General features: G+C 36.1%; 3 protein-coding genes across 4 annotated transcripts; 1 reads left to right on the plus strand and 2 right to left on the minus strand.

Moving 5' to 3' along the window:
- Window positions 1-28229: 28229 nt before the first annotated feature.
- efr3a (EFR3 homolog A (S. cerevisiae)) lies at window positions 28230-161497 on the plus strand. 2 transcript variants are annotated; one of them, XM_088919095.1, is made up of 24 exons: window positions 28230-28447; window positions 28799-28948; window positions 67289-67365; window positions 73579-73706; window positions 76418-76568; window positions 85982-86103; window positions 92398-92547; window positions 102019-102153; window positions 115692-115770; window positions 121839-121974; window positions 125605-125763; window positions 126804-126918; window positions 129953-130004; window positions 132166-132338; window positions 133321-133396; window positions 141397-141558; window positions 147371-147502; window positions 148812-148879; window positions 149359-149486; window positions 155831-155916; window positions 156584-156632; window positions 157013-157116; window positions 158401-158450; window positions 160751-161497. In XM_088919095.1, exons 2-24 carry the CDS (start codon window positions 28939-28941, stop codon window positions 160854-160856), a joined length of 2448 nt encoding a protein of 815 aa, XP_088775221.1. In that variant the 5' UTR covers window positions 28230-28447; window positions 28799-28938; the 3' UTR covers window positions 160857-161497. The 2 variants fall into 2 exon arrangements, with proteins under 2 accessions (XP_088775221.1, XP_088775220.1); XM_088919094.1 differs by having other exon boundaries at window positions 28441-28507.
- Window positions 161498-167916: 6419 nt separating this feature from the next.
- oc90 (otoconin 90) lies at window positions 167917-177081 on the minus strand. Its single transcript, XM_088918066.1, has 12 exons — window positions 177036-177081; window positions 176620-176685; window positions 175072-175246; window positions 174436-174548; window positions 173210-173338; window positions 172860-172907; window positions 172350-172460; window positions 171741-171893; window positions 171233-171328; window positions 170174-170348; window positions 169030-169136; window positions 167917-168335 (listed from the first exon to the last, which is right to left on the minus strand). Exons 1-12 carry the CDS (start codon window positions 177079-177081, stop codon window positions 167917-167919), a joined length of 1638 nt encoding a protein of 545 aa, XP_088774192.1.
- A 29891-nt stretch (window positions 177082-206972) lies between these two features.
- kcnq3 (potassium voltage-gated channel, KQT-like subfamily, member 3) lies at window positions 206973-225087 on the minus strand. Its single transcript, XM_088918167.1, has 13 exons — window positions 224943-225087; window positions 222296-222468; window positions 221324-221491; window positions 220507-220617; window positions 219513-219608; window positions 219036-219130; window positions 218113-218139; window positions 212792-212994; window positions 211978-212083; window positions 211093-211224; window positions 209560-209655; window positions 208598-208682; window positions 206973-208298 (listed from the first exon to the last, which is right to left on the minus strand). The coding sequence occupies exons 1-13, from the start codon at window positions 225085-225087 to the stop codon at window positions 207579-207581; spliced, it is 2157 nt and encodes a 718-aa protein (XP_088774293.1). The 3' UTR covers window positions 206973-207578.
- Between the last annotated feature and the right edge of the window lie 63271 nt (window positions 225088-288358).

Below are 288358 nucleotides of genomic sequence, written 5' to 3' on the forward strand. Positions count from 1 at the left end.
GTTCTCAAAGACGGTTTTCCAAACTCATACATCAGAAAGACCACCGAAACTAAAATTATTCTGCAGCTAGGATCACACCTTCTCCCTTCCCTTAACGACAGACTACTGTTCTTTTAAATTTTCTCCATTCATTGGAAGTTTCATTTCACACCTCTCTGCACCCATTCTGACTTCACACCTCTTGATTGGCCTCTCTTTCTATCCCCTGCTCCCGCCTCTCACTCCTCCTCCCTCCCAACCTTTGTTCTCCCGCTACTTTACCTTTGCCTACTGCCCTGTCTCTCTCACACCTGAAGAAGGCTCCACGGCCGAAACGTTGTGTTCTCTTTCTTCTTTTTTTCAGCATGGAATAAACCTATTACTTGTTCCTATGTAAAACTATAGATTCTTAAGGGGGCCTACTTTCTTTTTCACAGCACTATAGTACATGATGAAGTTCAAATTGCATCTACAATATCTAAAGGGAAGGCTAAAAGTCAACATGGAGAAACAATACCTTTTTAAAGTGACTACAAATATACAGTACAAGAGTGTCGGGATTAAACTGAAAAGTCAATGATCACAAAATAAAAGATGAAATAGAGTTTATAAGTCAAGTTTCATGATGCTTTCACTCTGCAGCAGATCAATATAGAAATTGCGATATATAGTTATTGCCAGCAACCTTTAAAGGGGAAGTAAAATGATTCATAGAACTAAAATAAATTAATTGAGAAGCAGATTCATTTTGTTACAAAGATGCAAGCTTTAGGAGAATGGAGAAAACATATACATCTCTTCACATCAGCATCAATATGTTTAAAAATGTTATTGAAGGTGATCATGAAAAAAGTTTGTAATCTTTATATTTTTCAATAATAGGGCAATAATGGCCTATGTACATGCCACTAAATAGGAATATGGACTGAGTAATGATTACTGAGCAGGAAACAACATATAATTTTGATCTGCAGCTGTTTTACATGTGCCCTCTAATTGGGAATATGTAAGATGTGGTGTACATATTCAGACGGATTTATTGTAGGCACATTGCTCTTCTTAAGGGACAAGTAGGAGGGTCTTATGGTAAAATTAATGAACTAAAAGAAAGATGGTCTTGATCTATCCATCCAGTGTTAGGCACTTACTGGTAATGGTTATAACAGTCTGGAGCATAGTGTGCAAGGAAAGGTTATTGTCAGGAGCAGTTCTTTCCGGGCCCTATGCGGACGACATGATCCGGAATGTGAGGATACAATTGGGAAAATAGTCATGCAGGAGAAGGGTCAGGAGACAGGGGGTGTGTCCGAGGAGTGCAAGTGTCCAGGGGGAGTGAATCCAGGGCGAACAATCCAAGGGTAAATCCAGAGGGGGAATCCAAGACGGGAGGTTTAGTCCAAGACCAGGGGATCCATCCGAAGTTAAAACCAGAACCGGGTCGGGACCGGCGGGGCAGGGAATCAGGAACAGGGAACTAAAACCATAACGGAGCCAGACGCGGCAGGACCCCGGGCTCTCACGATGCGGAAATCAATGAGAAGCCTCGGGCAAACGCCTGCGTCTGGCTTTAAAGGTGGAACTAAAGAGGGGCTGGAATAAGGAACAGGTGTGGGGAATGGGACAGAACGAGGAAGGGGTGGAGCGCCCTTAAGAGGAGGAGTAACGATCGTGACAGTTATACTCTGGATTAAATACCAGTACATCATAGTGTATATATGTACAGTATAAGTACAATTTAGACATGGAAATTAAACTATCCTCTGGGTCTCTGGAAACCAGTAAATCTGGCAAAAGCCCAGGGAGAATATGAAAACTCCATACAGAGGATTCAGAAGAATCCAGAATGAAACCGAAAAAAGAGCTGTGAGGTAACAATGGTAACCACTATGTTGCATGACCACATTGTCTGTATCATACTGTACATACAGTATATACATACATGTATGTAGTTATTCATTTGCATATTGACAAAGAGTCATATAGATGCTTTCCTAGTTAGAGATGTGTGTCACATGAGGAGTGGCAATTGTGCTGATTATACAGTAAATCTCATGACCCACTTTGGTGTGGCACTAGCATCTCAAAGGAGGTTTTCAGCTTCATAAATGAGCCTGAGTGGCCTAGGTCTGTCAGAAGCTGCCTTGACAGGATCCACATAAATCACTCAGTCAGCAAAAAGCAAGGTTAACTGGCTGGAAACAGAACCTTGTCAAGTATGCAAATCACCGATTAAATGGAGCAAACACAATCGTGCAGAATGTTAGCTGTTTGGGTAAGTTGACACTGCCTGTCTATGATATTTATCTTCTAAAAGCATAGAATGAACTAGAACCTTCATGTCATTTAGATTTAGCATGAGGGGGATGAAACTTCTGTTTAATGTTAAATCATTGGTACGAGAAACAACATTGAACCTCAGAATACCTTTGTCTCAAATCACTAACAATCTGAAACAAATCATTTTCAATTAATTTAATTTCATATCACAAATATATAGCCATTGTGGAAGGACAAAAACACATATGACTATTCAGACAAGCATAAAGTAATCCATACATTGTAAAATTTTCATTTCTCCTCAGCATCTAGGCATGATTGAGCTGACAGTTATGTTATGAAGCCATGATGTTAGAGAACCTTTGGGAAACCTTTAAGAAACATCTGGCTGAAGCGCTTGGGTCAATTGGCTACCAGTAGCCCAACAAGCATGATGCTCTGAATATCCTGCACACAAATGTAACATTTTCAGTTGTAGTGTTTCATAGCCGTTCAGGGACGCCAAATATGTAATCATAGTGGCTCTCTGAAGGCACCAGTTCTGTAGGGTTTGGGCATTTACTGAGACAATTATTAATTGTAGCAGTAAATCACAAAATTGATTCTTTTGATGGCTTTAGAATCCAACCATGCGACATAACTCAAACAACGCACAAACACAGGTACTAATACACGAGGATACATTTATTAATACATAGAATATGCATGTAAACCTAACAGATCTTATCGAGAGGGTTATCAGAATACAAAAGGTATATATTCAATCAGTTACGAAGTGTTACACATCAAGAGGACATACGTTCAGTATATCATTCATTAAGACCGTTTCGTAAATGAACTTGGTTATAACTTCTACATTAGATACTCAAAACAAGTACATAACTCTTAGGAATTAAATTGATATCAACTGGTTGGGATAACAATTGAATTCTCGAGCTGTAATGCATTGAAGTTGAATACTCATCCAATTTCTGGGGATTCAGATCTCCTGCAGGCACAAACAATCAGCTGCAGGCTTGTTGCTGTCCAATCCGCGCTCTCTGGCTCCGTGCCAGGCTGTGCTGTGCGGCTTGCGACGGTGCGCTGCTGATGCTCACTGACCGGCTAGTTAGTGTTGGCTTTAACTAGCAAAGTTTGTGCACAGGAGAAAAGATGACTGTGGATCCCAGCAAGTCAGGAAGAGGACCGGTTCGTTCCTGATGAAGAGCTAGTTCTGAATAGTGATTCAGCTGTCCACAGTTCTGACCTGTCCACGAGGCCTGCTGCTGGTTACTCTCTGGCAACCTCCACTCTAGACTCTTAGAACAAAGGAAAGTTCTGGCACTCGGACACACTGGCCGTTCCGTGGTTGTCCGGGCTGAGTCTCGGGATGGTCAGGAGGCGCGCTGTGAGAATGTCCTGCCCTTGGGAGCCTTCTGCTCCTGGGCCGTCCTGCCCTGGAATTCTCCTTTGAATTCCCTTTAGAACAGTCCACAGAATCCTCTCCAGAATCTTACTGAATCTCCCGAATCTGAATCTCCAGGCCTGTGTTGCCTGTTTTTACCTGGAGGAACTTCAGCTTGTTGATTTGCTGAAAGTTCCATGGGCATCAGAGTCCCACGTGGGTTACTCAGCCCTACCAGTCCCTGATTGGTTGATCAAGGTGAGATATGAGTCACTTAGTCCTGACACTTAGTAATGCAGTCCAGATGTCCATCCGGCACTCCCTAGACTGATAGGTGCCAGTGGATGACCATTGATCATGATAGCCAGACTTAGCTAAGTGCATCCCCCTTTGGGAGCTGTCCTAGGAAACCTTAAATCACCCTGCACTAATGGTCTCTCTGTGGCTGCACCACAGAGATGAACAGAGAAATGGGGCCTCATTTGGGAAGCTCAGAAACACTTAATTCTGCCTTATTATTAAGCCTCGCCGCTACACAGTCGTATAATATATATTGTATTATTCATTTTGGAGATCTGATGAAACATATAATGCATTGTGGTGATCAAGGTGATCACAAGAGTTTTCGGTGTTGTATCTTTAATAAACAGCACCCCTTATACTGTATGACAATTTCTAGATTCAACAATCCAGGGTGCATGCATACTCATGTGCAATTATGAATGTTGGCAAACCTAAAGGAGTCCATTAGACCCATCTATCTCATTTGGGTTTAAATAGCCATGTGATACAAGGAACTTCTTTTTTATTAGAAAAAAATATATAATGGCTTGAGCAACATAGTTAGGTACAATAGTGTGCTCCACATTTCCACAAACTTAAATGTAAAGAGGTGCCTCCCATTACCAGTTTTAAATGCCCCTCCCCTAATTTTAATTTGTGTCTACTGCTTCGTCTTTCACTGTAGATTCTGAAGCCCTCAGGGTTAATTCTGCAAATGCATGTGAGAATCACGTCTCAGATTTCTTTTTGAATCTCAGGTCTGTTTCTTCAAACCTGATGTATTTCACATATTTCTGTTTGTGTTATAAACTGATCATTGCTTTTTTTGTCTCCTCTCACTATTCAGAGCATACCACGTCTTTCCATACTTCTTTGGGCCATCTGTGGTTTCTATGTCTGTTTGGTATTCACGGAGCAGGTTGCAAATCCATATGCTAATACAGACAACACACATTGGTGAAAGACTTTCTTTTAAGCCCAAATGGCAATTTCACTTTTATTTAATTGCCCAGAAGCACTCTAACCTATTTTTGCTCGTCTTTTCACACCAGACATCTGGGCTATTATGTATGATCAATAAATAAAAAATGCATGAACATGCTTAGCTTTAAACATACTGTATAATTAAGCTTGAAGTCAACATTTTCATTGTGTGCTTAGTGCTAAACACACACAATGCGTGTTCATAACTTTATAAGTAGCACGTTGCTATACTACACAGGTCATAAGTCAATTTCCATCATTTTGTAAGCTGTCAAATGCATGGTCTGGTAGCTACCTACAGTAAGCTATTCACATGTACAATACTCCATTCCACTAGCAATTTTAAACCAAAGTCCAAGTCTTTAACTTTTTGTGAATAGTGTAAAAGACAATAATGTTCCTTGTCAAAAATGAACATAAAAGTATATTTCATGGATATTAGGAATACCAGTTCAAATGCAGAATATTATAAACTAAGGGCAGTAGACTAATAACTATGAACATCTAATATTTACTGATATACAATACAGACCCCTCCATATTTATTTATACTTATTTACTGTATACTACTGATGAAATAGAAACAGAAAAAACATCATATAACAGAAAGATTAAGACTGGATAATATGTCATGCTAAAAAATCTTAACAGGATTTCACAGAAACATTTTATATTTGTTATAAATAATTTAAATCCATGAGAGTCTTATTTATTCACACTCCTGTAGTTAGAATTTTGTTAATCTTCCTCTGGCATGAATTACACTGGCAAGACACCTTCTGTTGTGTGCTACTGTATGAATTTCTGACACTTCCATTGGGTGGATGTTTGACCATTTTTCCAGGCAGATTTGCTTTGCTCTAGGTCCTTCAGAGACTATATGTTCAGGTATATTTATGAACTTTGTGAACAGTTTGATAATAATACTGCACTGTATATGTCATACTCATACTGATACACAATGTATCACTTTCTGGGATTGAGTTGGCACACAAATGAACTACTTTTGATTATATACTTTGATTAAACATGAGAAAATACTGTGCATGGTCTAGATTTTAATTATCTAAAACAAATTTCAAACACATTTCCATTTTGTCAACACATATTCTATGATTTAATTAAAAACTATAGTTGTAAACCATCTTTATATTAAAACTTGCTGTCTTCTCTATTAAATGTTTTTTTATTGATCATTCTCCTGTCTTTTATAACCATAACTACCATATGGTAAGCAAGTGATGATCAATGCCAGGATACTCATAACAGTACCACTCTTTGTACTTGGAATGAGTGATTTTGGCAAGAAGCACAGAGAAACAAACAAAAGCACAGAGAAACTAGGGACAGTACAGAGAAGTAGTGCCTTCTAGATGTAGAGGGCATGACAGGGACCCCCCCCCTTCAAGGGCGGCTCCTGACACCCAAAAAACAAATGAGCTGCACAGCACTGGGGGGAGGAAAAACCTCATTTACCTGAAAGGAAACCTCCAGGAGTCCACAGCTGAGAGCTACCCCCTCCTCCAGATTAAAAACGTTTATTAAGTAGAGGAAGGGGGGGCCGGCAGAGTTCAGGAGGAGCATGACAAAAAAACAGACAAAACACATAAAAAAGCACGCACAACAAAAAATAAATCTGGGCGACCAGGACAACAAACCAGATGAAAAAGACTCACAACAGATAGGAACCAAGAGTCCAGGGAAACAGGGGTCAAGAGACCAGGGAACACGGAAACCAGGAAGTCAGGAAAACAGGAATTCTGGAAACCAAACACCAGGAGTAAAAAAAAAGTAACAACAAAAAAAAAACCCGGGAACAAAAACTAGAAAAACACCGCTCGCTGGGGCAAAAATAAGCTCAACATTCTGTCACGGATGCTGGGAGTGACATCCCGTGGAAAGCTAGGTAAAACAGTTGAAACAAAAGATATAATACACTTTAAAATACTTCACATTTGAACTACAGTAAATGATTGTATTTTAAGAAAACTCAAAATAAATGTTTTAGAAAGAATTGAAACATTTTTGTTTTGCAATTTCCTGGCATCATGAAATGTGAGCATAAAATGTGTTTTCTGTAGCTTTATACAATACCAGGGTAGGACAAAGGTACATGATGTCTTCACTGTATTTTAATTATTTTAAAGTATATTATTCGTAGTCTTCCAATTTAAGTTAACTCAAATTAATTAAAACTGATAGCTTAAAGAAATTAAATTTGATTTGCAGTATATTGAAATAGCTTAATGTCACTTTTAAATTCTATCCAAACAACTCCCTGTTAATTTTAAGTTGTATTTAATTAAAGATTATTTGCACTTAGCATGCTGTTTAATTTCACAGTAACTGGATTCATTTGAGGGTATCTCCCTTCCGAGGTTTCCTTAAGTAATTTTGGAAGATCTCAGATTAATTCAAAATATTGGCACCGTACATCAACAGCATTGTGGCAGCATTGCAGTGACACAGGGACATGTTTAATTAAAACTGGCGGGATTTCACGTGCATTTTATTAGGAGAATAAACAGTACTGTATGTTAATTACATGCGTGAATACAGGACTTTATTGAAAGTCAATGTAATGAAAATGTTCACACTTGTTGCAGTTTATTGTCTTTATATTTTAAAATGTTGCTGATATAATGTTGTTATTATTTATAGAATGATGGCTAGTACTAGGCACACTGTACACCATAGTTATGAGTCAATTAAGGGAATAGTTTTAGTTTTTTGCCAATTGTCTTTGACTATCAGTGCCATTCAAACTGTAGTTGTTAGACAGTAATCTGACCAGCAGCAATTTGTAAAGAGAGCTGGAGACCACTTGAAAGAGAATACAGAATTTTCCCCCTTTAAACTCAGATACCATTTAAAACAAGAAGGAACCTTGTTATAGAATTAAATTCCCTGCCCTTTTCTTGATTTCCAGTTAGGAGCTGTTTTCCAATAATAACTGGAAAGGCAATCAAAACCATGCACTCAAGAAAGGCTATCGTTTGCTCTTTTCTCACAAAGACCATGATCAATGATTGTGTGCACGTGCAGCAGTGTGTATAACTGCTGGATGAAACAAACCTCACTACATACTGTACAGTATGTTGCAACAGCTATTAATCCACAGTAATTTATGTATGATAAACTAAAAATCTCAAGAATTTGCAAAGACATTTTACAAGGAGTACTATCTTTGTATTAACAAGCTTTGTGTAACAGACATTTCATAGTCAATGCACCAGTGTAAAATCAATCACCAGTGTAAGTCAATGCACCAGTGTAAAATCACATTAAGGATTAGAAATGTGAGAAGCCTATCCATGGCAGGACTCTAGCTTGCACTTTCCTTTGCTTTTAGCATCTAGAAAATAATATACGTAAAATATTATATTAATAAAAGTAATAACCACACACTTAAAAAATATTTGTTTCACCCTACTGAATGATAACACAAGGTGGAAAAGAGCAACGGGCTGTTAGATATAGATCTTTCTCTGTTTCTTAATTTTATTTTTTAATTCAGTCTCTCAAGTCAATAAAGCAGTAAACTATGTATTTATACAATGGTTAGCTCAAAGTTTTCCTTATTTTTCACATTTTAAATAATGACATTATATTGGTATTTGATATGTGCCTGTATAAAATGGGACCATCTTCAACTAAACCCGTTTCCTTTCCATTACAACTACACTAAAACTCTGACAATGGATGCATTGCTATCAAGGCATTAAAATAACAGAAAAAAAGGTTGACATGCCTGTGCCATTTTGAATACATCAATAATACTGGGTTTACCAGACACCTTACTGATATAAGACTGACTATTTTGAAATGTCAAGTGTTTATAAAATTAATGTCAGCTACTTTGGGGATGAAAAATCACAGACCTACTTAGCCTTTGTTCAAAGCAACACTGCACACATTTTCTGAAAGTAAATTATTGATTTTAGTCCAAAAAGGGCCATTGCAGAAAAACATGAAGATCCTCAGGAGTCAGGTAAATGTGTTGAGGCTGAGGTCTCACATTAAGCTGTCTTTAATTCTCAGCATGGAATAGCTTCATGTATTGACATGCTGTCAAAATCCTCTAATACGCTGAATTAGAGACAATCAAATAGGGGAGACAGGCTCAGTTCTGCATTTTATTTATTTTACATTTCCAGCCATGCACCAACATTCTTGTTGTTCTCTTTCCGCGTTTCTGCCCCATTTTATTTCACAGGAACTCTACCGCAGGTTTCAGCTACATCTCAATACATCCATATCCACCCCCTCCTCAGCTTTCCACCAACACTCAGAACAAGGTCAATTAGAAATCTGCTCTACCCTTGAGGTGCTCATTGCATGATGAGGTGCAGAGGTGCACTTAAAGTTAGGTGTGCCAATTTGGTCGGGGCATGACAGGAAACACCAAACTGAGTGTAGTATTCCCATTGGCTATGTAAGCAAAACCATTACACTTAAAAAATCCTGTAGTGAGCAGATGCCTGTCTGAACTGGACAGGGATCACTGAGCTTTAACAGTCATCCTTCTGGGGGTGACTCCTGTGGGAATATCCAGTAAACACTGCAGTTTGCATGGATCTTAAGATAAAAAATGTAAAAATAAAGACGTTTTCTATTTGGGTGTGACGATGAGAAACATCCTTCTGCTCATCACATTTGAGACACAATAGTGTAACTAGACATTGCATGTGTACGAAAAAAAGAGTAACATAAGAAAAAAAGCATTGAGTATTTTTAAAATATGGTTGCAAGTCTTCAGTCCAAAATATAAGCCTAATGATGTAATAATAAGAAAAGTTTGTATAATGCTTTAGAAACCATAATAAACACATACTAAGCATCCAAAGTAAATAACCACAACAAATTCAAAGTTATATAGAAAATGAAAAAAATTGTTGGAGGTGCACTGACATTTTATTGAACAGACGTGACTTAAGTGAATTTGTTTTGTTCATTACCATGTGTCGTCAACAGGCTCAACAGTGAAAGTTCCAGGCTAGTGGTATAAGGCAAAGAACTGGAAGCTAATACTGTACAAGCTCTATAACTGTGACACATGTTTTGCACCTATTGCAGATACTATTTTGGGTAATTCTGTCACATTCCTGGACGAGGATATGTCTGTTCACTGGTCTCTGAGCCCTTGATCCTATCAACAAGAAATGTAATTTCCTAGGGACTTAACTAACAAAGGGTGATGCAGCAAGTGACTGGTGAGTGCAACTGTGTCACTGCTCTCTGGTCAGGTTTACTATTCTGGTCAAGTTCATCTGTTTGGAATTTGCATGTTCTTCCCTTGAATTCCTTCTGTGTCCTTAAAATGTGCTGTTATGACTTATTGGCTATTCCAAATTGTCACTTTCTCTGTGGTGGAGTGATTGACTGGCATCCTGTCAAGAGGGAAAGCAGTGATGTACAGTATTATTACTTCCAGCATGTGTACCATGTTCCTGGGATTGGCTACATTTTACTGTTTATCACTGGAATAATCAAACACTTTATTTTTGATAATGGGTGGATTAACTACTATACATGAGCAGTATGATTTTAAGAACATAAACCGATAATTAACAATAAAAATGAAAATTAATTTATTTGCAAGATAACTAAAATATGTAAGACGTATTAGAACAAAATGAATCACACTTGAACAAAAATAGATTTTATGGATGTATAGAGAAAACAGAAAATCTGGCAGAAAACATTTTCCAATATGCCACTGTTACTCAGCCCCAATCTCAGTTAGGACTGGGATCTGAAAACAGTCTTTTTCCCCAGAGTGATTGACTCATACTTTGTAGAGTAATGCTTCTACTCAAGCTGTGAAATCTTAGCCGATATTTTTGTGCTTAATTTAAAGCTTTTGTGAAGAACACTGTCCCACAAGAGACATCTGTCTTCCACCTACATCAGGCTTTGAAATGCAAACGATCTTTTTATAAAACTTGCATTTGTCTTACCACGTGATCTTGAAGGAATTTCAAAGCATCTAGTTGTTGTTTCTTGGTGGATGGTTATGCAGCTACAAAGCAACGTTAGATGTATTTCTGGAACTTGTAGTTTTGGAATACTTTCACAGTGACTTTTGAAGTTACGTAAGTTTTCTGCAAAGGGTCATTTGTTATTTTTAGCTTATTAGCTAAAAATTAGCTTATTTATCCATTTTGTTAAATTAATAGCCATTAATAGAAAGAACAAAAAGTGACCAAAATGTTTGTGTGCATATCACAGCCTCAAACATATAGTCCAAAGTTTGTCTGTATGTTTTTTTCCTGATAAGAGTTTTATATCTGAAACAATAGACTCAGCAGCAAATCCCAGAAATTATGTTACTTCCCTCATAAAAAGTGCCATAAATCCTAAACTCTCTAAACACAGCTCTTCCCTCAGACTTATTCAGAAAAGGTTGTCATCATCAAAACTAAGTCTAAGCTCGATCCTGATTCATTATACAGTCTCTACACAATTTGCCTTCTCCTGCAACCATGCTGAACAGATGGTTGAGTATTTAGTATGACATCTTAGATTGTTTAATTCTTCACATGCTCCCTCTCAATACAACCATTCTATTACATTTGCATTAGACTTTTATTCTACTGTGGTTTCCAAAAAATGTATGTCAGGAAACCAATTGGATCCTTATGCGTAACCGTGAATCCCACAGAATGCAGAGTAGCACAGGCACAATCCAAAAACGAAATCCAAAAGGCGTGGTCAAAAGGCAGGATCAAAAATTTGGTTTAGTACCAGGAGATCGATCGATCGATCAACCAACCAACCAACTAACCAACCAATCAATCAACCAACCAACCAACCAATCAATCAACCAATCAACCAGTCAATCAAAAGGCTTAATAACGCACACAAGAGCATTTCTACAGGAGGCTTCTCAATAGTGAGCCAGGATTGGTGTGTGAGGAAACTTTAAATACTGAAGGGAAAGGGATGTGGTTGGATAATTGGTCCGGGAGTGAGAATTTGAGGAATCTGGTGCATGTGGAAATGTGATGGGGTCAATTAGGAATGAAATTGTGAAACAGTGGATTTGGTAATGCAACGGCGTTTGCGAAGGAGAGTGTGGGGCGTGACAATGTACAGATTTAAAAAATTCTGTCAAAATTCCTCTCTGGGCTAACTTTCACCAAGTTACCCATTATTTCAATTGATGAACCAGTGACTCACTTTTCTACCTGGCCTCCTGTGTAATGAGGCTACAGGTACAGTACATAATAACTACTGCATACAGGTGGATGCTGCACTTCCCTGGTGGAGTATATTCCATTCCTTTATTTTGTATGGGAATATAGGAAGTATATTAATTTTTTAGCAATGCCCTGGACTTTCTTGTTTGGCTCTTTGCTTTGCTGATGTGCCATGTGATCACTGGAAAATCTCCAAAGGTAAGATGCATTCTCTTCTTGCAATAATGTGTCTTTTCCAGTCAAAAGTGTTCACACACCAGCGACTTTAAGTGAGTGATGTGTGCTTGGAACTTGTTAATATATTCCATTAGGTTTCTATTAGTTATCCTTTATGATTCCAGCACTTCTCTTGCAATGTCTCCCACATACTAGTTCTCTGTGGTGTCTCCCACGTACTGTAGTAAATCACAGGGGAGACCTTGGTGGAAGAATGCAACAGCTCTCACACAGCACAAATTAGCAGCGGCAAGAGACAATTCCAATCCCAGCCCTCTTTTTGAGCTACTCTTTTCACTATTTACTCTAAAGTCCCCTTGAAGTCCATCAGTTTGTGCAGCTTGTGGATAATACACAGATGTTCTTAGAAACTGAATTTCGAGCATCCAGGCAACCTCTTGAATTAGGCAGAATGTGCCCTGATCAGTCACAATCTCACCAGAAATGTTTCATTTGCTGTATTCAAAGAGGAATGTCTTTGGAGTAAGATAACATTTCCTGGAATAAGGTACAAGAATATACCCTTTCCCTGTTGGAGTCCTAGGTAGTATTCCCACCCAGTCCAATGGTACCTTGGTGAAGGGTTCCTCTACAATGGGTAGAGGCTGTAAGGCAACCCCAAAGGCTTCAGGGAAGTGCTTTAACAAAACAGCCACATGAGGCCATTTTGTTGAGTGTACTTTCTATTTTCCAAGTGAAGCAAATATCTGGCTGAGACCACTGTTTTAATTAGATGCTGCAGTTCTGACAGCAACCAAAATGACTGTCAAAATATATTCATGTAATTCATTACAGTAATTGCATTTTAATCACGTTACAGATGTAGCCTAAAGCTGCAAATACCATAGGACACATAAATCCCCCCATTTTGCCTGTTGGAGTTCAGAGAATAGATAATGAAATCTCAAATGCAGAACAGCTGCAATCCATGATAAGGAAAAAGAATGAAAACAGCACTGTGGTTTAAGGTCAAGTGTGGGGAGTGAAGCCTTCTGCCTGCATAAAATTAACTTGGTGAAAATTGTGCTTTTCTCACAATTGCTGAAAAATGTGCATTAATATAAAATTCAAGAAATGATAAAAGTGTCATTTTTTGTAAACTTGCGAGGTTTATGTTGATGGTTTGTGAAGGACAATCACACCTATAAAGAGGACAAAACTTCAGGGGCTAGCATTGACCACAAAATAATGTTGTAGTCATCTTCAATACAAAACTTGTGTAGTTTCCACAGGCAAAGATGTATTACATGCTTTGGATATGGATATATTCTATCTCTCTGGTCAGTACTCAAAACATATACAGTATAGATGGCCCTATTTTGTATTTCAAAACAATACTTTAGGGAGACACAGTATTACCTGGCTTAGGAGAACAACAACCTGTCTGTAAGAACATTTCAAATTTATTTAAGAAATGAAGGATGGAGGGTGTCTTGTAAATATAAAGGAAGACCTAGCAGAGTTTCTGAAAATGAAAAACGTTTACCTTTTGAGGCTGTCAAAGCGTGGAATGGACTGCAAGGCAATGCTTATTTCTCCAGGGTGCCCATAGAGAGGTAAAGATTTAGGGCTGATAGGTATAATTATAAAGGTGTTACAGATGATGGTTTTTGTGAACCAGGTGTTGCGTCTTGCTACTTTAATCACTGGGCAATGATTGCCTAGCACAGAGTTAGCATCATCAAGCATCAGCCCGATAGGGTAATCTATCTCTCGTGAAATTAAGCACCAATTGCAAAACACAAATATGTCCAAAAGATGATATTTATACTGTACAGTGGTAGACGTAAGGGAATGATTAAGCTTTGATTTCCTCCCAAATTTCCATTTTAAAACTCCATGGATTACAAAAACCAAAATGGAGTCCAATGAACCATGCAGGAAAAAAAAATGCATACTGTATATTGAATATTCAGAAGGTAATTTCTTTCCCCAACCCTATAAAATGCATGACTTTCTGTTTACAGCACTGTATATACCACATATCTAAACAGAGAATTTGTTATTGTGTCTGTGTTAAAATCTTGTATTCTTACTTATGGTATTCTCTTATGAGACGACACAATAATCTGCCAGAAAGTGGGTGGACCCTGCATTGGTCTTATCAATCACCTTCTGGTTCATGGAAGACAATCATCCTTAGCCATGAGAACACCCAATGGGTGAACAAACAAATAAATAAAATGGCCCTTGACAGGATGTGTATATACCCACACATTCTGCATATCCCTAATTACCGCAGACTTTATAATGAAATCCCTAACATTGATTATCTAACCAAACAATAGATTTAACATCAAATACATTTGACCAAAACAGTTATAATTAAAATGTGTACACTTTAGGCTAAGAGGGCTTCCTGTAAAATTGACAACAAAAGCCTGTGTTTGCCACAGTAACATAGTACATACTTATGTATTTAATGGATCGGCTTATTCATTAATTAGAAAACCACATGCTATTTTGACAGCATCCTAAAGTAAATATTACAGTACATTCATCAGAGAATTCGTTGCAGAACATTGTTTTTCCCTGCTAATTGGTAATAGTTCTCAAATGACACCCCAATGCAGCGCCTTACAGATGTGTAAAAATGTCAATGATGGTTGAAATTTCCTTTCTTGTTGCTTAGCCTGATTGTGTTGGCTGTCAGACAAAGGTAATGAGAGGAAGCTGCAGAGACACTGAACCTAATCAGACAGGGCTTGGGCTGATCCAGACTCACATCTATAGAACTTGTGTACTTGTTAAACAAGAAGCATATCCTATTGAGCGATCTTAGGAAGTTTATTTATAGAAGAAAAATAGCACCGACTGCCTGGGGACACAATAACCAGCATATATTTTCCTAAGAAGCAGTAATAAATGATGGAACCTTCAGCAAAACTCAAACTACAAAGACAGATTGTATTGTTTTGTATTCAGCTCAAGTTTTAATTTACAGCAAAGCCCCAAAGCACCGGCATGCATAATGGGTTTCAGTGTTTGTTTCTGAAGCACAAGGGATTTTACTCTATAGTTTAAGGAAACAGTATTTTTTTTCAATGTTTTAGTTGAAAAAGGTAATAATAGATACACATTGATGTACATACATACAGTGAGAATGCAGCTGTATCTGAAAGAGAATTATAGATTACAGATTTATACCCATTATATGGCAATTTGTGTTGAACTGTCAATATAAAGACTTTTTTGTATTTTGCATTTATAAACAGTACATATACTTTTGAATTTAAAAATGAAAAAAACTGCAGTATGTGTTTGTAGCTTTCTGTGTAGTAAGCGTTATTTGTCAAAACAGTTTGTGAAAGTAAGTAAAAGAGTAAAATAAGATTATTTGCACATACTGTAGGCTTGGATTAATTTGAACATTTAGCATACCCCACCACCACAATTTTTGAAATCCCTGGGTGATTAACCTTACAAAAGAAGCACAAATGTAAACAACATTAGTTATTTTAACTTTTATTTTATTTTATTATTATTTTGTTATTTTAACTTGACAAGTTAGATTTATTTTTGAAAACAAAAGACCTCTTTAGGTTGTACTGTAAGAAATGGCAAGCAACTACTACTACTACTACTACTACTACTAAAAGGGACCTGATATAAACTTCACCTCACAGAGTAATCAGTCGTATGACATAAAGCAACAAAAAGTTCACTAACGTTGAATTGATCGACTGTTTCACCAGCCAAGCAAAGCTGGTCTTGGCTTTAAGCAGCAATTGAATAAAGCGGATCATTTAACTGTGGAATGCCCTTAAGGGAAATCCCTTCTTAGAACTTATCTCTCAAATGTTTGAGATAGTGTCCAATCACATATGTAGTTTGTTTTTGTAAAGACTCTGCTTTGGAGAATTGGTTCTGTCCTGGGGGGTAGCCAAAAGTAACCACTGCAAGGATAAAGAACTGGAAATTGTAAGCTCTTGAGTTCATATAAACTGAGCCCAAGGCTAACAATATTAATTCAAAAAATCCTAAAAGTAAAGAAATCAATAAATTTGTCTACACAGTGGGCTCAATTCTTCAGCCTTTCAAACTGGTGACATTCGTTGTTTAATCTATTTTCAAAAGGCCATCCTTGGCAGGTTGAGCCTCTGTAGATTAGCACTAATGGAGAATCCACAGGTGTAATTGACATCTGCCTGATGGGAGCCTAATTGCCAGAAAATCTGCAGAAAGTGGGTTCTTGTTTCCTTCATCCATTGGGGAGATTTCTGTTTCAGAAACAATATGCAATAGAATTTGAAGAAGAAGATTCTTCAGTAAAAGTAAAGTAAAAGTAAAACAGTAACAGTAAAAAAAAGTTTACTGTGTTATACAAAATCACAATACAAAGCTTAGTAGAAAACACAGTATGGGACACTATGACAAAGCAAAGTGAATGCATTTTGTAAATATAGTAAAACCATGGGAAATTCAAATTTAGTGATGAGGGTTATTTCTAGAGCATCTACAGTACCAGCACCTTTGGTTTGGTTACTTTGCTCATAATTGTTAGTTGCTGGCTGGCTTCTGGTAAAAAAAGTCAGATATTTTGTTTTGTGAAGACAAAGAACACAATATATTTCATCTGCCTCTTGACTACTCTAGTGCTGAACCATTTAAAAACACCATAAAATATTGTGAAAGCCTACAGTGTTTTAAAGGAAGAACACACAGCCAAACCGATCAAGCTCAAAGTGCCTGCTGTTCACTTGAACTGTGTTCTCTGCCAGGAAGCATTCATGATGGATGGCGGCACTGTTTGCCAGTCAGAGGAGTATGTGGTTAGTACAACAACCTATGGCAGTGGTTCCAAATTCTGGTCCCAGTGCCCCACACACCTGCTGGTTTTCATTCCATCCCACCTGTATTAGATAATTGGAGCCTTATTTGATCTAAGAAGTTGTGTCAATTAAATATTTGCATTTTGCTTCTAATCACAACTCTTGGATTTGGAGTTTTGGATAACATGTTGGAACCCCAACATGTTTAAGAGCTGCGAACAAACAGTTCATGTTAACTGTATTATTAAGCCAAGGATTTGATTGTGTAACTGAGGGCTCAGATGGAACAAAAACCAACAGGTGTGTGAGTCACCAGGACCAGGATTGGGAAGCACTGGCTTGCAGTAACAGGCTGAGCTGCAGGTAGTTTATTTCTAGCCATGCACCAGTGTATCCCTATTCTCCAAGGGTGATGTTCTAATTAGGACTGACAATAGCACCTGCGGAACCCACTTATACTCCATTGTGGTGTCCTTCGTGGTTTGTGTCCAAGACTCTACATGATGCATCTGTCTGGTGTGCAGAATACAACAGCGGACCTCTTGTGTGTAGGACATGCAGTATGGCAAAGCATCCTTGTCATGTGGCAGTCATTATTTTGGTGGATGAGGATGGCCCTGGGGAGCTACTGCATGCCTTTTCTCTGCTCATGCTCACTTCTTTCCCTTGCTGGTGCTCATAAGGAAGATAGAAATAAAAGGATCACGAGCATGGCAAGACAATACTGGCTGTGGCAGCTGGAGTTTTTACTGATGGTCCACCTCCTGTCCAGCAGGCACACGTGGAAACTAAATTATTAGTTATAACTAAGTTATTGTGTCCTGTTTATGTACCAGTCACTTATTCACTTTTAAAAATAAATCACTTTTGCACCTCAGCAAGTCCCTCAGCAGAAACCCACCTGCATCCAAATCCATCCTAAATGTTACACCCCTTTACCCTTAGACACTTGGGGTCTTAACAGTGAGGACTAAGCTTCTGTATACAGTAGTATGCAATTACTTTTATAAAAATAAGGTACAAGAAACCGACTAGAAAGATCAAGGTAGGCTGATAGTTTAAGTGTAATCATTGTATCTGTAATGTTTGTCACCGTTCCCTATCTTTTTTGTTAATGTGTTCTTTGCATATGCAAGCTGATGAGCACAAAGATCTTATGTGCCTTTTTTTTTAAGAAGTTGCATTTAATTATTATTTACCCATCGGGTGGGAGTTTTTGTTAGTGAAAGTTTAAAACTACAGTTATTTTAATTGTATTGAAAACAGACATTTTTATTCATGGGGTTATGGAACTATCATTTCAGTATTAGTTAATGCCTGATACTAAATTCCTGTGGCAAATAGAAATTTCTTGTTTCAGTGTGGACCCACAGGAAAGACAGTACACATCACGCCATTAAAAAAAATAATAATTAGAAAATGGAACAAGTCCTAGGTTTATTCCATGCTGAAAAGAGAAGAAGGAAAACACAATGTTTCGGCTGTGAAGCCTTCTTCGGGTGTGCTCACCAAAGTAAGGGATATTCTTAACAGTTCTTAACAGTTCAAATCTATGAATGAATGCCTCTGGGGTTCTGTGTTGATTTTCACAATCAAATATTGTTTTGAAATGAGTGCATAGACAGCACACAGTGTATCTTTGCATATAGACAGCATAGTGATAGTGCCTTTGACTATTTTCAATGCAGCAATCATGCACCATTTCTCAAAGAACAATGGATGACTAATTGTCACACAGCAGACTGGAAGTAGGGAAGAAAACACTGGCAGCATTTAATAATGTCTTCTGTCTATGTTTTATCTTGATGCAAACTTCAACAAAATTTGAAGGCAAGTCCAAAACATCACTCACAATTTTTAATTTCATTAGTAAAATATCTGTACCATGAATTGAAGTCTACATTTAACATAATCATCCAACATATTTGCCCCAACATGAATTTTATCTAAATGTTTTTAAATTTAATTTATTCATTTTAATTGATGTTACAATACTTGCTTCGTGACTCTTATTTTAGTGTAGTCTGCAAACTTATCTAGTTTAGTAAGAGTATCGGGGTCCAGATCATTGATAAAAATTAGGCAGAGCAATAATCACTGTGGTAATCACCTCATTAAATCTTCATAGCCAGAGCATTCATCCATTTTCTGTACTCTTTATTTTCTAGCATTAACCAGTTGTTAGATCAGGCATACACATTTTCCTGAATACCTAAAACTGTAAATAGAGAAATAATCTTTTATGACTTCATCAAAAGTCTTCTAAAAATATAACTATAACATATTGAATGATCTGTTCCCAGTATTTTTGTTGCCTGTTAAAATAATGCTATTTAATCTAGACCTACTTTTTCTGACTGTCCTTTAGGATTTATTTCCATATTGGTGACCCTTTAGTTTAGTTCTGATCATTATGTCCATGTCTATGCATGTTGCAGAAGTCAGACTTATTTGTCTAGAATTAGTTGGTTCAGGTTTCTTACACTTTTAACAAATGGGCACTCCTTTAATTAACACAATTTGTACTGTGCAATTGTATAAATTGAAAAGAATGTACTTAAGGTTCAAATTATAAGTTAGTGCAACAGGATTCTGAACAAAGTATGTAATGTGCTTTCTGTTACATGCTTAACCTTGATGTGCCATACTGTATATTTTATCGCTAAGACTAATAATCCTTTTTCCTGCATTCATGCTTTGAAAAAGACATTTTGTCTGGCTGCTATCATGTTCTTACAGTTTTATTTTTGGATGCATCACTGCTCAGGGCTTGATAAATCAAGTTTTTTTAGTTGTGCCACAGACGTACAGTAGGTTTTTTCAACTAAAGACAGTTTTGTCCAGCATCTTTAAAATAAATTGCATCTAGTTATATCTATTGACAAATGTAGGTTTAGCAATCAGTGATCACATATCCCTATGTACTGAGATGAGATGGCTGTAAATATATTCGTTACTGAATTAAAAAGTTTTTTTTTTTACTGGATGAAAAAGCCCTTTTTAAATGTGTGAATTCTCAGACAAGGAGTTGCTAGTGTTGCTGATTTAGCATACTTGCAGGTTGTAGAAACTTTGGTGACGATACAGGGTAGGTGTGAAATAAATGACAAATAATTGTTAATTAACAATGGAAAGAGCAAAAAAAACTTTGCACTTGTACAGTATCTTTTAAACACTGAACTATTGTACTGACAGCAATAAAACATATAATTGAAAGGAATGTGAGACTCCACTAGACTGAACAGAATAATTTACAGTTGGTAGTGGTACAGCATTATGTATTTTTTATATGAAGCAGATAAAAAAAATCAGCTGTGTCTATAACATCACTAGCTGTATGTAACACTGCTCAGGGGCCTCAGGGTGAGTTAGAGAAAATACAGATCACCTCCTTCTAAAATCTAGGCACTGTAAGACTGTGCCAAGACAGAGCAACTGGTCTTGTGATGTGGCATTGTAGTCTGATCCCTAGGAAGTTGTGCTGCATACACTCAGAGCCCATGAGCAACCAGGAACAAATCGTGACAGGGAGAACTGTACTCGGTACACACGTACTGTATATAGGATACAGTATATAATAAATTGACATAATTCTGTAAATACTTACTAAAAAGGAATAATCTAATATTTTAAGTAGACTTAAAGTACAAAAAAATCTTTCCTTTCCTTCATTTGGAGTGGCATATTACCAAAACACCTTCTTCGAATATTATTAAAAAAAGCAATAATGATGTGTTGAGTTTCTGTATGAGCTGATGAAGAAATGGGGGGCAGAGCTCATTCTCCTGACATTTTTAATATATGTATTACAGGGTGCTCATAAAGTTAGATATATGTTGGTATATATAATATTCTAGCTCTGCGCATTTCATGCTATCTCTTTTAAAAACAAATGAAAAATGTGTTATTACTAGTTTCCCCATATACTTGTTTTACACTAAGTTGTGTTTGTTGTATCACAATTATAAATGTGCATTATTGAACTGTTAATTTGGCCAATAAATACTATAGGAAAACATTTAGAAAAGAGGGATTGAAAGCAATATTTTCCCATGCAAGCATTTTAAATATAGACTTACTGCAGGTATATATACAGTATATTTTTATTTTAAAACTCTTATGTGCAAAGTACATCGGAACTTTGGAATGAAAAAAAGCTATAAAATGGAATAAATCTACAGTTTTCCAGTTGTACTGTATACTGGTATATAAATATAAATATAAAACTCAAGTCATGTCATTTGCCAAACTGCTTTATACCATACGGTGTCGCGGGAAGCCGGAGCCTACCCAGCAAGCACCGAGTTCAAGGCAGGGTACACCCTGGAGAGGGCGCCACTCCATAGCAGGGCAAGAGCAAGCCAATCATACATGGGGACAATTTGCCACGGTAAAGGCCGGGGGGGGGAATTTGGCCTGGACACCGGGATAACTCCCTACTCTTATCGTGAAATGCCCGGGGATCTTTAATGACCACTGAGAGTGGTCCTCGGACTTCGGTTTCATGTCTCTTCTGAAAGACGGATAAATATAAATATAAATGGTCTGGATTTTGGATGTATTGGATGTTGGTATATTAAAACTACTGTACATTCATACTATCATCAGGTACTTTAAAATATCCTAGTGCAAAGCTGACACTTAAAATAACTTAAAAGCATGAGCAAGGCTGCAAACGAGAGGAAATGGTTTACTTCATCTAGCTTGTTTGTATATTTTCTTTAATATACTGTACTTAAGATAAGTTAGTGAATGATTAATGATTCAGCATTCTTGTCCCTTTTGTTGATGGGAGTTGCTGTAGAAATTTCACAGTAAAATGGTATTACCTGATTTGCGTGCATGTTGGAAGGGTATTGTTAGTATTCAAATGTATTGAATTGCAACTGCTGTTTCCTTAAGTACAACTGGTAGAAAACCACAATTTCCTGGAGATTTATCTTATATGTCATTGTCCTCTATTATTTTCTATGATTTTATAAGGTGCTTTCTTTCTCTTTATTATTTATTATCCAACTACAAATACAAACTGTTTTGTAATCTTTGATTTACTTACTCTTAGGATTAATCTCTTCTGTGCTTCAAGCAGAATATCTATAAAATGGTGTTTCCATTTTGTAAATATGAGTATGCATTCAAATTGCTATTTCTTTTAAAATATTTTTCTCCACAGGAAGGGTTATTCCAAACTCAGTCTATGCAGTATATAATTTGCTGTGAAGACGTACAGTAAGTTGAAGATCACATCCTTTTTTTCAATTAGAAACATCATAAAAGTATAATGGTAGTAAAATACTGTATAACTAGAGATTTTACCGCTAACATATTGTAACTATCTGATTTCTTCAATGATGATTTCAGACAGAGCAAAAAACAGATGAGTCAATTATTCTGTTTACTTTAGCTCCCCTTTAACTTGCCTATCTTTTCTCTTCCAACTGACATTAGAGTGAATTGCTCTATTTAAATGTAATTGCAGGTTTACAGCATGATTCATTACCATAGATGAGTAAGACTGTAATGCCTGCTTTAGTAATGCAACTAAGAACATGAAAAAGAAAATACATTACTGCGTGCAGTGTATTTTTTTTAAATGTAGATTGGATGCTAAACACTTCTTATAAATACATTTATTAGACCATTAGGTTTATAGAAGCCAGTCAAGGATGTACAGTACTGTATATTGCCAAGACAATGTACTGTATGGTACATCCTGCCCGGTACAGGAGATTAACTGACCTTTTCAATTCTCTCAAATTTGGGAACATGGATGCAGTTCAGTTCAATTCAATTGGATGTGCAGAAGCAAGATGTCCTAGAAGCGAGTGAGCCATGAAAGAAGGTTTAAAAGACACACGTGTACCACCAGGTCAGCAAAACGACACTGCTTAATACCAGTGCCTCACAGTTATTCCTGATTCAACTGTGCTAGGTGCAAAGGGTGCAAAGTTTACAAGTTTATTTAAATATTAAACCCCTTAAGTATTGGGCGGTCAATGTGTTTCTCTTGACAAAAAAATACAAAAGGAAAAGCTCTGTTAGCCAAATAATGAGTTTAGCATTTAACTACAAACTTCACCTTCAATCCATCTCTGCTTAGACAGGTGCCAAATTTCAATATTGTAACAGATTCAATTGGTTGAGTTAACTGGGTTGTAGTGATTAGCAAATGGTATAGTCACCTGTTTGTTGATTCGATTGAATGTGCACAAGGGAATTATTATTAGGGTAGACACCATGAGCTGTTATGTCTCACATTTCTGTTGGAAAAATGTGAAGGATTTAAAAAAAGTATGGTATTATCTCTGAGTGTTGCTAGTGTTCAGTTAGAGACAGATGTTTTTCTTCTCTGTCGAGGGTCATTTGTTTTATTTGTGACTTAATGTAAATTTGATTTAATAAAGCCAGGAAACTTCCTGGACCACTGTTATTTTGTGTGTCAGAGTGGTGTAATGTGCCCAGATCCCCACAACCAGAAGAAAAGCTCATGCAGATCTTCTGCAATATTAAATCTAAACAAAAATTATTGGCTTTTATTTGCATATTCTTTTCCTTATCATAATACTTTGCAGGTGATTATTCTTCTTCTTTCTGTCCAAACATATAGGTTGTAATGCACAGGTAAGTAAAATAATTGAAAATATAATTATCCTTACTAGAAGTTAATCCTTTTAATAAAAGTAAGGAATACAGAATTGGATTGTTCTCTGTTATGAGATATCTTACTGAGATCCTGATAAAATCAAATTCCAAATATATAGATCTATTTAGGAAACTGTCAATCACTACATTTTAGCAAACAACGCAAAAAAAAAAAACAGGGATCTTAAGAGAGTAGAAAAGCAGTTAACAGTAACTGAGTTACCTTCAAGGAAGGAGATAACAGCACCAAAAAATACATTTCTCAAAAAATGGCATTCTATTGGATAAATTGTAAGAAAAGCTGATGCTATGCATCATGGAACATCTACACAGATGAAAGTGTCAGAAGCAGAAAAAGTAATTTGACCTTTGCCCCCATTGAAATGGCACAGTGAAAAATACTTCGTATACCATAATAAAGTGATGGGGGATGACTGAATGGGAAAACATTGATATATTATCAATCAATCAAGGTTTATTTATCAAATACACAGCAATACAGCGTGCAGCAGTAATTACTGGCAATGAAATGTCTTTTCTACAAGCTCACCGGAGGGGGGGGGGGATAAAAATCACAAAATTAAAGTTACAAAATAAGGTTACATACAGTAGTAATAGTGCAATAGAAATTGAATAAGATAAACTCAGACAAAACTCAATATAAATAGAGTTGCTATGTGTCCAGGGTGTATGCAATATATTATGTCCAAGTAGTGCAGTATGCTGAATACAATGAAAACTGTGTGTCCGTGTAGCCATTACGGTGATTTGCTGAAGGAACTGCAGCTTGGCTATTTAGCAGTCTTATTGCCTGGTGGTAGAAGCTGTTCCATAATCTTTTGGACTTTGTTTGAATGCTTCGATACCGTTTACTGGACAGTAGGAGAGAAAACAGTTTATGACTGGGGTGCTTGAGAATGGACCTGGCCTTCCTAAGACATCCTGGATGTTTGGTAGCTCCCAGCCGGTAATGAGCTGCGCTGACTTTACCACTCTCTGCAGTACTTTGCGATCCCGTGCGGAGCTGTCCCCATACCAGGCAGTGATGCAACTAGTCAGGATGCTCTCAAAAGTGCACTTGTAGAACCTGGCCTACAAGGCCCTGGCCTGTGACATGTGACGGCATGCCCAACTTCTTTAGCCTGCAGAGAAAGAATAGGCACTGCCGTGCTGTTTTGACCACTGTGTTGGTGTGGTGGGTCCAGGTTAAGTCCTCCGTGATGTTAACTCCCAGGAACTTAAAACTGTTGACCCTCTCCACTGCAGTCCCATTGATATAAATGGGTATGTGATCTCCTCCCTGATGTTTCCTATAATCCATGATCATCTCCTTAGTCTTACTAATGTTCAGAGAGAGGTTGTTCTCCTGGCACCATGCTGCCAGGGTTTCAACCTCCTCCCTGTACGCAGACTCTTCACCATCTGTGATCAGGCTGATAACTGTTGTATCGTCCGCAAACTTGATGGAGTTTGAGTTATGTCTGGCGACACAGTCATGGATTAATAAGGAGTAGGGGAGAAGGCTAAGCACACAGCCTTGGGGGGCTCCAGTGTTTAGGGTCAGGGTAGAGGATATGTTGGTGTCCACACTCACCACCTGCGGACGGTCCGTCAAGAAGTCCAGGATCCAATTACAGAGGGAGGTGTTCAGTCCCAGGTCCTGGAGCTTGATGACAAGCTATGAGGGCACTATGGTATTGAATGCTGAGCTGTAATCAACAAACGGCATTCTCACATATGTTCCTTTCTTATTCAAGTGTGAGAGGGCAGTATGGAGGGCAGTGTGAATAGCATCCTCTGTTGACCTGTTCTGGCGATACGCAAATTGCAGTGGGTCTAGGGTGTCAGGCAGTGAGGTGATTTATGCTTTGACCAACCGCTCAAATCACTTCATGATAACTGATGTGAGTGCAGCGAGGCGGTAGTCATTCAAGCAACTGACTCTGGGCTTCTTAGGAACAGGAACAATGGTGGTTTTCTTAAAGCAGGAAGGAACTATAGACTGAGCTAGAGAAAGATTGAATATGGCCGAGAAGACATCTGCCAGCTGGTCTGCACATGCCTTCAGAACACGGCCAGGGATAGCATCAGGGCCAGGAGCCTTGTGTGGATTGGTCTTTTTAAAAACTTTACACACATCTGCTCTGGGTATGATCAGTGGGTGTTTGCCCTGGATTTTACTTAAGTCATGTGAAAGAATGTGTAGAAAATGGACAGTGCAAATTGATACACATCTAGGATAAGCTTTGCATATATAGTGTGAGAATAAATGTGCATCATCTTCATTTCAATACATTTATACATTTCAGTTCTTGAGACTGAAAGAGATCAATGAAGCAGAGATTATATCTCATTGAACTTATTGTGGTAGAATATCATGATCAGTGAAAACATATTTAAAACTTGAAAGGATCACATAGTTTGGTAACATAAGGTGAAAATATTCAGCATGTTAACCCTTTTCACAATTATAATCCTGTGCAGACCCATGTAATGTATAGTACAGTACAGTACATCACACTAGGAAAAGAAACAGAAGTTCACATTAAAATAAGACTTCTTCAAAATGTTGTACTGTAGGTGTGACAGAATTATCTAGACAAACTCTAATCAACTGCATTGATCATTATAAAATTATTTAATTACAAAAATAGGATAATGTGTACATTACTGTAGCACTTTCATACTGTTTACAGCTTTCAGAAACATCTAGCAGTTGCTGTTGCTTCAGAGAACAGCTGCTTTGGTCTTATTGTTCTGCTAAATACAGACTGGAAAAATGTTGTCTTAGAAAGACATAACATGGAATTAAGGAGAAGTCATCTATAAATAAATGTTTTAGACAGATAAGTAGAGGATACAGACTATACCAACTGAGAAATGCAAAAGTTTTACTTATGCAAAGCTTTACCAAAACATACCCATAAAAATAAACTCATCCCCTTTACTTTGCTTTTTCAAAAAGTTAAATGTAATAAAGAAATAAGTGGCTTCAAGTTTTCAATTCTTATTTTTGTCATGGAAAACAGTTCATTTTTCAGATTATCGTCATGTTGTGGGAAAAATGACACAACATGAAGTGGAAATTGGTCTAAAATTTAATTTAAGAACCAACCAGTCTGAAATTGTACAGTGGAAATAAGAGTAATAATACTGAGAACGTGCTATTTTGAGTCTGTGGAATTCTTAAAATTTACCACAGTGTTTTCCAAGATTTTACTGCTAAACCATTAATGCAAAATGTAATAAGTACATATTTATTATGGAAAACATAACTTAATAGTATTCCAAATTCAATGTAGAACATGGTGAGTGGATTTTTTAAGGTTCATCCACAAGGCCACAATTTAAGCAGGAGCCTACTGGGTCTTGAGATACTTTAATGTTTGTTTCTTACAGTTTGATGTCCATGCTAGTCTATTATTTAATGATATTTTTATTAATAAATTCACAACACCATATTATGTATACAAAGCACCTATGCAGAGATAAGTAAATTTTGCATACTCTATTTGGTAACACTTTATTCACACTTTACTTTAGGTTTTAGTTAAATACTAGCACTTAACAAATGATGGGCAATCGTTGTATAAAATCTGACTAGGTACTTTCTATCTGTTGTCTAATATATACCTTACACTTTAAAAAAAAGATAAGTATTGTACTGTACATGTATTAGACATTTACTAACACCCATCAAAGTGTTTCAGTAATGAGAGACTAATTCATGGCTTACAGGTTACTCCTGAAACAAAGCATTACTTTCTGTTTTTTAATGCTGCATTCTGTTGGCATTTGTATTATTATTATCTACTCTTACCTGTGAAAGGTGTAAATTATAAAGCTAGGAGAAAGTCTTTAAGAAAGTAAATGAGGACACTGTGCACACTAAACTGCCAGTGGTGCCAACCATAAAGGCATGATCAATTTGGAATTTAGCTAAAGTTAATACTGTCATGGCATCTGCCACATGGCCTGGAATAAATTGACCCAAATATCAGACTAAACGTTTTAATTTAATAATGTCCTGCGGTGTTTTCATTATCACACAATGCTGACACCAGGCTAGGTTTCCTGCTAGTTCCCGTCCCCGGGCTTTCAGGTATGTCTGCTGTAATTTAGCTAGCACGCTTTACAGAATAACGGATTCCTTTAAGAACCAACCAGTCTGAAATTGTCTATTGAATTAGAATGTGTTGTAAATTTGTTCTTGCAATGCTTGCACATGCTTCACACAAAACGTACGTACAGTTATTACTGTGAATGTAATATGTATATATCGACAGGAGAATTTATGCATGGCTTTATTACGAGAAATATGTTGGATTATTTGTGCTAGTGACGATTTGATCAGTCCTAGCGTACACAAGCCCTTGTAAATGTGCTAAACACTGCGTCTGGCACAAGGAGTAATTAATTCCACAGGTCTGCGCTAGTGGGAGGCACCCGACTCGAGAACCAGCACTTCCTTATTTATAGTGCAAGATTGACATCAGCGGAAGAGAACACCCTTTAAATACCGACATTTACCTTTCTAATCCTGTTAACTGTTTGCCCGCAATAAGCAATCGTTGCAATGCAGTTGGAAAATAGAATTATGTAGCTGGAATAGCCATTTGGTGAGGGTGGGTTCATCGCAAAGACTGGAAGGTCCTTTTTTGAGAAACAAACTGTGCTTCTACTTCCTGGTTATTCTGTTCAGCAACAAGGTAAAGCATACAAGTTACAGGAAGCTGTTGCAGAAAGGGGTTAAACTACACACTTCGCAGGTATTTAGTACGCCAGGCTTTTAGTTACCTTGTATTGACGACTATTATAGAACATTTTGCTTAAAAAATATTAGCGTGATGCGTCCACAAGCGCTTCAATCTGTTGCTAACCACTAAGTACAATATGGGGGAGATTTACTACACCAGGTAATGTAAAGTATCCACATTAGCGTCAGGCGAATGCACACGTACAGTATATTTTGTTTTTATAAAATATCTTACACACATGTGACACTGTCATTTTTTCCATCTTTAATATGAACGTTTTGCATGTTTTTGTTTTGGTAACAGTGTCCTTCGAGGAACCATATAGTGCAAAACTATGAAGTAAAGAAGTCTGTGAACCTCAACAGTTGTGTAGCCTGAAGCAAAAATAGTTACAGTAAAAACAATTCATTTAAGAAGATACCCCATAATAAACTGGCCGGAGAATGCCCGCTGGTAAGCTACCTTTGTGAATTGATTTATGTTGGTTATTGGGAAACATAATCGTGGGTTACGATATCTTGAACATTGTTGTTCATTGGCAGGTAAAATACAGTGATCTCCCGCTGTGATACTTTGATATTTGTGTAAATGACTTTGCTTAAAAAGGGTTATTCTTTATCTGAGAGATTTTGTTCTTTATTAAGTTAAATTTAAGCATTGAAATTTAACTAATAAAGGCAAAAGGGATAGTTTAGTCCTTGATTGTGATTGTCATGTCTCTATAGATTGAAGTGACTTTATTATCTTTATGGCTGAGAACTTACTGTACATCTGCAAGGCCTTGCAGTACAGTAAATCACTTAAAGGAGTGTATTGTGTGAGGTTTATCACTTTATCTCCTCTGTGGTTTTGATGGGTTATGCAGATCAAAGTGGTCAAATGGTCAAAATAAGTAAATTGTAGATCAATTATTCTCATTTTAAGATTTTGTTATACCAGTAATACCATAATTCATGAAGCTAGCAGTGTATGTGCATAGCTAAATTTACATAGTGCTGAGTGATACAGTTGAAACTGGGTTATTTTTGCTGAAAATGACGCATCCTTGTGTAGAGTTATTCATTCCCAGTGAGGATAAGAAAGTAATATGATTAAGTGGTGACTTAGATTTCTAAAGGTGGTGATGTACTGACACCCATAGAGCTTGCTCCTGGACCATAGCTTTCAGTAACAGAGTTGCTCAATAATGTGTGCATCTTAAAAATGTACAACACAAAACAATAAAGGCCTTTCATTTTAGTGCTTCTTAATATACTCCAGTAAGGCAAAGGGATCAATTCTCGTTCTTATAAGGTTATTTTCACAACTTGCACTTGGAAAGTAGGTTATGTACCTGTCTTAATGTTGGAAAGAGGCCATATTGTAACCTCATTCTGGTCTCATTTGTTGTTTCCAAAGTAGCAATGAAAAGTTATTTTTCCCTTAATTGTGTGATGGTCTTAAATATTAAAGCACATGACTTCATATGCTTGTGCTTAAGGAAAATATATTTTTGTGTTTGATTCTGTTAGTATATGACTCATAGCTTAGCAAAGAACAGGCTATGAGGGGACAGTACAAGAATAAACCAAAGCTAGTAATCCATTTTAAAACAAACTTAACAGGGCATGATTTCTGTATCCTGCTTTGTTTCTCTGGTTCTCGAGTTATTGGTTGTGATTTTTGAAGGTCCTAAAGTTTTAGGACTGATCAGTCATTTTTTATTTTATTTAATAATGTGGTTTACCCTATCCCCGTACTAAACCTCTCTTTATGATGGCTTTACTTTTATTTGAGTACAGTATATGTTATTACATTTTTGGGGAAAAAAATGAGAATGTCTGTTGAACGCAAAACAAACGTACATTCAGTCCACCAGAAATAGCATTTGCTACTTTGTAAAAGTTGTAGAATATACAGTATATGACCATTTTGTAAGCTGTAGAATAGTAATGTCTGACACTCCGGTACCACTAAATAGCATCCTCTCTCGCAGTTGCCTTTATGCGGTTATTGTGATTTATGACCACTTTTGGTTTTAGTTCATAGCCTTACAAAGCAGTATGGAATCACTACACAAGGCACCTAAAATTGGTAGTGTAGAAAAGACATCTTGTGAAGTTAGTGAAAAAAGTAAAGATTCTGGATAACTTGTTTGCACGCATGAGAATCCTCAGCTTTCACCATTGAAAGACAAAGAGTTTAATAATTTTAATTTAATATGTGTAAAAGACATAAATATTTTGTACAATAAAGCATACATTTTTTCCACTTCACAAACAAATTAGTATAGGCAGAGTGATTAATTTGTTTGAAGTACATTAAGTATTAATGGGTGATGATGCAGCCACACTTATTTTATTACATGAGGTGTTGAGTTTTTCCTATGCAGATGCTTCAGGCTAGAGGAGCATAACCCCCATGTTAGACATAAATCAGCTGTATTTTATTTTTTTCTAAATCTTCTTATAAACACAGTACATTTGTGTTTTTTCGTTGTTTTATTGTACCAAAAATGTAATTGTCTGTGGCATCTTTGTTAAAGTGGTTGTGGGATTTCGGAGGTAGTTCACTTGTAGAATACAAGCTTAGTGTTGGTGGGCAATTAACAGATCTGTATATAAAAAATAACACAGGGATTTCTTTTTCCTCCATATCAGCATGTTGACTGGTGAGGATTTCAAGGTACTGCAGGAGATATGCTTCAGGAAGAGACTGTTTCCATCTTCTGCTAGCCTGAGAGTAGCTGTGACAGAAACTACAGTGAACATATCGTTTTCTTGTTTCATAATTTCAGGTTTTGTTTAAGGACTTTTACTCAGCATAAAGCAGAGCAAAAAATATAGTCTTCTATATCTCAAATGAACCTTAAAGAGATCGTATTATTGGGCAGTATGAACATCGTTTTCACATATTTATGGAGCTGTTTTCCTTTGAAGCTTGCCAGCCCTGTTATTTTCTTTTCTTTTTGGAGTTAAAAACTTTCATATAAGCCTTCTTTATAAAGTACTTTTGCAAATAATGTTTTGTTGTAGCTGCTGGGCTCTTTTTATGCAGTGTACAGATGATTATTTTGTAATGATCAGATGGTGATGTCTGTAGGCACCGAACTCCAGTCTAATCTACTGTGAACAGATAATGCCTATTATAAGACTTATCTGACCAGCAAGATGTTTCCTCTCATTCCCAGGGTCTTTATTTGATTAGTGACAGAGTGTAAGGTTTCTGTGGATTTAAGTTACATTTTTAGCTTCTGATCTTTTTTTTAAAGTGTCTAAAATGCAGCGCTTTTTAGCCCATTTCCTGTTAGCCTGTTTTTGAAGCGGTGTATTATTGTTGATAGACTTTTGGGAGAAAATGGTTCTTTGTCATTTAGTTCGTGTTTGTTTGATTTATTGTTGTTTATTATTCCCTAATATTTGACCTTTAAGTCTGATATACGGTAGGTTTTACTGCCACTGCAACTTCATGTATTTGATTTATCACTAAACCTAATTATCACAGATTCCCATGACTTGTGCTCAATCGACTTATTTTCTCTCAGGTTGCTTAGGGCCTCTTTTGGAGTCACTTTTCTTACTGAAGTGACATAGCCAAAAAAGGAGGGTGACACACTTACAAAGAGAGGATTTACTCTGTGTCCATTAGAAGATGACTTTTTTTAAAATGTGGCATTTGATTTCCCCCTTTGGTTTGTAGAAAGAAATAGCATTACTGTGCTTTAAGTACTGCGTTTAATAAAGCTTAAAGTACTGTGTATTTTTAGTATATATTTACATTTTCTAATGTGTGTCTTTTTAAAATGAAAATACTAAATATAATTCTTTATCTGCAGTCCTGTTTTCAAAGCACTCTATATGTGTTTTACCTTGTATTGGTTTCATGCTGTGCTGTACAATTAGCAGAGCTAATTGAGGCAGTACTAATTGAAGCGAATTTGTCTACCGAGAAAATACAGGTATTGAATTTATTCCCATCAGAACCAGCTCAAATCGTCCAAAAATCTGAGGTAACAATTCTATTTATTGCTGAGAAATCAAATCTGTTGCAAGTTTTTTTTTTTCTGTACAGTACGTGCAGTTTCTTCCTTGATATTTTATGTCTGAAATTGTTGTGTGCACTGTTGTATGAATAATAGTCATATGTAAAAGTTATTCTCCGTTCTCTGTTTGTACTGGCAGTATGGGTTACACTTTAATGCATGTGACCAGGCTATTTGTAGTCTGTATACTGTATGTTCTGAAGTATGCCACTTCACAGTATGCCTGCAGTGCACAACAGTTGTATGAGGACTTGTGAGCCTAGGGTATTATTTCATCTAACAGATCATTTAAGTTGGCATGTGTATTTCAGACAGGAGTTTTGACACTGTACTACAGTTCAGACCCTAGTCACTCATTAAAGATAAATGTGCTAACTGGTTCAATTAAGTAATTATGCAGCAACACTGTTCTATTTATTAGGTCTAGCATGAGATGTAATTTTCTAAAATTGGTACTTCTGGCAATTCTTCACAATACTTCAGAACAGCCTAATGGAGTCCCAATACTCTGGTAGCCATTAATGATTCATACTCCTTTAACCTCGTTATTTATTCCAGCATATATGCTGTATGTGTAATAACATTGTGTATATTTAAGTATACTGCCTTTAATTGAGAGCCCTCACACACTAACTGTACAAAGCTGGATCTTGCTCACCTCAAATTTAGGTTGACTTTTTTCTTCAACCTCTCCCTTCACAATTACACTTGAGATCTGAAGTGGCCTAGAGTATTCAAACTTGTAACTATAAAGTCATCCAGAATTTCGAAAGAGTGCTTTTCAGGAATGTCAATGTGACATAATCACATACAGTACATATTATATAGTAAAATCACATAATACAAGCAGATGAGAAGAGGATGGGTATTTTAATTTCTTGCAAAATTGTTGGTATTTTCCTTCATTAGAGTTCTGCTGCTTTCATTTACATGCTTTGACAGCCCAGGGTAACTGGTTTTCCATGGCAATTTGACCAGGGGTTCCTAAACAAGTCTATATGACCATTAAAGGATTTTGTAAATGTTATTGCATGCTTTTTCAGAACTATTGAGTATAAGTTGACTTGGGGACACCTTTCTCTCTTAAAAGGTATTAAGGAGTGTTCACACACTGGAAAATGTGTATGACCTAATACCTCATTTATAACTAGTGTATGTGTCCTGGTTCGACACCTGACAGTGCATTTCCACATTTTTTTAACACTAAAGCACCAGAAATATTTTGTACCATTACATTTTGCTGGCCTGAAGCTGAGCAGAAAATGTCATTAAAAATCCAGCACAGTTCATTAACAACACTCTCTAAAGAAGCCCATTGTCTGTTATACTTTATAACTGAAAGGAAATAGGAGCACAAAGAAGAAGAAAGACGATTTCACTTACTGGCACATTGTGCAACTTGCAATCATGGTGAAATCATGTTGTTCATAACTGTTTAGGAAGGTAGGATCATTAAAAATCAACTTAAAGACCCTCTTTAATTTAAAGCCCTTGTTTTAATTAGGGCATAAACAGATTTGTGGTTGGGGAATTGATATACTACAAGAAACTCTCGAATCTTTCAGTGCACAATTTAGTCATTTAGAAAGGCAATGTACAGTTTTAGTATAGTCATTTCTACTGTCTAAACATTTTTTCTTGTAACATTTGGATACTTGTTCATTCATTGCACATTTCTTTGAGATTTGCAGTTGATGACCTATGTAATATTGAAGCTTTTCATATACTGTAGCATACTAGTTAAATCTCTTAACATTTATTTACTTACTTGACTATATTTCTAAATCACTTATTTACTTATTCTTACTTAATTACTAATCAGTTTTTTTTACAATCCCTAATGTAACACCAAAAACAGTTGTGTACATTTATTCTTAGGTAAAGGTAATTCTGTAGCCTAGGTTCAGTAAGTGCTCTTAGGACTGAGAATTTTCTGATTTACTTACAGATTTAAGATTTTCAGGTTGATTAAACATTATTCAGGTTGGTTGAGCTGATTGAGAATCAATGCTTTAATCAATAGATTTGTTAAATTATCATGCATATAGCACAATGACCTTTGTGTCCTGACTTAGCTATAAGAATTGTTTTTCAATAGTCCCAGTACCAGTATGGTATGACATCTTCAAGAGGTAAATGATACCTTTTAGTAAAAATATAATAAACTAAAAATATAACCGTTTTGACTAAGAAAGCCAAAGTCATTGTTAATTTCGTTAACTGTTAGGGTATTACGCAGGCTACTCTGAAAAAAGGTTTTAGGGCTGTGATGAAACAGATATACAGTAATAGCATGTGAAAATGTATTCAGAAAGGTCAGCTCTTTCTTTGAAAGTGAGTTATGTTTTCATCTGAAATTGTAATTTTGTAAGAAACTTTCACTTTAAATATTCTCTTAAAGATTAAAAGGCGATGTCACAGAAATGTTTAAAAGTTGAAAACATGGTTATACAGTATATTAAGTTTATAGAGAACAGAATCCTGAAAGACAGTAATGACCCAGAAAGCAGCATTGAAGAATTTGAGGAGGCCTTCATTTCAAAATTGGATAGATGAAGTCTGAACATGATTAATGATTGTGATGATATTTTATGATGATGTTTTCTTTTCAAAACCTTTAGTGTTTTTTGCTTATTAGTATTAGATTAAGGCACCTAATGAAAGGGCATAAAATGTAATTTTGGACAATATAACATATAAAACATTCAAAAATACCTAGATTATTTCTTAGAGTGTGGCAGATTCTGCAGTGTTTGAGCAAACTCTGCTGTAACTACAGCTTTAGGCCTTTACTAAACCCAGTTTGTGACAAGGAGGTTAATACCGACTGGTATTAACCTTTTGTGCTTTTAGAAGATTTAGGATTTGAGAAAAAAAAAATAATCTTGCAGTGGTTTCTGAATTTAATAGCAGGGGTGGAATTTTAAATAGGATTAAGTAGCTACGCTTTAAGAAATCTGGAATTCAGGTTTCATTTTGGGAAATTGGCACAACAGAAAATTTATTATGTAGCTACATGGTGGGGTCTCAGCATAAGCCCTGACATTTTTGTAGCTTCATGTCAATACATTACAGAATGTAATATGGAGCAAATGATACTATACTCATTGTAGTGAAATAAAGCAGAAATCTGCCTGTGTTAATGGATTAATAATTCATTATGCAATCAATATTTGTATAAAGAGGCCATCCTTGACTTGCATAAGAGTAGAGTTTTGGAAACGTCCATAAATTAAATTTTCTCTAGGTCAGATTTCATGTTTAAGCCATAAATGAGTTTATTACCTTCAAAATAAAAAAAAGGCTTCACATCCTGTCCAAATCTATGTGCTACTTAGCTTAAATTTCTAACATCATGACAATACTGTATTCTAAAATAAAATGAAAAACGAAATCATTGAATAGACTTAAAATAAACATGGAAACTCAGGGAGTGGAATTAAGAAAACACTAGATGGCCATAAGCAGTTCTCACTTACAGTATGTACTGTATTTATCTGTAAAACATACAAAAATCAAAATCTTACAGTTTACTGTATATACTGTATGTACATACAGGTATGAATTATATAACACATACATTTGTTATGTAACCTGTAGACTACCTCTATATCATTCTTGAATGAGGTGTCCATCTACAGTATTTGTTGTATTGTTAAACTCTAGATAAGTGAACAGAAACCATTTCTTTAAATCACCTTGAGTATTTTAAATATTCTGCCATGTTAGGTATAAGCATCTCCAGACTGCTCATTTGTCCTCTGATCTTTGTAAAAAGAATTATGCGTGTAATTTTGTGCATTAATCCCTTTTACTGTATAATTATGCTGCTGGATAGTGTTAATGCTACAGATGCAGCCATTCAAAGTGCGCGGCACAGACACGTACCGCGGGCAATTGGCTACGTCATCGCGCGTCATACCGCGGTACATGATTGGTTGACCGACAGGGGCACTCGTGGTGCGTTGGTCAGTCGTAGAAAGATTTAAATGTCTTTACTGTGCCCGTTTATTGAATATTTATATGGAATTTTACCACTGAAGGGAAATCTTAGTAGCTGAGCATAAAAAGAATATAAAAATGAGCATAAAAATGCTGAGCATAAAAATGAATATAATTATATCATTATTAATTTCTTTAGATACGCGATTCCATATTATATTCCCTATTAATCAAATTCTAAAATTATGCTTGTTTACTCCGGTATCGAGCGTATTAGCAGAAAAGCTTAAAACTACCACTTTTTATACACGTTATTTCACATGTTAGTTTAAGATTTCGATGCTTAAAATGTTTAGGGAGAAATGGAATACTGGTGTGTATTTTTTCTTTAAAGTACCGAGACCAGCCATACTGTATACAGTTTACATACTGTAATGCTGTACAGTATGTTTATGTTCCAAAATTAATATCGTTTATGGCCTTCACACGCATTATGCTCCTATTCTTTTTATGCTCAGCTACTAAGATTTCCCTTCAGTGGTAAAATTCCATATAAATATTCAATACTTAAACGGGCACAGTAAAGACATTAAATATACATACTGTATACAGTACAGTTTGCATACAGTAATATGTTTATGTTCCTAAATCAATATCTTTTATGAGCATGTGAAAGGCATGGTGAATCGGAGATTCTCAAAAATTACTGTATTTTGCATGATTGGAAACAAATGCGTGATTGGATCAACAAAATGCTGTGGTGTTGCTTTTACAAAGATGGTCAATGAAAAAAAGAATGTGGACCAGGGCAATACTTTGAGTTTACAGCTTGTCCAAGGTCATTCATTATTAATACTATTAGTAATATCTTCGTTAAAGACTTTGATGGCGACAGCTCAAACATGAGAGGTTGAGCTTTATTAGCTCCACCTTGCGGAAATTCCGAATGCTATTATTTTACTTGCGGTAAATGGGGTATCATGCGGTTCTATGCGAGAATATACGGTATTAATACGGTAACTTACGGTACACCACGTCAAGCGCACCGCAAAATAATGCGGTATCGCCCGCTTGTTTTGAATGGCTGCATCTGTATGTGATGTACTGTAGCTCATACTGTATTGCTTGGGACAATGTGCTTTGCTTCTTGCCTCATAAGTTAAAGAAATGCTTAAATACTAATAGAACATACTAAATGGAAAACAGAAGCGCCTGTTCTGAATGCAATTATGTTTATTTAAAATGTAAACTTTTCAGCTGGGGATAAATCCCCAGGGGTACTTTTAAGGTATGAAGGTAGTATGCCAGACAGCATATTAATATATATATATTTAAATTGGATATTGCCTTGTCATGTCATTTGCCAAACCGCTTTATACAGTACCATACGGAACTGGATATTGTATTTAATGAAATTATAACAATGAAAATGATTTGATCCATAGTTTATCCCTGTTATGTAGTTAAAACCTACGAAATTTAAGACTTCTTGTTCTAAATAATGACCTGTGTTCTAGAACATTACTTATCTGAGGACAGCACCTGTGTTCTAGAACATTGCTTGACATTGAATGGGCTTGTTAAAGTTTTTTTTTTCCGTTTATTGCAGGAGAGCAATTTCACATTCTTACTGTATGTTATACTTGTAGCACTTTCAGAAAGGAGTATGTAGTTACATATTAAACTACTGAAATTGTCCAACATCAAGAAAAGAAAGATTTGGATCAGAAGAATTACCCTTGCTTACTTGCCATCCATGCAATCCACCTACAGTTTTATTGGGAAGGTCCTCATTCCTAGTCAGGTTGCAGAAGCAGAAAATTTAGAGACATTGTTTACCCGAGCTAGCATCTCTTTGGAAGGCAGGAGAAACTTGGAGATCTTGGTAAATTTGTGGAACTCCGTATAGAAAGTCCTGATCCAGAATTGAAACATGAAGCTTGTTAGGCATTAGGCATCTGTGTACAGATCAGTGGGCAGCTGTGCTAAGTGCCATACCTCCCTGCCCCCTGTTTAAGTTTAATACTAAATGGAAATGGAATTGTTATTCCAGGAATCTCTTATTGCATCTTTACATTTGTTTAACACTTGTTTTTGGTTTTGATTTCTTAAGAAGCTTAATGTTTCTTCAGGGATCATTTTAAAAGAGTTTTTTTTGGCGTTTTACATTCTTAAGCATGTCTGCTAATTCAGTAGAGAATGAATAAAGCAAGTAAAAATAATTTGTGCCGACTGATACATCACTTGAAGGTGAGGTTAGTTGTACCGTAGAATTCTTCAAAACATATATGGAGAACTGCACTTAAAATAGACAACAGGAGCCACACCTTTATGCAAAGGGTTGTGGGAATATGGAACACGCTACCCAACAGTGTTGTTGCAGCTGATCCCTTGACTTTTTTTTATGAAGTGGGTTGAAGAGAACCTCAGATCAGTTGCCTCCTAAAAAAATGAACTAGGTGGACCAAATGCCTCCCATCCCTCTTTAGTATATCTCTTTACATTTGGATACAGTGATTGTGCTTATTATTCAAATTGTACGTCTTTATACAGTAGTTTACCACCTCTATCCCTGTGAAAAACAAAAGAAGGGCTTAGATGTTTCTGTATGTTGACTTTAGCCTTGTTAGAATGATTCTTTTCATTTGCATGTGTCACTGATTTTGAGGCTGAACACGGCTAGAAGATGTGGGCTGCAGTTTATTAGGTCTTGGTGGATTTACTTTATATTTTTTTATAGTTTTAACATCCCTTCACTGTGCTTTACTAAACCAGACCATGAAAATGCCATGATAGAGCACAAATTTAGTATTTCAAAGTGTTTCTTGGTATAAACCCATAGAAAACCATGGCAAAAGTAAGGTGCAGTAAGTTTCATAATAGTTTTTTATTCCAAATTAATCCACATGGTTTTGAGCAGAATGATAAACATTCTGATTTATATTTTTGTTTTCTAGCTGTGTCTGCTGTGGTTGCGGTGCACCTAAATTCTTTTGTACGTTTTCTAATTTTCACCATAGAGATAGCCTTTGCTTGTTCCCAAATTTGAATGGAGAAATGAAGAAAACTTTGTTTCTCTTTTCAAATTTGTTTAGAAGTATTTCTGAGGGAGAGGTGGTGATCTCTAAGAGACAGGGATGGCAAACCAGACAAATTAAAACTGTTAGAGAAATTACTTTGGTTGTACTTTAATCTCTTCCCATTAAAGCTTTCTGTACTTTCAGATGCAAATTTCATTGAGAGCTTGAATTGAAATGTAACTAAGGAAATAATATAATTGGAACAAATCGTTTTTGATCTTTCCTTCAGTAATTAGAGGGTAGAAGATGACAGTGTGTGGGCTACATAAAACATAGAAAAGTTAAATATGAATGCACCATGGCAGATGTTGGGATTCTACGAAATGAGGATTTTGGGGCTAAATATAGCTTCATAAAAATTGTGACTTATCTCTTCCTGTTGAATTTCTTGATAGCTTTTCATCACTTTTGTGTGTTTAAATTACTTTTTTGCAATTTCAGAAAGCAATCAATATATGCCATTTAGAAAGTTAGATTACATCAAAATCTACCTTGAAGTCTTTTCCTGGAGTTCAGTAGTGTATAATTTTTAATACAGCCATTTCTGTGAATGATAAGTATGCCTGTTGCTAGATAATGTAGTACCTGCATTTAGATGTCTTTTATTCTGCTTTTAGTAGTAGTAGTCCTGACTGGATTTATAAGTAATGGTAGTAAATTACATGTTTTACTCACATGGTCTTTTCAGGATTACACCCCCCAGTTAGCTGTAAAAGTGATGCTGATGAGTCAAGTTGAGATGGCAGGTTTTCAGTAAAGAGCATCTATTTTATTTTCTCTGTAATTTGATTTTTCACAGAAAAGTTAGCTGTAGCTGCTGCAGGAAACTGTGGTACCCTGCCCTTTCCCAGTATCTCATTACCTTTACTTGCCAGTAATGAATGCCAGCTTGTTTTGGTGCTAGTTTATGGTTACTGATTATGCAATGTGGATTTAAGTGAAAAGCAACTCCTTAAACTAACTTTGAAGACCCATATTTGTTTCAAATCGACAGTGAGGTTGGCAATACTAGTCAAGTAGATCATACTTCTTCTCGCATGCAAAAAACGTTATCCAGCTCACATGATTTTCAAAGCAGTTTCTCAGCTCTTTATAAAACAAAATGCTAGTGATTCCGTGTTTTGTGTACTAAAGCCAAATGAGGTCTTTGAAATAAAAAACTTTGTGAAGCCTGAGGTTGGTCTGTGTTCTTCTTTTTTAGACCTAAAGCCTAATGGTGGGCCTATCATGGTTTGTGGCTACCTCGGAAACCAGACAGGTTGCTATCATTGACTGAACCATGAATTAGTTGCTGTATCAACAAATTCTGCAGAAGAATGACACATCGTCCATTTGACGGTTGTAACCGAGTCGAAAGTGGTTCATACAACAAGACATTGATCCTAAACTAATAAGCAGCTCTACAACAAAAAAAAGAAAATTTGCATTTTTGATCATCCAGAACCATGGGATGGAGAAGGAAAAGAATTACGCCTGTTGTCTAGACCTAAAACCCAGTTGAAATGTTTTGGCAGAACCTAAAGCAAACTATTCATGCAAGGGAAACCACCGAACCAAAGTAGTTCTGAAGAATGAGCCAGAATTGATAAAAGCTGAGAGATTGATATACGGCAGCTGTTTAGTGGATGTCATTGCTTCTGAAAGAGTTTCTGAGATAACTGAATCTCTTGAGGTTCACATACTTATTCACACAAGAATATTTACTGTTTTTGCTGTCGATCATTTTGTTAATTAAACAATCCAAATATAGCTTATGTCTTTGTGTTATAGGTTAATCAGGTTGTCTTAATCCTTTATTAAGATTTTTCTTGCCAGTTTAATTACATCCTAGGTTAAATCATTAAAAACATACTTTATCTTGTGTATTGCAGAGGGGGCTCACAAACTTTTTCTCAGTACTATAAATAACACGTAGAAGGTGAGAGAGGGAGTCGGTCAACCACACAGTACCTGCAGTGTTCAGCATTCTTTCCCCCCAAAAAAATCGCTGCAAGGTCAAAAATGAAAGCTTCTGGAAACCTAGATGAGGCAATGTATCTGCTGGGGGGACTGCATAAAGAAAAACTTGTCATAGCCTGCGAGATGGTGTCAGAGCAAATGACTGTAGGTATGGCGTCTTTTATATTTATCCATGTCTGTTTACAATGTAGGTGATCGAATAATCAACATGACTGCCAGGCCTCTAGGAATTCTTGGTATTTTAGTCACAAATGGATGTGCATCAGCAGCTGTTCCGAGCTGCCCTCCTCTTCTGTAAGCTGCTGCAGTGCCTTGGAATGCCACATATAAGGCAGCTCGTTTAAAGATGCAGGATTAGTTTCTGTTTTCTTCTTTTCCGGAAAATATCAATGCTTCTCAAGCCAGGTGTATTGATTCTTTGTGTTGTGCTTTGCTTTGAAGAGCGCTGCCTCTCAGATTAGTCTTTGGAATGAGATCCGGTGTGCTTGAGATGCAAAGAACAGGGAATCAAAGAAGGGGTGAGGGGGGCGGGAGGGAGGAGGGGGGTATGGCTCGCTACTGCTTTCTGGGTGTTGAACTTTGTATTTGCTAAATTCTTTGCACTGACACAGGAGCAATTAAGAGGCCTCGAGGCATTTTGATTTCTTTAATTCTGTTCTTTCTGTATCTGTTTCTTCTTTTGTACAAATACAGATGCACTTCTGATTTGTCATAATGGACCCTGTTTCATGCTGCGTGTCGTTATTTGCAAGATCACATGAAATGAAATTAACATTTGGTTAATGTTTTTAAAACCCTTCTTAAAGGATGCAATGAATACATCCATGGAAGACAGTGCTTCTTACAAGATACTTCACTTGCAATGTGAAACAGAAATAGTGTAAAACAAAAACTATTTTTACAGGAATGATGCACTTTGACCTGTCGTCAAACCACTATTTTTTATTTACAAATAAGTACCCCGGGTTTGTGATTCAGTAATTAAAAATAGCTTAATGGAAAATTGAAACAGTCATCTTGGGCTGTTACATGTAAAAAAGAAAACAGGTGCAGCCGGAACAGATGTATTTTGACTATGAAATGATTTATTTTGATTTGTAATTTTAAGCATGAATTATCTTCTGTAACTCAAGATGTTCTTGTCCTGCCATTTAATGTGAGCAGTAACAGCCTGTGACTTATGCCATTAAGGTTTTCTCAGCTTGACTTGATCTGTTCTTGAATATCTGACAGAATCCCTTCATTTAAAATTTAGAGTGCATTGAGCAAAGAAATCCTGTTCAACAAAAAATGGCTAACAGACATGATTCTATGTTAGGATTAAATCTGTAAAAAAGTGCAGTTCTTCAAATTATAGTATATCCGTATCCATAATCCGTATCTTTAATCAGTACCATAGGGTATCTGTTTCCTTTTTAAAAATGTGATCTATTAAAATGTTGACATCAAAATCCCTGGGTATTCTGGTTAATTCTATTGTTTATATGTCATAAGCAAGGACTGAAGATTGTTAAATACATGGAATAAAATAGCTTAGCTGACCTGAAAATGTATGAAAGCTTTTACGTGATATTTTAGTAAATACATTTATACTGGTACATCTTATAAAAAAGAACAGAAGTTAAATGTCCTTTTAGATACTTTAGAACTTTTTCAAAAGTAAAAGCATGTTTATAAAAGGTTTGACTCAAAAAAGTATACTAATCTTACTTTTTTGACTTCTCTTATTGTATAACAGATATTGAAACTGTTGTATTATATTTAAAATGGAATGGTGCTTTTGCATGATTTAGTTAAGCTTCAAAAATAACTTCAGATGTGTAAATAAATCTGCATTGGATGTACTAAGTTGATGTAAGCGCTACCATTGTTCAGTACCTACACCCAAGCAGATCTATTATTGTTCTGCATCACATTTCGTACTCATATGACCTATTGTAACTAATTCCAAAGTTCTGCAGTGTTTCAGACCCCAGTTATCTCTTTAGCAAGCCAGGAATTTGTTTGCTTTGTGCCTGAAATGGTATAAATCTCTCTGGCATTCTGCTTTCCTTCCTTTTATATATCTGCCTGTTTGGAGCTGCTGATTATTTCACTCCACTGTTGTAAGACATTTGTGAGCTGAGACATTTAAAGGCTGAGGTCGTACAAGATTGTCTCATTCATCACATCAAGATTTACCACCTTGGATCACGATACACTGTTTAGATCTGGCCAACTCTGCTTAGTTTTGCCTGTCCCCTGCTGTGTCTGCTGTTTCCTGGCCTTCGAATTGTCTTCGGTGTCCCGAGATTACTTGCCCAGATTAAGTAGAATGTGCTTTATTTTATTGGCTCTGTAATTAACAGCTATCTTATCAAATCGTATATACTGTATAATAGCTGCCTCTCAAATGCCACTCCTAATTTATTTGAAGTGTCATGGTTAAAGAGTGGTTTCTAAAAAAAATGTCATTGTACAAGCAATTTCACGTAACTGAAGTGGTGTTTGTTCAAAGTTCATCCATTCATCCATCAGAAGCAAGGCAGTGAATACTTATTGTGGATTAGGCACAGTAAATGTGTTTTTATTCTTTCCTGAATGAATCTGTATCCACAGGCTTGAGGCTTCATTGTGCCCAGATAAAGGACTTGCAGTTTGTGTTAATCAGCTATTACTATAAATGCACGTTTTTTTCTATTTTTAAAAGCTAGGGCATTTTGATAGTGCAAATTCAGGTTTAATAAGACTCTGTTTAGACAGAATTTTTGATTCACTGCTGCTCCTAGAAAGGGAGTAATAAGCAGGCCATTGTCTGGGACCCACAGATGAATTACAGTGTTGGGCAACAAGCCTGAGCAATAGCAGGGGAACTAGTCCTCCAACAGTGAAGCTGCGGCACATCCCACGTTACTGTATGTGAAACAATCTGTTATAGTTATGTCAAAATGCAGAAAATGGCATACAAGTTTCCACTGTCACCGGTATGGAATACCAGTATGGGGTGGTGATACCACCCCACTCCTACTGCAGATATTGGAAAACATGAAAATGTGTTTGCCCACCATCAATTTGTACATTAGCCACATACACCAGCAAATCCAGTGCCTGTCCCGTTAGAAATATTCCTGTTTGTTTTCCTTCAAATTATTGTAATTGATTGTGATTGTTTCTGTGAGGCCTTTGCAGTGCTAACCAAAGTACTGTACTTGCATTTTCAGAAATATGTTCAGCATCAGTTCTCTTTTATCATCTAATTAGGTAAATGTACTAGACAGGATTCTTCTGGGGTCTCTTATTGCTACGCTCCAACTTTGTGAGGAAGTGATCTCTGAATTAAACTGACTCCTCTTTTTCCAGGGCTCACTTCCTGAGCATTTGCTAATGAAACAGGAAATGTTGCAGATGATTCGTTTCGGCAGTCTTGGCAATAACCCTGCCCTGAGTCACCACAGTCTTTCCTTCTGAGCTGAAGCGCTCAGCCCTGCCCCCTGTTCCCCTGTTGTGAGGTGTTGAAGTTGGGAGGTCTTGGACTGCCCTCAGACCTGGTGGGCGGTGGTGACATCTGTCAAGGAATTGCTGTTGCTGGAATATAAATAATTTTTTGCTGAAAATGTAGAGCTGCGTCTTTACAAACCAACTGACTTCAGAGAGTACAGAGGTTCGACTGTTAAAGCTGACAATAAAGACTTTACATGGAAATAATTTTTGATTCCATGGGTTGTGGCTTGTTTCTGATGTGCTGCTGATTAAAAAGTGTTGAGAATGTTTTAACGGGATATGACATGAAGTTGAAGAATAGCAAGTCTGAAAGGCATCAGCCCCTGACTTCACCCTGGGGAGCTTGTGAATCATGCTTTTGTAGCTGGCAAATGTAATTCATGTAAGTAGGTCAATTTCCATCTGTAAATATAACAAACAAGATTCAATTAATACACTGAAAGACAAATAAATTCATCTCTCCTTTTTTTATTTGTTTAGATTTCCTGCTGGACAACTACAGACAATTTTTTAACATGTTACAAACTACTGTGCCTACCACTCGTGAATCATTGCTCGTCCCAATTTCAAAGTAGTCCAAAAGAGTTAATGGCAGACTGACAGTAAAGCCAGTTCTGGTGTTAAGTGTTTTTTTAATAGTGAGAATATACTATCAGGTAATTGTGAGTTGGTTATAACATGTTCAAGTGTACTGAAACTCGCAACACACAACTAGGAATAAGCAATTGTGCGACAGGATGTGAATACTGATTTCTGAAGATGTGTGAAAGTATGTGTTGTAGAACTAAGTATTTATGCCCAGCATCTTAATACAAATTTAAGGCCTTCACCTTGCAAAAGTGAATGAGCGATAGGTACATTTTCAGTGTAATTTAACAATGTTTATTACACTTTATAAATGTGTGAATAACATTGTTGGAAAGGCAGGGGACCAATTTTTACACCTGCAGGTCTGTGAGAATGTTTACATCTTTTAGTATTTTCTTTTTTAAGTCCTTCATATTTGTCCAACCTCAGAGAAGGCCAGTTTAAATTTAAAGCACATGCTTAGTGATCTACAGTTTGCAATTATTGTTGTTACTGTAGAATAGAAAACTGCTTGTGCTCAATGACTCATTTGATGAAAAACTCATTGATTGCAAAAATATGCAATTATCGTGGTTTTAGAGCATTATTCATGATAAGATTTTCAAACACTTTGTCAGCACCAGCATCTTAATTCTACATAGTTGTTTTGGGTAGAAATTAACATTTTGATGTAATTAAAGCAGAAATAATAAAGCCAATTAAAAATTAATTATTTAGTACAGAGCCAAATTGAGTACAAGTAGCAGTCAAATATTTTTTTCTTTCATGCGTTAATTACTCAAAATTGCAAACCTGAAATTGTCACAATTACTGTTTTATTCTTCATTAAATATTTCAACTATAATTGTCCAGCATTAGAAAATGTTTATTAATGGAACTGGATCAATGGATCTATAAAAGGCAGCTAACCTTTTTAAAAACATGCGAGTAAACAATTACAATTTGCAAACTTTAAAGTTAACTAATAAAGACTATTATAGAAACATGGCACCAAGATAAAGCGGTCATATTGTTCCTAAGAATAAACAAAGTGCTAAAAGTTAGCATAAGTCAAAGTTATAAATTATTACCTGAGACTAAGTGAAACAGCTGGGAAGGAAGAATTGTGCATTCGGTCTGTAAAGGCACTATAATTATGACCCCAAACCACAGCCTGACACATTGCTTCATAACTGATTAGTACATGAATATCTGGACAAAAGGGAAATATCTTTTCATAGAAAATTGAGAAAACGAAGATCAAACTCTGGCCTAAAATGCAATGATTAATTCATTCCAAAGTGCTTCACATGATATGCAGCAGCTGTTAGTGTATGAGCAAGCCACCCAACACATCAGTTGGAGAACTGAAAAACTGCTTCACCATTTAAAGTAAGAAAGACCCTTAGGAAGACCAGGTTACGTAAGCCCAGAGTGAAATTCGGTCAGAAAACCACAGTTTAACACTCGTACTCTTAAGGACACTGTCGTGGATCATAGATTATCTACTTGTGGCCACTGCCATGAATTTGTCATGGATTTGCAGACTTACTTTGTAGTGGTGAGTAATGACTATGTATGAGTTGATGTACTGTTTGTATGTTTTTTTGTCACTGTGTAAAACATAGCTGCTTTGGTATAAAACTAATTTCTTAGAAATCAGACAAAATATTATCATATCCTTAATGACCAAGTATTCAGGACCTTGTTTAAACATCTGAAGGACAGCTCTTCCTGTAACAGTTTCAGCTTTCATCATTGGAAATTCTGGTCCAGATGAAAGAGTATCACCTACTGCTCCACCACCATTTAAAATGGAAACCTAGTTTTTTAGAATTGTTTCTCTTTTTTAGAGAGTTTCTCTATCCCAGTAGTGACCATGCTCAGCTTCCTGATGAGATCATGCGAGAAAATGGCAATGCTATTTATCTGTAAATATAGTAGCATATAAGATTTTGCACACATTCTAAAACAAAATTTTGCTTTCTGGAAATGTTATTGTTGATTTTATGGACTCTTGCCTTGATCTTTGTCTGAGCTGTCACTTGGTTATAAAATTACAGTAAATAGGATTTCAGATGAGCTTTGCTAAGCGGCAGCCATATTGATCCTGCCACTGGAATTACTTCATAAGAAGATAAAATAATCAAATCTGATCACTTAGAACTAATTTCTTTGTACTTATTGCTTTGCTTTGTTCTGCTGCACAAATTCCTTAGTCACTAGCATATCTGCACCAGCTCTTCCTGTCAGCATTGGAAACAAAAGGCTTCAGTGACCCTCTAGTTGTAGCAGATGCAGTCCTCTAGATGAGCTTTCTATTAATGTTCCCTTTAGCATTTATGTCAGAAGTGATTAGTAAAAAGTATTTCTCTAAAAGACATTGTCTGCTTTTCAAGCCTCAAAAAGCATGCTACTCAGTAATACTCATTCCTGGATCAAACCAATCACTTGGATCTTTTCAAAAGAATGATTTGAAATGATTCCTTTCAGAAATATTTTATTTTTCTTTGGTCAGTGTTGGACAGTTCTGCTGTGGTTTATACACAATTCCTGTTGGTTCACAGTATATTTTCAGTCGGTTTTGCAGAAGATGTATAGTGTAATCTAATGTAACAAAGGACCATGTTAAATTGTTTTAAACTTCAAAATGCTATAATATAAAAAGAATATTGAGCATGGTATTTTGGACTCATATTGTGTAACTGTAATTGCCTGCGTTTATATTGTACATTTCATAATAACGGATCACAAAGCGCTTGACATTTAATGTAGGTAGAGACCCACTTCTTCTAGCATTGAAGTGCAGCATCCATTTAGGATGCCACACAAACATCTTGCTTGCACACCGTGCTGAAATGCGGTGCGCCTGTTACATAGTTGCATACTGTAGTAGTTCGCTTTGCAGGATGTGTTTCTGATAGATTGAGGAAGTTGCTTCCTAGCTACATGCTATCACTGCACCCTTACCAAATTAAAATCTTGTTCTCTGTAATTTACCAACAAAGAGGTGAAAATATCAGTCCCTCATTATCCCATACCCCTTAATGTCTGAACATCTGAAGCTGCCTGCAGCAGAGACAGAATGTGCAGCAGCTGCATCGATTATACTGGGTCCAGGGGTTCCCGATCCAGCTGCAAGGCTACACTCCTGAATGTCAATAGAATATCCCTTTTACCCTAAGTAGCAGATACTTTTAATCTGGGAAGCTGAAGTATGAAACACTGTTCTCCAGGCTGCTTATTGTCATGCTCTTCTAAAAATAACATGAATCTCAAATCTAGTGGCTCAGCAGATTTTGACCCACTGTTTGTCCCTTGGAGTAAACTGAGATGCGATGGATCTGCCTTCTGAATGTAGGCCCTCAGCTGGGTTTTCCAGCATTTTCATCTTATTTTGTTGCGCTGTTTCGGAGTCTGGCAATGTAAGTTAAAGGGCATGGTATAAATCTGCTGGGAAGCTTAATTGGACCCTGAGGTTCAGTAATCTACTCCATGGACTGTGCTTTCATGAAAGGTTTTGTCATCAGTCAGGAATATTCTTCATGGATTATTAATGACTCGCCGGGCTGCTCACTGAAGTATTTTTTTTCATTTCTGCATTTTAATCACACTTAACGTAAAGCAGTGATAATATTTTCTCATTAGCTGTCAGTGTGTGCTGTGTCATAAACAGAACTATGGTTGAAGAGACGCCAGATTTAATTCTTTATCTTGCTGAAGGTAGGCATGTGTTATATTTGTACTATCGCATCAGATTGGAGGTTGCGCTGAACATTCAAAGCTTCAGGGTGCATGTCATGATTTGCTGTAAAGTGTGTGGTGGAAAGTCAGCTGTTTGAAAGAGGAGAAAGCACTGTAGGACTGAAGTCATTTTCGTGATGTTATTTTCAGTGTTTCAAACAGAGCAAAACCATGATACCAAACAAAAAATTTTAAGTGACTGACAAGTTGGGATGTCTGGTAGAAGCTGATTAACACTATAGCAATCAAGCGAATGTTTATTTTTGTTTGTGTACTTGGTTTTTGAGGAGGAGAGAGGCTAGTTTTTTTTTTCAGCCAATCAGCATGACTCTGCAGAAGATACATTTAACATAGGTATAAAAATAGAAAAGTCTCAGCTGTATTTTAGTTACAAAAACTAATTAAGGTAGATGAGTTATCTTACTCAACATCTTGTTTTTGTTGGCTGATCTTCTGAAGGTGGGGTAGGCTTGTGTAACTTACAACTTCTAGCATTTTAAATTGGTTGGTAGCTTGGCTTTCTTTACAGATTTTATTGTGCTCCTGAGAGCTGATACTTGGGTGGATCTGAAAGCTAAGCAGCTTATCTACCAATGAAATGAGAGAATTGCAGTGCCGTTGTCATTTTCCCTGCACAGCGCTTCAGACCATTCTACCCTTTGAGAAGGAATCAAATTCAGAATACCAATTCATCAGTCCCTAGACCCCCAATCTAACAAAGCCTACAGTATTAACCATAGTTCCTACAGAACTGTGATAAATGCATTGCATGTGTTCTCATTTAGAAGGATTTTCATTTTCTTGCCAAAAAGATCCGTATAACTATTTGCTTTTAAATAGTACATTATGGCCTTCTATACGCAGTTTGATTTTAACATTATCTGGAGAAGAGACCTGCACCTTCCTTGGCTGATATCCAGCAATGCCTTACTTGTTCAGGCATCATTGACCTGACATTTACATTATGCTGAATCACTCTGTAGCTCATTTGCTGTTTTTTTAATAAAAAAGCTTCTAAGCAATTAATCTTCTTTTTATTGTACATCTTTCTAGCATCCTTATTTTATAGAATGTCTGTGTGGAACATTCAGTGATGATACTGTACTTCCTTAAATGCCAAGGCATTCTGCAGCCTTTTGTATACAATTTGCCTTCTCTCTGTATCTTTATCCTTTTAGCATTTCTGCCTTGTGTCACATTCTGTGTAATTTTGAATATTTGCTTGTTGCTCACAGAATCTTCTTGGTTTATATGAAATTGCACCTGATTGTCACTCTTGATATGACAGAATTGTGGATACCAGCTTTTGGTGTGTGATTATATTCAATTCAAAATGCTTTATTCATCCCCAGGGGAGCAATTTGACCAGGAATTGAACCTGAAACATTCTAGGTGATAGGTGAGCACTTTACCACTGTACCAAAGTGTTGCTCAAATACTGGACATACTGGTAGGTTAGGTGGCTTCTTGGAAATTTGGCCCTGATGTGTCTGTGCCCTGTGATATACTGCTGTCATGTACAGTACCCTGCTTTGCTCCTGTTGCTTACTGGGATAGTATCCCCTGTGAACCTGTGTTGGATACAGCAGATAGAAAATGGATGGATGGATGGATTATATCTCAATTCTTCATCTCTGCATCCAGAGAAAGACTGTGTAATTGTGAATGCTTTTGTGCTTTTCTGACGTGTTGTCTATTTTTATAAATTGTCTGATGGTACACTTTTATTTTTAATACTGTACATTGCACTCATTTGTCTGCTTCATAAGAGTACATGTAAGATTTGCCACAGTAAAATTGAATCAATCACGATCAGTTCAAAACATAACACATTTATGTCAGGAAGGTGGCATCCTCTCGCGTTATCAATTATACATTAACTTTTTTTTTATTTGTGATAAATATTTATATATACCCAACAAATGCTTCCACATTCAGTATACCCAGTAAATGCTTCCTTTTTCCATTAAATGTTCTCTTACTGCATCACCAGTGTCTAGGGAATTATTCATAATGGCAACCAGTGTTATCACAACATGAAAATGAATAAATATTTCTACACTTGTAAAAGTCCCTCACCACCTTTAAGGAGATGACTTGATAATTCTTTTATCAACAGTACATGGAATAAATAAAATACAATTTCTCAGTATTTTATTCATTCATCCGTTTTCTAACCATTTAATCCAATACAGGATCGCAGGGCAGCTGAGACTTTCCTGGCAATGGCAATGGGCGAAAGGCAGGCTAAACCTCGGATGGGATGCCAGTCGCTTGCAGGGCACATAGACACAAATTTGTAAATACTCACACTAGTGCCATTTTTTCCCAGAAGCCATTTAACCTACTAGTATGTCTCTGGACTGTGGTAGGAAACCGGAGCCCCAGGGAGGAAATCCACACAAACATAGTGAGAACGTACAGTACAAGCTCCATGCAAATAGCACCAAGGGAATTGGACCCAGGGCCCTTACACTGTGAGGCAGCAATGCTAACCACTGCTCCTCCGTGCTGCAAATTTAGCATTTCGTGTACATTGCATTTTTAATAGTAAAACATACAACAAACCATTTTTACAGAATGTTGTTCCAGAATATCTAAATAATATCTGATTCATAAACACATTTATAACTGAGCAAAAACTGTCGCACTGTGTTCACTTAAGAATATAATAAATGGCCTTTTCTGGATTTTCCAGTGGATTTTGTAGTATACATAATGTAACATAAAATAGAGCCACATTTTCATGGTAAAAGAGAAATGTCTATTATTTGTCCATTATAAATACCTTGTTGGATGTCTCCATGCTGTGTTTTTGTGAAAATGCAATATGACAACTGTTTTGGACTACTATTTACTGAATTCATTGTCTCCTGATACGTATGGGTAGTGGAAGTCATTAATAGCTCTATTAGGTTTTTATTGCCTGAATCGAACTACAAATTATACCCATCTCCCTTCTGGATATTAAAACTGTCTTGGGGCTGCAAAACTTAGAATAAATGACTTCTGCTGTGACAAATTTGCAAGTGCAATAGTGCTGTAATTTTAATTACAGTGTGTTGTAGGCTCAGGCAGGGATACTCCATTCATAATGCAACTTGTGCAAACCTTTTTAACCTTCATTTCCTTTGCACATAATAATCTGAAGAAGCATTTTTAAAACATGACAATCTTAATAAAGTCTACCCCAAACTTTGTTCCTGCAAAAGATGAGCTGTACGGTATGTTGTACTTTGTGTTCCTTATACAGAGTTCATGGGAACTACTTTACATCAATATCATTTTAAAGTAGGATAGCGCTAGTTTCTCTTCAATCCAGCGAATTCTGTAAAATACAATTTATATTAACAGTGTTTCCTTTACATATATGATATGGTTATGAGGTCTGTTTCAAATCTGACAGCAGTCAGATATATTGGAAAGATAGATGTGTTTTTTTTTTGTAACCTGGTGAAATTCATCAGCTGCAAAGGCAGAAAAATACATATTGCTTACATTTTTCATCTTGCAGCATCCCTGTTGTAGTGGATATTTGGCTGCTGCCACTGTTACTTTCCATAATGGATGATGCTGAATGGCAATTGAAAACACTGGGTGACAGATCTGTGTGGCACAGTTAATACCAGGTTCCCACCTGGAAGGTGATGCTTGGAAGTCCCTCTTGGTTAATAAAGTATACAAGTAGCATTGGAGACGTTTGCATTTTGAAATATTTAATTTGGACATTTTGCTACGTAGAAGTTTGGTTTCTGCTTGGCATTTTCTTTGGCATTCTGGAAGAAACAAAGGTTCACTATGTCCTTTGCAGAAGTCAATTCATTTTAAAACTGGTGTAGTCTGGTAGTGGAAACTTCTTTTTGTCACCTTCTAAATGGAGACCACGTACAGTATTTCTGTATGGATTGTCCGAATGCAGCCTGTTCACAGGTCAATATTTCTGGTCTTCTTGAATGTCTTCTTTCATTTTAGCAGGTACCCAAAGCTCACAGAGTGAACATTGTGTTAGTAGTAGTTAAAAAACTTTGTGTTTTGATGTTCTATTATGTCTTTTTCAGACAAATTGTTCAGAAATTGATTTCCTGATGTGGAAACTATTTTACAATGAGATGTGTTTGATCTATCTTGCTATAGTTAACATATACAAGGCATTAACCCTTAGGTGGCATTGGGGAAAATTAACTAAAATTAGGTAGACGTATTAAATCCTAATAAATTTAGGTACCAGCAGGGAAGACTTGTCTGTACCATCTGGACTGAGATTTATAAATTGTATTATTTTTAGTCCAGGCCATTAAAGTTCACAGATTCAAGAGACATTTGCTGAAGAGGATGCCTGAGTCTGAGCCTGAGGAGTGCTGAATAAACCATTATCCTAATAATCGGGGTCCTTTTTCCTGTGTAGGTGCTGTTGAAACACTAATAAAGCTGTAGCTGGCATTTATAACAAATTTTGTTTAGTTCAAATACTTACAAATCAAGGGTTTCTGTACATTTGCTTTCTTTCCTGTGGGTTATTCAATGCAGATTAAATAAAAGGGTGCCAGGAAAATTTGTAAAAAATCTGTAGAATAGTAACTCTGTAAATAGTAGTATTAAGATGACTGAATTACTGCATACTTCTTTAGGCATCAGGTCTTTCTTGGCTTCAATTTGACTAACAATGGCCCATTCCACCTACTACAGTAAGAAAAAATGTTTTTCAGTATCTATAAAAACTGTATGCATTGATTGCAGATATCGAAACCAAAAACATTAATCATTATTCTTAATAAAAGAGTAATTGTTATTTTTGTAGTTATGATCAGCCCAGTTTTTTTACCAGCAGAATATAGAATTTTGTTTTCATTAGTTGCCTTTAGTAAGAGCAGTTCATCATCCACTACAGAGCAAGAAACTACATTTGCGGTCGTCCCCACTTTTACTCTTTATATAACACATCACTGTGAGGTTGTAATTCTGCTTCCATTTATTTTGTTTGGATAGATATATTTTGTCTGAGGAATTTCTTGTGCTTATTACCAAAATACTAACTAACACCACTCATGATGACTACTCTATGGTCTGATCTATGAAGCATCTGCTTTAGTCTGTTGCGCATTTCTTCAAATGGTATTTTGTTCATTCATCGCAGTTTTTCTTTCCTTGTGTGGCATCTCTGACTGTTCTTTTCCATCTTGTCTGCATCTAATCACATCTCCTCCTTATGCCCTGTTAGTTTTTCTGTCATTGATGCGTTGTGGAGCTGCCAAGGAAATGATACACTTTTCTGACCAGTTTCTTCAGATGCCCTGCATTGCTTTGACAAGTTATGCCTGAGTGGTTTGATTCTATATTTAAAAGCTTAAAAATTTAGATAATGCAAGTCTGTTTAATGTTTAATTAGCACATTTTGCATCTGTTTGTTTTTCTCAGTGAATCTCTGAAAGATGCTGTGTGGTAAGGCTGTACATTATAGAAGTTACTCTTAAGTAAATGTGTTGCATAGAAGTCACTATTTTAAGTAACTCGGTGTACTGTGTGTAAGGCATTGGGAAAGGCCCTGTACTGTATGTTCTAATAACCAGATCTTTGTCATTATCTGAGAAAGTTAACATCAGGTAATTCTTTTTAGCAAGAGCAATATATCATTCATACTACAAGAGCAGTATATTTTCATATGTGGCTTTAAAAAGTAACAATATCCTTTTATACACATAAATCTAAAAAATATGAATACTGTACATTGCTTTTCATGTTTATTTCTGCAAATTCCTGAAGACAGCAGAAATAAAAACAGCATTACATGAAAAACAAATCTTTCTTTCAACTTTTAAAGATTTAATTTTTACTATATACTCGTTAATACTGTAAGTGTTCTCCAGTAATTTTATGCTCTTATAATGTATCACTTTTCTAGTCTATAAATATTTAAACGCATTCTTTTTAACGAAGTGTTTAATATCTATACCAGAACAAATACTGTAGATTCTTTAAAAAATAATGTGAACGTTGTTTTTTGGAAAATGTGAAACTAATTACTAATATATGTGGGATACTTTACTTACACAGTATTAGGTCACATCATGTTTTCATATTGTGCATAGAGAAATTCATTTTGTAGCAATTTGTTGCTGGTATACTAAATTGAAAAAATACAGTATATTGTAACGCAACGGGGACTCAGGTGGGCGCCCTTGCCGCATTAGGTCGGCCCCCCACCGTCGGGGGCTCGAACCCGGGACTCCCGCGTCACTCAGCAGGAACCCAGCCCGGTGAGCTAAAGAGAGATCCCTCTACAGCCCAGTAGCTGTAGTCCTGCTATCACAGGGAAGGGCGGTGACGTCACCTGCTCTGGTAAGCCGGCTCTTACACAGTACCTGTCGGCCGTAAGCGTTACAATACTAAGATTAAAGAACCAGTAGCACTTGATGTGCTTTATAGTCTCTTATAAACAAATTCGAAACTGTAGGGAAGTGAACAAAAAACCTAAGAAGCTGGCAATCAATGATTCTTATTTTCTGTGGTAACTTAACATATTCATTTAACCAGACTGTCTGACCTGCTGTGAAATTGTCTGGTTTGAGTATCTTAAGATCAACCTTTGGCCTTAGGGTACTGATTAAATATCTTTTTGTAAGCTTCTCTGAATTGATAATCCTTTCCCCTTTAAAATCATTTATAAGATTTTAATGAGCATCCCATCTAGCAAGTGCTGTCACAAAATGTGAGGCGCTTATTACCATCACAGGAGGATTTTATTTTACCTCATTTTGCTATCTTAAGTAATTACCTGGTTTTTCAGCTTTTGCATGAATCACTGAATTAACAGCTTGATTTTTACTTTTTGTTCAAAGGGTTACAATGACATTTGCTGATTAATAAGCAACTAGACCGACATTCCTTTTTTGAGTAAGCAAATTGGATTGGCAAATTCTACAACCTTCCCAGTAAATTCTACTTTCAGGCTTTGTTTTGAGCATATTCTATATTTATGGATGTTTATGTGAAACTGTCAGTTTAACCATTTATTGTCAGTCAGTGTTAGCATACAGTAGGGTTGTAGAACTGGGCTTAAAGGATGTCTGCTTAGATTCATCAGCACAGAAATGAAAAGCTATTGTTGTCTTGCACAGGTAACAAAAGGCAAATCAGAGCTCCAGCTTACAACACATTTTTCACAGGCATAACATTTCACAGTGCTAATGTTCCAGCTTGTCCAGAGGTATGATGTTTGACTCTGGTGCCTTGTTAAAGACAGTCATTGAGCTGACCTTGGTGGTATCCCATCGGCACTGCGGAGATCATTTAGTCTTTGTGAGTTGCTTGAGACAACAGTTATTTACGAGCACTGAATGCCCTGACAGGGAGCCATATGTCTTGCTGGGAAAGCTGAAATTAAACGTCTTTAATTATTGTCACCAGTGTGTTGTGCTGCATCCAGCAGCCTGTGGCTGCTGATGTTAAGATCCCTCCTCAGTCCCTATGCATCAGTGCTTAGCACTCCACAGAGGCATGGGAACATTTTTAGGGCCTATTCTGTATATTTAGTTCTATTTCAGATATGACTTTAGTTTAGTGTAAATTTGTGTTAACAGGACTTGACTTCTCCTATATCTAAAAAAAAAGATGTCTCCTGTATCTATCACTAAGAATAGGTGTTTTCTTTGTTCTATGAAAATTCGACTTACCTGATATATGAGCTTCAAACCTATGGTAGACTTAGCTTTTTTTTGTAGGTCACAAGTTAGTTAATGTTTGCTTGCATATAGTTCACAGAACTGTAATGTTTTCTTGTACATTTCTTTTTGTATGCGGTGGGTTTCTTCATATCAATCGTATTGGCTAAGGCATGTTAGCTCCGTCTCTCTGAAAACAGATGCTAGATTTATTGTAGAAATAAATAAATATTGTGCTCTGGGACCGAAGAGTACATACTTTAAAAGAACCCCTTGAAAATAAGTATAGTAAGTGATGCTCTAATTTAATTTTATCAGCCACATATGATATGATATTCTTCCAGAGAGTGAGATGCCTCCAATGGCTCGTTCAGCAAATTTCAGGATACAACGAGAAAGAAAAGAAAAGGAAAAAATAGGCAGCAACAGAACCACAACACTTGATTCTGGTTCAGGAGAATTTCAAAGTTGTCTTTTCGCTTTAAACCTTCATTAGTTAATCTCAATAAGCACAGTTTTCAAGTCATGTGATATTGAAGAGGTTGATGTTTAGGAGAAAAAACTGAAAGTCTCATGGAAAACTGCCTAAAAGTAATATAAAGGTATTACAAAACAATTTTCTTTGTAGACAATATTTAGACTAATGAGCAAAATTGTAGGTCTGAAATATGTTTGATTGATGCATTTGGTCCTTGAAATTGTTATAGTAATAATAAAAGTCAAGCATGATGAGAAAAGGAAATAACCTAGAGTTAATTAACAGCTAAATTCTTGTATATAGCAGTCCAGAAAAGAGAAAAACTTAGACTTGTTTTGCCTCTGAAGGAATCTAAACATGTTGTGCCTTTGCCTCAAGGGTTTTACATTACACTACTGTGTGCCAGTGACTTTGTGCAAATGAAGACTGAGGAAAAGCATGCACACATGACTTTGGGCTTTGTTTGAATACTGTATATTGTGCTATATGTAGACTGTGTGTGTGTCGTTGTGTGTCTGTAGTTAACTGGGAAGTATCCTTTGATACCATTAATTTGGAATGCAAATTTTTAGGTTGCTTATTATTACTTCTTCCCAAATAATCATAACAAGAGTATTGTTTATAATTCCCACAAAATAACATAATAAATAACAAATATATTGACATGTACTGTCCATACTGTATGTGCCATTCTTCACACAGATACCATTGCAAGTCCCTTAAGAGGTACTGTAACAGGCTTGATTGAAATGAGTAAGCACACCCATGACCTTGAATTCAGCCCTGCTTGGGGTTTCACATTATTTCAAGAAGGACACAAGAGAAAGCAGAAATTTTATACTTTGGATTCTGTTCATGAATCAGTATATTTTCTTCAGCATGACAGGACAACCCATCTTCTTGCATAATGTACACCTTATCTTCAGACAGCTTTGCTGAGGAATCGGTACTTAATGAGGAGATAAATATAGCATGCCATGTGTGCCTTCTCTGATGAACACCAAGTCCTTGCCGTCACATTGTTTAAAAGATGTTTTCAGTAAAAACAAGCTTCATCCATCTCAGTGTAAGTGAAAGATTGAAAGGGTGCGTTTGTTCAACAGTAGCCAAATCTAGAGAAACTCATCACTACACATTACTGCTGATGAGGTTTCTTTGTATGTGCTCACTACCTGTGAACTAAAAAATACATTTAGAGTAAATCATTCATTAACCCACTTTAATAACAGCCTAATAGTTTTTATTTCAACTTGAAAGCTGAAAGCACCAATACAGTGTGACCTGCATTTAGAGTGAACTGGGTGGTTTTAAAAAATAGTGCTTTTCTGCAACACCTATTGATCAATTGAATGAATACCTGAAGTAGTCTGCTTAACCCCTTTGAAAGAGCCGCTAAGTGCCTGTGACACTGAGCAATCCTCCAATAAATGTACTCTTAATTCCCAAGATGTTCAGTTTTTGTCACGTTAAGGTAAGAGGATAGCCAGGGGAGTACTGGTTCACATTAAAGCTGGAGATACATACGCTTTTATTCCTTGGCAACAGAAATTAACAATTACATTCTGGTTTGTAGCAGTACAGCAGCCACCTTTCTAAATGTCACTTTGTATTCATCCAGAGATGCATCAATTTTATAGAACATTAGACTGGACAAGAGGATTGCAAGTGATTAACATTTATGTGACTAGAAATTGACAAAAAGTAAAAAGAAAAAAGTAAAATAAGCCTTTGATAAATAAATTGATGAAAGTATTTTCTGTGTCAAACTATAAAAAGGCTAGTATAAACAAGAGAATATAAGCCAGTATAAGGGTTTAACAAATATTTTTGGAAAATCACTGGAAATAGAAGACAAAAGAACCTTCTTGATATTGTGCTATATCTGTATCCATGGCACAGCCTTTCTTTGGCTTATAATCAAGTATTTCCATAAATGTCTTTTAACTTATTTCATTTCCTAGAATAATTACCAAAGTTTTATTATGGGGAAACTAGCTGCATCTAAAAATGACTTAAAGTAATTGCCAGACTTTCAGTGTGTGCGTGAGGCATGTTTGGTATCAGCAGTTCTGTTGAAATGTTATTGTCAGTTGACAATGAGGGTTTGCTTGTGCAGCTGTCCAGTATTGTAAGAATCGTATCATCTCTTGTCACATCAGCATATGCACAGCCATGTGCAAGCTTATAAAGTGCAAATGTTCCTGATGAGAACATTCCTGTTAAAAGAAATCTTTAAGATGGGCTTGTCTTTTCACACCCCCTCGCTTCCAGGTCCTGGTATCAGATCCCCGTGATCCCAGCATCTGCTAGTGTTCATTCCACTTGGACTCCTGGTTGTTCAATTGAAACCTGACCGAACAACTAGATGGATTGGATCTGTTAGGGGTTCCTGCCCCCATAGAGTTGCTGTTTTCAAGCGATGTCTGAAAAATTAAAAATCTCTGCCTGTTTATAACAGTATACAAATTCAAAGCTTGTGTTCACTGAAGTAATGTATGAGTATCCTCCTTCTGTACTGCTCCTGTTTGTTGTCTGATAAAAATCATGTTGATTTACTCTTCTTACCAAGAGTTGCAGTGTGGATGCATGTCTGGTGAGGATGGCATTGAGTGCTGATTTAAAGGAGGGGGCTCTTTCTCATAGTACAGCATGCTTCACTTCCAGCTGTGAAGTGACTTCACAGGTTTAAGTGACATTTCCGTACTATACCTAGCTGTTGTGAGGAGCTGCTATGTGAAAAATTGCACTTCATAATGTCTGCCTGTACATTGTGTTCATGCAATATGTTAATGATCTGTTGCTGATTAACACTAATCTAGAACTACATAATGTTCATTTAGAGAAGACTATCCAGGAAGTGAAATACCAATCTAATTGGCGTTCAAGGTTTTTTTTTTTTTTACCCCGGTTTTGTTTTTTTTTTCTAAAAGTATTTTTAAAAAATACTTATCATATGAATAATGGGAATAATGAGAATGCTTCCACAGCTGATTAGAGACTAGTTTCTTGTATTCTTCGGTCAAATTAAGTGTTACCTTTTCCACTCCAAGCTACATCTCACTGGATCCTTTTGTTTTTCCAACTTAGGGCTATCGCTGCAACCTTTCAGTTGATTCAAACAGGACATCCTATAGGGCAACATGATACATTTATGTCTGACATGGGTAACACCAGCGACCTTCTAGCTTGTTAATTAGATGTGCTGAAAAATTTCATTAGCTTAGACTGGAGTAATAGTAGTCTAGATAGAATATCTAGATTCTAAGTCATAGTACTAGCCACCTACACAAGAGAAGACAGTCTACATTTTATACACAGCCAGCATGAGGCGATATATTCAGGTGCCTGCAGTGGAGCCAGAAAACACCTTTAACTATAACTGTGCTTTAGAAAGGAGATCTGTCTGGGATTTCGGTAGGTCTATTGCTGATTTCCATTGACACATGTTGTGCTTGTCAATTGAAAAAATGCTGTTTTTTAATTAGACAGGGCAAGTGTAGCTTTTTTATAGAATATTTGTATTTGCTGTGTGTTTCCAATGCATTTGTAAGTTCTCCTAGATTTTACTTAATTATTTTATAAAAGAAATGTATATGGTTTTTTTTCCCCATTTCAAATTAAATGTTGCAGTAGAATGGGAAAATAAATTAACTTTTGTTCTGATTATTTGATTTTTACTGATTAATAATGAAAGTCAACAATTGCCATTTTGTGCACACTAAAATATAGAGTACAAGTGAACTGCAAAAACTAAGCTATAATATTTTATTACATATTTTAATAAAGGTATGAAAAGGTTAAAAACATTACAAATTGTTTAAATTGTAAGGTTTGAAACTGTTTTCTCTAAATTCAAAGATGGAGACAACCTCAACACATATTGGGAAGTCAAAAATAACATGGTTTCTTAAAGATTAAATTGTTAGCATAACCTCTGAGGACATATACTTCAGATCTTGAATGACACGGCTGCTACCTATTTTATTTCTGCTAGAAATTATTTATTTTGAATCATTTTCTTCTGCAAGCTGTTCAAAATTCTTCAAGCAGTCAGGTTCAATCCCACACTGACACTACGAGGAGCTTCTTAGGCGGATGAGATCCTCGTGTTGTTCATCTTATTACTCTTTTTATTTTGTGGCATGAGTAATAACTCACAGAGTCCACAAGCTGGTATTGCTGCCGTCAAACCAGTGCATGTTCTCATAGGAGGCTTCAGAACCTAGCAGGTGTGGTTGTTTTCTAGTTGTTTGGCTCCCTGTCCCCCACTGTGTCTGTTTGAGCGAAAAGGCTGTTCCCAAGAGTGGATTGACTTGGTTATGGAGCAGAGGGAAATGTCACAAATAACTTAAAATGTCCCTTAAGGGCTGTTTAATTAATTCAGGCTTGCACTGTAAAATAGTAGTGCCACTTTTTTCCTCAAGTAAATCCTGTAGTTCACGCTATTACGTTTATATAATTTTAAGGTACTTAGTTTACTCTAATTAGCAATATGCCTTTCAGTGCTGTAAGCTGTCCTACAGAAGATTACATGACTTCAAAAGTATAGCTAGTTTTGTCCTCAAGTATTTAGGTTCAGAGCAAAAGGAAGTTACAGTTGCACAAGGAAGTATTGGCACAGCATTTAAATTTATGAATTATACTTCACATTATAACTCACATGAGTGGGAAGATCTACGTGTACAGTACATGTTGAAAATTCAGTATTCTTCTTTTAAAATTACATACATCTATAAACGGTTTTACATTTGTGAGAGCAGCTCTCTTAAAGTTTGAGCCCATAATAGCTGCTGAGAATTTGTAGAGACCAAAGCTTGTACAAATCTGTTGCATTTGCACAAAACTTTTCTAAATGATGACCTTTCTATATTTGTTTGTATTGGAATGTCAGTGCTTACACTAACATATGCATACTGTTGTAAATCAATTAATCATAACACATATCCATTGTGCACCTCTCAATCCTATAAAAACGAACCATGTATTAGGCCATCTGCAAAATGCGATGACTGATGATAGTTGAAAAGAACCAAGAACATCAGAGGGGGAAGACTAAATCATTGCACCAGTTGCACATTGTTTTCGTATGTATCCAGCAACTGTTTTTCTTCCATTACAGGATAGAATAATTGATTATCTTGATCTTTCTTGTCTTGGTACCTGTTGTGTCATTACACTACCTTCCACATAGATAGTTTCAACTGGCCAGAGCTATAGCAAATGCAGCCATTAGAATTTGAAATGGGTTAATGGGTGATGGAACAGTCTGAAGACCTCTGACAGAGTATCAGAAATGCCACCTACTGTACGAGAGAGGAGACCTCCCAGCTATTTGTGCTATGGGAGCATTGGACAGAAAATGGTATGATATTTTCAGTGATGAATGATCAGAACTTAATGCTAACTGTATGCATAGAACTGTGTTGAATAAGATGGGTTTGGTGGAGGAGTAGTGGTGGTGTGTGGTGGTATTAATCCTTAGTTTAATTAGTCCTTTTTTCAACATTTGCGGTTGTACAGAGTAATCTCACCGCCCAGTTCTATCTGACCCACATATTGTAACTTGTCCTCCACATATTGTATTGTGTCCTTAATGGTCACAGACTTAGTAGTCACTGTCCAACTGAATAGTGCTTGTCCTTCAATCCACTGGGCATGACCCTAATTGTCACACCTGTGGGATAAGTCGGATTAACTTGATCAACAGCAATTTCCTTTATGTCATCATAGAGCTGTTGCAGGTTCTGCAGGATTGTTGCCTGATTGCTTTTTCTCAGGACACAATGAGCACAATATTTAGTTCATGATTATAATAATTCTATTTGTCTACAAACTCAGCCAACACCAAGAGTTCTGCAACTTGGAGAGAAATAAATCATTTTGTGCTCCGTTTCAGTCTATTGGTCTTGGTAGAGATATCAAATGAGCAGAAATACAGTGAGTTTCTTTATAATGGCCATGTTCTGCAAAAGAATCACATTCTGCATGTGGTTGTGTTGTACCTTAGAAACCTTTTTGCTTTTGTTACTTAAGACCATTTGTTTTGACAATGAAAGATAAAGTAAAATGGAAGTATTTAGGAGAATTAGATAACCTCACATTATATAGTCCTTGCAACGACAGGGACATATATTGCTAATGCAAACCTTCCTCTTGACTCTAATAAACGATTCATGCTGCTATGTATCATTCTTTAACACCATTGGCTGCATTTTTTGTTACCCTTGTCACGTCTAGAAACTTCTAACCTCCAGTTTTTGTGACTAATGAGAAATGTCTTGCTATTTTGGTGCAGAAATGGGAGCTCTTTGAGCTGGAGCAAGTGGCATTGATAGCCTGCTAATGGAAAAAAAAAGACAAGTCTCAGTTTCCCCTTCTGTGCTCACTGTTAGTGAATAATTAATTGGCCACTCATTGAGAGACTGGGGTGTTGTAGCACTGAAGTTAGGAATGTAATATAGGGAAGGAAAAGCAAAAAAGAAACAGGTTTGATGCCATGGTGATAGCGATAGCAATGCAACCCAACACCAAAAATTGTCAAGGAAACAATTTTATTAGGTTTTATATTTGTATGAAAGGCGAAACAGTAAATCACACTCTTAATCACTAGTAACTGCTCTCAAACCATTTGGGAAATTAGTTTGTGGGATCAGGGGGTTTCTAATCTGTATTAAGTTAGATTTCATTGTTTACTCTCTTTAGAGAATCATTGATGGAGCCCTTTAAATGTCTTATGAAGTAATTAAAATAGAAGAATAACAGAGATCTTTTTGCAGGCTAGAGATTCAATTAAACGCGCTTGTTTGAGGGGAAACAATGGCAGCTGGAACTGGCATTTTTGGCATGTAATTATTCATGGAAGCTTTCATTTCTTTATACAGTGGCTGTTTTCAACTGTACTGTTGTATGCACCTACACTATAACGGAGCGGGGAGTGTTGGAGCTGTGCTTTTCTCAGTTGAAAAAGTTGTTAGCTAAATAACTGCTGGCATGGCAAATGGACCTTTTTTTTAACATTTCCAAACCAAATATAACTGTCACGGATGTTGGAAGGGACGAACCGTGGAATGGCAGGAGAGCGGAAAAAGACCCTATGCGTAGCGGCGGAATGGGGAATTAGCCCGGGCTCAGCAGTTCAGGAGTCGTATAGAAACCTATGCCCTCAGGCCACGGACGGAGCGGCGACCTGGTGCTAGGCAGGTCTCAGGACATCCGAACGTCAATGCTGAGAGAAGGTGAATGAGTGACCCGGAAATATGTAGCCCCAGTTAGAGAGACACTGGAAGGACAGCAAAGCACAGGAAACTAGGGACAGGACAGAGTAGGAGTGCCCTCTGGCTGCAGAGGGCGTGACAATAACAAACATATGCATAACATTCCCAGTATAGCTATTAAGCAAGTTCACCTGACTAGTAGGGAGAGATGATTGCATTTCATGAGTCTTTGATCTTGCAACCACCTTGATATATCTCTGGACATATTTTTACTTTCTTTGTAAAGACCCATTTTAATATAATTTCTGTGAAAAACAGATGGTTTCTTCCTGTATCACTTCACTACAGTGAGAAGTGTTTTACACAATCATGCATTTTGGAGGTGTTGGTATTAGGGAGTGAGTGAAGTTTTATAACACAGAAGTTGCAATGTCCACAATGCAAACTGTGACTGGAATGAGAGAAAATGGTACGTTTTATAGTGTATTTTGTATTCTTTGTGCCCCACCCAAAAAAAAGAGAAAAATCAGAAAAAAATAGATTACACAAAATATGTAATCACGTAATGCCATATAACATTCAAAAATAATTGAAGGGATTTTTTTGGGGCATATCGGCACATATGTCAGTAGTGTATGTTGCCTAGTTCATATGCTTCCATTTGCAGTCACAATAAGGCTATTTTTCATAGAGAAAATGAAAGTCTTAATGTATCAAATTATTTGTTTTCATCAACACTTAAAATTCCAATTAAAATGAGTACTTCATGTCTGCAACCACCCTAACAGCTAAACAGCTATATTTAAATAGCCCAAGTTAATATTATTGTTTGTCTTAAATTGTATTTTTTTTTGTTTTCCTAACCCGGTGCCAAATGACAGGAACTGGAAAATTTAAAGCTATCTTTTGCTCAATAGCAATGATCCAACCGATCATTTTGCTTTGCTTCTAGAGGAAAACAGCATATTTCTCAGCATTTAAAGTCTATTGCTGAATCTCCCTTTATCACATGACACTGAGAAGGGGTTGTGGCACAGAGATTAAATTTAGTGTCTTTTACAGTGAAACTGTTAACCATTCAGCTTATTATAACCAGAGTCCTACACCTGTAACATATAGCATGTCTATAACATGATTGTTATATTTTAGTGATTGAAGTAGGCTACAAATTTTAAGTAGTTGCAGACTACTTTTTTAACTAAGCACTATGAAATGATGCTGAAATAATACTGAATGCTATATTTAACACAATGCAAAGTTTAGGAGCATAATACTAAAACTACACCCCATGGAATTTAAGGGAACACTGGCATATTACATACAGTACGGTATATTTTAAGTACAAAGCTCTGTGCTTCTACTGCAATATAGAGTTAGTTAATTACAAGAGATCTAATGAATGTGTTCACACCAGAGCAGTAAGGTCTCAGTGCTTCTGCGAACTCTTAAAATGAACAGTAATATAGCCATGATTTAAGAGTCCCATGGGAAAAGACGTCTGTATTACAATTACTTGCAAAAACCATTACTGACTATGACAATTGAAGGGTGACCTGTGAAAAAGCTGCATTAACCACTCTTAAGTGTTCAAAAAGTGTTCTTAAGTGTTCAGAAACCTTTGCGACTTGAATTCTGATTTCTGACTGGGAAGCCACTGAGAGAGGTTCCATATTGGATTGCAATATTAAATTTAGTTTTGGGTGGGAAAACGTTGTAATAATACAATAAACCACAGTCCCATTTTGTCTTATGTTCAGATTTCTGATGTAAAACCTTTCAAAGTCTTACCTCAAGAGGAAACCATTTCTTATTTACAGCTGTGCTCTAAGTCTCAAAGTAATCTCACAGTTGCAACCCAGCACATTCTTTGGCCCCTACAAATTAAATGTCAGTAACTGTCCTATAAGTAGAAACAGCACCTTTTAATGCATCTGCAGATCGATTATGGAATTCATCTTCTATTTTATAGCATTCTTCTTTTCTTGAGTTTTTACTTGAAAAATATTTAATGTATTCTATCCAGAGATAGTCCTATTACTTATCATTTTAGTTGACATAACTTAATTATTGTGAGATAGTTATTCCAGTACAGTCCTTTCTAAAAGTATTGTATTCACACTCTTCTATTGACATCCTATTTTATTGAATTGCAAATGATATACAAACAATTTTTAGTGACTGTTTTTAATCTAAACCCAAGTGCTCAGACTTCATACTTTCATGTGTAAAAGAAGTTAAATGTTAGCTTAAAATGCATATAAAAAATCAAAACTAAAATATGTTGGTTGTTGTGAATTAATTGAATAACCTAAAGTATATGTGTAATAGTGGTTTCCAAGATTTCAGAATAAATACACATCTGTAGTGTTCCTCATTTTAGCCGTGAATATCAAGCGCACCTTCAACCATGAAGACCAACAAATTCTCATAACATATCTTGGATAAAGATTTAGAATGACACTGCCTATACCTTCAAGCCCAGTAAAGTCTATCATTTGGAACTGGAAGGTGTATCATAGGACCAAGAAACAATAAGGCCAACAGTTACTTTGAGACAATCTAGAGTTCAGTTTTGGAGATGGGCAAAAAATGCCTCCCATCTACAAAGTGGGTATGAAGTTAATAAAAGTGCAATGTCCCTCTGTTACAGGAGTGTGTGGCTGCTGTGGTCCCCTGCGACCTCGATACAAACGGTTGGTGGACAACATCTTTCCTGAAGACCCCAAAGTAAGTGCCTGTGTTGGAAATTGGAAGTAGCAGCAGATCACAGCTTCAGAATTTGTCTTAAGGCACCATTAGGACATGTGCAGAAAATCAGGTGGTGTTCATTTATATATGATTTGAACTTTGGAATTTGTTACTATGCAGGTCAAGGAAACATGTTTTTTTTTATTTATATCCTTTATTCTAGCTTGGATCTTTCTACTGACTCGACTCTTGCAGTCGTCTAATTAGCGACACTCTGAGGGCATTTTTAGAAAATAGTTTGCTGTTCTGCCTTTTCCAAGGACTCATTTCATAAACCATTCAGGTTGTCACATGACCTTCTCTGGGTGGAATCTATGAGCAGTCTACCTTGACAACCAGTTCGAGAGGGGTGCCATGCAGAGGTCATGTGAATTTATGTATACTTCCCTTAATATCGAAAGACAGGATTTTATTTTAAGAAGTAGAGAAAGGAATGAACAAGGAAGCTCAACAGACAATTGGCATGGTGAAAAAGCAAAACGACACTACAAATAAATTGGAACATAAATTTAGGAACATTTTAAATTAGAATTTTGTATAGAACAAATTAAGAAAATATGATCAGTTACAAAGGCCGTTTGTACCATCTAGCCTGTTTGATAGCTAGGAGATATTTGGTCCAAGGATGTCATCCAGACTTTTTTTGAAAGCCAGAGTATCAGCTTCAACAACATGGTTAATCTGATTATACACTGTTGAGTTATAATCAACATCTGCGAACACAGTACCTTTGGAATACTGTATTTAGATCAAAATGTTTACATTTATCATCCACTACAAGAAACAAAGCTTGTACTTGGTGGAGGGTGAACATGCTTGTAGACCAGGACGCATATAGTACTGTAGGTAAAGAACTGAACACCCATCGGTAACGAGAAATTATTCTGTGTAAAGTTACTGAAAGATCCAAAAATTCCACCTACTCACAAGTTAAAAGAAGCCATTTCATGGAGCTTAACATCTTCTTGACTTTTTATTGTCTTTACTGATTTCAGAAGTGTAGAGATATAAACTATAAAAGAGTAGGGGTAAGAGAGTAAATAATCTCAGAGGACATTGCTGAGCTGCTTAGGTACAGAAAACAGCATTTTTTTATCATCTTTGATTGTTTTAATAGAAGCTTTTGTCTTTGTGCAAATAATCTAATATGGCTTCCAGCATCTTTAAATACAGTTTCTATAGAACATCTACACACTGTGCAGTTTGCAAAATAACCACCATCTAGATTGTATGGTCCCCAGTGTGGTACAGACAGCTTTAACATCAAAGGGCTTTCAGAGAGTCCATAGGGGCTTTCGCTAAAACCCACAATAGAATCTTTCAGGAAAAGGAGCTGTGGATCAGATAGTCGTGGTAGATTCCCAAGTGAGCTATCACAGGAAAGTGTCTGCATTTCTAGTCTGTCAGAAAAGGGCTGCTTTTGGCTTGTTTGTTCTTGCCTCATTGTTGCCCTTCTCGTGGACTAGAGGAACTCCCTATATACTGGCTGTCAAAAGTATTCACCCCCCTTAGACTTCTTCACATTTTACTGTTGTACAATATAGAATCACAATGAAATTATATTGGATTGTTTACATTTGATCAACACAAAACACTCTATAATGTCAAAGTGAAAACAAAATTCTATAGGTCCTCCTAAATTAATTATAAATAAAAATCAGAAAATAAGCAGTTTCCCAAGTATTGACCCCCTTTACTATGACTCAACTAAAGTCACATAATTTGTTGTTAATTTGTTGTTAGAAGTCACATAATTTGTTGAATGGATGATGAGTACAGAGCAGTAATTGATTGATGAGTATGGCTCCCAACAGAAACTAGTGTACATCATGAAGACAAAGGAACTTTCAAAATAATGCAGGGTAGAGTCATAGAACGGCACCAATTAGGGGAAGAGTATAAGAAACTTTCTAAGGCATTACATATCCCCTAGAGCACAGTAAAGTTCATTATAAAGAAATGTAGATAATATGACACAGCTAAAAACTGTGAAGACTCAAAAACTGAGTTTCCAGGCGAGAAGAGCATTAGTCATGGAGGCCCCTAGAGCCCTGTGACAACTCTAAAGGAATGACTGTACATGGAAGAAACTGTGCATATGACAATTTTGCCATGGTGCAATTTTGGAAGCGTAAAGTGAACACCCTCTGTACCATGAAGCCTGGTGGTGACAGTATCATGCTATAGTATAGGGAAGCTGCGCTGCTTCAGGGCCTGAAATATTCGTGAAGATAGAAGGAAAAATGGATGCAGCAAAGTAGAGAAAAATCCGGGAGGAAAACCTGCTGCAGTCTGCAAGAGACATGGAACTTGGGAGAGGATTCGTCTTCCAACAGGGCAACGCTCAACCAGCCTGTATTCTGGAATGGCCCAGTCGCAGCCTCGATCCAATCAAGAATCTGTGGCAGGAGTTGAAAATTGCTGTCCATCAACATTCCCCATCCAACCTGAGACAGTTGGAGAATTTTCGCAAACAAAATGGGCAAAAAATTGCAGTGTCCAAATGTGCAATAGCTGGTAGAAACTTTTCAAGAAGGCTTATGGCTGTTATTTTTGCAAAACGTGCCTCTACCAAATATTGTCTCACAGCAGGTGGATACTTACTGTATGCAATCAGTTATTTTAAGTTTAATGTTTATAATTACTTTAGGAGGTTCTGTAGAGGATTTTTTTCAGCAAAACCTCCCAGTTAAATACATTACGATTCCATATTGTAACAATAAAATGTAAAAAAAAGTTGAAGATGGTTGTATATTTCTGGTATTAACTGTAGCCGTCTTAGGAAACTGCCACTAACAGGTGCCCCTTCGATGGTAGCATAGCAGGCACCTGCACATGAGCCCAGCCCTGATATGGGAGGTTAATCGACCCAGGGAACCACCTCAGTGTTTCACTCCATTGCCTTCCCTGTAGGCACCCTTCTACTGCACAGTTAATTCCCCAGCAAAATTCCACAGTGGCGTAAAACTTCTCATCTGCTCAATTCCATTTGACCGTATTCCTCTTTACCAGCAGGCCAACACAGAAAAGCCAGAGGCTGCTACTTAATAAGAAAAGTTTATATCTTACTTGCGCTCCCAGTGGAGTAGTCGTAAACCTTTTATAGATGGATACTTTATTGATCCCGTGAGGGAAATTGCAGTGCAACAGCAGCTTTACACAGTCAACACAAAACAGTGTAACGAATGATACAATAATAATAATACAGTACATACAATACTATACAATCAGTACAGTGACAAGTGCACTAAGAAGAGTTACTCACAATCCAGAACATACAAAGAACAAACCAGAACAGTACACAAAAAGTTGTATTGCACAACATAAATATAAATAAATGTATTGCACAAGTCCCTGGCATATATTGCACAAAAACGGTTGTAAACAGGAAAGTCAGATGTAGCAGACAGTTTACTGTTCAGTCCAAAAACAGGTCAATGTTAGTGTTGCCCCTGCCCAGACGCAAAGTGGATGCGTTGTACAGTCTTATGGCAGAAGGCAAGAATGACCTCCTGTAGCGCTCCCTGTCGCACCGTGGATGGATCAGCCTATTACAAGTTTCCCCTAGAGATCTCACCCTTAGGATCATATACTCTCACTGTACCAAGCAACTGTGAGGGTCGGGTTAGACAACCTCTGTCTCCTCAGTGAGTTCCCTTATAGAGAACTGGCATCCACAGGTGCAACCAATTACAGTACCTAATTTTATCATGTGAGAATGTGAGGAATGTTCCTGGGTCAAAACAGTGCCCTCAGGCGGTTCAACCCCATGTCTACAGTCCCATCCCGGGTGCCCTGTTTCACTGCTGTCAATTCAGATTTGAAGTTTTTGAAACTGTTTCTGACAAAAAAAAACTTAGGACTGAATATGCCACAGTCTTGGCCTGAAGTCACCAGAAAGTATCTGCTGCACATCACCAATATGTGGCACTTATGTGCTGAACCTGGGGATGCTATTACTTGGACAGCAGTGTTAACAGCTTCTTCCCTGGTCGTATATGAAAAGGTGAGCAAAGCTGGGCCTGTTCAATTCTTGGATGGACACCTCCAAACTGTAAGTCTAAATATGTGACACTATTCCCTCTGCCCCACAAATTCTGAAACGACTGCCCCAGTATGATGAACTAGGACAATTTGTTACAGTACTGTAGGTCTCTGTCCTTTGGATGAGATTTTAAACTGAGGTCCTTCACTACTTATCATTTAAAGATTCCATGGTACTGTTTACAAGAGTATTTATATTAACCCGGTGTCCTACTGTATACACTCTGGGCTTGTATGATCTTGTCTCCCTAAGGATTCCCCTTAATTCCCCCTAATTCAGTAGGAAGATAAATAAGAAATTGTTTTGCTGTTGTGCTACCTCATCTGTAATGGAGCAATTAGCATTGGAGTTTAAAAGTTAGTAATCATCACCCAGGTGGGTACTGCATTTCAGAGGGCAACAAATTGGGTCTTTTTCTATGTGTAAATTGGTTTGGGAACCTTTGCAATGAAAAGCGCAATGTAAATAAAACACAACATATTGCTTTAGGCTTGTGCTTTCTTTTAAGTAATTAAATACTGTATATTTAGTTCATCTTTTCATTAGCAGTGTTTAATCCATCCTGAAAACATGGTTAAGATTCATTGTCATCACCAGTGCTCTTGGTGGCAGTACCAGTAACCATGATTGGTCTGTCTCTTGACAGATGCTGCTTCAGTTTTCATCATTTAATATGTTATTCCCATTAATATTTCTGTCCTTCCCAATCCCAGACATACACAGCTTTGTATTTTTTTCCACTCGGAGAACCACACTGAAGAGACTATACTGTCTCATTGTAGCAGAACAATTCTGGATTTTAAGTGGCTTCCATGTGATTTGTGTGATTATGTTTAATGGAGTGATTATCATGTTTATTTATTTAGATCAGAATTTTAACTAAATGTCTAAAGATTTTATAAACACAAATACAACATGGAAATTAATTAACAGTCCAGTTTCTAGGGATGCAGATATTTCAGTTTCATGTTGTTTCATGTTTCATTAGTAGGATAATGCTCATTTAAACAGTGCATAAGACCATAATAAAGGTTAAATACAATAAGTGGCCATTCAACATATTTCCTGAACATTTGCTGTAGAGTGTCTTAATTTTAAATTGGTCAAGATCCTGCTGAATTGTAATATTTCTGAAATGTCAGGTTTTTATATTTCTCAATTGCTGGGATTTTTACAACTAGGATTATTTAAAAGAAAAGTTATGCAATATTCATGCAGAAACAGACCAGAAGGACACTTATTATGAAAGAATATAAATGGAGCATATCATTTTAGAATTAAATTAATGCTTCTGTTATAGAATATCAGAAAAAGAGAACTGAACAAAAATGAATATGACACAGAAGAAAAATACCCTCAGGAAAAATTAGCATACCCTTTAAAAAAAGTTTAATTTCTGCATGAAAAGGAAAATTCAGGGTGCATAATTTTGACTTTTTCAAAAGAAATGGATTCAGTTCCATTTAGGATATGTAAGTGGCAATTAGCTTGCCTTGGCAGTTTGTAAAAATAAAAAAAATACCTCTTGAAATATTAAGTCTCTTGAAATATTTTTCTGAAGTTTTGTTAGAAGAGCATTGGTCTGTGCATGTTTCTTTGGAAACATTCCTTGACGGTGTGTTCCTGGAAAAAAAATTAAGGAAGCCCCTTCCTGATGTTCACTGCTGTGCTGTGATAATAAGAGAGTATGATTCCATTCTCTGCTGTAGACTTCTCTCAGGCCACCAGCTCAGCCAGCAGTTTCCAGGTGCTGTTTTCTGTTCGTCTACCTGTGGGGGAGCTCTGTCCAGGTGTCAGTGTATGGCCATGGCACAACTCTTTGAACTGTTCTTGCTTGTTCCATTTCACAGTAGTCAAACCCAATAGCATTTTACTTATCCCACTTTCTGACTATGGCGGTCCTTCCAAATGAAGGTAAAATGGGAAATAAAACGAAAAATACACACATTTGTGCTTTTAGTTGTCAGAAAAATTTAGCTTAAGCCTTGCAGCTATTTCCAAATCAAAACTTTACTGAAGTTAGCGTACTCGATAAGAACATATTTTCAGACTAATTAAAAATGAAGAAGTGTTTTGATCTATTTTGAATCTGGGGGCCTTACTGTAAAATGAATTAAATCCCTGAAGTGTTTCTTGCTGTTTTCCAGGATGGCTTGGTGAAGTCGGACATGGAGAAGCTGACATTCTATGCAGTGTCTGCTCCTGAGAAGCTAGACAGAATTGGAGCCTATCTGGCAGAGAGGCTCAGCAGAGATGTGGTCAGGCATCGCTACGGGTAAGGACCTCTGTTGAACCCAGACACTTTGACATTCGCTATGAGCACTGCAGAAAGAACAGGCTCCCCAGAGGAGCTGTTTTGGAAGGAAGAAAAAGGACAGCTAAATTAAAGTTATGTCTTTGCAGTGTGCTTTGGAATGTGCTTTTCAGCATGAGGTTACGTTTTTGAAATATTTGTGTTGGCCGTGTGCGGTAGCATGTGGATGAATATTGCGACTCATTTGATTTGAGCATTAGGAAAGCAGTAAATTAGGGAGTTACAAAGGAATGCTGTCCAAACAAGCAGATTTACAGTGTAGGAAAAGGTACTTGTTTACAATCTACTCGCAGAATGATGCATTCAAACACAATTTCTGCCAAATTTAGCATGGATCTCGTTAGCTTAAAAATAATAATGTGATTAAAGAGTCATCTTATGGCAAAATGCCACCAATTACTAAGGAAGCAATAAAATTAATCTATTTAATGAAGGTTTTCTGGGCACATCTGCTGTTTTAACTGTTTTATGCATAGCATTTTTATAACCATGACATTTTATGCTCATTTTGAGAAAGTTCTGTTTGTTCTATGACTGTAACAACTTAATAGCTTAATGTAGTAAGTGAATGAAAATGATCTGTCCCAGACAAAAAAAAAAGGAATTGCAATTTATAGAATTCATAATATAGTAATACTTTAATAATCTCTTACTAAATTTCTAAAAAAAACTAAATTTTATGCAGTTACTGAAACTGCCCTTAGCTATGTGGGCATTTCTTTTTTCTCTCAGTGCTCAAGAGTTTATTATTTCCTCATTACTCAATAAGCCAAACAAATATAGCATTGTAACATACTGCTCAGTAGATGGGAAAGAACACTATATCCATGTTTGCTTTTCACTTATTGTTGCTAAGAAACAAAGGTCTGCTGTACAGTATATCTCATTGGATAAGGTTGTATAGAGACTGCCTGGAAGCATAGTTTGTAGCTTCTTCATCAATCAAAAAAATATTCCTGCCAGAATGTGATTAAAAAACATGAAGGGTGACCTGAAAGGTATTTGTTTCATAAAAATATACATGGAACCAAAACTAATGTATTTAATCTAGTGTGAAGGTACAGTAAAAAAATAGAAATATTTGAAAGAGAAAAAAAAGCATATTTCTTAAAGCTTCAAGAAGAACTCATTTCCATGAAGCAGTTTGTTGTTATCCAACCATATTCTAACCAATATCCAATAAAGGGATCTATCTTGGAAGCAAAGAGCGCAAGACGAGATACACCCTAGCAGTACGTCTTTGGACTGTGGGAGGAAAATCGGAGCACGCCTGTTGAACCCAGGAATTGAACCCAGGGCCCCAGTGCTGTGAAGCAGCAATGCTAACCACTGTGCCACCATGCTGCCCTAGTTTGTTACTGTATACCTTGTGAGAGGTAGACGGGAATAATTGACAAAAAGTATCATTACAAGATGACTGAGAGTTTTTAGAAATTAGAAATATTTTAGATATTGCATGTCTTTAGAAATATTTGTGATTGATTATTCATGACTGACTGTGATACATTTGAGTGACAGGAGCACTAAACCATTTCATTAGTGAGAAAGGTGATATGACTTTTTGAAATTCCAATTTTTGAAAATTCAAATTTAGTGAAAAACATAGAAAGGATCCAATGGGCCTTGCTGTTTAAGACGACACTTTGTAGCAGCGTCTTTTACAGTTATACTGTGAATGTCTTACTCGCCAGACCTGGGACACATTGAATTATCAGTGATCAGGCATGTACTTTCCCAATATCTACAAGAGGAATGGAGCAAAATTCCTAAGATAGCAGCTCCACCCTGGCATCGAGGATACATCACAGATGTACAGCATGTAATTTTACCAGTGGTGTTCAGAAACGCTACCGGCACAGTAGACCCACTGTTAATCAAACTCTATTCCTGAAACATGTCAAGTCTATTCAATAAAATATTGTTGCACCTGATACAAAAAGACTGTAGATCTTTTGCAGTTATATAGTAAATGCTTTCTTTTGATGCTCAATATTTAAAAAAAAATCAAGTAAGGGATTCCTTTTGTGTCAGTTTGTTGAAGTAATTTGTTTTGGTTTGAACTGCCTTGATGAAAATAATTTAATTTAAATTCTAACACAAGGGCTACAAACTTTTATAAGTATAGTATAGGCCACCTGTGTTTTCTGTTATATTTTTTTTCCGACAAAAGTATTTAATCGCTTTATAAAGGAATGCTGTTTTAAAATAAATATAACCTCTTACTATTTAATGAGTTTTGATTTCTTATACTGTCCTCCTATGTGAAAAGAGATTGTTCTTTGAAACCCAGTATCCACAGGTACGCCCACGCCAGGCTAGGACTATGGACAAGTACAGAAACGTACATAATCTCTAGTGTTTCTCATTCAGCCTCACCAGTCTTTGCAGAGCTTGTCAAATTTTAAGAAATGGCTTAGAACTCCTAGCTTCAGATGGTAAGTGGTGTATCTGGGAATTGAGTCAACAATGCTAATGGACTGTGGATTCAGCTTTGTCTGCATAAGCACTGGAGAGCCCTTTCTCAATGAAAAATTGGCAGTCAAGCATTTTCAATTTGGTGTTGTAGTCTGAGGGAAAGAAAAAAAAAACAAGGCTTATCCCCCCAGCTTCAAAATCTTTTTAATATTGAATTGTAAGCCTTAAGAAATACCTTATCTCTGGTTTGCAAACAGATATGTTTTTATTGCAATGGAAGCCCTGGATCAACTCCTGATGGCCTGCCATTCCCAGAGTATTAAACCGTTTGTGGAGAGCTTCCTTCATATGGTTGCAAAACTGCTCGAGTCAAGGGAACCTGATCTGCAAGTCCTTGGAACCAACTCTGTAAGTAAACCCATTCTTTTGCCTTTAATTAAAGATCCGTCTGGAGCCCAGGAGACACATCTTGCAACTTTGAAATCCTTGCATTTATAGAGGAGCTCTGGGAAAGTTACTGGGGTTAAGCGCCACTCTAATTCCTGTGGAGGAGAGATTTGAAAACCTTGAGCCGTTACAAGTGTATGTTGAAAGTCCCAGCACAGTCCTTTCTGTCTGGTCTTTTATTTTATACCCACAATACCATTTATTGTCACTCTCCAATTCTTTATGATGCTCTTTCTCTGCATCTGTTTCCACTATTTAAACATGATTGTACCGTATACTGTATATTGTGTAGCACTCAATTTTAAAACACTTCAATGTCTCCAACTCTTGTCTGGATATATGATATCAAAATAGATAAATGGATAAAAATGGATCACTGTTAGTGCAAACTTTGACTTGACACAAATATAATCCCATTTTCTGGATAAATCTCAATAATACATACTGTACTGCAGTTCTGTTTAAGAGTTTGATGGTTAAAGAATAGTGTTGATATTGTAACATTAATAGTGATCTATAGTAATCTACAGTAATTAAAGAGAAGAATGGCAAGAACAGCCAACAGTGTTTCTAAAGCAGAAAAAACACTGAAAGTTCTCTGGAACCTTCAGGGAAAAGTTGATTTTCTAAATATTATTTTACATTGACATTCCACCGAGGAATGTTTCTGCACAACATCTACTTTTAATATATTTCTTAAAGATGATATTTTCAGACAATGTTTAGCCAGCCTTCAAAGTATTCACCCTCTTTTAATGATGCCCTGTTTTGTTGAAGTACAAATTATGTGTATATGTTTTTAATCTGAATTCTTTTATTTTAAAAAAAACTGAATGCTCAAAATTATTTTCCTGAAAGAAAACTGTTTTTTAGATTTTTGTTTGCCATTTTATTTTTAACAAATAACAATCCTTCTTTCCATTTTTTAGGATGAAATTTTTTCTTTTTTTGTTTCAGGAATACAACTCTCAACTTTCCCTGTGGTGAAAAATAACTTTTTATAAACCATTTTAATGTCCATTTCCTTCTGTTTTTTGCACCTTTTTTTAATTTGCTTTAGGGATTACTACTGTATATACCTTGGTTTTGTTACACAAATCTATCCCTGCATCCTGAATATAGAAAAGAAAAACAAATGAAAATGCACAGTAAAGAAGTGTTGTGCATTGCTGTGCATCTGTTTGATGAAGCACTTGTGATGTAATAGTTTCCTAGTTACAGTATTTCCTGGTGTTTCGCATTAATCTCTTCAAAGAAAACTATGATAATAATCCACTGAAAGCAACACTGAACATACAGTACTGTATGTATGAAACCAAAAAGAAAGGAAATTAAAATGTTTTCCTGGATAATTTTTCTAATAAAGAAATGTTTATAGCTGCCCATTCCTGTCGTTTCCTTGTCAAAACATTTGCTGTTATGCACGTGTTGTGGTCTTTTTCTGATGACCTTATCATTTGTCAATGTTGCCTGTCATTACAAAAGTGTTCTGAATGGAGGAGGATAACTAGTGTTGCACAAAGCTGAAACAAACTTCAGCACATAAATTGCAAATTGTAAATTTCTCTGGTAAAGAGAGAGTTACAGTCTACTAATAACAGTGAAGTATGTCATGGGCAACAATTGTGTATGGCGTTCTTATAGTATTATTATGTTACAAGGGTCTCCATTAACGTTCTTTCTGTGCAAGGAATTATGGGTAATTGGACGTTCCATTTTTTCAGGGGTGCTCATTTTTATGAATGCTGTACGAAAGAGATATTTCCTCTCAGTTGTGAAATGTGACCCCCATCTATGGATTTTGCTAAGTCTTAACTGAAAAACTTAACACAACCCCTCTTCTTAACAAAGTCTGAAGTCATGGATAAGAAAGACTAATTTTAAGAATCCTCCTGATTGTGGTATGCAGGGCTTCCTTCAACATAGTGTCCAACCACTCATAGTGAATCCATTTGCCTTTTTTGAAGAATGGTTCATCAGAACACAGTGACCTTGAAGTGGGAAATAGGGAATACTGTAGTCTTTGAACTAGTTTAATGGTGTAAAGTTGATATGTTGTAGTACATGTACTGTATATGCAGTACACACATATGTGCTAAATGTTTAAATATGTACTGTCCCTATGGCTGCTGCATAGAGCTTTAGTTGCAATAAGTAACCTAATTTGTAATGCAGAAAACAGACATTTGTAGTGACATTCACTAGTTCCCTGTTTGCAAACCCCGATATCTCTTTAAATGTGAAAACAATCACAGGAAATTTAAGCTCAGATTTTCTTTTCTCCCCAAAGCTGCCTTTCCGGTTGAAAGGAAAGCCACGACTGGTGTTTGGACGTGGAAGTATATTCATTATTTATGGCTGGTATTTAGATGTGGATGGAGCGCATGTGCCCTGAAGTGCAAGTGATATTAATTATATGGCCCACCAGATTTGTTTGCAGACATACTGCAATAAAATTAGCCTGCAGTATATGTGTTGAAAGTGTTCAAAGATTGTGAAGTTTTGTTTCCTCTGATCCTGCAGTAAACCTTCTGTCAAGAAAATGTATTGCTTGTGAAAACTGTTTTTCATTTCCTTTCTACTAGATTATCATGTCGAAGAAAGGCTTGACTATCATACTTCTTCGCAATCTTAAATGAAAACCAGTTAACTGTATGTAAGCTAACAGGCTTTATTAAAGTAATGCAACTTAATTTGGTAAAGCAAATGCAAAGTGAGAGGAAGAGAAATGAGTTCTACAATGGACATTTCAGGTAATAAATATTCCTCCAGATCTGTATCTGAAGATTGCTTATCTGAGTCCTTTCTTCGCTTCAAGAAAGAGATTTCTCTATAGCACCAACATTTAAGTGTATCATTATTTTAAACCTCAGACTAATAACCTTCTCTACACCACCACTACACACCTTAACTTTCTTGGTGGTGATTTCCTCATGACTCTCATTCCATTTTTATTTAGTATTCTCTTTTACTCTTGAAAATATTATTTTTCACAAAATCTCAAAACAGACCTGCAGACAATTTTATGTCAAGTTTAATTTCAAATTGCTGATGATATTGGTTTTTGTAAAGAAGGGGACACGTCCACAAAAAAATGACATTATCTGTTTAATTGCTTTCAATTTTTGTCCCACTGCCTTCATGTTTCAATTTATACCTCCATGTAAATCTGAAAATATAACTGAAGATTTGAAAAATGTGAAAAACTTCAGTAGCACAATTCTCTTAGCATAAAACATCCTTAAGACTGGGTATAAATACAATCAGACGATTTCAATGTCAAAACATTCTGTGTTTTGTATAGTGGAAACACTTCTGGTTAGCCTACAGATTCATTGGGGCATTCATTTTCTAATTAATTCTGATGCACATCCCAATACCTTACTTAAAAGATTTGCAATGTGGAAAATGTTCCTAGAGAGTAGTTGTGGGACTGGTTTGATATTATACACTCAATGTGATAGACTCCTACTTTATGGTTGTCACCTATTTGGAATTAGCAGTAATTCCTTTTGATAATCTGGCCTTTCACAAAAATTAATGTTGATGGCTAGGGCACCACGCATTCTCTCACAACGGATTTGTTTATTTAAGAGGAACAGACAACAGACGTACCAGAGACTGTTATTTATAGTAAATGTCTGGAGCTCCTGTCAGTCATATCAATCCCTTTTGATTTATGCTGTTGATGACATGTATGAGAGATTGTAATGTTTGCTTGTTCCCTCAGAATTTTCTGTCTTGTTCCCTTTTGGTTTCAAAAACATGAATTACAATTTTCAGATTTTAGTTTGTATCATCTTGGTCTTTTTCTTTATATCCTTAAATGATTTTACCTGATTCACTGCAACCTACTAAATTAAACCTTATATGGATTTTAATTTTATATAAGTAAATGTTAATGTTTACCAGAAAGGACCTCTTGCTTCCCAAATTGCCTTTTAATGCCAGCAAGAGAGGAAGTCCATATAACCTTGATTAAGTGGTCTTGCTAATCCTGTCATTATTTTTCCTTTAAGAAATGTTCAGGCTCAGAGAGTCTCCCTGAGAGAAAGTAAATTTTGCCTTTTGTTATTGTGCATTAGACATAGAACATTATTGCAGAGATAAGAAAAAAGGATGACCTTTCATTATAAAGAATTAACACTTTTTTTTCTTAAACAGGTTAGGCTAATAATTCAAGGACAGATGTGAGAATGTTCATCCGTTGTTAAGCAGTTTTTATGCCATTAAACTGCCTTCAGAGTTTTAGATGGGAACATGAAATAGTTAATAGTAGTGAATGGCAGGTGTTAATGAATTCCATGAACACATGAGCAGTGGGTTGCAATCTTCAATCTAGCCAATGCTAGAATGCCCAAAAGTAATGAACCTTTTAAATGGTTTTACATACCCTGCCTAAGAGAATACTATAAATAAAAAGGTTAGAACACTCAGAATAGCTTGATCTTCAATTGTATTCTTTCATGTTTAATGTTAAGAGGATGTTAAGCGTAATGGAAATGGAGGTTAAATAATAGAGAAACAGCATTGAGTCCTGATACCATCTTGAGTGCAAGCAAATTGACAATTAATAAAACTCCCCTACTATTCATGAAATATGTCACATTTTTTTTATTTATTGTGATAACTTAGTGGAAGAGAAATAAATAGGCACCACGTTTTAAAGTTTTAAAGTTTATTGAAGCTAAACTAATATTTATAGATTAGGTACTACATAGTGCGATTCCAAAACATTGCATCCAGTCTTCCGTACTCAGCTGCTAATGTTAACAATCTCTAATTAGTATTTCACATCTTTATGTGGGAAACAAAGACCATTTACATAAAATAAACAATCTTCAACAGGAATGTCCACAAATACACTGTATTGTTCTACCTTAAACTTTCCTTCTCCTGCATGAGTCTAAACATTTTCTAGATGAGAATGCACTGTTGGCAAAAGGACCAAGGAAAACCGTGCACAAAGGATTTCAAATTGCCCGACAAGAAATGCTCTATTGCACTGCATTTTTCATTTCAAATTGATTTATTCTGCCTTTGGTTTTGAAGTGGCCCAGTATGAGATTAAGGGCTTTAATCACGGAAGTCCATTGCTCATGTATATTAGGCCTAGGTGGAAAAAAATAGCATCCTCCAGTTTTTTTTTACATTTCTCAAAATATCAACATTGACAGTTTTGCCTATTTTCCTTTAAATATAAATTCCGTTTTATTGTATTTTTGAGTCAAGCCGTTATCAGCTGGGTTTTAGGAGACTTTATAGTTTGAAACTTATGCACCTAACTCCGTTTGTTTTATCATATCTACAGTATATTATAGAAGTAATATGGATCTGTTCCAGAGACTTCCATTGCATTTTCAAATTGCAGTATGTTATTGGAGATTTGTTTTCGTTGGATTTTATTAGAGGTGTATGTAAAGAATACAAGTAAATGTAAATGAGTAACAAATATGACTTGGCTCTGTGCCGTGCTATTTGTTAAGCTAGGCACTTTTAATCTATTACTTGTTCTGTTCTGTGATGTATTTTGTTCTTCTTAGAAAAGGTAATCTGGGGTGAACTACTGTAGATATTTTGTCATTGATTTTGGTTTTTTCCAACCTTAATCTTCACCACACTGACCTAGGAGGACCAAACTAAAACCTTTAGCCCAGGTCATCAGGCTTTTTGGAAGAGAAAATCCACTCCGTCTGTATGATCCTCTCAGAGGCATTCAGAACGATTTGTTAAGACAGTGACTCCTTTAGCGGCAGAACAATGGATATCACGAGCTGGCGATAGCTTGCGCATTACAAGGCTGGCTGTGAAAATGGCATGTTGAAGTTCTTCATGTTGATTTTTGTGAGCAAGTGAGATTTGAAGAACACGCTACCAAACTATGCTGAACAAGTTATGCTGTTGAAGCTGCTACCCTGGCTTCTTTCAAGAAAAGGCTGAATGAGATCCTCCAATGAATTAGTGTTTAGTTACCAAACAAGCTAGTTTGACTTCCTCCAATTTGTAACCATTCTTGTGTTCTATTTTCTTGTAGTGGGGAGTGTTTGGAGATCCCCTTCAGTTTCTTGGGTGGTTCTGAATTCAGCATGTGAGAGCTGCTTGCTTAAAGCCCTGTTGCTACACTTTAAGAACTGTGTTTTGAAGGTCTGAAGGGCCTGTTGAATTTTGTTGAGCTCTCAGGGGTCAACACTGTATTCATGTCCTGATGCGACTTCCTGTTTCATGTTAGTCAGACAGAACAGAAATAAATGAAGATTAGAAGTCATTTTATTTCGAGAACAGGAAGAGCTGTGCTTGAATCCCTGTTATCTGTGGATAGAAACCTGTGTTATTTGTTTGTTGCTTCTTATCTCACAAAGGATTGGAGGAGTGGAGCCCTTTTTGATTATTCCACTGAGCATGCCAATAACCTAGGTGTCATTTGGTTATTAATTACAATGGCTGTATGTAAATCAGGCAAAATTACACAGTTTGCTGCTACATTTGTTACTACTGCGGCTGTACACTCTGTGCTGAATTACAGGGTTTGAAATGGCAGAGTGGTGGGGGTGCAGCAGTATATTGATCCAGGCTTCTGAGTGCTCTGTAAATAAGAGTAATTAAAAGGAGAGCTCTGATCGTGTAAGAGAAACAGCGGTACAGATACAGTTGCCCTTGAAAAAAAGCTCCTTTATCTCTTTAATTACCTGGAAAATTGCAAGCTAAATAATACTCTTGATATGCCCTGTATGTGAATCCAGGTTTCTAATTCCACCCCTAATCTGTTTTAATTTGTCTTCACTTTTGTTTTCTTTTTCCCAGATGTGTCCTTTTCTACCATGTTAGAATGCCTAAATTTATTGTGTATTGCAAGGCCCCATTCACCGCTTCACTAAAGCATTTTCTCTACACTAGTTGCTGTACTGTAGTTCTCAGAGTGTTCTCTTCCTCTTCCGTGAAGGACAGGGGAAAGGTAATTAATACCTTTGGGACCACAGGTCCACTGTTGATAACTTAGTGCTCCTATAAATGTTTCAGATTATCTTTCTATGTCCTGTTTAATCTAACCTATTTAGAACCAGATTACTACCCATTAAAATTCAGGTACATAGCTGATGCTGATCTTAATGCATTGGAACAGTCTTGATGTCTTTTTGGTATGTACCTTTTGCTTTCCTTTAACCTTTTCAGCTAGGTTCAACAAAATAGTTAATTCTACCAGAATGCGAGTGTACATACATTGGGATCCTAGGAACATTAAAACTAACAATGCTTACTTTCTGGAGGTTTAGCAGTCAGTCACAATAGACAGATTTCACAGTATATTTCCAGAGGTGTAGAAGATAATCCATTCTCAGTTTGTTGTAGATGTTTTCCTTATATGGGTGTAGAAGTGTAGGGTGTGGGGACTAAATAATGTAAAGCAGTAAATCTCATGTAACTAGACTTATATTTTGTAAGTAAACTAAGATCTCAAACAATCCAGTAAAAAATGCAACTTGCTAGTGCAGTTTAAGGCTTCAGTTAGATACTTAAGATGGGCTGGAATGAAAACAAACAGGTGTGTGGACCTCCAGGATTGGGATGGGAAACTCTTGTCACAGATCAGTGGTTTCTAACACTGGTCCTGGAGAAAACGTGTCCCTACTTGTCTTCATTCCAGCTGAACTCTACAGTATATCTCCTATAGAGTTCTCCTAATTGATAAATTAATTGATCTGTGTGCTTGTTTAGAATTGTGTTCATCTTCTTTCTGCAGTCAATCCGAAGTGTCAAAAGTACCCTGCATCAAGTGTACGTTTCCCAACAAATTCAACACAAAGAAATGCTCGCACGCATGCTCTACTTAACCTCTGGCCATTATTTCTGAATGATGAGCTCTTTCTAAACAAATCAATATGAGCAGAGACAGATGGGAATGCACACTGTATCAGAAACTCCCAAACTGAGTAATTTTTACTTTTGCAGAGGTCCACTTGGTTTCAGGTGGCACTCCTGAATGAGAACATATCTGAAACTCAGTAACTGGTACAGGATTAAAACCAATTACAAATCCCATTTGACCTTTAAAGAAAATGTACACATTTTCTTTAAAGCAAAGGTACAAATATGCTGGAGAAAAAGTGAGAAGTGTTGGGAATCTGTGCTGTAGACCATCATTCATGTCTAGCACAATGAAAGACCATTGAAAGAGCCAGAGATTAAAGAAACATAAGTTGCATTCTTATGCTTCAGTTATTAAGCAAATAGCTCATTTGATTCCTTTATCTCAAGGATTTGCTTTGGATACATTTGTATCATTGCTGTTGAAGCAGGATTCATTATCCTGAACATTCCTGTCTGAAGTTGGAGGACTGTATTAGATTTACTTTTTAAAAAAATAAATACTTGCTCTAGCAGTTTTACTGACCTTTCATTTGTTTGCAGTGAAGTTTGATTTTTTTCTGTTTAAAAAAAAAGATTTGAAGTAAAAAAAGGCATTATATCTGGCGGATGCAAACAACCTTTTCTTGATTTTTAGGTTTAAGGTAAAATGATGAATGATAATGGTCAGATAACGGAGCTAGCTTCAGGACATCCTTATGCAGATGTTTTGAGTAAGAGACCTTTTAATATATCTTATAGCTTCTGCACTGATGTGCCTCTGCTGCAGAGTTCTTTTAATTATATTTGGTTTACTTTCAAAGTTTCCATCAAAGAATGAAAAGGAGAAGCAGTTTGCTTTGTGGTGCATTTAAAATGGGGAAAATAACAAGCTCCTGTTCTCTTTCCACGTCTGTTTTCTTCAGCCCCTTTCGGTGTCTTTTTCTTATTTGTCCTAGATGGACAGGAGCCAAGCGTGTCTGTACCCTGTCACAAGGAGTGTTTCACCACTGTCAGACCTGGGTTTGCTTTAACAAGCCTATTCTTGTTAAACTGTTTTAATCCTATTTGTCAATGTGCGCACAAGAACTTTGTTTGGAATTGTTGAATGAAAAGTATTGACCGTCTAATTAGTGCATTAACTTTGATTAAGATGGGAAAATAATCTTTTATATCTTTGTAATATTCATCAACATGTTATGAATGGTACCATGATTTTCTTATGAAATGCTTTCAGACTTTGTATAAAAGATAAATGATGTTTGTGGGTTGACGTGTCCACCAGGTTTCTGTAGTTCCTGTTGCATGGCTACCACAGGACACAGAAGTCAAGCTCACTGAACCATCAGAACCAAAACTTATGCTTTGAGCAGGTTTCTTCACTGGATGCGTGACTCCGGAGTCCCTTCTTTACCAAAGTGTTGTGGTCCATTCCTGCTGTACCTGTTCATGCCATGGCCACTTTGTATATTAAGCACATACGGTGTTGTCAGACCCTCACTGATGGTCTATTGTATTTTGAATCTTTCCAGTTTGTCAAATTTGCTAATATTGAGGAGGACACCCCTTCCTATCATCGCCGGTATGACTTCTTCGTTTCCCAGTTCAGTGCAATGTGCCACTCCACTCACGAGGATCCCGAGACCAGAACCAAGTGAGTATTCACAAGGAGGAACATAGATCCTGGCATCCTGCTTTGTGACTGTTCAGCTGATAAGGGTTAACTCTTGCTAGTGCTCTTGGCTGGGTCTGACATGTACGTATATATTACACAGCCCTCCCATTATAATTTGTAGAAATAACCTACGTTAAGAATGTTTAGCTTAATAGTGTTTGGCAAAAGGAAGTAACTAGGTCCACTTGACAGTGGGTCATTTTATAGAACCTAGAGTTTAGCACATGCCTATTATTTTGTCCTAGTTTCCTGAAGCATACAGGTCATTATTTTAACAAGCTTTTTTATTGTTACGATAATAGGTACTTTATGAACATTTTGACACTACTGCATAAACAACACCTTTCTTTTATACTGTATAGCACGCAGACACAGAATTCCCAGAAGTAAAGTTGTTCTACATTTGTTAGGAGTCTGTAATTCTTCTGATGTGGCTTAGAGAATGAGAACATTTTTTCCCCTTTAGGTATTACAGTACATCTAAACTGAGCAGAATTAGTCTGGCAAAGTCTGACATGCCCAGTATATTTTTATTTTATTCATAACTGAATGCAGCTTTAAATGAGACTGCTTTTGTTTAAACAGTATTGAACATATTGCTGAAATATCACACCAAATTATATAAATTAAATATACATTTTGTGAACAGCTCCATGGAATATTTAATGACAGTACTGTAAGTAGTAGATCAGTCCTTGGTTTAAAATATCATTTAATAGACAGCAACCCCCCTATACACAACTCAGTTTCATCACACTGGGGCATTTTTTCCGAATTTCTGGTCTGGGCATGGTGCCACCTACTAGTCCACCAGCAGCCTGATTTTCCATAGAGATCTCTTATCGGAGTCCTTTCCTGTCTCTGTCTCACTCTCCTAACATCTGGCAAAATCAGGCTCATGGATGGTATTGCTAATAACCCGAGGGCATTCTTTATTCCTGTAATGTCTTATAACTGTAAACCAGTTTTGGAAGATGCTGTGAATTTAAAACCTAAAAGAAAGCCTTTTCCTTTTCGTATTAAAGGCGTGCTATAGTCAGCTGTGCAATCTGTGTCACTGATAGTAGATTTTGCATAAAATAATTGTTTTCATTTAGTGATTTGGACATTTTATAGTAATTGAATTAATTTGTTACCCAAAAATAATGGGGTATGGATTCTACTTTGAGTTGAGTTGCTATTCAGATTCTGGGTAGTTCGGATGGAGGGGTTTTCTAGATTTTGTTCTGTCACTCATCTCAATTGCTGCATCATTGTTTTGTCAAGGTGCCTTAAGAAGTACACTGCTATAGCTATGCAGGATGGCAAGCTAACTGTGAAACACATTGTCTAAGTATAACTGGAAAGCTAAGCATTGCCAGTAAAACAAAGGCATTAGTCTGTCAGAGAAAATGTATTTTATAGGGCTGCAGGACAGGCAGTCTACATAATCAGTATGCAAGTGGGAGCAAGGTAATTGATGTCCAGTTTCTGTTCTCCATTAATCTCCCCAGTATATTAATGAAGAGTGTTAGAATTTATGGACCTAAAAGTTCACGTAATGCATTGGGCTGCTGGAAGAGCAGCACTGAGCCCGATAAGTTGTGCAAGCAGAGCACATCTGTTGGTAAAAATGAGGGATCTTTTGTGAGCTTTTTATTTTTGTAGTTAAACAAGAACCTCCATTGCAAACAGCTGTTCGTCAGATCCATATCACTGACCCCATCCATGAAACCTTTAACCATATACCTGTACATACACTAGCCATTCACATGGAAATATTCCTGAAGTACTTCTAAAGTTCCTAATGGGGCCTGCTCATAAAATCAAATATGTATCAACTAAAAATTGAAAACATTTTTACAATGATATATGTTTATCTGAGTGTATTTCCTCTTTACTCCTCATTTTTTCTTACTGTAGTACATATGCAATTATGCTGTCATTCATTTGTTTACTTTATTGCATTGATCCCTTTGTATTGATAGCTATCTGTCCCATTTTTTTTCTCAGCAGTATATATCAATGCAGCAATTGATATACAGCATGGAGCTAGCACTCTTGACAAGCTTTAAAGCTTCTGTGAGGCATTACTCTTATTCTGTCAATGAATTCTCATTGTGTTAGCTGATGTTGCTGTGATGCATTTCCTCCCTCTAGTGGAGGGTGTGTTGCAATTTACATACTGGTGTTAATTGGATACTGGTGTATCCTCGGAAACAAGCCAAAGGAGTAATGTGTCCTCTTTAAAATTCGTAACCACAATGGAGAAAGCAATTATCAGTTTAATTGTGGCTTACAGATCTGTTCAAATTTTTTTTTTATAAAAACAATTAAAGTAGATATGCCTGTCTTTCAGCTAGAAATGCTACTTTATCACCACTGCCTGTGTTACAGTATTCATTAGTCTCATTTATTGACTGGAACCTATTTTAAGGAACTGCTGCAATGTAATGGAATGTGGAAGAAGTCCAATATGCCCTAATCCAATACCTGGTATATATTTGAATTGACTTCCTATTATATTCTTGACAAAGGAATCTAATCTTGCTAGTGCGAAAACTACTGTAGTAGTCTCATACTTTACTGTGCATTGATTTCCTACTTTTATAACACACCTTAATGGCAATTGAAAAACCATGTAGAAATAAAGGTCTTATTTCTCACCTTATGGGCATCCTATGGGTGTCTGTTTACGCTACTTTATCTTCGATAGTTTTATGGCTTGATGATCATTTGGCTTTATATAATTTTGAGCACAAGTCTTTTGAAGTATGTGTTGCTTCTCTAATAAAATATCTAAACCAAGGAAATGTGTGCCCTAGGTGTAAAGCAAAGGATATCTATTGCTTCTTCTAATCATTTACAAGTTTCAACTTTTAAGAATATCTGCAGAGTAAGTAACATTACTGTCTCCCCTTGCCCATAAAAAACATTTTGTGTGTAGTCAGATGCAAAAGGTCATCTGGCTATGTGATATTATATCGATCATTAGTAAGGAATTCATACTACTGTACGTGAAATAGTTCATACTGTATCTAGGGCGTTTATTCTAAAATTAATAATTAAGATTTCATTAAAAACATATTGCACTCTGCATACTTGATGTGTTCCAAAAGTATTTTTATACTTATTTTATTTAAAGGTAATACCACAATTGCAATGCTGTATTAACATAGAGTGATTCTTTGAATTAGTGAAGGGGAATTGCTTTGCCATATGGTTCAAATATCCTCCGTGTTTCCTCAGAGAGTTCAGACAAATCTTGCATTATCATTAGAAGAGTCGTTGTTTTCTTTCTCTGTCTAGTCTTTAATGAGCTGTTAATTTTCACTTTTTTCCAGCATTAGCACTGCTTTTACATAATGTTTTACTGCTTAGCTATAGTGTATGTCACCTGGCTGTCACTGTGATACACCGTAAAAGTTTAGCAATACTAAATATTGGTTTAAATGTGATGATTTATCTACCTGTGTGCGTTTACAAAATCCTTTTTGGTGAATCGATCTCTTTGGATTGTTGTGCTGTGCTTTGACAATGATGTCATCTGTCACAGGTGTGGGCTACCTCTATGGCCAGAGACTTCCTGAGGGTTTAGAAGTTGTATATTTAGCCACAGATACATGTATAGTATATTATAATATAGGAATAATTCATGAGAATTTTGTCATTAATCAATTTAACTCTCACCATTACCCCACCAGCATAAGCAGGTTCAAAAATGGAAAGAGAATAGGTTCTGTCAGAAGAGATTAAAAATACATCATTCTGAAATTTGCAGTATGGAAAATGTTATGCTGTGGTTATTCAATTGGAATCTGTATTTGGGTCTGTTACAATTTAACAGTGAAAATGTCCTTGCAAATGTAATTTGAACCAAATAAAACAAAAATTTTCTATTCTACCTTATGGATATTTGGGGTTTTAGTTTCTATCCTTGATGCTTAAAACTTGGTCAGTTATTTCTGTGCCTAACTTCCCTTTATTTGGTGGAGTGATATTGGACATTAATGAGCTTCAGCTGTTATCCTTCTGGGGTTTTCTCATAGTTAAATGACAGGGGGTCTGATGGCAGTTATGCCAGTGATCTCAAACTTGATAATGTTGGAGAATTGATAAAAACATTCACTCTGGAAGTCACTCAAAAAGTCTGATATGCTTGTTAGCATCCACTATTGACACTTCCGAGTATTTAAGCATTGGAAAATGAGTAACCACTTTACTCTTCATTTGATTTGGAAACCACACTAATCTGATTTTGGAGGCTTTGACATTTGAATACAGTTTCTGGATCCCACAAACCCCACTCATCCAGTTAGTAATGTTTATTTCAAGAAAATCATTTCCTTTCCCATGCCATTGTATAAAAATACAAACTTCTCTGAGCTGCCACTCAAACTGCAGCACTTCTCCTAAATTTTATACATTTGTATAAAAATATTTCCTGGTTCTCGGCAAAAGTGTCTTCCCTAACTCTCTAGTTCACTTATTTCACTGTTATGTGAATAGCAGGATCGGTGTCTAAAACCTTTACGCACAGGAGCCCTTGATATAGTATATAATATCGAGTAAAAAAATCATCTTCTTTTACTTTGTCTTCATTCTTTTTACAAGTTTGCAAAATGTCAGCTGGATCACCAAAACTGTGGTCACATTTGCAAGTTTTTTTCCAGGGGAGCTTCTGAAATTTGAATCAAACAGACATCTTCTCATACAAATCTGATTATTTTGTTCCTTTTACCACTTCCATTGATAACAATTTCTTGCTAATTTCAATTTTTAGGCTCATTTGTCCCACAAAAATCAAGCACTGTGCTGTTATCTTGATGTCAGTGCTGTCATTGAGAGCTAAGGAAGACATTTTAAGGGATTGTACTTTATTGTTCACCTCAGAGTACCTCAGAGCAACCGCAGCTCACCTCAAAATGTAGCAATCTTGTGTCAAACCATAACTTGCTTCTTGAACCGCCAACTGTCACAAAAACATTTTTGCTGAGCTTTAATGCTGCAAGATTTTTTCTCGTCCTTATTTGTTCTTTTCTCACCTGTTAAGTTGACACCATCATTACGATTTTTCATTGTAAAATGATGATCCAGATTATACTTTAGACCACCTCATTCTTTAAAAACCCAACTCTCGCCATCGACTTTTTCTTGCTAGAAAGTGCACAAGTTCAAATAAGAAAACAGTTGGAGTTTTATCAACTATACAATACACCATTGTCACTATCAATAAGATTGTTTTATAGGCCACATATAATTTCTTGTATTAGGAATTTGTCTTCTTTTCGCATACCCCAACTTGCTCTCCATGAGACACAGACAGGGAGAGAAGCTTGGGGTCAGAGTGCAGGGTCAGCCATTTATACGGCATCCCTGGATCAGTTGAGGATAAGGGCCTTGCTCAGGGTCCCAATAGAGTAGGATTCCCCTTCCAGATACCAACTGGCAACCTTCCAGCCACAGGCGCAGATCCTTAGCCACAGACCCACCGCACCGCACCTATGTAACACAATTCACTATGAATAAAAATCACCCAAGAATTCAGTGGACTAAAAGTTGTATTGAATGATTAGACTAAATTTGTCTTAACCTGCTTGGCTGAAGGCTAACCCACTGGCCATAGGACGAGACGGTTAGGACCCTCGTGCAGAGTGAGGAGTGACCAAGGAGTTGCTGCAAAGGTGTAGATGGGGTGGAGGTGGGATAGAAAAAGATGTATGCGAGAGATCACGTACAGTACTTGATTGGTTTCATCCTTCCCAAACTTTTCAATTCAATTCAATTTATTTTTGCATAGCGCCTTTCACAACAAGGTTGCCCCGACTTTATAGCTATAGATCATAACTACAAATTATAACTTATAACTACATAATTATAACTTTTGTTATAATCTCCTTTATACATTTCATCCAAATGGTACATCGTGTCTACAATGCTACAACATGCTTGTAGTTAATGGAAAAACTGTAAGTACAAGCATCTGTTGCATTTTTTAAAATCTTTTGCCGCATTCAGTAATGGAATATGTGAAGTACTGTTACAACTTAATAAACAGTTGGCAAAAAACAGATGTGGCCATAGGGCCATGTTTTGAATACCATGGTTTATCAGCAGATGATCAAGAAACTCATTTTTGATTTTTCCTTTTTATGTAGTACATAGTCTCGGTAATAATTTAAAAAAAGTTACTACCCTAACCTGTTAAACACGTATTTTTATCTTGGCATAGTGCTTCTTGAGCTGTGGGTGTCAGAAGTCAAGTCTCTTACTGGTGTGTGCTGTTTTTTGCAGGATACGTGTTGCTGGAATCAAAGGTTTGCAGGGGGTAGTCCGCAAGACAGTGAATGATGAACTGCAGGCAATAATTTGGGAGCCACAGCACATGGACAAGCTTATCCCATCCATGCTATTCAACATGCAGGAGGCTGAGGACTCTGACAGGTGAGAGGCAACACAGGTGGCTGGAGGGAAGACATTTCCCAAGTGACAATATGCAGTATCTGTTAATATTTTACTAGCTTTTTTATGTGTCAGTATTCCACCTGCAGCATAGAATGATAAAAAATCCTATTGATAAAGTCACAACTACTTCTTTACTTTTTATCTTTAAAATAATGAAGACTTCCATAGAACCATTGATCTGAAATGTTTTTCCAAACATATTTGTTTTAAACCTCTTAACTGTTGGAGAGATTAACAGTTTGTAATATTTTCACAAGCTGAAAGCTGGTGGACTTCTATAATACATTTGCATACATTAAACAGAACATCACAAGGGTTTCACTCCTGACTAGGTAAAGCTGCATAGTTTTAGAGTGAAAGCGATATGAGATTCTGTTGAAATGTTGCCTTTTTTTGGTGATTTCATTTATTTGATTTATCTGAGAGAAATATTTCTTCTCCGTTTAGTAATAAGGGCAAACTTGTGTCAGTTCTGCTTTTCATGTTATAGTTATAGGAGTTCATGGGTTATGACTTGGGTATACCTGTATTGTTTCATTCTTCCAAAATAATGCCGTTTAGCACTTCTCAAGTACAGTTGTGATTGCTAACACTGAAAAGTATTCTCACTGATAACTGAAATTGAAATAATTCAATGTCAGCACTTAAGTTGATATTCCATTTTGCACATATTGTCTAACCATGACTCTTCATTCAATTTAACAAAACACTCTTAGGCAAGTGCAACGCATCAAGCTCTCCAAAAATACCAGAAATATATGTTTTTCGTAGCCTGTGCTTTGCAATCCATCATCTTTGTTAGCAACCTGCTGACTTTTTCTTCTATGACTCACTGGGGGAAAAAGAAAACAAAAACCTTTGTGCAAAGTCTTATAGTATTAATCCCAGTGGTTGTGTCACAATTAAAGGCCATGTGGAGTAAACTGTCCAACAAAAGAAAGCAATTTCTGCCATGTGTTTCTGAAGGCAAAAATTGATTTCCTTTTTTTAATATATTTGTTTCTCGGCAGACCTTTGTATGAATCATCGAGTTTATTCCGTAGCTTTGCTGACAAGTGCCGCAGTATAGACCTGACAAGAGGCTTGCTCACTGCAGCATACAGTAGCAGCATTCTGCCTTCATGACATTCCACCCACTGCCCCATGCTGCTCTACACAGCTGCCCATCTGGAAACCAGCCTGCTACTCCCCTGTCTATTCGTTCTCTTACATCTCAGTGTTAATCTCTCATTGTTCAATCAATTGTCTGCTTCGATAGCATTCCACCTCTCCTCTCCAGTTTCCCTGCTAAAGTGACTGTGGTGTCATTGAAAAAAGATAGCCCGGGTGCCTTTTTGTTTTTGTGTAAACAGAACTGAATGTGCTTCCTGCTAATTATGCACTGACGTACTAATTGATGGAAGCTGATTTGAATAATAAGGAGTGATGAGAAAAACATCGGATCTGTGCTTCAGAGAAATAATTGGGTGGCGCAAGTTTTTCTGTGTGGTAGTTATAGAAGTCATCTTTAACCCCCCCGCTAGAGCACTGTTTTTCAAATTGCAGATCTCTGTTGCATCCCAACTGCAGTGTTAAAATAATTAGGCCTTTTGGTTCATTGTACATCAGTAACCTCCAGAGCACCGAGTTTAGCAGTTAAGACCTCATTTTTTGAGTAAAAATATTTTCATTACATATTTCTTTTTTTCTTCCAGTACATAAGTGTATTTTCTTTTCAGTGAGATCTGAGAATTGTTTATAATTGCTGATTTAGAAGGGCGCAGAAAAGTATGGTTGTTTAAAACAAAGTCGTTTAAGTAAAAATAAAAATAAAAAATCATTTAGAACATGATTTAGATGTACAATTTTCAAAATCACAAGTGGGACCAAGTCATTGATTTTTTGTGTGTGTGTTACACACCATGATATTTTACTTTCCTTATTTGTATAAAAGTTAAAACTGTTAAACCTGTTGTGGTTTTTACAAGAATGACTTCATGACAATTTAGTATTATCCCTGTCCATTCACACAGTGAGCAGTTCATTAAGTAAAGCTTGTATTCTGTCCTACCAGCTTCATATCAATTTAGTCTAGTCTACAGGAGGGTTGAAATTGAATAGAAGGCCAACATATCATTTCATTTCTTTTTTTGGGTGCGTAGTGATTGTACAGCTGGTGTGATTTGGGTTTAGATTCTGTCAGTAATATCCCTGTCTTTTAAGTTTTGGCCTCAGGAGATAACACTGTATAAAGAGCTGCTGTAAAGCTGGCTGCATTGGTTCAGAATTTGACAGGGAAATAAAAGCCTTGACTGTCCTTTTTGAAAACACAGAAAGAAAGAGACAGTTTCTGATAGCACAGCAGCAAAGCTTTATTTTTCTTCTGTATGCATCTATAATGATCAAATAGTAGAAGTATTATCTAACTGACAACAGTTTGATACGCAGTAAGCATTCACAATAAATAAGGTTGACAAGTTTTGGAATTATTTTTTTCTTACCAAAAATTTATGACTTTAGATGTCTCTTGCATTGACAAAACATATCCATTTAAGGACCTCATTCGCAAAGCAATTAGGAGTGTGTAAGACAAAGATAAGGGGCTGGTCCCTGGCATTCACAAACCACGAAAAAAGTGTCTGAAAGACCTGCATGATGCATGCGGGAAAATGTGCATGTGAATTTATGTTTGGAGTTGTAAATTTTCTTGTGCCCTTTTAATGATGATAATTTATATAATCATGGTTTTCACATATGAAAAAGGTGTGTTTAAGCTGTGTGCATGCTTGCAGAAGTGAAAATCAGGTTCCTCTTATAAAAAAGCTGCTATGCAGCACAAGTGGAGGAACAACCATTTGCTTATAGGATAAAACACTATTTTCAAAGGACAGAGACAGGAGAAAGGTCCGGAGCCGAAAGGCCAAAGCATGGTGGTGCTCATAATATTTTGAAATGCATATTATTTCAATAAATATTTTAGAATATGTCTGTAGTCTCCAGAAACAACAACTTGCACAGCCTCTCCTTTGCTTTCCAACACATTCTTTGTCCCATCTTTCATGCTGTCTGTGCACATAATCATTACACTTCTACACTTGAAGATAATGGGTGTCTCTTTTGATAAGGAATGTCTTCTCATTTGACCTGTATTAATGTGCCTGTGCATATTACTTGATAGTGTCTCTACTCGTAATATGCTAATGATTTCCATCACACACATTTACATAATAGACACTTACCTTTATGAATACAGCATATTTTTTATTACATGTGGTACAATACTGCTTACATGTGTCTATTATTTGTAGACTTTTGCTGAGTAATTGCATATGAGGCCCTGAGAGAGACCACACAGCAAAGGAGCAGCAGGTTCACTAGCTGATTCATTGTTCTAACACAGGTGTCCTCAGCTCCTGTCCTTGACAGCCAGAGGCTGGTCTAGATTTTATTTTGTATGAGCTTTTAATTACATACCAGAATTATTTGCTTAATTGCACACATTTACCCTTTTCCTCGGGGTTGGTATGCAGGTGTTTTTTTGAAGAACCACGGAGAACCTATGGCCCTTGAGGACCAGAGTTTTAGGCTCCTTAAATGCCTTCACTGCAATTTACATTGCATCCTTTAAAATTGCGTTCTCATAATTATTATTTCTGATTGTTTCCCTCTTACTGTTTTTGGTGGTTTACGTGGTATGTTTAACAGTGTCTCCCAACTGTAAACCTTTATTAGGAAAGTTTCAGCACAACCCCCCCTCCCCTCAAAAATATTATCCGCATTTACTCTTTCTTCAGGTTTATACCTGCCTTTCATCTGACTTGATTAAAAAGGATACAGTTTGTCACAAACCTTTGAAATCGGTTGGTAGTTCATAGTCATCATAACAACCTGACAGTTATGCAGTGAAAGAGATGCAGCTTCAAATGGAAATGGGCTCTGAATAAACAAGCAGGCAGATCATCATTATTTGCCTAGGCTGTACCTCAGGTACATCAATGATATTTTCAAGATGTCTACAAACTTAGGAGAAGTTGTCAAACAGTTCATTTAGTTTTCAGCAAGTTTCACCCAGTTTTGGCATATGAATATTTGAGGAAATATAGCAAGAATATATCCTGCTTTCAGTTCCAGTATTATCACTGCCTGCCATTACAAACCCACCAGCTCACAATAATAATAAAAATGACATCAATAACTAAAGTCATTTTCTCATATTTATGTTTTCTGACACTCAGAGGCTTGTAATATCACTATTCCTTATCCTCAATTTTTAAGGCTCACTTAATTTAAAACAATGAATTTTTCAAAGAAAAATAATGGATTGTGAACTGTGTTTTCACATAGCATAATTTTTACAGCTAGATTCAGAGCATTGTGTATGGGCAGGGAGAATGTTTTAAATAACCAAAGAAAGACACAGAAGAGAATTCATCTAGTCTGAAGAGGCCACTTATGACAGAAAAGTTAAGATAGTTATGCGGCAGAACTGTACGATTCTAGTAAGGCCCATCTTCAATACCTAATTTTAGAACACCACCATTACTTTAAAATAGAAAGGACAAGGACCTTGAAGTACAATTGTTCCACATTGATATTAAACTTCTTGGGCTGCTTTCTAATGGCCAGTTCCCGAATCTTTAGGTGCACAAGTAAAAGTGTAGTGTGCATACAGTGTATATACATATTCAACTAATTGTACATTGGAGAAACTGAAAGAAAATTAGCTGACCACTTTGTGGAACACATGCAATTCTTCAATAGCAGTATTCATAAATACTTAAGATGATCTTAATCTGTGTATAGCAGGTATAGTGAGTTACAGAAGAGTATAGTGGATTATAGGACACATGTTTCCCATAGGAATAATATAGTAGTGCAGTGGTTAGCATTGCTGTATCACAGAGCCGGGGCTCCGAGTTCAGTTCCTAGGGTGCTGTCTGCGTGAAGTTTGTATGCTCTTCGTGTGTTCACATAGGTTTTCAGGTGCTCAGGTTTCCTCCCACAGTCTAAAGACATACTGGTAGGTTAATTGGCTTCTGCTAAAAATTGGCCCTGGTGTGAGTATGTGAATGTGTGTCTGTGTGTGCCCCATATTGGACTGATGTCCTGTCCAGGGTCTATCCTGCCTTGCGTCCTCTCCCCATGTGATTGTACTGTATTAGGACATTAGAAAATGGGAGGATGCATGCCTCCCACAAACAGCTCATGATCTGGATGCAGAACACTTTGTAACCACCTGGAACTAACATTCTACTCTAACATCATAACACTATCCTGCACAGCCATTTGCATGGGTTTGCTGCAGTTTGGGTATATTTCCTGCTAAACAGCTGAAGAAAGTCTCAAATGCCATCAACTGTTTTAATCATATAAATCTTCGCAACACACTATTTTATTTTGGTTAATTTTGAAAGCTGCTGTTCAGTGTTTAAACAAGTATAACTGTTCAAATAATTTAAATGTATATACCAGTTATGTGAGAGATACAATATATGTATATCCTGTATATGTCTTCACTTTACCTTAGAAAGCCCAGCAGTAGTTAATAGTGATGGTGTGAGTGGGATTAAAGCCATAGGAAAGACCCAAGGCTACTGTCCCAATGCATTAATATGCAAATTACACATTTTCTGTTGCAGTTACATACAGTCTGTAGTGATTTCTTTAAAACGGCAAAATCACAGTATTCTACATTTTTTATTCAAATTCATACTCATGTATTTTGCTAGTTGGTCTTGTGATGATAATGATCAGCCTTTATAATTTCATTTTCCAAGCTATGTGCACACTGTAGCAAAGGAATCTTGTGAACTCTCAAGGTATTCTTCAGTACCAGAATTGTGACAACAGTACTGCGCCCTGTTTTTCTAAAAAAAATAAAATAAGTCCATCTATTTAACAACAAAAAATGCAACATTTTATTTTAATAGTTCACCTTACGTTGAAGCATAAAGAATGAGGGGAAAAAAGTGATAGTATAGCTATGGTCAAGGGCATTTGATTCTGTTAATTGCTTCTCAGAAAACGATACGTGACTGGAAACCCGAATGTGGATATAAATGTCTGCTAGGGGATAGTTTTATGTCACTAATTGGGCTTGTTACATGTCGCTCTTTGCAAGCAGCGCTATGTGGTGGATCAAACAAGTGGATTTTAGAATGACCTTGAGTAAATTTTTAATTGCTTAAATATGTTAAATCTTATTCCCTTGTTTTTTTATTTCACCTCCAGAGTGTTTTTACTAGATCATATTTTAAGGAATATCTTATTTTCTCACTCACTGTGTGCGTGCACTGTATAACAATTGAGAGGATTAGTTGTGTTTTTTTTCATTCTGTTACTTTGCAAAGTAAAGCATCATTAAAATCTGTGTGGGATTGCGCCTCCAAATATGTCGCTGATTGATAGTTTTAGATTAATTTGCTGTGTGGTGATATTTGTAATGCCTGGTTAGGAGACACAGACATGAGGTGAGTGTAACAGATTATTTGTGACATTGGGATATTGATCTCACAGCCCATGTCTTTCACGCACCTTAGTGGCCATATCATGCAGTGTCCTTTCATACATCATGGTCTGTTTAACATCTTCAGATTCTGTGGTCATGACTGTGCATTTTGATAGAGCCACTTGCTTTAAAAGTAACCATGCAAGACTATGCAATTGCAGTAGACCATGTGGAAAGGCTAAAGAGCAAGGAAAGGGTTATAGAAAGTACTGTTTATGTTTATGACCTCAGATAAAGCTTTTCATAATCAATAATTGTTTAATCATGACCATCATTCTGGAATGATGGATGTTATATTTTTGTATTTAGAATCATTTGTATTTAATTTTTTTTTTTTCATGAATGTTTGTTTTGCTCTCCCTGTTTTTTCTGGCCTACGTTTTTATTATTTCTCTAACTCCTTTGAGTTTTAATTAAATATTTTATTAAAGGAACAACAGTAAAAAGGTCCCGCATAATGTTTTATGTAAACCATCTACAGCTTTCTGCTTGAGGAGTAGTAAAACTTTTCCACTAACTCATAAAGCAGTAATTCAGTTAGTTGTATCAAATATATAGTTCACAGTTTCCCATTGGCTGAAGAAGCCTTTTTTAACCTTGCAGCACAAACACTGTCCAGAATTGCATCAGTAATGTTCTGCCTCAAATGGATTCAGGGCTTTGTGTCTGGTTTGAAATTCTCAATTTGTTGCAACCTATAGGTTTATTTATCATCTATCATTTTGTTGGATTTTAAGTCTAGTCTACTTAAACCCAGTAGATCTGCAACACAGTATATAGTTATTCATTAATACTGTATGTGTGCAGTACACAATGCACTTCAGGTTGTTTTCTGAAGCTTCTTTTACACAAAATAGTGTGGAAAGCTAGTACAGTACCATGTAATATCTGTTGAGGTCCCAGAGCTTGACTGAAGTATTTAACTCAAAATAGATGATAATGAAAGGTACAGTAGGTAGGTATGTAGTGTGGGCAGAAGAAAATTGAATTATCTTCTCTGGAGGAATTGCTGCCTACAGACCATCTGCTCCTGCTTCATGAGGAAGTTATTTGTCATCTAATTGTATCAGACTCAGGCTGTGCAGTAGTTTATTTTGAGCAATCTTTACATGGTTGTAGAACACTTCTTTCAGTTACTTTCTTTTGAAGAATTGGACCTCGGACTGTACCACACAGGGTTAATTTTTGTTCACGATGTTCATCAATTAGATGCACTGTATTTCCTCTAGACAGGATCTTTAAACCCATTTTCCAAATCTTCCTTTTACCATTTCGTAAATAGGGTTATTGTAAATAATGATACTAATTCATATAAAATGTCAGATTAGATGTACTGTATACGAGCTACCTTTAAAGTGTGTTGTTTTTTATTTAAAAATGTTGCATCATCTGTCCCATTCTTTTCCTCTACCAAAAACTGGTTGTCTCAGATAGTTAACATATAAGAAATGAGACTTCTCTTTTCAGGAAGTGAAAAGGTTCAGCTATTTTAGCCTGCTATAGTGTGTAGGACTTTCTGGTTACTTTTTGATGGTTAGGTTCCAGGTCAGAAAAAATGTTTTTCACGATGTGTTTACCCACCTTCTGCATATTATTCTACAGGAAATCTTACTGGTGCATTTTTACAATTTTACCATAACATTCTTAACATTTTTTCTGCCCTTTTATTGCTTCCCCATATTGTCTAAACCATGTAACTGATGTGTCAACATTAACATCTACGTACATCATTGTCTCATTTACAGGAATTTGTAAAAGTGTAGTAAGGTCAGCAACTTTTACTTTGTACAGTAATTCTGGTGAAAAGTCAGGAAGATCTTCTGCTGAACTGCGCCCGTGACACTGTGGCCCCACAAAATGTGACACAGTGGAGGATTCCCCAACTAGCTCAATGACAGCCCTGTTTTGCTGTCACTTGGCAAATTCTGCACTGTGTTTAGGGTGTAAAGCATAAAGCAGGGGCTTGTAAGACTGCTGCAGTTAAATATTTTGCTGGTTGAACTATTCTAGGCCCTTCACATTGCTGCATTTGTCTTCAGAGCTTTATTTTGTACAATTTACTTGTCTGATGGCTGTGCAGCTACTGATGGTTTCTAAGGATCTTGGCAGTTGTACCATTCGTACAAGTTTAGTTAAGTGGTGAAAGTGGGCGAACAGTATCTCCAAAAATCTGTTGCTTATGTGAACATCGCATCCTTTTTTTTAAATTTACCATTTGCTTTTTTCTGTATTAGTTCCAACTGTTCGGGATTGCCATTTCCTAATAACCTCAGCTGAGTGCCGCATCATCCTTACTAGCAGATGCATATATCCTTCAAAATGTGCCAAGCCATTTTTTTTCCACATTGCAAGCTCCCAGCACCAATGAGAAACTACATCAAAGGGAAGGCAGATGCATCTCTTGCAATTAACACCTCTAGCTTGCAGGTGTTTGGTAAGCCACAGAGATTGCTGCTGCACTGCAAGCCAAGAAAACATTGCCTGGCTTCAAGCCATCCTGCCCTGGCAGCACTCCTCCTGTATCATGTCACCACTTGGTTCATCTCAGTCACAGCTGGTCAGTGACACAGCCCTGATACAAACAATGTCTGTGAGGTGGTATTAACTGGATGTTCCAAGTTACTAAGGATACCATTGAAAGAAAAATGTGAGGCCATTTAGATTTAGTTTTCCAAATCTAAATTGAAAAAATTGACTTTAACCCTTCTGTTTTAGAAATTTGGCAGATGTGTTTATTTTTGTTTGGTGTGGTTTTTCATCATCTGTTAGCGCGATTTGGCTTGCTTATGCTTCTCATATTGTAAAGATGGAGGTGGCGTGTGCACAAATGCATGTCTCATAAGCGTCGCACACCAATGTACAGGGAGCTTAAATCAAAAGGCTGCAACTCTGATGTCTTTTCTTTCATCTTCTGTATCAACCCTGGCATAACGTACTCTGCTCTTTGTGCTCTGCTTCATTAGAGCCGGTCTTCCCACCACTCCCTCGGGCAGAGAGAGAGATGAAAACCCCGCCACCTTGGCAGAGAGCTGTTTCAGAGAGCTGCTGGGACGCGCTGCCTACGGCAACATGAACAACGCTGTGAGACCTGTGTTGGTGTAAGTATACAGCCCATGGTGTAGAACACAGGGAAACACATAACACAATCATAAATCCCAATAATAATCCACATACCCCTTGTTTTTCCTGCAGCCGATACAAATTTCAAAATATTTTGGGGGAGGCACAGCAGCTTATGATGAAAGACCAGCCCCTTCTCTTTCATGCGTGTTAATACTGTGCATAGGTGTAGCAATACTGAGTGAAGAGCAGCAGTGAAAGTCTATCCCGAGGAAGTGTATTGTGTGCTGCTTTTCCTTGGCTCAGCACAGTTATTCCTCAGCTCTCTAAGCTAGAGCTGTGTTTCCGTTTGACATTTTGAACTTGGTTTGATGGACTTTGCCGAAACCTGCTTGGCTCAGTCTCCAAGGTCGATTGGTTATTATTCCCGATACCACTTAAGTAACATACTGTATGCAAATAATGCAGATTTAAAGTAATAGTGTTCATTAAAAAATAAGGAGCTAAGTTACTACATAAATCTACAGTTAGAGCCATATTTGCAATATGAATTTCAAGGCAGTTCTGATGAACTTGCAGATGCAAAGTTAGTCACACTTGTCAAGTCTTGATATGAAATTGGAGCAAGACTAAATTTGAATTTTTGTCCCTGTATAGGTTAATACAGTATGTAGCATGATTTGGGGTAATAAACAGGGTAGAACAGTTGCTAAGAATTAGTGGTTGTTTTGGATTTTACATTTCACACTCTACTGTACATTCCAGCTAAGAAAATTCAGCTATTTAGATAAACCCCACCCTGTCTATGCCGGTAGCTACACTTCATGTTCTGGAGAAGAATAATGTGATCTTAAGCTTCACAAGTGTCATCAGTCTTAAAGAGTGCAGATTTCAGGTTCTTTTGAAAGTCGTTGACTGCTGTTCATTCTGAAATCCTCACTACAGATACAGTAATAATAGAAATTTAACCAATGACAAACTGAAGGAATATATTTACATGAACTGGCCTGGGTGAAGAAGTCTCCCATTAAGGCAACCTCTGACATTTACTTTTCAGTACTACACAGCATTTTTGGTTTGTTCTCTGGCTTTCCAGGTTATCATATGCAGCATATGCCAAATAAATTACAAGTAATAATAATGTCTTTGAAGACTTTTGCATTCAGCAGGATAATACACTTATCCATTTAGTCAATCTTGATGGCTGCTGTCTGAAAATTGGCCACAACCTAATATATTAATAAAACACTTTTTTTCTCCTGCCTAAAATTATAATTCATGAAAGGGTTGCCATTTAGCAGCTGTTGCTTATACAGTAGTTAGCATTTTGTGTCTGAAAAATCCTTAAATACAACAGTGACTTTCAGTTAATATACCAAGACTAAAATAGCCTCTGTGTATACTTCACCATGCGTTTCCAGTTCACCCATGCTGCAGTCGCATTCCTCTGTAAATCCTTAGGCCAGTAATTTATCATCCTTTAAAAACTGAGATGAGAATTGTTCTACAAGTAACTCTATTAAGGAGTAGTGTAGAGGGAATGAATAATTACACACGCCTTGTTGCTTTTATTCTCCAGAATATCAAACTTTTCTAGATAGAGCCAAAAGTCTTTGCAGGTGTTTTTCCACTTACTGCCTTCGTGAAAATATCCTTTAAATGTTCACTGTAGATCTAAAGCTGATTATTGTTCAGAATCTTTATTTTTGTCTAAACATAGCCAAAAACTGGGAAAGTCTCTCCCCCTCCCATCTGACTCCTGGCAAAAGACTCCAGAAGTGAAATTGTGCAGAATTGATGGAAGTATAATGAGGACATTTCGCCATCCACAGAAACTCTCCAAACCTCCACTGTCCTTTCCCCCACCACAGTGAATCAGAGACACTGAAAACTTTGCATAAATACTTACAAAAGCCAATATCCAAAAATTCCAGGGTATGGATTACACAGGTTCCCAACAAAGCAGCAACAATCAAACACAAGATTGGTTCCTGCTATTGTGAAAGACCAAGACCAGAGCCCACTTTCTGCAAAATCAACTCTTTAAAGCATGATGCAGTGCAAAGGAACAAGTAATAGGTTTATTCCATGCTGAAAAAAATAAGAGAGAAAACACGTTTCGGCCGTGGAGCCTTCTTCAGCCTGTCACACCTGAAGAAGGCTCCACGGCCGAAACGTTGTGTTTTCTCTCTTCTTTTTTTCAGCATGGCATAAACCTATTACTTGTTCCTTTGCAGCCTACGCATGCTGACACAGCTACCCACCTGAAATGAAACAGTGTATCTTCTTCTTTGTAATATTGGACAAGGGGAAAAAAACATGTCCCCTGCAATTAGATTTGTGATGCATTTCTTAAGAGTTTAGTCTGTTAGCATAACTCAAGCAATTTTGACTGTGCCTCAAGATTTGAAACTTAAACATTCCTGTTTGTCTCCCAGTGACTGGTTTTAAATGCTGCTGCAAAAACAAATATTTTACTAGGAGTCTTGAGAGGAAACCATTTCAAAATGTAAAAGTGTTTACAAATTATTATTATTATTATTATTATTATTAAAAAGCTAAAATACTTCTTCAGAATGTAAGAGTGATCTTGGCTGCTTTGTAGAATATTGGATAACCTTGTGCTATTAGAATGTTTCTCTGTGTGTGGGCAGCTTGTCATGAAGCTTATTTCAAGATTAAGTTTATTAAGTTTTGTTGGTTTAGAAGTCAGCTGTTCAGTGCCACTACTGCTCCGATTTAGCTGGCTATGAGTGCTTATCTGGAGACATGGGTTTGGGTGGAAAGTACACTGCCATCAAAAGGTTCTTACAAGGTTAACAACAGAAACATGGCACTCTGATCTCCTCCTGCTGTTATCATTCTAGAGTTGCCGTCTTAAACAGATCAGATGTGCGGAAAGAGAGATCATATGAGACAATGTATCTTATACATCAGTTAGCAGTACAAGTAGAGAGTATATCAAAGGGCCGGCTTGTCTAACCAGCATGGTGTCTGATATGACAGTGTACTTGTTTATGCAGATATACTGCATTATGGATACTTGCAGTGTTACAGTGTAGAATAGGTGCTTCACTGGTCTGTCTTGTCAACCAACATTTTATTGATTGGGAAAATAAACCTGGGCATTGGCAGACACACAATTCTGTCTTCATCTTCTTCTTGTTTAATAGGAACAGAATTCTGCCAGGTATTCATTCAGATAATGAATCCAATTATAATCTGCTCTGATTCTTGAAAACTAGTACGATTAATTTTTAAATCATTGCCAGTAAAGGTGATTTGTACTTTGATCAGTATTTGTACCATCATGTATTTTCTGAATTGAAATTAGATATATCCACAACCCTCAAAACATTTGCTTTGGTCTTAAAATTGGTCAGCATCAAACTGTAATTTCCAGAATTGACTCATCATACAGTATAAGCATCTCTGGGAGCATCAACTAAGAAAAATAATCATCATAAATTGTATCATAATTTAGTAGCTTGTTTTAAATTGTAGCATTGTAACTTCCAAAGGGGTTTGTAATACCAGATATTTCTCCTAAAATAAAGTGCATATTTGCCTTTGTGTATACCTGAGATGAAAACATTTTATGGTTGTTCATGGTAGTAATGATTAATCCTCAAATGTATTGATATGGAATCTAATTTTCATTGTAACCGTGTCACTACATATTTCCAATTACCCTGAAATTGGCCCAGAACAGACAGCTTAATTTCCACACCTGTACAAGTTATTTGACACTAAATTATTGCCATTAACACAAGTCTGGAAAAGAACATCCCAACTGGAATTAAATTAGTTTCCTAATGTACTTTTCCTATTAACTTACAAAAGTGTTTATCTAGAGAAAAACTCTAGTGATAGCCCAGGGTTCTTCTGAGCCTATTATGAGGCCCACAGAGAATTGCAGCCATTAACATGTTGTTTTCCCTTTATTAGACTTTTTTGCTTTATCAAATAGGTTGTAGAGAAATCTTAAAAACAAAATGAAGATTTAAAAATGTATAAATAACTGGCCTATTTTTTACCATCCTTTAGTTTTGTATACAATATATCTGCTCTAACCCTTTTCATGCAAGGACAATCAATATCAAGCACCATTTTGTATTCATGAAAAGGCTTTTCAAACTCCCATTTGATGAAATGGAACATTACTGATAGAATTACCCTGATATTCACTGTTGTTCCCTGTGAACCTACAAAAAAAAATGTTAATTTCCCTGTCCTCCATGTCTAGTATTTCTGAAACATACTGTAGCAATACTGTGCAATATAAAGTTGATTATACAGTACATTACTTACTAAAATAAAATATCTCTATTGAACCAGTTGGAATTTTAAAAGCAATTCTTAAACAGCCCTTAAAATAAACTAAATAAATGAGAAAACAATGTTATTTATTGCTTGTTATGAGATGAAAAATATTCTGTATATACAGTAGCAATTTGCGAATTGTATTTTGATGTATAAATGGACACAACAAATATGTAACATTTAACAGGAAACTAAAACATGAATTGCCTTCTTTAAATAAAGAAGGAAACCTTTTTGGGCAGGGTTAGAATATCTATTTTTATAGATGGATTTTGGATTGTATAGGAGCAGAACATAACATAAATCCATATTATACATTGTTCAGATAATGCAAATATACTGTAGTCTGAAATTGCAAATTTAAAATATTCTTCAGTGACACTTTTCAGAAGCATGCAATTTCCTGAGGGTGTAAATACTTTTCAACCATGCAGTGGTCCTGGGGCATTTCAATACTGCTGCATGTATTGAAATCAAATTCATTTCAAAAGAAGACTGCTTTTTAATTAAAACTGCAGTTATGTTAAATATAGTCAACTGCTAAAAAAGCAATACTTTCATTGAGTTTCCAGTTACAAGTTACTGACGGGCTCAATAATAAGGTAAAATAACCATTTTATAGTGCACTTGCCAGGAGCTTGATACTGCTTTATTTCTTAGTTAACATTTTAATTAAGGAAATTGGTTATAACCTTAGTTGTTTTGTGATAGGCATGTTATACATGTAAAAGTTATGCCTCTTCGAATTGATATACACATTTATATGCTTTTTAACATAAACATTTATATGTTTTTTGAAATCCCTTATCATTAAATTTAATGTTACTCTTTAAGGATAAGTGTGGCTAGATTATGGATGTATTTTGGAATTGACTTCAATTAAGCAACATCTTGTAGCTGAATTAGAGTCCCAAGGCTGTAATTCAAAACAATTTCAAAATGAAGTACTGTATATCGGAGGCAGTATTTGCATGGATGGCATCTGGGTACGAACAGGGTCAAACCAGAAGACTTGCAATAGAATCAGAGGTACTCACAAGTGAGCACTCTGATCACAAAGCAAAACGAGCTCTACAGAGGTGGCTGGTGTATTCCATTCTGTGTTACAGAATTGTCCAGTGAGTACAAAAAATACAAAAACCTGTCAGGGCCTTAACTTTTAAAAATATCTTATAACGGTAGGGAAGTATTTGTTTCCAAGGAACCAGGATAGTCCTGGTTATATTAACGGTTTTGCTTAAAAAAAAAAACTGAACAGCAGAGCATATGAAATAATTAAATTCGAAGATTACTTCAGCTTTCCTGACACTTCTCTACATTCATATTATATCAAGCTAAGAGGATTTGCTGGGCTTGCCCTCTTCAACCGTAACCCGATTTTGAGCAAAGTGGTCTGTCTTGGAAATGGAGCTACCTAATTGGCTTAATGTGTCATGAAATATGCATTTGTCCTGGTTTAACACCACCAGCTGGATGCTGAAATGGTGTTAAGCTGCTAGTAAAGCACAAAAATGATTGGACATCAATGCTGTTTGAGTGAATTCTATGTGATACTGCTTGTATGTGCTTATAAAGTGCTACTCACATACTTCTAATCTGTACTCATGTACTACTATGCATCATGCACCGTAGTGTATGTTGTGTTGTTATAAGTGTACTTCTGTACAATCTCTGATTCTCAAATGCGTGAGAGGGATCAGGAAATCTGACTCCTCTGTCAGTTTCAAGTTCACACTCATGACATGTGTGGAATAGTCTTTTTTATGTACAGTACATGACTTCATGTAATCCTGTAAGTGAAACAAACCTCATGCCTCAATTTTAGACCATAAACGATAGTGTAAGGCTCAAAGTTTGAGATGTTTGGCCCCATTCCCAAATTTATTGCCATGGGCTGCTGCTCATCCTTAATTTAATAAAATATATCCCTAATGCTTTGCAACCAAGCCTGATCTTTATTTTTTCTAAAGTAAAATGATATCATTTTGTATTTAATACTATAATAGTAAGGTATCATGGGTTCTGGTGTTATTTAAAATTGAATAAAAAGCTGTGGGCTGTAAATTTGTTATAGTAGTCTCCATTTTTCTGTTTGTATCTACCGTGTGCTTTCTGAACTGAGTGGTTCAAGTCAGAGAAGAGAAAATATATTGCAGAGGCAACCCTTTGTAGATTCAATTGTAAGTAGCGAAGTCTGTGTACTGTGGATTTCTGTCAGTCAGTGCTTCAGAAATTCAATTTATACATTAAGAACAAAAGCTTATTCCCACAACCATTTTGATAAGAATGACCATATATGGGAAGACAAAATATTCAACATGGTTTTCTATTAGATTAAATAATCTATTCAATAATAAGTTTTTTCTGCAACAGTTTTTTTCTGAAAACATACTGCTGAACTATTTATTTAGCCAGCATCCAATACATTTTCAAATCTTTTGTTTTCCATTTATTCCTCCACCAAAGTATGCTTTCCATCTTAATCTGAAAGTTGTAAGAAATATACTTCGAACATAAATTATTAAAGTTTTGATAGTGTTAGTTGCATGTTAGTTCACTATTAAAGGGTGGGCTGCATTTTGCATACAAAAAAGCTTTTAAAATTATTTTTCAAGGTTTAATGCTATTTACAGTTTGTGATTTATTTTTTCACTTCAGATTTCATTCAGTTGAATAATTTTATGAACTAACATGGGTAGAAAGCATGGAAGCTTGGGAATTTGCCTCCATATTACTTTAAGTAATTAAAATAACATAAAGTGTAGACTTTGTTTAGGTTATTCATTTTTGGTTTTCTTCAAAAAGCTGAGACAGATTTGGAATGCAAAATCAAATATAAAGTTCTTCCTTGATCTCATACTCTATATCCCAAACCAAGTTTGAATGCTGAACGTTGTTGGAACAATAAGTGAAAAAGTGTGTGGGTGTGTGTTGGTAGATAACTTGATAGATCATTTGTGCATTCAGTAGTCTTAACAGTGTCTCAAGCACAATTTATGATATATTGTAATGCATATGAAATTTATCTAAATGTTATTATTTTACTTTGTTGCTGAGCTGATCTTTAGAGGCAGGGAAAAGACATTCTTCATGGCTGTCTAAAAATAGCATGAGGGTTTGGCTGTATCCAGTTTGACGTCACTGATGGCGACTGTAGCTTGCATTAGTATGCAGCTAGTCACCTGCCGAAGCTGAAGCAGATGACTAGTTTTTCTCAGGGATGAACAGATAATATAGCTGAGAAATGTGAAGATTGATAGCTACCTCATTCCTACTTGCACAGCTGGTGAAAAGGGGAAAGTGAAATAAATGCTGTTGTGTGTATAGCCCCTGTTTTATCTAGATTTCAGCAGAGAACGTACGGGAATATGGTTTTTGTTGTGTTGCTTCAGTCATATGAGCAAAGTACTGTATGTATGTTTTAAAGAGCGTTTTGCAGTTAGGGTTCTGACAAATTCATTTCAATGTTACAGAGTAAAACGTCAACACACATTGAAGCACAAGGATTGGTTATGCCTACAGTATATAGATAATATACATGTTATCCCTAAAACATTTAAGATTATTTTTCATTTTAGATTCTTAATAAAACAGTGTTCTGTATCCCTGCAGTTTATCTGTGCTCTTGGCCAGTCTTGCTTATTCTCATTTTGAATTTCTACAGTTTCAAAGCAAAGTCTATATTAAAGATTGGAGGTGGATTCTGGAGGTGAGGAAGAAAAGGCCTGTGTTACATAAATTTGAAAGGGGTGAGCTTTGTAGAGATGTCTCCTTAGAAGTGCTTGCTAGTGGCTGCAGGGTGATGCTAAGTTACCCTTTACTTGTCACCTGCTGTAGCTGTAGTTTTGCAGTTAGGGTTCTGGCAAATTCATTTCAGTTAATGTTGCAGAGTAAAACGTCAACACACATTGAAGCACACGGATTGGTTATGCTTATATAGATAATAATATACATGTTATACCTAAAACATTTAAGATTATTCAAATTTTGAATTATGGTGCGGTGGCTCTGTGGCTAAGGATCTGCGCCTGTGGCTGGAAGGTTGCCGGTTCATATCCCGCAGCCAACAGAGGAATCCTACTCTGTTGGGCCCCTGAGCAAGGTGCCGTATAAATGGCTGACCCCAAGCTTCTCTCCCTGTCTGGAGAGCAAGTTGTGGTATGCAAATTGACAAATTCCTAATAAAAGAAATTGTATATGGCCAATAAAGTGATCTTATCTTATCTTAGTCATGCTATAGAGAGCAAGAGGCTAACAGAGATGCAAGGACTGCTGCAGAATATTCTGTAGACAGCAGAGTCTTGTGTGTTATTAATAATGACTATAATCATAAACTTGCCTTTAAGCTTGCTTACTTTACATGGAGTACATTGGTATTCTAAGTCCAGAACGAAAATTGGCATGTAGGAAAGAAAAAAAGAATGTAGTCAAGAATGTAGTCTTTTTAATTTTTAGCTCAGAGTTGTCTTTTGTGCGGGATTTTATTTCACAACAGTGTTTAAAACAATGACGAGATGACACCTCTCTTTTGCCTTTAAAATTAATGTTCTCACATTTTTTAAAGACTTTTTTTGCCCTTGTTTCATTCCTTTTGTCTTTAGTGAAGCAGTCTTATGATAGATGCCTTCTCCTTCTTGAATAGCAGGTTTTAAGATGTGAAAACATCTTACATCTTCATCTGAAAAAAAAAATCTACAGTAATAGCTTGTCTGCCAGGTCACTGAGCAATAAATGCCTGGAAGCCACCTGGTTTCCAAGGGAATGAGTAGAAAATCAAAGAATGATTCTTAAAGAAAACACAGTGTTGAGCCACTAAGTGAATGCAAGTGATTGGCAGTTTTGACAGAAGATGACAGTGCTCATTAAGTTGTCAGTATTCTTGGAAGATTAGCAGTCATAACCAAGAAAGGGTTACAAATGCTATTTGCAAAGTTAACATCACAGTTTAACATTTGTCATGAAGAGAAAGGACTTTACAAGTTGTTATCAGCTGTTGTTAGGATGTTAGGCTGTTGACTGAAATTGATGAATGCAGAAGAGTAAGAGTGCAGATTAAATCTGTAAGGACAAGCATCTCAATGAACAGCTATTTTAAGAGAATTACATAGCTACAGTGATGGGAATACAATAAACAGCATCTTGTGTGTAGGCATTATGAATGCACAGCATGAAATACTTTACAGTTGGCTTGCTCTTCACTTGACAACAAAAGTCATGTACCTTTTCTGATTCAGTGAAGATTCTCTGATGTGATTTGTGTAGAACTCAAAGCAAACCACAGTGGTGCAACATGAAGTGTGTACAGATTTCTAAGAGACTGTAGTGCATTGCATCCAAAGGGAATTAAATTATATCATTCTATATTAGAGAAGAAATAGTTCCATCTGCAGGTCCAAACCTTTAACCAAGAATCTACTGTATAAGAAATAGCTGCAACTGATTTAATAATGGCTAAGCCTTTCTTTCTTTTCAAAGAAATATGCTTACAAAATGTTCTAATTTCTGTATGCTTATCATTTTGAAACATTTTTAACAGAATTTTATATTTAGAATGGTCTTTATTCATATACTCCAATGCCCATTAGGAGATCCACATTGCAAAATGTTTTTTTCCGAATTCAGAAGGAGACAATTCTGGGACAGGCAAGTAAGAGAAAATAATCAAATTGACCTTTTCTATAGTGAGCACTAAAACACACTTATTATAATTTCAACCAGTTCACAGAGGTTGGTGGAAAATGACCTTTTTATTGTAGATGCAACTGACATTTTATTGAATATGTCATAGGTAAATAGGTATATTCAGGATGCTGCTTACATACAGTACAGCACAACACAATCTACATCTGCAAAATATGCTTTACACAGTTATGCAGTTTTCAGATTGTTTTATGGTAATCTGACCAATTCCTTATGTAGTGCCTGGATAAGCATGTGGTTTTAACTAGTCTCTGAGCCATGGATGCAACACTTTGTTCCCAGTTAATTTCACCAGTGTTCAAAGCAGTTCAATTCCGGCGAGTAGAGTGTCCATGGTATGTATAACGCTCACGTTCCCATCTCCTATGTTATTGCATTAGAAGCATAAGGATGTGCATTATCCTACAGTAATGCCGTTTACATTGGAAGGAATGCCCAGGAAGGGTAATAGGTGAGTTCCCAGGACGGGGCAGATCACTGCAGCTCTATGCCATCGGATTGCAATCAATCACTGCAAGGAGAAGTCTGTATTGGCTAAACACCCCTGCCCAGATCATGACTTGTGGATCTTTCCATCTATTGGTCTATTGGGCCCAACCATTAGCATATCCGTTCCACATTAGATAACGTTCATAATGTTCAGGGTGGTCTACACCAAGCCATGATTCATTGCTAAAGGAGACTTGGTTTCATGGTGAGCAACAATGCACTAATTTACTCCAGTCTAATCACCTAGTCGCCTGTGACCAATCAGATTTGTTACTAAAGGATTTATTGTTTATTCAACATTCAAGGTCACTGTACTATATTGCAGTCATGAATGCCAATTAAACTAAATGATATGTATTTTATATTTATTAAATTAACTTTATTTTGCTAAATCCGCTCAGGTACAGTATACCTGTAAGTAGAATGATATGTTTCTGTTGATAGTATATTCAGTATATGTTTTGGAAAATTCTGGTACTCAAGCACCTCTTTAGTGGTTTGACCTTTGTGTTCTAGTCAAAATCAGAGACCCTTTCTATTGGTCTCTCTCCTTTTGAGATCTACTACCTTGAAGGATTCTGCCTACTTATAGCTCTTTTCATACATACATGTGAAACTCCTACAATGTGTTAACTTGTCAATGTTGATTTTTACTTCTGTTTCATTTTTTTTCTCTTTTGACTCCAAAAGAGCTTCAGGTATCTCTATAGAAAGTGAACAAACTGTGATAAAAAATTCAGCTACTGTATAAACACTCTTCTCTTTGTACCTCAACAATTTGTCCTTTAAAATGGAAGAAAAGCGAACATGTTATTAACGTCTGTGGGATGAGCACATGCTTTACATTCTACTGATTTCTACCATGGTTTGATGGAATTGCTTCTTTTATCTTGTAAGTGTGTTTCCTGCGTCAAAGGTAAACTCAGATAAAAGGCATGGCTTCCTGTCTCTTCCCAGATTAATTAAAGTGAGCGTAGTGCTCTGAAGTGCTAATTTATCTATTGACAGATGTGGCTGGTTTTAATGAAACCTGCCAGGATGTTAGTCTATCAGTATGGGTTAAAAGGAATATTTTTCTTTTTTTTTTGCCATGTAAAATATTTATACAGAACACACAGATACTGTGTGTGTATATATATATACTGTATTTACTTGTGAAGAACGTAAAAGCTTTATTGCATGAATCAATTGTTTTTGGTCTAAGATCTTAAACAGACCTCCTAAAGCATTCATCTGAAAGGTGTTTCCTAAAGTACATTAACATCTGTAGCGCTAGTCAAAGTTGGCTAGGTCATGCCGGTGAACCCTAATAAAGGAAAAACATCTGTCATTGACTGCCGATATTGACTGTATTTGTGTAAGAGGAAGAAATGGAAAAAATCCATCAGTATTGTGAAACAGCAACAGCTAATTAATAATCACAATTCATAGTGATGGCATCCTCTTAAAAATACGCCATATTCCTGAAAGCTGTTCCTTGTAAAATATTCCGATGAAAGTAAGGTGAAATTCTCGCCAAAATCAAGTTCGAATTCCTTGCTTCAGAGGTGTTTTACAACTTTGATGGTCCTCAATATGTTCACCCGGACATTTACAAGCATTATGATCAATGCCGGCTAGAGCTGAATGCTATTTCAGCAAGAGATTGGTTCACTTGGAGCTGCACTAACCTCCCAGGGAAAGAAACAATTAAAAAGCCCTAGCATGTGTTCTTCTTATCTGCTTCAATCAGCAGTGTGTAGTTTTATTGATCAAATTTAGAGACATTTGTTCCTGTTGAGGGTCAAAAAGCAAAGCGAAAATTCTTCAGCATTTTCCTAACTGATGTTAGTTAAAAAATCACTTCATTTCTTTTAGTCATTACTCAAATGTTACTTGTAAAGTGAAAAATTCTTCTGACCTTCACATCTTAACTACTTGAAAGTAGAACTCATTTGCTAATAAATATGCTTACAAAATTGTATGCAATGAATAAAATAAAGGATTTTTGAGAAATTTCATTCAAACATTTTAATCCCAAGTATAATAACTGAAAAGTACTATTTGCTATAAGGTATCTCATTGATGTTCTAATTACCTATGAAGAATTTTTGTAGTTTAATGTACTTAAGGGTTTTGCCAGATATTCAGTTATGATTCCAGGAAATGCTCTCGAGAATACTGCCGAGGAACTAATGCAAATGCTGATTGGACATTAAAATGCTCATAGACATGTTCAAATGCTTCCCCCGAGTCCATGCTACATGAGAATATGCGCTTTATCATAGGCCGAAGATGACAGCAACTTAATTTTATCATGTTTATAGTATAGATTCTTGTCAGACTGACATAGATGGGAAATCAATTAATTCGGGTTCCCTTGTAGTTTTCTTTGTTTTCTTCATCTTAATAAAGGTTGTATTGGCTAATAATTGTTACAAAACACTGCTATTTTACATTGACGTAAGTGTGTGTCACACGGCCTTTTTCATTGCCGTTTTGTATTAACTGTATTAAAATACGAAATGATATGGCAATGTACAGCAGGAGAAATGCACCTCAATATAATGGAAAATTATTTTATTAAAAGAGCCCCAGAGCAAAAGGAAAAAAAAAGACCTCATTACGACGCAGTGACTTCAACCAATTTCACAGTTCACAGATTTGTTTGTTTTAATTAAAATTGATTTAAAGAGAAGGGGAGATTAATTGTTTAAAGGACAATACAGCCACAAAACCTTTCCATCCCTCTTATTACTTGCAAGACCTATAGGTTGTACAGTTGGAGCTGTTAATAATACATTTCATTAAGGGAGACAAATAGGAAGGCTACTCTTAATTAATTTTCTTAAGCATAAGGTTTTTGACGTCTAGCAGTAGATCAATATACAGCATATATATATATATGATTGTTTCTAGAAGCAAACATGTAACCAACAAAATCTTTTGACCTACTGTATACAGTACTTCTATATTGATCAAGATGGATCAGTGGATTTCAATCACAAGCAAAATATATCCTACCTGTTATATTTGCATGTGGATATTTGTAAGCATGTTAACATATGGCTTCTTTTTATTGCAGGCATTTAGATAATCATCATCTCTGGGATCCTAATGAATTTGCTGTTTCGTGTTTCAAAATTATTATGTACTCCATTCAGGTATGTTTATGCATGCTTTGCTAAATAACCCTGCGTTCACTCTGTCTCACTTTTTGCAAAGCCAGTACTGTCTAGAAATCAAGTGTAACTATCACAACAATAATAACTAACAACAAACTTTGGATTGGGTCTAGCAGATTTGTGTCACGTTTTACTACATTAGTCATAGGCTGGTCAGTCTGGTGCCTGAGCAACTGCTCAGAATCAGAATACACAAAATCATTATATGTGTGCATTACTGCTGACACTTTTAGAATGTTAGTTCAAAAGCACAGGATTCTGGTGTGTAGTTTTTAGCATATTTAGTATGAGTTTGACACAGAGTGGGTTGCCCTGGTTGTGGGTGATACTAATGTGTAAACTGTGTAATGAAATAAGTCCTATCCCAGGGCTATGTCGTCAGTTTTACCCATCTTAAATCTGCGATATAACTCTTCTCTGCTTGTCAGTGCCCTGTGGTACTTAGCTGCTCAATGACTTAGATCTTGGAGACATTAAAAATGGAAATAAAATGGATAATCCATGTTGTTATAATGTTCAAAGGTCATCCAATTATGTTAAGGTCAAAGTATAATGCAGCCTAGAGGGAAATGTCTCTTGAGTATTTTGGTCAATAACCATTTTAAGAGTTACTCAAAGATATGTAACAGCAGCATTTTCAAACTCTAACATGCACAGAATAGACTGCAAGTTAGAAATTTAAAATGCTGTTTTTACCCTTTGTGTATAAAGAAGTGCCTCCTGTTCCTCAATTTAAATTATTTTCCTTGTAGTTCCCAATTGTGTCATCTGGCTTATGTTTCCCTTTCAATTCTGAAGAACTCAATTTGTTGATTTTATCAATGCCTTTGAGGATTTCAAATACTTAATACAGGTCTCCTTGTAGTTTTCTTTTTGTTCAAGATTAAAAGGATTCAGTTCTTTTACCCTGTCTATATAAGACCTTAATTTAAAACTGGGAAGGTATTTCATCACTCTTTTCTTTATTTTTATTCCATAACAATATGTTTTTGTTTTCTCTATTCTTAAAAATCATATTATAACAATAATAATTGCTTACACTTATATAGCGCTTTTCTGGACACTCCACTCAAAGCGCTTTACAGGTAATGGGGACTCCCCTCCACCACCACCAGTGTGCAGCCCCACCTGGATGATGCGACGGCAGCCATAGTGCGCCAGAATGCTCACCACACATCAGCTATCAGTGGGGAGCAGAGGAGAGTAATGAAGCCAATTCATAGATGGGGATTATTAGGAGGCCATGATTGGTAAGGGCCAATGGGAAATTTGGCCAGGGTGCTGGGGTTACACCCCTACTGTTTTCGAGAATATAAGTGTATTGTAAAATTTTAAAATAACATTGTTAGGATATGGCTAGTTGACGGAGACAGCAGCATCTTGCTAGACGGAGACTGACAGAGAATGCTGAAGAAGGATGTAGACAAGCCGAGATTGGGAGATTGTGGAAGCAAGATGGCAGTTGGGATCTGGCAGGACTGGGAGGCGAGTGCAGCTTTTAGGGCAGACACAGACAGAAGGGCTACACTGTTGTATGGGAGCCTGGCAGAGATCTGTGCCACAGGTCCGATGCTGAGAAGGCCACTGGCTGCACACAGGCAGAACAGGTACAGAACAGACTGGGCATCTTGTATCCTGATGCAGGTTAGCAATGCTGAGAGCAGTACCCAGTATGGAAGGTACAGTAACTCAATGACTGAGCACAGGATCAGTGGCAGATTAAGGTTTAAATACTGTGGGTGGACAAATAAAGCTCCCGTCAATTGGTCGAAGGAGGCTGGCACAATGTGTGTAACAATTTTTATAGTTTTTATTCATAAACCAAAATGCACTTGTGCAGCCACAGCTGTGTGTGAGGAGATTGTCTGCATCATTCATATAGGAAGACTTTTCAGAAATCCCAACCCTTTTTAAACAGTCTTTTTTCACACTTTTGAGTCATACAGTTCCCACAGCAGAACTAGTATCTGGTGGAGATAAGATGCAGTTTTCTCAGACAGCACTGTATTCTCTCAGGCACCCAGTGAGTCACTAAGATTGATGTATGGAAAGAGGTAGATATCATAGCCAACTCAAGTTCACCTAACCCAAGTGGTGCTCAGTCAGTTGTGCTCTTCTACTTGGTAAATACTGATCATTGTTGGTTAGTGGCATAGCCCAGACTGGAACTAATGAAGATTAGATAAGACTTCCTAAACTACACTCTGAGTACATACCTTTAGAAACTGAGCAGCTCTTTTTTTTCCTTTTCTCTTGGAAATTCTTCATGCATTTATGTTATCTGGACCAGGTCATATACTTCTTTCTGTAAATATTGTTCATCCGTTTGTGAATCTTTTCCAAGTTTCTTTCTGCTCTCTGTGGGGAATGTTATTTATTGCTCGCAGCTCAAGCACTTTCCATACCTGAATCAATTTCAAGCAGAAAACCACTGCCCTGCTGTGAATGAGATGTCAGTTAAATGTAGGTAAATGTGGGGTTTTATCCAAGGACATCAGTCTGGATTGGTTCGTTACTTTGTGTGTGTTTCTGAAATCTTTTGAACATCATAATAAGGTATTTCAGTGAGAACATGCTGTCCTGGAAAATATCAGTGAAAGAGCTTTAGGGGTTCTTTATATTCTAGACAGAGAGAAATGTTATATTGTTGTTGGGTTTTTTTTTAACATCCAATAGAAGGAGACCCCAGGGATCAGTTCATGAGCATTTGATGTTACCTGTCAGATACATTCCCTTTTTTAGTGCATGAGAATCCCTATGCAAGATAATTTGGGACCCCTAAAACGTGTACACTGCCAATTTTATTGGCATTGTTTCTCTGCATCACATCTGTAGGCAGTAGTCACCGTCTCTGGTGTTGTCACATACAGAATCAGAATAGAGCAGAACAGAGAGAATAATGACAAATACATCAAGCACCAGCTGCCGGGCCAATAGCTTTCCTGCTCCCGTCCATGAATGAATACCACTTTAAAACAGCTAAATTACTGCATGTGGATGACATACCTGTAGTACAAACAGAAACGTTATCCATGAAGAAGATACCTAAATTCATAGGCAGATGTCCATACAGTATCACAGCTTGTTAAAATTATCTGCTCGGTTCTTGGATTAAAAGAGAAGGGACTCTTGCGTGTTCCCAGGACCAAAATAAAACCATGACTTCTAACCATGGTGCAAGGCTTCGTGACCACATTACCTCAATTATGACACGTCTTCGCTGGCTCTCCATTGTGTTCAGTCTAAAACTTTACTTTGAACTTTTCGTGTTAAATCCCCACAATACTTAGTATCTTTCATTACTCCCTGTGCACCAAGCACGGCTTTATGCTCTGCTGAGACATATCTTTTATTAGTGTCTTCTTTTAGGTACAAACATCTCTGGGCGCATGCTTTCGGTCACCTTGCTCAACTCACTCCCTGCCAGTCTGAGAGATGTAAACTCTTCTACAGTTGTAAATCTAGATTCAAGCTATGTCTGTCTAGTCAAGCTTTTAATTGGTATCTTCTTTTTCCTTCATGTCTTCATTTCTTTATTTCTGTTTAATGTTATTGATATTTTGATTTATTTTTTTTATTTTTTTGTCTGTTTTTACCCTTTAAAGTGCCCCAAACACTGTGCACATACTTGGTGTACAGGGCACTGAAATAAATCCTTGTCATAAATTGCACTGTACATGTTAAATGACAGTGGTACAACCGAACAAACTACTCTTTCACCTCATACCTGAAGCACTTTAAATTCTCTATTCTGGATGTCTGAAAAAGATTAGTAAAAAAAAACATTTAAAAGTGACACATCCCAGAGAATTCATACCCAGTAACCTCACACAGTTGTCTCTTGTTTATTATCCAGAGCTCATTATGAGTCTGTTTTTTTTAAACAGGGAATATATTGTTCACCTTCCTAACACAACTGATCCCTGGTTACTAGATCCACTGGAACATGTTTAGCCTCAAACTGAATCTTAGAGCAGGCAAGTCTGTTGTTTGAATGCTGTTCAATATCAGGAATGCTTTGGGTGATCATTGCAGTGTGTGTTCTGGTGTTATCAATTAAGGCTTCATAAAAAATAAATGGAGGACAGTCAGCTCAATGACGTTTTCTTAATTTCCAGGCGGGGGTTGTGCAGTATCTACAGTATCTCCCAGTTATTGAATTCACTACAAAGTGAGCATCATTCACAGCAAAACTGGGGGAGAATGTTGAGTAAAAACTTTCTTAACAAGCAGGGGGCCAGTGAGTCATATCTCAAGTAATAAAATAGCTACTGGGTTTCATCACTTTATATAAAAATAAGCATACACACTCTCCCACCCCCACAGACATGGCTGTTGCACTCAGTGATTTATTAAAGACAGCACCGTTCAGATCTGTTCAGATCATTGCAGCAGGACATTCAGATAGAGGGTGTCTGTCCCCAATTTAGTGCTAAGGAAAGGAAAAACATTTGAGCCTGACATGAAAAGTCTCAAAATATCACACGAAAATGTCTGAAACTAAAAGTCCTCTCACCTTTGGTTCAATCAAGTTTGTTTTTTTTTTATTTCCCGAACTCTGGGAGCCTTCTTATCTACCTTTTATTATTTGTTTTTTTTCCCCTCCAAGTTCTAATGATGAAGTCATCTGTCAGGCTGGTCATGTCAATTTCATTTCATTCCAGCCGCTTCTCATTTCTTCTTCTATGGCTTACAAACTTGTCTCTTACATTTCCTGTGCTATTTAATTTTTTCGCCACCGGGCCCTGTCTTTTTTTTTTTTGTTTGTTTGATTTTCTCAGATTACCAACAGACAAAAGCCACCACTTCAAGTTCAGAAATCATTGATTGATCCAACTGACCCTTCATTTTAAAAGCGCCTTCATTTAAGATCAGGTCGGGGTTGCTCTGTAATCTCATTAGAGTGATGTTGACTGTAGATGTACTTGTTGGTGAAATAAGCCTACAAAAAAAGTAACTTTCCAAATGTTCATACTTGAAAAGGTCCTTTTAAGGTTAATCTCTCTGTAGTTGAATTGAGATATAATTCTCTTGTCTTGGGAAGTGCCATGGATTAATAGTAGAGGCAAGGCAGATGACATTTACACAGTAAGGAACAGAGTCTACTTGCTTTATTTATAATATGTTTGAATTTAAAGTTTATAACATTATTTATTTTTAATTTAACAGTTTCCAGGATCATGTGTTATGAGAAAAAAATGTTCTTTGGTTTTGACGTTGCTTACTGCAGTTCAGTTCAATACAATATGGGAAGATTTTTTTTTACTTTGAAACTTTGTTTTCCTAACTGAAACTTTCAATTGTAAGAGCTTCACATGGCCTAGAATATTGAGGATGTTTTCAACTGAACAGCTTCTGGAAAATTAACATCTTGGATAAAGTACAGTAGGACATTGCTGTTGTTTTTATACTTATTTTTATAGTTTTTTTGGCTAGTTGTTTGGCTATATGTATTTTTTCTAATTCAACAGTAAAAATGATATTACTTTGTGAAAAAAGAATGGGCTTCTCAAAATGACTGTACCCCATAAAAGATAATTCCAAATACAGATATAATAGGAACATCTAGAACTTTTTTTATTTTCGTCACAGAACTATTGTATACCTTCACAAACATTTTTTGATGAAATTACAGGAGGTGCTTCGTGAATTATCTAAGGCCTAAATGTAATTGTCCACATTTCCTTTACCTGTTACTTTAAATTTAAAAATGTATCTTTGTTTCAGAGGCCATCAGGCTCTAGAAAGGAAATGGAGGGATAGAGCCCCCTCTGCAAATGCACATGTACTGTACTTTAATATTTTTATAATCATTTTATGGACCTTTTGCTGTATTTTTCTTAGAAATATTGAGATACCATGTCTTTTATCAGTTTTATTTGGGATGTGTTGTATATTTCATTGCTTGCTTCATAAATTGCCTACCTTGGGGATGAATAAAGTACTTTGAATTGAATTGTATTTGACAGTCTTTCAATTTTCCAGGGTTCTAACTTTCTTACACTCATAGTTGTGGATGTTTGCTTAAAATCTGTTCTTATTTTTAGGCCCAGCATTCCCACCATGTAATACAGCAGGTTTTGGGCCACCTGGATGCTCACAACAAGGACACCCCTCGGGTCAGAGCAGGCATTGTGCAGGTCCTCCTGGAAACCGTTGCCATAGCGGCCAAAGGATCCATAGGTGAGGTTTTTGTTGTTGTTGTGTATGTTTCTCAAATGTCCATTATCCTGATCAGGAAACCCTCTGTCAAACCGCTGAAAGTGCTTTAGAATTTTGTTTTTAGTCACTGGTAACCACTGTCATGAACTGTCATTAATAGGGTACTGTAAGTTATGCTTTTCTTTGGATCAAAGTCCTAAATCAAGGCCTCTTGGCCATTAGAGATGTAATGACGCTCTTCATTGGAGTAGTTGTGTTAACCCTGACTAAAATTTCCTTTTAGGTTTGTATAGACTTACAGTAACTAACTGAATTTTCCTCCTTAATTCAGTTGTGAGCTATTTTCTCAGTTTTTCATCAGATCTGTATTGTGTGGCTGCACTTCAGTAATGGATGAAGTAGGTCCCTAGCTTAAATGTAGATTTTTGAGATCCTTTAGTAATCTAAAAAAAAGATCTATACAGATGTCCCTAATATACTTATTAATGTTCAGTTCTCCAAAGGACAAAGTGTCACGATGTACAGTACTTTATGTATTTTTCTTCAAGGCCTTGTAATTCAAATATTTCCCTCTGCTTACATTTAATTACATTGCAAGGCTCCTCATTATCTCTTCAAGGAACTTACTGAATAATGGTTGACCGATCATCCTAATGAACAAAACAATTATGTCACAAACATATACAGTATATAACTTATATACAGTATACATCATTATTGAATGTGGTCTTCGTTATACTAATGGGGGCATTCATGAAAAACTAATGTTAACCATAAAATTGAGTTCAGTTCATCTTTTTTTTAATAAAAAAATTGAATAAACATAATTACTTTGTGTGCTACTTTTACAGTCATAATTCATTTTTTGTTAACCTTCCAGCATACAATGCTTTAATTAGAATGGTCTGAGTGAAGAGTATGTGAATTTGTAGTACACAAAAGAAAATTTTACTTTCAGTACTTCATACTGTATACAATCATAATCTTTTCTTTCCTTGTCGTAAAGTTTGAAAACACTCTGAGCAACACAGCTGGGCAAGAGGAAATGCTTCTGAATGTGTGATGGACATTTTAATTTTGCAATGCCCCCCTACCCACCATCCGCCCTGCATTCACTTCTAAGCAGTCGGCTTTGAGATATTGTACAGTATGCTTCTTCAAGAGCCAATAGCATTGTTCCATGAAATAACTACAGTATGTACCATCTGAAGCTGCAGTTGTAACATGCCTGAAGTTTTTCTGTTGATCGATAAGCTGTAAGGCCATTGTGTTCACTTTCATGATGTCAGGTCACATTTACTGTAACAGAATGGCACGTTTTCTGAACGGTGAAGCAAAATAATTCATTGAAGTAAAACAAATTGAAGCGAAGGGACATTGATCACAGTTGCTAGAAAAATGCTTTTTCTCCCATACTTAATGTAATGAAAGTGCCTGGAGTTTGCCTTTCTCCAGAATTAAACCATAATATTTTACTTCTAATTTACAGTGTAGAACTACAAATAACTTTGATATACACAATTAAAATATGTCACTTCAGTGGATGTAACAGTGTGAAAATAGTAACAGCAATTGATCACATGTATACAGTAGCTTTTCATAACTACAGTACATGTACATTTTCTCAAAATATTGTTTCTTTAGTAATTTGTTTCTATGCATTTATCATTTTAATTTTCTGTCAGACCTATCTCTACCAACTATGATTTATGGGATTAAATCAGATCAGTGGGCTATTCCTTTCAAATGTCCAGATATTTTAAAAAGAGAATGAAATTAACAAAACTGCCTATGCAATCTCTGTGGCATCCCTAAAGTCCACCCCCTGAGTTTTCATGCAATCTGTGTAGTGTGTTTGCCCAATACCAAATGAAGCAATGTGAAATAATAGCATTTCACTACTCTAGGATTTAACAGGTAGAAGAATACTTTTAGACTGATTTTTTTATTGTCCCAGGCTGGTGTACTGCCACCTAAGCATTTTTAAGCCATCATTGACAATCAGTTTCTATTTCAGAGGAATTAACCGAGCACCAGATGTTTTTATGGGCAAAATGGAGGCATTTGCTATACCTCTACTCTAGATTATTCTACTAATATTCCAGTTAATGTGACACCTTTGTGGATCAGGAAATGAGCCTTTAATTGTTCGATGGGTTTTCCCTTCATCTGTCTGTCAATTGGTTTTAAATAAGAGCATTAGAAAGGTTATACAGTATATGAGAGGAGGCCATTTAGTCTATCTAACTTGTTTGGCTGCCAGTAGCTAATTGATCAGAAGACCTCATCCAGCCTTTTCTTGAAAGAAGACAAGATCTACATCAACATTATAGCTGGGTAACTTGTTTCAGACCCACACAGCTCTTAGAGTGTAATTATTTGTGTATCACAGCATTGCAAATTTAGCTGGCAATCTCAGGCTTGTCCGTCCCATGTAAATATCTACTGCAGGTTTCCAAAGGAAAGCAAGCTTTACTTTCTTTTTTAACTTTGCGATGTATTTTGCTTTAGAATAAGCCCTTAAAAGTCAAATCCATTAATCATTTGTTTCAATTACAGCCAGAAGCTGAATTCTTCCACTTAGAAAAAAAAAATCTTTATATTTACTATATGCTTTTCTATTTTTTCTGAAATTGTTTGCAATTAGGACACTAAACTTAACATTAATACTTGTCCCACATGATTTGACTTGCCATAAAGGGTAGAAGTCTAAGGGACTGATCTTTATAATTTTGTTTACATTATTATGGGCCATATTATTTCAATATTGGCATCTATCACATAGGTATAGCATTTACTTTGTTGAGAAACTGAATGTTAATGTATTGTGCAACACCAACATTAGAGCATGAAACAAAATCAAGTGTAAGTTCTTGAGCCATCCTTCAGCAGAATGTGTAATAGGCTTGAAATCACATAGAAAAAGTGGAGAAATAATGTGTCCTTTCTGAACATAAAGCTTAACTCAAGTTACACAAAATCTATTCTATCCTGGAAAATGTTTTAAAATAATCATTTGGATACACTTCCTTTCAGACAGTTATGTTCATTCTTATATGCAAGTAGAGGATCCATGACAGATCTTTCTAACAGATAGTTTATCACCCTAATGTTTTCTTCCTTTCATTTGTCTAGCTCTTTTTCCTGTGCATTATAAATTGTCATAAAACTGTCCCGGAAGAAGGAAAGAAACACACCCACAAAAAAGACAGATTTAAACAAAAGAATGTAATGTAGTGTGGGTCATTTTTCACACCGTTAAAAAGACCTGATTTGAGAATGTTCATTTCAGATTAGTCTAATAGTGGGATACTTTGAGGTGGTTGGCTGGATAAGATTTTTAGCTTTGTTTTCTGGACAATATTTCAGCTCTACCCCCTATTTTACTATCACCTTTCCTATAACTTGTTTCACCCCTGGACATTTAATTTCAAACCTGTTCATAAGGGATTCTACTTTCTAGTGCATGTATCACTTCAAAAACCCAGGCAATGGACAAGAGAAAAACACTGAACTCAAAAACTACTGTGATGTATCCTATTAACAATGTCCCTGCCTTTTGCTTCTCAGAAATTTGTTTTATCACTACTGTACATGTACTGTACAGTATGCACCAAAACTATTAAATATAATGTGGATGTTCCTTTCTAGGCCCTACAGTGCTTGAGGTGTTCAACACCTTGCTGAAGCACCTGCGGATGAGTGTGGACTTTGAGCTGGGAGACAGGCGCAACTCGGCGAGCAGTGTGAGCACCAACTCCCGAGAGAGCGAGGAGAGGATAGTGCAGAATGCCATCATCCAGACCATTGGTGAGCATGAGAAAATACTCGCTGGCCCATCTTGTTTGTGCAGTAAAGAGCACAGCCGTGTTAAAATTAGCCTGGCTTTCTCCATGGTACTGTACTTGTTCAGATGTGGTATAAATACCAGGCTTTTGCATGAGTATCAGAATTGAGGAAGTTGAGGGCACTTACCAGCATGTTTCTGTTTTTCCCATATTGTACTTTACATTTAGTGGAAGTTGTCTTGATAAAGGTACCCATTATATTTATGGCATAGCTTTGAATTTTTTCCTTCCCTTCAGCAAAAATTGAAAAGGCTAGGCTTCACAAACTCCTAGAGCAATATTGTTTTTTAAATGAAAAAATAGAGTATTAAAAAAAAGGCTGTAGGCATACTGTGCAAAGAAGTATCGGAACAGTTTTAGTATTCATGTCTTCATTTGTATTGGTGTGTATATACAGTACAATATACCCATAAAGTATACCAATTTGTAGGTACACGCTTATACAGTACTTTAACATTGACCTCTGCAGAGTGGTAGAAACAACATTACAGAGTGTACCAGTGGTTGTGGCATGTGGCACTGTTGCTATTAAAGGTTAAAACATATTAATCTTCAATTTAAGTGTAGTAATAAATGGATTAAAAGTTCATAAAATGAGAACACAAACTCAGAATGAAAACAGGGGGAATGCTGGCTAGTGCTGCTGTCACACTGCTGTGGGGTCCTGGGTTCTATTCTGGGCTTGTGCACTTGTCTTTGTGGTGTCTGCCTGTTCTCGCTGTGTTTGAATGGGTGGTTCCCAGGTGCTCTGGTTTCCTCTGACCTCCCATGCACAAGCTGGGTAGGTTGGATTGGCTTGTCTTTTTCTTCTTGGGCCTGTGACGGTCTGGGTGCTCCACCCGGAGAGAGTGCTGTGATGTGTCTGATGTCCTTCCTTGCGCTCCACACTTCTAGGCCAGGCTGCAACGTGCCCCAGCTCGTTTAAGCTGTTAAACAGCGTTTAAGCTGTTTTCTGACAATGGCTGGATGAGGTTTGTTGTTTTTTTTTTCTCATACATGCAGGATTCTTTGGAGGGAATCTCCCAGATTATCAGCGGGCAGAGGTTATGATGTTCATAATGGGGAAAGTCCCAGTATACGGAACACCCTGTCATACTCTGGATACTGCACAAATCGGGTATGTGTTGCTTTGTTTGTGAACTTAAACCAATGGTCTCCAGCCCATAGATCTGTAACAAGGTTGGGTGGATCCCATGGGTCTCTAAATGCTAGTGTGGAACACATTTTGCTAGTGTGGAACACATTTTAATTAGCATTAAATCATTTAGGTGCCATTTATATTTGAGTTCAACCATTTCAGCTCACTGATAAGTGTGTAGCATGTGCTGTATTTGTTCAGTGCTACAGTACAGTATATTGTTTTTATTGAATCTATAGAATACATCCATGGTTTGCAACAATAATGAGTGGTAACCTGGACCGTCTAAAATGGTATCAAAGTACTATTTCAGTGTGGAGTGGGAAAATAAATTTTGGTTCACATCTGTAAAAGATAAAACTGTCTTCTATGTTATCAGATAGGTATATCCATAATTGAAAGGAGGATTTTGAAGCAACACCACACAGCAATTGATAATATTGACATAATAACAGGACCCCATTCACATAGAGGATAAGGGAAAAAAATGCAACTTATATTCTGAGTATCAAATTAATTTAATATTCTATGTGTAGTGTATTCTTAAACACTAATAACTTTTGGATATTTTGATAATGTTTTTGTTATCATTTTAATTAACTACGCATGATTGTGATATAATCAGATTTCTGTGCAAACACCTCTGTAGTAAGGAAATTAATTAGTCATAGATGTTGTGGTGATTTAACCTGCAGAATGTCAAGCCTGGTTAAAATCAAGACAGAAAAAATGCAGAAAGGTATAAATATGCCTCACTTATGAAGAAAATAATGTCTTTGTGGCATTGATATTTTGGAACAGCACTTCAGGTGGACTCAGTTGTAGTGAAGCAGAATCTTCTTCAGAAGTGAGTGAAGGTCTTGTATAAGCCACCCTATTATACTTCATTGAGTGTGGCTCAGAATTGCACAACTAGTTTGGATTGGGAGGCCCAAGTGCGATCGTTTTTGCAGGAGTCACTGCAGATTTGTGGTTATTGTTGCCAGTTTGACAACTCAGTGATACGATAATCGAGTCCTGGGATCTTTCTTGCCCCTTCTGCAAGATTTAAGCAGGAAAGCATTCATTCATCCTCTTCTGCTCTTGTAGCAACAGTTTTCTTGTGAGTTGAGAATGTGGCAGCCATGGGTGCCCAGACATGAGTCCCATTTAAAATGTGAGACTAAGCTGGAAAGATTTGTGGAATGTAGGTCTTAGAGACCGCTGAACAGATTCAGGCTCTAAAAGAGGAAAGGGCAGAACCCATGAACACAGCGTTTTTTAAACTGATGCAAAGCCTTCTTCACTTGGACTGCTTGTATTGCTTCCAACAGTATCTGAGCACACTACTAGCCTGTGAATTTCACAGTTGTCCAACTATCTTGGTGATGAATGTTAAATTAACACACTGTATATGAATTTACCTCTGTCGTGTATGTTCAAAAACATGTCTGTGCAGCTGCTACAAAAAGAGACATATTCACAGATTCATAGAAGTATGTAACAGTTTTTTAATTTTTTTAACATTCCATATAAAATGCTGGAAAAATAATGCATGATTGTGGTATTAATGAGGCTCCAAAGGTAAATCTTTCTCCAGTGTTTCTGAAATATTCATTAATTCCTACTATTTTTTCTTTTTTCTCTTATTTGGAAAACAGCAGCAGGTAAAGAATCATGATTTTCTTGACACCAGCCTTCGATCTCATTATTTTTCCCTCATTGCTTTAGCTTTTTCTGTGTGCAGCCTTTGTCACTAAGCCTTAAAAGCCAGTAGAGAAATTGGTAATTAGCTTGATAGACTAACACCTTGTTTCCAAAGTCTTTGTTCTACCAGCAGCCCTTCTTCATAAATTTCATTTAATTTCTCCTCTTAAGAAGATGTCCCCATTTTATTTCACACGGAATGATGGTACTGCAAGTAATCCCTTGTTCTCTGGTGCTTATTTGATTAATCCAAAATCAAAAGAACGCCTTTTTTTTTCTCCTTGCACGGAATGGGCATTTGCTGAAAATAAAAGATTTATAGCCTGTCCTTAATTCAGGAAACCTGCTGATAGCAGCATTCACACGCCTTAAAAAACTGGAGCCAGCCAGCCGAGGTGCAGTAAATCATGTTTTTGTCCATTCTTTTTTAATTTCTACACTGACGCAGCTATACAGTACACTAACAGTATGCACTCAGACATGTAATTATTGGTGGTGTGAGGATAAAAGAGCAGCGCTTTACATTTTGTTCCTGCTAATGAGCTCCTCTCATCTTAAGAGCTGACTTTCTAATTCACAGGTACATACTGCTCTCTTGTGAGTTTGTGCATTTACTTTTGTTTTAGTCCCTTCTTTGTAGAAACTGTTTTACAGAGTCCTATTTAACCTGAACAGTAACTGGACAAACTCTGGAAACTGCCAACCTGTATTACAGGCAAATTAGAAAATGCAATACTTGCAAAATATCCTGTTAGATTGTTCCCATGACTGGGGAATTAAAACGGAGGAAGATGAAAGAATCTCAGATTGTGAAGATCTGCTAACTAAAATGATTGAAATTCAGTGTCTAGTACAATGCACTTTCAAGCTGACTAGTATTATGCCAGTAAGAACATTTGAAACAGTGATGTAAACATGCACCAACTATATACAAAGAGCTTTGATTAATTTCTAGATAAAATTTGGGTCCAATGCTAATTTGGAATGAATTCTTTACAGAGGTGTGATTCAAAGTAGGGCAGAATGAATTTGTGGGAGTTAGAATCTTGGATTCTGGGTTTGGCTCTGGATTGGCATACTTTCTACATGCAATTTTATTGTTCCTTAATGTCTTTCTTCCAAAGACGTGCAGCCTAGGTTCATTGTTTTTTTCTGAATTGCACTTGTGTGTGGCTTTCTGATATTGGATGGATGGATACTGTAGGTCAATTTATAAATCTATACAATGGCATAAGCACTGTTCTCAGATTTTACATAAAGTAACAATTGTACATTTGCTTTCATAAACATATTTAACCTGAAACAGGTCATTGTCTGTTTTTTGCAGGGACCTGGGGACTAAACGCATTCAGGTCATGCTTTTGAGGTCACTTATTATGGTAGGTATTTTTTTAATAATGTGACAGTTTCCCTTAACATACTGTTCGGTACAAAACAGGCTGTAGTGAACATGATAGAGGTCATGTGGTAGAGCACTAAGAGTTTCATGTCACATTTACATACAATACTCTTTCATGTATTAATTTGCTGCTTTTTTCAACTTAATTTTTAAGTCGCTGATGTTTGTATTTGGACCACAATGTCAAATTCTGCATAATTTAAAAACTGAGCTTGCTGGTCTATCTGCAATGCAGTAATGGAGAAATCACGTACTGTAAGGTTTTATTCTTTAATTTACTCCTTTTTTCCATTAATCAAGTTGGCATATTGACTTTTTTTACATACATTCAATGTATCAAAGAAACATTTATGCTGTATATTCATCCTACATTGAATTGTGCTAGAGCTCCACACAATTATTCTTTGTGTCTGTATTCACACAAAATCCAAACCTCCCCAGAACTGTCAGAACATATAAATTATTGTCCACTTCCAAAAACTGTTGAACAATGTGTCAGGTTATAAACTGGTTTCATTAAGACAGGTCTTCTAATGAATAACAACCATGTTCTGCAGAGTGTGAGTCACCTTTTCTTCAAGGCAAATTAATGACATTCTTAGGGGCTTTAACACACCATACCACTACACAAGAACAAAGAAAAAAAGAATGAAGATCATAAAATATAAAATATGAGGTCAGGAGTTTCAGTTTAGGATTAATGGATTCATGCCAGTCTGCGTATTACTATTAACTATACCTATTAACTTGTCTATTGTTACTTCTTGTATATAATCAAGTTTTTAAAACAAATACACACCAGAAATAAATACATTTTTTCTCTCATTTTTTATCTGTTTAAAAGTACAATAATCTTTCTGAGGATTTTATTCCTTCTGTGGATTATTCATCTGTCATATTATGGCCATTCTTAGGAGCAATTATTGTCTAGTGCAAAAGATACCGAATTGGTCAACTAAGAAGCAAGCACATCAGTGTGAATTGTTCTTTACAGTGAACGCTGATTTATAAATGTTATCAAGGTGACCCCTGTGGCCACCTTTTCAAGAACTAGAGTAGTACTCAAGGTGTTTTAGGTAAGTAATCGGTCTCATTTAAGACAAAATGATTTGATTCTTATACTTTCTTCCATCTTACAAAGGTATATTAGTCTGAATGCTTTCAAACAAGCTTTTGCTGTTCTGGAAGTATCAAAGCATGCATATAAGGTTAGCAGTTTGGCTGTATTCATGTTATATTTGCCCCATCTTAACATGTGGTAAGATAAGGTACCATAAATTCCAATGGCAATGATGAAATGCAATCTGCACAATTTCCAGAATGTGAATGTAAATTATTCTTTAGCGGTAAAAATGTGCTGTTTTATATTCCTTAACAGAGTATGTTGAAAGGTTAGCCTATTTTTAGCTTGCTGCAGCTCCAAGGCGAATCGGAGGTCCTTGTTCTGTGTCCATGGGTACAGTTTAAAGCAATTTACTTGCCTGCAGTTGCTTCCAGCCAAAGCTTAATAAATCCAAGCAGTCAAAAGGTCATCCTGTTTAATCACAAGGCAGACGTCTTATTTCCTGCGAAGAAGGTTTTTTAGACATTTTAAATGTGCTTTCCTGCAGAGCTTTATCTTACTTAAGATCAAATGTTTCTTTTGATTCCTATCACTTTCCACATAGGTACAGATTAAACCCTGTGCCGCAATCGTTTGCTCTCCACTGGGGATGAACAGCTGAGCCATGTGGTTCTTGGTTCAAAATTCTCTTTTTATAAGCAGAATGTGATAGAGTTACCGTGCTTGACTACATTTCATATTTAGCTCACACTGGTAGTCTATAATCTGCATCGCTGTTGGAAATAAATGAAAAATACGACGAAAGACTGGAATATTTGTACTTGCACAGTAGTGTACAGTATATCGTAGTATGTACAGAAGCATATAGTAAATGTATCTTTTACAATGGTTATTTTCAAATATGAGTCAGGGTCTGAACGCATAATTTGCAACTGTCTACTGTCCATAGGAATTCGTGGAAGGCCACAAATTAGAAAGGTCACAGTAGAAGCTACTGCTTCTTTTTCCTAAGTATTTCTACCTGCCACCTTTGCACTGTCTAATGAGCTGCATCTCTTGCCATGGCCTTGCATGCCAGGTGACCTCAGGTTACAAGGCGAAGACCATAGCCGCGGCCCTCCCCGCGCCCTTCCTGGACCCTTTGTTTTCAATCTCCCTCATGGAGGACAGTGAATTGAGGCAGCTCGTCTTGGAGATTCTGCACAACCTCATCGATCGCCATGATAACAGGGCCAAGCTGCGTGGGATAAGGTAAAGTTTGTATCTTTGATTTATGTGGGTCACTGTCAAGATGGTTGTCACTGGCCTGGTATCAGTGTTACCAGGAAGGTAACCCCAAGAAGGGCAGTGGAGCTCTTTATTCTCAAGTTTCACAATTGTCACACAAAAAAGTCACAAAAATGAGTCAGCCTTTCTCTCTGTAGCAGAGTTCTATTGAGCAGTCTTTATGCTTTTCTCCTGGCTGCCACACGCACCTGCTGAGAAGACAGAAGCCATTAGGTGAGGAGGAGCTCAGCTGTCAGGTTTCAGGACAGGAGTGCAGTGGCCAACAGCTGGCTACTCCTAGGCAGGGACTCATACTGACTGCCTGTCACAGTGGTTTTTCATGATCCACTTGTAAGTTTTGCCTGATCCTGTGAAACATGGGACAGTCTGCTGTCACTACACTGCTTGTTGTATATGGTGTATGCACTCATCTGTTTATGGATCAGTATTTCTTTTTTATGAGCAGTGCATTTTATTAAAAAGCAAAAGGTGACGAATGGTATGACAAAAAATGGAAGCTCAGAAAAATTAAAAATAAGCAAAAGGGATAAATTAGATACATTATGAAGACTTTAAATAGTATTTTCTACTAAATCTTGCCATATATTGCATTATCCCTGATTGTGGATGAGAACTCTACAGGGTTTTATATTTCTATATTTGAGTATAAAATATTTTATATTTACAAGCTTACATCCAAAGTTACATCCAAGTTACATCCAAAGTTTTTAAGACACCCAGTAAGTTATAATTAAAGTGAATGGAGGCTATATATACACTATGGTGTATACAGAAGAGTTGTTAAGATGACTTATGGTACCTGCCAGCAATTCTTAAATCATGGCTTTGTTTAGTATGAATATTTTACTGCTTAAGAATCAGTAGTACTTCCCCACATCTCTTAACTTCACTGCTGTTGAGTTTTCATTACAAACTGTTAAAAATGTTTTCTCCATATTGATTGTAGAATTATCCCAGATGTATCAGCTTTGAAGATCAAAAGAGAGAAGATCTCTAAACAAGATGTCAGCTTCATGAAAAAGGTAAAATAATATATATATAATGATTTTCCACTTAGTACCCTAAACCCTAATTACGTTTAATAGTACAACACCATGTGTATTTGTAGTAAAAGTATGTAATTGTCGTCTGTCAGCTATGAGTCTGTGTTCTACACGTAAATCACTCCGAAATCTGGTTATATTTATTATTGATTAGTTGTTGAGAATTTTTTCTCAACAATATTGACTTTGTGTGAATCTAGTCTAATCATTCCCTCTGTATAATAAATAATAAATTATTATTCCTCTTTCTGACAATGCTAGATGGAGACCTAGGGATTAGGCCCATGACACTTTGCTTTGCCAGAAAGTTGCACACTTGGTAGGGGATTAAGCTGCACAAAAATGTAATTTGCTCGGCTTCCATTTGTCTCTAGAGATCCATTAGCAAGCCGAAGAAATGTGGTGGTCACAGCTGAGGACCCAGCAGTTTTCAGTAAGGGCATTCGTGCAGTAGGGGGCATTGAAAAGAAAGGAAGCGATAGAGGTACTCTTGCAGAGTTATTAGAGCAAGCTTGCATGGTGCCAGCTGGCAGTATATGTGACTGCATTCTCAGCCATTGTTCCTCACTGTGAGTGGTTCAAGTCCTTCAAGTTCACTCACAGGTAGATAGTTAAGCAACAGGGAGTGTATTGATCTATATGCCAAAAGCTTTATTTTCCGGGTACAGATCATTTTTGTCCATAACGTTTCTCTTGCGCTTGACGTCAAGTGTTTTTTTGGATGCCTTAACCAAAAATCTGTTTGCATGTATGAACTTTTTTCATCTGTTAGCAAATATGCCTTTTGGCTTTGTGATTTGCCTAAGGACGAAAAAAATGTATTTTTCTACTTCTAACTTAGAAGAAGAAAATACAAATAAAAAATTCTTTGTAGTGAATTTTATGGGAGCTTTGTGTGAATGACACAGAAATGGCCACAGTGGGTACCTTGTGCTCCAAAATTCATTTCTTCTTTTTCTTATTAACTTGTAAAGGGAAAAAGATGATAGGCTTCAGTAGTTTAGATTCTAGAGAAGTAGTTGGAGAAGATATTGCAGTGACATACTATTTCCTTTATTTTTTTAGAATGCTGTTTAGCTTGAAGCTTTTAGCTAACATCCATAACTTGTGAAAAATTAGAGCATGTGAAGATAAATTTAATAGCAGTAAATGACAGAATTCAATAATACACTGTATTATTTTTTACTAATGAGATGTGACCTGTGAATTATTGTGAATTGTGTGACCTGTATTACTGTGACTTTAAGTTTAAAACATAATTTGGAGACAGATGCAGTACTAATAGAATTAAAGATGATTTGCATTCTCAGGTTTACAGTAAGTGGAAAATTTTTGTCTTATTTGAAATATCAATAGCAGAGTTGGGAACTGTATTTTTAAAGAAAGAATATATAAAAAGCAAATATTATTGGTTTTAATACCTGTTATATTCCTCTCCTTGCCTAATGCCCAACTACTTTTCTATACTGTTGTTTTTTTATAACCCTTCCCCAGCTAAATGTCAGTGTCACTCCCTTTCCCAGACTTCAGGAATATTGAAAGAGACCTGTGACTCTCTGTGTCATATTAACCTATTTCTTTTTGGATATGTTGAGATACTGTATATTACATACCCTTCAACACATTGTGTCACATGTTTTGGGCTATTCTCTGCAAGACAACATCCAGTTATAATAATGCCACAAAAAAACTTTAACCTTAATCAAAATGATATAATATCAAATGAACTGTGTACAATATATGTGTGTGTGTGTGTGTAAACAGTGGTATCTTAGGTTTGAATTAGAAAAAATAACAAACACATTGACAATAAAAATGTGGTTTAATTAGCAAAGGAAGAGATTCTAGGGTGACATCAAAGTTCTTGGCAGTAGAGGAGGGAACAATTGTGATAGAATGAAGAAAAATGGAGGTAGAGAATCATAATCTGTGATGGAAAACAGAACAGTTTCAGTAATGTGTAGAACAGAAACTAAACTGGAAGGAGCCAAATAAGGAGTAGCCAATACCAAAATGTGCAGTTGTTGTAGAACTGCTTGCTTAACATACTGTAAAAAAGAAAAGTAAAGAAACAGGTTGAGAATCCAGGGGAGGAGAGAGTGTTAAACATTTGGAAAATGTTTTGTGATTACACCGGATAGTGGACTTTTGATATTTTTATAAAAACATACTTTATTAATTAAGTACTGGAATGGAGGAAAGTCATGTCTTTAAGGTTAAGAGTGTGAAGTGGCAGTGAACAGTGGAAATGGGTATTTGTTGATAGTGAGTTTTTTTCCTTTCAGTTTCACTGCTTTTAGAGTCTACAATGGTGGTAGCGTGTTATTTTTGCTGTATATTCTCAAAAGGAAATGCCATTTTACTTGCATTTGTAATGAGATCAGTTGAGCTGCATTAGTGGAATATGGTAGGTTTTCGTGTAATTCTTTCATGTATAATTTCCGGCAAGGAAATTATGTGTAGTAATGTGAAATAATAACCATTATAGTCATTTTTCAGATGCTTTTATACATCGGGGCTTACACATACTAGGGGTGAGGGTGGCTATGTATAGTAACAGAAGGTGTTTACAAAAGAGAACAATACAGAGGTATCAGAAGCACAAACAGTAATGAGCACCATCATTTACGTTTGAGAATTCCTTTACAAATTAGGCAACACTTTAACAGATTTACAGTTTCTATCATAAATCCCCCAAGATATAATGTGTTTTTTAGTTTAGCCTAATTTGACAGTGTTCCTCTCATAATAATTAATCAATCTCAATTTATAGACTATTGGAAAGAAAATGGATGATTATGCCTACATTAAATATTTTCCTAAATATACCATCATTTATTTTTAACGAACACAATTGCTTAAGAAGGGCATTCAATTAACACATCCAGAATCCCTGAAATTACTATGATGATTAAAACACTTGTTCTACTGCTTTTTGCAGTCTAATGATTCTTGTTGCCTGGAAGCTGGTAGCTAGAAATAATTGTCATGATGGAGTTGCAAGAGTCAGAAATAATAGTGCAATTTTTTATCGGTAATAATAAGAATTATTCATTTTTATGTTGATTTTCATCCTAACACATAATAAAGCATTTTAGATATATAGTAGGGAGGATCCTATACTGTATTTGGATCCATTAATAAGAAACCATGAAATGTTTTGCAGTGTAATTATTGTACAGCAGCATCCACAAGACATATAGGCAATTGCAATCACCTCCAGAATTATTTGCTCCCTTGATAAAGATGATGAAAAAGGCTGTATAAAATAAGCATTATGTATAATGTTTATTTTATAAGCATTTATACAGGTTTGTTTATAAGACTGTTTTAAGGATAATGTAGATAGGCTTAAGGATAAATGTAGACCTTCCTTTTGTATATTTTCTCTTTAAAATACCTGATACTGTAGCATTCACATGTTCAATATAAATTATTTTAAAAGAATGGGGCCAAATACATTAACTTATTTTTCTAAAGCTATTCTTTGTTCCAGATGGCCTGGTAGTGCATTTGGTAAATGAACCTGCAGGAAATTTTCAGTAAAGATAAGTGCTGGAAAAGTAACAGCTCTGTATCAATTAAAAAAAAATCTTAATCTTAATGGATTTGAGGAAAATTCACATCCCACGTCATTGAATAATTGTATTCACCAAAATAGTCTAATCTTTTAGTAGATGTGAAATCTTGAGAAGTTGTCAAAACATTGACTTCTAAGTGAGACATTGACACAATAATTAAGATAGTACAAGAAATCTGAGATTTCACAATTATCTATGTTGGCCTGTACTTTATTACTCTAAATGGATGTAATTAGTCAAAACGTTTTTATTCAGATTAAAGCTAAAGTATAACCCGTAAAGCTATAAGGTAAAGCCATAAAAGTTTTAATAGTCTGAAAAAAAAAACATTTCACAAAATGTCCTGGATTAACTTGGAAATGATGGGAGTACCAACTGAGAGGCAAAAAAGGACTTGTCAATCTTGTATGACTGTAGGTTTATAAAAGATACTGAGCTTCATAAAAAAACACAGTTATCAGAAAAATGACAGTGCAGTAATTATGTAGCAGGGATACAAACATTGTTTTTATGTAGAAACCACACTGGTAAATTGATTTTATTTTATTTTTTTTTAATCATGGTAAATTCACAGTGATCAACAGAGGAACTACTGTGAAAGACGAGCTAGTCACAGGTACTATATGGTCACCTTATCAATACAAACTTATTAAATTGCAAAATTATTGAAATAACTGTTATCTTGTAGGATTCTATTCTGTTCTCTCTCAGAGGTTAAAAACAACTTCTGCTCTTTCACAGATCTTTGAGCCCTAAATTAGAGACAAACATTATTCAAATAATGTTCAAGTAATGTTCAGTAATGTTCAAGGCAAGTAAGCAACATACATTGTTTGAGTGGGAAAACTATGATGGTGATGTAGTAGGCAATGGAATTGTATCTGTCTTGGTGAGGTGTTATGACTCATGGTATCCAAGATCATATCCTGTCATTGATGAACTATGTCTGGCTGTAATGAATTGTCAGATTAGAAATTGCTGAATGTGAACACTGCAGATGACGAACATCACTACACTAAGGTAGTTCTGCTTTCAACATACTAATAGCAAAAAAAGAGGTGTTCTCTGTATACAGTAAGTGGGACATACAGTATGGGTTCCTTTCTGTTTTTCATTAATTTGACCGAAACTGACATCTTATTTCTGAGGTGAACTAGTGCTTAGACCACAAAATGCATTATGGTCAGTTTATAAAATGATCACTTACAGCAAATTACACCAAAAACCTTTAATCAATTTACATTATCCACAGTATCCCCATATTTAATTAAGAAACACACATGCAGAATGGCATGATGAGCTGTCTTTTAATACACAGTATACAGTATGTTTGAGAAGGAAGCATTGGATTTATTGTATTGTTATTTCTGTCTGATGGTAAATTGAGGAAACGAGCTGGTTTAGTTTTAGACTTGGTAACAGGCCTGCATCCGTGTAGAACTTTCATGCAAAGGGACTAAATAAAGACTGGTCTTATTGGTTGGTGTGCACTAGAAGGTTACCATCCCTAAACCAAAATATCAAATGATGTGTTGAAAATAGTAAGGGCTTTATTGAAGATAGGCAGGAATGTAAAAATTTCCAGAAGTGGACTACCCTTTGATTAAATGCTGTACCGTAATTAAAACAGTCCTTTCACTTCACAGGGACTCTTTGTTTGTTTTAATGTAAAAACCCTTTTGAGAACTGTATAAAGTTAAGAGAAAAGACACAGCTGTCTCCACTTTGCATCTCTATAGCAAATGACATTAAAGCATTATTCAAATTATAGGGTGCTTTTGAAAGCTATATACAGGTAGCTTCTTTGCAGTTATAATATCTCAAAACGCATTCATATTAGTGCTGTATGGAGTTTTATCAAGAAGCAGAACAGTTCTAAATGTACAAAATCAGGATTTGCTTTTCTTTTTTCGTCAAGCAGCTAATCATTTTGTTTTCTTCCTGGTATATCACATAGGAAGTACACTGAAAGTTGAAGTGTATTGTCTAAAAAAAAAAATATTTTTTAAGACTGTAAAATAAAATTAAAAGGGATAAGATTGATTAGTCTGCTGAGTGCTCCAGGTTTTGTAATTCATTTCTGTTTGAATTTGTTTTATCTTGGGCTTCCTTTGCAACCGGGCTCAAGGCCCATACAAAGTAAATGATGAATTTCTGTCTACTGTATATGCTTAGCATTCATACTGATAAAATGTAAATAAAATACAAGTAGTGCTTCTAGATTTTGATTCTAAACTACATCTGATGCAAAGCAAATTAAATGTAATCTAATAATCTAAACAGTTCCTAGGGTAGTTATAGGAAAATCAGTCTTTCTCCCCTCCTGGCTTCCATATAGCAATGTCTGATGGGTTCTGAGTGTAATATACAGTAACTCATCCAAACGCCATGTTTAAAGCACCGCATTTACATCAGCAGAATAACACATGCCCATGTGAATTTTATTAAAACCCTAATTATGTGAGAAAAAAAACCTTAGTCACACAAAGCACCAGAAGAATATTCTCACTTGTGGTCATAATGAGTTCTAGAAAACAGCAAAGTAATGAGGATGTTAATGTACAAGTTGGGTAACTGCATCAGCATGCGTAGGCTGCAAACGAACAATAGGTTTATTCCATGCTGAAAAGAGCAGAAAGAAAACAACGTTTCTGCTGCGGAGCCTTCTTCGGGTATAAGAAAGATAGGGCAGTCAGCAAACATAATATAGCATGGGAAAACAAAAGCCAGGAGAGAGGAGGAGGTGGGAGCAGGGGAGAGGCAGAGTGGCCAATCGAGTGGTGCGAGGTCGAGAGAGGGGAGGAGAGGTGTGAAACGAAATCTATAAATAAATAGAGAGAATTAGAAGAAAACAAGTCTGTCATTGAGGGAAGAGGGAAGGTGTGACCTAAGTTTCAGGATAATTTTAGTTTCTGATGTCTTTCTGCTATAGGAGTTAAAAAAATCCTACTTTGAGAATGCAGACGGAGAGATCAGTGCGATCATGGCTGTCAGAGGTGATTTGAGAAACTATGGGCTTGGAGAAATCTTTAATCTTCAGAGCCCTAACATGTTCTCTGAAGCCGTCTTCGAGTCTTCTTCCTGTTTCCCCAAGGTAGATGGCTGGGCATTTACTGCAGGAGATACAGTAGGATGCTGGAGGTACAAGATGTACTTAAGGGGCCTTGTATGAGTATGGTGTTAGATATGTACTTGCAGATGATACAGCGAGCTCTGTTGCAGGGAAAAGTGCCTGGTGTGGATGGTTGCTGAGGGCGGTCAAGGGAGCTGTGAACAAGAAGGTTGCACAGATTAGGTGGTCGGCGATATGAGATGATGGGGGGTCAGGAAAGAGGGCCCCAATGGAGGGATCATCCTGTAGGATAGGAATGTACAAGTACTGCTGAGTTACCTTACACAGTGTCTTAAGTAAAATATCTGATATAGCTCTAAATTTGCATGCAATCTATGCGTGCAAACCTTAAAAACCTTGAATACGATAATTTTTTACTTCATACAGTGTCTCCCAGATGTATACAGACCCCTGACAAAATAGGAACCAAAAAACAACATGTAAATGAATGGGTTATGGATTATATAAGTACAGTAGTTACTGTATATTTTGGGGCTTAAGGGTATGTTCTATACCAGCGGTGAAGAAACTTGTATTTTAGACTTGGACAGAGAAGACTATGAGGGGACCTGATACAAGTGTGTACACTGTGTGGAAGTGCTTTTTCAGACCAACAATGCCTACATGGGGTGAATACCTTCTTCTCGTTTTCAGCTTTTCTTAAGTATAGGTGATTTGCTCAAAACAATTCTAAAAATGTTGTGCTGTAACTGTAATTGGTAAACCTACTACTTCCCACTGCAGTGTTGATTATTGATTAATGTACTGTAAGGCTGTTGGTATGCTGGCAACCCTGCCTGGAAGAATGGATGTGTATTTTGCTCACAACAAGTTGTGAGACAGGGAGTTCCCAGGCCAGCCTTGAATCCAGAGGCAGCAGTTGGCGATCTCCAACAAAAACTGGCAGTCCCGGATTACAAGTGTTGAAAGCTACCATTCAGCATCACATGCATGGATATGGTATTCGTGATTAAATTGCAAGTACAGTAAGATGACAAGCCACAAAAGGAAAACGCTCATTGAATGCCTGTTGGAACCATACAGTAGTTATGGTCAGATTAAATGAAAAATAACCTTTTTGGGCATGCTTATAAGTGTATTTTTTCCCCTGTGATTATTTCAAACTCTGGATAGAAATTCTATATTTTTATCTTGCATGGTGCCATTAATGAGTAATTCAATTTTTTTGTGAATGACAGACAAGTGATTTTATACATCCTCAAAACAATTGAGGTACTAAATCAGTAATAAGGTGTAGGCATACTGATTTTCTCTTCCATTGGCAGCATGGACAGCAGCTGTACCGTCACATCTACCTGGGGTGCAAGGAAGAAGACAATGTGCACAAGAACTTTGAGCTGCTCTTCACTGCCCTGGCTCTCATCACCATAGAACTGGCCAATGAAGAAGTGGTGATTGACCTTATCCGTCTGGCTATCGCTCTGCAGGTAACGATAAGAGCTTAAATTACAGCACAGTACCATCCTTCCTGATGTTACTTCAGTATGTCCAGAATTCGGCGGCCACAATCCTGACCTGTCTTCTGCAAGTGACCACGTTATTCTTATCCTCGAGTCCTATCAGGGTTTGTGTCAACTTGAAAGTCCTCATGCTCCCCTAAAAGGCTCTATATAGCTTTGCAATTCGGTACCTGTCTAACTTACTATCTTCCTACTCTCCACCTCGCAACCTTCATTCGACTGTCTCTGGTCTCAGGTCTTTCCCCAAAACGTATTTGTGTTCCATGGGTGACAGGGCCTTCCTTTGCTATACCCCAAAGCTCTGGAATTCTGTAAATAAGGATATCACAGAGACACCTACCCCGAGTACTTTCAAATCAAGAGTCAAAACCTTCTTCTTTAGAAGGGCTTTCATTTAATTGCTTTGCTTTCCTATTGTATTCCAGACCATTATTATAATTGTTTAATTCAGCTGTGTCTTCTCTTTGTTTTTTTCCTTACTGTAAAGTACGTTGAGAAGTGACTTTTAAAGATGCTATATAAAATAATGTTTATTATTATTTTACACTATAATAATGTGCTGGCTATTATTTCATCTTGTCCCAGACAGAGTGGCGATGCAGATTTGTTTCTTCAGAATAAATATATGACAGAGTTATCAGTGGTTAGAACAGTCTGTGAATTGAATGTTTTCCTTTGCAGAATGAGAACATGTTTGTAAATAATGTTTGTCACATCTCTTCTTAAAGAAACACAGCACACTTAGGGGATGCAGTGAGGATAAATTTAAGGCACTCATCATCTCAGTCACAATAAATCCAAGCAGATGTAAAACATACACGAAAAATACAGAATGAATGCATGAATTAATACTTGAGACACTAATTTCAAATTAATTTTATAGGTGCAAATAATGTTAGGTTTCATTTTAGTGCTCATTTCAGATACCTGTTGAAAATAGACTATTAATCTCTAAAATGTGAGATGCACTACCCTTGATAGTGCTGACAGTGTGCTCAGAAGTGGAATTGCAAGTTCAAAACTGATTTCTGAAGTTATCAGCTTTAGGCAGGACAAACTCCAATCAAATCAAATGCATCCATCCTCCATTGGCTTACCAAACAATTCTGTCCTAGTAACAGTCAATGCTGTGCTGTAGGATTGTCAGTATTGCTTGAAGACAAATAAATGGACCCACGGGTCTGTATTCATCAGTCTACATTCAGGTGTATGCTCATGAGGTTTCATTGTGAGTGATTTTGGCTGTTACAACAAGGATAATGGTGCCCTCAGTATAAGCGGGCCGAGGACCACTGACAGGAGACTTTAATCTAAAACAAATTTGAATTCGTACACATTGAAACCCACACATCAAAGCACATGAATTAGTTTCATGAGTGGGCATAATCATGTGCTCAATAAGCCAAAACAATTTAGGATACTGTGGAATTCTGCCAAGAAAAGAACAATATGGAAAGTTAACTGATACATTTAAATCAGGCACCATGAAAGAGTGAGCCGGGGTAGCTCAGACAGCACAGGCGCCTAGCTCCTGACCAGAAGGTCCCGGGTTCAGTCCCAGGTAGGGGCAAGCGATGTAGCTTTCTCCAATTCCTTCCAGACGGCTCCCAGGTCCACTCAGCCTCCTTTTCAAATGAGTACCAGGGGTCAATCCTTCTGGGGGTAATAGGCCGGCTGGAGTGTGATGCTGACCACATCACCTCCATCTCCAGTGTTAGGTGGTTGAGAAAAATGGTGGCTCTTTCCCCCTATTTCCCATGGGCCTTTATGGCCTGAAAAGGGGACCTAACCTAATCATGAAAGAGAGTTAAGATGATGTCCATGTAACTCTATGTTGTTTAAGTTTTTAGGAACTGCAGTGAGGACAGGACAGGATACTGCTGGGGTTGCGCGGAAAGTTGTTTTTTCTAAAGAATATCCCCCTGATGGCATCATTGTCTCATTATCAATCCATTTCCTTCTTCATAGAGTACCTTGAATATCACCTTGTGTTACTTCTCAAAAAGAAAGATTTAATGGTGGCAGTTCAGTATTCCCTTGAGAGCTTTAAAGTACACCATTATGTGGCTCTTAAACATTGTCTTTCATGGTGGATTAAAATGACGAGATAACCTGCAAGGTAATTGTTACGTGCTAGGCTAGCAGGATGTTTTTAATGATCCGTTTTGTTCCCGTGCATTGTTGGAAATCCAGGTTTTTCTTATTCTGAAGGTTGTGTTTAGTATGCAAAACATGATTAATTCATTCCTCTTTTGTAGAATTTTCTAAGTGGTGGAAGGGTGATATACCTGAAGGAGTGAACAATAGTTTTTCAGATTTAGTTACAGTAGCAAACCATGCTAGTAAATAGAATGACAAAGACATGCCTTCACAACATGCTTTATCTATTGTGAATATCATATGAATATGTGTACAAAGTGTTTGGTAGCTGAGGCAGGTTTAAATTTATTCTGCCAGGGCTCTTTATGTCCCATTTGCTTCTCAGGACTTTACACAGTTGGTGAGGCAGGCTGAGATAGTTCGGTTTTTGATGCACAGTGTGTATCTGCATGCTCAAGTGAATTAAAAAAAAAACAGCTGCTTGGCAGAAATTACATTCTTAGGAAGAAATCAGGCAGAGACCATGTTTTGGGTCTCTATTTTCTGGCTGTTCTAATTATTGTCATTTTCTTGTCCCCTGAGTAATGTCAGCTGCTGTATTGTTCTACTTTACCATATATTAATGCACTGTAAAGAGCCAGATACAGTAGCTATTTTTACCACACAGAGTAGAACACCTCCCACATCCGACCAATGGGAGTTTAAAAACAGCAAGCCTGCGAATTTGCTGCCAGTGAGTTGCTAAGGAGTAGCATCTGTTTGCTGTTTCTTGGATGCTTTAATCAAATCCATACATATTTCATATCAAAATGGCACAGGAGTATACCTATACACTGGATATAAGGGTATACCATGTTACCCTGTTATGATGGGTATGGGTAAAAATAATAATGGGTATCATTCACACAAGCAGTTAGTGAAAGTACCAGGCAAACTATTATGCTGTTCAAGTATCCAGTGACATCTGATGATGAATAGCTTGAAGCTGGATGGGATGGAGGAGTCGGCCTACACTTCTCATTCTCCCTCATATGCAGTTGGTTGGTTCATAGGTGTGAATTCAATCTTGGGTGGATATATTGCAAAAAATAATATAAAACAATACCTTTTCAAAATCACATATCTTTTAACTGCTTTGGTGTCAACAGAAGGCCGTTGTGCATTTTCACTTTGTGGTATTAAAATTGAAAGCACCAGGTGTGCTGTCTGCTGGCAAGCTGATTCCTTGCTTTTGTCCATCTGTGACACTTTAAAGAGTCATTTATACCCTTTGAAATTTCCTGCTGTTTCATTTCTTGTGTTTTGTATCCAGGTGATTAGGTTGATTTACTGTTGCTGTGTTAGCTTTGACTAACCGACTTTAGGATTGTACATGCAAGAGAAGACAAAACCCAGCAGGATATTACATTCCTGATTAAGGACCAAGAACCAAAATTTGCAGTAGGATTTTGCACCTCATTATGAGTTTTTCTTTTTCGTTTAAGTTTTAAACTTTCGTTCTTAATATTACTTGATAATTCACAAAACATCCTCAGATATTCACTGCTCTGAACACTAATACGAACAATATAACATTATCATGTCCAGTTTCTATGGTAATCCACCAAGTCAAATGCTGACGTGACTGCAGTTTGCATGCACTTTTCATTGGAAAGGGAAATGTCTTTCAGCTTGCTTTGAGTTGTAAAGCAGAAATGTAATATATGTTGGAGGTAATGTCTCAGATTAAAGTGCAGCTGTGAATTTTCCATATAACCAACAAAAGCATCAATGTTATAGTGAACACGTGTTTCTTTTTTATTATGTAATATGGAAGTACACTGGTAGTCTATCTATATTTACAAATTCAACTGCAGCATTTCTAATCTAACAATTATATAAGGTATTACAGTACCTCTTAATAAAAACCCAAAGATTGTTTTTCATGTCATATAGTACAACATAATTTTTTAAGCCTATGCCTAGTAAAGTATTTATAATGGTGTCATACAGTATGTATTCCTTTATAGGGAGCATTAGGTTCAGGAGTGCATGTTGAACGAAATGCTTTAATAACTGTATTCAGTGTTTATCGATGCATTTATGATAAGTGATCTATTTGTGTAAGTATTTAAAATATTAATGTGTCTTGTTTTCCAACTTCAAACTTCAGTTGTAAACATGTGTACCACCCTTATTAGGAAAAAATGATTAAAGGGTTATGATTAGAGCCAGCAGCCATATCACTCTGCAACTCACAACCGGCAACCCACTGAGCCTGGTCAGTACCTGGATGAGAGACCTCCTGGGAAAAACTAAGGTTGCTGCTGGAAGAGGTGTTAGTGGGGACAATAGGGGGCGCTCACCCTGCGGTCTATCTGGGTCCTAATGCCCCAGTATAGTGATGGGGACACTATACTGTAAACAGGCGCCGTCCTTCGGATGCGACATAAAACCGAGGTCCTGACTGTCTGTGGTCATTAAAAATCCCAGGGCGTTTCTCAAAAAGAGTAGGGTTATTACCCTGGTGTCCTGGCCAATTCTCTCCTGGCCTTTATCGATCATGGTCTCTTAATAATCCCCATCTATGAATTGGCTTCATTACTGTGCTCTCCTCCCCACTGATAGCTGATGTGTGCTGAGTGTTCTGGCGCACTATGGCTGCCGTCGCATCATCCAGGTGGATGCTGCACATTGGTGATGGTGGAGGGGAGTCCCCATTACCTGTAAAGCACTTTGAGTGGAGTGTCCAGAAAAGCACTATATAAGTGTAAGCAATTATTAATTATTATTATTAGTATTAAAGTAGGATTTAACTAAAGATGTAAAATATATGCTTCTCTGTGCTTTCCCTGAAGCCTTCATTGTAATCAAATGTGAAAAACTAGCTTTGCTTATTGTTTGTCCAGATTGTAAATCTCAGGTTAAAGAGAAACAACACAATTGAGCTACAGGAATCAATATATACAGTATATACATAGATATATACATCCAAACTAAAAAGTATGAAATATCAGAACACAATGTGGAAGGACATTGTGTCCTCATCTAATCAATGTTTGAAAATACTTGGAAGAACGGAAAAAAAGCTCATTTATTGTATATGGCTTATTTCATCACTTTGATCCCAATTCCCTGAGATGTCCCAATGAAATGGAGTGCAAAATGGAGAACTATCAGTGTTAGGCTAATTGCTATGTACAGTACATAAATCCGTATTTCACCAGCAAGCTGCAGTTCATCTTGAAAAGAGGAACAATGTGAAATAAAAATTGTAAAAAAAATGCATTTAAAAACAGTGCTTTAATTGTAGCCATTGCAACAGTTGAGCATTCAAGTTGTAGTAGCTTGTATGCTACAACTTTTAGGAACTAAACAAAACATTTTGGTGTACAGCATTAAAGCTTAACTGCAAAAGTTGTGCACTTTTAGAAGAGATAAAGTAAAAAAAAAAAAGAATATAATTTTTTTTTACAAATTCAAGATCAACAGATTTCATTTGGACCGCAAATCTCAGAGACATCGTTTGGATATATGGAACATTAAAAATGCAACCAATGAGTTTTGGAACCACGTGTTTTAATGTTTCTCTGTATAAATATCTATTTTTTTACTTCCCCTGCAATGTTCAATTTGAAATACCCAGTTTCACCGGTTCACAGAATGTGCTGTTCTTCATGTTCTCTATGTTTAATTTCAGGACATGGCCCTTGTCAATGAAGAGAACTTGTCCATGTTCATCCGCTGTGGAACCATGGCCCTGGTGGCAGCCTATTTGAATTTCATAAGTCAAATGATTGCAAACCCCCCCTTCTGCCAGCATGTCAGCAAGGTAAGATGAGAGAAGACAAAAAGCATGCTGGAACAAGATGAGCAAAGTCGTGCAATTGGTTGCTCTGTTTGAATCAATTACTTCAGCTGGCATTTTTCATTGCAGCTTTTGATGGCATCCGATGGCCTGCTAACATTTTAAAGAGGAACCGTCACTGTCCCTGGGGCCTCACTGAATTATTTTATGCTTCAGTGCAAACTGTTTGTCTCCCCTCAGAGTCTGCTGCCTCAACTCTGCGGCTGTCAAGTGTCCAGTGAAAACAATCAAAATGGTCAAACTGCAGGAGTCTCAATTCAATCCGTAAAATTCTTAGCGGGTCTTCCATTCACTGTTTGCATCCATAGTTACACATATTTTTATGTCTTTAGATGGCTTTCTAAAACAAAGCCAAAGTAGCCCTTTTCATCAGTGTTTCTCTACTGAAAGCCCCATATACAGTACCGTAATGCAAAAATGCAGGAAAACAGTTTTAGCATGCTCAAGACTATGGTTATGAAGTTATGGTTAATAAAGTTAATAAAGTGCTTATATTTTAGAGCGCAAATGCAATGTATTAGATACCATACTTGATAAAACTTTGATCTTTAATCTTTAGTTAGTTAAGTTAATGCTACAGTATATCTGTGGCACACAGACAGGCTGATTTAGTTACAGCATTTGAAAAATGCATTTTAAAAATGCTTACAGTATTTAAGGCAATCAACCAACAATTAAGTTCTCATATTCAAAATGAAAGCATTTGTTTCTCTCAATGCTGGTTGAAATGTTGTACTTCTAAATCATTTTTCCATTTAGAGTCACATTTATGAAATAAATTAGAAATGAGAGTCACTGTTCTGCTGTACATAAAATATTTTCATGTGTCAACCACTGCATTCTAGAGAGGGTTTTCTTTAATGAGTGCTTGGTTTGAACTTTGAAATTGGGTTAATTTAGGATTTGGATATCATTAAAAACTGGAGACCCATATAGCCCTTGAAGACCAGAGTATGAATGAAACTTTTGAATGAATGTTCAGGTAGATTCTGTTCTTAGGTTGAACAGAACTTGTACTTGTGGACGGAGCAGTTGAAATGTGCCAAAGTGGAGAACACGGTGCTGTTTAATTTGTTAAAAGCGATGGCTAAATTTAACTTGTTTCTACTTCAATGTTGAACAATTGTAAAAGAAGCTTTGATCCAAAATTTCAGTACACAACAGCCCCATCTCCACCCTCCCCACACCAGGACAGCAGACTTCTCCTTTCATTTCAAACCATGGCTCCTCCAATGTTTTGCATGACCACAAGTCCCTCTTTGTGTTTCTCCAGGTTATTGAAATGAGAAACTTGGAGGCACCTTACCTTTTACCAGAGCATATCTTCAGAGAGAAATGCACGTAAGCAGAAAACCATTTCAAAGATATTTAAGGAACAAACAGTTAGAAAAGTTTAAGTATGTAAAGAAATTTTAGTTTCTCTAAAAATGAAATATCCACTTAAAATTTGAAAGTTAATATATAAATTAATTGTTCATTAAGCATGTCTATTATGCAGTTATTTGTTGTAATTGTAGTAATACTGCTGCCTTGAAACACTTGGGTTCTGGGTTCTACAGTATGTATGACTGTCGTGTTTGCGCGTTCTCCTATTATTCTTGGGTTATAAACTGGTTGTCTAGTTTCCTCCCACCCCCAAGCACATGCTGGTTAGGTTCATTAATGTATCTGCATGTATATTGTCCCTATGTGGTGGGGCTCTGTGGTAGACTGTGCCTTGCACTCATGGGATTGGCTATGGGTTTACTGCAACCTTTACTGTTACCAGAAATAAGCAGCTTTATGATTACGGATGCTTCTTCATTTTTCAATTTTCACAGAATTCCCAAGTCTCTGGACAAGGAAAATAAGAGCCTTTTCTTTTTGACTAATGAAATTGCTGAGTCTTTGGCTGGTCCAAGTTATAGTGTGGACAGGTTGTCTGTGCCCTATGTTCCTCAAGTGACAGGTAAGGAACTGACTTCACTGTATTAGGAACGCAGTTCTCTGTATAAATATTCTCCCTCTACTGATCTCTGGCTTTTCTCCTCTGTACTTCCCCTTTAAATGACTTTGTGTTTGTACACTTTATCTCCGTGTATTATGCCTTTAAATAACTTTAAACAACCTACCCTCCCAAAAAATTAAAATATTGAAACAACATTTTGAATTATTTATCTGCTGTACGTTTGACATTTTTTAATTTGATTTATGACGGTCACTTCTAAGCAACTTTTCATCTGTAAAACACATTGTGGGAGAGCAGAAGTAATGCATCAAAACACAATTTCTCTTTATAGACTATGTACACAAATAAGGACACTATAGACAATGCAATCCATATATGGGTTAAGACTGCAATGTCTGTGAAAACAAACAAAAAAATGTTTAATTGAGCATTTGAATTTGGGACTGTTCTGGTTTTAGAAAGACGACAATCTGAGTCCTCTAGCCTTGAGACTGTCTGCTCCTCCTCCAATAATATACAACAATAAAACAGCAGTAATGGTAAAATGTGAAACAGAATCCATTGACATTCAAACATAATGGAATGTTCCATTCAGCTCTCAGATACTCTCTTTAGTAGAGCATTACAGCTCTGAGTTCCCAATATAAATGTTATCCACAGCAAATTGAACACATAATAACTTCCCAGGATCAAATCCTTTTGCCTTGTTCTAACAACAAGGACGTGGTACATATTGTGTAACAATTAAGTGCTACTTAAATTATAAATTTGTTAGAGAATTACTGAAATAAAAAAAATAAAAGAAAACCACTGAACTTACATTTAGCTTGTTTTCTGTTAAGTTCAGTATACAGTAGCTCTAATAGAATCCTCCACCAATAGCATACAAAGCACAACGTTTTATTTAAGATGTCATGTGAGGAATGTGACTTTACACACAGTTAGTTGTGGTCTTCAATAACTGCTGTGTTAATGTTTTGTTTGCTGTAGAATGAGAGCTAGCTGGAGCCAGGAACACATCTGAAACACCTTTAAACTTATTGTTTTAATGTTCTACTTTTCATTTGCAATGTGTGGTTAATATACTGGACTGTTTCAATGTAATTGAAGTCTTTAGAATAGAGGTATCTTCGCTATTTTACATTTTAATATAAATTTGACAGGTGACAGTAAAGAGAATAATTGTTTTATAATGCAATTACTGTGACTTTATGCAGTAACACATTTTGGTCTAACAATTGCAGTATTGTCAGTAATGTAAATTATGGTAATAGTAACATGCTTCAGATATTTTTTCCAATGAGTTTTGGTTTCTGTCACTGCTCCATTTTTCTGTTTTTATAATGTTGCTTTCTTCAAATTAACCTAGTTTTCGTTCTTTGTTTTTGTCTGTATGGCATAGGACATATTATGTATTTGTGGAAGAAAATCTATACTTGATATAACTGTTTGAGAATTCAAGTAAAATGATTAACCCAAAGGTTCATCAAGAATCAAGAGCATTCCTAATTACTTGATTAATTTTAAGACAATTAAGATTTTTAAGCCAAGTCCAGTTGAATAATTACAGTTGTATGCAAACGTTTAGGTACCCCTGGTCAAATTGTATGTTTCTGTGAATCTTTTAAGTGAAAAGAAGTTTACACACACTCTGTGTGGTAGAAAGTTTAACATGTCATCTTCCTTCAAAATTGAATGCACAATTTCTATTTATTTGCTGATTTTAACAGATTAAAAAAGGGAACGTGGCATGTGCAAATGTTTGGGCACCTTTCCAGTTTATTTATTACTACTTTTTTAATTCAAGTTTTTCAAAGTCCGTATAACTTGATTGACTCATTAGGCCTTAAAATGAGTCAGGTGAACAAATACTCTTACCCTTCTAACCTCTCAGGTTGTGAGTGTTGTTTCGTCTGCTTTCAACAACCATGGGCTCCTCTAAGCAACTGTATGAGGACTTGAAATTAAAGATAATTGACTCTGACACAGCAGGTTAAGCCTATAAAAAGGTTTTCTAAATGCTTTTAGCATGGAATTTCAATTGTCAGACACATCATTAAAAAATGGATGTTAAATGGAACTGTTGAAGTCAAGGCCAGATCTGGAAGACCCAGAAAAATCTCTGATAGAACTATTTGAAAACTGGTCAGATCTGCAAAGTAGAACCCACATATCCCTACAAATGACCTGCAGAAAAGTTTAACTGACACTGGAAAAACTGTCCATAGGTCCACAGTAGGTTACGCGAAAATTATCTGCATGCAACAGATGTCAGAAGAAAACCTTTCCTACTACCTCATTACAAACGCTAACATCTAAAGTATGCAAAACAATACTTAGGTAAGCCAGAAATGTTTTGGAACAAAGTGCTGTGGACGGATGAAATGAAAATTTACATTTTTGTCCACAACCAAAGGAAGATATAATTGGGAAAAAAAGTAGTGAAACATATGAAGAAAAGAACACGCTTCCACCTGTTAAGCATAGGGGTGGATCCATTTTGCTTTGGGATTGTGTGGCACAGGAAATATTATGTTGGTAGAAGGATGAATTCAACTAAATATCAACAAATCCCAGGTAAAGGTAATGTCCCAGAGTCAGTGAAGAAATTGAAGCTGAAAAATGGTTGAATATTTCAACAAGACAACAATGCAAAACATTACCAAAAATCTTAGAAGAGCAAAAGATTAAGGAATGGCATATGCTGTACAGTCCTCAGACTTGAAAATCTGATCTCAAATGTGCAGTGAATGCAAGATGACCGAAGAATACTTCTGAGCTAGGCGAGTTCAGCAAGGAAGAATCGGGAAATTTTGATAGCAAGAAAAGAGAGACTTCTAGCTGGCAACAGAAACATTTTTGGAAGCTGTGATTTCTGCCAGTGGAGGCGTTGATAAGTACTGACTAACAGGGTGCCTAAACTTTTGCACATGCCATATCCACTGTTTTATTATTTTGAATATTTAAAAAACTGTAAATAAATACTGACTATGCATTAAAATTTGCAGAAAGATCTCATGTTTAAGTTTGTACTGTACCATGCACAGGTTGTGTCAGATTCTTTTCACGTAGTGAACTGTGAAACATAAAATTTGACTAGGAGCACCTAACCCATTGCACACAACTGTATACACAAATGTTTTTAGTCTACAAAAAGAATTTTTTTTACGGTTGCTGTAAGTCATAGTAAAACATTTAAAGTGTCAAGTTTACATCACACCAGAAAAAGAGACCATAAAATATAAAATAGTGAACTACTGTACTTTCTTTAAAGTGGGAAATGAAAATTTAAGGTATCATAGGACATGCGGTTTCAGTACTTTTCCAATTAACTTTAAAATAAAAGAACTGGAGAAATTCAGTTAAGCCTGAATGACAGAAGTAGTACTGTAATTAAGGATATACATTGCTTCTGTATATACGAGAAGTATGCTCAATAGCTAGTTATTTTCCACGTTTAAAATCCAAATGATATTTTATAAAGTTTTTCATCTCTGTTCTCATTTAATAGAGTATCGGTGCTTCTTTATTAAAGGAAGTGTTATTCTTCTCCTTTTTCTTCTTTTCTTTGTCCTTTCAATCAGTCCTTTATACCGTAGGGAAGATCCTGCACAAGTGCAGACAAAAGTCCAGAGGTAACCATTAGATTTAGCTCTGTGTCGTGTAGAGTTGTCAGAAAGGAACCACTCTTAAGTCAGCAGCTGATGCCTAGTGTCCACCCAAAGCTGTGCTCATTTTAAATGCAGATAGCTTGCTTGAATATGTGCTGTGCTCATAGAAAATCACTTGAACATGCTGCCTCCCTAGTACTGTGCGACACGCATTGCAGAGGCTTACAATCAATTTGATCAAAACTTTTAATACTTCTCTAACTGAAGTGTTAGAGAAAGTGGATTCACTCCTGTATGACAAGTGCTTTGGGGTGAAACATTACGAAACATTAATTTCACACTTCTGGGTCTGACTCTTACGATTTATTTGTTATTGTTCAGCCTAGAAAGTCTGCTCATGCTTTATTATTAATATTTAAACTTGGAAATCTGTTCATACACCAAAGTGTATGCAGTTATACATATACAGTAGTATGCAGTTTAAATGAGACTATGTGTTTGCCTACTCCTCTGAGGTGTTGATGGCTTCAGTAGTTGTCTCTGTTGGTCCACATATTGTAACAACATCCTTTTTTATTATTCTCTAAGAAAAACCGAAGTGTGTTTACTTAAGAGGAAGCCATCATGACATCTAGTGGCTTTGTTTTGCTTTCATCCATCATCTTTGATAAGCTCTAAAATCTCAAACTTATTCTGGAATCTTCGAGTAGTTTCTTTCTAACAGCCCTGCACACGTGTACTATTATCGTATGGTGAGTAGGAGGTTTTATCCAGTAGTAGTTTGGCTGGCAGTGTTTTAAATGTTAGTAAATGTGACTATCTGTGTTTTAGAACTCCCTCCTTTTCCTTTGTTCTTTCCTTCTTTTTCCCTGTTTTCAATATAAACCTTTAGGATACTGGCTATTTCACCTGGAAATATTAGATACATGGATTACATTTAGTAGTGCCTTTGAACATCATCTACTAAAATATACTAACTGGGCAGTAAAATTATTTTTTATCTTTAGAAATAAATATGACTAGATTGTTTGACTTCACTAGAAAATGACATAAGCACATGTCTTTACATTAATGTGCCTTCACTATTTCAGAATCTTAGCTTTAATGACTCAAAATTTTCTCAGATTTTTTGGAGTAGATGGACGGATTAAATTAGTTCATCGGTTAATACGTGCTAACAATTTAGTCTTTTATTAGGACTCCACTAGGGGGCATAGGGGGTCTGCATCCAGATGAAGTATTAGTTTCAGTGAGATCCACATTTATCAAGTCCTCTACTTTAGTGAAACTGCTCTTCAGGAATTGGTTGGAGGGTGCATCATGAGTGTTGACACCTGCCATAGTAAGCAGTCATATCTTAATTTAGCATTCCTTATGCCTTCAAAACAGTGCCTCATTATCCATCCAGAACTAAGGACCTTCTTTACAAATTATTTTACATTACTTTTCAAACTGGATTAGTGCCACTTTATGCAGTGTTTGATTTCCTTGTACTCTTCCAGCTATTAAGACCGCAGTTAAAGTGGGTCTTTGATCACCCTGCATTTAGTATAAAAATTTACCATTATCACCTGTGTAACTCTGAATGAAGGTATGTTTTCTATTCTGCCAGGAAAAAATAGGTTTTTATTATGCTTATCTGCTATTGTTTCTGGTTCAAAGTGTAACCTTTGCAGGACACATTTACTGAGATTTATTCTTACAAGCACAAAAAAACATTTTTACAGTTTTTAGTAGTAGTTTTCGGTTTTTGTTAATCATTCTTTCAATTAATTATATGTTTTGATTTGCCTCTGGTGGATTTACCATTTGTGGTGTGTTTGTACAGTGTACAGTTTTATTTTATTTACCACACTTCAGGATCTATGTTTGTTTTTTTGTGACTTGGATCTTGTTTGTAAGAAGCACTTTGTTTGTAAGAAGCACTGAAATTTGTTATTTTCAAATATTTTTCATAATAATAACAACATTCATTGTTAACATTTATATTTTTTCTCCTCTTTGTCTTCACATACTTGTTTCTTTGAGTCAAGTAAAGGTAACGAGCAATTGTCTCGTCCATTGACAAAGGCCTGTATTAGTCATACTCTGCACCAGATGTTGTCAGGAGCCACCAGAAGTGCTGTAGATGTGACTTTAGTAGTGGCCTGAAGTATTTTAAACCTGCTTTGCTAGGGTTCCTGATGTGGACCAGTTAATGCTGGAGCTGGGAAGCTGTGGTGGAATTGTTTGCTGTTCTCCAGTTTGCTCATCTCCACTGTTGCCATGACCATGTTCAAGTTTGAAAAGAGAGACAGTTTTAAAGAGCACATGGCTGCATCTTTATTTCTTCTCATTTTGAAGCATTATATTTTGTATATTCTTGTGGGATTATAACAGCTGAGAAGAAGAAAAGATGTCAATCAAATTAATAAATTAAGAGATTTGAAAATTGACAATATATCTGGTGGCACTCTTCTCCATATGAAGCATGAGGTGCATAAGCCATAAGAAATGCCCCATGATTGCCCATTATAATTAAACTGCTATATACAAAGCTCAGAAACAGACAATAAGAAGATCACAACTTCTTGGTTTCTCGTTTTAAAAATATACTGTATGTTATCAAACAATGAACAAGCATAGATTAATTCCACATGGAAAAATAGAAAGAATACAATGTTTTGCAGTGGCGCCTTCTTCATTCATTTTAATAGCCATAGATACTGTACATACGATTATCATTCTTAACAGATGAAGACCGACTTTCCAGGAGGAAGAGTATAGTGGATACCATTTCAATTCAGGTGGACATTCTTTCCAGCCATCAACCAGACAAGGTACTGTAACATGCTTTTTGATTAGAATTCTTAAGGCAGTAGGGTCCAATGGATTTGCAAGAATAATAATTGACTCTTGGCCTACCCGGGTGCTGCAACAATTGTGTTCACATGAAGTTGCATTATTATTCATCTGACAGTCGAAGGTAGCAGAATCAGGATGTGCCTCCTGTAATCAAGAATCTATGGTAGTAGTGCAGATGTGACTTGATTGGTGCTTCAGTATAAAGTCATAGGTCTGTTAACTGGAATTCTATTGTTTTTGGATTTTCTGCCGTGTAATATATACTGGAAACATGTCAATATGAAACTATTTGAAACTAAGAGAAATAAATAATGTTTTATGCTAGATTATATACTAGAAAATTATTTTGACATTTGATGACACTGCAATGATGACATTTAACTTTTTTTTTGAAGAAGGTAGGTAATCTCTTCATTCCTGTGTTTGCCTCCTGTTATTGGTCCAGAAACAAGACAATCCTTTTATTTCACAGAATTGCAGAATTACATGTCAATGCATGAGAGAGAGTCATAAAAATAGTATAATTATTTTTAGAAGCTAATAGAATTTATGTACTGTAATTATTTTATAAAAAATGCATTTTAAACTACTTCAGCATTTTGTTTTTATTCCTCATTTTCCCTACTATTTCTATTTACCCAGTCACAGAAAACGGAGGAAATAACCTTTGAAACACTGAAGAAAGCTATTGGTAAGTTGAAAAAGCAGAGTGTGAGGTGGCAGTCCTGAAATGGCTGTGTAGGCACGTCCAAACAAGACTGACTTTAGTTCAGATTGATTGGTTTGAATCTGAAGGCTGCATGCTCTACACTACACTTTATTAGATCAACCAATTTTTACATCACAGGCTTTGTGTCACAATTAACTTTAAGAATGGAACTGTTTTCCTCCAGTCTAGGCTTTTACCATAGCTATTACAAGTTGTGGGGAGTCTAAACTGTATTTGTAAATCTAAAAAATAGTGTCGATTTTGTTATTTTAACATGGAGTGAATAAATCTCTGCATCACAAGCGTAGAGTACTTTCTGTTTTTACCTGAAATAATAATTAATTAATAATACATTTCATCAGATACCACTGGTCTGGAAGAACAGGAGAAGGAAAAGAGACGTCAAGTGATCGAGAAGTTTCAAAAAGCTCCATTCGAGGAGATCGCTGCCCATTGTGAATCTAAGGTGAGGATGCAGTAAAAGTTCACAAACGTATTGAAAGTATTTCAGAGATTCAAAGATGGGTGAAATACAGAAATTCTTCCAAATGTATAGTATTACAGTGGTTGAGGAACCCAGATCTGGACATTTCCATTGTCTAGTCACTAGGGCTTGGCAGGCTGCTTAAGTAGTTACTTGTGGAGGTGGAGCAAGAGATACTTCTTTATAGAAAAAAGTATTTCTCTTAGTGAGTTGTTTTGGCATCCAGCCCCTGCCAAAAAGCCCCGCTCACATCATCTTTCACCAGCCCCTCAACCCCCCCACAGACATCAGTATAAGTGGGCACCCCCAAGCAGCCCCTACGCATGCTGACGCAGCTACCCACCTGAACTACAGTACGTAATCTAGAGTGTCCTTCATCCTCATTCACCTGGGTTCAATCAGCTGTTACTGTATGTCATTGGTTGTTTTTGGTCTCTCTGATTAACCGTGTCACTGTCTAAGCATGAAGAACGCAGCCAGCCTTTCATTTGGTTAAAGAATCCATTGACTCTGTTAGTTTCAGTATGTTCTTAGGACAGGTTCGTGACAGTATGTTCAGAAAGATGGCTCTTAATTCCTCTATTTCCATGGTAACACGTTTAACATTTTAAGTCTCCCTCTCTCCTTTTCTCTCTACACTTTTCACAGCAGTAGTCAGGCTTTGCTGGAGTAGATGTAATGCAAATTCCTTGAAACTGCCATTAACTGCAATGTCCAAGAGAAAATTCTCACCTTCCTGCACAGGCCTTGCTGTGTTAATGATTATTATACAGTAGTTCACTGCAGTGTCAGAGTGGAAGATTAATACAATGATGAATTAAATTGAAGTATAATTTATCGTGAATCTTTTTTACACTGGAAGAATGTGTATACTTCATCTTTTAAACATAAATATTTAACACACAGGTGAAATTATAAGCCAGTAAACGCATGTGGTAGGTAGTATGTTCCTCTTACCTCCTACTGTACGTACCTCATACTCATAGTGTGTACCTCCATGCCTGCAACAGGCACCACTGACAATAAACATAAATGTAAAAACAAAACTATGAACGGTCTAGTTGCAAAAGAGTACGTGATCAAGCCATTTTCTGGATCATTTGAAATCTTGTAGCATGTACTATACTGTACATGCCTTGTAGATATCAAAGCGTGCCCTGAAGGAAGTAATAGCTAAGCTGAAAGAAGAGCTTTATTAGAGAAGAAACTTTATAAAAATATTTGTTTTATTTTGTTAAAAGCTAAACTCTGTTGCTATTCTTACAGGCAAATCTGCTCCACGATAGGCTGGCCCAAATCTTTGAGCTAACAATCCGGTAAGTATAAAGGATGACAGAGGTACAGTATGAGCCCTTATGACACTGACTTCGCAAATTCCAGCAAAATCTGCAATGGCTCACTCCCATTTTGGTAGGCATGGCAAAAAAAGTACAGTGGTCACTAGAAATACTTACAAACCTTCCTTTTAAAGCCAAGAATGTCATTGGCTCTCAAAACTAGTTTGCCTTTCGTCAAGAACAATAGCAGCTGGCCTTGCACCGATAAAATTATCCTGTTCCTTTTTAGTTTTAGGCAAGGAGATGTTCTGTTTTTTTCTAAATCTGTGAGATGGAGCATAACTGACTCTGATTTTTTTATGAAAGATGACATGATCTTCTTTTGTCCAACAAATAGAACAGTTGAATACTTATTTTTGCAACAATTAGTTTAGGATACTAATTTCAGATTATTACTGTTTTTAGTACTGTGCATTACAAACTCCAATGTGTCTGTCCTCTGTATTTCATGAGATTTGTAAATCTGCTGTTAGAGAATATTTCTGGGGCTCCATATTAAAATAGACAAAATTATTAAATGGAAGCTCTTAAACCTAGGGCTTATTTATGTTTAGATTTTTTATATTCTATTATAAGATTTTAGATTTTTTTAGAACTTTTTAAACCAAGTGTATTTTTCTTGTCCCTCTCTTTAACTAGAAAGTACAAAAGACATGACCATAAAAAGAACTGTCAGCGTTGGGTGCCATTCACTCTTAGTGAAAGCTATACTTTTTATGCTCTCTGCCCTAATGATTTCAGGTAAAATTATACATCTGTAGAATAAGCAGCAGGGGACCAGCAGTGGGAATCAGGTTTCTTCTTCTCGTTGTAGACCCCATTGTAATCAGGCTTCTAATTTAAGGCTAATGGAATGCCTGAAAACAAGGCCAGCTTTCTCCATTAGTGCTGGGTCAAAGGTCAATGTTCCAAGTAGGAAAAAGCAAGTAAGGCAATCGAAATAAAAGGCCTTGAGAGAAGGTTTTTACGAACTGGATGGCTCGGTGTATTGTCAAGGGAATATGAAGCTTTTAGGAATCCAAAGCCTATAAAATTGCTGACTTAACATGAGAAATGCTCATTATATTAGCCATGAGACTAGATTTTTATGTATACTCGGGCACTTGTGAAATGCAACAGAGCTGAATGATAAAAAAAACTCTTAACGTGTGGTATCATGTGAGCCTCAGTCCTGACTGCTTGAAGACTATATCTGAAGTCTGTTCACTGCACTAGTCAGCAGCCCATGTGGATGAAATCAGCAAAAAAGCATGCTTGTACTGTATGTATTATTCATGAATATATCAGTGATGTTCACGTTATGCATCGAAACATGGATGTTGGGTGCAGGAAAGGCATGCATGTTCAACTGTATGCACCACATTGCTGAAAAATCATTCTCATTGATATTACCAGCATCTGTTTAGGGGTGTAGATGATGAAGACATCACCTAGAGATATTGTCAAAGCTTTTAAACTTTGGATTATGCCGGCAGCTATATCATGCTGCAACTTACAACTGGCAAGCACTGAAGCTAAGCAGGTGAGATCCTGGCCTGTACCTGGGAAAGCTAAGGTTGCTGCTGGAAGAGGTGTTAGTGGGACCATTAGGGGGCGCTCACCCTTTGGCTTATGTGGGTCCTAATGCCCCACTATAGTAATAGGGACACTATACTGTAAAAAGGTGCCGTCCTTTGGATGAGACATAAAACTGAGGTCCTGACTCTCTGTGGTCATTAAAAATCCCAGGGTGTTCTTCAAAAAGAGCAGGGGTGTAACCCCGGTGTCCCATTGGCCTTTACCAAACATGACCTCCTAATAATCCCCATCCCTGAATTGGCCTTATAACTCTTCTCCTCCCCACTCATAGCTGGTGTGTGGTGAGCATACTGTGCACACTATGGCTGCCATTGCATCATCCAGGTGGCGCTGCTAACTGGTGTTGATTATTATTATTCTAATAATAATAATAATAATAATAATAATAATAATAATAATAATAATAATTAATAGTAGTAGCAGTAGTATTAAACTTATTGTTATTAACCTGCCATGCAAACTGCAGCTGTGATTCATCACCATTCAGCTCAACTGCTGGTAGCAACACCACATCAGGATGATCATATTAGGAGGGGCTAGCTGAAGGATCAGGTCCTTACATTTTTGAAGTGTTGAAGTGTTGCAGTGTACTTTCTATATAAGAGTATTGCAGATGTGATAAGTTGTATGCAAAGTAATACATTTGCCTGTAAGAATGCTTGCTCTTCCCTTAGCTTAAAGGCTCTTTTTTGTTCTTGTAGACCTCCCCCCAGTCCATCGGGAGCAGTTACAGTCTCAGCAGGACATGCCCAGTACCAGTCCGTCCCAGTGTATGAGATGAAGTTCCCAGATCTCTGTGTCTATTAGCTATGGACCTTCATGATGTGAAAGCAGTTATGTGGTGTTGATCCATTTAGACTGTTGTAATCATAAAGGACATAGAATTAATGATGGGTTTAATTATACATCACAACAATGCAGAAACAAAAAATATCACCTAAAAAAATTAGAGCAAAGAGATGAGTTTTTTTTTTCTAAAATCCATCTGGCTGGCTGACCTGCCACTTGCAGCCTTAATGTGAAGGGCTGTTACAGTTTCCTCCCTGATCAGGCATGAATATTCACATTATCTTTCAAAGGGTAAAATTTTCTTCTGTTTTATACATTACAGAAACTGAGTTTAATACATTTTAGATTCATTTAAACAAGTTAAAGTGATATATAATTAATTTGATTAAAATATATTGAACTCTTTACCATACTTCCTCTTCAAAGATCCACTTTGATGCTTTTTACAGCTAATAATAAAAGCAATATTGTGCTCTGGACCCAACCACATAAAGTTTCCCTGTTTGTCTACAGTATGTAAATGACAAGGAACTTGAAATGATTGTTTTGGTGGTCCACTCTTTTTTTACTTTGGTTTGCTGCTTAATTTTGACCAAAAAGTGATCCATGAACCTAAAAGATAAAAATAAAAGATACAAAGATAAACAAAAAAAAACAAAGATGAAAAAGGAAAATACGACCAACACTTAAACCCCTAAAAAATATAAATTAAAGCTATAATGATCTTATTCTTTATTAAGGATTATAATTTGGACTATCCCCCCCAAAAACTGAAAGATTTCCAAGCTACCACATATCCTTTTCATATTTAGAATGTTTTCATAGTCGTATGAAAGTGACAAGAAATAATTTACTGTGAATGCTTTACTGTCAAATTTGTTATAAATTTTTTAAATTCAAATTACATTTAACGAAAGTACACATAAAAGATTCATAGTATTACAGTAGAAAATATTATTTTTCCTTGTTGTGTTCAAACAGTCAAAAAAGTTACAAAAGCAGGAGTAAACATGAATAAGAGCAAATACAATTAATAGTTCTTCCAATTAATATTATGTAGGAATATTTAAATTTAAAAAAATCTGAATGGAATAGTACATGTCTTTATTAGGGGTCTCAAACTACGTTCCTGAAAGACTTTGTGTCTTGTAATTTTTGTTCCAACCTGAGTATTAAACAATTAACCTAATTATTTTCTCCAGGAATTGAGTTTGTGACACCTGGTCCACATGAATGGAAGGTCATTTATTATTTTGTATAATATAGCACTCCTTAGGAGACTGCAGATGACAGGGCTGAAAAGGGCTTGTCACAAATAAAAGAGATCATCCCGAATAAGAACTGGAATTTTAAGTTGATTTTAAAATATTGGTTGTGGTTGTTTTACTTAGGTCTCTGGAAAATGTTCTACCAAAATTTTGAACTTTTAAGGCATGGGAAATACTTGAAAAATAATATATTATCCTGTGAGTAAACTCTGTGCCAATAGAAACCCAGCTTGAACTTTTATTTTTTTAGCTTCATATGAAGAAATAATAAAAACATATTGACAAAAATCAAATAGTAATGGTGCAGTACCTGAAATAAGTCCACATTCAATAAGTAATGTTAATTTGTATTTTAAATGGATCCTTTAAGGTGAATAAGGCATATAATTGAGTCATAAGTGCACATCACAGTCATTAAAATATATATAAATGAAGCACATTTTAAAGACCTTAGAAATATAATCTTTTAATATGTTACTTGAACTGGATTGCAAGGTTGCCATGGAATTCACTGAACAAGATAAATGAATCCCAAGTCTATCCTTGTTGAATGTGGACAGAGAGCATTTGTGTTTTCCACATTAAACCTATTAAAACTAGAATTTACTATTATTAAAATAGAATAATAACAATATAATAATAAGATACCCAGTGAGATACCTAAAACATTAGACAACTCATGTCATCCCATTAAAGCTTGGTCACTTGTAAAGTCTATTCAGAACTGAATCTGATTCTCTTAAAGAGGTGAAGCTATAGAAAGTACTTTAACATATTTAAATTGTCCTTAGAGCTGTGAATAATTACAGTGGCAATTTAACTTGTATGGCAATTTGGCTGTATTGTATATGTATTTACCTATAAAATTTGTATCTAGGAAATTGCTTATATAGTATAGTGTTCTAAGATATCTGCTGTAAATTAGTTTAATCGTTTAAAAACAAATTTTCATTTTTCAATTTTTAAAGAATTAAAGTCCAAATCTAAAGGTTCTGAAATAGGCCTCCTGAAAACAGTGCAATATGATTTCCTTGTTATTTTCAGGTTAAAAACAAAGATTTGTCTGCTTCAAAAACAGCACGACATTGGTCAGTGGACTAATCGCTTGCAATAAAATGCTATGTATTGTATATCATTATCCTTCCTGCTTTTAAGTAATCAAGTTGTTAAATGTAATAAAAGAAAAGCAATCATAAATGTTTCGTTTTGATTGCAGGATGGCATTGAACCGCTGATTTCAGCTGATAGTATTATGTATTATTCCGTTGTGTAAAATCACTTATTTTAGTCATCATACGGTATGTTGCCATTGAAAGCACTGGATGTGGCATTGTTTTAAGTATTGTCCTGAGACAATGGTTGAGCGCCAGAAACACTGCTCCCATTACTGTATTGAACTGTTATATTGGAAATGAAGCAGAGATGGTATATGGCTTTTCTGATTTGAAAGTGTATGTTTTCTTATGCTGTGGCAATCGCAATGCAGTCTTCTGTTTTATTGTGCTTTCCAGGGTTAGTGTACTGACATGTAATTATTTTTGTGTTAATTGTGGAGACACGCTGGGATAAGGAGGCTGCTGGATGATTAATGCAGACACAGAGCAAATAAGTACATGGAAGAGCATTTGCATCAGCTGTGTATTAATGAATTGTGGTGATTCTCAAATTTATTTAAAAAAAAACAGAATTGTTCTTGTTTCCATAAATGTTTGCAGCATGATATTCTCTTTTTTTTACAAAACTTGCATCAATTCTTATTTGGAATTCATTTTTTGCATTATGTCTGCATTTGTAATTTCATGTTCTCAGACCTTTTGACTTTAAGAAACGTTAAGAATAAGAAATAAAAGAGAAAAAACTACAGTTGTAGCATATTAATTTGCATGTCCTTTTTGGAACAGAGCAGACTTTAACTGAATTCTGCAGTACAATTACACTGTATTTCTGATTGAGTACTTTCTCTGTAGCAAGATACAGATCTCTGCTCTGCTGTTAAATTAAATTTCACCTTCAGCAAGGAAACATTCCATAAAAAGCTTTTTTCCTGAAAAATAGTAAATATAATCCAAATATTCACACTACATTGAAGATATGTAATTTATTACAAAAAACACTAAACACAAGGCTTTGTTTGTACAATTACATTTTGAAATGATGCCTTGAGATGGACAGTTATGCCAAGACATGTTGTGTTAGGTGGAAAATGATTTTACATTATTGTACTTTGATATGCTCTTAAAAATAATTGAGAAGATTAAGACTTATTTCTCTGACAACATGTTTTTTATGATGTTGGTGAAACAGAAATAATGAACCTGTTTGGGTTACAGTTATACAGTATATGGACCATACAGTATATGGAGTTATGTAATGCTTTAGATTTTTGGAAACTGTCCTGCTCTTTCAACTAACTAAGATAAATGTTTATGCTCTGTTTTGCTATCCCTTTGCTCTTGATTGTCATTTTATAAGTTAAATGAACAGGCCCAAATGCTACTTTACATGGACATAACTGAAGGTTCTGCATAGAGGTAATATCAAGGGAAATATCATGCCCTTGAAGTCGGCCACTGCATTCACTTTAAAATGAAATGTTTATATATGCTCTGTCTTCCACATGCACATGTTATGCACTTAGAAAAAATGAGGAATGTTTACATGTTATGTAAGAATTGTGGACTCCTTGTGGGGCCTGTGCTGATGACTTGCATACCAGTTCTATAAGAGTATTACTGTTCAGGTCTTCCAACTTGTGAACCACCAAGATTTCTTTGGCAGTGTTTTTGGCAGGTGTATGGAACACTTGTCATTTACGATGCATGTACTGTTTTCTTAAGCTTTAATTATGGTTATATTCACTTTACAAAAGCAGCAATTGTGTGATTGCCTCCAGATATTCAAGCTTTAATAATTTTTCATTTTTATTACAAAATTGTAAACAGAGATATGGGAAGTGCAGCTAACAGAAGTCTATCCACTGTGTTTGCTTCAGTGTGTAAAAATGTCCATCGCAGTTCTAGGGTCTGTATTCCTCTTCTCTTCCAGCAGCCTTCTTCCCATTTCTTACAAATATCCATTTCTTCATGTACTGTACCAAAGCAGCAGATGATTGTTAATTTATTAAGTACAGTAGGTAAGATGAAATACTCGCAAAAAAGACGTGTGCAATCGTTCAAGAATGAGCAGTGTATTCTCTTATTTTGTAATAATGAGAGCAGTTGGTAGACTTTGGTAAAATCAACAAATTTTAGATTAAGAATGTATTGTGGGTTCTACACATTCACACCCTTATGCCTGGTACAGTCGAACCACAAAGAGTTGTTTGTTTTATCAACAAGGCAGGCAGGTTCATAAATTGATCTGAATGAAAAATGAAGGCAGTGGACCTGTCATGGGCCTGGGCCAAGTTGTCTGATTTTTTCATTTCATTCCAAAACTCGCATATGTTGTGTGACGGTGATCTGAAAATGAGCATTCATAATAACAGGTGTACAGTAGATTTACATTTTATTGGCAGCTTTCTCAGTTTTATTAATGGACTCATAGCATTTTATAACATGCTGTGTGGTTATTAAGACATGGAATCATGTTTTTTTTTAACTAGCATTGCTTCAAAAACATACTAAAATGAAAATAAAATTCTCACAAAGAGATACAAATTATTAAAAAAAACATACACAATAGAAATAAGTGTTTTCTTCTAGTGAAAGAATCACATAATGTTCTTCACAAGTTTGTAATACCTGTATTCAAATCTCACTTAAAAATTACAAAGAATTTAAGCACACAATATCCTGGCATTATTGACCTTAAATTACAGTATGTTCTGCTTGTAAATAATTATCTGCTGACAGGCAAAATGACTGTTCATCTAAATGGCCAATTTAGTTGAATTTCCTCAAGCAAGTACAAGATAAAACAGTCACATTGAAAACCAGGCGTGGGATGTCTGCAGGGTTCCTAGGTCTTTTCATAGCTGAAGCAAGAGCTGAGGCAATACAGTATACTGGTCAAATTAATCTTATAATGAATAAAATAATTACCTGATTTAGATCATTAATAGTTCTCTTGGATTAAAAAAACTGCAGATGCATCGGCCTTCCAGGACTGGAGCATATCTGCTCAAATAGTCCATTTGTCCTCACCCACTTTTGTGCAATATTAACCCTTTGAAACTCGCCTCTGTACTTTTGTTTTTCTGATATAATAGAGTTAGAGACAGTACTGCATCCACCAAAACAGATTATTAGTGGTGCTGATTTTCCTTGAAGGGAGAGGTGTTCACATTGAAAGAATATCTAGTTTAAAACATAATCACAGCTTCTCACAGAGCATTTCTGTACCAGGCAATGGGTGCTTTTCATGCAATATTAATACTTGTACTTGTAGTGCTGTTTTAGAAAGTGGGTTATTCTTACATGTGGTATAAATTTCAGAGAATATTTTTATTGAATACATTTAGTCTTGACACTTATTTTTTAAATGTGTTGTGGCATTGATAGTCACTGGAATGTTACTGCTTTGCATATTTTGAAATTATTAGGATTGTAAGCAAAGCCACTGTGTCAAATAGTCTGTATTTTTTCAGTTGTGTGTAAGATGAAGCATATTGTAAAAAAAAATTTAAAAAGCATATTAAAGTTTTATAATGGTGAAAAAGCAGTGTGTACGTGTGTACTGATGTGGGAGCGACAGGCTGTTATGTGGGGAAAAAAATAGTACAATTTTCTGAGTTTGGTCTGTCAGTAGGTACTGTATAGTATGTAAAAGTAGTTCATTCAATAAATTGGTACTGCTAATTCATATTTTCACTACACCTTTATAAACAGTATATGCTCAATGAACAAACATTCTTCTGTACCCCAAAATCCTGTTTTTTAAAACCTTTTGAGTGGTGCCACTTACAGTATGTAAACTGGGGTGCACTGTATTAATCAATGGCCAGATGATTTCTTTTCTGGTTCTGTCAGTATATTTCTATTGGCATCAAGAGGTTTACACAAACCCTTTTCCTAAGCAGAGAGAAATTTTGTAACTCTTTTGGTAAGCTTTTCTTTTTAATGCTGTAGCTACACAAAAGCAAACAAGCTCCTCTTTGTTGCTCACACATGAGAAGGACAACCTTGCAAGAGAGCCTGTACTGAGTAATGTGTTGGCTGAGCAGGTTCTCTTGTTCCTAGTAGTGTAAGGTACATCTTGTTCATCTGATTCCTCCAGCTCACCGTTTTTCTTATGGGAAAGCATGCCCTTGATATTCATTCTGGAGGTTTAGGGCACCTGCTCCTGTATCAAATGTCTAACACAAGCAGACGGTATAGGTTCAAATGGGAATTTACCAAAATTAAAAAATGATTTGATTCACAATTCCCGCTTTCAAATGCACAAGTCTTTGATGAAGAAGGATTTAGCAGTGTCAGCTGTGGTTTTATGTGTGTTTGCTAAAGATGTTAATTGACGAGCTCTGTGCTGAATGAAGGTATCCCTGAACAGTTTTCCTTAAGTCATTTTCTTGTCCAGCACAATTATGTTTATGATCTACAGGAATATATCATTAGTTTTTCATAATTACTACATTAAAACTTTAAAGTTACATTTAATGATTAGACTTACATTTCCTGGAAACATATACTAAATTTATATATATAAAATAAGGGCAGCATTGCTAAAAAAAACTACTGTTCAGTTTTACTTGAATCCATTGACAGTTTGTTTACCACAAGGTGTGGTATGATTGTTACTACACTGCCGGTGCCGACGAAGCCTACGGTGGCCTATAAAAGGGGCTTAAAGTGGCCATTCTGTTCAGAATTTCAGGCCGCTGCTGTGGTTTGTTTTTCCAGCTCAGCCTGGACATGTTCGTCAGTCTGCTCTTCAGGTTCCTCCACTCCCTGGCCCTCCTCTGTGGTCATCCGTGTGCTCTGGGCTGCAGGCGTGGTGCCAACGTTTAGAGGCCTCACAATGCGCGAGCTAGACTGCCTCCACATTCCCAGTGCTGGCTGGCGTCCACCACTGTCCTGCAGTACTTCCTCGCTGGAGTCGTCTGTCTTTGGCTGGCTAGGACCAAGGGGCCGACTCCCCAATGGCCGGCGCCTGCAGGGTGTCCTCATGCCACGGCATCTCTGCTTGTGCAAGACGGCCACCGTTTCGTTGAAATAGGCCCCCGCCATGCACTCTGCACTGGCTTTGTCACACATGCACTGGAGCTTGTCACACATGTTGGCACCGGCACCTAGGAGAAGACAAAGACGAGAGATTTTATTTTTGTATGAACAGTGTATCAAAACTATCATGTCAGCGTGAAAATTGGTGTTCCACACATCATATTCTATCAAGAACAGATGTTGTGTGCATAGCCAAAAGGAGCAGAAATTATCAACATTTTTAGTAGCAGATTGGCTTTCTTCCTGGTAGAACACTCTAATTATGCCTGGCACAGCTTGTAGGAGATGGTGTGCCAAGAGACTCTATAAGAAAAATGTCTCATTTGGAGAAGGTGAAGTATCCATTCCTTACTGGAGTGAGTCTGGGCTGTCATTAGTTCATCCAACGAGTGGTGGCAAATCTCTGGGAGGAATAAAATCCAACAGAGTTGTTGTCTTTGCTTTGTAGCAGTGACCTCTGCGATTTGCCAAGCACCTGTTAATTTGTAATGTCACTTTTGCACTCAGTGCTGATTCTCCATCTTTTGGATGAAAGTATGCACTGTCCTCATTCCGTCAGTGCTTTCAAGGGCTCTTAGATTGAGCAGGCAGTATAAAATATGGGAGTGGGAGAGTAATGAAAATGAAAACAATTGGAGATTCCAGACTACAAAATAGGAGTTTCATAAAGGGTTAGTGTTTGTGTAACACATACACCACGTCATATTCACCACCAACATAGCTAAAGTTCTGTGACAAATTCTTATCACTCTAAATGCTTACATGCAGGTTGCCCATTGTCACAGCTGACTTGGATGTTAAGCTTCCGTTCTGCCCGACAGCCAAACATCCTGATTTGTTCCAGACAACACTGGTGAAAGAAGCAGCACCTAAAATTACAGGAAGGGTACAGTACACTAGTTTTCTTTCTCAATGCTTTGACCCACTGCTGGCATGCGTACATGCGTGGAGTATAAAGTTACATTTAAAGAATGTAGTTTCAGTATGACACAGAATTTGTGTAGTAGATGTGTTGAATTTGACTGTTTTTCAAAACATTTGGTATAATATCTAAGCAAATTACATTAAAATAATAAAAAATTATGATGTGTTCATCTTATTGGTACTTAATGGGTTTTTTTCATCAGATGTGCGTTATGAAAACATTAAGTCATACAGTACATTTTCATAGGTAGCATGTAATAAAGTGAAGATTAATGGAGTATTACAGTATAACAGATATTTTTATGACTAGCACACAGTATACTGTAGTTCTTGAGTTAACCTATAAAGAGATAAATTAAAAATGTTTACTTCAATGGATTTGACTGAATAAACCTTTTAATTTCAAATCAATTAAGTTTGATATGAGGAAGTATATTTTCTGTCTATTCATTAAAGCTCAACTCTTTGCACAACCTTCATCAAAGAAAGGAAAAGTCAAGATGAAGAGAAATTTTATAGGCAGTTGAAGTCGTACTATAGAACAGTTTTTTTGCTGCCAAACTTTAAAAATGACAGTAGCTGTGCAATAATCCACCTTTATATTCCTACCACTAGAAGGCACAGAACATAGCCCTAGGACCCTGAGATGTTTACCTTCTAGCATGTCAAATTTGGTTTGATTTCACAGGTCAGGATTTTACAGGTTTCAGGCAATCATAAAGCATACATTATTCTTTCATTTTAATCTCATGTTTCTATTCCACAGTTGTACATTTCCACTCATAATATTTCACAACATGAACATAATAAACCCTCCTGAGGCATAGAAGCCACAGAAACTGAGACCCAATCTCCACCTGGCCTACATGTGTACTTCAGTGTTCAGTTTTTCTGAGTATAAGGAAGTCCTGTCCCTGTTTCAGCGCTTCTAAACTAGAGATACACTGTATGAACTAAAGTGTTTAACATTGGCACCTTTTACCTGTCAAGTTCATCCATGGGTCGACCTCTTCCTTCCTGTCCACAATAACAACCGTACATCTCATACTCATGTGGACACCGCCCAGTCAGGCAATGGATGATCTCACCCAGTATGGGCATCTCCTGGCGAATCCTGCCACTGGAGCTATACTGGTTAAAGGAGTGACTGCCGCATTCTGGGAAGAAAGAAATTGAAATTTAATGATCTTGTGGTGATTTCTTAAATCAACAGAATGCAGAACATGATGCTATAATATACTGTAATGTAGGCTCATTTAATTGAAGAAACAAAAGTGAATACTGTTCCAGAAATGAAAGAAAGTGAGTGACATTTTTTTATTCCTCAACCTTTGACTGGTACAACATTTTCCTTTACCCCGCACACTGTTCATTAAATTAAAGAGTAAATAACGAGAAAATGCTCATATTTTCTGTTTCTTTCTTGTGGATGGACAAACTCCATGAAATTTAAAACTTAACATTTCTTTTACTCTGTGAAATAGAAAAAATAGAAATACTGTGCTAATTCCTTGAATTGTCTGAAACTGCTTAAGAAGTACAAGTATCAATACCAGACATGCAATATATCCTAAATTTACATGAACAGAAGTAACAAAAATGAGACTTTGTCAAGTAGAAACATATCAAAGTCTTCTCTTCAGGAATAGAAGAGGTCATTCTATCTGCTATTATTTACATGTCTAGAATCTATGTTAACAGTGAGGCTGATAGTGATAGCGTATTTTAAAACACCTATATTAGTTCCTTTAAATCTGTCCTGATAAGATTGTTTTGCAAATGAAGCAAAGCCCCATAGAAAATGGACCTCTATGCCTCTTTCCACTTTGGCACTGAATTATCTTAAGTCATTAAATGTCTCCTTTATTAAACCAGTTTACCCCCTTCTCGCCACTTCTGAATTGGAAAGATATTTAAGAAGCACTATAAAATCTGCTGGACCTTGGCCCTTAAGGAGTTGAACTGAGGATCGCTGATCACGAGGAATGTAGTTTTAATGTAGAAGCAAGCAAACACAGAAGCTGACAACATAAGTTTTCACCTTCAACGTCAGGCTCCAGTGGTAAATCAATTAGGCCTGCTGCTTCCAGAAATGAGGTAAAAAATGGTGCAGCTTTTGACATGGGCGAATCCAGCCCTAAGAAGTGATTAATCAATGTTAAGTTCCATGTAGTAAAATGTTACGCTCACTGACAGTATGCATCTAAAATTAGTAATACACCATATTAATAGTAATTTTAGAAATTTACTTGTTAGACTTATTCATAGACCAAAAAAGCATGTTTTTTTTTACATTTGGACCGCAATGAACATTATAATATTGAAAAAATCCCAAATTTGAGCAATAAAAATGTTTTCATTAAACTGTGTTTCATAAGGTAACAAAAATAGTTTTATTTTAAACATAGTATCAAAACATAATTGGTTTAACATTATATAATTTGAATGAATGTTTGTATGCAGTGGCTACAATTTTTCCCCTTTTGATTTTAAATTAATTTAATTAATTGCCAAATAAATAGCTATTGTTTTTTCATCAATTCCATTACCTTCTGTTTCAGATTCCTGTGAACTGTCCATTTCCTTTGTTGTAAGTTTGCTACTGCCCTTCGCAGTTTGCATGGAGATCGGACTTGGTGGTGTTGTTGGAGTAAATGTTGGTTTTGCAGAAGGCTCTTTACTTGTTATAGTTGGTTCATGAACTGTGAGAAACCCACAATATTAACACATGACATACTGTATAATGATTTGTACATACACAAAACTAAATCTAGCCTCTAACAGAAACCTGCTGCACGTTGTTTGTTCCCATAATCCTAGTTAGAAATAATGACCTACAGTAGTAGCCTAGTTTTTTAGTTTCTTCTGTTAATGTTTCCCTGGACATTATTTGAATGCCACTGTCCTATAGACACAGAGTTATCTTTCTGCATGTACTATGTAAAAAAATACTGCACTATAAAATACAGAAAATAAATTTAGCATATATTTAAAGCATAACATAATTCATATCCCATTACCAGTGTGTTACAACTCTTCTGTTCCATGCGAACATTCCAGATTGTTACTGTATAATTGCATTGAAACATTTAGACAGTTAAAGTGATTTACCGCTATACCTAATAATTACAGTAATTTTGTTATCAGGCAGATCTTACTCTCTGTGTTCAACTCCAAAGAAACAGCTGGTGATTGCATGGTTATGTTTTTCCCAGGCTCTGTCACCTCTATGGAAATATCAGTTGGCTCTGTATCACCAGTCTCTGGAACTGCCAACAGAAGAGTTTAAATAGTAAAATATTATCGCAGCTTTAACTAGTGTAGATTAGCTATATTTTTATACTTCCTACTATATTCTGCAGGTTGAGAACAATGGGTATTTTCTGACATGTTATGACAGCTGACAACTGGGCCTTGAAGCAAGTAAACATTGAATTGGTACTAATAGTTAACTCAGGTTAAACGAATTCATCATTAAGTCAGCCATACTAAAACATCAATATGCATCAGTGACAGGACCATTCCAAGTGAGGTCATTATCATGGCAGCCTTCATGGAGATGGGTCATAGGAGAAAAGGTAGACCTCAAGACAGGATAAATATAGTAAACACAAAAAGGAACAGAATAGTCCCCCACAATTCGAAGAGAGTGAAATAGCATTTCCTACCAGCTTCAGTTAGGGCCACAATGGTTACAGCAATGGTATCAGGAGATTCTGAAACACACAGAATGCTAGATTCCTGATAACATCAAATTAGTTATTAATTTACTCATGGTTTCAGTTCATAATGCCATGGCCTGATCAAGTCTCTTGTATGAAGCCAAAATCATTTCCTGCTGGGGTTTCAAACTACAAATCCCCAGGAGTCAGTATTTTATTCAGCTTTAATATGCTGCACATTTGAAGTGCATATACTGTACAGTATAAGATTAGTTTTATACAATTGTTCACTTTAAATAAATTATAAGTATATGCTTTCATAAGACCTTGGCCTTCAAAAACACCTTTAAAGTTACCTGTTGATGTCACTGGACAAGAGGAGCTGTCCAAGTGTCTCAGAGAGGAATTGTATTGTGAGTGAGCTATGCATTCAATGACAGCCTTGTCACAGAGGCAGAAGAATTCCTCACAGAAATCAGAGGCATCTGTTTCAAAGCAGAAGAAAGAAAAAACATCTGTCCATTTCTGGCTTGAATTTTAGATGTGGCACAACTTTAATACATGTACAGTATGTCTATGTTGTACAATTTCCTTGTTTGCAAGAGCCATGATTAAGTCTAGAGGTTAAAAAAACAACACCCATGGCAAAACTCTGTGATGCAATTCAGGTTTTACCAGCTGCTGTATCGGACCAATTGTACATATAAAGAAGAGAAGTAAGAACTGTTATTACAGTATTTGTACTTCTCATTAGTCGAAGCAGATTTATTCAAATATCCTTATGGGTTTGAATGTCTATAAATGATCTTGTATAATGGATTATAGTGATATATGACACATAAGCTTGATTTCCTGCTTACAGTTGCTTAACATACTAAGATTTTGTAGGATTAAAACTATTTTTTAAAGTAGAGAATACTATTGGCTTAACACTTCTGTCGTTAGGATCACTTATAATAATAATTCCTTACACTTCTATCATGTAGCGCTTTTCTGGACACTCCACTCAAAGAGTTTTCAGGTAATGGGGTCTCCCCTCCACCACCACCAATGCGCAACACCCACCTCGATGATGGTACAGCAGCCATAGTGCGCCAGTACACTCACCACACACCAGTTATCAGTGTGATGAAGCCAATTCATAGATAGGGATTATTAGGAGGCCATGATTGATAAAGGCCAGGAGAGAATTTGGCCAGGACTCCAGGGTAATAACCCTACTCTTTTCGAGAAATGCCCTGGGATTTTTAATGACCATGGACAGTCAGGACCCCAGTTTTACGTTACATCCAAAGGACAACGCCTTTTTACAGTTTAGTGTCCTCATCACTATACTGGGGCATTAGGACCCTCACAGTCTGCAGGGTAAGCACGCCCTATTGGCCCCATTAACACCTCTCCCAGCAATAACCTTAGTTTTTCCCAGGAGGTCTCCCATCCAGGCACTGGCCAAGCTCACTCCTGCTGAGCTTCAGTGGGATGGCGGTTGTGAGCTGCAGGGTTATATACTGTAGCTGCTGGCGTTAATTAACACTTAATTGCATTGTACTTCCTAAACCACAAAACTAAAACTTTTATTTACCACAAGTGATGTTTCCAGCTGGGCAGGTGGTGTTTGATAAAATTCTTCCAGGCTGTAGTTTACAGTCCTTTTCAGCTGCTGCTTTGTAACACCTACGGTGCTGAGAGCAACAGCTTTGGAATAAGAAAAACAGCAGCCAAAGTGAAAATGAGTGATAACATGCTGTTAGGTATGTAAACAAGAGCAGTTCAGAACGTTCTGTGCCAATTATATCTATGGAAATCAAATTAAATCTTATTCTGAGTACATGCAAAAAAAATCATGTTGCAGTGGGTTCAATGATATGGCTCAGAAATGCACTTTTTATTAAACAATATTAAAATAATGTTAATAAATTAATGTAAACCGGTCTCATACAAACAATAAAATCCACTTAAATTTATTTGGGATCCAGTCATTTCCAATAGTCTGTTAAGATGCATTTTTAGGAAATCCTGAATGCAGTTACTTATACAGTATATTTCACCAAGCTGACATTGACTGTATATCTTTTATAGAATATAACCCTTTTATATATATATTTATATATGACTGCGGTACAGGGCCCGTGGTACATTCTAAATACATAATCAAACCTGTAATTTCCAAACATGTACTGTACCACGAGCCCAGACTGTCTTCTCATGTTAATCTCACCTGTCTATGTCATCAATAGGCCTGTCTTCCTCTTCGTATCTACATGAACAGCCATAATCTTCCAAATCACTGGGGCACAGCTTCGTCGTGCACTTCAGTTTCTGCATGAAATTAAAAAGGGCCGGGAAGTTGTCGAGCAGCATCTGAAGCCAGGTGAAGCGGACACCAAGGCAGTCTTTGGGAAGAAGAACAGATACAAAGGCCCATTTTAAGCCACAAGCATTGACTCATGAGAAATTCACATTGATAATCATTTTAAGTAAATGTTTTCTGGGGAGGGAGACATGGCTGGTCTAGTGCAGCCTGTCCTCATCATGTTCATAAAATTAGAAAAAAATGTATTTTATCTTATTGCTGTGCTTAGGATGTAAGAATATAAGAGAGAGGACAGTTTGGCCCATCTAGATGTTTTGGATTTTAGTAGTTAATTGATCAATGGAATTCTTCCAGTCATTTCTTGAGAGAAGGGGTGGTATGTGCCTTCAAAAGTATGCCTGAGTACAGTAGCTTGTTTCAGACTCCTACAAACCTTGGCATAAATAAGTATCTGCTGCTCTCAGTTTTAAATGTGCTCCCCCTTAGCTTTCCTGAGTTTTGTTTGTCCTTCTAGCTTGTGTTACATTGTCCATTCTGAGGAAAGCCATTTGTGTTGACTTTGTCAATGTCTTTGAGGCTTTTGAATACATTAACCAGGTTCTCCTTAACCTTTTTCTTTTCTTTCTTTCTTTGTTAACTAGATATTCTGTTTGGCCTCCTTGGTTGCTTGCCACATTGTCTACATTATGTAAATTAACTCATCTTCAGCATAAATACTCACTGTAGGTCTTTTTCATGAGTAGCTTCTTGAAACTTTCTGTTTCCTATTTTTTTGTTTCCCATTTTATATCTATAATTTGTTTTTACTTAGATGTAAAGTTTAGGTCTCCAATAGCAACAAGCATTCAACCATTATCCTTACAGCTTTCTATGCATTGTCCATTTCCAATTCAAAAGCATGCATTTCCTTGAATTTCTACTGCCGCAATTTCAGAATTAATATTTAATATTAATATTTAATATGAGGAGCACTGAGCCTTCAGAGCATCTAAATTATCTAAATCCTATGTTCTGTTTTTTTTTTCCTCCCAGCGCTCTGTTTTTTCCTACAGTCCAAAGACATACTGGTTGGATTGATTGGCTTCTGGGAAAATTGGCCCTGGTGTGAATGTGTGTGTGTTTATCTCTGTGTGTGACCTATAATGGAATGGTGTCCCATCCAGAGTGAATCCTGCCTTTAGCCTGTTCCTTCCTTCCCCATGACCCTGTATTGAATAAAGTGGCTAGAAAGTGAATGGATAGATTTTCTGTTTTTATCCACTGCTATTGTCTTTTCTTCAAACATTACTTTAAGCAAGACCTACAGTGAAATAACAGATTGTGTTACAATATCTCATTTTCATTTGAAAGTTGTGAGATGTAACTCAGGGAATTATTTTGGTATTGCCATTTTTATTTTTATAGCCATGAGTTAATGTCAAATTATTGAATGTTATACAAATGTGTTCTTACCAATTAGTGATTGTGCAGTCTGCAAAATTTCTACTTTGGGATGTGAAGAGGAATTGCTTGCAGAAACTGAAAAAGGAAGTAGAGGAAAATATTAGTTTTATAGGCCTGGATAAAGAACCAATATTCCCTCATTTATATGCGTATGTATTTACCTGAAAAGAATAGTTATTTATTTTACTACAAATATTGTATTCACATGTGTGGATCCAGTAAAATGGTTTTATTTAATTCATTGTTTTAAACTGCATACAGCTGTCACTTTTGTTTAACTATTTTATTGTACAGTGTCTTAAGATGATGTACTGTGAAAAGTAATTTTCTGTACAAAATAAGATTAGTATAAAAGAGCAAGTATATTATAAAATAAAAAATGTAAATTAATTAGATTGGAAAATAAATAAATTCTGAGAACTTACCATATTGAAGGGCAACTGACAAAGTTATCAACAGTGTTAAATTCATTTTTCTAGAAGCAATAAAAATATCAAATATCAATACAGAAAAAAACATCATAATTAAGATATTGCAATATAACCAGTGCCTTACATGGCTATAGTTTACATTGAATTAGTCATGTCAGTATGTTTTTTCTCTCTGTTGTTGATAAATAAGGAGGGTTCAAATGTTGTGCTTTCAAGTCTCTTAAAACCCTCTTAGAAAAGAGGTATAAACTTTGTTTGTTGCAATATCAACAGTCATTGTTATTGCACACAAGATGGCTTGATAAATATGTCTGAAGCACACATTTCATTATTTACAAAATACTGCCTGTAACATGTAAAGATTTGGACTAGGTTAAACTGCAGTGTATACTGCAGTACAAATAAATGACAAAAAGAAAGGGAAGTTTCTGTGTTTCTACACAAGGATAAAATGATTAAAAAATCACTGTTAGAACATTTTGGATAAATGTCCTTTTACATCTTCTTCAACTGACACATTATTTTCTAAACAGTTGAAAAAGTAGCTTTCTGAGAAGCATCCTGAAACAAATTATTTTCTGTCTACAGTGTCTCTGTCTATATACCAAATGCTGTTTTTCCAACCAGCCATTACAATATAATGTGACTTTGCTCCTGAACTTTTTACTTAAGAAAAAAGTTGCACAGGGTTCAATTCCTGGCTGAATCTCAATGCATGTTTTCCCTTATTCATAATCCTATTGCTTTACTCCCTAATTTTTAAATTTCACTTAATGTCAAATTAACTTAAACTCACTGCTGCAGACTACCTATAGATGAACATTTCAATACCATTGAAATTTGTAAATGTTCATTTAGAGTTGTCATCATTACTTCATTGTACGGAAAGAAAAATGTCACCTTCCAACACAAAAGAATAGTGCTTTGCTATTTATGTATTTGTCAATTGCAGCTTCAAACATAAAGTTTTAAAAATATTGTTCCTCATTAAGATAAAGCCAAATAAAATCTTTTATCAATTTACTTTGGCATGGAACCTTGAGGTAATTTCTCTCATCAACAGCTTTTTCTGATGGCTATCAGAGAACAGAATAGGTATGTTCTGGTTTCTTTCTAGGAGATGAAACCCAAAGTTAATGTTTAATCCCTTATTTAACCTGATAGGCTAATAGATGACGAAAGGTCACATAAAATGACAAGCTGAAGAGTATCCATTTGTTTGAGCCAGGACTGTGAGTAATGATCCTGTGATCCAGAGCCTTAACAGCTACTCCACTTTGCTAACCCCAATCAGACAAAACAATTGCATCTCTTTTCTTTATCCTCCTGTGTGTTGCGATGTGGTTTAGTTTTCATTTTGTGAGTAGCTCCTATTCTGGAATTCACTTTCTTTGTACCATACAGTATGTGCATTTTGGGGGGAATGCAGCCATGTAATCTTTGCAATTGATCTGAAACACTAATGTATAACCCATTGAAGGTGTACTATAGTACACCTACCGTATACAGTATATAACAAATAATAATAAAAGCATGAAAGCTCACTAATAGTAAAAACTAGATACATTAAGAGTTGTATAAACGTCTACAAGAAAAGAGAGCAAGTCCTTCGTCAAAGAAAATGTCTTGAAGACAGCTCGGAGATAAATTTAATTATTAATCATATTCAAGTTGCAAATCTACTGCTTAATTTGTGTTTTTTTGGGATTTCAGATAGAGATGTCTGGGGGGTGTAACATCCTACACAATCTACAATCAACAGCCTGCTACTCTCTATATGGTGAATGAACTAGATTTTTAATTCCCCTGGGAAGGCTAACACAAACATTACTGAGAAGATCGGTGTCTCAGCATAATCATTTCAAGTATCTATTTATATGCCATAGCCTCACATAAATATGTCTAATGCTCCACATACTTGATGTATCTATTTTCAGATCAATTAAAATTAACTTGTGTTCATTTGTAATGTTCTCAAGATAATTTTGCAGAGCTGAAAATTGTTAGACCTGCACATGGAACTTTAACATGAGCTGTATGTAATCACAATTAAAATTAATACCGTTTTCATAAAATTGTTTAATTTTTTAAGGCGTTCCAACAAAGCTGATTCAGTCTTTCCTTGCTTCTCTTGTACACTTTTATGTCTGGCATGAAGGCGATGTGATGGTATCTGCAAGGACTGGGATGCCCACAGCTTGGTACAGCACGCTAAGTGTGAAAAGGTTTTTGCACTCCTGTCATTTCTGGAGATCAGCATGCAATGTGCCATCTGTTATCTTCTGATTCCGTTGGATTAAACTATATGAGTTTTTCGAGTCTCTTTCAGCTCTCCATAGAAATGAGAAACAACAACATAAGTCTGTTCTGAATTCATAAAATAAGGAAAGGCAAACTTTCCGCTCAGTAGCCAAGTCACTATGCTCATTTTAAAACAACAGATTTTAACAAAAACTGTTCAGCTTTGCATTTGAATTAAGGTCCAAAATGTTCGAAAGTACATGAAGACAAGCTTACCTTTAAGATCAGAAGCAATTGCAGCTGGTAACAGGGTCAAATATATCCCATCTTAAACCCACACTTTTATAACAGCTAGGGTGGGCTAAAAAGCCATGTGACCCAATAAAAAAGGTATGTAATTAAAGAACCGAAGAGGCAACAGTTCGTGCAGATCCTATTAACAGAGTCAACAATACTGAAATAGATGCCAGAAGGTATCAATATTCAAAAGCTTGCTTCCCTGTAGCTGAACTATGGTATGTCAACAATGCTGCAATAGATGCAGAAGGCCATTCATATTCAAAGCCTCTTGGAATTGGCCTTGGGTATACGCACTGCTGCTTCAATTAACTACCTGTTCGCAATGAGAAGACACTCTTGACATTGTCGATTATTCCAGGAAAGACTAACAGTCCTTTTATTAAGTTGAAAATGAGTTTCTGTTTGGAGAAATGCAGTAACAAAAGAGTTGTGAAACTGATATTCTTGACAGAGGTCTAACTGTGACCTCTATTTTAACCCCCGTGGCCTCATCTTATCTTCTCATCGGTCTAATCAATTTGTGTTCTTAGATGATACACCATCAATGAATTGAGGTCATCAGGAAAGTACTGTTAATACAAAGAACAAATGCTTTTGTTGGATAATAATCCTTTTTGTTTCTGAGATATCTATTTAAGGTTCTCACGTTGAACTCAAATATACCTACAAATTCTATCCCCATCCTGTCCAGTCATTCAAAGCATCAAAATGTTCCAGTTCAAAAGGTTTATTGGAAGTGGGAAATCTATAAAAGTCCAAATGGTTTAAATGTGCTTGTGTTAAGCAACTCAAAAGCAAATATGTTTGCTAAATATTATGATCATTTCTCAGGATGATTAATATGTTGGTATCTCTGGGCTTTTGAAATACCATTCATCCTTTTGTTAGTTCTGTTTATGACCTTTTCGCTGTCAGCTGTCAGCAGTCTTGCTTACTTTAATATTGTACCTTTTGTTTCTGTAACAGAACGTCCTTTATTAAACTACCACTTGGTTATAAAACAAATGTGGTATTATTACTGTACAGTGTTTAGTCAAATACATGAAAAGCAAGTGAAAGCAAATTATTGTAAGAAAAGTTTATTCACTTTAATTGCAGACAATGGTAAAATATAACAGAGCACACACAGTATGTGTAATGTGTAGTATTACCAGAAAAATGAAAAATTGTCATCCAAGTGTGTTTGTATCATCATGTGCAGTATGTAGTACTTCTATAGTGTACAACTATTGTCCTATAAACATAGAAAACTCTCTCCACCACCCAGTGCATGGAAGACATTTTATTTCTGCATCAATAATTGCATGCTGATCTGGATGAAATATCAATACAAATGGCATTCATGTGGATTGAATACTTTTGAACCTTTCTGAAAAAATTATATCCAAAATATTGAAAAAAAATTGAAGATAGAACATTTAACAAAAACCCTAGGAAAAAAAATATTTGCATAACATCTTTTAAATGTTATTGGGACATGTAGATAGTAGCAAAGACAATGTGCTTATGTGAGGCACACAATATAAAGCATATCCACAGACCATCAGACAAAAGCACTTCATACACTTCAAAGACGCGGGCCACACACGAGGCACTGATTCTTGATTGTGTTACTTGGTTGTGCACATCTTTGCCAGACACTTTTGTTTTAAAGCTGAAAAACATAAACAGGATACTTTAATTAGATTAATTTTGGATCTATGCATTGTATACATATTGCTATAATATGTTTCTGTTTAGTGACTGAAATATACTGAAGTCTATATAAAAGATGAAGTACCCAGCCTGGAAGATACATAGAAAATTTTTGTTTCCTTATTAAGAAAATGGATACAAATCACAACACACAAAAGGACAAGGACCACTCAGTCATCTGCATAAAATATGCTGTCCACTGAGGCATCATACTGTAGGATGTATCAAAGTATTTCATATTTAAATATTAGGTTCTGCATGTAGATTTGTAAGATGACCACAAGCCTTGCATATTATAGGATATTCCAATAAATCTCTAGTGCATTTTCGCAGCTATTTAACTTTATGCAAATTCGGGATAAACAAAAGACAAATGGTTTACAATAGATGTCACTGTAGTTCCAGTATTATTTATTAAAAATAAAGCATGGTATTCCTAAACTGTGCCCAAATAATGGAATTACAGGGACACCTCAAGCAAAATCTTGATTGTTAAAAACTTATCCAGCATCAACATGATTAACATTCTCTCCGTAGAAATGTTTTCTATGGTAAATCCTTAGTCTGAATATTGTCGACTAAGGAGAACATCAGTAGATGCATACAAAAAAAGCAGCAAAACAATTCATCCTGTTATACGCAGTAATAAAAATTCATTATGAATACTGACAGATTCAGTCAGAGCCTTGCTTGGAAGAGCTGTCATTATAATTACTCCATATCAATAGATGTTTAATTTTTATCTGCCGGTCCAATTCGTGAATGATCTGCAATGACCCAGCACGCCTTTTTTGATGATTGCACTTTTACTGGCTGTATTAACAGCAATATTTAAACAATGCTGTTATTCCCATTTGATTGTAGAATCTGATACTAATCAACTGAGAATTGAAACTGACATGATCTCATCCAAACCAACTCACTTATCAGCCTGCTTTTAAAAATGCTTACAGCAGGGCATACCTTTGACATTAAATCAAAAACACCTGTTAATGGACTAAAATGCAATTTGTCATTTCCACAGTTTAAAACTTTAATATTTAATATTTAACAGTATAAGATTTGTTTTTTTTTTTGCAGAAGCATTTTAGTTTCACAACCTGGCAAGCTGAATTTAGGATGTGCAGAATTGTGTATTTACCAGTGGCATGGAATGGAGATGGTGCATTAGGACTGTCTGCTTTTTATAGGTCTTTACATTTTATTTCAATTACTGCCTTCTGCTTAAATGGTCAGTACTGTTTCCATGTTCTTGACCAATGAGTATTTTAAATTTTAAAAGGAACAACTGCAGTCTCTATACTTGTTTGCAATGATTGCAATGGTAGATGATGCTTAATTATACCTCTTAAAGGCTTTACTGTGCTTTCATCAGGATTTCATTATATTGCATTTTGTTCTGCTTTTACTTTGTCATCCCACAGTAAGCTTTTATCTAATGCTGGTATAGTTTTTAACAATTCAAAACTATTTACAGCTCCCCTGCTGCACAGATCGGGGGGGACACGGAATAAAACAGACCTGGCATGAACAGTTGGGATCTCTGGCAGTGGAAATTCATAAACCCCCGTCAAGTTTTATTTTGCCTAAAATCATGTTACAGTACGTCCATTCTGCAGCGTGCTAGAAAATGTGTACTTTTGCTTTTACCAGTCCACAGACTGTCCTTATGTTATTATCTTCGAAATCCAATTCAGAAAGCTTTAATATTAAGCAAAGAAATCACATTCAGGTGTTACTTTGGGAATATCTTGACGTTTGAATTAAATTTCTTTTCATTTTAAGGTATCAGCAAGAGTTCCATAGTTGGCAAAAAAGAGGCAGACTGTAGTCAGCTTCATCTATAAATAAAAGTCAAATATGTACCACAGAACAGCTGTAGGTCAATGCATTTTAAATGAGTAAGAATGCTGGCAGAAAAAAATATTCTGGGCTGCATGCATTGCGCCGCAAGTGGAAATCTGACCTGAAGCAAGATGATGTTTTATGCGGATCCAAGATAAGAATTATTTAGCAATGGGATATAAACTTTGAAACCCAATTTCAGAACACACGGGAAATCAATGAAAAACATTATACAACAGTATATACTGTACTTCTCCAATTCCGTTTCAAAAGAAAGAGAGAAGTATAACAATGTTTTAAAAAAGAGAGCACAATGATAAAAATGTGATTTTGTAAAAGCATCCATCTAAAAGCATGTTACAATACATACAAATATTGCCGAATAATGAACAAATTAAAATCACAAAGGTAGATCCAGCAAACACAGAAGATGAAACAATCACCAAAAAAGCCTTTCTAACAATGTTATCTTATTAGAGCCTTATCGTATATCACTTATCACTTACTCAGCCTTTTCGTATTTAAAAGTAGAAACAAGTGAAAACAACTGTGTCACTGAAATGTCATCCAGAATGTCAGGATAGCAATTTAGTACTTAAACTGCTACTTTAGTGACAACTAACTTGGTCTTAGACCATTTCATTTCAATATCATACATCAAAATGAATATGAAACATAAAAATGTAATGTAACCTATATTATTATTCTTATCAGAATAATAATCTTAATAATAATAATCAGAATCAGAATTAATAATCAGAATTATTATTCTTATCAGAATAAATTAATCTTTTTTTTTCTTTCATACCATACTATACATGAGAGAATGCATTTCTTCCACCAATGAATTGCAGACCTCACCTGAGTAATGTGGTTCGACTAATATGCACCAACAGTCCTATTTCACAGCTGTTCAGTTGCAGAAGTTAGAACTTGCTTCAGAGAGTTAAGAGGGAACTTCCGGGAGGTCAGACACCAGAGATAACAGTCTTTGAAAAAAACTTTGAAAAAGTGCCAAGAGTAGTCAGGAACTTGACTTTTCGATTCATTTGAAGTACTGTATCACCTGCAGTACATCACTTTTCCTTGATCATAGGGCATTTTTAAAGCCCAAGTGAAAGTTTATTTGCCATCTGTAACAAATACTGTACATTTGAATCCCTATTTGTGGTAGTTTTAGTCAGCCAATACCTAACACCATTGCCAGGGAAGTCATAATTTACAGTATTGTATAGCACTGAGACTAAGAAAATTAGGAAGAGCACTGAAAACAGATGTTAAGAGTGGCCATTAGCAACTTTAAGTAGTTTCACTACTAAGAAATTGGTTAAAGACAGATTGGAAAGGTTTTGGAAATGTATTTAAAGTGAGATGATTATTCATTTGCACTGCAGCAGCACATTTATATATTTTCACAGAAACAAGCTTGTTATTGCAGATATGGACCAATTTTCACATGGTTCATAATAGATTAATCATATCGGGGTTAACAAAGGAAGTGTTAGTAAAACCAACACTGCACTGGTGTTTTACCCTAAGTAATTTCTACTGAGAGGGAAATTTGTTCTCCACAAAAGAATTTCAGGTTATAGGTGACACCACACATACAGTAACTGCTCTAGTAAAAGGAAAAAAGGCAAACTCTACTTACTCTTAGAAAAGGCAATCCTTTTCACCTTTCTGCACATCTCAGAATTGTGCTTCACATACCAGGAATAATATTCAGCACAGTATCTAAAAAAATGTTACAAATAAAGTGTTCTTACAGAACATATGAAATATGGAATGTGTAATGTTAAACATTGTTGTATAGAAACAGGTACATGCTAGTATTTGTTATGACATGAGCAAGACTACTGTATACTTGAATACTGTACATCTTCATGGTTACATTAACCAAACACAATTGTGTACAGATTCTTATCATGTGACATTTAATTTTGATACACCACCTTAATTCCAGCCTCTTTGAATACACACGACAAAGGCACCGCTGGAAGAACCTACACATCTCCATCACACAAGCATTCAATTTCGGAATGACTGTCACAGGGAGCCCAGTGGTCACCATAGCTTCTGTCACCACACTTACTACTTTTGGCCTTTCCCAGGGACAGCCTAGGAAATATAAAAACCCAATTCAGACACAGCAGTTACTGTTCTGCTCCATCTCTGCAGACAAAAATGATGACGGTTCTCAAGGGAAGCAATTCTGAAAAAAAGCTACCTATAACTGAGAGGCCAAAGTGCTGATGTTACAAACCAAAAATTGCATGTTTAAATCTAGCTGAGTTTAATTAAATGTTTATTTTCACCGATGATGTATACAAGAGGGGTCAAATGTACACCTCCTGTTTGGTACCTTTCTTACAGTATGTCATTATACTGGCTTTCTGTTGCTCCAATTGAGTAGTTTACTGATCAGCTCACATATTTATACCTATCAGAATTCATTTTTGGGCCAGTAGAAATACTGTAAAAATATTCTTAAAGAAATATTTGGGTGCCTTAAACCTTAATACCACAATTAAAAAAAATTCAGAACAGGCAGAATCTGATTTAAGAATGTCTGACAAGAAAATCTTGAAGACATACATTAATTGTCTAGGCATTAAATGTATCTTATTAGACTGAGCTTCATGCTCATATTTAAACTCACTGTTGTTAGTTTTACTTAGACTAAATGTTAGGTGAACGTTAGTTATGAAAGAGACTCAAGGGGATTGAAGCCGTGTTTCATGTGAATTTTTTTTTCTGTTATTCAGGGGATTACCCCAAAATCCTTTTATGAATATCAGCTGCGCTCTTGGAACTGTGTGATAGAAAATAGAATGAACAGATTAATTGGTCCCGTATTCTCCAGATTGTGATGAAACCAGCATCCAGCCTTCTATTTTATTATTACAGTGTGGTAATACAAAACATCAGGTTCTACTATCCTGAGGTGAAAGTACTCCCCATATGAAGAACTTCACTATGAATTTTGAGAAAAAAATTCTGACTCCATGACAAACAGCAGTGAGCTTAGAGGCTTTTTTTAAATCATTTACAGGCAACATGGTTGTAGGACTTGTCTCATAGGCAGAGCCACGTCTCTAAATCAAATACATTTATAATCAAGGTTTGGTTCTTTTAAATAAGCACAATAGCATACAGTAAGTTTGTAGTCCCCGATAATACCTTTAAACACAGACCAGGAGAGTTGTACCATATCCATGCTTAGCATGAGTATTCAAGATGCAGTTTAACAGGTCTGTAGTGCCCTCTAGTGGAATGGTGATTTCTAGGATAACAAACTATAAACCAGTTCTCTGTACTCTATGTAACAGTTACTGTCCGGGTAAAGAAGTCCCTGGTTCCCTTTACGTAATAAAACACACAAACATAACACATAATCAGACTACTGTTTCAAGCCAAGAAAAAGCGGAATGCAGTCATCCTTTTTGTGTGCAAAGAAACAAGACACCGCTTTCGTCTTTTTATGAGATGATAACTTCCTACTCTTGCTAAACGCATGCAGACAAAATAATGGTCGTGGTGAATGATGACACTAGCCAGTGCACCAGACAATTATAAGGAAACAGAAAAGAAATTTACAGTACCTAAACTGCCAGAGATTGTGCTAAAACTGAAAATGTGATTGAGTTTTTTTATTAAAACATAGTCAGTCTGTTAAAACCAAGACTGTTACTAAAGGCATCCACACAATAAAGAAAACATATAAAACAGTATTATTTCTAAGGCGTCTTTCACATTCGCACAGATTCGACTTTTTTAATGTTCTCTATCCAAGCTTGTCTTATTTCATCACAAACCCAGAGAGACTCCACTTATACTGTACAGTAGGTTCCAATCAAGACTTCTTACAGGTGCATGCTGCTGTCATCACCATCCAAAAAGTGGGGAGGCTAAATTAGTTTTATAAGAACTAATTAGGAAGGATAAATACATTCCAATTATATCTATTAAACGTTCTTTATAAAACGGGTCTTTTACAAGGAAATTTCCAGTAGGTCTTTCTTATAAAGAGAAGGCTCTAGCGTTATTGAAACTTAATATCTGCTGCCATCCAGTGTCAGTTTCAGTTGATGCAAATGCAGTAAATCTTTTGTACAAGGTTTTTTTTTTTAACATGTGTAAAGGTGTAAGATACATAATTTAATGGATAGGAAGTGCTCTAATTTGTGACAGTAATTTATTGGTTGTTTTACCTTCTTTTCTGCTCTTTCAATAGCTCTCAAAAGATCCAAATGTCAGTTTAATTAAAATCAAGCCAGGCAGAAATATTCTTACTCCGTAAACATTTGAATGATTTTTTAAAAATTTATTTTAATGAGGTTTCAAATGATGCTGAATAATTCAACGGTTGATGATCTCATCATCTCACACTAGTAGTTTAAAAAATCCACAGCAGACTACCTTGATGTCAAATGCTCACCAGTGACATGAATTTACCTCAGAATTTAATGTCAGTGCACCTTCTAGAAATGATAATAGCTTGAGTCTGCTAAAGTTATAAGCGACAAGTTCCTTTTGGTGTTCAGCAAGCATTTAATTCAGTGTTGAAATGCGTTTTATTTTTAGTATTTCTTAGTATAAATGTATTTAAAGTAATATAGTAATACATGAAAACAATAGTATGTATTTTAATTATTAATTGCAATGGACATTTCTGTGCCATGCTGCCAGGATTTGTACATATGACATATTTTCTATCCAAAAGAATTCCACATTACATTTTGGGGATACACTTACTAAAAGTATTGGGGCAGTGTACAGTATGTGTTATTTTTACCTTCGTGCAATTGGATTAGAGCTGCTTCTTGCTTTTCCCATTGAGTTCTACTTTTCTCGTGATGCAGCCCTCAAAATGCAGCCATTTCAGCTGGTGGATCACCCAACCATTCTTAAACTTAAGGTTTAAGGCTTAAAACCCTCTTTAAGGTAGAAGCTCTTTCTCGGGAAAGACTTAAACCTGCTTCAGTGAGCTTGACTTTGAACACCTTAAATGGGAAAGTGCATCAGTTTTGATGCATAAAAATGTTCTGCATTAAAGAGTAAATGATTTGCTCTAAAGTCACCCTTTCAGACCCTGCAATATCACTACCAAGCAGACCTCTGTCTGTACCATACTGCCTGTGTGCTTTTAAGTTTCCTGCTACCTTTGAGTTCTCTCTGTGTTCTTCACTTTCTTGCCCTTCAACATACTGCCTGTAGAAATCTTGTATTTAAAGACTAAGGTTTCCTTTTAGATGATGTGTACTTTCAGAAATGTCAAGCTACAGATGTAGCAAGTTTAATTCACCAAAATGTTTTTTGCATTCTTACCTGGTTTATCCCGAGGAAATACTTTTGTAATCATTCCATTAGAAACAAAAGAGGGTATGACACTGGATCTCGGTTCTAGGAATGGAATAAAAACGTATATTAAGCTTGGGTGAAACGGCAAAATAGCACTACAGTATGTAGTTTAGAGTAGGGGAGATGTGTCAGCAAGCAAGCTGCAGAGAAGTAGAAGCTAATTCCATGCTGAAAAGTGGAAATGTGAAGAAAACACAGCAATTTGACTGTGTTTCCTTCTTCAAGTGTATGAAAATGAAGATTCCAGCTGAGAATTAACCTCTGCTTATATTTTAATATAGACATTGTGATCTGCAGACATTTTGTTGATTAAAACTACTCTACAAAGACACGTGTTATAGTATGCCAGCTTTAATTAATGTCAAGGAATTGCAGTAGTCTCTTGAGATCTCATTTCACCAATGAAGCTATATTAGCTAACCCTCAAATGGCAAACAATACTTTAACTGTGTAAAGTCTGATTTTACTTACTGTACATGTAGATACAGTATCACTGTTTAATAAATATGATAACAAAATTAAAAGAATCGATACCTGTTATAGTGGACTGGGAAGATGCAGTGTGTTGCATTTCACTGGGTTTTAATGTTGAAATGCCACTGGAACTTTTTTCTGTCTGATCCCAATCTTTGTACAAAAAAACAAAATGTATATATTTGACATCTCAGACCATTATCTTTAAAATTATATTTTAAATACGGGTTTGACACTACAACAAATTTGGTGTTTGCATAGTTGAAGTACACAATAAAAATGAAAATGCTTCGAGGAAAAAACCAAACCAAGAATTGTGTAACAGTACAGTATGGAAAGTCAAGTGTAGTGTACTCAATGTTACAGAACATTTCAGATTCTTACCTGGTTTGTCTGTATACTGTTGGAATGGCATTAAGTTTTATTATTGTATAGAAAACACAAAGTCATCTGGGGAGCAGGTAGGGTTTGAGAATGTATTGTATTTTTTGAAAAACTGTTGTTGAAGATAGAGAAGAAAAAACTATACTACATTCATAAAACCTAGTGTTTCTACATAGTTGCCTTTCGCCTTACTTAAACACAGTCCTCTCCTTAATCAGTGTGTTTAAACTCAAAGCAGGTTATGCTTTTGTGTATTCTTCTCCAGACTGCTTCTAATTTAAAGTATATTATTTTTTTCAGTAAATTGATCCCCCTTAACTTGTGTTTTTCACCTTAATCTGACTCACAGCTTTGAAATACTGTATCCCAACAGCCTTGGTAAGTAGTAATGGTAAATTAATAGACTTGTGTTTAGTTAGAAGTACTGTATTTATTGCATTTTCTAAGTGACAAAATTGTAACAAAGTTGAATATTGCATTAATTGTCCAGTAAAATAAAATTGTTAGCTGGTTTTAAATTTAAAGATGTTCAATCCCAGAACAATCCTATAATAGTGTGCCAATACCACTTCGATAATGCTAACTTTGCAACAGAACAAAATGCATCCAGATAGCCAGTATTCTTACCTTTGAGTAGCAATGGACTTGGAGTGTGAACAGAATCATTACCTGTTGAATTACAGTATGTCCATATGAATAAAATATATAAAAAAACACATTTAGGATTTATCTCAGGTGCAGGTTAACTTTGTTTTAAACATAGATTATATGTACAGTACAAAAGATAATATATTACAGTTGATAATGTACTGTAAGAGATACAGTATATATATACTGTAGTATGGTTTATCAGTTGTAAATGCAAATACAATATTTTAAGCTAAAATAGAAAACCAGTATTACAAAAAAAATGTTCTATACAAGTAGCTTAAATCAAAAGTATTTTGAAGTATAAAGACTTCAAAATCTGTTGAAGAAGATCTGTTGTATTAAACATGATCAGAAGAACACATAATGTTATAATGATCATGTTCTTATACTTCTAATTACTTCTATAATCATCTACTGTACATATTATCAGCATTCATGTCATTCTTTACAGTACTGTCTGTGTATTCCATTTTCGGGTCAAATGAACCAATCAAGCACTTGCTCTTACCTTTGTCAACATTTCCGATAACAGTGTGACTGAAAAGAGGTTTGACAGATTCTGTCTTCCAGAGAAGAGACAAGTCTCTGTCTAAGTATCAGAGAGAAGAAAAGGATTAAGAATATGAAGGTGCAATAAAACATCATCTTAATGAAACAGAGCAGAAACTGGGCATACAGTATGTACACAATATATGGCTTTTAAAGAATGGACTAAAGTTTTTCTCAGTGAAGTGTTGTAAATATTTATCACAAAAAAAACAGCCCATTTTAATTTTTTTTATCTGTACTGTAAATACTTTCATTGTATATTCACAGAAGAGATTACTTGAATAACTGTTTAGAGCAACTGAAAGAAACAGGATTCATTGTAAAGAACCACAGTGGTTTGACAGTTGTGTCCTAATATCATTAGATGCATAACCTCTGTTTCCTCTTTGTAGACCTATTTTTAAGACAAACTGTTCTTCAACTGTCCCTCATGTTCACAAACTGCATACACTGCTCACATATTCATAGAACACATGAATTAAAAATACAAGAATGGATAATCAAGAACTATCAGACCAGTTTCTAAAGAGTACGAAGAGAACTGCTGCAACGCATTTCTTACCTGTTTTGCCTGCCATCACGCAGATGAAGATGCAATCTGAGTTGTTGCTTTGGCTCACTTAAAATAGATATACCACTTTTCAGTATTGTTTATATCCAAAAAAGAAACAAGAAATACACTGAACAGATTACAGATGACTTTTAATTTTTTTTAAAAAACGATTAATAAAAAACTTTACGGTTAACCTAAAAAAAAACCTTTTTCATTTTCTTAAGGCAAAATTCTGTCCTGTTTTGATGGTGTTTTTGCACACCTTATTTCTTGTGATGTTGTTGTGTTCTCAGGACTCTCGTTGCTGTGTTTGTGTGGTATGTTCCATGATTGTGTTTCAGGTTACAGACCCTCACCCACCTCTGGTTCAAATGGAATCTTACCTATTCAACGGGGGAGCCAATGGCAGAGTTTAGGGTATTGAACCTGGTGCAGATAGTGTAGCAGTTTGTATTTGTTAAGTTCTGGTTGGAAGCGTAGCCTATCCTTTACTGTGTACTGTTACACATGTTACTGTAGGTCTCTTAAAGCCTGTTTCAACACTGTTAGTGACACTGTACATGACCTGTAGTTTTACAGTTTTGGGCTGCTCCCTCTTGTACTGTATTTCTCTTTTACAGGTTTCTGCAATGAAGTACTTTGAGCCTTTTGGCTTACAACATAGGTTAGTCACAAGGTGTCAGACATTATTATTCATTTAAATTCATTTGGACTTTCTTTTAATTAAAAGCTGCCATTCTAATTCTAACTTTCTGTAGGATTTAAATGTACCCTGTAAATTTGAATATGTTGGTGTCAAGAAAGATTCGTAAGCTTCTGCATTTGGCATAGCCCTGTTGTTCAGTAAGACTTGCAGGTGAAAAAAAGATCATTCATGTTTTATTCCTTTGGGGACACAATTGGGGACATTGTTTGTAGCTTAGAATCTCTATTTAAAGAAGATTTAAATTAATTGGTGCAAAGTCAGTGTGTGCATGTTTAGAAAATAAGTGGTCTTTGACAGCTGTCTTTTGAAATAATGATATACAGTATACCAAGCTTTGTTTTTCAGATATGTCATCAATTTTTTGTACTTTAGTAAAAACATAACATGACATCTAAAAATTTGTATTAATACTTAAAAACTACTTCTTACTAGAAAACTGACTACTTACCAGATAATATGGAGCTAGATTTAAAAAGCTCTTGAAGATAGCTTGTGGAATTTTCCATTATATCCAACAACACGGCAGTGAAATCTGAAAATAAACCTTCTTTAACTAAGAGTAACCAATTCTGGAGTAATGCATAACTTCTGGACTAGACGGGATTTGGCTGAAAATTAGACAATAGTAAAGAGATAACTAACATCATAATTAACCTCATATGTTTGACCCTTACACTGTGATTGAGCTATTATAATTTAGCTATTATATATCTGTATTTTTATTTTTTTTAAATGTAACTAAAAACTTACAATGTAGCTTTTTGCCTGTGTAAGATGTGTTGTGGTATTACTGTACATAACAAACGATTCTATTCCAATCCCAGTGTAACAGGTGATATGTTCTTTTGTCAATTCCTCCAATTTTGAGAGTGGCAGAGGGAGTTGCATATTTGTGGAAAAGGGAAAGTATAATAATTATACATGTGAGAATATGTTAACTCAATATGCTTGGTGACAATAGGGCTGGAATGTACCGTGTGTAAATGCAAAGATTCACCTGAGTAAAAAAACATGGGATCTTAAGACCTGATCACTATGGTTTTGTGCTAGTAGTTCACTTTTATTGATAGGAATCATTAAAAGCAGACTCATTTCACAGGATACATACTGGGTTAATGGATAATTTTTGTATATATTAACAAATATTTTAGTTTTTAAAATAAAGTCTTAACTTTTTCTGTTTGATGAGAATAAGCTGTCATGACTAACGGACACCACTTACCTGTTAAATCATTTGTTCTATTGGTGAAACAATAGCAGTATCTCATTGGGAACGTGCTTGGCTCAATATTCCTGAAATTGGAAACTTTAAAAGGAAAATTATTATTTCTGTACCCCAAAAATGATGTACAGTAAAGGCATGTTCATATGTTTAATTTATCTGTTGAGCATCAAAATAAACTTTTGATATTTTGCATATTGTATACTTTTAGCATTGTTTTGATTAATGGATTATTCGTGACTGAGTTCTTAGTGGCATGTACAGTATGTATGGAAAGATGCACCAATTGTTCAGTACAACAGACAGGTTGATGGGAAGGTAGAAAAATGTTGTTATATAAACTCAACAAGTAGTGATTTATGGTAATGTGACTGAATGGCACTGCATTGATCAAAGCCTGGTATCATGCATGCTGAATAATTCCCTTTCCAAACTATGCATTCAGAGATAGAATAAGAAAAACACACAGTCACTCACTCCTACAGTAAATGCAAATAAAGCATGTGAATAATATAAATGATTAAACAACAGGAAAATTCTAATGACATGACAACTTTACTAGTATTGACTGCGCAGTTTCAAAAGTCTACATTAAGTAGACTAAACTATCCCAAACTAAGCATTTTACTGTTACAGAAACTGCAAACCTTTTGTATCACCCATCTGCTTTGACCTTCCAAAATTATATTTTAACTTGCATTTAATGACTTAAGCATACGGTATCTCATTTGCACATTGTATTGTGCAAAATACACTATACTGTAAGGTATAAAATGTTCAATTAAGGCAGGAAATGCAAACCACACTTACTGTTATACACCAGAATTGTAATTTTATGGAGAGCCAGAGAACTGTGTGAGGTTACACTTAACATTGAAAACAAATAGTTGTTACCTGTGAGGAAGAAAAGAAAAACTTATTTTAATATAAACTTTTATGACACCAAACTTGATTGAATTCCAATTTTCATTTTGATTAGTATTTTACCATATGGTAATTTACATAGATATGGATACTAATAAAGCAAACTATGGGAAGTTGCATAAAATGTCTTTAAAATGCATTCCAAGCTTTCCCGTTAACCACATCAGATAAAAGTATAACAATGCTTAATTCTCACTCTCTCAGTTTATAGTGTTAGTACCCTTATTGAAGCATAATACTAGGGCAATGGTAACAATAGCCATCATGCATATTGGAATACATAAAGACTTACATGAAAAGCAGATAAACAGATTAAAATGTTTTCCAAATGTGCCTATAACATTTTATGTAAATTTCTACTTCATGCTCATTCAGTTTGGAAATGAATTTGGAAATGACTGCTTCATGGCTAGATAAATACAGACCTGTTGAGACACTAAGTATATTTGTAATTGCCTTCTGTAGGCAGTTTGATAAATCCCCAACACTAATTCAGCTTGATTTGCACTGTTTCAGTTTAAGCATCCACTCATGTAGTACTCTTGCTCCACACGTCTCTGCTGGTACTAGTACGTATTATACAAATAGACCTGCTTAATCCATCAAGTGTGAAAATGAGCAATTTAAACAAAGAAACCCCAAAATAGAGATAGTTATTCCCACAAGGAATCTCTTGTGGACTGGTTGTTGCTGATATTCATTTCCATTCGAAATAAGATCAATAATTGGATTGCACATTTCTTATCCCTTTGTAGTTTAAATTGCTTGTGCTCATTCAAACATCAGACTAAAGAAACAGAAATTGTTACTGCTTACCAGTTTTTGTTGAATTGAGTAATATATTGACAAAATCTGTGAGGTCTATAGAAGTGGGATCAAAGTAGTTAGTTGAAAATTCTAGGAGAAAAAAAAGGTTTTACAAAAATCATGACTGTAATGACATAAAAGGTATAAGAAATCAAAGTTCGCTGCACTGTCAGCCTGTCAATACACACTTTTATTTACGGGAAAGGACATTATAACGTAGCAGATGTTCATGTTTTTAAATTCTACAATCTGTAAATGTTGTTTATTAATATGCAAAATATTGAATTAACTCTCAGTGTGAGACGTAATACTGCTTATGGCATTAACATCTTATTTCTGTAGTGCATTTCACTGTAAGATATTGTTATTAACAGCTGTGGTTTAATGCTTCACTATTGAATAAATACACTTTAAAGTTGGGAATTAATTGTAGTGAAGCTCTTTAAACCCCCGCTTCTATAAAAAAGCAGAAGTGTTCATAGTCTTTGTTTAACTTCCTATCTGAGAGATAGCAAGTCCTGCAGCACGGGGCTTCCTACTGTATGACAAAATCATTTCTCAGAGACCTACTGTACACTAAAGACTCCAAGTGGTGTTCAAAATCCTCCAAAGCACTGACAAAGTCAATCCAGCGGATCTCTTCAGAATAAACATTGTAACACAAATCAGAGGACAGACGTGGAAACTATGTGGAAGTGCACTTAATACTGAGAAAAGGAGGAAGCCCAGCCATGCTGTGAAAGCTGATACCTGGTTTCTTTCAAGAAACAGATGGATGAGATTCCTGGGATCAATTAGCTACCACAGTACCTAACAAACAGGCTATAGCAGATGGGGTAAATGGCTTTCTCTTGTTTATATCTTTATTATATTGTTACTGTAATCTATTACTCAAGAAATACCTCCCATTACTGATGGAACAATTAAAATAGGATTAATACTGTATAAACCTTTATACTGTATAGTGCCGTCTTACCTTGAAATAATTTATTAGTCAAATTTATGTAATTACGGATGGTGCTCACTGATCATTGTTGTTAATATAGGTAATGAACTATAGGTTTATTCATGTTTTTAAATCATCCTCTGTATTTTTTTCAATCCCTGAAATGAACTGGTGTCCTGGTTGCGTCCTCTCCTGAACCCATTTTCTGCCTGGTTAGGCTCCAGCTAACCCCTAAAAGATTACAGTACTAATAATGGATGTCGATGAATTTATTATGTACACTCAAATCTGCTAGTGAAAACAAACTGCGTAGGCAAGTTATGTAAAAAAGAACACCCTTGAAATACCAAGTATGACTTTTACAGGAAACTAAGCAGATGTGCAGTACGTTGACCTCGCCGTAAATCGTTTACCTTTTGAAACCAAAAGCTCCCTCCTTTCCAGATTTTTCCCAGAATCTTTTCCTACAACTGTAAAACAGCATAGACATTTAAAATTGTCAAATGTAGAGAAGCTTTATACAGTACCTCAGCTGTGCTTTTTTGACAATCACGTGGGTTCAAAAGTGGGGTAAAAGGGAGGGGAGTGGAAATCTCCATACCCTTCAGCACTTGACATGAGGAGTAAAGAAAATAAAAGTCTAAGGAAAACAACACTAATGCTAAAAAAGTTGATTGTATTATTATTGATTACATTGGAACCAAACAATCATTATGTGGCAATTCCTGTAGTAACAGCAAAGAAAGTGTTTTGGTATTGTTGGTCCTGGGTAAGAATGGCATACAGTAATTCCCAGCTAAATTACATTTGTTAAATAATGGAAGGTTAGCCTAATAAGGAAATTATTGAACAGTCTTGATTGCTCTTTGGGATCATACCATAATCCTATAGTGAAAACAGTTGATCAAGGGCAACAATAATCATGAAATAATCATTTAGATTTGTACATGTACCATAGCATTCTCATTACAGGAACTTAGGTAGAAAGAAGGATGACCTACCGTGGTTGCAGAAACCAAAGAGCAGAAGCATTGCAGCACGCATTATAACACAGTAGCACCAACGTTTTCTGTGCTCCTGTAACCATGTCATTTTTAATGATGAGTTGGTTGCAGCTATCCTGCAGAAAGTGAATTTTTTTTCACGTATTACATGTTTATGTTGTATCCATAATTCAGTTCATTTTGGTCTTTAGAGGTCCTCACTCTTTGTTTCAACATGCACTTTAGAATAATAGTCTCTGGTCACATTGATTGATGTTTATGAGTGATTACATACTGTAGATCTAACAAATACATGAGACAGAGTTAACGCTAAGGTGCAAGCTCATATGAGATTTATACTGTAAGTAGGTGGAGCTGGATAATCAGTAAACACCTTCTGGAGTAAAGTGTTACTTAACTGAGCAAGGAAATACACATAACGATTTAAGGGCATACACATTAAAGGTCAAGTTTTATGTGCAATATCTATGTGCATTTTTTTTTTTTCAAGCAACAGGGTGGCACAGTGGCACAGTGGTGAACAATTCTGTCTTGTGGCACTGGGGCCCTGGTTTCAATGCCTGGGGTTTCTGTCCGTGTGGAATTTGTATGTTCTGCCCATGTTTGTGTGGGTTTTCTCCTGATGCTCTAGTTTCTTCCTACAGTCAAAAGACATACTAGTAGATTAATTGGCTTCTGGGAAATTGACCCTGTGTGATTATGTGCCTGTTTGTGTCAGTGTCTGCCCTATGATGGACAGGTGTCCTGTACAAGATGTATCCTGCCTTATGCTCATTGTTATCCAGCTCATTGTTAACACAGCGGTTGCAGGAAAAATTCAGCTACTGTAAAACAAGACTTTCTGCATGCACATTAAATACATATTTCAAAATAAAATATTAAAATATACTGTATATTCAGTCTGTTTAAATCTGCAGTGCTTCAAGAAAGAAAAGCGTACCATTGCTATGACATTGCTATTGTAGGTGTCTGAAAAAAACATTTGAAGTGAGAAACACTTCACTACAGGACACAGAGGCCAGCACAATTTCCTTCTTCAATGAGTTAGAACTTGTAATCTGTTTCTGGACCTGGGTTGACTGTGTTTGTTTAATAGAACTTAGCTGACCCATTTGATATTGGTCAAACCTAGATGAAACTGCAAGTATGAAAGGGAAGCTACTATCTAAAAATTTACCTTCCAGTTGTATCACTGACCTGCATTGGTACAGTACTATCCTGTTTTATTGTAAATGTATACTATTCCTTGGTTTCCTTTTCACCTCATTGGTTCTGATTCTTCTGCTTGGTACAGTATGTTGCAGTATACAACATGTACTTTATACATGAATTGTGTACCTACATACAGTATACAAAAAGATAATATGATATAGTATGTCTAGATACTAAAGAGATTAAATAAACAGATTATATGATATATATATTATATTATATATGATATATATATATAGTATATTTAGATTTTCAGAAGGCTTTTGATAGAATTCTTAATAAATGATATTCACAACAGACATTGAGGATGCAGATTAAATCTTCACCTATTTCCGTTGTCCTACATATAGTTTGTATACGTGTTTATAGATTTTGCCTTCTGGACTTTTCCATGCACATTTCTCTCATACTCCATCTACACACTTGCAACAGGTCCCCTGTTCTTTCTTTGTGAAAGTGAAGGAGGACCGGATCAGCCATCTCCTTAGCGTCAGACTGCCATTTTGTAACTATACCAAAAAAAAATTAATATGTTCATCTCTCCATCACATTCATTAAGATCTAATCAAACTACTGAAATAATTAAAAATCAAATTGCAGACAGTAAGCATTCAATTAAATACTTGTATCTGAATTTCAAAACACCTTAATGAATAGAAAAAGGATACAGGTAAAGGGTTAATTTTCAAATGGGGTGATGTGATTAGCAGAATATCAACAGAGTACTTACAGGGATTAGGACCACTGCTTTTCCCGATTTATATCTTAATTCAGATGGGTTTGTAGATGCTCTCAAAATAGGATGATTATCACAGTAAAATCTACACAAGAAATTCCAAGGCAAAATTAAAAATTAAGAGGATTAAATTATCTGGCACTGAGCAGAAGCAGTAAAAAAGGCAAAACCTTCAGATATATAATGTTTGTCTAAAAATGTTCTTACAGTTTTTTAACATATTTGTTACCAGATAAACGTTTTTTTAACTAAAAAAAGAAAAGAACATAACATAAAAATACGACACATAAAGTATAACATTTTAAGTTCACAAGACAAAATGGGAGAAAAAGTTAACTCCATTTTACTATAGAGAATTTCTTAATATATATATATGTTATTTAATTATTATACTGTACAGTATATACATAAAACCATTATTGGCTCTTGAGTGTGGTACATTAATATTTAGATTGTCCTGGAGAAAGTTTATGTAAAACTGTAAATCTGACAGACACATTGGAAATTATATTCTTTATACTAAAGAGAACAAAAAAAAAGTACTGCTGTAAAATAGCATTCTACATTTTACCTTAAAATGATACTGTGTTTTCATAGCAGAACAATTATTAGCAGTAGTAGAGGTATTGTTTCATATAATTTAATTTTAATTGGAAGAAATAAATAAAAATCAGCATCTATTCTGCTATGAGGAAGACAGGTGTTTTTATTAATTTGCATGTAAATTGAACTTACCTTGTCAGATTTTCCCTTCTGAATTACAATTGGAATTCCATTTCAGATATGACACCATTAGTCCATGATGTTCTATATAAACTCTGAATGAAAATGTCAGTCTTATTTAAATTACTAATATCTCATCTTGAAATACTCTATAGGCTGGAGCTTACACAGAAGCAAGCTTACCAGCATGTAGAGAGCAGTCTCTGTCCTACTTCGCTTTTACAATCACATTATAAATGGCTTAATAACAGGCCAACTTGATATATGAAACTCCTGGAGCTGTAATTATTCTGAGAGTGAAAACTGAATGGTTTCTTTAATGTCACAGTAGCCGGCACTTGGATTCACAAGCACACAGTCTTAATTGGTCATATAAAATAGTGCTGAACCATTAGTGACTAGGGAAACTTTTTCTAGGAAAACTGAGACATTAAAGGACCTGAATGTACCTTTATATATAGCCACTGGTTAATTTGCATAAAAAGAAATGACAGCCCTAACAATCAAAGACTGACCAATTAGCCATGAACTCAGCAAAAAAAGAAAAAAAGAATTGGTATTAAATTACTAATTTTCCTTAAGAAGTAGTAATTAGTAGAATTTCCCATTCAGAAACTGAGCTGTATTGCTTCTAAGATGCATTTTGGGACTAAAAAAGCAGAAAGTGTATGAAATTCCTTCGTAGGAACTAAAGTCTATTGTAGAGGTTTTCCTCTATTTTTGTGAAGAGGTTGTGCAGAATATTTACAGGAATAATTGTCACTCTATTGTAAGAAGACAGGAGAAAGTTCAGTTTGATTGGTTTGGAATAAAACAATGATCCATATTTTATCTACCTCTTTCTTTAACCATCAATTATCTGAAAGTCAATCATCCTGGTGAGGGTAGTGGCAACAGAGCAGAAGAACAGGGCACAAAGCAGAGCGAATACTAAAGATTACTGTCAGTCTCAACAGAACGCAGTCCACCATAAGGTCATGGAGAAAGAGGCAATCAAGAGCCAATCAGACTATCCAGCCTTTGAAATTTCCTATCCAGATCTCATCCGAAAGAGGGATTTATCTGCAGGAGTTGAAAATGTGCTGAAGTTTCAGCAACATATCATTAAAATAGTGTATGCAACATTCATAGCATTATCACTTCAACTTCCTAAGCTACTGTATGTCATAAAATATGACTGCATTTCTCAAAACTTTCTTTGTTGTTGTTGTTAACTTAAGGGTTTAGCTAGTCACTCTATTTCAGCCAAGAATGTAACATTAAAGTAGTGAATTTGGATAGATTAATTTACTGCCAAGTCTTTTGGGAACTGTAATACTCCACCATAATAATCAACTGATGGCGGTGTTGAATAGCCTCTCACAGAAAACACGTTTTGTGCTTTTGGATGACATTACTTTGCTCTGTATGACCTTGTGGTCTGCTGTCGTATTTGGTATTGACCTGCCTGAATTTGGCTGACCGCAAAAGGCCAGTTGTAACTCTCAGATGTTTGAGAAGAATCTAAGATTTTACCCACAGTATGCTAGTCAGAAAGGAGGTTTCAGTAAAGATTGTGCTTCCTTTCTATTTACTTACCTTACCCCCAAGAGGTAAAATGTAACTTTATATTTCTTTCAGCAAAACCATTTCAGATAAGAAAGCCTTAACAATTTTAGACTGTTTTTTAAGGTGGTGCTTTTCTTTTCATGTGATCCTAATGTTTGTAAATATAAATAATATACATGATTCACTTTATATTCAACTCTAAAGTCTCACCAGTTTTTTTTTACCTGAACTCTTCTTGCAAAATCCCTTTACTTTTGTCCAGTGAGCATTCTTAAAATTGTGGCCGGTATAAGCAAAAATATTCACCTACTTCCAATGACATCCCATTTTGTTGAATTACAAATTATTTATAGCATACACATTTTAAATAATCCTGAATATTTCAGGATTCATAGTAAGGACTGAGAAAACAAAAAAACAGGAGTCTCCACTGCCCCTCACCATGGGTGTCGAGCTCATTTCAACATTCTACCAGCACCTACAGATATCAGCAGATGAGATCTGCCTCACTGAATTCGATAGAAGTGCACCCTGATAGGCATACAGTAAAAGGTACAGTTGGACATGGTGGAGAGTGGGCACCTTATGGAGTGATACTGTATATAAAACGTATTTCAGGTGGTGGAGTTGCTATGGGGTTGGTATTGCAGGCGCTGCTAAACATAAGTAGTAACACTGCATCCTTTGTTCAAGACAATGGACTGCTACTGTATCTTCATGGCTGTGGCAGTGTGGACCTCCTTTCTCACTGTCAGTAAAAGCTTGCAAACAGAAGGTGGCCAGGAACCACACATCTTTTCCCAAGAAGTTGCAGGCGAGGTTGGGTCTGGCAGTCTTGAAGAGGTGTTGTGGAAGGCAGAGAGAACAGAAGCAACACGCAGGTGAGTGATGGGAGTTGGGAGAATTAGGAAGCATACTGAAGAAGCCAGGGGGGTCTAAACCGTTGGAAATGTGGGGTGCCAAGTCACTTAAGTGAAGAGGTGGAAAGAAGGGAAGCCTCTTTGAGCCAACAGCTGTTCTAAGGGGCCATGTTGACAAAGGGAACAGTGTGCATGTTCTGCGTGTCATCAGGGGTTTCTGACTGATTGCTCAAGTCAAAAGCAGGGTCACTATCGTGTTGGTTGAACAACAGCTTACCAAAGTCCCAAGAGTTAACATAATGCTGCTCAAGAAGAGCAAAGGGAAACTCTATGGGGTCATGTAATAGCTGCATCTGATGCTTCTCTGAGGAATTTCACACTGCAGGATGAAAACCGGAGCATGAGTCCGGCATTGACCCCCATCTGTGATTCATGTTTTCTTACACTCAGCTTCCTAGATTACACAGGGCATAGTAGGAATTGGGAGCAGGGAAATTGGGTGCCTGGAGAATTCTCTCAAATTCATCTACTGAAAGTTTTGCCACGATGTTTAGGGTGTTAGATAACAATGGCATGGGGACTCAGCACATCCCCAGCTGCAAATCCTAGCTACTGTATATGAATTCCCTGGAGCCTGCTCAAAGGAAGTTTGAGGCCCCAATCATCACACAAGTCTGCAATGGAAAGCAATGTGGACACTACAAAGTGAAAGACACTTTGAGGCAGCAAAACCCCTGTGGTAGCTCTGTTTATGTTTCCATTGATGGCACCCAGAACTGAACCTACTAGGTGTGAGTAACACAGAACGAAACTAGTGCACATTCCCTTTTGTAGAAGAACCAGAAGGGGGTACCTGTTGAACTTCTTGGACTAAAAATGGGAACTGGCTTTAGCCAAGAACTTTGTATAAAGTGGCCCCAGGGTTGTGCGCCCTCTGTGGTAATGAATGTGCTGCTGTATGGGATAATAGCCCACTTTAAGATCCCCAACATGTTACACTCCACAGTGCCCAATGCTGAATCTGTAAATTCCTGGTCTTTCAGCAGCTGGAGGATCCAGAAGGCTCACACTATACCCGTCCATCATACTGCAGGAATCACAACTTGTTCAATATACAGTACAGTATGTAATTCAACATTGTCTGAGACAATTGCCTCAGTTGTCTCTACTTTATGTACTGTACACTAGATGGATAAATATGTATTTTACTACACGTCTGTCAATACACAGTAAAAGTGTTAGATTTTAATTTAAACCTCCAGAATACTGTTGTATTTTGATTTCTCTTTATTAATAACTGTTGCAATTGTAGAGACAAAACATAAAAAATCAAGTAAGAATACCAGTTGCATATTATACCCTTAAATGAACATATTAAAACTGGACAAAGCCAGAATATAAATTACAAGTACTTTTAAAAATTACAATGAAGAAAACCATACATAGCACTGAAGGCCACTTGTAGAAAAGTTGTGTTCCCATTGTTTAAAAATAAAAAAATGACAGAGAAAGCTCAATAAAGCGAACAGAGAGGAGTGATACATATTATTGGCTATTTTGAGAAAGTTTGAGAGGGCAAGGCACAATTACTTTATATCAGTCATATGCCCCATTTTATAGGTTTTGCGAGGTGTGAACATAAGTGTACTGAATATTTCACTTGAAAGTTATTTTAAACAACAACTAAACCTTAACTACTGCAGCAGGCTGTTGGTTACTTAGAATATTAAGTGTCTGATATTTTGTTAATATTTTGTGGTGTCCTGCCAGGTATTTATGGCCCCAAATAACCTGATTTATAATCCGTCTTCTAAGACGTTTATGGCTTTTTCATTAATAACTTTTCCTATGAAGAAGACATTCAGCCGAACTGCAGCAGAGGGAGATACAGTACATCACCAATGAAAAAGCACAATTCATACAGTCTTGGAAAGCTGGTAAGAACACTCAAAACAGCTCCTTCTCAGACAAACTTGTGGCACCATGACAGGTACTGTAGTTGTGCGACAAAGAGGTGTGGCACACGTGTCTAAAATGTACATAGAATTTTAATTAAAGAGAAAAACACAGGTGAGTTTAGTGTATGTACTATACAAAAAGGCAGTGTAATACAGATATTTACCTATATTAAATAACAAGATTCTATACCTTTTTACAGGCTGAAAAAAGTTCATTGCAATATATACTGTTCTGTCAAAGAGAAGAGCTACAATTAAGGTTTAGTTGTCTTCTTTCTGCAAGACATTGTCAAGTGTAAGAAAATCATTCTGTGCCTGCAGAGAGTAGGCTTCAAGATATGCTCTTCAATATATATATATTTGGAAGACCAGTACAAGTAATATGCCAGACTGAATAGCATGGTGGTTTAGTAAATTTTGTATTATCTAGGAATACAAGATAGCATCTAGTTATAAAAATGTTGTAGACAATTTTCTTTAGCTGATATTACAAGTTTTGCATTATTAACACCTACATTGTTAAAGCAGAAAAGCCTTTTACTGTACAGGCTAAAAAGCATTTCAAAGGCATCCTTTTTCCAAAACTAAGCCTCTTCTTTTAGCAATCAGTGCTTTATAATTATGAACATGAAATACACAGATTTGCCTTGAAAATGAATAAAAGAAAATAAGAATACTCCAGCAATTAAATTAATTTGTACTGTATATTTTATATACAAACAGAGAAGGAGGTTCCAATAATATCCAATATAGGTTATTAAGGTGCTCAGGGAAACATTAGTTTATAATGTATAAGTATAGACAGTAAGCATATGTTTGATTAGCAATGCAAACTGATATGTAAAACAACATGCAAATCTGAATCAAAGCCATTCAAAATGTAAAACTCAGACAAATGACATCAGTGTAGATTTGTTAGATTCCTCTCACCAGTTTAATGTAACCTAAGAAAACTCTTCTTTCTTCAGCAAAAACATGATTTTATTATTTCAGAAAGTATTTCTGGTACATCTGAGGAAACGTGAAAACCTCCTACATTTAGAACAGTAAATGAAGATTTCAATTTTCAAATATGTTTATTCAAATGTTAGGAATTAAACCACTATTTTTTATTTTAGTTGGTTATGAAACAAGTATTACTGTAGATTATAGGTAAAGAACCTTACATCTTTGGATATTTTTATTCTTGGTTTGTTTTGCCTTTTTTAAAAGAAATTATATATTTTAATTCATATTTGTTTTTCAGGTTCAATGTTAAAACTTTGGGGTTATTTGACTAAAATAGATGACAAATTACAAAACAGAAATGGAATATGAATTACAGACTTCCATGGCTTTATTGAATCTAACAGTTCATGCAGATGCAGTGGAAATAAAAAACTATAAAGTGCATGGTGATCACTGAAAAGCTTGTTATTACTATTCCCTTTGTGCAAGAGAAATTCAGGGAACTCTACTTAACCAGAGCTGGATTTACTGTATGAATTTTCCATACCTTTTCAGTGCAATTCTATAATTCAACATGATATATATGCTAGATAATAAAAGGTTGTTAGGATATACTAGTTTCTCAAGGTATTAGAAAAATAATTTAAATGTGTGAGGAAATTATTTGGAAATACACTTACATCGATTTTAAATAAGAAAGAAAACAGTCAATGTACTGTAGCTAAAATATACTATTCTATCTCATCAACTACATGATGATCAATAAGGGAGCCTGAAAGATAAAGGTGAATACATTTTTCAGACACAAGTGTTACCACTGTGCAGAGGGGAAATGATGGCAAGGTAGTCTTCTTGAATACATTTTAAAAAGGTTCACATTTGGAGTATCCTATTCTGCTTTTATAACATGCAGTATGCTTTTTAAAATATATCTACTGTATGTAACTGAAAAATAATCAGGAAACAAGTGAAGCTTTTTGTAGGTGCCTGTGCAAACTACTAGCATTTCAAGTGATGATAAAAGCCAACAACTTGGAAGTTACATTTACAACTTGCAACACATTTCTTGATTTAGGATCAACAGGTGAGAGAAAAACTACAGTCCACTCCAGAAGTCCTCACGCATAATTCAAGCTTTCCAGATGAAAAAAAAAATTCAAAGATGGTATTTGTGAGACAATACAGTAAGTATTCAAGCAGACATGCTTTGAGGCAAACAGTATTCTATTTTCATTGCAGGGGGCATTGCACATCCTACTGTGTTTTTTGACCCACAATAAGAAAAAAAAAAAGGAAAAAACAAGCATTTTGGTTCATTGTTGCCAACATTGCTGAGCTATTAACACAGCAATACCAGCAATAATGTCATAGGAAACAAGAAACCCAAAGTGCTTCTTTGTTTGTAGCATTTTAGTGAGTCAAAGGGAATGCTGTGCCCCTTTTACTGAAAACATAATGCATAGAGAGGATGTTGTAAAAGTGCAGTGAGATCACTTTCAAGCTTTCAATGTTAAAATAAAAAAAAGAAATGTTAACTCAACGTATTTTACTTTGATAGCTGAGGAGACACAAATGCTGTACTTTTCAAAACCCTGATACTTGATCTTTGAGTCATATTTTTTATTTTAGCTTACTTAACATATTTAAGGAATTTGATCTACCCATGGCAATGGTTTTAACAGTGTGATGGGAAGGATCATCCTACAATAACATATGATATACTGTATATAAAAAATGTAGTTGTCAAATGAATTTGTGCATATTTTCTATCCTATCTTGACTCTGTGTTTCTGGTATTTTCCTTTTCAATTGTTTCATCTCATGTTTTTACCTGGCCATTTCCATGATCAATTTGGAGGAGGGGTTCCTTTTTTCAAAAACCATCTCAACACTCAAATGTTCTAGGTACTTTAATACCTAGACTATGTGAGTGTTCATGTGTGATCTTAAGCATAGTTGACTTTAATATAAATTATTGGAGACTGATTTGAGACAAATCCAAAGGTACTGTATGAATGGTTTCTAAGGCCTGGAATTAGCTAATGTTTACAATGTCTCTTACAATGTTCCTTTTTTAATAGACAGTACCCTAATATACTTCTACTAGTACAGCTCTTTCTTGTGGTGTTAGAGACATTTTTTCAAACTTTTCTTTTTTGTAATGAAACAGTTTTCATGGAAGGTGATACTTACTGCTTTGGATGCACTTGGGAATGCACAGAACACCATGTTTGAAATAACAAACACCACAAAGTTGCAGAAATGTTCCCTTTTCCCCTTTTTTTTAGTTTTTTGAAATATTATTTAAAAATTGTGAAAATTCTTTGACTGTTCTTAAAGTACTGGAAGTTGCTATTTTAACAAGTGCATACTGCATCTTAAAGTTTAACCCAAGTCATGTAAGCAAGGTTAGGAAGTATATAGGCTGATCCATGGTGCACTGAACAGAAAAAGGCACCAAAACTAAAATACACTTTACACGTTGTCTCTGACCCAAAAGTAAGCATCTAAGCCACATGTACTGTATTATAAAGCTGAAGAAATTTGGTTTAACCCTTTCTCTAAAAGGTGCAGCTCCATGCAAACCATGCACAAAAAATAACAAAAAAAGAAACCTTTATTTAAAAAATGTTATGAAATGGTATAGCTTTCATTATTAATGTTACATTTTGTTCTTTTTATTCATTACCTGAACTTTGTAGTGTCTACCACTAAATTTGCATGCATTACATGCAGTGCCGTTTGCTTTGCAGCGATAAAGCTTTGGGTGATTGATTTTAACTTCTCAATGAGGTGAACTGTACAAATTGTGTATACTTTACATATCGTGGTCAGTTCTTTTGTCTTACACCATTTGACCCATGCGCAGCCCTCCCTCACTGACGCCCTGCTAATTGGGGTTACTGGGAGTGGTCCATACTGAATCAGGAAACCCTTCACCCGTGGAGGACAAAGGAAGAGGCCCACTAGGTGTGAAAGGATCAGTGTCAGTGTCTGTTTCACCCTCTGCTAGGTACCGCTTCTCCTTCATCCAACTTGACCCTCCTCCACAAGGCCCAAAAGTCAAATCATCTCTGTCTTGAGAGATACTAAAGCCACTGGGAGACCTTTCCAGTTCTTCATGGTTGACAGACAGCAGTGACAGAGGAGTGTCCGTGTCCCTCACCACAGTCCGCCCCTGCCTTGGTGACAAATAATCCATGAATGGGCTTTGGAACTCACCATCAGAGTCCCTCCTGGTGTCCATCAGTGTGCTGATAGGTAAAACACTGGGTCTCTCCATGTAGGAAGGGACAGTTGATGGAGGTAGCATCATGCATCCAGGCCTATCTGCGGGGAACCCAGTGTCACTTGACTCCTTCTGAAAGAAGCCATAAGGCATCACCTTGCTCACTGGGATCTGAAAGGACATGTGAGGACAGGTTTCCGCATAGTTGAAGAACACCCTCCTGATCTCTGTGTAGCGGCTGTCCTCTTTTTCTGCAGTGTGGCTCTGGGGAATGCAAGAATCTACTGCCACTTCGTTTGTTACAGGGTCTACTTGCAGGTGGTCCATGCGCTGGATGTGCATGTCAACCAGGAAGTCAAGCTTCTTCTCCATGTGCTCCACCTGGAAAAGAAGAACGGTGTACATTTCTTAGACTCTGAACACTACATGGAGGAGTACTAATAAGAATGGAAAAGGTTTCAAGGCAGTTTAGATCTTCTATTTTCTGTTCCAAATGAGCTCTGAAAACCTTAAGTTAAGCCTAAGAGTGAATTGTCTCAAACTGTTCAGATGTTGAAAAGACTTTGAATCATCTGAATAACCATATTACTAGCTTATTAGTGGTTGAGTACCTTTAGCTCTTGTTGGAAAGGAAACAAGAAGATGAAATCACAACTGAAAATTCCTGCATCATAAATTACCTGTTTTTCAACTTTCACAAATCTTCCCATCATGCTTTGGTCTTCTGCCTCTGGTCCTGATGCTTTGGCTATGTAGGGATCGTGTCTGTGAAAAAGGAACGTAACATGCATCTACTCTTCCGGTTACAAGGCTAATTAGTGTTGTATTTTAGGCATTTCTGTATATCCGCAACAAAAACATCAGCAATGGAGAAACTCTAGCTTGTTTGAAAAACAATCACACCACATAAAAATGTTTAAACTCTTAAGCAATTTAAATGAGAGGTGGTATAAATTTTTGCCCTTTTCCAATTTTACATTACAATTTAGAAATTCTTTATTAAATCTCCCTGTGATGTGCATAGCAAAATACTGTTACATGCCTGACTACATTTCAAGTAGGTAGTTGTGTCAGCATGTGTAGGCTGCCAAGAAACAAGTAAAGGTTTATTCCATACTGATAAGAAAAGAAAAGAAACACAATGTTTATGCTGTGGAGCCTTGTTCCGAAGAAGGCTCCACAGCCGAAATGTTGTGTTTCTTTTCTTTTCAGAATGGAATAAACCTTTACTTGTTCCTTGACTATATTTCATACTTACAGGACAAATAAAGTTCCATTTACATTATTCATAAATGAACAGGAACATAAACTACCTTGTAAAGCTGGTAAAAAAGCAGCCATAAACAGAATTAATCCTTATTTGATTTGTATTAAAATTCTTTAGTTTATTAAAAGAAGAGCAATAAAAAGGCAGTGTCTTTTGGCCCAAGACAATGCAATATTGGGAGCACATAAGACTTGAAAAATGCACTTCACACAATTTATCTACAAATACAAACAACCACACAAGAAATTTTCACAGACTTTTATATTTCACTTGAAGACATCTATCACACCAATATAATGATTTTTTTCTAAAAGTTTTGAAGAGAACAAGAGTATAAAAAATAAAAGGGGGGTTTCCAACAAAACAGAGACAAACCTAGGAGATTGCTGGGAAGGGTAGGAAAAGGGTCCTTTCTGGGCCTTCTTATGTTTTGGGGTTGAAGGGGGTCCAGGGGCCAGGATCATATCTATTCTGGAAGGGTAAATAAAAGCAAGAAACAGTGATGTCATTGACAGGCTTTTGGTTCCCATACTAAAGGAACAGTTTGTTTTCACGCATCACGTTTCCTACAACACTGTGGTTCTCATAACCGAACTGACTACTTCTAATCTGCCTGTTCTTATTTATGTAAGCCAAAGAATTCTTGTAATCGTAGAAGAGCACTCGATTTACATAGTCTACAATCCTGAAGTCTGGGGAAACTAAGGTTTCAGTTTATAAGAGAATTTCATACCTTCTCTCAAGGTGAAATATAACTCGGTTTAGCCCTATAAAGGAGTTCATGTATTATTTTTTACATGCTTCTTCATTTTTCGAAGACTATATGACATTCCCATCTTCTGCATATCCTCACCCACACTAATCTTGGCTCTAATGCCAAGCAATCCACACATTTAGGCTTGGATCACATTGATTCCAAATAAAATTCCCTTTAGGAAAAACCATAAGATCAGAAGAAGTATATTCCAAAAGTTTTAAGAAAGACTGCACGCCGCATTTCACCATTTGCATTTAAAGGTGTCCAATACCAAATTTAAGATGCATTTTTAAAGGAATAAAAAGTATTTCAATTATATAAGGACTACATAAACATCTTCGTCCTGTGGAGTAAACCTCCGGAGTAGACCTCCGAAGATTTGATCTCATACTATTCAGACTAAAACTTAAATAATGCTGGTGGCCTCATCTTTCTGCAACACACAGTTCTATGTTGGCACGCCCATAAGCATCCTTGTAGCATGAGAAAGAGGTGGCAGGTAAATAGACTGTATCAGCCCCTTGGGGCAGACAGTGTAGCATTTTACAACCGATTCCATTCTCCATGTAGGCTTGTCCTCACCCTTTCAGGAGTATTAATGCAGAGTTTTGCCAGATTAACATCGAAACTCAGCAATGATAAAATAGGTATCCAACAGCCTTGAACTGTGCATTGTGTTCAATATTTCAAGAAGAAAACTGGTGTATATAGCACTGGTTCACATCTGCAGAGGGCAAATGAGATGGGGCTGTTAAAATATGGCAGAGCTGTTTGTAACTACAGAAATAAACCATTCCACTATTATCAAAAAGCCACCTATTGCTGGTAAGGGTTGAGGCAACCCAGAGTCTATCCTGGTTGTACTGTGTATGGCACATTGAGGGGCTACACCAGGGATAGGATGTCACTTCATCACAGAAGGCACACACAAGTACAGGGTGACACTTTAGACACAGCGATTAGCATAGCTAGAAAGGCTTGAAAGGGAGGAGTAAACCGGAGCACACTGGTGAAAACCCACACAAAGAGGGAGAACATGCAGATTCTCCATAGTCACCATGGATGCTTATGAAGTCTGTATTCCAGTCTGGAATAGAACACAGGATCCAAGAGCTGTGATTCAGCAATAAAAAGGCAAAAGAGAGCCTTACCTTGTCTGGAGGTATTTGATTCTAGACAGCATGTCAAGGTGCCCAGCTGAGTACTGCTCTATCACATCCTTCACATCATAAGGCCTCAGAGTCTCCTTGAATCGCTTTTTGTTCAGAAGAAATTTCAAAATTCTGTTGCAAAGCAAGCAGGAGTTGTTAAAACACTGCCATAAAAAAACACTTAGAGCAAGTCCTTTTTTGAAAGAAAGGAGAAAGAGAATCTATAAAATGTACCTTAATATGTCAAAGCAAGTGTTAAAAAGAGTAAATTTTAAATGATGAACTGGAATTAGAAGAAGTTCAGTGGCCTTGGAAAGGAAACCTCTCCTTGCTTTCAGCGGTAATTAATGATGTCACTTTTAAAATTAAACCCTTCGTTAGCTTAGGGAGAACTGACGTGTGTTATAAAGGAAACTGTATTTCTTTCAAAACGAAAGGGTGCTTCCAAAAAATCCCTGATCTTTAGTTATGGAAAAATAAGTTGCTGTTTTGAATGCGGAAAGAAACATCTTGAACACAAAAGCATTGTAACATTTAAACAAGTACCAATTTGTGCAGATATGTACTTAATGGCTGAATGCCTAAAAAAGCTTAAAAAAGACAGCAGCATCATTATGAAACATTTCATCAAATATTGCTGTTTTTTTAAATAACCAACAAACACTGGTCCTCCTCTTTCTAGATAAAACATCTACAAATGATCTGGTGATCTGGTACTGTATTTTCAATTATGTTATGAATTCTTAGTTCAATTCCAATGTAGTTGATTATTTATTAAAACATGCCCATGCTTATCATTATTTACATTCCTATCCTTCTCTTTTTGGTGACTCCTGTTTTTGAAGAATCATTGCGTTGGTGTTAAAATGTACGTCATTTTCTTACCTCACAGCCCTGATAACGGTCTTTAGAGTAGGTATCATCTCTTCCAGTATTAGGTCACTTGGAAAGCCCCTGTCCTCACATGCAGGATCAGGCAAAGCTGCAGCATCTGAGAAAAGATTTTTTTACAAAAGCTGTGTAACAAGGTACTGTACATACTGAAATAAATATGAGGGTAAAAATTATCTGACAGTGTTAATGGTGATGAAATGCATGGATGTCTGCTTTTTCTACGGTCCACTGAGTTTCAGTTTTGGCGATTTTCTTTTTCTTTGCAAGGTTAAAACAGATGCCACCAAGAAAAATCCTGAAACCTAGAAGCTGGGAATATACACGATTTCCAGAGCCAATATCAAAATTGAACTGCTTCAATTTCCCCCTTTTGGTACAGTATAGACAGTGAGGAGTTTGAACTGAACTATCCAACTGCGGCAGATGTAAATACACAGATTTGAGCAATAAAGAACACTGAGGAAGATGAAAAAGTTACACAGTATCCACGATCCACACATTGCCAGTCGCTAGTTACCATCGGGAGTAGGTTTGGGATTAATTGGCCAGGACACCTTCACATCCTAGTGGAATAGGAATGCCTGCAATGTCCAAGGCCCCTGCATGTTTGTGGTGGTGCCATGAGGGATGGGCCTGTTCCCATACCAGTACCGAACCATCGGGATATTGCAGAGGACCAGCTTGTCAAAAGATGGGTAGGTGCATCAGAGGAGTCCTATTCAACGTGTGGGTACATTTGTTGCTGCACTGAGGAATCACTGGCTACTACAGACAGATTGGAAATGCAATGTGTTACGTTACATACCTTCTGAGCTCTGTCGAAAGGCGTATGCTTTCATTCGGAAGGCAGTTCGGAATCTCTCTCTATTACTGAAGCCCCCTGGCTTAGGTTCCTTGGATGGGCTCTCTTCAATGGTGTCTGTGCTCATTGGCATAAACAACTTGCCCTTAATTGCTGAAGCTCTTGGATTAGACTGACGGACACGCTCCAAAAGGCTTAACTTTTGGCTGCAGAAAAAGAAATGTTTTGACTTAAAAATAGCTGAGCTGACCCATTTTTTCTAGCCATTCATGGTTAAAAAAATTGTTCCAACTGGATTTTTTCAGAAGATACCCATTTTAACACAATAAACTGCATCCTGGACTTATTTTCTTAATAAAAACAAAAGCTCCAGAGCTTGAATGCAAGGCAGAATTAGGTTTTTTTACTTAATTTTTACTTAATTTTTTACAAACCTGAAGGTTTTCTTATTTGGGGAAAAAAAAAGTGTAAAAAAAGTCTGTATTCTACACTATGCAGTTTAATACTGTTATACTGTTCTGAAAGCCACATACTGTAACAACACAGCCAATTCTAATTTCTTCTTCTATTCATCTGCAGTACGTATAAATAGTGCTTGGCTGTCCACAGCTCTACATGCTCTTTTTTAGTACTTAGCATTTCAGTCCTGTAAGAAACAGAAGTCTTGTGTGCTCAGTATTGCAAATTGCAATCTGCAATTTCCCTCACGGGATCAATAAAGTATTTATCTATTGTTAAGACTTTATATTTGTCATCTTCGCCTCCTCCAGGCCTGGAGTGGAATCACTCTTGGTTCTTCTTCAACAAGTAACCTCAAACTCACTTTACTCCCCTCTTTTGGCCATTAACAGTTCCGGTGCTGGCCCTCGACTCCCGATTCTCTGCTCATACATGATGATGCACCACATACTGTACACTCCTCTAGTGCTTGCCTCATTACAACAAACACAACTGATCAACATACAAAGGACAAAAAGTAATACATTTTAAAGGCCCTGGAATTTCTAGCTCGGTCTATGTGAAGAAAAAATACCATCACAACTAGAGACTTAGAGTCCTTGGCATTTTTTGGGAATGAATGTGACAGGACTGTGTTTCAGGGAAGAAGTTGATAAACTAGTTCTGATTCTGTTAGAAAGTATAGTCATGCAGAATCTGCTTCTAGTTGTGCTTTAAAAATCTGTATAGTTGTAATTAGAATGGTTGTTTATAAATACAGCACCTTATATTCTAAGCAATATGAGAAATACTCTAGTAGGAAAAACATTCTGAAGTTAAAATGTTTTCATTAAAAAAATGTATTTAGTTGTAGCTCTACAGCTTTCAGTCCAAGCAGTAGTTGAACCCAACTATTTGCAGTTGACAGAGCCCCCAAAAATGGTAAAGGAGTATCTATTAAAAGGATAAATATGACAGACGTGAATGAGATTTTTCATTTTCAATCCCATAGTCCAAGAAAGTATTGGGCCAATGACACTCAAGATGCGCAAACAGATATGGTTTGAGGATTTTAAAGAACCAGGCCTTAAACAGAAGGTGAATTGGAGGGGAACATCCTTCCCCTTGCCATAAGAATCTTGTGGTCCTCCTTACATAAGTTCCCTTCTTACAACTTTAATCAAGATACCGTTTCCACTGACCATTCACTACCACCCAACCCTCCTGGGACCACAATAACTTCACAGAGGTCCCTCCCCACTGGACCATCATGAGTGACTGAAAGGAACATGTTAAAAGGTCATTGTTATATTATTGTTCCCAAGGAAATGCTTTACTTTGGAAGTATACTGTGGTGAGACAGAGCAAGGAGACCATGCCGTCTACTTCACAGGGGTATTAGGATTCATTGCTGCACTGTAACTAGATTCTACAATCATGTGGAAGTACAGATTAAAAGGCCTATCGGAAAGTGCCTTTCTTTATTCCAGGATGACTGATGACATTTGGCATCATGAAAAGCTTTAGTAAAATTAAACCCTGTAACTAGAAAAGCATTCTTCAAAGCTTGCTCCCACCATGAACAGACAATATGGGATTTTTTTCTGTCCCAGGTAAACCATGAAAAGAAGTTAATAAGGTGCTGAAAGTCAAAATAACAGGACGAATTTCAGCATAAAAGAAAAACAAGAGTGCTTTCATTGTACAAGAATGTAAAAATTGGATAATGCTGTTATGTGGACTCAAATAGAACACAGGGAATATAGCCATTTAAGTGTCAAAAGAGCTGGCCCTTCATCAAAGTCAGCAAAGTCACAACTGAAAAACTTCTGGTTATCACAGTGTAATTTCTTCTACTTTTTAACCAGAGCGAATCGGATAGCAGGCATTGTCTTCAAAGAACTGTAAAATCTTTGATGGAAAAAATGCAAAACCTGCCTTAAAAATAATGTTTTTACTGCATGGTATTGTTTCTTTGTTAATGTTTTTTAAATAATCTTGCGTCTTTCAGAAGAACATCCATGGTATGAAAATAAGTAAATGTAAAACATATTGTATAAACTGTTTCATATACAGTTTGCCTACTATATAATATATATTCATTTGAACTCATTTAGAATGAGGAACCATTGTTGATTTTGTCAACAGCCATTGTGGAGGTACTATAATTTACTCCAGGAAGGCAATCACACTAGAGCAGTGCCAATCTAATGAATGAAGAATTCAAAAATTACAATGGAGACTGGGGCATGGTGTTTCAAAAACTAACTTGTACAGAAGTCTGCAGAAAAGTGAAAAATTGGTAAGAAAAACAGCTGAAATGCGGCCTTTGAGGGGGAAAAAAAATTCAGATGTTTCTAAGGTTTCCCATTCTGATATGTGAGAAGAAGTGATCCTATGGGTAAGATAAAAAATGTGCCTTTTGGCTAAGAATCCTAGATAAAACCACTGCATGGGGAAACAAACTTAAACATAGTCTAAATTTACTTAAACCTGAGATGGAGAGGTGATGTTTCTAACAGGAGTGTAAAGGCAGTTCCAGATTTGAACAGATGTTATGGACAAAGCAAGAAACACAAAAGGCTTTCTGAGATTAAGTCAATGCAACATCATAAACTCAGTTGAGGGTAAAGCTGTTGCAGATTACATAGTGAGAGAATGAAACATGACAATTAAACAAAGCAAAGCAATTTAAGGTTATCTGTCAAAAATACTGAAAGCACGCTAACCACACATTTCAGTATTCATTATACAAAATACTATAACTTCATTTTGCAAACTTTTCGGCCCCTGCCTAAGTCCACTACCATAGCTTCTGTCTTTAGCATAGTGTCATGAACAAAAAAACCTTGCTGTATAAAATTTTACATATATTGTACATACTGTATAACCGTCTTACCATTGTGCGTATGTGTAAAAGGAGACATCTGACCAGTTTTCAGGCACCACAATACAACGTTTTACAAAATAAGCAACAACAAGAAGTCAGGACTATGCACAAAATAAGAAACTGTCGCATACTTTCTCTTGGTAACTAAATATTTTGTAGAAATCTGGCCCAGAGCTGGAATAGTTAGTAGTTAATGAGAGGGAAAACAGTGTATCAAGTTTCATTCTAGATGTAGCATGATGGAAATGTATTCTCTAGTTTAAAAAAGCAGATTACCATATGAATTATTTGATAAGAATTTTTTCACGCTTAAAAAATGTTGGTCAGTTGCTAAAGAGAAAGACGTCACACCATCTTCTTTCACACTGAAAACAATTCTACATGATCATTCATTTTATATATTTTAAAAATGTACTTTTTATTAGCGCAGAGAATTCAATATTCATTTAAAATGATATTTGTGAGTTCTGGAAGACTAACAATATGCAAATAATAATCAATATTTTAATCTCATCAATTTGATCTCATCACTCATGTCCTTAATTTGCTAAAAACAGACAGTAATGAAATTCAGATGAAAGGTTAAAGTTCTATATGGAACAATAAATTAAAAAACGAACTGTATCAGACTGCTTAATTACTATGCAGTAATTACTTTTCAAATCAATCTTGTCTCAATGAACTGATTCATTGAGAGTTTAAGAACTGCATATCAGGCATTCATAATTGGCTGAAGACTAATTGGATTACAAACATGACACTTCAGAAATGAGATTAATAAAACATTTGTTAAAATGGACCCATTTTTTCATTTGAAATAAAAAGCTCATAGTTATTTTAATGCATTGATGTGTAAGGATAATAAAGTGCAAAGTGTAATGGCATTGGTATTACTCGGTTATTCATCATGAGACCGAAAATGATCTATCTCAGTGTTTTTCACCAGTGGTCCACAGGTTTGTCATAGGTGGTCCCTAGCGATGGGAGTATAAAATGACTCATTAAACTGGCATACAGTTCCTTTCTGCTATATTTTCAAAATTGATCTATACCTTCAAGGGCTACTAATAACTATATTTAGTGCAAATGATAAAGTTCAGGGTTTTATCACAAAGCTTACTTTGTGAATAGAAGAAATTGGAAAAAAACAACAAACTTTTTCTACAATGGAATTCTTTTTAGATGAAAATAATTTGACTCGTCTTTTGGATCTGCAAATACTGTATCTGCACTTAACTGGCAAACAAGACTTTCCTGTTCTAAAACAGAACATTTGCTAACAAAATTACAAGACACTTCTAGCTGACTTCTGGATTCAAATTAAAAAAAAAAATATCCAGAGTTATCAAAAATTGTACTAAAAATGTTGAAGCCACATTCCTCTTCGTATTTGGGCAAATCAGAAATGTCATCCTTGATAGCAATGAAGAGTAGAGGGCTCAACTGCATATAACATTGTACATGTGACTGGAGCTAAGAAAAAACACAAAACCAAATATAACTGAACCTACAGTATATTCTACACTGGTCTTCCGTCCCTCCCACAGCTGAACCAGTGCTGTTCTGTGTCCATGGTCAGTAAAGAAATGATAAAGGTTGGGCATGGGTGACAAAAGGTTGAGAACCACTGATCTATCTGGTTACACAGTTTGATAGACAGCATGTTTCAGAGATATACTGGGCATATAGGTTTCTTACAAAGCTGCCACTGCATGAGAACGTAAGGAGGGCCACCTTTCTCATATCAATGCAAGTACTCTTCTGTGGAAACTAATGCTGGAAGTGTGAACACTACCTTAGGTCAAGTGATGCTATTAAGGTTCTTGTTGTTTCCCTCAATTTTTGCAAATTTTAAAAACATTTAATATTTTTTCATACTTTTAAAAATTTCATAATTCCAAAAGTAGGATTTCCGTATTTTTCCTTAAGCTCATTCACGAGTTGTTGTTTCCTAGACATTTTCTTTTGGAAAAACAAATTGAAATGGTTGACTTACCTGGCCACTCCTTCCATCTGGTCCTTTCTTCAGAAATGAGAGAAAAAAAACTTTTAAACAACAACAACAACAACAACAACAACAACCTCCCAATGTATGAAATATAGATGATTGAAATAAAGCACTTTTTGTCTGGAAATAGATGTATGTTTCACAATGCCAAACATGGTGATCCTGTTGATCACCGAGTGACAAAATATATAAAAAAATATATCTTTGATATATTCAAAGATTATTAATATATTTAGTGTAACAATTCACTTTATGCATTATGACAAAGAAAAAATTCATGTAAGGACAGCATCCACTGCATATGATTTCTAAATTTAGACAACTAACTACACTGAAGTACAGTTCACAACTATTTTTTGCCAAGCAAAAGAAAGTGTTGACAATAAAATGTTTCTCAGAAGCTACAGTATTCAATCATTCTTGAAAAAGTAATATACTGTACTGAACACATTGTATTTTTCTGGTAAATCAAGGCAAATTAGAATTTTAAATGTGCTTGTTTAACTGTTTGTAGCTAAAAATGTTAGATGTGATGCTTATACTGTACTATACCATCCTTTGTGCTATAAATACAGGTATGTACTGTATAAGATTAAAATGGTAAAACTCTTAATGTCTAAATACACAAGAACAAAGTGGAAAAACAAGCTAAGAAAGAAAAAGGAGACATGACATGCTTGCTCCTATGTTACCTTGAAGATTTAGTTTTCCTTTCGAAGCTGGTATCCAGGTTTCTATGGAAACCGAATTCTTAGCTGCAGCATAATTAGATCATGCAAACTAAATATCAAAAGAAATAAACACAAATGGTAAAGGAAAATAAAAAAAAGCACACAAAACAAAACAATATACTAATTATACGGAAGACACAAAAATAGAAATTTGAAAGTTGTGCATGCAGTTCTACATGCCTGAAACAAGGCAGGGATATGATGGATTCATAAAATCTCCATGTGGCAATCAGATCACTCCTGACTGGGTTGGTGGCATAGTATCGCCATGCTGACTACAGAGAAGAAGGTAAAAACAACACATTTTCATTCAACTGTTACCATTACAAAACTGCATTATTATTACTGTCTATAACATGGATTTTTTCATAGCAGTTTCAAATTCTGCCTACTGTATGAGCACAGAGTGAGGCTATACAGTATTTAAGACAACAACAGCATTATCTGTGAACAAGAGACTTGTCTTTTCTGAACTTTATTCATCAGCGCCATCAATGAAAAGAGCCTGATCTAGTAATATTAAGTCAAGTAATGTAATGAGTGCAGACAGACAAGGTCCAGTTCATTCTTAGTTATACAGAGAATGTTTTTGATTAGCAAGTAGATTTCTATTGTCTACAGTGTGAACACATTCAAAATTACAACATCATTTCTTACCTGTATCAGGCCGGCAGCAGGGTGTCTTCGCTTCTCAAAGTGCTTCTGTCTGTGTTGCTCCTGGACTTTCAAAGCCAACCCTGAGCCCAGAATTCCCTTCAAAAAGTGTTAAAATCAAGGCTTAACTTATTTGTTGCAGGTGTTAAAGCAAACCAGATGACTCAAATGCAATTCAAAGCTGGCAGTTGACTACTTTGTCTCAATAGTAAAATATAGTATGCTGAAATACAATGGCAATAATGACATAAACAAACATTTTCAAGGCCACCATCGTACCTGTATTTTAACATCATCATGTTAGCTTTTTGGCTTCCATTAAATATTTGAATGGAATTTAGAGTGCTAGATTATTGGAAAGGGATGGGGTATAGAGCCTAAAGAAAAAAGCTTCATCTTCATCTCTGGACCAATCCTCCCAACTGTACCGGGACGCTCCTCAGCCCGCCTCGTGTTTTTCAAAATTTGAATAATCAAGTTGTAATTTATTTTATACACCCCTAATTTGGACCTACTTATTGTTAATCAATGTGGCTCTCTGTTCCAACCTGTGCATGCGGTGCTGGGTGATGGCTGCACTTTTCAGACATACTGTACCAGCAGTCTTACTTACTTGACATTCTATCCAGGTATGTGTCCTATAGGAAAGTTAAAGCTCCTCAGAGGAGCAATGCATCTCTTGCTAACAAAAACAGGTGTTGAGAAAGTCTCCCAGTTACACGGCAAGCACACCCTGGTCAGCCGTTGCATACTGTACCCAACCCCAGTGGTGCTCAGCCGACTGTGTACTGTGTATTCATAGAATCCCCAGTCACAGTCAGCTAATAACTGCAGTGCTTGAAATAGAAATATCTGTACTATTGTGTTTGACATGAGTATCGACCAAATATCTGACGTGGTGAGACTAACACCAGTGTTTTAAATTCTTGGGGGCACTCCTGAAGAACTACTTTACCTCTGTTCAGGGCCAAATGCAAACCAGGAAGATTCCACTTACCGCTGGCAATGCGAAGAATGAGACTCCAATGAGTGCAAATGTTCCAGCCAGCAGTCGGCCAGCCCATGTCTTAGGTGTTTTGTCCCCATACCCTATAGTAGTTAATGTTATCTACAGAAAGAAGAGTGGCGTGATCAGTACTTTCACAATCATACAGTAGATTTGTCATAATTGTTTCACAAACTCAAATGGAATGTCTAATTAATTGACACAGGATTATACAAAAGTTAGTGTTTTTACTCATCTGAACCTTGTTTTAAAAATTTCCACCATTCAAGTTCTCATATTTTGATGTGTTTCATCAGGCACTGTTATTTCATTATGAAGAAGCAAATCAAAGGCTTCCATGTGTTGGTTGTACCACAAACTTTAGCACAATTTGAGAGCTAGAAATCCATCAGTTTATTATTCTTTCTACTGGAAGTACTGAATGCACATTGTTTTCTGCATTTTTATATCTATCTGCATAATATATATTGCAGAATTTGCTGCGTATTGCAGCTTAGCATTTAGTGAACAGCTGTAAGGAGAAAACCGAGTTGTCAAAGTTGCTGACTATACCAGCTGCCAACTCTACAGTAGCTATTTATGTCATTCTCTGCCTTTGGCACAGGGATATTACAATATTCCAGATCTTCTCGTGCTCTAACTGATAGTTTCAAGCAAAAGTGTAGCTATGCAGTGGGCAAAGGAGAGAGCCTCATAGAAGTTCTTTGTTTGTTTGTAGTGTTGGGTTAGATGTGGTTTTAAAAGCTTGAACCTACCACACAAAATGTATCAGAGATAAAAAGTGTATGAGAGAAAACCACTGGCTTACCAAACCCCACCACAAGGCGTCCGCATATGTATCGAAGTCCTGGGACGGAGGCTGAGTGGTGGGTCCATCTGTCACCTCCACAGTGATGTCATCTTTTTCCACCAGGTATACCAGGAATGATGCGAGGATGAGGGAAAGGAATCCTATGTACCAGGCAGTGATGAGCTCCTACAATTTATTTTATGAAGCAGTTTATTATTTAACAGTTTATTAAGCAATTAAAATTAAATGGATATGTTCAGTGGAAGAGATAAAGTTTGAAAGCAAAAGCCTATGTTTAACACAGTAATGAACACCCTCTGCACCTACTGTAGCAAACAGAGAAGGATTTTGATAGCCTTTAATCCATGACCAGTCTCTTGTTCCCTCATACCAGCAGTTTAAAACCATGTCTCTTCTCAAATTGCTCACCAACCAAGTCACTCAATATTAATAAATATAAGGTCTGCAGGAACGTACACATTACTTCTGCTAACTGATTCATACAATGCTATGGATTGAGACATTTTTCAAGCAACAATGCTATCTTACAGTAGAACACATTTGTATGCAGTTCCAACACCGTGCCATATACTGTGGCCTTTTATCAATCTCAACAAAGCTGCAATAAGTGTTTTGGTTCATGTCCTTGGATTTACCAGGGTGATAAAAGTCCAAGATTAGCTGTCTATCCTTGAGATGAAGATGTTCCTTAATTTCAACATCCTGTCTGCCTGCTGCATCTGTCTGAGCAGTTCCTAATGCCCCCAGAAAAGGAAACCCATTCTTGCAGAGACATGATTTAATCACACAGTCTAAGCTGAAATGATCAAACCGCTGTTAGTTTAACGATAATATTTTCAGAGAACAAAAATTTAATGTCAAAGCAATGGCAGCCTTGGCTCGATTTTTTGTTTGCCGATTTAAGCTACAGCCATTCTGCTTTTGTCTGCCATGTCTTTTTGTGTACAGAAGTGTCTGGACCTGCCTTACCTTGCTGTGTGCATAAATGGCTGAACCTAAAAGCTTCCAAGTTCCCCCTCGCCTGTCCATTCGCAGCATTCGGAGAATCTGCAGGAAACGCAAGCTCCTCAGCGACGTGGCCAAGACATTCCCCTGATTCCGAACTGCCACCACTGGCACAGAGGCGATCAGGACAAAGATATCTAAACACAACACAACAGCAGAAAAACATAGGAACTAGGTATCTCCTATTTGTATTGTGTGAGACAGAAAAGGTGTAACTGATGGCAAGGTGTCATTAACAAAAAATAATAGCAGTAAAGATCCTGCTTGCTAGACTTCAGACTAGATATGGGATTTAATCACTTAGGCCATTTCTGGGCTATTCCTGCCAAGCTGTGATCTTAAAAAATAAACCTGAAGCAAAGGAAATTCAGACCTAAAGTACCCCAAACTCCAGGTCAAAATGGAATAACCATAAGTACAGAAATATATTCATAATGCCAAGCTTCCAGTCTCTAAAATCAGTTTTCTGACTATATTGTCCTAACCAAAAGAGGTGTCATACACTGGCATTGATATTGACCTGAATGCCCAATGTAAAGTCTTTGGAGACACTAAAATAATCCATGGACAAACACCAGCCTAAGGCTGAAAGCAATCCAGAGGGCTGCAATGTTCCATATTTGTAAATTTATAAATTTAATTGCCCTTCATTCTTGATTGCTAAATACAGTGACCTTTAGCCAGCGCAGGGGTCAGTTGCAGAATGTTAATTTGCTTTATGAATACATCTTCTGAATGTTAATAAAAGAGGCATCATTAAGTGTTGCATTCACAGGGAGGGCGATTGCACAGTGACAGATGCTGCAATCTGTAAGCAGCTCAAGGTGAAGTTCCTCATGTCTTTGAGGTGGTAAATTAACTAGTGAACCGTAAACCATCATACAAGTACTCAAGATGTCTTATCGTTGAGATAGTGAATGTGAAATTAGCCACAAAAGAATTACCTACAGTAGGAGATTAAAATGAGTATTCTCTTTGATGTCTCACATACCCTTCATTTAATACCTTTTACTTTAATTAAATCCCTGAATTCCTAGGATTTCACTGTGTGGTGTAGGGAGTAAAGTGTGATCCAATGTATGTTGTGTGTCATGTAAAAATAGATCCATTAATACAGTATGTATATATTTCTCAAGGGTCTTAGGCAATCTAGGGACCTTGAGTAGATACTTAAAATGCTTTTGTTTTTGTATTTTTCTATGGTTAGCTTCATCAAATGTCTGAGTTAAAATGACTTGATTTCTTTTTTAATAGTCTTCCTACTCCCTACCTTCTAAACACATGTTTCTGACCAGTGTGTTCAATATAAAACATTGTCTTCGGATGGCTAGTATGACTGATACCAGATACTGATGGCCCTCATCTGTCATTACTTTCTCATTTCCCAAAAATAACAAATGGGAGAGCAACAGGCAGTTAGCTAAACCTTTCAATGTTTCGTGGTTTGATTCACTGTATGTGACTGATATCTTAGGAATTCATCGAGTAAAATGATGCTGCCTGATTTTTTACCTCCAGAAGACACAAACAATACCTTTTTAAAACACAAAAATCAGATAGAATGATTTTTAAGCCCTGATTTATGTAAGAAATATCATTATTTAATTTAAATCTACTTACAGTTCATAGGAATGTGTTTTATATACAGTATGGTCTCTGAAAACTGCAATCCAAGACTCAAAACAGTTTTTAGAAACTGTGTAATCCACTTATACAGTATTTCCCATTTTGAAAATATACTTTCACACTGATTCAGTTTTTTAAGGTTGTGACTAAATATTGTTTTAGGATAATCTACAAATATTTAGATTTAATTGAAGATAAGAATCTGATTCAAATTTTATACATTTGCTCAAACAATAGAGGTCAAACAATAACCCTTCTTGTGAATAAATGGACTAATACAAATTGCCAGAAGTTAACAATAAAATACTACTTTGAGGTTAAAGGCTGGTATAAAACTACTGAAAAAGTGTGTTCAACATACATCTTCTGGGAAATTATTAATGAAACCAGGGAACATGCCAACAAGGAATTAGTTTCCATACAATAATAATGTGGGTTTTTTTTTTTGCTTTTAGCCTCTGCAGTTTCAGCTTTCCCTGTTCTTTAATTGTTAAGTAGACCATGAATGTCCTGGTTTTCATTTTTTAATATATATGTTAATTTAGCATCACTATTTATAGTGGGCCTGGCGGAATGAAATGCATCACATACTGTATGAGGCTGTCTTCACTGAAACACATACAGTAGTTGTATACTGACACTGGAAGACGTAGGGAAAGCCTGTTTTTTCTTGACCTCATCGAATCTCAGAAGGTAAGCAAGGCTGGACCTGGTTTGTATTGACATGGGAGAGCTCTAAGGAAAACAAGGTTGCTGCTGTACTGTAAGTGGTATTGATGGAGTAGGTCTGCTCCTACATGTGCAGTAAAACTCTTTGGGATCATTTGGAATGAAATAAATGCAAGTCATCATAACTTGTAATTACTTCTGATGTCAAATTATATCACATTATACACATTAAGCATTTGATGAAGTAGTCAGAGATTGTGTAACAAGTCCGCCATTCTCATTCTGATATACACTGGGTCCTGTTTGACATACTTACCTAAAATACACAAAGGCTTCCGGGCAAACTTGAGACGCCCCCTCCATCCTTTGTATCGACAGCAGCAACCCGCAGCCCAGATTCGTAATGCAAACTCTGCTCCAAATATGAATATGGTGAAGGTTTCCTGTAAAAAGTGCAGCATGTTCCATTTTTTTTCCTTTGTAGGTCTTTTCAGTCCCTAGGTAGCTTAACAGTATCATTCCACTTCTAGAAGTTACTAACTGCTTCTTTCACAGCTGAGCTTTTATATAGACAGTATACAATGCTGAATTCATTTCAGATTAAACTGAATTATCTTGTTTTGAGAGTGTCTTCAACACTTCTCTTTTAAAAAGGGAAAACAAAACTGTTTTTCCTTTGCAAAAGGGATGTGCATGTCATTGCACAATATCATGAATGATAGAAAAAAGATTAAAAAGACAAAAGAGAGGAACAGATGGATGTGTGAGGAAGAATCTCAAGTATAACTCAGAGGTTGCGAAGTCTTTTTTTATATTTCCTCTGAAATACAGTGAAGTTATTGATTTAGTCAAAGTGTATAAATAAGTGTCCAATTCTCAGAAACAGAATCTGAAAAGCATTGGATAGTCTACTTAATAGATTTTGTAAACCTTTTAATCTTGTCCTTCATTTTAACTTTGAAAGTGGCTTTATAAAAACTAAACTCTCCTGGAACTTGGCTTTAATGTGTGAAGCCGAGAAACAAACTCATCTTAAATTTGATGAGTTGTCACAACAAATGATATAAATATAACAAAAACATCAATAACACTAATGACAATAGGTTTTCTTCATGAAGTTTCAATTTAAGGTTTTTCAATAAGGAAATCAAGAAGCAGTTTCTAGCAGGAATCTCACTAAAATGTGTATAAAATACATATACTGTATCACCAACAACAAACATGGTACACAAACAAGGTCTGTATCCCTTCATCAGCATCATAGTATCTATAATAGTAACATCTTACCAATATAACGAGCCAATGTGCAGATACTTTTTCATGTTCTTTGAAAGTTGTCAATATGGCCAAGATTAAGCACCCCAGCACGATCAGAAACCTGCAAAACAATAAATATACAATAAAATGATTACTTCTGTGCACTTACTCTAATAAACATTAGACCTTAGACATTAAACTGATGACATATGGCATGGCCAATATACTATAAAACTCCAAATTAAAAGGATGAAGTACAATACTCATAAAATTTCTGAGAAGTCCAGTACTTTCATTGTGCAATTTACTTGAACTACCACAAGAGGGTGATAACTCATTTTTCACTATCTTTAATTTATACTGTATGTAAAACTGGAAAGGATTTTTTTTAGAATTTTAATTAGATCTAGTTGTCCAAATCATTTTACTAAGTCAAAGGGAAGATTCAAGATAAGTTAATTATTAGCCTGTGCTTCGGTTAAAGATTTTACTTAGAATTTTTGTGTTAAGAACCAGTGCTGCTTATTATTTTGCATTTTACAAATACAGTATTTTATTACATTTTTCTGGGAAAGCTCAAATAGATGTTATATTTTGTAAGTGGAACAGATAATGGCATTTCGTTTGAAAGTCTGGGATAGCTAAAACAGGGTGTTGGGCAACATCTTTTGACAGCTTGCAAGCTGGCAGCTCCCACAAACCTGTAACCTGTACAGATAAACCAGGTGCCAGGACTAACACGGCCATTAGCTGTGCAGCATCTCCAGACTGTCATTAGGGAAAACGGTGTAAGTGGTGCCAGATGCAGTTTTGTTTTGTGCTGGACTCTAACAAACCAAAGTCTGGTTGTAGGGAGGAGTGTGAGATCCCTGTACTACTCTGCTGGTCTCTCTATCTCACTGTTCTGAACCGATCTCATAGATACAGCATCATATCCCAGCTTGATCAAAGGGTTCTCAAAAAACATGTTATAATGTTTGCCCTCACAGCATTACCAAGAACCAATGCTACATTAATAACATTTCCCCATTTACCATTTCGGAAGAAAAATGTTTGCAAGAAGCCATTTACATTTACAAGCTGTTTCCACAAGAGGGAGGTCCTGCAATGCTTCTCTGCTATAGCCTGCATGGACTGAACCAAGAGCACAGTATACTGTATACTCATCTTGATGTATAACACACATGTATGATAACTGAATCTAGTGGTTTTTTTCAAAATAAACATCAGCAAACTATTTAAAGGCCTTTACTGAAAAAAAAATGACAATAGAGGAGAGCACGTTTAATGACATGTGAGCATCTTAATAAACTTCAATAGCTTTATAATGCTGTTAAATTCTACTAGGGTCTGCATGGTTTTGACATATTACTGTATATACAGAACATGCATCACTGTGCACTTTCAGACAAAAACAAGTCCAGTGCCATGTAAGTATCTTCTAGTTAGATAAGTTTTTAGGAAAAGTTTAATATGGACTGTATACTAAAAATAATTTTAATTTGAAATCTATTAAGTGCTCCAGCAAGCGGTTTTCTTTAAAAGATTCACTAAACTGCTATGTTTTCTTGTTAGGAAAACAATTGACAACACGCTAACATCGTGAATGTGTAATTAATTAAGAAAGATCAAATAACTATACTAGTACAAGAGAAATATTAGGGTGTTATTGTAGCTAATATTTCACAGTACTGAGGTATCCTTTTTAAGCTACATCTTATATCACTTCCTGACAGACAGGGATTTGCAATTGAGAGAAATGTAAAGTTCTAAGATACTCATTGGCAGCGTTTTGAGCTTTTTCTTTCCTTGTAGAATCTAAGATGTTGAGGTAAACAAATACAAAATAAAAAATGGTTACTGTTTTATTTATGAAGTCTGGCTGGTCAAACCTTTGCATTGAATAGCAGGTTGTCCATGTTTTATTTAAAATAATGGAGGCAAAAGTTTGGCTGCTCCAGCACTGCCTTACATTTTGGCATAAAAAGAGGGAAGGAAAAAGAAAAACATTCTTCGATCTTACATAACCTCTTTAGAATCCTAGCACAGCTGCTCCTTACTTTGTGATTAAATCTGCGTTGTGAAAACTGTGACCCTTCTGAAACACTCACATCAAGGTTCAGTGGCTTTTGTGTCTACATGTGGGTGTACCTGAAATAAAGCCCCATAGATACAATTATTCAAGAGCTTCAGCCTTTTTAATTGTCTCTTTGTCTCCTGAGACTTATCAGTCCCCACCAGATGAGCTTTATGCATCATTTCATCACTGGTTTTGTTGGTGCACAGAATAAAGAGGGTCCCACCAGGACAAAGACTGTCACCTGCTGGTCAAATAACTCAGATATAATGTGTCAAATATAAGTAATTTGCTCATTTATTTTGAGGCACAATCACTGTCAGTAACAAAACTGCACATAAAAAACACACACACAAAGTTCTTATTGCGATTTCTGCAAGAGGACAGTTTCAGTATTCTCTCTCTGATTCATCAGACCACAGAGGAACATCAACAATGGGAGTACAATGTGAATGGCTTGTTGATCTAAAAGAACATAAACTTCTATGTTTGTGGCAGACTTTCAAACTTCACAAGTTGAAAACTGTATTATAGTTGTATTAGCACTGATAAGTGAAACTTAATAGGAGTAGCTCCTTAACATATGCAGTATACAGGATATCTCCATTTCCTTATGGTTATAACTTGGCTGACAGGACAGAACAAAACTGATGAAGGGAGAGTGTGTCTCCCTTTGAAGATCACCATATTTTCAATGGAGAAATATCATAATGAAAAAGCTCACAAGTGGAAATAGATAGCAGTCAGGGACAGGGTTAGCAGCCCACAAAGAGTCACACATCCTCCCAGACACTGGTAAACCTAGCTGCTAAATGCTCTGTGTTTAAATATTAGATTGTAAGGGATACAGTTCTTTCCACAAATGTAAACACTGTTTAAATGCAAATGTATTGTTTTTTATTTAACTTTATTGAATATTTTCAACAGAAATCATCAAGAAACATTTTTTCCAGAGCAGATGATTTGTTTATAAGCATTGAGCAATTAGGGTATTTTTTCTTAATGTGTATTTTTGTAATTATTCCCTCCCATTAAATAATCAGATTTATCTTATATGGAAGCCATACTCCATTTAAGCCATTTGTTCATTTGTCTAAAAGGACATAAATAACTCTGACTGTTCATGTCATAAAAAACAGTTTAATCTTCTAGAGCAATAACAGAAAGAGCTGAAATTGCCTATATAACACATTTCACATAAAACGTTTGCCCTCTGCCACTGAAAGCAGCAGTGTTGTTTCTGTTAATGAAAAAATTGCAGGAGGTGGCTCGAGGTCAGTGAGGTACGATGAAAAGCAAACTCTTATGAACCTTCCACAAGTTTAATAACCTCTGTCTTGGTTAGGAAACATGACAACCAATAATAAAAAAATATATAGGAGACCACACAACACCAAAAGGCCACCATTAAATTCTTCACAAACCACAAACTGCAGAACTTTTCATAACTGCATTGTTGTGGCATTGTTGGGTCAGGTTTTAGTAAAATTCATGCATCATTTAGTTTATAATTTCTTCTAACTGTTATTTAAACTATTGTACAGTGTTGTGTCTCATGATGAAGAGTTCCTTGTTTCGAAACACACTTTAGAAAGCTTTTTAACATCATGTTATTTTCTTTTGGTCCTGTGATCCAAATATCAAACATACTGTAAATGCATATGCATTTACAGTAAACATCTAAAGGGGTTAAATTCACTTAGCAACTATTTCTATGACTCAGGGTTCTGACAACAATTATACTGAATCAAGGGCTCTCTGTAAAGGTTTAATATAAGGGCTTATATAGCGATCAAAGGTCTAAAAACAATGAAAGAACATTAAAACCAAACTATGCAGCAAAAACAAGGACCCAAATCAGCTAGCAGAAACAATCTTAATACATTATTTCACCTGGCAACTGTTTTTCAAACTTGTTACTTCCAAATGCCCATTATCTTAAGTATTCTGCAACAATTACATCAGTTTTGTACATACCAAATATTGCTGATATTCAATGTTTGTCCCACGTTATGTTCATTTGAATATGCCTTTTTTTAACAGGATAGGATAAAGATGTAACACTGAAAAAATATTTTGCAGGTCTAAGGCATTTAAAATATTTATACTTTTAATTATTGTTTGTACTGAAATACTTTAAACCCTGACTGGTATTACAGTATGTAATATATAGCATATCTAATTTTTTGTATTAATTGTAGTAGCATATCAGGAACACGTTTCTACATTTCAGTAAATAAGACCACAGTGACTGCCTACTGTACATGTGTGGACAAAACTATATTAAAAAGAGGTTTCTTAAGTTAATGTTCATAAAACCTTTTTTACAGTTTAATGTTTTTTATGATTTTGTTTATTTAAGGTATGCTAAAGCATACCTTATATTACCATACAAAAAAAAAACTACTCTTGTCTCTAGGTCTCAAAAAGATGGTTTGTATAGTTTGAATATATCACATTCTGAACATTTTCTTATCCAAGGACATTACGAATAAGTGGTAATGAATATACCATAAGAGTCAGATCTGACACTTTGTCTGGAAATCACCCACAGCAGAACATCAGTTATTGAAAATGGGAATTTGTTTTAAATTGACTCACCTGACAAAATAAATGAATAAAATAATAGGGAAAGCTGTATTAAAATCAAACTTTTCTGTGTTGGATCTAATCATTTTTAAGTAACCTCAAGTTACTGTCACTATAATTTATTTTTCTTTTGTGGTATGTTTTGTGGTATGCACATCAGTCAGAAAATCAACACACACACAGAAATCTTTCCATCTCATATAAGAGGAAATCATACTGTACAGTTAATAGGCTAATTCAAACAAATGACAATTGCACTGCAGGGAAATGCAAATGATACCATAAGCAACTCAACAGTGGAGACTGATCAGATTTATGCAGTTGTGTACAGTGGCTTTCCATTCATGAAAAGACATCATAAAATCACATGGAGCCCTACAACGTGAAGACAGTATTCATTGCTATGTGGTCACTGTTCATGGAATGGGTCAACCCATTATCCCATTCAAGTGAGTCAAATTTCATTCTTCCACAATAGAGTTTTCACAAACATTTGGTAGAATAGGCCAACTAATTTAATAAGTACCCTGTACAAATTGTTCAGCGGATCTCATTCTATCATTTATGGAAATAATCAGGATTGGATTCTTCTGCCCACTTGTAGTGACAAACAGGAAAGTAGTCTCATGTTACAAATTCTCTTATTCCTGCTTACTTCATTGAAGCTAATAAGAGCACACTGTGATGTGAAACTCTAGACGGAATAATAGCTTTATTCTCACTGTGTAGTCTTGGCAGATATTTTTGTGAATCTGCCAATTAAAATGAAAAAACTAAAAATTAGATTTTTCTTTGGAGCAAACTGAGAAGTGCTTTCTTCAATGCATTTTAGAGGATTTTGTTCAAGTCTGAGAAAAAGACAGCACCAATTTCTTGTCAGCTCTTTCTTTTTAAATGCCTAGTCTTCTTTGTAGAATGATTTGTCAAAATAAAACACAGAATCAATTTAAGCTACTGTTTGTTGATGTTAAAGCAAACCCAATAAAGTATCTTGATGCTATTCCAAGAGCACAATGCATTACTTCAAAAGGGAGGTATTAGTAAAATGGGTATGATATACAGTTGGTAGTAAGGATTTCAAACAAAGTCCACACTGACCACAAGAAAAGTCTCTATCAGAATAAATCACAGCCTCCTTGGTGTCAATTCTCAGAACAGGCACTTGGATTACAATCATGAACAGCATGCAATTTAAGGGCAGCACATACAGTAACATTTTTTTGTTTTGTAAAGTTTGTGCAGACAGATTCATCCTTTTTCTTTTTCTTTTTTTCTAACTGCCTTACATCAGTAATACATGATAGTTGTGCAGTTCACATCATGTTAAGGAATGGTATTGGATTTATAGTAATTACTGGAATAATATCAGTGGATTTATGGCAATGTTTCCCTCCAGTGAATAAAATGTATAATTCCCTTTCTAATACTGTAAATGTAATGCCTTTTTGCTAACAGTGTTATGTATATGTACATATATATTTTTGGAATCTTTAGAAACCTATTAATCTTAAATGTGGCTTCCCATACAAAATAAGTCACTGTTCAATAACATTTTTATCCATTGTTTTTTTAGTAACTGTCTTCAACTGCAATTGGTAGCTTATTATTAATTATTTCAACGAGAAACCTCCTCTTTTTATTTTTCCATTCATCTATTTACAGTATGGTTTTAATATTGGGTCATGGAAAGACTATCCTGGAAGTACCACCACGATGCAGAGTAGCTCTAATATGAAGTATGTATTCTCCAAAATGTCTTCTGAAATATCATAATTAAAATAACCCCTTGGCACATTGATCAGATCACTTTTTGCGGCATTAGCCATTACAGAAAGTGAGAAATGGTGATCCTTAAAATACCCACCATGGAATTCTGTCCTCAATCAGCAGACTGCATTTCTGCAGTGCAATTATGTAATTCCAATATCCTGCACATCAGATTAAGTTCAAGGTCCATATAATACACATTGTTTCTGCTTTTAAATCCTTAATTTAACCAGATATAGCAATTGAGAACTTATAGTGACAGCCTGGTGAATGCCTATTTTTGAGTATTCTATGAGTGCCTGTCTCAGCAAGACATTTAAAGGAGAGCCCACAACTCTCTGGTTTGGAATACAGTATCCTAACCACTGCTCCATGCTGCAGTTAAAGCAAAAACAGAAATATTAGGAAGAATAAAATCAAATCCTGGCACTTCCTTAATTTGAGAAACCTTGTTGCTACAATTTATCTTAATTGTCCATCACAAGATTCTCTGTTGAAGTATTGAGGCCAGCATGATTTACTGATATAGGCTTCGCACTATAAGCTTCTGTGTTTAGGTAAAAAAAAATGTAGCAGATTTAGTAGAATATAAGAACTAAATACAATTAGAGTGTGTTTCCATAAATGCAATTAAGCATAAATATTAATAAAACTGAATTAGCCACCTCATTAATCTAATTAGTGATTAGTGGTGACTCCAAACCCCACATCTTGGGTTGTGCATATTCAGCCTTAATGTATATGTCAATGATCAATGATATATTTTGATGTGTCAATCGTGGTAGAGAGGACTAAACACTGAGAGTTCAAATTTACTTTCAGAGGGGAAAATTATTTTCCATAAACACTCAAGACAAAGTGGCTGACCTGCTTGGAAACGATTCAGAAAATTGAGCGTTTTCAAGGAGAGTGAATAGGAATTGATCTGTCGTTGCTAACATGGAAAAAAAAGCTTAATTCTTGGAATCACACATTGACTGATTCCAATAACAGACCTGTCAGGTACATGATAACAGATTTTGTTATTTCAATACTCTGAAGAGGGAGTATGAAGTATAGTATGAAGTAAAGCTCCCAGTATTTTAAAAGAGAAATATACTGTAGATCAAGAGAAGTTATCTGTAAAATGCACATCTTTCTTGTTGAATGTTGTATTATATGTGTTTCATGCAATGATATGATTTTGTTTCTTCCTGCTTTCACATTTTTTATTAAAAGAAATGATTAGATGAATAATAGACACTATAATGACTTTCCAGACTTGACCACCAAGAAGACATACAAAGGGAGAAGAATGCTTTGTTCAAAGATGCCCCGTTATTAAGTCTGCCCTCTCAAAACTGCAGAACAGGGACCAATCTAGGGAAACACACTCATTCAAGCTTCTGATTTCTTCTCTTCAACAGGCTTTTCAACTTTGCATAAACAGTATTCCTCCCTCAATACACAGCTGGGCGCATAACCCCAGATATGTCAGAATGTAAAAAGCTAGTAGTTTGTAACTGTACAGTATAATGGCAAATTAAATTCTAAGCATAATCAACAAAAGGTAAGTTCCATTCCCAATATAGTACATATGCAGTGCTTATCCTGCTAAAGTTTTCCCCTTTTCCAGTAACCCCTCGAAAAGAAACCTAATGACTAAATTTGAACTGGAGTAGAGCTACCATACTTATTTAATATCCATCAGACACAAAAACTCACTAAACCCAGATCTTGAAAAAATAATGAATTAAAAATAGTTAAGAAATTATGTTGTACAACAGCATCCCTAAATGTATAAAGAAAGTTTAAAATGTATTTTCTGGGGGGAGGGTTAATAATCTGATTTGTCAGTGTCCCTCTAAACACATAATTCAAAATACAGTATACTGAGTATATTGCATGCAAGATAGTTTCATGAGTGTTACGGGATTTATTAAACCATACTAAATGTACAGGGCAGAGCAGTGGCTCTGTGGCTAAGGATCTGCACCTGTGACTGGAAGGTTGCTGGTTTAAATCCCACGGCTGGCAGAGGAATCCTACTCTGTTGGGCCCCTGAGCAAGGCCCTTAACCCCAACTGCTCCAGGGGTGCCGTACAATGGCTGACCCTGCGCTCTGACTCCAAGCTTCTCTCTCTGTCTGTGTGTCTGTGTCTCATGGAGAAAAGCTGGGGTATGTGAAAAGATGAATTCCTAATGCAAGAAATTGTATAGGGCTAATAAAGAAACATTATCATTATTAAATGCATATAGAATGTCCAACAGCAGACAGTCTTTAATAAAATGGGTAGCAGTGAAGATCTGCACAGATTTTCAGATTGTGAATATAAGTGATGTTCTTTCATTTAGAAGATCCATGTCCAGGTCTGTTTATATTCAGTCACCTTTAGTATGAAAAGGTCCCTCTTTGTGCAAAACCCCTTCCAGAATTCAAAGATTTAAATGTCAATATGGCTCAGTGATGAGACCATCATTAGAAGCAAATAGTTGAGAGATCACACATACAGTATCTAATGACGTCTGAATTTAGTATTTAAAACATCAGAGCAAGGACTCAAGTATGCCTGAGAACATCATTTTAGATGCTACTATATTTGGCATAATTTCCTTAAAAGAAAAAAAATGTTACATCGATTAAATATTTAAAGTCCATGTCTACCCTACAGAAACCACAAAGGACAGCAGAATTGAAGCAAATGTTATCTTCAGATCTGAAAAGGCACCAATCCGCTGTGTCTAACATCTTATGTAAAATAGAAAAAAGGGAAAAGCCTTCACTATTTGGCACAGAAACCAAATAGCAGCACAGCTTGTGCTTTAAAAAACAATACAAACAAGAATTTTACTGCATGTTGAGCAGATACTGTAGATGGATCCTGAATGTCAGCTAACTGTTTTTAATTTAAAAAAAGAAAAGTACAGCGCTGTGCTAATGTCTTTTCACTTAATGTTTTTTCCTTCTTATTCAGAAACAAAATCTATTGTGATATTTTACTGAAAATTTACCCATTTTGTTTTAAGATAACAGAGATCTATACTCCTAATTGTAGTACAGGACACAGTGTTTCAGTAATATCTACAGTATGTATAGAGATAAACATGCCAAGTGGTCTATATTCTCTTAGTGCAGCTCTGGAGTTACACCTGAAATTAATTATTTTACTATATTTCTTATCAGATTTCAAATTGTATATTTTGTGAAGCAGACATTTTAATGACTTAGAAACAAGCAAAGGTATCAAATAGTAGAAATGCAAATTCTGACATTGATTGCTCACCTGCAAACCAGCAAAGAGAACTGTAACTCAAATAAAGAATATAAATGCCAGGTCTGTATATGAAAAGGGGATGTGATGAGATTAAGGCTATGACAAACCAACAGTCATAATGTGTAATGCTTTTACGCTTAACATTTTGTCTTATGAATGACTTTGCTAATTGGAATATGAGAATATGTAATCAAGGACCTGTAATTATACAGCTTTTTTCATGTTAAGTACTGTATGTTTCTTTATTATGTTTCTTCTATCTTTTCTAAGGAATGATTACAATGCAGATTAATACACATACTGTATGGTGAGACATTTACTGTATTTGCAATATATTGATTCAATCAGATTTAAAATTCAATTGCACAAAAAATGTGAGGAAAATGTATTCAGTGAGTTTCTCATTATATATAAATATTATAAGGAAATTATGTATATATAACTCTTCAAAACATATTCCAACAATTCAAATAAAGAACTAATCGACATAATGATTCTCTACTTAATGATATGAGAAGCTTGCATTCCTGAATACAGTTTAGTTTGAAGATAACTGTGCTTACAGTCAGTATTCCTATCTATTAGTAGTAATGATGTCAGCAACCCCTAGCTTTAGCACACAAAATGCTAAAGGTACTTTCTTAAAACATACTTCCATCCTTTTTCAGAATTACATAAACATATAAGAGCTCAGATATTTTCAATTGAGGATAGACAGATACAGCAGTTGGTCTTGTTTGTCTAAGCTACGCTGATGGTGAGTTCAATCTATGACAAGAAAAAAAGTGTTTTTCTTTTTGGAACTCTGCCACGTATGTGACTCCGACAACTAAATAGTATAAAACTAGATTTATGTGAAATGCTCACCTAAAAATGCAGGAAAACAGCAAGCTAGGTGCATAACTTAAGATACTAACTAGAATGCCAGGAGACATGCACTTTACTGCACCAGGACTGAGGTGCATGAATTTATCCAAACAAAATACAAGTACGCCCACATACAACACCCACACTTTTTTTCAACTTGTTATCTTTGGTGAGCATGTGGGTAGATTTTGGGTAGTATCTTTGAGTAGGGAGTGGGTGGGCAATCTCCTTTTTTATGTTTTTGTAACCAACAAATCTCCCACAAAGGGTGTGTAGATTTTCGGATTTAGTTCAATACAATATTTAAGACACAGACAGAAAAAAAGAACAAAGGCTTTGTTATGAATTCAGACCTTTTTATCTGTACACCAGTGCCTGCACAGGAAATGTAGCTGTAATGTTGGGAAAGCTGATAAAATGGGTAGATAATGATTTTTTTTCCCCAATGATAATTTAATGATATTTCACCTGAAGATTAGTTATCCCTCAAACATAGTGTCTCATCCAGCTCTTCATGTGTAAAACTGTTACTCACACGTTATAATAAACTTCCCAACATGGTTTACAATCTCCCAATTAAAAACAGTTTCTTAAAATTTAGGTGTTTTATTATTTCTTAGTAACATTCTTAACTCTTTATTTTGCCTTGAGTGAGGTAATAAATGATTACATGACTTTTCTTCCAAAATTTATTTTAGTCAAAGCACATCTGTCATTCAATATCCCTGACAGACCATTTAGCATTCATATTATTTAATATCGACAGATCAATGGATGATGCTTGTATATTGTAATTTGATGATTTCTACTGTCAGAACAGAGGTATAATCTCAAGACAGCACAAAATCCAGCTACAGCCATAGTATCCATAAGAGAAACTATAAAATAAGCTATTTTAGATACTATATAAGGTTTGACTTTCCTTGTAAAAAACATCAGAATTATTGCCATAAAATGTCATTAAAAGCACAGTGACATGCATAATACAGCTTTCATTACTTAGGTTATTTGTGCTTTACTTATTGAAATCAAGCTCAAAATTCATACAACATTTCCGAGGTTCCTACCTTTCTATTTTGGGACACATTGCAGTCATTTGTATACTACTGTACATCAAAAGTTTTAAATTAGAAGCTATTTGCTGTGGAAGTGCATTACTTCCTTAAAAGAAAAAAAGATTCCATGTACTATCTTGTAATTACAAGAAAATCGACTTGTTATTACGAGATAACACATTATCTTGTTATTACAAGATAGCATATTATCTCTTAATTACAAGATAGTACATTCTTGCATATTTTATGTGATTATTACATAGTACGTGGTAGTACAATTATCTAGAATTGTCATTAGTTGACTTACAGTTTAAATCAGTGGAATCGATTGCACAGTATGCTCGATTTTATTTAAGGATGAAGAAACCCCAGTTTGAAGTAAGTCCATGCACATTCTGCAGTGCTAGACATTGTCACGATAATTAAACCCACAGTTCCAGCTAAGTTATCAGTGCTTCAAGGTGCTGTACACAATGTAATAGGTTGTTAATACATACAAATGATCATTGCTATCTCGTACAGTAATTACGCTATCTTGTAATTGCGAGATAGCACATGAAATGCTTTCTTTTCCTTAATGGCACAATGTCCTTTAGTGATGTGTATTAAAGATTTTGCCTTTGTTTATTTGCTATGTTTATTAATTGTAACGGAGTTATTAAAGAATCCTATGCAAAACTACACAAAATCGTAATCAATGCCCTGTCTTTATTTAATGCACTTTGCACCCTTAAGAAATTTATCTTAGAAATGTAAGGGCTTTTGGGTCTTGGCTCTTCTAACATGTGGAACATTTTTAAAGAATATTACCCTTATATCGATTTTTAAAGACAAAGGTCAGAAAATTCCACATGTACTAGACTTTTTAAAATATATTCCTTTATACTTTCATAAATAATAAATACAAAAGTTCATTAACAAAGCAATTTGCCAAGGTACAGTAAAAGAGTTCCTAACAGATGTTTGAGATTCAATTTCACATTATCCTACCAATTAATATTTTAATGGCCGATTGCGACTTTTAAGCAGTTTTAAGCCTTGCTTTTTGCTGATATTGGCAAATTGGTAGAAAATGCAAATATCCCTCAGAAACTAAAACTATCAAACCACTACAGTGTTACTTTTCTACAGTTGTTTTAGTTTTGAGGTTTTTATAGATCAAGATTTGTTCACAGGTGTCTGGCAAGTTAAAGTGGCTGCTGCTAAGTGGTGAGTTAAAGTAATACTAGTCAACATCCACTCCATCTTACCCTAGGAGATAGATGTGGGAAAACCTGATGACATCAGCTTGATGACAAAGTCCCAGTCACTGGACTAGAAGGCCCAACCTAAACATTAAGCAGAGGTCTTTGTTGACCCCCTGAGGACTTAAGTCTGATTTCTGATGGCACCTCTGTTGCTTCATTTTTGCCAAAGTTTTTCTTTCTGATTTGTTTTGTTCCACTTGGAATTGCTTACAAAACCAAAGTCACCAAATGTAAATATATGTGGCAAAGGGAAGAGTGCATCAAAGCTCTAACCTTGGTTAACACCATTAGTCACAAAGGGCTTGAAGACATACGATAAGACAGACTTCAACACAGAATGAAGATCTAATTACAGCCTGTGATGTGCAAGAGCTTCATTTTTAATTGCTCTTGATGACGCGTCTTTGACCACTTCATGACAGTAAATAGACAGAGAATGAATATATAATAATAATTGGTCCGACTGTACTGTACAAAGCTTACTGCACAGAGCTTACTTTGCTTTTTAGTTTCTTACAATGTACTCGGTGGGAATTGTGGGAATTTGTAGAGCCACATTTGCATTATATGGAACAAAGTAGATACAAATAATGCTGCAGAAGCGGTACCGCACTCAAGAGATGTGACAGGAAGGCTGGACAGACCACAGACACAGAGGGAAAGAGTTGCATGGGTACTGTAAATAAACCCAACAAGAGGCAAGCTACAGGGTAGCTTCTTGCACGTGCAGTAGGTACTCTGGGACACACACATGGCAAGAATTGCATACCACAAAGGTATAAATTCCAACAAATATTTTGTCAGCTACTGAGAAGAAAACACGTGTGTTTGACCTCATATCTTGGGCAAGCAGATCTTAAGACAAAGTGTCTTGTAGGCCATTTTGGCAGCTTTGACATAAAAGCTTAGCAGACCTGACCATCTAAGGCAATCTCCCATACTGTACCTTCACGTTATCTGATGGGTTTCTCAAGATATTACCTAGATCTAGCGCAAATGTGTTTCAATAATACCCAGCTGCCAGACATGGACAAAATACATTCTAGCATTCTGAAGCGCCTTTGATTTTGGAAAGCCATCAAACAGTGCTATATACACTTAGCTCTCCAGTCATGTCCACCAAACACAATGAAACTGTATCATTCATTAATCAAGCAGGGGTATAGAACAGCCAATGTACTGTATATTTCTGCCATGTGCTGGTAAATCATTTACACGCAGCTGGAGTTTATTGATCTGTTTACCACTGACAAGAACGGTGCATCTCAGCTGTTTCCCAGTTGCTATATTATAGCCTCAAGATATTTATCAGAAGGAATTGACAGAGCAGATTCAGTGGCAGTGAGATGAATATGCAACTCTACCAATTATTTTGCTTTACAGCATGTAAACATGGAGGAAAACGACACCAATAAAACATAGCGCTTTGCAGATTGTATACAGCATAAAGAGCCGAAAAGCTATTGCTTTGATTTAGGTATGGATTGAACTTCGAACATTGCATATTCAAAGATTAAATCTTTTTCTATTTTTTATGAAGTACAAAAATAGTTTTTAATTGATCTTACAAACAACAACAGATCACTTAAGAAAGGTAACACTTAGAACTGGTAATTATGTATGATTGAAATTTTAAAGGAGATTATTTTAAGAAAATGAAAAGAACAGAGTTTTGAACAATAATCTACAGTACATCCACTGTATTCACAAATGATTTATCTCAGAAGAGAATTTAAACTACACCTTTGAATACAATGGTTGCCTGTGACGAGGTGTTAAACACAAATCCAAATTTTAGCTGCTCTTCTACCCATATCACCACATACTACATACAGTATGTACACAAATGCAAATTCTGAGACACAGTAATCATTAAAAAATTTAGGCACAGAGTATGGAAGTATGCTGAGAGGATACATTTGCATCATACTGTATGACCCATTTATCATAATCTTATAAGGCCTTTACAACCAGTTAATAACAGCAATGACAGTATGCCTTTAGGTAAACTGCATGTAAAGAAATGAAGTATAAAAGTAAGAAATAAAGCAAAAGCTCCAAGTCTCCAAGTCTGAGTGTGAACAGGTCATATAGGACAAGTCTAAAGAATTTCTGCAACATTACCTAAGACCTTAGTATCAGCCAGAGGAGTAATATTTTCTGAAAATCCAAACACGTATGAAAAAAAAGCTAAGAACCTGTGCAACCCCATCACTAGGATTTGAACTATGACAAAGTGCAATCTCAGAAGTGAAAGGCAGCCATCAATGCAAACTACCCCTAACCCTTTCATCTATTTTCACTCACTACTTTATTCTTAGAGGGTCTTGGGGAGTCAAAGACTAGCCTGACAGATGCAGAATTCACTATTATTATTTTATTTAAAAAGTGTAAAAGTCAAAATGACAGCTAGGAAGTAGGTTGAAAAGTCTTTATGCAGACACTTGACTTAGGACTGATTTACAGTCCTGGAGTAAAGATTGTTTTATTCATTTCAATCATGTCATTTTACCTGAAATCCTTTCTTTTCTTGACTTATATACTGTAATAAAAAGGTAAGGCTAAAATCTTGACGGTCATGTAAAATACCGAACAAACATGACTCTTAGTGTCAGTAAAGAAAAACGACCGAGCAAATCACATTGTTTGTTACCCTCACACATTCAAGTGAGAGAGCAATATGAAGGCACAATCTCAAAATTCCAGCCAAACAAATGATCGCACAAACTGCTATTAACAATACAGGTCAATCTTACAGCAAGCTAGAAACAGAATGCTGGTTTTTATACAACAAAGACCTGTACAGGGCAGTGTGTTCTCTAAAACTGACATCAAATTGTGAGAACCATTTTTTTTCTTTACAGATAATTGCATCTATGAGATTAATTCTCATGGAAATAAAACTTATTTTGTTAAAATGCCTTTTGGCCCATAATGTACTTATGGTTTCTTCCATGCATAGAAATACAGTATGTGTTATAGCTCATCCCCCCAAAAAAAAAGAACACAATTTGTACACTTGTAGAACTCACAGTGATTTTTTTCTGCCGTGGAGGATGATAAAAGAATTTACGTTGTATCTAACCCTACTACTGATACTGTATATATAAAAAATATTCACCCCAGAATACCTTATCTTTGCAGTTTTTATTATATTTATTTCACCAAAAAACGAATTCAGTTTTAACATGTTTTAACTCATTAGGGTTTTGATTAAAAATATTGACTTCAAACAGACTGGTATGCATGTTAATATTATAATTATAATTTATTATAGTTATATTAAAGTTATAATTCAGCAAAATGAGAAATCATTGTAAGGGGGTGAACAACCCTCCAATCTAACCTTGGTCTTTGCAAATTGAATAATGTTTGAAACTTAGAGAAGCCACTAAGTAGGTGGTCCAAAGAAATTATATGTGTCCCCTCCTTGTTTACTGGACTGTACTGGCTAAATGATACAGAAGGATAAATGGCTATTTACAATACAAATCGATCTGAATAGTATTCCCAACATACAATGCATGGAATGAAGTCTTCTTGTCCGGTGATGACAAAGGGTATATCTGCTGAAGGTGCACAATAATTTAATCCCCATGTCATCAACTGGGAAGGTCAGTTAAATACATTGTACTGAGCATTTACTAGGAATGAAGCCCAGATTACTCCATACCATGTTAAACGTTGATTTTTATTCAGCAACTGTCTCACAACTTAAACGTAACCAACTCCGATTCGGTGAATTAAAAAGAATACGACAGCAATTAACAAGGCAGGGTACACCTTGGATGGGAATCCAGTTCATTGCAAGGCACACACAGACATAGACACGTACACACTCACCCCAGAATGGAAAAAAACTGGAACGCTCAGAAAACAGCCATGTGAACAGGGGGAAAACACAAAAACCTCCACACACAGTTCCGAAACAGGGCCACAGGGCTTCAAGGCAACAATGCTAATTGTGCTGCTTTGCAAATACAGGATTAAAAAACAATGAAAAATAATGAAAATGAAATGTAGGAAGCTGATGAGCTCTAAGTACAATATAAATGTATTAAATGTAAAGGTACAAAAGTATTACTGTATGTGGAAAAAGGTTTATAGGGCATTCTGTATGTTTAAAAGTTTAATAAGGCTGTTAAGAATATCATGACATATTATAAGGTATAGTGAATGAGTTCAATGTACTGTACTTCTTGTGTGGACTGACAACATATGGAAATAACGACAGTAGCACACAGATACTGTTTTTAGTGCTGTAATCTCCAAATAACACTTGATAACATCTCTGTGAAATATTTACTCACCTCTTACATCAATCCACTTGATTTATCCTTGATTTTGCTGGTTAGATAATGTAACTTACCAAACAAACTTCATAGTTTACAGATTCCAAATACAATATGTTTAAAGGTTACTAAAGAAAGGGTTTCCTATCAATCACCAGGTTTACAGAATTTTAACAGCAAAGAAAAAAATAAATTAATGAAAATGTTAATTCTCTGGAACACCAGTGTATTTTTGAAAGAAAATACAAGATAGGACATTATTTTAATAACAACTATGGTGTTTTATAATGTGCCCCCTGGAGTATACTTGAAGTTACATGATCTATGAAAACATCAAATCATCAAAACATAGCAATTACACCAATCAGTGTACTCTACGATTTTCCACTTTATGTACTCAGTGACAGTTTTTTTGCCATTTCATCCCTAATTATTTGCGAGAGCATGTAGTATTTTTGCTGCCTTTCTTTTAATCTCCTTAGAAGCCCAGCTCAACACTACAGCAGGGTTAAGGTCAAATGATTGCAATTGCAATACAGAATTTTAAAACCTACTCGCTCTTCTTTCTGACGTTAGGAATTTGGATGTATTGCACTTGTACGCTTGGAAAACACTCTTATCCCAGAGGAAATGACATTTCGTTTCCTCATCAAAATCTGTTCTATCCCCTAAGAGCTGAAAGGAAAGCTGACTTTGCTATGACGGCTAATGTAATGGTTTTGTGGGAGCAAGGCAGAGAAAATGCCAAGAAAATTAACCACTGTGAACTTTTATTTTGAAATTAATACACTTAAGTCAGGCGTACATGATTGACAGACCAATGTCTCGGCAGATGTACTGCATCAGAAAGCAAAATAAGTCTCTAATTTACAATTTCACATTTTGATACTGTGTGGTATCAAAAAAAGGTAACAGTATTGGTAGATATTTCAACATAACCCAAGTCCAGCTCTTTGCAAAAAACAATGAGACTGATACAACCTACAGTACTGCAACCTTTTTGTCTATAATAGTCTAATAGCCCAGAACCTGCAATGATATTGTTCCTCCACCTTTTATGGGGAGCTCTGTATCACCTTGGAACAGTTAGCAGCAGATGCTGGCCAACTCACAGTCTGACTAAATGTTTATTGGCTGTCTGAGTAAGATTGTGTGAGTCACCGTCTACCATGGGAAATTAGTATTTTAAGCTCTAAAATCACCAAGCGTTTTGCTATGTGGTACTTTAGGCACTGCTAGGCTTCTCCAAATACTACAGAGAAAATGATAGACTTACTTTGAGCTGACCTGATTCCTTGGGTTACAAATCACTGATCAAATGCCTGAAATTAATTATCTTAAATTACCTTGGCATATAATTAGGGTCATTCTCAAGAAATTACTTTTGTAATGGGTTTCTTAAGTACCCAGTTCAAACTGTACTGGGAAAACAAAAAGGGGTAAAGAAAGAGCACAGATATAATCGGGATTAAAGAACCAGGTCAAAAGGAAAAACGGCTTGCATCAGCAACAAACACAACTATATTTCTATATTGTTTTCAGAAAACAAATGTAACTTGAGAGTTGACAATGACACTTACCAAATCCTATCTAGATAACTCCCTGTATTGCCTGAAAGCACAGATTATCAAATTGTACTTTAATTCAATTTTATAAGTACAGGATAATACAATAGAGAAACAATACATTTTTATTTGTAAGAATTCAAAGGACTTGGAAACTCCACATTTTATGAAGTCATACTGTATACCTACTGTACTGTATTCACTGTACTGCATATCCTGAGCTGCTAAATAGAATCCAGCTGTAAATTACATTTGTCATTCATTTCAGAGCAAAAAGGACCAATGTATTATTTTCCATCCCTCCGATTCAGGGCTGCAGGGGAGCCAAGACCTATCCCAGGAAACAATGGGCACAAGGTGGGATACACTCTGGACACAATGCCAGTTCACTGCACGGCACACACAGACACACACACACTCACACCAGGGCGAAAATGAATTTTAGCCATGTTTGCAATGCTATTTTTTAGGTACTGTAATTTAGTTTAAAGAACCGGATAGTTGCATTTAGAATTGTTCAGGATCCCAGTGTATGACATTAGGTTTGCTTACAAAGAAACATCCATACCATTCATTGTCAGAACCAAAAGGTAAATCTAAACAGTTATTCTTTTCTTACCGTTTACCACAGATGATGCCAGTTAGGGTGAAGGTAAACAAAAATTCCATCTCAAATTAAAGGTGATTTCATAGTTTACAGTGTTGTTGTATTTTTTTTACAGTTTAATACCCCATTCAAACATCTAAATGTGAGCTTCGTTATCAGCTAAATAAATTACACATTTTGTCAATAAATGGTAGATAATTTAATATAAATATTCTCAACAAATATATCTGACTTTGACAGTTAAATTTTACCAGTAAACATCTGGGACAGAAAATAAGTTTAGAAAAGAAAACCTGGATTCATAACCTATCCTAAAATGTCAAGGCTGATGATATTGCTATAATATTTTAATTTTAATTATCCAAATTTTGCAGAAAAATCTAAATGTGGACTTGGACCCAAAGACAGAATATATTTTAAATATATTTACATTTTTTTTTATCAAGTCTAATGAATTCTCACTACAAGAAAGACATGCCAGCCATATACAGTATATTTTGCTGGCTCTGATCTCCATCCGTCTTTGAAATTTGTATTGTCTGTTATGTGCTGTAACCTACAGTATTCAGAACCTGAGCCATTTTGCAAGCCTTATCATGAAATTCTCACACATGCCTTAGTATCTCAGCCATCAGCTTTTACCACAGAGTGAATCATCAGCTGCCAATGTTGAAAAGAGCTGCTTCATTTTTTTTTTCCTTACGGATGAATATTACCATCATTCATCCATCCATCAATCCAGTTTCTAACAGCTTCTTCCAATTCAAGGTAGCAGATGAGCCCAAGCCTAATCTTAAAAGCAACAGGTGCAAGGCAGGATACACCCTGGACAGCACAACGGTCTATTGCGAACCAGACAGACAAAGATGCATACACTCACACCAGGGTCAAATTTCCCAGAAGCCAATTAACTTACCACAATCTTTGAACTGAGAGAGAAAACAGGAGTACACCAGCGCTGAGAGGCAGTGGTGCTTAACACTGCGCCAGCATGCCTCCATACTATAATGCATACTGTATTACTACTGTACGTATATATACACATTATACACAATTTAGATTAGCTAATAATGGGAAATGATCCTGCCTTAAAAAAATCCTGTACAAACATTTTGTAACAACAAAAAACTACAATATGTAACTTTGAGGTTTTTAAATTAATCTTTGAATTTAGTTTTAACTATACGTAAAATTGGATTATTCTAGTAGTCTATTACTATTCTGGTAGTCTATTCATTTCCAAATACTGTATCTGGAGTGACAGCATATACAGTACTTGTAGCTGATTCTTCTGATAATTGCTTTTAGAGAATTCCCCCCATATTATTCATCCTTGATGTTGATGTCACCTTCTGTTAACAACAACTGCAGATAAAGGCAAGCAGGTACTGTAGAAATAAAATCAGTACAAACCTGTCCTGGAATGAGTACTTCTGAAGGTTCTTTTTGTGATAGATAAACTGTGAACAGGAGTCTGATTCACACAGTGACACATCCCACACTTGTCCCTGCCAAATCATCTGACAAAGAACTGCAGTGAAAACCTCAACTTGTCGTCTCTCTTGCCAAGAGTAGAGACCCATTTTATCCACATACTTAGTGATGAGAGTATTAAAACTGTGTAAAAAAACATTTTGGCCTCAATACTGTACATAGTAAATGGAAAATCAAGGAAATAGGAGGTGGCAAGGGCTCCAGAGTTTTAAAGGGTTAATTTTAAAAAGCTCATGTACTGAGAAAGGAAAAAAAATCTTCAATGCTTCATTGTTTCTGATAAATTGGTAACTTTTTGATGAATGCTTTCAATGTTGATTATCGACTGGTTACAAAAAGCAGTAAATGGGAATGTTCCGATTGATATCAGATCTATGTTAGAGAGACCATTGTACTAATAGGATTAGTCTGGTAGATTTTGCAGAAAGCACTTCTGCTCTTATGGAAAACTGATGTGATCAGAAGGCAAATGTCATTTATTTTCTGATATGTGTACTCTGGTGCTGTCTGAGGGAGTAAAATACTGTAGTCACGTAAATGATCAATGTACTAAATAGCAAATAGGCAAGATTACTTATCATTTAAACAACATAATATGACATTTGGTCAACAATTGTGGATTAATAAAGTTCACTGGTATAAAAGAGGAAAAAATGCTGTACCCTACTGTACATACTCAGGTAAGACTATACAGTACATTCTTACACATTCTATTTTTCAGTTTCAAAGCATGCTATACTTAGATTACCCTAAAATATAATTTTATCATGTAAATATTTGACAACACAAAATGAACAAAGGACAAAATTCTCAATTTCACATAATGTCAGATTTCTGTCCCCCCAAAGGCAATCTCATAAATCAGCCTTTCTGCAATATAGGATATAGAAATTGAAAGCACCTTTATTGGGTTACAAACCTTAATATGTTGCCCTCTCTACCTACTGAGCCCAAGTGCCAATAACTGATTTTAATGTAGTATTATGTGTACTGTCATGTTTGTGACAAATGGCAACGGCTGATTTTGGAAGTCAGGTACAGACTGAAAGTAACCCAGCCTTTTCTTAGAAAAGGACACACACTACATTATATCAGTAGTGCATCTGACCTAAGTTCCCTTGGAAGGTATTTTAAAAGAATAAAGTCTAGTTACTGTAGATTACAAAAAGTATTACTATTTATAAAAGTACTTTTGACAGTGATCTTCTTCCACTGTGAAATTAATATCCATTTTTTTTTCAAAAGTATGGCACCTCAGACATAACAGAGTGCAGAAACTAAGCATTATGCATACATATTTGTATTTTCATTTACAGATACCGATTTGTTTCTATTACTGCATGAGTTTAATCAATGACATCAGCTAACAAGAGTAAGAACAACACAATCTACAGTAGCAACTTTAGCAACATTTAGTAAAAAAGAAAGTGAACCTGTTCCCATAACTACACTTTTCCAGTTCCTTTCCCTGTTGTCTATTTCTCTCACCTGAGAACACACAGATAGAAAAACACACAGGGCCATTGACTAAAATAGTGTGCTTTTATAAACAGGTGCATATACAGTAGATCAATGAATAAATCCATGTGCTTCAAGGGAGCATGGGAAAAGCAGCAACAACAAAGTAGAAAATTCAAATGTGCCGTGTACTGCAGTAATTTAAATGTGCACAAATCAAAGCAAATGTTATAAATAAAATGAAAAAAAACTGATATAATTAAGGGGAATTGACTCCCTTATAAAATGTACTATGAATAACTGTTGAATGCAGTATTCATCATCTGGTGACCATCATGGTGCGCTGATTTATTACTGTATCTATTGAAATGTTGTCATGATATTGTAGATCTAAACAAAAGAGAACTTCCAATTTCTATCTGCAGATTTGATCATAACTTGTACCCTACAACCATAACCTGATTGTCCTAGGAGAAGAAGGTCACATCATTGAACTGAAGGTGAATGATACCATTACACTTTTCATCCTACACCATGAAAAGAGCATGAAAAGAGTACAGCTGAAATGCGATGTTCAAGTACAGCACACATGAATTAATTAACCTTTGATGCAGCTGTTTTAAATTCATAGGAAAAATGCCAAACAGAAAATAATCTTGAAAGTCTTCCTTAGCAAGGTGTACCATTTTGCAATGGATTCCAAATAGAAGTATGCTGTCGACACTGTAATGTTGTGTGTGGTATACTTCATTTCGCTTAGCAGTACAAAACAGTTAAAATTGTGACTTGCTTGCTTCTTAAAGTACTCAGCTGATTCAACATTTGTGGTAAATATCAGGCTTTACACTTGTAGCTTTTTCTCAGCATTATTTTGAATTTTATCTTTGAAATGTGAAGTATTTCTTTTCTCATTTCTGTAACAATACCAGAGCTTCCATGTCAGAATGTTACTAGTTACATATACAGTAACAACAAAACCTGAATTGTTACACTGCAAGAGATCTACTTGCTCAACCATCAAAGGGTGCTGAAATCCAAATGCACTGTCTCTGGATTAATGTTGTGTCATCCATTTATAGTGCTTCTCAACAATTTAAATCTTGCTGCTAGGAGAAAATGTGACAGACCACACAGAAAGTCCCCAGATATATTTTTCTGTCACTTCCTATAAAAACCTCTGCAACTCACACAAACTCTGCTGATTAGCAAGCCATATATATATACTGTATATTTTTTTATGGACAATTCTATCACATTTTCCTCATTTTTCTTGCATGTCTTGGAACAAACAGATTTTTGTGGAGTGTTTGGGGAAAGCAAAAGAAGACCAATACCTCCACCATAGTGCAAAGTTAATATTTCTGCAACGTGCAATGTTAATATGTCAAATTAAATAGTTTATTAATCTTAATATTACCCATTAATACACCTCCATAAACACAGTAGATGCTTTATTTGAAAATGATGGCCATTCATTTTTTCTGAGCATTGTGAATAAAATTACTTTTTACATTTGAACTTCATTTTGCAGTTTAGGTACAATATCTTTAACAATGAGAGATATGCACTGAGGGAATTATTCTTAATTCCTTGTCTGATAAGTCTTTATATCTTAAACACTTGTGTCTTGAAACTTTCCACTCCAATGGTTGTGAAAGTATGTAGTTCTGCTTTTGTCTATATACAGTACTGTATGCTGAATTGTCAACGTATGTGATGTTACAAGGCATAACGGCCATATGTTCCTGGCAGAGTTACAAAAACAATGAGGAACTTGCTTGACTGCTTTTCACGTGCACAGCCAATGTCAAATCCCTTTTATGGACAAGTTTTAACAACTTTACTGTATAAAAAGACCACTCTTTGTAATACTTCTTTGAGTCTGGCCTGCAAGAGCTAGGCTCCCATATGCATATGCAATAAAGAAGACTTCTGCTACACAGACACCTGAATTGCTATCATTTGTTTGACACAACAGTACCAATGTGAAATACAGTATACAGTACTGTTACATGTGGATCAAAACAAAATGTTGCAGGTGGCAATAAGTAATAGCTCAACCAATACAGGATTTTGATCACTGGCAATATCTTGTCTATAAAATAATAATACTGCACTGTTTGATTATGGCCTATGGCAACGACTGGCAGTGACAGTGAGGATTATTTAAATTGCTGTGCAAAAACGTTCAAATGTCACAGTCAGCTTAAGACACAGTATCCTGAATTTCCCACTCAACAGGCATCTGTGAATTGGCAGGTGCCTGTGAGCTTGCACTTCTCAATGAATGCTGCATAATTCCTTGCTGCTAACTTTCTGGTAGGACCCTGGGGGACTTTCAGCATGTAAATTGGAAAAGATTGCTGACAGGCATGTTTCAAAGGAAGGTGTGAACTGCCATCATCCATAGGGGCTGATAATGTGGAAGCTAAATAAAAGTGTGTAATGTCAAATATAATAATGTTTATACCACACAATGTGTAAATGAAGGTAAAATAAATGTTGATTTAATGTGTCTTGATTTCAGGATGATAGGCCACAAAATGTGTTACTTTGGAAAGGGTGCTCAGACTTTCTATAGGCACTGTATATTATTTATTTCCAGTCAAATGCCAATCTGTATTTTCTTATAATAGATTTTTTTTAAATCAGCAAGTACTTTTCTTTTGGGTGTTCCTGGATTGTATAACATATTTCCCTCTTAAATGTAAAGTTTAATTTTGTGTTCTTTTTCCTTTCTTTGTTTTCTTCCTAGCTTGTGAATTCCAACCTTATATTTCATTTTATTATCTCATTATCTGTAATCCCAGCCTTGACCAAGTGCTGTTAAGACCATGCCGTTTCAAGAGTCTGGACAAAGGCTCTTTAAAATGAGAACAAATGTTCTTTCATAATAAACTGTATTTCATGTATTCAGTAAATGATACTGTACTGGGCTTAAATTGTTCACAAATACCATTATTCACACCATGAATGCATTTTTCTATTTTTCATTCTTTAAAGTATTACCAACACAAACACATAAAGATTTTGTTTCTCTAAAATCAATCTGTATGAGTGGCAGTGCAAATACCACACTATCCTGAAAACACTCATGTACAGTATTGATAGTCTAAGCTGTTCTTATTGAATCAAGGTTTTATATAATGATATTGGTAGAATTACCACAGCTATTTTAAAGCTACTGAGAAACTGCATTCAAAGGTCTCTTCTTTTGGAGAGCCATGAAGACAACTGTCACCCTTAGCAATATGTATTTGTCCTTGTGTTTCATGCTCGGTAAGGGCAGCATGTGACACAGTAATATGGCCAGTTGATATCTGGATACATGGCTCACGTGATACTACAAAGTGTACTTGTTAAGGTGTACTGTTCATGGTAACAAAATGAATTCAAAAACCTGAAGTCATTGCAGTTACCTTGAAAAGGATAATTATCTACTGCTCCAGCCAACTGCCTGGATGCTTATAGTTTGTCCACAAAAATAATAAATAACAAGACAAGCATCTTTTAGAGAGCATAGGATCAAACTTTGTGTGATGTCCAGGGGCAATGTACTGTACAGTACATGTGGAAGATAAATACAGAACTGTAGGATTAATGTACCTTATACATAGTGGGAGAAAACATAGATTTGTATTATACAGTAGTTCGCAGATTTATTAAAGCAATTTTTATCCATCAAAGGACCAGCACCTAGAACATAAAAACAATGTACACACAAGTTTGGTGAAAGGTAAAAGGTTACCAAGCCCATTTTGTATCTTGTTATGCTTTATTTTATGCTATCCCCTACGACATGTAAATTTTCTATGATGTACAATGAAATATGATTATCACAGAAGAAAACACAAAAGCCCCTCAAACAGAATTCATATTCAGCTTCTGTTCCCTATTTCAGGATTCTTCAACTGGAATAAATAACCTCAACCCCTGATGCTAATATTAAAGGGTAATCACCTCGTTTTCTGATAAAATCATAATCATGAGTAGTATATTTTACCAAGAGTAATTTATGTGTTTCTCTACCTGAACTGTACAGGAACTGACATAAATATATTACCACTAGGAGGACAAGGCAAGGGAGCTCTGATCCAGAAGGAGAAATGGCTTGCTGTCAGCATAACAAAACAACATGAAGGAACTCTAGTGGAAATTGAATTTAAAAGTGAGATTACAAATAGCTGCCAATTACATAGCCCCACTGTGGTCTTAGCACACAGAGTAAAAGAAAACCCTATTTCCTTACAGTTGTCATGAAAACGGATTCTTAGGCTAAAGTGATTCTGATGACCTCAGCATACATAACACAACACCTTATCTAGAGGGTTTATTGATCACTAGTTTCTCAGACTCAGCAGCAAACATAAGGAGCCCTGCTTTTTATTACCATTTTACTACTGTACTTGCTTGTATTCTTCTATTTTTTCATGCATTTTCACGTGTTAAAATATCATTTCAATTTCAAGTGCTGAGAAGGTGGCTCCGAATAGTATGGAGCAAATCTGGACACATGCTGTTTTCATCTGTCCTTCTTGAGCTACTGTAAAATATCCCACCCCACTGCTCGTTGTAAATGAGTCCTTTTGATCACCACAATCTTGTAATGTCCGCTCTAGTCCTAAATTCTATGAATCTGCATTTCTAATAATAGGGTCGAAGACTGCTGAAATTCGATTAGAAAAAAATACGTTATGTGGCATATTCTCACTTTTGTACTCATGTTCTTAATTAATTCTCTGTAATCTCTGTTCCAAAAAAGTCTTACACTTTGCAAACTTTTAAATTAACCATTATTCTTTTTTTTACAGCGCTGCCGACAGCTTTGATTTGCTGTTAATTCAGCTGCAGCTGCTCCTCTCACAACATGTATCACTTCTAGCAGCAACATGGGAACAGGTGTGGGAGTACAAATTGCTTTGCAAATTTATTTTTTAAGACATCCTTACCGTCATGCTGAAGGCCTATTTCCTGTTTCACATTTTGCTAGTCTATAATTATTAGACCAATCATTATTTTCTGTTTATTACTTGGCCAGTGAACACTTGAGCATAAAAAAAAGATCTTAATTGCACAGCCGTGTGCTGGAAAGAATATCTAATTATCCTGGTACTATAGAGTACGCTGGAAAAGCATGAGCCAGGTTCAGACTTTGTGGTGCCTCCCCTTAGTATGGTGCAAATTGCAGTAAACTGATCAATCAGCCAATCAGCACGTGCAATACTTGAGGAAGAAAGAATTATTCTCTGTGGCTGGGTGTCCTAAAAAGGAATAAGGGCAGTGAAATCTATAAAACCCAAGGCTATATACAGTAGTAATTGGTTTCTTATCTAGTTGCTACCATACTGAAGCTGGGTCCTGACTGTCAGCATTTCACAATGCGTCTTTCACTTTTCACCCACCACCTGCAGCTCAAAGTTTCTGCATGGTCTTGGGGCTTCATTATTCCAGGAGACTTTCTCCTGCTCTGCCATCCCAGCCTCCTCTATTGCAGTGGAGAGGTGGTTTCATTTCGCACTCCAAATCCCTCTCAGTTTTGTACCGAGACAAGGCTTGCTTTTCCACAGTCTATCTTCCAGCATCTGTCTGTTTCCGAGCTCCAGAGAACTTCGAGAACTTTGGGCTCTCTGGAGTGCACCCTGGCTGTCACCTTTCTTTATCTCCAAGCAGTTTCATGCGTCAGGGCTGCACATTGCTTTCCCTTTGGTCATCTTCTGGGTGTCAAAAGACTTGAAACCTCCAACACCCTCCAGTTTTGAGAAATCTTTCAGCTATTGAAAGAGCTGAAGCAGAAATTCCTCATTCCTCCCTCTGTCACTGCTGGTTTAGGACCAGGACACTCCTTTGCTTTCAGGTACTGCTTTCCTCCTGCAACCATATGACTGCACCTTCTTCCAAGGCAACTACTCCTTCCATCAGATGGCCCAGCACTCAGCAGTTCCTACTTCTCCGGCAGTGTCTCCCTCCATCAGCACCAATTCAGAATATACAGTATTTGTCTTTATCATAGCACCTCCGAGTTCTTTCTCGCAGGCATTCTTCCTACCTGAACGTTCTTTCATACACCCGCTGAGTACCTACACACCTGTGCCTACTTCCACATACTGTACGTATTCTTCAATGAACAATACTCTCTCATGAAAATGCTGCTTGAAGAACTTCATACCCCCCCAGAGCTAACCCATCACATCAACTAGGCCAGAGCTCTGCCTGTTGAGCTAAAAATGAGTTGATCTCTGATTCAAAGTTCACTTTATCCACATGTGTTTTGACAAAATCATAATAAGGTTGTAGAGAAAAAAGATGCTTTCTCAGATGAGGAAAAGTGATTTTAAATCTAACTGTGTATTCTACTCAATTAGCTATATTGTTTTTGTTTTCTATTCACAAATCAGATCAGACATATCTAAAATCTAACACTGTCACAACATTATCATCAGGCTTTTCTAATTTGTTTTGTGTTATTCTTTTTAGTTTGTGTAAATAATTGCAGATAAAGGGGTATACAGTGAAATCGATAATTGTTGTAGCTTTTATGTCATTAGCCACCCACCACTAGCTTCCTGCTGGGGGCATCAGAAAAAGATCTCGGTTTGGGGCATAATCAAAGCAAATCAAATGCTGCCAGCCATTATTACACCACATTTACAATCTCTCAAATGAGATTTGGAGATGAGCAAGTGCACACAATTTGGTTCCAGAAAATTGTCACACAAAGGAAATTCAATACAGAAATTAATTTTAAAACACTTCTGTAGCCAGTACATCCATTATTTCACACAAACAGGTTAGCTTCACAATACTGAATGGGGAAAGGGTAAAATATGTCTTAAACAAACACACTGCCCCCACCATTGAAAATTTGGTAAATGTCTGGCACTCATTCACCTGACCAAACATGTTCAACAACAGCAGACCTTCCCACCTTGGATTTAAGATTTTACCTAAGAAGTTGTAAAATTTTCATTTGCATTAACAGACATTCTGATTCCAGTGGTGATAAAGTAAGACCAAAATATTTTTGAAAAGTCGAAAACTAAAACTAATGCCAAGTTTTGAATTCATATATACATATATAAAAATTCTAGACAAATTCAAAAGCAGATATCCTTGGCCTTACTGAAGGCTCTCATTTTAGCTTAAAAGTCAAAATGAAACTACCACCAGACACATTGCATGCAATCTACCATTTAACAATACCTGTATTTCACCCATTATGTCAGTCTTAAGACCACTGGGCACTGGGGCATCTTCAGTTACAATGTATGCTTAGTGAAGGACAAGGAGCAGCATAGAGATAGCATAGTAAACGAAATTGGATTCAAATCGATACGTATGCATGTTGTATGGTGGGGGGCTGGATGCAGTTTCAACTGACCAAAGGGATCAGCTTGACTCCTGAGTTTTAGAAGACAACTACAGTTGTTTTCTGTCTCAGGAGACTATTCCAGGCCAGGTACCAGGGTTACTGTTCAGCACTGCTCTTTCGTACTGACTCACATTGTTCTGCTTCTGTTCTCCATTAACAAACTTTGCTCCTAGCTGCCTTGTCTTGATTTTTGGGGGTAGGAAAATGGCTCCATTTGATCTGTTAAAAGCTACTGATGCAGTATACTGTAGATAAACCCAGTAAACTGTGGTGTTTTCTAAAATGAACTAAACAGATCTCACTACATTACCTAATTATCAATCAGGACATCCACAACCAAGATAAGACAATTACTTCATTATGTGGAAAACATGCCTAGAGCATAATATAATTTACATTTTACATTTGTTGCTTGTTTCTCCGTACTGTATAGTAAGTCAGTTATTGACAATGTTGTTCACTGACACCTGAAATGACTCTACTCAAAAGCACAGATCTTGTGACAGGATGATAAAAACAATTTCAAACGCACCATTAAAGTGGCACTTTAATTTGTAAAACCTAGAAATGATCTGATTTACAGCTTGTTATTACAAACCCATTATTGTCATTCTAACACATTTAAAGTATTTAGAATCTCTTCTGTTTATAGCTGAAATAAAATGGCTTTGCTCAATACTGTACATAAAGGCACTCCCATGGAGTTTATATTCATCCTTACAGCCCAGACTTCACTGGCTTAAGCCTATGTCATTAGTTACAGTATAAGCACCACATATGAGCACCGCTAAGATTGAGTAGGCTTTAGCTGTCCATGGTTTCCTTGGCTTGAAGACCAAATCCTGGGAATTCATCAGAGAGAGACCTATCTGTCCTGACATAGGTGTTGAAACTGGTGCAAGGAACTATGAAGTTTGAAACACTAGTGGGGAAAAGGGGTTTGCTAAAGGAAGCTAAATAACTGGTAATGTTTTCCAATGTTTTTTTAATAGAGGGAAAAATTAACAAGGTCTTCCAAATTATTGTGGCCTTCAGAAGTAAGTGTAGCTTAGTCAATTTCCACTTGACAGTTTGGGTCCTTCTTCTCAGTTCTGGGAGAGTACGCTTTTCTGTAGATAGCAGTATCACACAGATACACAGTATCTCTCTCTGATTATTTCAGCAATTCAGGTGTACTACAGTTCACTCCAAAATGCAAGTCACTTTAGGAAACACTGTAAAAATACTGTATATCCAATTTACAATGCAATAAAATGAATTTTAATATGGCTTACTGTATGCTATTATCAAAGACTGAAAGGTAAGTGCCGCAAGAAATACTAATGAATACTGAGCCCATATTTCTGAAATAAGGTTGACATGGCAAGCAACAGGAGTTTTGCAAATATGAAGAATAGCACATCACAGAGTCTGGCTAACTTATGTAAAAAAAAATGAACTGACAGACTCGGCTTGCTGCAGGGGAATTAAAAACACACGGTAGCTGCAGAAATTGTGAGAAAGACCCTTGGTTTGATGGGAAATCCCCAGTGCCTCCCAGGCAGGGGTGTTCAGAAGTCACTTTCATTAAGCGTTAATGTGAAAACTGCAGCCTGGCAGCAGAATGTAGCTACAGTTCAGTGTCTCACATCCTAAGGGAAACACATCAGAAGACAAAAAAAGTTAAATTATTTTGTTAATTTGACAGACCATTTGGTCTGACCATTTCAACAATGCTGATTTGTTTATGGGAGCAATTTACGTGACATAGAGTGAAATATATCCATTTATTGAAAGCTAAGAAAAATCACACAAAATGAGTTCTGTGTTTAGAGTAATGAGGAATAAAAGCACAAATGTAATGTGGTTTATTGAGGTAATGTAGGTTTATTGCCATAGAAGACATAATACTTCCTTCACACCTAAAGACTTAAGACTTCATGTCAGAAAAATCTTTAAAACACCTTCCACTCATGAATGGATATGCAAATAAAAATGTATATTGAAATACACATTATGAATTCCATAGTGCCTAGCATATTTTAATCTAATGAATTTTAAATTAATACAAATAACATTCTGCAAACAAAAATGTCTGTAGCTGCAGAAATGGAAAAATGGTGCATGTTCCCATTTATGATCTGGAAGGAACAGTTTCTTAGGTTTCAATACTGAGCTGACTAATTCAAATTCTTCTGTACATTTCTAAAGTCCTGCTACTACTTATTATTGCCACTTCTCCAACATCTGATGGTGTCCTTCAAATAATATTCCTACATTTTTGTATGTCTGTGCTTTGCATGTGCTGCAGAGCTCTTTAATTCCCAGTTTAATACTGTCATACAATTAAGTTAATTATAAAACACATATACTGTACAGTACTGTAGGTATTGACGTCAAGAACTATTCTTCTCTTAAAGTTAATACTGTCTTCTTTTCAACCGTGCTGATGAATGAATTTATTCACTTTTATCCTGGTCTTATTTTTGTGCTGACATCTTTAGCTGGGTATGAGTTGACTGCACAATGTTCAGAAAATATATAATTTTTATTAAAAAGTAATAGAGTAATCAAGCAAAAATTGAATGATCAGTAGTAGTATAGTCAAAGCATTTAATTTTTTCTAAAACCTAAAATCTGTTAAAAAACAAGTGGCGTTTTTCCAGAGTTTGGATTTAATTTAAGGATTAAAACAAAAAAAAAATCAAATACTGCCAGCATAATTATTGAGGATGCTTTTATTACAGTATTTGAAAAAAAAAAGCTTTTATTACAAAGACCACAAGAATTGTCTGAAATGGATAATAGAGTACAGCTACATCTATTTAATTGATTTAACCAATAATTTATGCATCATAAGATACATTATATACCATTTTACAATAATCTCTCCAGCCACACACACCTCACAGAATTGAGGTAACATATACAAATCTGGAGGTACTTCTGGCTAATTTAAAAGCAAGTTGTTTTTTTGTTAACAACAAAACATCTAGAACTTATTCTCCAAACTAAGCAATGTCACAGTCTCATCTGTGCTATGCATGAATATGTGCTATAATATAAGAGCATAACGTTATAAAAGAGATGACTCCACTCAGCCATGGAAGACCATTTGGTAGTAAGAAACTCATTTATGAGTTTGGTTTAGGTTTTGTATAAAGAAGGCACTCTAAAAATAATTAAAAGAAGGTGGTGACTCTCCACAAAAAGGACAAATGGAAGACACTGAGGATGTGGTGAAGCCTTTGTGAGAGAAGACAGCAATAGGTGGCACATGCGATTAGTAAGTTGTTGTTTCTTTTTTGAGCTCTCTGTGCCAGTGTGGAATGTGCTGAGCTGGTGATCTCCTGCTTGCTGCTTGTTACAGTGTGGGAGTTGTTTCAGAAGGGTGAGGAACAGTGAGTGGGACAAGAAGGGATTATAGTCTCTGAAGCAGGGACATGGCAGCTACTGCAAAATAGAGATGGATGCTGTGTAGTAGGATGGGGTGGTGGGGGGCTTGTGTAATGTGGACATACAGTAATTCACAGAAGGGTAAACTGCAGCGAAGGTACTGTATATTCACATCCAGTTAAATGGGAAAGGTTGCAAGTGTACTCAAGATGGGTTTGGCCTGCAAGAGAAAATAACAACAAAAACAGCAGTCCTACAGTCCAACACTGCTGAGCATTTTAGTTTTCTCAAAGCAGGGAAATGAACCTCAAATTCACTAGCGGAACCAAAGCCACAACTGTACCAGGTCTTGTCAAGGTTAACACTGAGTGACATAGAGCACCCCCCCAGCCACTCCACTATCCAGCCCCCGCTGCAAAATTAGAAGACGAAAATTACTTAATTTCAGAAAAGAAAATGGAAAAACACCTCATTGTTTGGTATGAATTTTGAGAATTCCATGTGGTTTATCCAGGTTTTTTAATTTTAAACTATAATGCTGCAAAAACCTATTTAGGTCAGTGAGTAGTAAAATTTCTTCAAGCTCCCTTCACTAGAGCTTGTTGAGCAGAATGCAGTTTGGTATTTGACCCAAGCACAGTCATTCCTGTTTCTGTCTCTTTCACTTCTTCTAAGCATGAAGACGAAAGCCTTTTCATCACCACTAGGCATTACAAAGCAGTTTACAGCAGTTCCCCAACAAATTAGTTGCTAAAGCCACCTTGATGATAAACATGCCAGCTTTTTGGACCAACATGCAGTACATCATCAGTATGAGTACTTTGAGAATCGCTTAAAGTAATCTAAATAAAAGCACACTGGTACACTTTTACTGGTGAAGCAACTAATTTGGTATTCTGACATTCACCATAGACCACACAACCTGACAACTAGACAACAGGAAGATTTTAAATGAAAAAGGAACAGGTAACAGAGACTGGTAACTTCAGTCATGGCAAAGCAAAACCCGACAAAAGATATTAATATCAGGTGATTAATCTGACCTTGATGCTGCTCACAAAAAGGGAGTTTGTCTATAATTTAAAAACACCTTTCCCTGCTCAAACAGGGTTATACAAGTACATCATGAAAATCACAAAAGACTGAACATTTCTTTGTGTTTTTATATTCTTTCAGGAAAGTTTTTTTTAATTTACTGTATATGTTAGAATAAAAATTGTTTACTATCAGATTCATCTATAACTGGGTTTTGAAATTCCAGAGCTCTGCTCCACCTCTCTTATTTATCCAGATGGGCTTTCAGGGTACATGAGTGCTACTTGGCTAAAAATAAAACAAGGGCTGATGATATCGTTAACAAAATCAGTGATTTGCCTCACATGGGATTACCCTTACCATTGTGGTGTGACAAGTACTTTGAATCAGTGGTAATTTCAGAAACCAATGAAAACGGTGCCAGGATTTGGAATCAAATATAAAATATGTATTAGGCTGCCATTATGTCATTAGTCACCTGTGGCAAGTACTGTATTTCAGAAGCAGTAGCACACCACTAGTCAAGTACCCCCAAAATTGGTGAATCAGAGTATCTTTAATTTGGTGTCCAACAGTCACAGATGTAACTTGTCTGTGAGGTGTAGTCATGGCAGAGCAGGATTATATCACACATTAGTGCTAACTCCCCTGTTGGGTATCCAGAAATACAGAGTGTAAAATGGCAAATGGCTTAGACAAGGGAGCGTTGTCCAGAGTGCTGTCACATTTTAAGATTCTTTAAATGGTGCATTATCCATACATAATAGTTTTCTCTCTGTAAATATGCTTATTATATAACTATATCCAGGCAATGCTTAATCTTGAAACACCTGTTTTGTTTTGGAAACAACCTTGGAAACTTACTCCTGCAAGAACCCTAGAAGTAAATCAGTTAGTGTCTGAAATCAAGAATTTAATTCTGGACACTCCAATCAAAGCGTTTTACAGGTAATGGGGACTCCCCTCTACCACCAATGTGCAGCCCCACCTGAATGATGCGACAGCAGCTATAGTGTGCACAATGCGCTCACCACGCATCAGCTATCAGTGGGGAGGAGATAAATATATAAATAAATAATCTTTTCAAAAAACACCACAGGATTTTTAATGACCACAGAGAGTCAGGACCACGGTTTTACGTCTCATTCAAAGGACGGCACCTTTTTACAGTATAGTGTCCCCGTCACTATACTGGGGCATTAGGACCCACAGAGACTGCAGGGTGGGCGTCCCCTCCCTACTGGCCCCACTAACACCTTTTCCAGCAGCAACCTTAATTTTTCCCAGGAGATCTCCAGGGTCACACCTGCCCATCTTCAGTGGGTTTCCCAGTTGTGAATCACAGGGTGATAATTCTCTGAAATCCAGTTATGCATTGTGGAATGTAATTAACTTGTATCAATGTACAGTATGTTATAAAATAAACCAAAAAACTGGCATCAAGAGAATAAAGATTTTATAGCAAGAAAAATATCAATAGGCATTGGATACTATAGCAGGCAAAGTACAGTATATTCATTTGGCTTCTGGCTTTGCAGCACTAGTTGTGTATGTACAGTAGACAGATATTATCAATGTAGATATTCTTGAGCAGGAGTATAAATTAATGTTATGATGTTATTTCAGTATGTGAGTACAGTATGTGTATGGATGAAGAGGGAGAGGTGTGCTTTAATGTGCAAAATGATTATTTTATTCATCTCGTTTGAACTCCTGCCCATGTCAGAGTTTTGAGGAAAAAAGTCTGAATTTGTTCTCAGTTTACGTGAAATACATGATTTCCTTGTTTTCTTGTTCCTTTGGAACAAACCTAATGAGAAAGATCACTAAATTAAGAAATCCACTAAATTACTTACTGAAACCAAAACATTTTTCCTGTCCTTTTGTGCTCAAGGGATTTGATTAAATACTTGCTTAAGCACTGAAGTGCTGCTGTGCAATTTATATTTAAACATTCTGAGCTGCAGTTGTTTTCTAAATCTGAACACACACTCTCTTCTATGCTTTGGAGACAATCCTAAGAAAAGACACTAATAGTCAGCTTTTAATTTGCAACTGGACTAAAGTGCAATAAGAGACATGCAAATCATATTAGTTTTAATTTGACCATTCTCAAAAAAAAAAAATAAACTGCATCTGTGACAGAGGGTTAGTATAATAGAATCTCAATAATGTGAAATGCCAGCAATCTGGAGAAAAAAAACGGGTAATTACATTACACTAATGTTAGGCTAACTGGAAATAACTAAAGAACTAAAGAAATAAATTAGGAAAATGTTTCAATAAACATTGTTTCAATAAACATAGACCATTATAGGAATTGATACTGTAAGGCTTTAACAAATGCACAGAGACAAAATAACCTACATTCGTTGGGAACAAACAGAGCTTCACATTTGCTCCCCTGCAAATCTTATTGCCATCACCTGAGCGTTCACGCAGGTTAAAGGTTAAATTGACTTTAAATATGAGACATGAAAACTTCTCCTCTTCTGTGTGCTGCACACTGTTAAATTGCTGAAGGACTTTTAGAGGTAAAATATTTCTTAAACTGCTAAACATTTGTCAAAGCAAACATTGTTAAAAACACAACAGATAAATGCCCCATCACCATTCCCACACCCCAGGAAATCTATAAGTAAAGAAATTAATATTAATTGAATGAAAGATGTGTTAAACTGGATCAAGGTCTTTTAGATGACTTCACTTCATTAGAATTTAATCCTGGCTATCAATCAAAGCACACTAAACATCATTTTCACTAATTTACTAGTCCAAATGACACATTACCTGACAAAAGAATTACATCACATGAAGCTGCAAGTCACTGTACTATTCTCTAATAAAGTTATGCTTTTTAGAACTACCATTGCCTTTTCTTTTATCCAGCAGATGCCTAGTTTCTTACTTTAATTTTCTCACATACTATAGAGCTAAAGTAATCAATATACTGTAATGAAAATTGATTTAGCCAAATTAATAAGCATTTCTTAAACATGAAAAAAAATGGCAAAAGCTTAAATCTCTTTGAAAATACAGTTTGTGAACTCCTTTCTGTCACTGCTTTTTTTTGCTGACTCCTTTGTTTCGATTTCATTTCAAGTTCTATTTCTCCATACTATTTTGGAAATAATTTGTCACAGATGTTTGTTTCACTCTTTTTATAGCTAGGCAAATGTTTTTCAAAGAATGTAGGCTTGTGTCTTTTCTAGGATTGAATACTATATTTTAGTGTTTGGCACTATATTCAAACATGCTTGTCTTATCTGCAGCATGTTCAGCTGCTCAGGTTTCAACAAAAATTAAAATGCATGAATACTGCATATCACCTGTTTCAGACTACAATTCGCAATACTGCAGCTTACTTTAAAAGACTTCAAGATGAGATTAAGATAAGATTACTTTATTGGCCATGTACAATTTCTTGTATCAGGAATTTGTCTTTTCGCGTACGCCAACTTGCTCTCCATGTGACACACAGACAGGGAGAGAAGCTTGGGGTCAGAGCGCAGGGTCAGCCATTTATACGGCGCCCCTGGAGCAGTTGGGGTTAAGGGCCTTACTCAGGGGCCCAACGGATTAGTCCTCTGCCGGCCGCGGGATACGAACTGGCAACCTTCCAGCCACAAAGCCACCACAGCGCAGTGAATTTCCAGTCTGGCTCCCGACTACATCAGTGAACTGAACTGTTAAGTCCCTACTGTATATAGCTACATGTCATTGCACTCTTAGCATCGTGTGAGTCAGGCTTTAAAACATCACTTGTGTCCTTGTATAAAATCAGGACTGACCTCCTAAATTATCCATGGATTTTACAAGAAGTGATAACCCTGAGCCCATCATATCTTTCGTCAAATAAAACAAGTTACAACTATTCTGCTCAAGGCGCATGGATATTTGAAGTCCATTTAAATATTGATGCATATACTGTACATTGACTCTTGTGTCTTAAAAGAATCACCACTTTCAGGGTAGATTAATAGTCAAATGAACTGAAAGAGTGCAGGTTATCATTAAAATGTTGCTAAAACAGCAATATGCGCAAGCCATTTAGGTTTGGTTTTATCATAGCGTGACGTGTTAAATGTCCTTGACCTCACCTCAGTCACCTACAGTGTAGTCATCAAACACCCAGTAATGGGCCACTCCATTATCAATCTGATATAAGAGTACTCATACCAGGTCAAGACGTCAAGGGCAAAACCTTTAGCTGGCCATATGAAATATTTATATCGTACTGTATATCACTGCAGTCAGCATGACCAAATGGCATCTTTATTGGAATTGCTGTAATTGTCCCTCTTTATCTTGCTGTACAGTAGGTCAACTCCTGAAATAAGCAAAGCAGGGCTGAGAGTCTCAAAGCTGGTTAGCACCTCCTGGGTACAGCAGCACCCTACAGCTCGGCTGAGTGCGCAAAATAGGTCCCATCCTACATTTAAAGTGATTTGGGATACCTTGGGACCAGGGACGTGCAGAGCGGGGTGGCTACAGTGGCTCAAGCCCCTGCCCCTTTGCCCTCATTGGCCCAAGTGCCCTTTTTTGCTTGTAGAAAAAAAGACAAACCAATTTCATTTTCTTTTTTTGCTACTTGACGATTCTGCTTCTTTAGGAAAAAAGAAGTGGAGAAAAAAAGCAGTGATAAGCAACGTAGGCTACTACACCTGTGGAGGTCATGTTGAACATTTTTGAACGGTGAGAAGATACACAGATTTTTCAAAAGGACTGTACAAACATAACTCACCAAGGCTGTCATATTGAGCACCTTGTGTTTAAGAAAGACTATTTTCATTCAACTATTCTAAGTTTGCAAACCAACAAACTTGCAACATTACTGTCTACATGGCTACTTGGCTAGATTTGAGATTTTCCTTAAGAAAATTTAGTTAATTGAGTAGACCAGCCAGTTTATTTGTATTTAATATAAACAGCTAATATTCATATTCTTTGTTGTATATATATGGTTCAGTCACAGAAACAGGAGATAATGCCTTCAGAAAAAAGAAGAAAAAGAGAAAAAGAATTTAGGGAGGCAGCTAAAGGGAATACATCGCTTCATAACTTTCTCGCAACTAGCGGCAGACAAACAGGTAAATGGTCATCAAAAAAGCCAGTTTCTTATGCTACATGCTACGTACTCTCAATAACAGTTGTTAAAGATGTGTTATATCAGGAAAATAAAGTATATGCTCAGTAGACGGGGTGTAATATCTTACCTGTTAATCAAACAATTATGGACAACCATTTTTTTGTCACGGTTGTGAATATTATAATGCCTCTGAAGTTACATCCAAACTCCCTGTAAAATTAAAAACACAGAAATACAAGCGGGCACTGATCTGTGTCCAAGACACTCTAATGTAACAAATCCTGCCCCGGAAAGTACCCCTTGTCCCCTTTTGAGCCACTGCCCACCAAAAGGTCTCTGCACGTCTCCGCTTGGGACGATAAGCAAGAAACACTTTAAAAAAATCGATAGAGTATTATATTTTTAAAAAACTTGTTCTACTTGACTCATTAATCTGTAGATATCAAATCTCCATTAATAATGATAATAATATAATGGTTGACTGCATTCACACAGTCCTTTTCATCTCATTTTGCATAAGGGGAGACCCACTTCATCCACCACTGAGAAAACAAATGTCTACACAATGAAAGGGAAATAGCTGATGTATTAAATGAGTATCTCCACTGGTGCTGAATAGGCAAGCAATCAACAGCATATCTCAGTCAGCAGGGGGACAAAGTTCTGTATTAAATTAGTATTAGCACAGAAGAGGTAGAAGTATTTCAGGTGATAGAAGCACTTCAGATGAATAAATCCCTAGGGTCTGATGGTATCTCACCAATCGTACTCAAGAAAGCAAGGGATTTTATTCAGAAGCCATTGATATAACTCTTTCAGAAGAGATCAAAGTAGTACCCATCCATAAAAAGAGTGACAGAACTGAACCAAGTAATTATACACCTATAAATCTGACATATTTCACCTGTAAGGTTACGGAAACAATGACCAGAACCCAACTGCCCCTTCAGGCAGAACAAACAATAAAGAGAAAGAACAAAAAAAATCACCTAACAACACATCTTTGAAACACACCTGGTTGCACTATATTACAGAAACTGTTCTTATAGAAAGGAGTACAGACAGACTATCACTAGTGTATAAGCTAGTGTTCAACTGGTGTTGGACATTTCTGTTTAATAGAACAAGTAACGGTTTATTCCATGCTGAAAAGAGAAGAAAGGAAACGCAACGTTTCGGCTGCGGAGCCTTCTTCTGGTGTCACCCGAAACCGAAAGAAGCCGAAGAAGGCTCCACAGCCGAAATGTTGCATTTCTTTTCTTCTCTTTTCAGCATGGAATAAACCTTTAACTTGTTCCTTTGCAGCCTACACATGCTGACACATCTACCTACTCAAACTATTTCTGTTTAATTACTCCTGTTTCCTCTTTTACGTTTAGTTTTTTCTTCCCTTTTCTTGTAAGCTCTCCCTTTCCTTATTTTGTATTTGTTTTGTTTGTTATATTAATTTTCTAATTCTAATTAAGATCAATTTTGTTTAAAAAAGGCAGGGTGTTATAAAAATGTTGTTCAAATTACGGTACAACAAAAATCTGAAAGATGTCCGTTATTTAATACAGTGATGATGATGACTCTCACATTTTGCCATGGGTGGGCGAAGTTGCCATATATATATCTCTTGCCTCCACCTCACTTGGCGGAAATATTGTACCACCCACTCTGTGGTGATTGGGTTAGTTCAATTTTTTTTTTCACTATCTTTGGTTTGTATCACATGGTTTGTATTTCTTTTATTCAAAGTCACTCTCTTGTGATAAATCTCTGCATCCAGAGCTAGATCAATATTTTCACATGCTGCCCTTCAGTCCAAGCCAGTGGAAGACATAGTACAGATAGGAAATATTTCTATATTTGTAAGATCTTGGTCCACTGTGTCTGCCAGCAGCCTTGACTTCTTCTTCCTTCAGGACTACACAAGTGCATCTTAAAACGAAATGATCATTATTGTAATATAAAAAGACTGATCTCTTCAATAAAACAACAGTCACATTATTTTTGACTTTGAACAGCTGAAGAAGAAAATAAAACTACCATTTTATTTTAATAAAATAAAATTAATAAAATAAAATAAAAAAATACCATATCTCAGCATAAATAGCTGTTTTACGAGAGCTGACAATTTAGAAAAGGAAACAATATGCATGTTTTCTTTTCAATGTTTTACTGCAAACTGCGAGCCTCTTCTTAAAACAAAAATAAATAAAAATGTAGCAACCAGAAAAATTAATCAGGACATTTCATTTATTAACCTTAGTATCAAGGATCGAAGGCATCATTTTTGTAGCTGGAGGGCACAATACAAAGAATGGTACTATAATACAGCTTAGGTCCAAAGCAAAAATTCATATAGTAAAAGTAAAAAAAATGTAGAAATACAGGTCTCCCCAGTCTCTCCAGTGGCTTAGCAAGTGAAGGCACCCCACTGGTTTGATTTTGGCTGAAGTATTAGGTAGCTATGCGCCTGTGACTTGCTTGGTGACTGTTACATTTGTATTGTTATAATACACTAATAATTCCTTGTTTTTGTACAATATAGTGCTTTATATACAGCCGAGAAGTGAGAAATTAACTCGCCAGTTGAACTAAAGGGGAAATTTACCAAATTTAAGTAGGTTTTGGCCATAACGATACAGAAATTTCTTGTATTGCTGACCTGTTATCTGCCAAAAACGAACAACAAACAAAACAAATAGCTGTGGGAGTCTGGAACAAGACTACCAAGCCATGTTATCAAGGCCGTTGCTTTTTTCAAGAAATGGCTGGATGAAATTCCTGAATCCATTAGCTACTAAAAACAAATAAAATAGACTGGCTGAACTGGCAAGTGAGCGGTGCCATCCTTCTCATGCTCTCTTGCTTCCAATGAGAACAGAATTATTCCGTTATGAGAAGGTATGCGGACCACAGCATCTTGTAAATTTCTGAAGTAATGTATGTCTCCAGCCCCATCTTCCCTCCCACACCCTCTTCTATTGAAAGCATCTTGTTTCACAATTTGAACCTCTAATGTTACAGAGATTTTGTTCCTGCTGGTAGACAGCAGCAATTTTGTATTTAACCTTTTGAGAATCAGGGCTTGTGCTGCATTCACTCTCTAGGAATTGATGGTGAGTACATCTCCTTTTTAATCTAGAGCAAATTAACTTATATTAACCATTTACTACTCTACTCTACTCTAAAATTAGGTAAAAAAGGTTCATATGGTTTTGTGCTTCAACTTTGGAAAATGTTTGACTGGAAGTAGTCCTTTCTTCATTAAAATTATATTATAGTTTCCATGTTTCAATAGTTTCCATGTTTCCAAACATAAGCTGATTAGATGATTAAAAGCGTTACCAGAGCAGGGCTGCAGCTGAAAGTTGGCCTTTGGTTGGTCGAGCAAAAGTTTAAAGATCTAAATCCCATGATTGGAAAAGTGCAAATTTTGAATTAATAAATCATTACTAGAAAAACAAAGTACTAATCCAATAGGCTTTTTTCCTAAACAAAGATGCATTTTAGGAAGTAAAATGTGTGATTACAAAAGTACAATTAGACATGTAGTTCAAGAACAAAACTTTAAATGTTTTACATATTTTTTTTAAAAAAAGGCTTGGGTTTAAATGGATCTTTAATTTTTTATTGAAAGGTTTAATTTTGATCATCCCCACGCCTACAATGCATGTGTCTCATTTCCTCACAGAAATATACTGAATGCTAATACCAAGTACACATTTGCTACAATTACACCACATGCACAAGCCCTTACTGCTCTCTCCTTACCGACACATCCTATAGAACAGAACTAAATATTGAGAAATTCCAAAGCAAAGTAGGGAGAGTCTGCAGTTCCTACTAACTATTTTTTTGTGGTAATCTAGCAATTACAAAAAAAAAGATTTTATTTCTACTATGTTAGCAATAACAGGCCCAGGCTGAAAACAACTTTAAAGTAGGGGATGTGGAGATGACATCAGTTTTTTATAACTTCTGAAAATCTCCTACAGTTGTATACTACAGTAGCTGGGTTTTTTTTCATAGCACAGTGCTATGGAGCATACAACACACTGTTGTCATACATTGACTAGGACTCAAAGAATTGCCCCATGCTTAGAGGCTAAAGAAAATAATCTTTTTAGCCTTGAACAGAGAAGATTGCGCTAATTCAACATCTGGTTCAACTATTCAAAATCCCAAATTGAACCCAAAAGACATCTTCAGAAGCAAAACTAAAGCATTAGCTGCAGAATACAAGTGGAAACTGAAGTCAAGTGCAGTTAACTGGAAACAAGAAGCTCTTCTTTGTACAAATGTTGCAGGAGTTTATATGTTGTCTCACTTACTTTTATTTTGTCATCATTTGATTTCTTTTTCCCTCCTTACTACACCACACAATAACACTAATGTCTACTTGTTCTCACTGACTTGTAATAACGAGACCTAATTGAGTACAGAAGATCCAATACCCATTTGAAAAGCATGGTGTAAAATATACACTATTTTCAAGCTGCTTGTTTGATACCATATACAATTTATTAATGGGCATTACATAACAATGTCCATTGGTGTATTTTTAAAGACATTATTTCACATTCTGTAGTTTTGTATTCTGTCCTGCTAATTACAGTAGGTCTGTGTACATTGAGAAGATACTGTACATCAAGTTTGCAATTTGAGAGGTGTGCTAATCAGTATAAATACTGAACAATGGGAAGCAGTGATAAAGACTTCACAGTTGTAATTATGTTATAGCCAAATTACTTGAATTAGGATGTCTCATGCTTGAACATTGTAATTGGTGAGTAACCAGTAATGTGTGTTTAAACCTTATCCTGATTCAGCCTTTGGGGATTATAACAATGCTTCACAGCAATGATTCAATTACAATTTTCTGTCAACACACTAAAATACGAGAGACAATCGACTGCTGGTCCATGACCAATGAAAGCTGAATCCATATTATCAGTAGGACAATATTTAAAATGTTACATATCTTGTTATAACGTAATAATTAATAATTGCTTACACTTATATAGCGCTTTTCTGGACACTTCACTCAAAGCGCTTTACAGGTAATGGGGACCCCTCCACCACCACCAGTGTGCAGCCCCACCTGGATGATGCGATCGCAGCCATAGTGCACCAGTACACTCACCACACACCAGCTATCAGTGGAGAGGAGAGTAGAGTAATGAAGCCAATTCATAGATGGGGATTATTAGGAGGCCATGATTGGTAAAATGGGGAAATTTGGCCAGGACGCCAGGGTTACATGCCAGGATGATTTCCAAAAAAAGATTCCAGTATTAGGTGTTTTATTCTTGAATGAAGAATATAAAACAGGTAAAATGAAACTGATAATATGTCAAGTGTGAACCAACCTACAGTAAATAATGATAAGTCAGAAAACTCTCTGTCTCTGTAGCCTCTGCTGTAGAATAAAATGTACCACAAAGCTGATGTGTCACTCTGAATCTCCTGTTCTTTAATGATTTGAAACACCTGTAAGCAGTTGATCAATTAAAAAAGTAATTCATTCAATTAAAGGAAATGCTTGAATACTGAAGTGTCTTAAGAATTTGTTCAATATAATATCTATAGTAAATGACTTAATTAAAAAAATGTTAAACTGAACATAGTTAAATTGTCTCATAATGATAAATGATCAAACCTGCTAGGAAAGAGCCCTCCAGAAGCAGGATTGTAGACCGTCTGCTTAAATAGCAGTATGTCATAAATGTCCCATTCTTTTATTTCCACAGTAATATAATAATATAAGAGTCTGCATCTCACGGTTCAAACTTGAAAAAAACTTAGGAACAAATAATACCCATGCATCACTTTTCTGATATCATAACACTAGTATCTTTTCATAGAAATGAAATTGATTTTAAATCAAAGTAGACAAAGACCAAACAGCAAACTGATAAAATCCACTGTATACCACAGATATATACAGAACACATCACCAAGGAGACTGCAATACCAGACAGTGATCATGCAGTCTTAAAAATACAAAACAAAATCCTCTAAATTGCTGCCGGCTCTACATATTCTACAGACTCTTGGAAGGAAGTTAAATCAAACCAAATCGTTCTAAAGAAGAAACAGAGCTCTGCTGATTCAAAATACCGCATAGTTACATAAAACCTTCATATATTTTCCAGAAACCCAAGTGACTGGGCCATGATGTAAAACTTTAATGAAGAAAATTTCTCACTGGGGAGCCGAGGCAGCTGTTACAGCTATGAAAAAGTGCAGGCTTTTAATGTGAGTTAGCACCACTGTCATCTACCATACAGTCACATTAACCCAGCCTTCACTCATCAACAAGGTGAATGCCAGTTAATAACGCACAAAGCATGGTTTCAAGGTCAAAAAATCACTCCTTTCTTTCCAGTCCGCAATATCATTAAGTTACAGTGATTCATGATTGTCATCAGTTAATTATTATTTAGTAGCTTAGGAGATAACCTTATCCAGGGCAACTTATAATAGAAAAAAACATTAATCTTAAATACTAGGAACAATCTTGCAGTGAAAGTAATGTAATAATAAATTACATTAGCAAAATGACAATAAATCCATAACAAAGTGGAACAGTAACCCAAGTGCCATACATTCAAAATAAAATATTGAGAATTAAAACGGTACATGCATCACCATATTCTAGATTCACAGTGAATAAGTGCAACTGGTACTGTAAGTCACATTGGTCTGAAAATTTAAACCATCGCTGTTATACAATGTGAGAGTTACTGAAAGATGTGCCTGTCACAAGAGCTGCTTACGCAGAGGAGTCTTGAGCAGGTGCTGAAAGGTGGACAGAGACAGCATAGTTCTGATATCTGTGGCTAGTTCATTCCATAGCCCAGGACTACATCACAGGCTCCTCCCCCCTCCCCATTCCCCAGTGTGAATCTCTCCATTTCTTTTCCTCTCCAGTCCACTCTTTCCTCTCCTCCCTCTTCTGCCATATTCATATCAGCACTAGTTTCGTCCTGCGCTCCTTTAAACTGCAGACGCTTCTTTAATTGAATCAGAGGGTCACAAAGACAGAAAATGTATCAAAGGGAAACTTATTCAGCTGCAGAGCTGTCCAATTAGAAGACAGCTTCTTCATTGCAGACGAAAAGACAAATGAGAGAAGCAGCGAAAACACCTGAGACAGTCTGACTTCACCCAATACGTATATTCCAATTGTCTCAAACCCTGTCACAGCAAACCTTACTAAATGCCAGAAAACACCTGCTACCATAGAAACTATTTAATAACATGTCTGTTACAACCCCAGGTGACTAGTGGTTAAGGGGTGTAACATTTAGGATGGAGTGGATGCAGGTGGGTTTCTGGAGAGGGACTAAGGAAGAGTGACAACAAGTTTGGTGCAAAAGTGATTTATTTTTTTAAAAAGTGATATGTACGTATACATGACACTAACACACAGGGAAAAGTAACTTGAGCAGTGCCAAAGGAAAGAAAATAAAACCAAACGGATCTAGCTAACACAGTGAGGTCTAACCTAACTAACCCAAAAAAACAAAAATCAAAAGGGTCTTCAGCGTCTTAATGCGCCCAAACGTCCCAATACTGAAGTGACCAGAACCAAAATACACGAGTGGCACACGCCCCTAACCTAGTGTCTAGACAGAAACAAACCAACGTGTGCACAATGCAACCCAACGTCCTTACCTATACCTTTTCCTCTGGTGTACAACATGTTCACAGTTAACGATAACATGACACAAGTGAACCAATTGCACGATTATGGGAAAAAGGGCGATACCGAAGCAAACACACAAGCAAGGCATAGGGTAACAAATGAGCACAAGCAAGGTAAAAAGGAAAGTAAGAAGTGCGGACAAGGTCATAACAAAACACACGTAATCAGAACGAAGCCGAAGCCGAAGTTGAGCTGGAAGCTAACCGAGTCGAAACTTCTTCAGGTATTTAAACTGTAGATCTTGGATTCTGATTGGCCGGAAGTTGAGATGATAATGACATCACAGCTGCAGTAATGGTGTAATGATGGACCAATGGGGGGTGGTACCTGAATACAGGAAATGGGAAAAAAACAAAACCAAACACGGACACGCACGGGGATGTAACAGTGTTAATGAATCAAACCTCCTGCTAAAGACTTTGGTCTAGAGACCAGCAGTACACACTTCAGGATAAATTAATCTTTGCTGAAAAATATTAGATAAAATTCTACTCATTGTGCGTCTCCTTACTAGGCAATAATAACAAGCTTGCTTTGGAAGTACATTATCGTACATTATTTCTTATTATTGCCCCTTTTGTACATTATTACTTTTGTACATTATTTCTATTTGGATTTTTTTAAAACTGCCACTGTCCTATATTTACAGTGGTGGAGTTCCTTAAATTTCCTACATGGATCAGTTTAACACACTGTGTCTTGTTTTGCTCTTTTTCAATTTTTTTTATAAACAAAAAATATGGAAAAAAATCAATCAATACAATTAAAATAAATCATAGTTTTTCTTTCTCTTAATAGGAGCAACTAATGGCCAACTTTTAATATGATCTTGTTTCAATATGGTGTAAATGGAGTTGAAAGACTACCAACAGATTTTCTACAGAAGGCTTGTATCTTTCTTTCACACTCCACGATCCAATGATTGCACGAATTAAAACTGCTTTGAACATACAGTAAAAGACAATTATTTCCAGCTCCTTACCACAGTTCAGAAACATCCTATAATAACCTTTTAACTCTGTCTTCTGGGATCCCATTATATTTGATTTAATGACATTGAGTCCTTCAACTTTCTGAAACAAGTACATCTAAATATACGTTTTTAAAAATTTTATGTCTTGGCATTATGTTGGATAAGCTACTTTTGAAACGCATGCAGAAGTCACTTACAGTAAAGAGTTCTCTCCCTACCGAGAAGCCCTCCATCAAGCTTTGCTTTTTCTACAATTATGGAACTGGAACTGCAAGTAGAAACTATAAAGAGGCTTACAAATATAAATCAACATATTGATTCTTTTAATTTCTCATCTAATGCTTTATTCCTTTTTTAACACTACCTTCCCCTCCCACCCATTCCTAATACAATACGTAACCCCCACCTTGGTGGATGAAATGGATTGACAAAAGATGTCACCATAAATTGTGAAAAGAGCTTTCAATTTCAAAGGTGTGCAGAAAATACCATAGCTGGGCAGCTCAGAGTTTCACCTTTCTGTCTCACGTAGCTAATCTATCAATATGATTTTAAGAGGGCGATTTTAAATTGTTGGGAGCTAAAAATGTGCAGGTATTGGCCGACCTGAAGGCTAACAAGCTGAAAGACGGAAGCGAGAGTAGAAAAGAAGATCAAATCAGAGACACCCCAGTTAGGCATCACAGTGCTAATTAGGGATGGCTCCTGTTGACAGAAATCTCATCCTTAGGGCTTCAAGTCTTATTTTCAGTTGTGCAAGTTCCTGAAAGCAGGCAAAGGGTAGCATAATTCAGATTTCATAATACAAAAGACCCAAGAACATGACGGAATTTTACCAGAGATTAATAAAAAATTAAAATACATTAAATAAATGGGTTCATGTTTCTTTAAGGATAGAGAGATATGAATTATTCAAAATTATAAATTGTTATTATAAAAATGCATGCCTGTAAGAGTAAAAGTGAATATAACCACACAACAATGTTCCGATATAATTTAAAGCTAACCACTAATCATGTAAACTCCCATTTGGTATTTTGTTTTCCACTTCACTATTAGATATAATGGATTTTTGTACTTCTATATTAACATCCAATAAAGCCTAGCAGTATTGTAATTACTTATTTCCTGCACATGCAGTTTAAATTTGTAGTCACAGCAATTAAGTACATCTCCTGTAATTTCATCTGATCTCTTCTTTTCCAGTATGTTAAACCCGAGCCTCCACTGAGATTGGTACAGAAAATGAAAATGGGAAATACTGTGTAAGCAAGAGTTGTATTAACTAGTTTGGAATAGTTCCTGCACATGATACGTCATATAAAAAAAAAGTTTAAAAGTAGAAAGTTTAACTGGAAGCCAGACACGCATCACAGCAGTCTTTACAGTAGCTTATGAAATGCAAGAATAGACATTTACACCAGCTTTTGCACAATGCTCATTTGTATCTATGCACATGATTCGAGTGAACTCCGTTATTACCTTCTTCTCCCCAAGCAGAGTTAACATATTTAATGTGTTCTGCTACAATTCGATACAGCACACGTCGTTTTTTTCTCTTCACCACACATATCCCATGATCCTGCCTTTAGTTCTGTTCCAGCAAGCCCGTTACTTATTATTTAAGAATATTTCTATTACTCCATCACACTAGCTTATTTTTTTCCCCATAACTAGGGGAAATGCAGCATCAGTTATCAAAAAAAATCATGACCACAATAGTCACCACAAAGATATGGCATTACCTGCAATACCAGACCTTGTATGTGATCATTAGCAAGTGTTACCTGTATGGAAAGGAGATGTACAGTAGCACTTCTAACTCCTGCTAATGAGATGCCTGTGCATGGTTATACTGTACATTGGCCTCTGTGTGAATCTCGAAGTACTATATTATTTTTCCAGGACGTAAGCATCCACATTGTGCTATTACCATTTTTAATTTTCATTTAATTTCATAAACATTTTAATCTTTAATGTGGACCTGTGTTATGTGTGCTACAAACAATGCACAAGCTGACTGGAATGAACACCGTCTGTGCAGATGAACGTGGGAGACTTGTTTTGCTTATGTTGCTTGGCTAGTATTTTTGCTCAATTGACAAAAGTTGCCATACACTGCCAACGAATCGGCCTCCTTTGTCGATTCTGTAAGACTATCTCTCTCTGACAAATCTGTCTCCCCGATTTCACTTGTTTCCAAGGTTACAACCAGCTCCATTACAGTTCGGAGTTTTGTGTACAAGACTGAGGTTTATTTCCACTTCCCTAATTCACAGCAGAAATCTATATATATATTAATATATTTTGGAATATCTGTAATTTAAGTGTGTAGCACAGAAGATATGAAAATTCCATATTTCAATACAATCCAGATCAAATATTAATTTGTATGGTTTTATATCACACAGGATTTTTGTTATAAGATACAATTTGATTTCAACATATTAAGCTTGATTAGTAAGTATATGAAGGACTGGGAAATACCAATATTTGTGTTTAAAAAGCATAGATGTACTTTAACTGCAGCTCTAGAAGTACCACATTTGCCTACTTGAACAACACTGTAACCATGGGAACAGATCACATCTCATGTCTGAATCCAAAGGAGTGTCTGATGAAAAAGGGATTTAACATGGCAACATTCAGATAAGGGAAAACAAAGGAAAACTTCGAGGAGCACCACAGGTCAAAATAAAATGGATGTACCTTACTAGATACTGTACAGTAAATGTATTCACCGTTGTTTGATAATAAAGAATGGAAAAAAAAGTGCAATCCGTAGTTCTCTGCATATGCCAAAATTGTGAAATAGGTAAGTGGGGAGGCAAAATGCTATAAAGAGAGATGCATCTTGATGTCCACCAATTTCTTTGTGTTAAATCAGTATTCTACAAGGCAGATCTTACTAAAGCAGTATTTAAACTTACACATTGACCCAGCTGCAAGTCAGCAAGCAAAATGAAATTGTTTTCATACCAGACTTTCTGCCACAGTCACTCAGGAAAGAGCAAGACATGCAGATGTGATCCTCTTCCATTCCTACTGTACTGTACCTGTCAAAGCCATTCTTTTGAAAAACAAGTATTGTGCTGCCTGGCAGGGGAGTTAGTGCCAGCTGGACAAACAGCACATCTCTCTCTGATATCATCGCAGGGAAAGCTTAGAGTCACAGTCAACTGCCCTTGGGCTGCTGCAAATTATGCACCACCACTTAGGAAATCATGACCTTAGTGTCAAAGAAGCCTGGGGCTAGCCGTGAAGAGACCGGCAGAACAGGAAGACCCTATGCGAAGGGGCAGGAATGGAGTAAACAAGGGGGTTCGGTCCGTGCTCAAGGTATCGGGCAGAGTCGGGGACAACACATAAGCCCTCAGGTAGCAGACGTGGGGCGGCCTGGTGAGGCGAGCCTCTCGACAACCGATCCACATGCCGAGCGAGGAGGAAAGGGAGACCAGGAAATATAAAGCAGAGACAGAGCAGGAGCGCCCTCTAGATGTAGAGGGTGTGACACATAGGGTACTAGTGATATAACTCAGGTTTCAACTAGTAATGCCTGCATCATACAGCTCAGCCTGAGCTTTAATTGAACCAAGTGTCTCTCACAATGCTTTTAAAAGGATAATTATTTTTTTTAAATACAAAAAGGGAAAATACAACAAACAGGGGTATATACATACAAATATAGAGATGTCTCAACATGACACAACAAGGTAGCAACAAGTGAATGAAATGGGGGAAAAAAAGAAAGAAAAAAAACAAAACAAAAAAACACCTTTTCCCATAGTACAGAGTTGGGGTTAGGGGTTACATTAAATAACTTTATATGATACAACATTTTTGTAGACCAACCGGGAGGGCTTATTTTTTAATATTTTCAGTGAATTAGAGTATAGCTTGAATGAGTTTATTCAATTCTTTAAAGCTTATAGGATTCTTTTTTACTCCACACGTGTGTGTGGAATGTAGAATAGCATTTAACATAATACGGACTTCTTTGTTTGGATTCGAGTCACCGAGAACAATATCTTTAAAAGTTAGATGTACACAAATATTTCTATTGTAAAGCCAAGAACAAACAGATAGCCAGAAAGTTGTTGAATGGTGACATGAGGCAAAAAAGTTTTCAGTTGTTTCAATCAAGTTGTTACAGTCAAAGTTGAACCATTTTCTCAGAAATTCCTTAAAGGGACTGTACTGTATGTTATTCAGTATTTTAAAACGAATATCCTTGTTTTTTGGTGGCATGGGGAGAGTAATGTATTCAGTTCTAGCGGAGATGAGAGAATCCCCATATATAGCATTAAAAATGACTTTATCCTTGATGGCTGGGAAGAATCTCTCAGCCGTAATAGTACAGATGTATTTATTATTGCACTTTTTTTCCCAAGATATTAGAAGTTCCAATTTTGATCTGGTAGTAGGGAAATTATATAACTTTGGATAGAGAAGTTTTTTTTACCAAAGCTAGGAGAGAAGGTGGAATTGCCTCAATAATTTCTTTGAATTGCTTTGGGTTGCATTCAATGTCATATTTTTAACAAAGTCACCATATTTATAAACATCTCCATTAGCTTCAAATACAGTAGATGCACCACTGACCAAATACCTTTATTAAACCAGGATTCATAAAAAATGCTCTTTTTCATTTGCAGGATGTATCTGTTGTTCCATATATTAGAATTATGAGGGGTGAAGTTATGGTTATATAATAGTTTCCAATATTGCAGTACTTGTTGATGAAAAGCAGATAGTCTTTTGGGGAGCTTGTTTATATCAAAATCACATCTCAACAGGAGGTCTATGCCTCCTAATTCTCCCATTAATCTCCTAGGAATAGCAAACCAAAAGCTTTCTGTATCCTTCATAAAGGAATGTAAACATTTTATATTTAGGGTACCATTCATGATATCATATGATATCCATCATATTGGCCCCACCCTCTTCATACGTCATTTTATACGTCATTAATCTTTTACCTTTTCTTAAATAATGTGTTTTCTTTTTCCAGATGTAGGAGAAATTTAATTTATTTATATTTTTAATTATTGTGGTGGGAATGGAGATTGAAGCTGCTGGGTAGATAAATCTGGAGATACTTTCTATTTTAACCAAAAGAATTCTACCAAATAAGAGATATCTCTTTGTAGCCAGCTATTAAGCCTAGCCTGGGTTTTGGAGATGTTGTTATCTAGAGAATGTTTAATCCTATCTTCTACCTTTTTATTTATACAAATCCCCAAGTATCTGACATCAGATTTAATTGGTATAGTTTGAATTTCTACAAGTTGGTCAATCATGAATCGTCATTATTTCACATTTTTAAATGTTTAAAAATAAACCTGAAGCATTTGAAAATGTCTTTCAATTGCCAATGATACCTGATCTTTATCTTTTAGAAATAATGTTGCATCACCTGCAATTTGGCTAATAATAATAGGAGTGCCCATGGCATTCAACAGCTTTATGATACTGTTTTTGATTAGGATTGCTAATGTTTCTGCAGCCAATATAAATAATAACAGAGAAATGGGACAACCTTGTCCAGCTCCCCGATTGATGAGGAATCATGGTGACGTTCCATTACTAAGAGAAACTGAACTGTTAATGTTATTATGTAGTAATTGAATTATTGTAATAAATGTAAACCAAAATGTTGTAAGGTTTGAGCAATAAACGGATGTTCCAGTCTGTCAAAAGCCTTGTAGAAATCTAAGAATAATATTAAACCATCATCCAATATTAAATTTTGATCATCTAACTCCAACTCCTAATAAGTCCAACACTAAACGTATATTATTACAGCTGTTCCTTTCTTTTATAAATCCTGATTGAGTATCACTTATTAGTTGTGATAATCCATTTTTTAATCTGTTTGTACAGACACATGAGAAAATCGTGTAATCTATATTTAATAATGAGATTGGCCTCCAGTTGTCAATGTATTTTATATTTTTACCCATTTTAGGGATTAATGTAATGACACCTTGTCTCATAGTGGTAGACAAAGTATTATTGGATATGTACTCCAAAAAGGTCTGGTATATAAAGTCTCTTCAATTTTTCCAAAAGAACTAATAAAATTCAAAAGTTAATCTGTCTGTGCCTGGAGCCTGGCCCTTAGCTAGCCTCTTAAATGCCAGATCAACTTCATCAATTGTTAAATCTGAATCAAACCTAGCTCTGAATTCTGTGGTTATTTTTGGTACTATTGTCTCAATTGTATTAAAAAAGAGCTCAGATAAATTTTCTGAGAACTCGAATTTGTATAGTTTTAAATATGATTTAAATACTTCCATAGAAATTTGTCTGTGGTCAGATATAGTTTCACCATCTATGATTAATTCTTTGAGGCTGTTTTTACTCTGTCTGTCACGTTCTAATTTGAAGAAATAGTTTGTGTTTTTCTCCCCTTCTTCAATCCATCCAAGGCCCCTCTTGCTTTTTTAATATAAATATTATCCAACTCATAGAGACATTTACTTAGGTTTGACTTTTCAATTTCATTTAAACAATTTTTAGTACAGTATGTGTTAATGTCCTTAATTAGAAGGACTTCTTTTTCTCATCGTTTTAGCTAATTGTTTGCTATATTTTATTGAAAATTCTCTTATTTTAAATTGTATATACTCACATTTTCCTGTAAGCGTGTCTAGATCTGTGCTATTACATATATTGTTAATTAGTGATTTTATATGTTTATAAAAAGTATCATTATTCAGTAAGTCATTATTAAATTTCCAATATTTCTTGGAGTGGTTTCCATTATTTGCTATTAAACTTAGAGAGATTGCTGCATGGTCAGTGAGCGGGGCAGCTGAAATTTCTGCACAAGATACAAACTGAAACAGGGAATCAGAGACAAGCCAATAATCAAATTTTGATTTAAGATTAGCATTTGGTTTAAACCATCTGTATTGTTTACTATATGGGTGTATATATCATTCTTTACTCATTTAAGCTATAGAAACTCTAAGTCACATTTTGAAACATCTAATGTTTAACCCTAAACTAATGTTTTAAGAATTTGTTTTGAAAACTTTTTAAACAGTAAAATGGTGTGGGATTTTCATGAAAAATCCTTTATAATTCCAGATGGTTTTATGACTGTATAGAATGAATTTAAATCATTCTTTTGTGTTGTGCATAAAGCTCATTGTGGAAGTTGAAAATTAAGAAGAAAAAACCAGCACAATTCCTCAATTTAATTTTAAATGGTGTAGTACACTACAAAAATACACTCCTTTGTCTCTGTTGTCTCTGCTTAAATAATCTTGAAGACAGCACTATGCACAATTGTGTGATTTCTTTTCACCCATTATGTTCTACATACCACAGAACAATGCTACTTGCTTTTTTCTGACTTGACCATTTATATGTACTGATGCGCATAAAAACCTGTATAAAGATACAGCAACCATGCAAAACATACTCAAACCTGGTCACTTAACACAGATGGTCTATGAATTTAACAGTGTTCAATATGTTTCTGACATGGGTAAACAATTATACCATAACAACAATGGACCCTATAGCAGCGTGAAACAAGATTGCAGCTTGGGATTCAGTGGACATAGTTATCATACAGGCATGATGAGCTCCCAGGCCAAGTAAAATTAAGAATAGGAGACACTTCCTTATGTGTTGTGGGAGTATGGAACAAGTACTCAGCCACGTTTTTGAAGTCTTCTTTCAAGAAATGTCTATTAGCTACTAACTACCAAACAGGTTAGATGGGCCAAATGGCTTCCTCTTGTTTTTAACTGTTTGTATGGTCTTAAAAAGAAATATTTAATAATCAAAAGCCAAAAAAACCCCATAAGACTGATTTTACCATTATTACTGTAGATTACTGCTACTATGCACATGCGTTTTTCAGATGTACAGTACTACAATACTGCAGTGACAACAGGGATCAGGGATTTAGAAAGGAGAGTATAAAAGTGAGGGGACAGGAAAATCATAAGCCCCATTTGAACTGCTTTGTATGTTAATAAAAACAACCCACAAGGATATGAAACAATTCCACATTTAAATAAGATTAACGATAAAGATGCATGTTCTATAAAAAATACTGTGCTCAAGGATTTAACTTGTGTAAGACACAGCTCTATGTTTTTCTGCTTTGTGTGTATGGGAACTGGCATCTTTTATTTTCAGTGCCACAGATTACATTGTGAAACTAACAGTTTGTATAAGAAAAGCACTAGGGATTCTGACATCAAAACTGTACATTTCTACTGTACTTTACCCCCCCAATATGCAATAGCATTGGAAAACTATCCAAATTACACAACATTTCCAGCCATCCATAACAACACCTCTACTGATGACAATAATGTGCCAAAACCTATACATAACCATGACCACTTTTATTATTGTATTTATTATGCAACCAATTGTAATGCTTATTCTCCCTTGTGTATTGTAAAGCTGTTCAATCTGTATCCATTCATATGACTAAATCCAAAATTCTGCAAAGCTTTTTGTAAAAAAGTTCTCTCAACTGAATGTCATCTCTCTGCCACTACAATCCAACATGCTGTAGCGAATTCTATTCTGTTGTGAATATCATTTGATCTAAAACAGGCCACAGCTGTTTAAGTGCTTATCGGGTACTATAACTGAATGACAGGAGCTGCGGTCTAATGCATGGTTTTATTTTCTACTTTAACTATCACATACATTCAAAAAATAATTCTAAAAAAACTAAATACATCAAAACATTTTGTCAAAAGGTACAGGATGAATACTAGCTCATAAGTAAGATAATCTTCTTTGTCCTACTTGTGGTTATTGAAGTTATCTTCCAGGCATTTTTTTTTTGCATTTTATAAATATACATTTATCTTTTTTTTCTTTTTGTTATATAAAATGGGGATCTCAATGTGAATGGGTTTAAATGGCTGGCAGAATTGCTTGCCAATGTAATTAAAAAGCTTACTTAAAAATCAATTTAACAACACCGAACAGCACAGAAATCGCATAAAAAATGTGAGAATAAACCACCCTACAGCCTTTTCCCATTAATTCCAATTGAGGTTCCTTGACAGATACCTGGATATTGTACTAGGTATTTAATTCCATTCAAGCCGCACACAGTGGCTCAATGGACCAGCTTATTCTGGTTACCAGGCACAAAACAATCAAACTCTTTCTGTATGGGAAACCAGTCCAGTCCAGGGATCCAGGACAGGGACAGGGAACCAGGAAGATAAAAACAGTAACGAGGCCAGGCGCTCTGAGCCCTGGACTCGGCAGGTCCGGACGCCGATCGGAAGCCTAAGCCCTCAAGCTGCAGACGCAGGGCGACCTGATGGTAGGTGGGCCTCAAGTTGCCCGGGGGTCTGTCATAGCGGGAGCGCCCGCCTTAAATACAGATGGACAAAACAGGGGGCAGGTGCATGAAATCAACTAAAAAACGAAAGGGCCGGAGCGCCCTTAAGAGGAGGGATTAAGATTGTGACAAATATACTCACCTTTTTCCATCTTATTTTAAAATTCTGTAAAATACGGCTCAAAGAAAATGTATTAAGCAATTCTATTTCAATATTAATCTGAGAAAAAAATTATTTCTGCTAGACAGGGGCACTGGTCCAAGGTGGTTAAAAAACCCTAATTAAAATGTTTTCTGTAGTCAACTATCACTCTACGTGCAAAACAGAAAAAGCATTCTGAATACAAAACAGCTTTAAAACCACACCGCCAAATGTAATGCAGAGAAAAACTATGAGCAAAACCGCTACAGGCATTATTGACAAACCCAAGTTCAACAATGGGTCAACATAGTTAGCTATGTTAATGTGGCGATTGGAGAAATAAGCTTTGCTTCAAAAAACATTTAGGCAATAAAATCTTCTGTGATTATCATCCTAAAGCTTTTATTTGGGTTCTTTAATAGTCAAACAAACCGGAAAAAAATATTTAATTAAATGGGTAACATCTATTTAATGTACATGCCCTTTTCTTTTATACAACAACTACAGTACAGTATATATGGCAGTGATAATTAGTGGCCACAGCAACCCATATTTTCCTCAAACACAAGATCCTTTGTTTACACTGTTATAATTCATTATCAAATCAACTTCACACTTTCACAAAAAGGTTTGCCAATGCCTCGTATGGCCTTCCATCCTTCTCTTGAGTAACCAGGTGATACCTCCGAATACTTGGTTTGACAAAAAACAGTTACAAGATGTAATGAAACAGGTATTAAGAAAGAAATCCATGAAACAATAGTATAGAGAATAAACTAAAAGAAAGCTCCTGCAGGAATTAACAAATAGTTCAGGATCTTGGCCAACTACTGTAATTGGCCTGCCATGCTGTACAGTTAATACTCCCATGATCACTCCCAGTGCACTGTTATGCCTTCAAACTATAAAAACAAGCTGGTAGTCCCAGCATAATTTTAATCAAAGGTACAGTACTTACAACAGGTTTTTTTAATGTAAAGGTAATATCTTTGTGAAAGTTTAAAGTTTTTTATTGGAGAACATTTTACATTGGGTAAAAACCAATGTCTCTTGTTCTATCCCCCAGACAACAACATACTGCAGATCAAAAGTCTGAAAGCAAGGGGCTGATTTGATTCACCCAGTTAAAATTTCAAAGAAAGAATCCCTAGATATACAGGAATGGACCTAAACCCATATACTAAGAGCCATGACAGACACAACTAAATTTGCTTTCAGTCCTGCCTGACAGTAAAAAAAGAATGCAGTAAGAAGTATAAAGTGAGACTTTCATAAATCAATCTGTGAAAACAGCAATCTCCTGATGTGCACTCACACACTCAATTGTAACATTAATCAGAACCCCAGTCCTGTTTTAGATAATCAAAACTAGGATACTTGGGAAAGAGATAAGTAATTATGTAGGACTGTTGGTAATGAGGTAGGCTGCAAATTTGTCCTCCTTCACAGTTCCCAAAAAAGCCTTTTTGTCACATGCTGTGATAAATTAACATCTACCAGCAGCACATGCAGTCTTTTTATAATCTCAATTTTCTAAATATCTGTGTTTCACAGCAATGCTGTCAGGAAATGTATCTCTGAGCACTCAGGACACAGCAGAAGCCACCTCTCTCACAGGAAGGCTGTCTGGTAAGGAATAGTGCAAATCTGTTACTGGCCAATCACATAACCCTACAGTACCTGCTCAGCTGGAAAGTCCAGCTGTGAAGCAAAATTAAACAGGTTAAAGGAAACTCAAAACTGCATTTATAATTAAGTCAGTTATTTAAGGTCTACATTAATCTGCAGATTCTCAAGGATGTAAATAAGATACAGTACAGTGTTTAAAAAAGTTTGTATAGTACTCACTGGACAAACAGAACCAGAAAAGTGTCTTGATTCAAATTTTAATATATATAACTCCGTACATACTGTAAATGCAAACATACTGTACATAAAATATGTATATACATGATATATAAAATGCATATTATATCATAAATTTGCATTTTCTTCCATTTTATGTGTCAGATTAACCAGGAATATATATATATACTGTATATTATACTTAATTATAATGTATTTAGTTATTTTGGTAAGGAAGACAGAAATATTAAAAATGTACTAAAAGGTTCTGAAATGTCAATAGTGATCCATCCAGGGATCATATAGAAGGAATTGGCATATCACATACTGTACAGTATAGCTGAAATTTTACTATCAAAAGAAACCTATCAATTATAAGTGGAACAAATTCACAATATTTATAAGGAAAATTACTGTATAAAACCTTTCCTGTAGCTGGTGCACTGACATTTTAGTGAATAAACAGACACGGATAATTTCATTATGCTGGTTAACATTCGTCATCAACAGGGCTTATCCACAGTAGGTCTACTGTTAAGAGGTTAGGAGTGTAAGTGGAAGACAGACAATGCTGTCTTGTGCCAGTTCACTTGTCTCTGATCCCTAGATGTGTCACATTGTCTTAGGTTATCACAAATGTTTAATGGGGCTTAGGTCTGGTTAATATGGCACAATGTTCTTATTTTGCATGTAAACTGTGCTTACACAAGCATCAGAGGATTTGGGTTGTCCTTCTAAAAACTGTTGTCATGACAGGATGAGCCTGCAGAAGGGACAGAAAGTGAGATCCCAGGACTTGCTCGATATAGCACTGTGCAGTCAGGCTGTCATCAATCACTACAAGTGAAGTTCTGCATCAGCTAGACATTCTAGCACTGTCTATCAGACTTGGACCTCCGCATTGATTGGCCTGCTGTACACAATAATTAATATATCATTTGGCATGTCTGAGACACACTCACCAACTTCCATCAGGATGGTCTATGCAAAACTTTGATTCATTGCTAAAGAGGACTTGGCTCCACTGCCAGCGATCCCATCTGAGATATTGTTCCAATATACTGATGACATCAGTGCATTTGGTTCCTTCTGTTTTAATTTGGTCTTGTATTTTCACTGTCTACCAGCAGGTAGATGGTAGATGATATTCAACAGGTTAAAGTACTTTAACATTGCCTTTACCAAATCAACTCGCTCACTTAAAGAGGTGATTTGGGGCGCATGCAAAATTCAAAGTTACCCCAGTGTCATAAATGATCCTTTTAATTACAAAATGATCCTTTTTACTTATATTCCAAATCTGTGTACATTATATTACTAAAAACATACATGCATAGAGTGAAACATTTCTTTGGATGATCAGTGTATTTATAAAATTAGAAAAGAAAAAGAAAGCACAATTTCTCAGATTTTCAAGTATATTGTGGAGACACGTGCTGCACTTGATGAGTGCTGTTCTTTCCTTTCCTGCATTTCACCCTTTGCAGTATTTTGAAAATGCCCTTCCCCCCCCAAAGCCTTATGAATTTTATTTCAGAAATCGGGTATTTATGTTCAATTGACAGTGTTTTGACTTCTCATCAACACCATATAGTGTGCAATTGATAACCAGCTGATACACTTGATCCCATGGAGAAGTCAGCAGTTACTTTATTCCAGGTCTTATTGTGTTTCCCCATCCCCCCTGCCCATTACTGCTCAGTTTACTTACAGCAAAAGTGATCAGGGTTTTTCCTTACGTTGGCAGATCTTCTTTCCTCTTCCTGTAAAAGCATCCTCCTCTGGGTGTGAGGCTCTTCCCTAACCCCTTCTCTATTCCTGCCATATTGATCTCTTGGCTTTCCACAGAAGAGAGGAGGATGGAGAATATCTCTATATGTTGCTTAGCAGTACTAGGACCAGCAGTTAAGGATCAAGAAGGTCCAAGAGTGAGAACAGGGCACTTAACCCACTGACCTCAGTCACCCCTTAAAAGCACACTACAACAACTCTAAGCCCCACTTACCAGACCAAGGAACCAGCAGTGATCGATCCCAACAATCCTCTCAAATTTCTAATTGGTGAGTCAGCAGTTTCCTCTCTATCACCTTACAATCTGTTTAATATTAATATATTGTTTTAATGATTCAAAATGATGCTGTGTCCAGAAAAGGAACATCTTCTGTGCCAAATCAACAAAAATGTATATTTCCCCGAATGTTGAAATCGACAGGCACATGTTCATAGAAATTATTAAGGAAATGCAAGGAATTATTAAGGGAGAATTTCACTTAAAGTGTTTTATGCAAATAGCCATATGTGATTATACACATATGTTTCATATGATTATGAATATGTCCTGGTCAGAACTAGAATAGATATAACCACAGCTTTACTATCCTTTCGTCCTTCAGAAAATCTTGCCTAGAGGGGAACTTTCATTCTGACGGTGAGCACCGACCTCCCATCTCATGTCAGCCTACGCAAAAACCCACTGTATTTTCTCAGAAATCGCTTCTCTGTCAAACCAGACTGGGGTGACTCATTTCATTCCTGCCATGTTTTACATTTCTTAAAGAAACTTGGAAAAACGACATAAGCACTGAAAAACACTGAAATGCAGCACATACCAATAATAATAAGTGATTCATTCTAAATCAATCAACATATTTGACTGTCAAAAAATGTGACAGAAAGAGATGCCTGTAATAACTAGAGCTTGTTCTTTTTTTGTACTCTCTATGTGATTACAGATGCACGATAAGAAAGTTGGGCTTATGAGCACCCACATGCAAAGGTGATGAGTGAACATAAAAAGTCATTTAAGTTGTGCTAATTTTAATTATACTGAAATAATGACACAGTTCATTCAAAGAGAGCACAAAAGCACCCTGGAAATATTACTGTTGGGAATGCAAATACTATATGTGATGTTATGAAAGCAGAAAGGTTCCATCCAACCTCAGTCACTAGACTTTAGTAGATAAGAAGTGCTTGTGATTAACTGACACCTGACCAACGGTGGGGAATTTAGAAAAAAACAGAAGTACCAGATCCAGAGAGACCAAATGTGTTATTACGTACAAAAACCATAAACTACAGATCTAATTAAGCATTGTCCAATTTTGCATTCAGTACAAAGAATAATCTACAAAACTGAATGTGAAGGATTATTTTGCCAAATCAATTATTAAAATCTGGGACGAAAAATTGATGATTACATTTTCAATAGTGCCCAATTTTCCCTGTGGGAGGGTATCAGAACATTGCTGATATAGATGATTTATTTTAAACAGTGGAGTGGGCACACAGGAAAATCAAGGACTCAAGCATTTTCCCTTTGCTAAAGAATAATGC

This window comes from Atractosteus spatula, chromosome 6 (assembly GCF_055471065.1).
Source record: "Atractosteus spatula isolate fAtrSpa1 chromosome 6, fAtrSpa1.hap1, whole genome shotgun sequence".
Taxonomy (NCBI): domain Eukaryota; kingdom Metazoa; phylum Chordata; class Actinopteri; order Semionotiformes; family Lepisosteidae; genus Atractosteus; species Atractosteus spatula.

What these genes read in the sequence shown, in the direction of transcription:
- kcnq3 (XM_088918167.1), bottom strand. Translation starts at nt 225,087, where the DNA reads ATGCTGCACTTTTTACAGGAAACCTTCACCATATTCATATTTGGAGCA. An exon ending in CATTCTTCGCATTGCCAGCG is followed by an intron (nt 219,609 to 220,506) that starts GTAAGTGGAATC and finishes CACTTTTTGAAG; the next exon opens with GGAATTCTGGGCTCAGGGTT. An exon ending in TTGTGAAAGTTGAAAAACAG is followed by an intron (nt 208,299 to 208,597) that starts GTAATTTATGAT and finishes CTTCTTTTCCAG; the next exon opens with GTGGAGCACATGGAGAAGAA.
- efr3a (XM_088919095.1), top strand. An exon ending in CTGGATACTGCACAAATCGG is followed by an intron (nt 126,919 to 129,952) that starts GTATGTGTTGCT and finishes TGTTTTTTGCAG; the next exon opens with GGACCTGGGGACTAAACGCA. An exon ending in CTGCCCATTGTGAATCTAAG is followed by an intron (nt 157,117 to 158,400) that starts GTGAGGATGCAG and finishes CTATTCTTACAG; the next exon opens with GCAAATCTGCTCCACGATAG.
- oc90 (XM_088918066.1), bottom strand. Translation starts at nt 177,081, where the DNA reads ATGAATTTAACACTGTTGATAACTTTGTCAGTTGCCCTTCAATATG. An exon ending in TTTGGAGTTGAACACAGAGA is followed by an intron (nt 171,894 to 172,349) that starts GTAAGATCTGCC and finishes GGTTTCTCACAG; the next exon opens with TTCATGAACCAACTATAACA. An exon ending in TGACAATGGGCAACCTGCAT is followed by an intron (nt 168,336 to 169,029) that starts GTAAGCATTTAG and finishes GTCTTCTCCTAG; the next exon opens with GTGCCGGTGCCAACATGTGT.